A 279,340-nucleotide genomic window follows, 5' to 3' on the forward strand; every position below is an offset into this window, starting at 1 on the left:
TGTATTGCGTGAGGGCTTTCTTTAGTTGTGGTAGGTGCGGGCTACTCTCTAGTTGCAGTGCATGGGCTTTTCATTGTGGTGGCTTCTCTTGTTTTGGAGCACGCATGGGCTCTAGCGTGCACAGGCTTCAGTAGTTGCTGCACATGGGCTTAGTACTTGTGGCTGGCTGGCTGCAGAGTGCGAGCTCAGTAGTTATGGCTCATGGGCTTAGTTGCCCCACAGCATATGGGATCTTCCTGGACCGGGGATTGATCCCCTGTCTTCTGCATTGCAAGGCAAGGTGGATTCTTAACCACTGGACCACCAGGGAAGCCCCTTCCTTTTATTTCTAATTTATTTGTGTTTTAGTCAAAGGGATTTCTTTTTAAAAATATTTAACAGCTTTATTGAGGTTTATTTAACTTATAAAAGGAAACATACATATTAATTGTGTACTATTTGATGAATTTAAAAATATAGAAATGCAAAAAAAAAAAAAAAACCAAAAACAAACAAACAAACAAAAAAATATAGAAATGCCCATGATACCATCACACAATCAAGGTAATAGACATATCTAGCACCACCCCCAGAGTTTCCTACGCCCTTTGTTTTTTCCTTGTTGTTTGTTTTTGGGTAAGAACACAATAAAAGAGTTATCCTTGTAACAAATTTTGAATTGCACAATGTATTGTAACTATAGGCATGATATTATATAGCAGATATCTAGAAATTATTCATCTAGTATAACTGAAATTTCATACCCATGAAAATCAACTCCTATTTCCTTCAACACTTTACCTCTGGTAAGCAGTATTGTATTCTATGCTTCTATGAGATTGACCATTTTAGATTCCCAAGTAAGTGGAACCAATGGGTATATATTCAACAGAATATTGAGGAGCTATTGCACTCCCATATTCAACACAACATTATTCACAATGGTCAAGACACAAAAATAGCCCAAGCATCCACTAACAGATAAATGGCAAAGAAAATGGAACACTATTCAGCGCCCCCCAAAAGAAGGAAACTCTGCCATCTGTGACAACATGGATGGAACTGGAGACTTTAATTAGAAAAATAAACCAGTCACAGCCATTGTTTAATACAGCAAGTTCCTCAGACCTTCTGATAAACATCAAACTGTGAGAGCCACTCTACTAGATTGACCTAAATAAGTCTAAAGGGTTTCTGCAACACAGTCAGCTACTTCTTTTCTGTCTAACTTGACAATATCTGCCTTTTAACTGAAGTGTTTAGACTACTTGCATTTATGTAATTACTACTTTAGTGATAGAACTGGTATATAATTACCATCTTGCTTTTTATTTTCTACTGTCCCATCAGTTTGTCTCTTTTGTTCTTCCTTCATTGCTCTTTTCTGGACTGATTTGACAATTTTTTTATGATTTTATTTTATCTACTTTGTTGACTTATTTGCCCTACCTCTTTTTTAAGTGGGCTTCCCTTATAGTTCAGTTGGTAAAGAATCCAGTGGTTGGTCTAGAGTTTGCCACTACTTCTTAATTAACTATAATTTACCTTCAAATATAGTTTATTCCATTTCCTTCATTTCATCTTTTATGCCATCATGGTCATACATTTTACTTTTCCATATTATAAAAATCCCCAAATATATTGTAACTACTTTTGCATTTGGACAGTCTTTTATATTTTTAAAGTGATTAAGCATGAGGAGAAAAGTTTTTGTATTTACTTTCATCTTTATTATTTCTAGCACTTTGCCTTTCTTTATATGAATTTAAATTTCCATCTGGCTTCATACTCCTGATGAATTAAGACATTCTTTTAACAGTTCTTGTAGGGTAGGGCTATTGGCAATGAATTCATCCTATTTGGTTGGACAGAGAAATATTTTTAATTTTATCTAAATTTTTAAAAGATTTTGTTTCTTTTTGTTGAGTATACAATTCTAGGAGCCATTTTCTCTACTGATATTTAAAAAATGTCATTCCATTGTCTTTTGGTTTGTATAGTCTTTGATGAGAAGTCTGCTATAAACTTTTATTTTTATTCCTCTTTGTAATGTTGGTTATCTTCAAATATTACTTCTATTGTTGTTGTTCATTTGCTAAGTCATGTCCAACTCTTTGCAGCCCCATGGACTGCAATAAGCCAGGCTTCCCTATCCTTCACTGTCTCTCAGAGATTACTCAGACTCAAACACACAGAGTGGATGATGCCATCCAATCATCTCATCTCCTGTTGTCCCCTTCTCCTCCTGCCCTCAGTCTTTCCCAGCATCAAGGTCTTTTCCAGTGATTAGGCTCTTCGCATCAGGTGGCCAAAGTATTGGAGCTTCACTTCAGCATCAGTCCTTCCAAAGAATATTCAGAGTTGATTTACTTTAGGACTGAGTGGTTTGATCTCTTTGCTGTCCAAGGGACTCTCAAGAGTCTTCTATAGCACCACAGTTTGAAAGCATCAATTCTTTGGTGCTAAGCCTTCTTTATGGTACAACTCTCACATCTGTGCATGACTACTGGCAAAACCACAGCTTTGACTAGATGGACCTTTGTCAGCAAAGTAATGCCTCTGCTTTTTAATATATAGTCTAGGTCTGTGATAGCCTTACTTCCAAGGAGCAAGTGTCTTAATTTCATGGCTGCAATCACACTCCAAGGTGATTCTGGAGCCCAGGAAAGTAAAATCTGTCACTGTTTCCATTTTTTCCCCATCTATTTGCCACGAAGTGATGGGACGCGATGCCATGATTTTAGTTTTTTGAATGCTGAATTTTAAGCCAACGTTTTCACTCTCCTTTTTCGCCTTCATCAAAAGGCTGTTTAATTCTTATACAGTTTTAAATTTCTTTGGGGATACAAATTTTATGTATATTAGTGCACTTAATATTGTCCTACACCTCTTGGCTATTCTATCTGCTTTCTCTTTTCTTTCAATTTTAGCTTGGATAACTTCCATTGACCTCCCTTCAAGTTCACTGATTTTTTCCCCCATAGCTATGTCCTGTATGTTGATAAACATGTCAAAGTAATTTTTCACCTCTGAAATTGTGTTTTTTAAATTTATGATATTTCTGACTTTTGTTTTACACTTCAGTAACACTGCTTAAAATTCTTGTTTTTTATTGTATATAGTTCATTTTTTTTTAAGTGCTGGAATATGGTGCTGGAATATGATGTATAGAAGAGCAGTTGAGACTGAAGTGAAAATTATTTCCTCTCAGAAATCAGCCCATCTCTTCTGGCAGGTTGTTAATATGGAGAGTTCTCCAAATCTTCTCAGCACTTGAGCTGGGTTTGGATTTAATTGTTGCTGTGCATGCGCTAAGTCACTTCAGTCGTGTCCGACTCTGTGCAACCCCATGGGCAGTAGCCCGCCAGGCTCCTCTGTCCATGGGGTTCTCCAGGCAAGAATGCTGGCATGGGTGGCCATGCCCTCCTCCAGGGGATCTTCCTGACCCAGGAGTTGAACTTATGTTTCGTATGTCACCTGCATTGGCAGGCAGGTTCTTTACCACTAGCACCACTTGGGAAGCCTTTAACTTTTATTGCATTACAGGCTTTATATTTTTAAAAATATTTTATAAGTTAACTTATTTATATTAATTAGAGGATCGTTATTAACAATATTGTGATGGCTTTTGCCATATGAATTGGCCACAGGTATACATGTGTCCCCCTCCCATTCTGAAGCCCCTCCTCCCTCCCTTCCCCACCCTATCCCCTGGGCTGTCCCAGGGCACCAGCTTGGTGTACCCCACTTCATGCATCGAACTTGTATACTGGTCATCTATCTTACATATGGGAATGTATATGTTTCAATGCTATTCTCTCAAGTAATCCCACCCTCTCCTTCTCCTACGGAGTCCAAAAGTTTGTCCTTTATGTCTGTGTTTCCTTTTCTGCCCTGCATGTAGGATCATCAGGACTGTCTTTCTCAATTCCATATGGAGAAGGCGTGGAGAAAAGGGAACCTTCTTACACTTTTGGTGGGAAAACAAACTGGTACAGTCACTATGGAGAACAGTGTAGAGATTCCTTTAAAAACTGGAAATAGAACTGCCATATGATCCAGCAATCTCACTGCTGGGCATACACACCGAGAAAACCAGAACTGAAAGAGACACGTGTACCCTGATGTTCACTGCAGCACGATTTACAACAGCTAAGACATGGAAGCAACTTAGATGTCTATCAGCAGATGATGGATAAGGGAAATATAATACATATACACAATGGAATATTACTTAGCTATAAAAAGGAACACATTTGAGTTAGTTCTAATGGGGTGTATGAACCTGGAGCCTATTAAACAGAGTGAAGTAAGTCAGGAAGAGAAAGACAAATACTGTATATTAACACATTATAGGCTTTAAATTTCTATAGCAGTGGGTATGGACCTAACAGAAGCAGAAGTTATTAAGAAGAGCACCCCAATGTTCATCGCAGCACTGTTTATAATAGCCAGGACATGGAAGCAACCTAGATGCCCATCAGCAGATGAATGGATAAGGAAGCTGTGGTACATATACACCATGGAATATTACTCAGCCATTAAAAAGAATTCATTTGAACCAGTCCTAATGAGATGGATGAAGCTGGAGCCCATTATACAGAGTGAAGTAAGCCAGAAAGATAAAGAACATTACAGCATACTAACACATATATATGGAATTTAGAAAGGTGATAACGATAACCCTATATGCAAAACAGAAAAAGAGACACAGAAATACAGAACAGACTTTTGAACTTTGTGGGAGAATGTGAGGGTGGGATATTTCAAAAGAACAGCATGTATACTATCTATGGTGAAACAGATCACCAGTCCAGGTGGGATGCATGAGACAAGTGCTCCGGCCTGGTGCACTGGGAAGACCCAGAGGAATCGGGTGGAGAGGGAGGTGGGAGGGGGGATCGGGATTGGGAATACATGTAAATCCATGGCTGATTCATATCAATGTATGACAAGAGGTAGGTCAGATGGTTTGGTATTCCCATCTCTTGAAGAATTTACCATAGTTTATTGTGATCCACAAGGCATAGTCAATAAAGCAGGAATAGATGCTTAAAAAAAAAAAAAAAGAATACACAGAAGAACTATACAAAAAGGATCTTCATGACCTGGATAACCATGATGGTGCGATCACTCACCTAGAGCCAGACATCCTGGAATGCGAAGTCAAGTAGGCCTTAGGAAGCATCACTATGAGCAAAGCTAGAGGAGGTGATGGAATTTCAGGTGAGCTATTTCAAATCCTAAAAGATGATGCTGTGAAACTGCTTGTGCTCAATATGCCAGCAAATATGGAAAACTCAGCAGTGGCCACAGGACTGAAAAAGGCCAGTTTTCATTTTAATCCCAAAGAAAAGCAATGCCAAAGAATGTTCAAACTATAGCACAATTCACACATTTCACATGCTAGCAAAGTAATGCTCAAAATTCTCCAAGCCAGCCTTCAACAGTACAGGAACCATGAACTTTCCAATGTTCAAGCTGGATTTAGAAAAGGCAGAGGAACCAGAGATCAAATTGCCAACATTTGCTGGATCATCAAAAAAGCAAGAGAGTTCCAGAGAAACATCTACTTCTGCTTTATTGACTAAAAGCCTTTGACTGTGTGGATCAAAACAAACTGTGGAAAATTCTTAAAGAGATGGGAATACCAGACCACCTGACCTGCCTACTGAGAAATCTGTGTGCAGGTCAAGGAGCAACAGTTAGAACCAGACATGGAACAACAGACTGGTTCCAAATTGGGAAAGGAGTATGTCAAGGCTGTATATTGTCACACTGCTTATTTAACTTATATGCAGAATACATCATGTGAAATGCCAGGCTGGATGAAGTACAAGCTGGAATCAAGATTGCCGGGAGAAATATCAATAACCTCAGATATGCAGATGACACCACCTTTATGGCAGAAAGTAAAGAGGAACTAAAGAGCCTCTTGATGAAAGTGAAAGAGGAGAGTGAAAAAGCTGGCTTAAAACTCAACATTCAAAAAACTAAGATCATGGCATATAGTCCCATCACTTCATGGCAAAAAGATAGGGAAACAATGGAAACAGTGACAGACTTTATTTTGGGGGGCTCCAAAATCACTGCAGATAGTGACTTCAGCCATGAAATTAAAAGACTAGCTCCTTGGAAGAAAAGCTATGACCAAACTAGACAGCATATTAAAAAGCAGAGACATTATTTTGCTGACAAAGGTCCATCTAATCGAAGCCTTGGATTTTCCAGTAGTCTTGTATGGATGTGAGATTTGGACTACAAAGAAAACTGAGCACTGAAGAATTGATGTTTTTGAATGTTGGTGTTGGAGAAGACTCTTGAGAGTCCCTTGGACTACATGGAGATAAAACCAGTCAATCCTAAAGGAATCAGTTCTGAATATTCGTTGGAAGGACTGATGCTGGAGTTGAAACTCCAATACTTTGGCCACCTGATGCGAAGAACTGATTCACTGGAAAAGATCCTGGTCCTGGGAAAGATTGAATGCAGGAGGAGAAGGGGATGACAGAGGATGAGGTGGTTGGATGGCATCACCAACTTGATGGACATGAGTTTGAGCAAGTTCCAGGAGTTGGTGAAGGGCAGGGAAGCCTGGCGTGCTGCAGTCCATGGGGATGCAAAGAGTCAGACACAACTGAGCAACTGAACTGGACAGTGCTAGCAGTGTTGCCTGCCGTGCTGAAGGGTTTTTCTCAGTATTCTTTTTCCACATTTACTTTTCAGCAGTCCTCCATGCCGACACTACAGCGTGATCTCTCTCCATTTTTTTACCCTTCCCCAGATTGTTACTGATTGCTGCTCATGTTAGGGGAAGAGGGTGCTCTATTATTCTGGTCTGTTTTCCTGGTGGCTTGGATGGTAACGAATCTTAGCCTGCAATACAGGAGACCCGGGTTCGATCCCTGGGTTGAGAAGATGCCTTGGAGAAGGGAATGGCTACTCACTCCAGTATTCTTGCCTGTAGAATTTCACGGACAGAGGAACCTGACAGGCTACAGTCCGTGGAGTTGCAAAGAGGAGGACACGACTGAGCAACTAAGCATGCTTGTGAGCCTCATTTTTAGGTAGGATCTCTGCTTGTGGGCCTTGGAGGTGCAGTTTTCATAGACCAGGTTTTCTAACTCCTGCCAACCAAACCCCGCCTTATATATTCCAAACTGCTTGGATAGGAGAGTGTTTTCTGCTTATTCCCCACTGGTAGCAGACCTCGACTTTGTATGAGTGTAGGATATTGAGTCCAAGAGATTTACCTGCTCCTCTTTCATGAGCGGGAAGATCTTCCTCCTTCCCTTTGCTCACTCCCCAGAAACAGTGGACATGTCAGTTCTATAGATAGGAGGACTTCTTTACCACCCCCCTCCCCCCGAAGCAAATGTGTTATGCCTCTCCCCCCTCCCCCACTCCCCTGAAACAGGATTTTTGCCTGGATCCTAAGGGCAGTAGCACTTGCTGCCTCTATTCCAGCAACTTAATGCTTTTACATTTTATAAGAGAAGGGCCTGAGAAAATACAGTTTTGTATCTGTTCCCCAAGGGTAGCCCTGCATACTGCGGTTACTGAGGGAAGCTCTCTCCAGTTTTCTGCCTTGATCTTCAATTTTCACGAAATTGGCTCATTGGAAAGTGTGCCTGAGTGTAAAATATCCTTGTTTCTAGGGATTTCAGTTTTTCCAAATTTATATGCTAGTCCATTCTCAGCCTTTAAGAGTTTGTTAAAGTTTAGTGTTATTTACCCCAACTCACTTCTAAGGTGATATCTCAATCTCTCATGCCTTGCCAAAGGTGAAAATGTGTGTGTACTGTTTCTCCTTAGAGGGCTTGTCACTCGTCGGAATTCAGAGTATTTGCCTGCCTTGCAAACTCAGCTCTCCTACAGAAATGATTTTGTGGCTAATTTGATTTTTTTGTTGTTGTTAGGTTGATAGCAGCATTCTTTTGTGGTTTTCTGAATCCTAAGGAGATTCAGAACCTCCCCGAATCTCTATAGTTGTTTTAAAGCAGCCAGTTAGTGGAAGAGATGCATTAACTTAACTAATCTTAACAGAAAAACAATAAAATATATTAATAATACAGTAAATTTGAGACTTAAAGAATACTAAGCGTATCTTTAAAATAATTGTGATATTGAAATATGGCCAATAAAATTATAGAGTTGTACATAAGAAAGCCAGATATTGGTACCTGAAATTGTTAATGCATATAATGAATTATGTGGCATTTCCTATATTTCTATGGTTATATTCATAACAAAAATATTAGTTTTACTTTATGTTGATCAGGTAAGTTTCTTGGGGGAAATAGAATGTAAATTTTAATTTGAAGTATATGTGACTTGAATTAGGTAAGAAAGAGGGATGGGCAATCCAGGTGAGAAAAACAGCAAGTTCAAAGGAATGAGAATAGAAAATGAGAAGTGAGATTATGGTATATTAAAAAAGCACACAGATACTAGCCTCGTTTTGTTTCTCTGTATCAAAAGTTGGCAAACACAACCATGAGCCACATCCAACCTGCAGCCTGTTTTTGTATGACCAGTGAAGTAAGAATGTTTTTTAAATTGTTAAAAGGTTGCAAAAAAAAAAACAAGTTGCAGGAAGAGGATAGGAGAGATAAAAGAAGATGAAAAGGAGGACGTGACTGAGACTATATGTGGCTTGCAAAGAATAAAATATTTGCTATCTGAACTTTCACAAAAGAAGTTTTCCAACCCCTGATCTGTATAGTTTTCTTATTCTTTGCTATTCTATTACAGAGAAATAGATATTCCCTTCAAATTTTTAAAATCTGTACTAAATATAATTGCCATATTATCAAATTCCTCTTTAATCTGCTTTCAATTGATTTATAGAATTAAACTGCTTATAATTATAATTTGAACTCATATTTTTGCACAATACACACTTTGTATGGTTCTTATTCTTTAAACGTGAATTTATAATTTAATAGATCACATATTTCCACATAGTTTTTACATTGCCCTTTCCTTTGCTTGTTGGTGAGCCAGATACAACCATAATTTCACTTTTCAAACTGCTGTAAATCCATGATGTACTTAAGGGGCTTGACAGGACTTGTAAGGAAAAGACAGGACCATGAGATGACTGTAACGTACAACAAATTGGTGAAACAATAGATTGACACTGGATTTTTCCCATGAAGATAATTTTGACTTTCTGATTTCTTCCTTGCTTTCCTTGTCTTTTCTATTCTTATTTGCCATGTTCTATCAGATGCCTGAGACAACCACATCAATTAGACAGGGCCAATTATCTAAGCCTTTTTTCTTCTTTCTTTCTGTTTGATGATGGTAATGCCTCTTTACACACCCTCAGAAGATGTGTAGTTACAGGAGAAAAACTAAATCTGATATTCTGATTTTTCTTCAGGTACTGATTTTCAAAAATTAGTTAAAACAAACAAAGAGACTGTCATTTGGATGATAACTGTGGCATTTGATTAAAGCCTTTCATACTTGTCTCTATCTTAATGAACACCTAATACCAGTAATTAAAAATAAATTACGCTTTCATAAATATTGCTTAAAATTTCACTTTTATGTAGTCAGCTCTTCAACAGAAATGTGTTCTTAACTGATAAAATATATCTTACAGTGTGTTTTTAACTGTTTCACCTGCATTTTCAAATATGCCATAGAAATAACTTCTTCATGGGGAACTTCAGTTTGTTATGTTAATTTGTTCAGTGCTTGGCATGAACAGGGTGGAAAGACCAGGAACATTACTTTCTGACCTCTTTTGCTCTCAGCAAACAGATACCAAAGCACAACAGGAAAATATCTGTTCTTTGTTTCAGGTATTTTATAAAGCAGCTATTAGTCCTGAAAGTCAAATCTGATAATTTTCAATCCCCAATGTAAAGACCAAAGGATAATGTAAAATTCAAAGTAAGATTAAGGACAAAAGGAACATGAATTCAGTTTTATTGGTTGTCTTAGTGGATTTAACGAAAGAATTTCATAACATGCTTTTTGCCAGTTCATTGCTGACTCTGTGGCTTTGATGACTCCTGGCACCCCCATAAGCCTAATGGACTTTATGGTGAGGAAAACCGACTCTTGTTGTTAAGATAAAATGCCAAGATATACTTGGTAGGTTTTTTGTTAAGACAGAAATTTCAACCTTGGATTAAAAATACAGGAGAGGAAAAATAATCACATATTTCGACGTTCAACTTACAGATGTGAAGACCTCAAAATTATTTTAACATCAACCTGTTGACTAATGGCCATGGTCTCAAATATCTGGTCTTAAAATTTTCTAAATCCTTCAGCCTTAGAAAATTACTAACATTTTCTTCTTAGCCTTGGGTTCAGCAGTAAAACTGCACATTTTCAGCCTTCATCATTTTCAATTGAGAGATTTATTCATTTATTTTTTACTTGGATAAAGAAGTATTAGTAGAAAATTGTATTGTATAATTTTAAAGATCATTTCTAAGAAACAATTGGTTGACCTGCTATTGTCTAAACTGTATCTTTCTGAAATTTATACATTGAAGTCCTGACCCCTCATGTGACTTATCTAGAGATAGAGTCTTTTGCAGATAATTAAAGTTAAATGAGTTAATAAAAAGGAGGGGGCCCTAGTTTGATCAGACTGTGGCCTTATAAGAAGAGGAAGATCTGTGTGTGTGTCTCCTGCATGTGAGAGAACAGTAAGGCAGCCATTTGAAAACTAGGAAGAGCACTCTTACCAGAAACTGAATCCTGCTGGACCTTGATCTTGGACTTTCCAGGCTCATGAGCTGCGAGAAAGCAAATTTCAGTTGTTTAAGCCACTCAGTCTATGGTATTTTGTTATGGCAGCCTAAGCTAACTAAGATAATTAATTTGCATTCAGTGGCTCTCTTAATTTTTTCCAGGATATATGAAAATAAATACTTTAAAAGTCTGCCCCCAAAGCAAAAAAATCCAGCAAACAAAATAATAGCCTAGGGGTGTTGATGAATTGATTCCGTAGCTAAATCACCTTTCAGAAATTATTCATAGCACAAAAGACAACTGCCTTGTATAGTTAAGAATGAGCATAGCATGGCTTTCCTCCTTCCAACAGACCAGAACTTCTTAGAAACATATTTTACTATTCAAAGGTGAAGGCTCTCTTTCAACTTGTGCACTGCAGATACTTAGTTTAATAAAGACTCAATATTATGTCCAGTAAGTCAAAGATTTGTTTGTTTAGCTGCCAAGATGCTTCTGACTCTTTAACAATCCCATGGGCTATAGCCGAGCCGTCTCCTCTGTATGTTAGGATATAAGCTCTTAACTATCTGGAAATTTCTTTCCTCTTTCTCACTGCCTTTCACTCATGCAATACCTTTCTTTGCTTCAAACAAAGTTTCCAATAGTTTATTTGATCTTTGTTATATTTGTATGATTTGACTTTATGATAATAAGTTCAACTAATATTTTGCTTTCTTTTTTGACTCTGAAAAGCCTTACCAAATTACCTGTGAAATAATAGTTACTTTTTAGCCTCAAATTTGCTTATGTGCAAGGAAGGGAATGTTAGAAGAGATGGAATTTAAGGGCATGAAAAGAAAACAGCATGCTGTTGCTTTAGGCATATCAAACCTTCCTCTAACTCAATCCAAGTTTGTAAGGATATCTGCAAATGGTCAAACAACCTTTAATTTCTAATTATGAATTATGGAATTAGTGAAGATGGTATATAGTTCATGTTTAAAATACATGATAGAAACTACCAAATGAAACTTCTTTGTGTAAATGAACATATGGAAATTTCAGATTACAGCACAGTCAACTTGGAAGAAAAGAAATTTGATACTGTTGGACTACTTTATATCCTGGATGGTGACAGGAAGGATGTCTCCCATGCACATGTTTATCACTCATGATCATGTTCATGATCATGATCAAGACTGTTGCGATGGTGGGAGTGGAGTGATCTGCTTCTTTTGTTTGTTTGCTCAGTTTAATTTCAATGAACTCTGAATGAACTTAAATGCTTTGACTACCAAGAGGAGCCTGGTGGTGAAAATACCAAATATTCTTAAGAAAACTACAAATACAAATAACTTTGCCTTCAAATACCAACAGGAAGAGGAGTTGTCTGAGAATAGCACTGGCAGAACACAGTCTGTCTCCTGTGTTCTGGAGTCCTAGACTCCTACCTAGCTGGGGGACAAACTTAAATGCTTATACATCTGTAATGGGTACACCAGGGTTTCCCTGGTGGCTCAGATGGTAAAGAATCTGTCTGCAATGCAGGAGACCTGGGTTCAGTCCCTGGGTTGGGAAGATCCCCTGGAGAAGGGAATGACAACCCACTCCAGTATTCTTGCCTGGCGAATTCCATGGATAGAGGAGTCTGTTAGGCTGTAATCCATGGAGTTGCAAAGAGATGGATATGACTGAGTGACTAACACAGTGGGTGCACTAGAGTTTTTATGCCTCTGCTTCATCATATTATTGGATTTTTTCCCTCTGCGTTGAGTCCTGGGGTTGAATCATGAACCTGTAATCTGAGACGGGATGTGAGAGGGAAATTATGGCAAAAAAGGGTAGGGAAATAAGAGTCCACTGATTTAGTGGACTGAAGGGAAGAGGAGTATAGGTTTAGCAAGATCAGGTGGCATAGTTCTTTTGCCATGTCCCTCGCCCAATCCAAAGCTTCTTACCCTCAAGATCCATTCTCAGGGTGGGGTAGGGGCTTGCAGGAACATCAAGACAGATGTACAAGGTCCTAAGAAGACAAAGCAGAGCGAATTTCCTTCTCTAAAAAGACTAGGGAAAGCAGCAGTTCCAAAAGAGAACTCCCAAAACTAAATCACAGTCACCCACGCAGGGAGCAGACCAGAGGAGCCTCACCTCAGAGGAGACCAGGCAGGAGTCCCAGGTCTCTTTCTGCTGCACTGACGCCTACCCCAGACCTTCATGAGGATGGTACACATATCCTCCCCGAGTCAGATGTCTCCTGGACAGAGAAGGATGAGGTGCCTAAACTCTCCAAGACTTGATCATTTCCCTAAAACACTAAGCCATTCAAAGATCCATTTAAACAAGGCCAAATACAGAGCTAAACTTCAAATAGTCCAAGTACTTGAACTAAAGGAAACGGAGATTTTGTTAATCAACAGTGACAAGGTTCCTTGTTACTGAGAGGGGTCAAGAAGATTATGTTAGCTCTAGAAATTAAGGCCATCCATTTATTTGCCTATCTGAGTACAATGTGAATAAAATCACAATTCTGATATATGACTGGAAATTAATAAAATTGTGAATATTGTATGGTGGGCACAGGCCCCTTTTCTGGGTGATATCTCACTTATCTTTGTTAAACACATACTTGACCTAGCTTTGTGCATATATTGGTCTTTGAAACTTTCTGAAGTAAACAAATGTTTGCATTGACTCAATACATTTTTTGTATTTTCTTAACCCCCGATTTTAATGTACTTATACATTTGAGGTGATTTTGAAAAATTTATTTTGCCAGATGTTAAGGAATAATGTGGTAGAGAGAACACTGGACAATGAGACAATGAAGGTATATGGTTTTACCCTTGTCTTTTACCCTTGTCACTTACAGCTGTGAGGACCCAGGCAAGTGCACTAAGCTGGCTGATTATCACTGCTTTATCTACACTACAGAAGCAACTGTCTTGCATAGTCCATTTGTGAGATGATTGTAAGAGTAAGTTGTATAATGTTTGTGAATGTATTTTGAAAATTGAAATTAACTTTATCAAGGAAATATGAAAGTATTAGTTAATGAAAAACTTTTTGACTTTAATTTAGCTATTCAGTATTTTAAAACTTTTTTTGAAATAATCTCAGATCTATATAAATGTTGCAAACATAGTACAAAGAACTCTTAGAAGCTTCCTAGTCAAATCTGCTAATTTTTAATATTTTGCAATATCTGCTTTGTTATCTCTCATGTATAGATCCATATATTATCCATGTATATGGTTTTCTGAAAAAATATTCTAAATAAGCTGAAATTACATTATGCTACTTTGCTTTTTAAAACTTTATAGTTCATTTCTTTAGATTAGGAATCTTTTCTTATATGACCATAATATAGACAACAAAACCAGAAAATTTAACATTAACACATTAATTTAATCTGTAGTCCATATTCCAATTTCATAAATTGTCCCCAAAACATCTTTGACAGCAGTATTTCCCAGTCCAGAATCTACCTTTTGTCTTTAGCTGTCATGTCTCTTTAGCTTTATTTAGCTAATAAATAAACAGGTTCTCAGCCTTTTTTGGGGAGGTCTTTCATAAGAATATAAGTCAATTATGTTGTGGCATTTTTCTGTTTGGATTTGTCTTGTGTGTACTCATTACTAGATTTAGGTTACAGATTTTTGGCTGGAATGTCACAGAAGTGATGACATGTCCTGCTCAGGGTACTGTATTCTAAAGCAGATGAATGAATTTTGCTCCGTACAAGAGATGCTAGTTTGAACCGTGGCCAAAGTGTTTCCATTTTATCCACTGTATAGTTACGATTTTTCATTTTGTAATTAAGTGATTTATGGAGAAATGTTTTGAGACTGTGTAAATATCTTCTCCATAGAATTCATTTCTCTCCTCCATTGAGTTTGGCATTCATTGCTGATTTTTGCCTGAACAAATATTTACTCTGATGGTTTCAAAATGGTGATTTTTAAATATAATTATTCCTTCTATATTTATTAGTTAACATTTTATGGAAGAAAAAGCTTTTACTTCTCCTTTATCTATTTATCTACCTATAAATTTATTGTCAACATGGATTCATGATTTTTATTTTATTCAATGAGTTAAATTCATTACTGTCTTTATTTGTTGATGCTCAGATATCTACCTATTTGATATTTTAATAATTTAAGAGATTAAGATTGTTTTTTCATCAGCTGTACAGATTTACATTATTTTTTGTTCCATCAGTCTGGAAGCCTCAGAAAGTATATTCCTATCTATACATTTGTGTGATATTAAGTATTTTCTGAAAATTAGTACACAAAAATTCTTTTCTCCATCCATGTTCTAAACCAACTGAAACAGAAACATCATGTTTAGAGAGAATGAAACAATAGTTTTCTCCTTTAAAACTGTTGGGGAACTTACTAAATTTGTTAGTTCAGAGGGCTTTCTCAAATTTCATCCCTTATAACAGTTACCTAGTCATCGGTTAGTTGGGCAATGAGAGGCATTCCTCATGAGGCCTGTCTCTTTAAATTTATGGCATAGAAGAGCAGATGAATGTTTGATTTTAGTTAGCAGGCAGATACCAAAGAGGGAGAAGAATTAAATGGGATCTGAGCATGTGCAGTTCCTTCTACAAAATTCACCACAAGATCAACTCTCTTCTTGCTATGGAGACGAGCATGTAAGGCGGTAGTAAGAGAGGGCAAGAGTGTTACTCTGTAAGAGGTCTCCCTACAAGAAAGCATCTGGATTAGGGAAGAAGTGTTTCCCTGAATGCTTGGATAAATCACTGCACTTCTTTGAGCCTCAATATTTTCATCTGTAAAAAGATTAATTCTGTTATCCTATTTATTATTTGAAATGTATAATTATAAAAGACAAAGTGAAAGTTGCTCAGTCATGTCCAACTCTTTAACACCCCATGAACTGTATGTAGCCTGCCAGGCTCCTCTGTCCATGGAATTCTCGAGGCCAGAATACTGGAGTGGGTAGCTGTTCCCTTCTCCAGGGGATGTCCCCAACCCAGGGATCGAACCCATGTCTCCCGCATTGCAGGAGGACTCTCTACCAACTGAGCCACCAGGGTAACCCAAGAATCCTCGAGTGGGTAACCTGTCCCTTCTCCAGCGATCTTTCCCACCCAGGAATCGAACCGGGGTCTACCTGCATTGAAGGTAGAGTTTTTACCAGCTGAGCTACTAGGGAAGCCCATAAAAGACAATCCCCTTTGTGGACTTAAAGAAGAGGGCCAAGACCTTGTTTTAACTCCAGCACTGAAAGCCTGGGCAAAAAAGAATGACTTGTTTATGGAGAGTCTTAAAGGCAGAGTAAAGGGAGGTGGGAGGAAAACCAGGAGCATGCAGTATTGCAAAAGTTAAAGGAAAAGTGTTTTCAAAGAGAATGGTGAACGGTTTTGGCTTTTACTGCTGAAGACTCAAATACAATGAAAACGGAAAAGTAGCTTTTGTGTTTAGCAATATGGCATACATTGATTGCTGTAGTGAACGTCTGATATGAAGAAGTATTTGGGAATAGACCTCAGGCTACCAAAAAGTAGGAAAGAAGTGAGGAAAGGGAAGTTGTGAACATAAACCCACATTCCTGGGAAATTTTGCTCTTCAGGGAAACAGGATAGTAGCCAAATGAGAACTGTGGGAAGGTTGCAAAGATGAGAGAGATTTGAGACTGTTTATAACACTGACAGAAAAATGGGGCAAGTGGAGAATACAAAAAGTAAAGCATCAGAGAACGGACTCTAGCACACAGGTTAGGTATTGGTCTTGATAAGAGGAGAGGCATCTTCCTTATTTTTATCAGTAGGCCCAGATAGAAGCAGGTTTATAGATTCCCTGTGGGGAGTTGCAGACCCTATCCCATGGTTTGTACTTCCTTTGCTATGTAGGAGGCATGATAACTTGATGAAAATTAAATGGGAGACTTAGGATAGATTATGGGGGCACTTGGAGATTTCATTAGAATAGAAGAAATTAGAATGGTTGTGAATAATTAGCTGACAAGAAAAATAACTTGGCAGACCAAGACAGAGGGCCAGTTAAGGCTGTTGATTCATGCTTCATGTACAATTCTGTCTTCCTTACTAGAATGTTAATGTTTGGGAAGTTAAAAGGTATGGTTTTCTAGACTTGTCTTACTCAGCTAACAAATAAAACATTTTATAATTAGCAATATTCTCCTTAGTTAATAAAGTATAACATTTTAGTTATCAAGATCTCTGGTAAGCTTTTCCAGTCTTAAATTTTAAACTATTGGAACTATGTCCTGTTTTACATATTGTAGTTCAGTTTAGTTCAGTTTAGTCGCTCAGTCCTATCCAACTCTTTGCAACCCCACGGACTGCAGCACGCCAGGCTTCCCTGTCCATCACCAACTCCCGGAGCTTGCTCAAACTCATGTCCATTGAGTCGGTGATGCCATCCAACCATCTCATTCTCTGTTGTCCCCTTCTCCTCCTGCCTTCTATCTTTCCCAACTCAGGGTCTTTTCTAATCGGCTCTTTGCATCAGGTGGCCAAAGCATTGGAGTTTCAGCTTCAGCATCAGTCCTCCAATGAATAGTTAGGGTTGATTCCCTTTAGGATTGACTGGTTTGATCTCCTTGCTGTCCAAGGGACTCTCAAGTCTCCCCACACCACATTTTGTAGTAAAATAATTTAAATACCATTAGTAAACTCTTAAATTTCAATTGATAGCATAGTTTCAAAGTTATCTATAGGAACTTTAAAACTAAATAAGAAACAAAACAGCCTGCCAAAATACATTTTAATATTTCTAAGCAAATGAAGTGATGCAAATCATTCACTGTTCTTTAGACTCTACCTTATTTTACACAAATGTTTCAGTTCCTTATATAATTTACTTAAATTATTGAAGTTTGAACCTTGATTCTTGAACTTTTCTTTGTAAAATGAAAAAGCAGTATAATTTTCCATACCTAGATTGGGAGTTAGGTCAATTAGTGGGATAATTTTTGATATTACTGGATGTTTATATGTTAGTTAAACACTAATGATTTCAAGTTTTCCTATAATAACAAAGAATACTTAAGGATAATTAAGATAGGAACTATTTTCAGGATTCTGTCTTTTCTCAGTTAATTCAGATGGATCTTTCTATATTTTAGTGCCCAGAAAAAAGAAGTGGGTTTTTCTTTTTTTTAGTTTGTAATGGATTTTAAAACACAATTGTAAATGTCTTTTTAGTGGATTTTGGTTTGGCCTGCTAATCCCTTTCTGCTCTACTTCAGTTTTACATTAAAGAAATTCATGTCCTCTGGCTTATGTAACCAATTCATTATAAAATCATCAGCTTTCCCTCCTTCCCCCTCCCCCTCTGTCTCCACCTCTCTCTCTCACCAGTTTTTAGTATCCTTAAATCATACCCTTAGACTCCTGATACATCAGTGATGGGCAAGATTTTTATTCACAGTAAGTTAGAATATCCTAATGATTACATTGTTTATATTCAGGTTTGATTTTACGTTTTAATATTTTTACTACTTGGTAGAGACCAGCTCAACAGCTGGATCTTAATTTTATTCATCTTTTGAACTTTTCTTTTTGTCTCCTTTGACTTGATCTCTGATAACCATCTGAGAGAATGTGACAATGGTGGCTGGATTCTGAGACGTGCCTGGATTCTGGCTTGGCTGATTGTATTTGAAGTTTCCAAGTGGTTTTTTAAAGAATCCGAGGTTCCCTCAAAGCCCAAATATGGCTTGCATGTATTTCTGTTTCTATAAAGACATGTATTGTGAGAGAAACTGGATCTCTAGGAATGTTTACCCTCAAATAATTTAATAAGAACATATTTTGGGTTTCTTTAATTATTTACATTTTCAAAATCTTTCATGTGCTTTAGCTCACAGAGTATACAGACTTGTCAAAGTATGCTGCTTGGAGTGGAGCAGAAGATGAATGCTTTTGGGATCAGAGAGCTAATTCTCTTTCTCTTATTCAGCAGTTTTAAACTTTTTAGAGTAGTTAGCTATTGAGGTTGTTCATAATGAATCAGTTTCAATAATGCACAGAAAATAAGTGTGTGTGTGAAAGCACTCTCACAGACACCTGTTAGATTTCAAACAGTTTTCCTATCCAGGGTCTTATTTTTTGACACCTGCCCAAATATTGGAGGTCCATCTTATTCTTATTCTGTGGTCTTACATTCCTCTGAAAACTGGAGAGTTTAATTCTTTCATCTCTCACTTACAAATAAAAAAATTTAAAATTCATTACTCTATAGATTCTCCACTTGAAATGAGCTTATTTTTATTCATGTTTGTTTAAATCCTGCATTCTTTCTAATATGGCTTGAGGATCCAAGAGTTTAGAAAATAGAATTCAGAAAGCTAGATGCAGAATACAACTTATTACACTGAATAGAGTCCTTACAGCAATAAAATATGTATTTGATTTTTTTTCTCTTTTTAATCTGATTTGGAAGGGGGAAATAAAAATTCAACAGGCCTGAAGTCATTCAGTGATATTTATATGCTTGTGGAGAAATATAACACTAACTACAGAATCTAGAATACAAGAATTGAAAGACACTTTCCATCATCATATAGACTGAGGGTTCAGATATATTCATTTCTTAGGAGAAAAATGTTTAATAAAATAGATTTACTTAAGTATAAATATGGCATCCCTACTTAAATCTTACTAACTGAACTTAATTTGCTCTTCTGTCATGCTATATTTTATTATTCTCTGTTTCAGAACTTTTAGTCTCCTTAACTGTTTGGTTAGGTCTCTGAAGGCAGGAACCCTTCTGTATGCATCTTTGTATTTCCTAAAGCATTTTGGAGAAACTAGAGACTGAATTGAGACTGAATGGCTTTCTATAGTTAACTTGTTTTTCTGTTGCTGTTCAGTTGCTAAGTCGTGTCTGACTCTTTTTGACCCCATAGACTGTACCACACCAGGCTTCCCTGTCCTTCACTATGTTCTGGAGTTTGTGTTTTAGTACTAAAGGCAAAATTTTGCCTGTGATGTTTTGTGTACTCAGCAGAGCTTAAAACCCTGTTTTGACCTGTATGAAAGACTAAGAGCTCATCTCTTTTCATGGTCACATCCAGTTTACAACTATTTACAGAACAATCATGGATGAAAAATCAAGATATAAAGAAGGAACCGCAGGGAGACGGGTAGAGGGAGAGAACAGTTAAGTTCCATAACCCCAGGTGGGTGACCCACAAATGGGAGATAATTACAATTACAGAGATTCTCCCAAAGGCATGAGGGCTCTGACTCTCACTATGAGTGCCCCAGCCCGGGGTTCCTGCACCAAGACGATCAGCCCCCAGAACATGACCATGAAGGCCAGCAGCACTTACCTTCTGGAGTCCCAGAAGACTGGGGGAAATAGAGTCCATTCTCAGAGGGCACACACAAACCCTTCCCTGATGTGAGACCCAGGTCAGAAACAGTCATTTGAAAGGAGACTGCAGATCAGGAGGGTCTCCTACCTCTGAGCACAAAGACACAGCCTCATTCTAGTGCACAGCCTGGAGGCTCCAGGACTGGGACGCCGGTCAGGCATCTACTGGGTGGGGACACCGCCCTCATCAACCAGCAGGTGGGCTGCTTAAAGACTCCTGAGCCCACAGGCGCCCCCGATACGAACCTGTCTAGCAGAGGGCCCAGGACCCCCGACCTCATATCCCAGTCAGTGCACAGGCACGGGACCCAGGGCCCCAAGGACTCTGCAGCCAGAGAGCCCAGGACCCAGCCCTTGCGGGCTGCAGAGCTGCCATGGTCCTGGGGCTGTGGGCTCCTTAGTGGTGAGTGGGGTCAGGGCGGGGTGATCCTCGGGCTGCTGACATACGCTGGTGAGTGAGGCGGACGCCTAAAGAGAGTACCAGGTGGGCAGAGCCAGGCCCAGGGGTCACTGAGCTGGTGCTGGCCCCTCGGTGGGCAGAGCAAGGTCCCAAGGTCTCCCACAGCAGTTCTTCGGGTTTCTGGAATTGGGGTCGTCCTGACACCTACCGGATAGCTCCTGGCGTCCTCAGTTTAGTTCCGCTGCCCTGGTCAGAGGAGCCGGGTCGCAGGCTCTCTCCTATGCAGGCCGTGTTCCCAGGTGGCCGGGTGCTCAGGGGCTCCTCATGCAGGTGGCCTGTCGGGTCAGCGATACCGCGAGAGGATCCCAGTTCCGGTGCCGGAGGGTTGGTAGGCGGGGCCAGCTTCCGGGCCTAATACGCTTCAAGGGAGGGCGGCTCCAAAATGGCCGCTGGCCCTCACCTCATGTTTGTGGTACCAGGCGATCTCCAAAACGGTTATTGCCAGCGCTGCGTCCCCAGGGTGAGCTCCAGTTGCCTCCGGCATCTCCAGGAGACTCTCTTAGACCGACAGGTGGGTTTGACCCAGACAACTTTCATGGTACTGCTTCCGACCTAGGTCCAGAGCCTGTGAGATTTTGCCTGCATCCTGCAAGAGTGGAGTCTATTTCTTGCAACCTTCTGGCTCTCCCAAAAGTAAGCACCTTCAAAATCAAGCGTTCTGGGGGCTGGCCTTCCTCGTGCAGGCTGGGGATGGGGAGCTCAATGTGGGGCGCTGACCTCTCACTTCTCTAGAAGAACCTCCTTAATTGTAATTATCCTCAAGTTATGGGTCACCATCCCTTGGTATGGTTCTTGACTATACCACATCTCTGCCCCTCCTACCTGCCTACTTGTGCTTTCCTCTATTTTCACTTGTAGAAGATATTTTCCTGCTAGGCTTCAGGGTTTCCTTATCAATAGTTGCTCTGTAAGTAGCTATAAGTTTGCTATCCTTTTTCCTGGTCATCCTTTTCTACCATCTTGGCTACCAACCTGTCTTGGACTAGCATTCTTTTACTTTGTCAGTTCTTTAATGCTTTTAAGTAGGTTTATGTGAGTTCGATCCCTGGGTTGGGAAAATTCCCTGGAGGAGCGCATAGCAACCCACTACAGTATTCTTGCCTGGAGAATCCCACGGCAGAGGACCCTGGCAGGCTGGAATCTGTGGGGTCGCCCGGAGTCAGACATGTCTGAAGCAATTTAGCAACACGCACAAATATTTTATCCAGAATTTTTGCTGGTTGATTTCTTTGGAAGAGTTTTTCTGAATACCCTTGCCTCTGTTTACAGAGCAGCAAGATGCTCATTGTGTTAGTTTGTTAGGGCTACAGTAACAACCACAAACTGGGTGATTCACAGCAATAGAAATGTATTGTCTCATAGTTTTGGAGGCAGAAAGCCTAAAATCAAGTTTCAGCAGGGCTATTCTCCCTTTTAAGGTACTAGGGAATGATCTCTTCCAGATCTCTCCTGGCTTCTAGTTGCCTCTGGCATTTCTTGGCTTGTGGCTAGCTGTTTTTTCCCTCTCTCTCTTCCTGTGATGTTCTCCTGTGTCCATGTTTGTCTCTGTGTTCAAAATTTGCCCTATCTATAAGGACACCAGTCAGATTGGATTAGGGTTCATGCTAATGACCTCATTTGGACTTGATTACCTCTGTAAATACCTTATTTCCAAATACAACATTCTAAGATACTAGAGATTATGTATGTTAGGGAACTAACATAAGCTTTTTGGGGGACAGGATTCAAATCTTAATGCTCACCAACTCCATTTCCTTTTCATGGGCACCCGCAGGCCAGATTTCCTGATCCCTATTGCAGTTAGGTCAGGCCATCTTCTTGGTTCTGGCCATATGAATGTGGTGGGAGTGATGTGTACTGAGCCTGATCGTAGACCATGTTGGATGTTTTTCTTCAGCTTTGCTGCTCACTCACTGGCTGCCTGAATGTAGAGGGTGCTGAGGAAGTGCTGGAAGATCTCAACAACACAAGATGGAGAAGCCTGATACCGAATCACCAGGGAAGGTCAGTTGCAGTTGGAAAAACCCATTTGGACTGTGATATGAGTGAAAAACATATGCTTGTTGAATGAAGCAATAATCAGTGGTTAAGTCTTACTCTTGATTCATAGCCGCTTCTATTGTGCCTCTTACTTCTGAGTTGTTTCTCATTGATCTCAAAGTCAAAATATGTCATTTGAAAAGCCTTTCTTTTTGACCAGCATCTTGCTTTGTTGAGTTCTAACACAGCAGGTTTTTGTAGCAAATAAAGCACTTTAGTGAAAAAAATTCACCTCTATTTTCCCAGAAATTGATATTGTCAAAATAGTTTCACAATAAACATAGTTCCATTTACTTTATATAAATCATAAAAGCAATATTATAGTGTAATAATGCTCATGCTTATTTGCCAATTAATACTTCCAGATATAAATTAGATATTGTCTTATAGGATCAGTTTTTTAATATAATTAAATTTTTAAAATATGTTGCTATACAATATTATATGTTATAGGTGTACACAATAGTGAATCACAATTTTTAAAGGTTATACTCCATTTATAGTTATTATAAAATATTGACTATATTCCCTATGTTGTACAATATATCCTTGTAGCTTACTTTATACCTAGTAGTTTGTATAACTTAATCCCTTACCCCTATATTGCCCCTTACCTCTTCCCTCTTCCCAACTGGTAACCACTAGTTGTTCTCTATATCTGTGACTCTGCTTCTTTTTTTAAAATTATTTTCACTAGTTGTATTTGAATATATAAGTGAGTCTGCTTCTTTTTTGCAACATTCGCTAGTCTGTTGTATCTGTATTTATATGTAGATTCCACATATAAGTGATATCATACAGTATCACAGGATCAATTTAAAAGATAGTGTACCTTATTGAATTTATTACTAGCACTTTACCTTGGAAATAGAACTGTGATTTTCTAAGTTTTAGATAAAATAAGGGGTTTACACACACACACAAACACACACACACACCTTTATGTATTACTGGATTTTGTCCTGATATAAAATATCTCAACTTTAAGATTTGCATGTATACAATGTACTGAGTCAATTCTAGAGCACAGAAGTGTGTTCGTTGAGTCTGGTGCCAAATAGTGGAAAATGAATGAAAAATAAGAACAAAGGAAAAAATAAAATTGAAAAGTATCAGAAAATGATAGCTAATAAAATAATTGAGAATGTTTTTAAGAAATTTCTAAGTAGGCCACATTTCCTTCCATGTTACACAGCAGCAGAAACAGTTACCATTTTAAAACCTGTGATTTTACTTTTAAAGATTATTTTGCTTCATCTTTTCTATTATAAAGGAGGAAATAATTTCAACTGGGTGTGGTAATAAATTACTATTGCTTTTTGAATAGCTGAAGTCATCTCATTACTCACATATGTAAAATATTACCAGGTTAAGTAGCTACCCCGTTGTGGAGGATATATATTTTTATTTCAAGATATAAAGTCCTATTATACTGTAATAGAAAAAAGTTCAACAAGTAAAATTCTCAGTGTGAGAAAGAATTTACATGGGTATTTTAAGGATTGAATATAGCATTAAAGATTGGAGGAGAATTAATCTTCCAAGAAGAGTAGTAGAAACATATTTCTTTGTAATATTTAAAAACCAGGCAAGGCAGAACATTACAAAATGGGTGTTAGAAGATAATCTGGTATACTCAGGGATATGGAACGTAAAGCCTGAGATACCTATTTCAGCCTTCACCAAGTTTTACTGCATATTATGCTTGTGGAGGAAAGGAGATGAGGAAAAACTACAGCTCTTAAAATATTTTTCAGTATAAAAGTTTGCCTCTTACAGTGCAGCTAGGGTATAGAACCACTGTCTCATTGTATAGGAGTTCATTTCTGATAGTCATTAATGATATTTCTTTATATGACACACCATTTACTGGAACAGATATGTCATTTTAGACAATAATTTAAAAAGATATATTCAATGGAAAATCCTGCTAGTGGTTTGTTCTACTTTAAACCCACAATGAATTGCTATGCTCCAGTACTTGTTTTTCTGAGTCAAATTAAGACAGGTTGTTCTCCATAAACTGATCAGGAGGTCAGTCAAGTAGTAATATCAAGATCTTCTATTGTTTCAGAGACCTTGAGTGGTCAGGACAGAATTTTTAATTGAGTGACTATTTAAGTCTTGGCAGTTGCAGTTAACAGAAATAAATTTTGCATGTTAATTTGTTGGTAAATTGAGATAGGTATTAGAACAGTAATCTCAAATAGGTTGCTTAGAGCCAACAACTTGGATTATGGGGTTAAAGTGATTATCTGAAATGTGATACTTATAATTGTGAATTACTTTTTTATCAGAAGGCACAACCTGTGTTGTCAGCCAAGTTCTAGCAGTAGAAAGTTAGCGTTTGTGGTCCACACTGTTCAAGTCTTTTGATGATGGCTGACCCAGCCAAATAGGGTGACTATATTGCCCTCACTTTGGACTTAGCTACTGAGTGAAATAAAATAATCTTGTAAAACTAAGTATATTTGATAGTTTCAAAAGCAGATGCAAATATGAGATACTCCATAAATAATTATTAAAAATTCAAACAACCAATTGTTGGACATCTGACTTTTTTTACATCACAATTTTAATGAAAATAGTCAATAACTGAAATGTATGTACATTTCCTAGGCTTTTTCTATACCAGTAACTTAAATTATAAGATAGGTAGCCAGAAAACAATATTCAGTGGCACATGAACATTTCAGTCACAATATTCCACAACGGTAAAATGTTTGTTAGAACCATACGTATATGTGTTAAGATAATAAATAAGATATTTGACTATAGAATAAAGCTGAGAAGATAATTGAGGCTATGTGCTTGTGTGTGTGTGTATTAGTTGTTTAGTTGTGTCCGACTCTGCGATCCCGTGGACTATAGCCCTCCAGGCAAGAATACTGCGGTGGGTTGCCATTCCCTTCTCCAAATTGAGGCCACAGAGCAAAGTTAAAAAAAAAAAATCTCTGAACAAAACAGACACTTAGTTATTTGGCAAAATCCAACTTTTTCATAGACTAGCTTTGTGAACTTGAACCATTTGATGTGTCTGTGCTTCACTTTTCCTATTCTTTAATAAAAGGAGTAGACTAGATCAAGGATCCTCAGTGTTTTTGAGGAATAGAGTTTTATTTAATTTTACTGGAGCTTGAGATGGTGATAGTCATACTAGAAGGCAAGAGAAATTTATGACTGGTAGAAATCTATGTATCTGGGAACGTAGCCAATACTGGGTTTTGTTAAGTGCAATCTTTTAATATTGGACATGAAGGTAGGTAGTTGGGGAAATCTTGTGGATAAATAGAATGGCAGGAGAAATTTCATAAGATCAATAGCTTAGGGCCATCAGACAACTTTAAAATAAAACTCATTGTAAACTTGGAGCTAACCAAAATAATTAACATTTGACTTTATTTTATTATTTTAACATGTATTTGTTGAACAGTTACATTTTAAAATTGAACATGGAACTATTTATGAAAAGTATATCTAAAATACTATTTTATTGATAAAATTACATTTTATAATTGAAAACTAGTAAGAAATATACTGTAATTTTCTTAACCATCTTTTAATTAGTATCAAATAGCACTATAAAGTTAAAAATAAGTTTTGAGTAAATTTGAAATAAAATAATTAACTTGATGGTCAATTAAAGTAATTGCAATTTATCATATGTATTTGGACAGTCTTATTTTATTACTTTATTGATGGTTACCATTGTTTATTCAGTCACTAAGCCATGTCTGACTGTTTGTGACACCATGAACTGCAAAACACCAGGCTTCCCTATTCTTCACTGTCTCTGGAAGTTTGCTCAGATTCATGTCCATTGAGTCGATGATGCCATCCAACCATCTCATCCTCTGTCATCCCCTTCTCCTCTTGCTCTCAATCTTTCCCAGCATCAAGGTCTTTTCCAGTGAGTAACTTCTTTGGCATCTGGTGGCCAAAGTATTGGAGCTTCAGCTTCAGCATCAGTCCTTCCAATGAATATTCAGGGTTGATTTCTTTTAGGATTGACTGGCTTGATCTCCTTGCTGTCAAAGGGACTCTGAAGAATCTTCTCCAGCACCACAATTTGAAAGTATCAGTTCTTTGTTGCTCAACTTGGTACCGCCTGAGCTACCGGCGTGCTTCCCTGGTAGCTCAAACAGTAAAGAATCTGCCTACGATACAGGAAACCCAGACTGGAGCCCTGGGTTGGGAAGATCCCCTAGAGAAGGGAATGATTACCCACTGTAGTATTCTTGCCTGGAGAACCCGTTGGACAGAGGATCCTTGTGATATACCATCCATGGGGTCACAAAGAGTCAGACATGACTGAGTGATTAATACTTTCACTTTCACAGTATTCTTGCCTAGAGAATATCATGGACAGAGGAGCCTGGTGGGCTACAATCCATGGGGTCGCAGAAAGTTGGACACAACTGTGTGACTAACACTCTTCTTTCTTTTTCATCTGAGAATGAATAAAAGACACGAAAAAACCTTGCCTTCTTGGAACTTGCAAGTGAAGAGGGGGAGACAGAAATAAGCTAACTAAATAAATCAGTTATGCAGTATGTTAAATTATAATGATGACAAAGAGCAATAAACCAAGGGAAGGGAAGAGAGGGTGTTCAGGGGGACAATTGCAATTTTAAATAGGATGTTCAGAGAAGGACACTATGAGAAGATAATATATGAGTCAAAACTGGGAGGAGCTAAAGCAAACTTGTCATGGGGTTACATAACAAATGAGGATTCCAGCAAGGCAAATAGCAATTGCCTTGCTATTTGCAAGGCCCTGAAGTAGGGGAATGCCTAACAAACTCAAGGCACATAAAGGAGACCAGGGAGACTAGAGCACCGTAAATGCATGAGATTGTAGAAGATAAGATCACAGAGGCATAGGGAGCCAAGCTACACAGGACCTTGTAGCTGTTGCAATTGCTCTGATTTTCTCTAACTGAGATAAAGGGCTTCTGAAGAATTTTGAGAATTGTGCATAATCTGACGTATATTTTATCAGTGTTGAGAAGAGTGTAAAGGGGAGAAAGGGTAGAAGCAGAGAAAACCCTGAAGAGGCTATTGGCAATAATTCAGTGGACTTAGAATAGTGACTAATGTGGGAAATAGTGGGAGGCAGTCGATTCCAGGTATATGTGGAAGGTAGAGCTAATGATGTTTGCTGTGGATGTGATGTGAGTTATGAGATAAAACTGTAAAATGTTTTCTCTGAACAGCTATTAATACAAGTGTGGAGTTGCCCTTAATCAGCATGGGAAGAGCATGTGTGGATAGAGGTTAGAGATAAAGAGTTCAGTTTTGGATGTGGAAAGCTGAAATATCTCTTAGACATCCATGTGGAAATAGGATGTATAGTTGGGCCTGGGGTCTAGGGAGACGTTCAGGCTATATTGGGAAATATGAGTTACATCAGAGACTGGACGAAAGGGAATTAGTGAGGACACAAAAGATATGCAAGAATTGAGCCTTTGGGTATTTCAACATTCAGAGGTTGTTGGAGAGCTGAAGAGGAAACTTCAAAGCAGAATAAAAAGTATGGCCAAAAAGAGGATAACAGGGATTGTAGTGACCTGGGAGCAAAGAAATGTTTATAGTCAGAGGAGTGACTAGTTGTATGGACAGCCACTGAGGGATAAAGTAATAGAAGAACTGAAAAGTGGCCCTTGGTGACCTCAAGAACAACAGTTTAAGTAATGTGGTAGGAGAAAATCTTGAATATTTTGAGGAGTTTTACTTTACAGAGAAGGGAGTGTAAAGAGTGTTTATGGGAGGAGGGAAATAAGTAATGATGGTGAGAAATTTTTTTTTCAACTTTTATACACTGATGGAGCAATTCAAAAGGGGGAGAAAGGCTGATGATGTAGGAGAGAGAAGTGAGAATTGCTAAAACAGTGTTCTTGGGTTGGAGAGAGTAAATGAGATTAGAAAGCAAGTGAAGAGGCTGGCATTTGCTAAGAGCAAAGAGTGAACAAAGAGTTCATCCATTTTAACCAGAGGGAAGAAAGAGTAGATAGGAGCAGATTCAAGTATCTGAGATGAGGTGGTGATGCTTTATGGATTTTTTCTTTTGAAGTTTTCAATCACTGAGATGTTGGCATATAATATTACATTAACATACAGTATTCAGATTAGGTAGATAAACCTCAGGTATCTTGAATTGGAGACTTACTCAACTTAAAATTTACAATTAAAGACTAGAATGAGGCATAAACTGAGAATGAAACCTTTTGAAAATTGTAGCAGATTCACATTGTATCCATTAGTTACTTTTTTATAACTATAATAAAAATTTATACTTAATCATGAAAAGAGTTATTCTCTTCTAGGTCTTTTTTCTTCAAAAACAAGGAGGTGGTAATCATAATTATCAGCCTTATTTTTGAAGATCATGGGCAGCAGTAAATATAATGTTCTTTATGTGAAGGTTATAAAAATCATCAAAGGATGATGAATAATTTCTATTTTATGATAGAATAAGTGACCTTTTCAGTGACGTGAGTCTGTGGGAGAATGAATAAAATTCACATTTGTATATTAAAATTCTGGATTCCAGCTATCTGATAACATTTCTTGTCAAACTATTCTAATAGCTCCTATTACTTTGGGGGAATGTTTAAATAAAGCCTTTAACAAAAATAGAGAAAATAAGCTTTTCCCTTTCTCTATACTTTGTGCCAAAAGGACAAAGGTTTATATCATACCTTTCTGTTAGCAGGTACCAAAAGAATTTATAATGTGGGATCTATCCAAGAGGAATATTCCCAAAGTTTGCTAAAAAAAGAAAAAGTAATTTAAAAATAGTCTACATTTAAACTACACTTAGAATGTTCTGCAAGCTTAAAAGGATGTTTGGAGTCAGGTTTTAAAAACAGTGGGATTTACTGTAATAGGTTTGGCAACAAAATCAGTGCAGTTCATACAACTGATGAATTGATGTAGACCTAGCTGACTAACACATACCATGTGTTTGCTTTGGCAGAGAATTTGGAAAAATAATTTAGAGAAAAAATTATACTGTTCAACAGATTTCACTTTTGTTGTTGTTTTGTGGGATTCTTAAAAATTTTCTAATCAGTCTTGCAAAGGTAGGTTTTTCAAAGGTCTTCCCATTGATTGGAACCGGATTTGGATCTTTTATAAAACAAAAAAAAAAGATGTACGAGGATAATTCTATTCATTTCATATGTTTCTTTTAATCACCCACTGCTCAGAAATAGATTTATGACTAGTCATTTCTCAATTGATACCATGTTTATGAATTTATTCTAAAAACAGTGCTATAAAATGCCCCTTATCAGCATTTCTGATATAACCATGGCATATAAAATCTTCTATTTAAACTTTGATGGCCAAGAATAGCACTGTGTTTTGCAGTGATGATTAAATGTGCTATTCTAAGACTTTGTTTTTAACTTTAGAGTTCTGTTGTCATTTTGTTGTTCAGGTAAGGTTAAAGCTTGTTTCTTGTGTAAAGTAGGTTATTTAAATATTGCTACAAGTTTTCAAAGGAGTTTTTTGGTTTATTAGAATATTGGAATTCTCAGTGTTCAGTAAAATCCAGAAATATTGATGTGATGAACCCGAGTCTGGAAAGAGCTCTGATTCCATTTTACGGGGTTAAAAGTCGCTTCATAGGCTCTTCTATTATAAGACAGATATGTTTATTACACTCCTAAATTGTATTCAGGAGCTAGACACACTATTTTCCACTATAGATTAGCCTGACTTTCCATGCCATGTTGATAAACCATGAAATTCAGGAGATACTGGGTTATTTTCCGCAAGGATACATGAATTCCTAAATCTAGAGGCAGCTCAGTATAGCATATGTTAATGTACAGTGTATTACATGGGAAAGAGCTGCAGACTGATAAAACAGGCAGCTGATATTCTGAAGTACACACAAACATTGAAGATTATTCCATCTCTATTTTTTCATGTCCTTGAACAAATTGTTAACCACTGTGAAACTCAGGTAGACCTGTATATAAAATAGAGATACTGACACCTACTTAATTTCCAAGGTTGCTGTAAAGATAAAAGAAACTCTGTACTATGTATTGCACTAGGTACATGGAATCCTTCTTTTCCTCCCACTAGTCTGTAATCTTAACAGTAGGACTGTGAGGAGCTTTATGTAGTCACCATCAACTCATTCTCATAGGTGCTGAGAGAGCATTCAGGGGAGCTAATTGCAAGACAATGGAAGAGGTGCCTTTTATCTAATCCATACAACTTTCTGAGATTGGATTTATTATCTCTATTTTATTAATAAGAAAACAGAGGATTAGAGAGTTAAACCCAAAGCCTTATAGCTAGTAGTATCAGAAGCTGGAATTCACAACAGAATCAACTGCCTTTGAAAGGCATACCTTCCTAGAGGTTTCTCAGAGAAGTGGCAAGGGAGGACTTTTTTTTCAAAGTCATAAATATATGCCATATGTTTTCCAGAGGCATGATCTCACTTAATTTTCAGAATAACTCTATAAGAAAAGCATTATCTTTACCATTTTTCATGAGAAGAAACTCATACCCAGAGATTAAGTAACTTTCTTAAGGCCATACAACTATTAATTTATCAAGCAGTGATTCAGATCCAGCAAAAATCAGTTCAAATCTGAAAAATAGTCCAAAACCAAAAGTCCAGTTCCAAACTTACACTTTCCCTAAAACAACATGCTGCCTGGAGGTATAGGATAAGGAAGAGTGAGAAGTCAACAGTTGGGATAAATATTTGGGAAATGTGATTGGATTGCATGTTGAGGAAGAGGATGGAAGCAGAGATGAGAATCCAAGATTGAGCTTTTGCTGGGGAGGGGGGCAGGGACCTCAATTTATCTTCCCTCTTCTTCCATACCTCCAGACTTCTACTGCAGGGCAGGACTTTCTGTTCCCTGTGCTTTCCATACTTTTCATGCTTCTGTAACTTTGAGCATGTATTTTTAAATTTATTTTGAATTGAAGGATAATTGCGTTACAGAATTTTGTTTTTTTTCTTCTCTGAGTAGAATGCCACTTACTTTTTTTTTTCTGGAAAATATCTCTTTAGCTTCAAAAATACAGTTCAGAATTTATTTTGCAAATCTTTTGCTGATCCAATCAATGTTCAGTTGGATGCTTTTCTTTTTAGTTCAGCATTGTCTCAGATGCTTAGCTCAGAAGCATCATTTTTGTGACTCTGGAAGCTTGAAATAGAGTTGTTGAGAACTGATTGTCCTGAAGATTTTCCAAACCCGTATCTAAGTGTGGATTGATAATCCTTTCAGATAATTCTAAATGTATAAACTCCTTAGATTTTAGGACAAGAGAGAAAGCTTTACAGACAGTACACACAGGTAAGATCTGAAACCTTGCATAGTGTTTCAGATATCACTGATACCACACCATTTCTACCCTCAACAAAACCTACTTGATATCTCTCACTGTGCTTTGTGCATGATAAGCAATATGGAACAATTGAAGTTCAGAGGAATTAGCACAATTATGTAAATTAAGAGAAGTATGATCAAGATTAGAATGAACTAGACCCTGGTGGTATGTGAGCCTTTGCTGGGAAACGGTGATTCTGTCACTTTGATTTCCGAGTCCAACATCCTGTTTCCGGTGCATATCTATCAACACCTTCACCATTATCTTTTTAAAAAGAATTACTATTGTATTACAGATGTTTTCTTTTGGTTATAAAATTTTGATTCAGCAGTAAAGTTAGATTTACTGACTGGAAGAGTAAGGACTGTTCACTTTTTCCCTGCTTCATGCCAACTCTATAGTGTGTGGTTGAGTAGGACAATAGATATTCATTGTTTTTCAGATACCATTATTTTTTCCAGTCAAACATTCATTGAGAGTCATGAGCTTTACAAGTGAATTTATGACTACAAACATAGTGATAAATTCATTAACACTTAACTTTATCTGCTCCATTCACTGAATGTCCCATATGTACAATCAGGGTCTATTAAATAGAGGAAAAAAGAAAAAGAAGAATAAAGACTTATTAGGGACAGTGGGGAAATGCAGAGCTAGCAACCAACTGGTAAATCTGGAATATTCAGGCAACAATAAATGGCTTATTTGGCTTTGTTCATGGCCCCTTACTTTACTTTGGGCTATAGTGATCAAGGAAAAAAGTGAAGCAAAGATCTATGACTTGATTTAATCATGAAAAATAAAAATGTTTGTCTTTGAAATATAACTTAGGTCATGGTCTCATAGTTTTGTGGACTGGTGCTAATGCTGAAAATTCAAGACTGTTGCTTTTGTGATTCTTGGTCAACAGTCAATGCGTGGCTTGGGCTCTAAAGTCCTAAAAAGTGGGCTCATTGTGTAATGAATATCTCCAAGCTGGATGAGCTGAAGAGTTTCAAAATGGGTCTTTGGTCTGGCATTTCTGCATTATTTGTTAAGCCCACAAAATGTAGATTTTTATCTCTAACTTCTGTTCACTCACTTGTGGCCACTTTAGGAAGTAGTTTTTTTTTACTTCCTCAGTGAGAACTGCAAGATTTTTGTTGGTACAATTTGGCCACTACTTAACAGAAGCAGCTTGCTTATATTACTTCCTGAATTTTTATTTTTAAGACCAACATTTATTATCCCTTAAGAATTCCTTAGCAGCTTCTTTCTTAGGGATTTTTTTTTCCCCCCTGGAGGAACAAGTCAGGGACTTAATTAGGCTAATAATTTCTTACCCATGAGGACGTAATGAATTTATCCTCCACTTAATAGCCTTTGAAGGAAATTACTCAGTACTTAGAAATGGAGGGAATCAGGCTATAAGAAATCTTTTCTAGGAGGCTACATTTCTCAGGTTCTCACCTTAAAATATCCATTTGAATACTATTAAGTTATACTCTATGTGTTAAATTGAGGCTTTCTACTTAAATCTGCCTACTCTTTTAGGAATGAGAAGTATTAAAAATTCTATTTTGGCTGAGTAAAGAAATGTTAATGACCTGTCTGGCAGTTGAATTTAAACATGCTAGCTTGTTACTGTATTGCCAAAACAAATCAATTTAGTCAGGTAACACTTCGTTTTTTGGGGTATCATCAAGGGAGTGAGTTATTCCACTTAACTGAATTTCCCACATAAATGCTTCAGAGTTATCTTTTTAAAACATAAATCAAAGCATATTGATTTCTTGTCGAAGTCTTTCAGTGACTTCCTCTTGTCTGTAGAATAATGCATTGCTTTATAATCTACCATTCCAATTTCATCTGCCTTCAATTTCCCTACCACCTATTTGTTGTGGTACAGTCACTCAGTCATGTCTGACTCTGCGACTCCATGGACTGCAGCGTGCCAGGCTTGCCTGTCCTTCTTCATTGATAATCCATCTACCACTTTAATTTGCTCATCATTCTCTAGACCTATCATACTCTTATTTCTTTGATTTCCAGATGCTGCTCCATGTGGTCATGACCTCATCAGTTTATTGTATCTCTTCTATTTCCAGAACCACAATACATGTTTCCAGTATGGAAGCCATCTGTATGAGGACTCTTTAATTTCTGTGTTAGCTTTCCTCACTAAATGGAGAGCTAATTAATAGTGGCCAGGGTATATGCCCCTCTCCACTTTTTTTTTTTTCTTTCAATTTTCATGTCTTTAGAGACTCATTTAGTGCCTGAAAGCCAGTGATACTATATTCATTTCCTGTGGGAGCTGTAACAAATTGCCAAAACCTGAGGGACTTAAAATGAAATTTATTCTCTCACAGTTTTAGTTTCCAGAAAAGGGGAATTCAGATGTCAACAGGGCCATGCTCCCTCCTCCAGAGACTCCGGGGAGAATCTGTTCCATGCCTCTTCTAGCTTCTGGTGCCTCTCGGCAATCCTTGGCATTCCTTAGTTTGTAATCACATCACTTAATCTTTGCCACCATCTTTACATCATCTTCTCCTGTGTGCATCTCACAGGAGTTTCAAAACTCCATCTACCTCTCTCTTTTTATTTATTTATTTTGCTCTTTTTTTTTTTTTAACCTTTCTCTTATAAGGAAATATACGTGTTTGCATTTAGGGCTCACCTCGGTAATACAGGAGAAGTTCCTCCTCTCAAAATCCTTAACTGAATCATATCTTTTGCCATATGAGGTAATGTCCAAAAGGTTTATGCAATTAGAATGTGGAAAAATCTTTGGGAGCCATTATCAGTCTATCACAGATACTTAATGTATTTTAAACTGTATTACTCATTCAAATGCTATAATTTTCAAAATATAAAAGCATATTTGAAAGAGTATTACTAAAGCATATCTCATGCTTAATTGCTTCCTAAACTAGAACATGGTATTCAGAACATATTATCATATTTTTTTTTATATGAATGTTACCTGATTTTTAAAATAAACTGTTTTCAGTCATGGGCCAATCTTATGCTTCTAGAATATTTAGGAAAGCACTTTCACTGCTTTCCAGATATATTCAGACTACAGTAGTTATTGAGTATCTATCTAATGTGAAGCTGTACATAGAAATAAAATTCAGTTCCTTCTTCAAAGAAGGTACTGATTAATGTGGAAAACAGACATAGAAGCAGAACTATATCAATAAAATCTGCAACTGTTTTTTGACTAAAGGGTTAACAGAACTTTTCAGCTTTATGTATGAGCAGTTAATATTTGGTTAACTTTTTTTCTCTGTTACCCTGGAAGTCTGATAAAAGTAATGTATCAACTGTAACATTACTTTTTGATAACATTGGTTATGGTAAAATTTGATTGATTAGCATATTGCATTTAAACTTGTAACAAGTATGAATTATCCATATTACGAATACATGAACTATATGTCCATTGATAGATGAATGAATAAAGAAGTTGTGGTACATATATACAGTGGAATATTACTCAGTCATAAAAAGGAACACATTTGAGTCAGTTCTGATGAGGTGGATGAACCTAGAACCTATTATACAGAGTGAAGTGAGTTAGAAAGAGAAAGATAAATATCATATTCTAGCACATATATACAGAATCTAGAAAAATGGTACTGAAGAATTTATTTACAGAGCAGCAATTGAGAAACAGGCATAGAGAATAGACTTATGGACATGAGGAGAGGGGAGGAGAGGGTGATGTATGTATGGAGACATGTATGAGATGAGAGATGTATGGAAAGAGTAACAAGGAAACTCACATTACCGTATGTAAAATAGATAGCCAATGGGAATTTGCTGTGTGGCTCAGGAAACTCAAACAGGGGCTCTTTATCAATCTAGAGGGATGGGGTGGGGTGGGGTATGGGGGGGAGGTTTAAAAGGAAGGGGATATATGTGTACCTATGGCTGATTCATGTTGAGGTTTGACAGAAAACAACAAAAATCTGTAAAGCAATTATCCTTCAATAAAAAATAAATTAATTAAAAAAAAGAATACATGAACTATAAATAACTGAAGAGGACATTGTAAGAGGATTGACAGGAAGTGCTAAGGGCCTAGTTGGGGTTGGAGATGAGAGTTCGTGATTAATCCAAGTCATATAGTTATGTGATTTTTCTCCAGCAAAGCATGGTTATCCAAGTATAAAAACAAGCAAGGTGAGTTTGTAGTATTCTTCAAGGTTAGAGTTTTGCCTGGTTAGTTTCAGCAGAATGATTTGGGTACTAGGGACTTAGAGATACTAGCTAGGGAAGTTCTGGTGATGAACCATGGGCTTCAGGGAATGAAAATCAGAAAAGAATTGATAAATTGGAAGGAAACGGAGGCCTCAAGGGTCTTTGCCCTTCTTAGTAATAGAAGAGGTGTTGTCAGCAAGGGCATGAGAAACTGAAAGGCAAAGAAAGAGTGATGGAGGAAGAGTCCTTTGAAAGAGACCAAACAGGAACCCTGTGGTGACAAGGATGTGCGTTGGGAGGGAGTGACTGAAGCAGACGGTAGGTTGAAGGTAGCTGAAGCTCAGACATTCAAAAATTATAATGCTATTGCGTAGTTGGGTAATATGACTAGATGTTAAGATGACTCAAGATAACAAAAGCACTTGGAGTGGAGACAAGACTATAAGTCAAATAGCAAATTTCCAAAGAATTGGAGGAATTACTCAGCAGTTAGAAGGAAGAGACTCAAAAAACAAGGAGTTAGTACATAGAGACAGAAGAGAATTAAAAGACTAGAAGAGAAGCAATGCTCTTTCCAGGATCTGAGGTGGCTGATAGGTAGAAGAGACACCTTGCACTAGAGATGGTGATGTGGGAGAGGAGGATTTGTTCATAATAGTGAAGTAGAAAAAGCACTTTCAGAAGGGAGTGGTGAGTATTTACAGTGGACCAAGATTCCAGAAAACCCTGTGACATGAATTTGAGTTTCAAGAGAACAGTAGGAAGAGAGGCAATTAATTGTGCAGAAGTTGTAAAGAAAGTATAAGGTAGTTAGGTGATGAGCCATTTTTTTCAAAAGGCTATGTTCAGGAAAAGTCAGTGACCAAAATTAAAGAGGAAAGATGCATGGTTGGAGTTCATGGCCTGAAATATCCCAACTTTGAAGTCATTTCTTTGGGTGTAGGGTCCTCAGAGGTAACAGCAGAGCAAGTGAGAAATATCACAAGGTGGTGAAGGATCAGCCTCAGCTCCAAGTGGGTGGTGAAGATCTGATACAGCAGTCACCTTTTATTGCTCTCAGTGGTAATAGGCATTTTCTTAAAAATCTACTGCTTTGTAATCTATTTTGAAACTGGAATTGTTATTGAAAGGCATGAGTGGATCTAGCTGCTCACTGCTCAAAAGCCAATAAACAGGTCAAGTTGGTGGAAAAGAAAATTTGCTTTATTTCAGATGGTAGCAACTGGAGGGGGAGGGGTGATACACATCTGTCCAAAGGCTGACTCCCCCTGCCCAGCCCTGGGCACCAGTTGGGCAAGAACTTTTATAAACAGAAGTTGGGGGACAGGCGTGGCAGCTACATGCAGTAACAGCTCATTCGTCTCTGACAGTCATCTTTGAATTGGTCGTTGGTGGTCTGACCAGTGTCATCTTGACTGTTTTAGGTACAGTTAATCTTCAGTTGCAGGGTCTATTTGTCCCCGTTTCTCTGAGATCACTTCTTGGAATTGTGGCAGCTTATGTGCTGGGTACAGTCTGGTCATCATGTAGTTACTTCTCCACCTGGTTTTTTGGTATCTATAAGACAACTCACAGGATATTTCTCAGCATATTATCTGTAGACCTTGAGAAAGAGCAAAAGACTCTGAATATGCTTAATGACTATATCGTTATTATTCAGTCTCCTTTGACTCCTGTACAATGTTACGAACCACCACTGTCTATAGTTCTTCAGGCACTCTATCAGATCTAATCCCTTGAATCTTTCTCACTTCCACTGTATAATCATAGGGATTTAATTTAGGTCATACCTGAATGGTCTAGTGGTTTTTCCTACTTTCTTCAATTTAAGTCTGAATTTTGCAGTAAGGAATTCATGACCTGAGCCTCAATCAGCACCTGGTCTTATTTTTGTTGACTGTATAGAGCTTCTTCATCTTCGGCTGCAAAGAATATAATCAATCTGATTTCGGTATTGACCATCTGGTGATGTCCATGTGTTGTTGGAAAAGGGTGTTTGCTATGACCAGTATGTTCTCTTGGCAAAACTCTGTTAGCCTTTGACCTGGTTCATTTTTCACTCCAAGGCCAAATTTGCCTGTTACTCCAAGTATCTCTTGACTTCCTACTTTTGCATTGCAGTTCGCTATGATGAAAAGGACATCATTTTTTGGTGTAAGTTCTAGAAGGTCTTGTAGGTCTTCAGAGAACCCATTCAACTTCAGCTTCTTCATTATTAGTGGTAGGGGCATAGACTTGCATTACCATGATATTGAATGGTTTGTCTTGGAAACAAACAGAGATCATTCTGTCATTTTTGACATTGCACCCAAGTACTGCATTTTGGACTCTTTTGTTGACTATGATGGCTACTCCATTTCTTCTAAGGGATTCTTGCCCACAGTCATAGATGTACTGGTCATCTGAATTAAACTTGCCCATTTCGGTCCACTTTAGTCCACTGATTCCTAAAATGTCGATGTTCACTCTTGCCACCTCCTATTTGACCACTCCAATTTATCTTGATTCATGGACCTAACATTCCAGGTTCCTATGCAATATTGCTCTTTACAGTATTGGGCTTTTCTTCCATCACCAGTCACATCCACAACTGGGTGTTGTTTTTGCTTTGGCTCAGCCTCTTCCTTCTTACTGGAGCTATTTCTCTACTCTTCTCCAATAGCGTATGGGGCACCTACTGACCTGGGGAGTTCATCTTTCAGTGTCATATGTTTTTGCCATTTCATACTGTTCCTGGGATTCTCAAGGCAAGAATACTGAAGTGGTTTGCCATTCCTTTCTCCAGTGGACCATGTTTTGTCATAACTGTCCACCATTACCTGTCCATCTTGAGTGGCCCTGCACAGCATGGCTCATAGTTGAGTTAAACAAGGTTGTGATCCATGTCTATCTGAATGAATAGCGTGATTGATTCTATCTGGATGAAAACCTCAATCACAGAAAGAACCAGACGTGGAAACTGGTTCAAAATTAGAAAAGGAGTATGTCAAGGCTGTATATCGTCACCCTGCTTATTTATTATATGTAGAGTACATCATGTGAAATTCAAGGATGGATGAAGCACAAGCTGGAATCAAGATTTCTGGGAGAAATAATGATAACCTCAGATATGCAGATGACACCACTCTTATGGCAAAAAGCAAAGAGGAACTAAAGAGCCTCTTGATGAATGTGAAAGAGGAGAGTGAAAAAGTTGGCTTAAAACTCAACATTAAAAAAACTAAAATCATGGTATCCGGTCCCATCACTTCATGGCAAATAGATGGGGAAACAATGAAACAGTGAGATACTTTATTTTTGGGGGGGCTTCAAAATCACTGCAGATGGTGACTGCAGCCATGAAATTAAAAGATGCTTGCTCCTTGGAAGAAAAGCTATGACCAACCTAGACAGCATATTAAAAAGCAGAGGCATTACTTTGCCAACAAAAGTCTGTCTAGTCAAAGCTATGGTTTTTCCAGTAGTCTTGTATGAATGTGAGAGTTGGACTGTAAAGAAAGCTGAGTGCTGAAGATTGATGCTTTTGAACTGTGGTGTTGGAGAAGACTCTTGAGAGTCCCTTGGACTGCAAGGAGATCAAACCAGTCAGTCCTAAAGGAAATCAGGCCTGAATGTTCCTTGGAAGGACTGATGCTGAAGCTGAAACTCCAGTACTTTGGCCACCTGATGCAAATAATTGACTCATTGGAAAAGACCCTGATGCTGGGAAAGATTGAGGGCGGGAGGAAAAGGGGACAACAGAGGATGAGATGGTTGGATGGCATCACTGACTCAATGGACATTAGTTTGAGTAAGCTCTGAAAGTTGGTGATGGATAGGGAAGCCTGGCATGCTGCAGTCCATAGGGTCACAGAGTCGGACATGACTGAGAGACTGAACTGAACTGATGGCAGTTCTATTTCCAGTTTTTTTTTTTTTTTTAATGAATCTCCACACTGTTCTCTGTAGTAGCTGTACTAGTTTGCATTCCCACCAACAGTGTAAGGGGTTTTCCTTCTCTCCACACCCTCTCCAGCATTTATTGTTTGTAGACTTTTTGATGGCAGCCATTCTGACCAGCATGAGATGGTACCTCATTATGGTTTTGATTTTCATTTCTCTAATAATGTGTGATGAGCATCTTTTCATGCGTTTGTTAGCCATCTCTATGTTTTCTTTGGAGAAATGTCTGTTTAGTTCTTTGGCCCATTTTTTGATTGCGTTGTTTATTTTTCTGATATTGAGCTGCATGAGCTGCTTGTGTATTTTGGAGATTAATTCTTTGTCAGTTGCTTTGTTTGCTTTTATATTCTCCCATTCTGAAGGCTACCTTTTTACTTTGCTTGTAGTTTCCTTCATTGTGCAAAAGCTTTTAAGTTTAATTAGGTCCCATTTGTTTATATTTGTTTTTATTTCCTTTACTTTGGATGGTGGGTCATAAGGATCTTGCTGTGATTTATATCAGAGGGTGTTCTGCCTATGTTTTCCACTGAGAGTTTTATGGTTTCTGGTCTTATGTTTAGATCTTTAATCCATTTTGAGTTTATTTTTGTGTATGGTATTAGAAAGTGTTCTAGTTTCATTCTTTAACAGGTGGTTGACCAGTTTTCCCAGCACCACTTGCTAAAGAGATTGTCTTTTCTCCATTTTATATTCTTGTCTCCTTTGTCAAAGATATGGTGTCCATAGGTGCGTGGTTTTATCTCTGGGCTTTCTATTTTGTTTCAATGATCTATATTTCTGTCTTTGTGCCAGTACCATACTGTCTTGATGACTGTATCTTTATAGTATAGTCTGAAGTCAGGCAGGTTGATTCCTCCAGTTCCATTCTTCTTTCTCAAGATTGCTTTGGCTTTTGAGGGTTTTTTTTTTTGTGTGTGTGTGTGTTTCCCTACAAGCTGTGAAATTATTTGGTCTAGTTCTGTGAAAAATACTGTTGGTGGCTTGATGGGGATTGAGTTGGATCTATAGATTGCTTTGGGTAGTATCCTCATTTGCCCTTTATTGATTCTTCCAATCCACGAACATGGTATATTTCTCCATCTATTTGTGTCATCTTTGATTTCTGTCATCAGTCTTTTATAGTTTTCAATATATAGGTCTTTTGTTTCTTTAGGTAAATTTATTCCTAAGTATTTTCTTCTTTTCATTGCAATGGTGAATGGGATTGTTTCCTTAATTTTTCTTTCTGTTTTCTCATTGTTAGTGTATAGGAATGCAGGGGATTTCTGTGTATTAATTTTATATCTTGCAACTTTGCTATGTTCACTGATTAGCTCTAGTAGTTTTCTGGTGGTGTCTTTAGAGTTTTCTATGTAGAGGATCATGTCATCTGAAAACAGTGAGTTTACTTCTTCTGTACCAATCTGGATTCTTTTTGTTTCTTCTCTAATTTGCAGGCAGATTCTTTACCATTTGAGTCACAAGGGAAGCCCATACATTATGGGCTGATTCTAAAATCAAGATAATTAACATATCCATCACATCATGTAGTTAACTAATTTTTGTGATGAGAATGCTTAAGATCTATCATCAGCAACTTTCAAGAATGCAATATTATTATCTATATTCTTTTTTTTTATTATCTATATTCTTATAGGTAATATATTATCTAGTAACTTTGATATTATTAACTGTACTCACCAGCAGATTGTATTTTAGATTCTTAGAACTTATTCTTATAGTTGAAAGTTTATATCCTTGACTTACATTTCCCTATTTCCCCTTGCTTCCAGTTCCTGGAAATCATCATTATGTTTTAATGAAATTTTCTTTGTAAGATTCCACATACAAGTAATACCATATGGTATTTATCTTTTTCCTGACTTATTTTATTTAGCATTATACCTTCCAGTTTCATCCATGTCATAAATGGCAGGATTTCATTTTCTTTATGACTGAGTAATACTCCATTGTGTTTGTATGTATGTATGTGTGTGTATGTGTGTGTGTATGTATATAAAAACTTCCCAGGTGGCTCAAATGGTAAAAATCTGCCTGCAAAGCAGGAGACCCAGATTCGATCCCTGGGTCATGCAGATCCCCTGGAGAAGGAAGTGGTACCCATTCCAGTAACCTTGCCTGGAGAACTCGTGGACAGAGGAGCCAGGTGGGCTGTAGTCTATGGGATCTCAAAGAGTTGGACACCACTGAGTGAATAACACTTTCACCACATTTTCTTTATCCATTCATCTATCAGAGGACATTTAGGTTGTTTCTACATATTGGCTATTGTGAGTAAAAATGCAGTGAACCTGAAAGGCAGATATCTCTTTGATTTCACTTCCTTTCAATATTTATTCAGCAGTGGGATTGCTGGAACATATAGTCATTCTACTTTTAATTTTTTGAGAAACTGCCATGCTACTGTTTTACATAATCAGTTCAGGTGTGTCACTCAAGTGTGTCTGACTCTTTGTGATCTAATGAACTGCAGCTTGCCAGACTTCCCTGTCCATCACAAACTCCCGTAGCTTACTCAAACTGTTGTTCATGGAGTTGGTGATGCCATCCAACCATCTCATCCTCTTTCATCCCCTTCTCCCACCTTCAATCTTTCCCAGCATCAGGGTCTTTTCCAATGAGTCAGTTCTTCGCATCAGGTGGCTAAAGTATTGGAGTTTCAGCTTCAACATCAGTCCTTCCAGTGAATATTCAGGACTGATTTTCTTTAGGATGGACTGCTTGGATCTCCTTACATTCCAAGGGACTCTCAAGAGTCTTCTCTAACACCACAGTTCAAAAGCATTAATTCTTTGGCACTCAGCTTTCTTTATAGTCCAACTCTTACACCCATACATGACTACTGGAAAAACCATAACTTTGACTAGATGGACCTTTGTTGGCAAAGTAATATCTCTGCTTTTTAATATGCTGTCTAGTTTGGTCATAGCTTTTCTTCCAAGGAGCACGCATCTTTTAATTTCAGGGCTGCAGTCACCATCTGCAGTGATTTTGAAGACCCTCAAAAATAAAGTCTCTCACTATTTCAATTGCTTCCCCATCTATTTGCCATGAAGTGATGGGACCGGATGCCATGATCTTAGTTTTCGAATGTTGAGTTTTAAACCAACTTTTTAAAGTCTCCTCTTTCACATTCATCAAGAGGTTCTTTAGTTCTTCTTCGATTTCTGCCATAAGGGTGGTGTCATCTGCATATTGAGGTTATTGATATTTCTCCCAGAAATCTTGATTACAGATTGTGCTTCATCCAGTCCATCATTTCACATGATGTACTCTGCATATAAGTTTAATAAGCAGAGTGACAATATGCAGCCTTGATGCATCCCTTTCCCAATTTGGAACCAGTCTCTTGTTCCATGTCCAATTCTAACTGTTGCTTCCTGACCTACATACAGATTTCTCAGGAGGCAGGTAAGATGGTCTGGTATTCCCATCTCTTTAAGAATTTTCTGGAGTTTGTTGTGATCCACATAAAGGCTTTGGCATAGTCTGTAAAGCAGAAATAGATGTTTTTTTGAAACTCTCTTGCTTTTTTGGTGATCCAACAGATGTTGGCAATTTGATGTTTCTTGTGCCAATTTACATTCCCACCAAAAATATATGGGTTCCCTTTTTTCCACATTCTTGCCAACATTTATTCATGTATATACATATGAATGGAGGCTCTCTCGACATTTAAGATGTTGGAGTAGAAGGACGTGCATTCATCTTCTCCTGCAAGAACTCCAAAATATAACTTGCTGCTGAAGAACTGTTGACAGGAGAATATTGGATCCCACCAAAAAAATATACCGCACAACCAAGGGCAAAGGAGAAGCCCCAGCAACATGGTAAGAGGGGTGAAATCACATTTAGAATCAAACCCCATACCCACCAGAGATGCTCGGAGGGCTCAAACAAAACCTTGTGTGCACCAGGAGACTCCACAGAGACTGATCCAGACTTGCGTTTGAGTGTCTCCTGTGGAGGTATGGGTCAGAAGTGGCCTGCTGCAGGGGCAGGGGCTCTGGGTGCAGCAAACGTGGGTATGGCATAAGCCTTCTTGAAGGAGGTTGCCATTAACTCCACCATAGAGCCACCAGAAATTACGCAGGACTGGGGAAACAGACTCTTGGTGGGCACAAACAAAACCTTGTGCGCACCTGGACTCAGGAGAAAGGGGCAGTGACCCCACAAGAGACTGATCCAGACTTGTCATGAGTGTCCAGGAGTCTCTGGCAGAGGCCTGGGTTGGCAGTGGTGCAGGTTCGGGGGCACTAAATGCAGCAGTGCATGCATGGGACCTTCTGAAGGAGGCCGCCATTATCTTCATTAACTCCACCAAAGTCTCAGGTCAAACAACAGGGAGGGAACACAGTCCTGCCCATCTACAGAAAATTGGATTAAAGATTTACTGAGAATGGCCCTGCAAATCAGAACAAGACCCAGTTTCCCCCTCAGGCAGTCTCTCCCATGAGGAAGCTTCCTTGAGCCTCTTATTCTTATCCATCAGAGGGAAGACAGAATGAAATCCACAAACACGGAAAACTAATTGAATTGATCACAAGGACCACGGCCTTGTCTCATGCAATGAAACCATGAGTCATGCTGTGTAGGGCCACCCAAGATGGATGGGTCATGGTACAGAGTTCTGACAAAATGCGATCCACTGGAGAAGGGAATGGCAAACCACTTCCATATTTTTGCCTTGAGAACCTCATGAACAGTATGAAAAGGCAAAAAGATAGGACACAGAAAGATGAACTCCCCAGATCGATAGGTGCCCAATATGCTACTGGAGAACAGTGGAGAAATAACTCCAGAAAGAATGAAGATGCTGAGCCAAAGTAACAGCAACACCCAGTTGTGGATGTGACTGCTGATGGAAGTAAAGTCTGATGCTGTAAAGAGCGATATTGCACATGAACCTGGAATGTTAGGTCCATGAATCAAGGCAAATTGGAAATGGTCAAACAGGAGATGGCAAGAGTGTACATCGACATTTTAGGAATCAGTGAACTAAAATGGACTGGAATGGGTGAATTTAACTCAGGTGACCATTATACCTACTATTGTGGGCAAGAATCCCTTAGAAGAAATGGAGTAGCCATCAGAGTCAACAAAAGATTCCGAAGTACAGTACTTGGATGCAATCTCAAAAGTGACAGAATAATCTCTGTTCATTTCCAAGGCAAACCATTCAATATCATGGTAATCCAAGTCTATGCCCCAATCAGTAATGCTGACAGAGCTGAAGTTGAACGGTTCTGTGAAGACCTACAAGACCTTCTAGAACTAACACCCAAAAAGATGTCCTTTTCATTATAGGGGACTGGAATGCAAAAGTAGGAAGTCAAGAAATAACCTGGAGTAATAGGCAAATTTGGCCTTGGAGCATAGAATGAAGCAGGGCAAAGGCTAACAGAGTTTTGCCTAAAGAGTGCCCTGGTGATAGCAAACACCCTCTTCCAGCAACACAAGAGAAGAGTCTACACATGGACATCACCAGATGGTCAATACTGAAATCAGATTGATTATATTCTTTGCAGCTACAGATGGGGAAGCTTGATACAGTCAGCAAAAGCAAGACTGGGAGCTGACTGTGGCTCAGATCATGACATCCTTATTGGCAAAAATAAGACTTAAATTGAACAAAGTAGGGAAAACAACTAGACTATTCATGTATGACCTAAATCAAACCGCTTACGATTATATAGTGGAAGTGAGAAATATATTCAAGGGATTAGATTTGATAGGGTGCCTGAAGAACTGTGAATGGAAGTTCATCACATTGTGCAGGAGGCAGTGATCAAGACCATTCCCGAGAAAAAGAAATGCAAAAAGGCAAAATAGGTGCCTGAGGAGGCCTTACAAATAGCTATGAAAGTAGAGAAGCGAAAGGCAAAGAAGAAAAGGAAAGCTATACCCATTTGAATGCAGAGTTCCAAAGAGTAGCAAGGAGAGATAAGAAAGCCTTCCTCAGCGATCAATGCAAAGAAATAGAGGAAAACAATAGAATGGGAAAGACTAGAGATCTCTTCAAAAAAATTAGAGATACCAAGGGAACTTTTCATGCAAAGATGGGCACAATAAAGGACAGAAATGTCATGGACCTAACAGAAGCAGAAGGCATTAAGAAGAGGTGGCAGGAATACTCAGAAGAATTATACAAAAAGGATCTTCATGACCCAGATAACCATTATGGTGTGATCACTCACCTAGAGCCAGACATCCTGGAATGCAAAGACAAGTGGGCCTTAGGAAGCATCACTACGAACAAAGCTGGTGGAGGTGATGGAATTCTAGTTGAGCGATTTAAAATTCTAAAAGATAATGCTGTGAAAGTGCTATATTCAATATGCCAGCAAATTTGGAAAAATCAGCAGTGTCCACAGGACTGGAAAAGATCAGTTTTCATTCCAATTCCAAAGAAAGGCAATGCCAGAGAATGTTCAAACTACTGCACATTTGCACTCATCTCACACGCTAGGGAAGTAATGCTCAAAATCCTCCAAGCCACACATCAACAGTTTGTGAACCATGAAATTCCAGAAGTTCAAGCTGGATTTAGAAAAGGCAGAGGAACCAGAGATTAAATTGCCAACATCCGTTGAGTCATCGAAAAAGCAAGAGAGTTCCAGAAAAACATCTACTTCTGTTTTATTGACTATACCAAAGTCTTTGACTGGGTGGATCACAACAAACTGTGGAAAATTCTTAAAAATATGGGAATACCAGACCACTTTACCTGCCTCCTGAGAAATCTGTATGCAAGTCAAGAAGCAACAGTTAGCACTGGACATGGAACAACAGACTCATTCCAAATAGGGAAGGGAGTAAATCAAGGCTGTACATTGTCACTCTGCTTATTTAACTTATATGCAGAGTGCAATGTGAAATGCCAGGCTGGATGAAGCACAAGCTGGAATCAAGATTTCTGGGAGAAGTATCAATAACCTCAGATATGCAAATGACACCACCCTTATGGTAGAAAGCGAAGAACAACTAAAGAGCCTCTTGATGAAAGTGAAAGAGGAGAGTAAAAGAGTTGGCTTAAAACTCAACATTAAGAAAGCTAAGATCATGGCATCTGGTCCCATCACTTGATGGCAAATAGATGGGGAAAGAATGGAAACAGTGAGATACTTTCTTTTTTGGGGCTCCAAAATCACTGCAGATGGTGACTGCAGCCATGAAATTAAGACTCTTGCTCCTTGGTAGATAAGCTATGACCAACCTAGACAGTGTGTTAAAAAGCAGAGATAGTACTTTGCCAACAAAGGTCCATCTAGTCAAAGCTATGGTTTTTCCAGTAGTCATGTATGGACGTGAGAGTCGGACTATAAAGAAAGCTGAGTGCCAAAGGATTGATGCATTTGAACTGTGGTGTTGGAGAAGACTCTTGATAGTCCTTTGGACTGCAAGGATATCAAACGAGTCAATCCTAAAAGAAATCAGTCCTGAATATTCTTTGGAAGGACTGATGCTGAAGCTGAAACTCCAATACTTTGGCCACCTGATGCGAAGAACTGACTCACTGGAAAAGACCCTGATGCTGGGAAAGATTGAGGGCAGGAGGAAAAGGGGACGACAGAGGATGAGATGGTTGGATGGCATCACTGACTCGATGGACATGAGTTTGAGTGAGCTCCAGGAGTTGGTGATGGACAGGGAAGCCTGGTGAGCTACAATTCATTTGGTCACAAAGAGTCGGAGACGACTGAATGACTGCACTGAGAGACTCTCTCTCTATATATAATGAGGCTTCCCTGGTGGCTCAGACGGTAAGGAATATGCCTGTAATGTGGGAGACATTAGAGACTCAGGTTTGATCCCTGGGTTGGAAAGATCCCACGGAGGAGGGCATGGTAACCACTCCAGTATTCTTGTTTGGAGAATCCCCACGGACAGAGGAGCCTGGTGGGCTACTGTCCATGGGGTCACAAAGAGTCAGACACAACTGAGCAACTAAACATACACACACACATACACACACACTGAAACAATCCTAAAGAAGTAATTAAAACTTGTCATTTCTTTGTAATTATAAATGTAGTGGAAAAAAACCAGGAAAGCTTGATAATAGTCTTTGAATATCTTACAGAAATAATTTTCCATATATGATAAGTTTTTAAAAAAATGTTTAATTTGTGATTTTTTTATGCAGGCTAGTATATGAAATCTCTTTAATTTTACTAAAAGTCTAGAAATGAAATACATTTTAAAAATTCTTTTCCAAGCCATATTCGTGTATTTAATTAAAGTAATTTCAATTTATTTTAGGCAATAAATCACAACTGAGGAAAGGGACCGCATTTCTCTTCATTTTTATATTCTTATAAATGTTTGTTCTATGCAAGCATGATTATTAAACATGAAAAATTAGTTACTTGCATGAAGAATTATCTTTTCTCACTTGTTATGTCAATTTTATGAAGTTAGAATGAGAATTATTCTTTATTCCATAAAATGTTTGAAGATAAGCCATTATTGCTTTTGCTCCCTCAGACCTGGAAAAGTTTATTATGATCAAAACTTTAAATTAAAGTGAGAGAATACAATGACTCATAAGTAGATAAAAATGATGTTCCTTAGCTTATTCTTAAAGTTATTCTTAGAAATTTATTGGAATATTATATATATAATATAAATACATATATAATATATATAATAACATGTATACACATATATGCATAATTCATACACATGTTTCTTTTTTTCTTTTTTTTCATTTATTTTAATTAGTAATGTTATCATCATTAGCTGTAACTTTTATTATGGAAATGACTGATATAATATGGCAGATGATATTATCTTTTTATAAGAAATGATTGCAGAATTTGAATATAACAGGCTCTGAGATGACTTGCCAGAGTGAAATGCATAAAAATGACATTCTCCCAAATAAAACAGTTCCTTAAAGCAGCATTCCTGAGACTCTGCAAGTATTTAGCTATCTTGTGACTAGGGATTTAACAAGAAAAGGGTACTATCTTGGATTTCAAACTGGTTTGGATTAATTAAACTGAGTTGTTTAATAACATTTTCTTTTAAATAACTGGGAGGGGACATTTTCTTTGCAAATTCTAATTCTTTGGCTCTGTTATCATGTAGGATCTGATATTAAACTGGCTTGACATTTCATTTCTAATTCCTGGGCAAAGATTGCAGCAGTTTAGCTTGTGCAGAAAGGTGCATGTTTTTTCACTGTTGACATTTCACTTGGTCATTTTCTTTGTCTTTGAAAGAGTGACCTCCCAACTTTGCTCTTTATCTCTTCTCTGTCAATTTCTTCCTCCCTCAGTCTCTATCCTTTGGACATGCTTTCATCAACAAGCATAGCCCTGCCAGCTAGCGAGCTAATTCTAATCTGAGCAAGAAGTGCGTTAAAGCTTATAAATCCACCAAACCTGGAATTATTCCTGCTATTATCTGGGGCTGCAAACTAAACTGCACAATCTTTGCCCCAGAGGGAGACATTATCTTTATTTTTCTGGTCAGGAAACAAATCTGCTCCTGCCCTGGAGACACTGACTTCCTGAGTGCTCAGTAAATTGAATGGGGCTTGTCCTTGCAGATGGACTTGATTCATACAACTGATTTTCTGCTTAGATTTTTTGTCTAGGATGGATTTCTGCCCCAAGCATAGTTTCCTTCACTGGAACCCTTACATCTTACCTAGTTTTTCTAATCTCTTTAACAAAGATGCTATTCTTTTCCTCACCCTCATCATCTCTGCCTTATATCTTGTCCTTTTGCGAATGGGCTGATGACATGGACCCCAGAGGCCGAAGACCTACATTTGAATCCGATTTAGATATGAATATATGCAAACATGTACCAAACACATTCATCACACCTCTTTGGGCTTTTGTCAGACTTTCCAGCAAACCTCAGGATCTATCTTATTTCGATTTTTCCCTCAGTTGGTGGGGAGTAGTAATTCTGCATGGCATTTCTATAAGACTGTGACAGCTTTTTTCCAGGGTATCTTTTAAAAGATGTTTATATATCAAACGGTCTTAGAAGATAGAGATAGAGTCTTTATATACCCTGTAAAGGTAGAGGGCAAATTTGTTTCCTGAACAGGATAGTAAAAATATTATCTTCCTCCTGGTGGCTGAGATGGTAAAGAATCTGCATGCAATTCAGGAGACCCAGGTTCGATCCCTGAGTCAGGAAGATCCTCTGCAGAAGGAAATGGCAACCCACTCCAGTATTCTTGCCTGGAGAATTCCATGGATAGAGGAGCCTGGCAGGCTACAGTCCGCAGGTCTGCACAGAGTTGGACATGATTAAGTGACTAATACTTGCTTTTCTTTCTTGGACAAAGAATGATATATTGTTATCTGACAATCTGACATTGTTGTCACTCTGCAAGACTGAGGATTTCTTGAACTCGAGGTTCATAAGCTGTGACCAAACCCAAATGTGTGCCCAGCATTCACCTAGGCCTCTCTGCACTGACCTATGGTGTTTGGGGCTTGGGGGAGAACTGCCTGAACCATGAAGCTCATGCTGCTTGCTGTGCTATGAAATACCCTTTTGCCTCTGACCCAGGAGTCTTACGTCTTCTGCTAGTATGCGTGAAACTGAGAAAGGGTAAAATTTCAGACCCTTCACAGGTTTTGCAGTTACTCCCCTCTTTCTGTGTGGAGTGGGAAAAAGTACAGGCTTTAAACTGTAACAAAATTCAAATTCAGTCACTTCTCTGCTTTGTGATCCCATGCAGTTCATTAAGCCCTGTTTCAGTTTCCTCATTCATAACATGAGCTAACATTGTTGAGGATTAGAAAATGCATGTGTAAAGAAATCTATATGTATATACAGCTTTGTGTATTTCATGGATCATAGAGATAAGGATTGAAGCCAGGGCATCTGGTTCCTACAGCCATGTTCTTTCCACTGTACCACATAAATCTGATAGGAAATACCATTTAATATATTAACTCTTTTCTTTCTCCTGTTTTGCTAATTTCAGACATAATTATTAAAAAGAAACTTCATGTATAGAGTTAATTTTTCACCAGATATTTTCAGAGAACAGGAGGTATTTATATTAACTTGGAAGTATTGGTTCAATTGAGAATTATACTTCCTGGAAAATGACATTTTGCATACATTATACATTTGTATAATGTATAATGCATAATGCTTTTCTACCTAAAATTTAAAGAACTATATTCCTTTAAAAACTTTGCCTCTTCTTCTGTCGTATTACAGATGATATCCAAACAGATTTTGCATTTAACTTTTACTGGTTGACATTCTCAAATTTCAAAGCAACTAACACAACACAACAACAACGACAGGCTTTATCTATAGATATAGTCATACTGGAAGACTAAGGCTTCAATGTGAATTTTGGAGGGACACAAACTTTCAGTAATTAACAACTATGGTAATATTTCATAGGATAATTTCTTAGAAAATCCTTAAGTGCAGGCCAATAGCAGTATCCCAAGTACATTAGGGTAAATGCACTATTGATGTCTGTTTCAATAATAGCTATATCTATATTTGGAAACAATGTAAATATGTACTAGCAGGATATTAAGTAAAGAAATTTTTATATTTTCATACAATGAATGTATGTAAATATTAAAACTCTGTTTTCAGAGAATCCTTAATTAGTCGGATAATCATGAAATGAATGTTAGTGAAAGAGTGAGGGTGCAATCTATTTCTGTCTTCTGTATCCCAATTGTAGTAATGTGTCTGTAGAGGAAATGCAAGAACAAAAGATTAACAATGATTAACTCTGGGCAGAGAAGTTTGAAGTAATTTCATTTTCTTCTTTATATTTTAAAAAAGTTCCCACTTACACTGATTACACAGAATGTTTATGTTATCAGTGGTGGAAAACAGTAGATGTTTTAAAAAAAATCATCTTATTTGTGACCATGAAAGAAATCCAACTACTGGCACAACGTTTAAGGCTCCAAGACCTGTTTCTAGTCCTTCTCTCTGGCTTTCCTTTCTCTTCCTAGATCCCATCTCCTGGCCAAACTGAACTTCTTGCTGTTAGATCAATAAGTATTCATGCTTTTTTTCTTTTTTAACGTCTGTGCTCATGTGGTCAGCTTTGCTTCCACAATAACACTTCCCCTCACTCTGTTAAATTCTACCCAGTGATACACTCCTCACTCTTTACCCACTTAATGAAATTGTCTTTACTTCCCTAAATGCCCCTTGAACAAACTTCCAAGTTACTTTTGACTTCTTATGGCAGTAATCAATTTACAAGTAAACATTATTCATTTAAATGATTTTTTAAAATCCCTTTAAACTCAAAGTTCCTTTTTGTTGTTGTTGTTTAGTTGCTAAGTCATGATTATTTTGTGACCCCATGGACTGTAGCCATCCAGGCTTCTCTATCCATGGGATTTGCCAGGCAAGAACACTGGAGTGGGTTGCCATTTCCTTCTCCACGGGATCTTTCTGACCCAAGGATCGAACCCATGTCTCCTCTGTTGGAAGGCAGGTTCTTTACCACTGAGCCACCAGGGAAGCCCCAAAGTTCCTTAAGACCAGTCTTTTTCAACTCATTTTGTGTCCTTCATGGTGCTCAGCATAGATATAGCAGATGTTTCAATAATCTACTGCTGGGTGACAAGCCATCTAAAACTTGGCGACTTAGCAAAAACAACTATTTTGTTTCTTTGGGGCTTACTTGGTCACTGCTCCACATTATGTTAACTAAGACTGCAGAGAATTCATATGGCCTGGAACGGGGAAGATGGCTCACTAACAACCTGGTCATTAATCCTAGCTGGTAGCTGAAAGCTTAGCTGAGCCTGGGCTCCTCACAGCATGGTGTCTGGGTTGCAATAGGAAGCCTGTCAAGAACAAGAGTGAATTCTCTGAGTCAGCAAGCAAAAGCTGCCAGTCCTCTTAAAGACCACATCTGGAATTGTCACAGCACATTTCTGCTACATTGAAATAGTCAGAGATCCAGCCTAGATTAAAGGAAAGGAAAAATAAGTGCTACCTATCAATGAAATGTGCTGTGCTTAGTCGCTCAGTCTTGTCCGACTCTTTGAGACCCCCATGGACTGCAGCCCTCCAGGCTTCTCTGTCCATCAGGATTCTCCAGGCAAGAATACTGGAGTGGGTTGCCATGCCCTCCTCCAGGGGATCTTCCCAACCCAGGGATCGAACCCAGGCCTCCTGCGTTGCAGGCAGATTTTTTTTACCATTTGAGTCACCAGGGAAGCCCTTCAGTGAAATAAGTGACCAAGACTTTGCAGCCACATTGTATAACCACAGCAGGTAAACAGGGTCATTAATTTGCAGCCACATTGTATAACCACAGCAGGTAAACAGGGTCATTTACTCAATCAATATTCCAGGTGTGGTCTTTAAGAGGACTGGCATTATAATATGAACATTATTTTAGTTACTGGGATTATAGCAATAAGAAAAAAAAAGGGGGAACCCAAACAGACAAAACTCCCTGCTCACTGTGAATTTTTAGCAGAAAAGAAAGAAAATAAAAAGTAAATGTAATACATTAGAAGATGATCAGTACTATGAGTGAGATGATCCCATTGCCTGTTTGTCCCCACGTAAATAGTGATAGCATCCTTGCCCATCTCAAAGTGTTTTGATTTGTATAAAAATGTATTTGGACATTCTAGCTATGGTTAAAAAAAAATGAAGCCGAGAAAGGCATAGGGAATATAAGGGTTGGGGTCTATATAAATAAGATGATCAATAAAAATATCATGAGAAAGTGACAGATGAGTAAAGATCTAAGAGATAGGGAAGTGTGAATGTATTTATATGCTTCAGCCCAGTGAAAATTTGAAATTTGTATGTAAAAATGAAGAAAAAAATTTTGTTGTACTTTCTAGATTTTTAGGCTTTTGCTTCTTCTAAGTTAGTGTGTGTGTGTTATGCCCAACTCTTTGTAACCCTATGGGTTGTGGCCTGTCAGGCTCCTCCATGGGATTTTCCAGGCAAAAATACTGGACGAGGTTGCCATTTCCTTCTCCAGGGGCTCTTCCCAACCCAGGGGTCGAACCTACATCTCTGGTGTCTGCTACCTTGCAGGCACATGGTTTACCCCTGTGCCACCTGGGAAGCCCCTATGTTAGCATACTCTGCAGCTCATTTGATTAATCCAAGATACTCAAGTCCCCTTATTCTTATTTGTTTCTGGAAGTAGAATTTGCATGTTACATAAAACTTATGTTGGTATTGAAATAGCTTCTGAGATAAATTAAATTTAGGTTGGGCACATGCTTACTTACCAAAAAGGAAAAAAAGCAGGACCAAAGCAGCTATTTCTAAGAGCCAGTTGCAGATTTTGCAGCATGTATTTGGACAAAATTATGAAATATTAAAGTTACTCACCAGGGGGTGCTATAGTTATCTGAAATGAAGTACAGCAGCACAGCCCAATCTCAGGTATGCCCAAGAGTTTAAACTTAGGCTTTGGGAAACAGACTTTTTTAAAATGTTCTCCTTTTTTCATTTTTCTTTCCTTCTTTTCCATTATCCTTGTGTTACCTCCAACAAATCCACAAAATGCATCACCTTAATGATGCTTTATGTCAGCTAATGTTAAAATCAGTTGAGTTCGGTTGAACCATAACTACTGATAACAATCATGAATCATAAACACATAGCTAATTCACAAAATGATGCAGGTATAGCTAAGCAAGTTTGATCTGCTGAAATACAAATCCTGCCTAAAAGTTACATTACATTTTTACCATGGAAACCACTAACATGTGGTTATCACATAATTTCTTCTCAATGAAGCAATACATAATTATATAAATAATTAACAGATTTATGATGATGATAGTGAGCCTCTTTCCATGGGGCTCAAAGTTTATATTCAAATGGGAGAATAAAAATATCTTTGCACCATAACTTACGATGTTATGAACCAATATGTTGCTTTTCCCCATAAGCTAGGATGAGTTGGTTTTACTGCCCATAAATGTAAATAATAATAGTACTTATCTCAAGAGGTTGTTTTGTGAATTATAGAGATAATCCACATGAGACCTCTAACACAGTGCCTGGCACATAGTAAATCCTTATTGCTGTTGTTTTTTTGCAGATCTAGAGTTGGACTGTCTGGGTTCAGATCCTGCTGTACTATGTAGTATCTGAGTAACATTGGCTAGGTTATTTAATCCTTATGTGCCTCTTTTAAAAAAAAAATAAAATGGTGATAATTGTAGCATTTATCTCAGGTTCATTGAAATATTTAAATGAAACAGTACATATAAAGCATTTATCACAGCGACTTTCTCAATAAACAATCCATGATTATTATTACCAAATGACTATACCATTTGATCAATTACAACATCTATATTTCCCAGATTTTTCTGTTCCTTTAAAATACCCATCCATGTTCTATTGTTCTATTTGATTTCTCTGATGCTGACTTTTCTTTCCTGGGTTTAAATTGTCTTTTTTTGCTTACTCACTTTTGAGTTCCCTTTCCAACCAGGTACACTATCTGCCACTCTATCTGCTGACACAAATGTTGCCCAAGTGTCCTTGGACAGCTTCAATGGTCCTTTCATGGAGGTATCGAAATGTATTTCAATTCTTTACTGTTATTTTTCCTAGTAATCAAAATAATCATTTCCATTAAAATGTGATTTGGAAAGCTCACAGATGCGCAGTTGAGGAGAAAAAAAAGGCAACCATTATATTAAGAGCTTGTGTGAATTTGGTTCTGTCACTTGATTACTATAGGGTTTTGGTCCACATGCTTTTTTGAAAGATCAGGATCCTTCCCCAGTGTCAAGGTCACTTCAGGCTCCAGTTTACCACCTTTAGCGAATTATCATTTGAATTTCTTCTTTGTATCTGTTTTTATAAATATAGATATGTTTTTGCCTGCTATGTAGCTATAGTTATATAGTTTTATAGTCATATGTAACTATCAAAGCATTGACCTATAGGGGAAATCAGTATCTGACTTTGAGTTTCTTCCAAATATCCTTCTCTTACAAGAGCTCTGCTTGTGTGAATCTAAGTGAAGGTCTTAGAGAACCAAACAAAGGTTACTTGGACAAAGCAATTCTAAAATTGAATATTAGGAATTCTTATTCTTTAGAATTCCTGGGTGATTTGCTCATATAATTTGGCTCTTTCTCCTACTACATTTCTTCTCTTATTTCTCTCAGCAGAGAAGGCAAACAAGTGTACCCACTTTCTTTGGCAGAATAACTTGGATCTCATCAAAGACATTGATTTTTCTGTTTCACATTACTTTTCCTGTTTATCTCATGAATATTTTCCCATATAAATAGGAACTTTGTGGACAATATGTTAATGGCTACATGCTGTATTAGAGTACATCATTTTCTTAATCAGCAGTGGTTTGGACATTAAAACATTTGATTTTTTTACTATTATAAATTAACCTGATATTAACACTTTTTTGTAAGTTTGTTTTTGCTCACATCTCATATTATTTCAAGAATACTTAGTTTGGTGGTTACTCAATAAAAGCATGATAAAAATAAATTTTTTCCTGAAGAAATAAGTCTTTAGTCATATAAAATGCAATTATTGAAAACTTGGAAATTTTCAGAGCATTTTATTGTTTTTTCCTTCCCTTTCATTTCAAAAGCAGTTCTCACCCACCTGTGTTGATATTTCCTGAAAAAATTGGTTCATTTTATATCTTACCTGTGGAAGTTTATACTACCTGTGGTGGTCATAAAATAGCAGGTACTATTAGCATATACAGAACACTGTATTTGTATTATTTTCTTATCCTCCTATCTTCTACATATTATTATCCTACCTCTTTTGGAATAAAGCGTGTTTCAACCCACAACTCATTGAGTACTCCACTCGAGCATTCCCCACCCCCCAGCTCTGTTTCTGGACACAAGAAGGCCTTTCTTAGTGTCCTCACCAAGGGCTGCAACAGCAGCGGACTTACTGAACAAGATGCCTCCCTTTCCTCTTCCACAGCAGCGTAAGGAAGGCCATCAACATTAAGTAGTAGTATTGATGCATCATTGTGTGGTTGGAGCAGGCTGTGAGTGGGGGACGTGCAGGGCCTCTTACTGGCAACACTGCATTCCTGTTAGTGTTCAAAGGACTGGGGATAGTGGCAGAATTCTACTTGAAGTGACTGCGAGTGGAAAGTTACGTGTGCTAGTTAGAAAGAGTTAGTGGAGTTGAATGATCTTGCATTGTTTTTGGGGAATAATTTCCCTTGATTGACCACAGCTGATGTCTAGAAGATGATTCTTTCCTGCTGTTAAAGAGTAGGGTAAAAATGGCAGTGAAATGGCAAAAGGTAAATTTTATATATACTCATAATTAAGGTGTGACACAAGTGAAGTTATTTCGGTTGGCAAATCACTTGCTTCACTTCTATTGCCCTTTATTTCCATTCTATGTACTATATTCAAAGAAATAAGAAGAGAATTGTAATTTCTAATCCAAATGTAGTACCAGCCAGCTTCTGGTTCAAGATGGCAGAGTAGAAGGGCGTGCACTCATCTCCTGTGAGAGCACCAGAATCACAACTAGCTGTTGAACAACCATTGATAGGAGGATGCTGGAACACACCAAAAAAAGATACCCTATGTCCAAAGACAAAGAAGAAGCCACAGCGAGATGGTAGGAAGGCCACAATAATGATAAAATCAAATCCCATACCCACCAGGTGGCTGACCCACAAACTGGAGAATAATAATATCAAAGAAGTTCTCCCACTGTTGTGAAGGTTCTGAACCCCACGTCAGGCTTCCCAGCCTGGGGATACAACAAAGGGACTGGGAATCTCAGGGAATCTGACCTTGAAGCCCAGCGGGATTTGATTACAGGACTTCCACAGGACTAAAGGAAACAGAGACTCCAGTCTTGGAGGACACAAATAAAACCTTGCATGCACCAGGAATCAGAGGAAAGGAGCAGTGACTCCACAGGAAACTGAACCAAAACCACCTGCTAGTGTTGGAGGGTCTCCTGTGGAGGTGTGGGTCAGCAGGGGCTCATCACAGGAATGGGGGGACTGGAAGCATCTGTCTGGGAAAGTCCCCTTTGGAGTAAGCCCTCTTGGAAGTTGCCCTTAACCAGAATATAGACCCCAAGGCTGGGTCACCTCAGGATCAGCATATAATTGGATTAAAGCTTTACTGAGCAATGCTTTGCCCATCAGAGCAAGATCTAGTTTTTCCCACCACCAGTCCTTCTCATCAGGTGGCTTACACAAACCTCTTAGCTTCCTCCATCAGAGGGCAGACAGAAGAAGCAAGAAGAACCACAATCCCACAGCAAGTAAAACAAAACCATATTACAGAAAGTTAATCAACTTGATTAAGCAAAAAGTTATGTACCAGATAAAAGAACAAGATAAAACCCCAGAAAAACAACTAAATGAAGTGAAGATAGGCAACCTTCCAGAAAAATAATTTGGAATAATGATAGTGAATATGATTCAGTATCTTGGAAAAAGAATGGAGGCAAAGATTGAGAAGATGCAAGAAATGTTTACCAAAGACCTACAAGAACTAAAGAGCAAACATACAGAGATGAATGATACACTAGAAGGAATCAATAGCAGAATAACTGAGGCAGAAGCATAGATAAATGACCCGGAGGACAGAATGGTGGAAATTACTGCTGCAGAGCAGCATATAGAAAGAAGAATGAAAAGAAATGAAGACGGCCTAAGAAACCCTCTGGGACAACATCAAATGCACCAACATTCGCGTTATAGGGGTCCCAGAAGGAGAAGGACATGGCAACACTCCAGTGTTTTTGCCTGGAGAATCCCAGGGACGGTGGAGCCTGGTGGGCTGCTGTCTATGGGGTCACAGAGTTGGACATGACTGAAGCAACTTAGCAGCAGCAGCAGCAGAAGGAGAAGAGAAAGATGAAGGTCCTGAGAAAATATTTGAAGAGATAATAGCTGAAAACTTCCCTAACATGGGAAAGGAAATAAGCAACCAAGTCCAGGAAGCACAGAGAGTCCTGGGCTGGATAAACCCAAGGAGGAACGCACTGAGACATATAGTAATCAAAGTGACAAAAATTAGAGACAGAGGTAAAATGTTAAAAGCAAGAAGGAAAAATGAAAATAAAATACAAGGGAACTCCTATCAGGCTATCAGCTGATTTCTCAACAGAACTCCACAAACCAGAAGATAATGGCATGATGTATTTAAAGTGATGAAAGGGAAGAAACTACAACCAAGATCACTCTACCCAGCAAGACTCTCCTTTAGATTTGATAGAGAAATCAAAAGCTTTCCAGATAAGCAAAAGTTAAGAGAATTCACCACCACCAAACTAGCTTTACAACAAATGCTAGAGGAGATTTTCTAGGAAGAAAACAAGATAAGGAAAAGCCCTACCTAAAGAAAATAAATTCCAGACAATTAAGAAAATAGTAATAGGTAATCAGATCATACATATCGATAATTACCTTAAATGTAAATGAATTAAGTGCACCACCAAAAGACATAGACTGGCTGAGCAGATGAAAACATTTGCATGTATGCACTTTTACTTACAATATCACACTGCTTGATCCCCCAAATTGTTTGTAATTATTTTATATTGTTGGCTTAATCATATTCCCATTAGGGCTGTGAATTGTAATTATCTTTTATTTTTTGTCTGACTATTGATTGTGAAAACTGATAAACATCTTTTACTATTGTGATTATGTAATGATTACTCACTTAATACCATTGTATTATGATTGGTCAACAGAAAAATTATAGAATTCTAATTTACCAAAGCTACCATTTAATAGGAAAACCTGTAATCACTTTTTAAAATCCATATGCATATCAGAATTATCTTGAAATTTTTTGAAAAACACAAATGCCCAGGTATTGCTTTTTTCCCCCAGAGCTCCAGATATGTTTCTAATGAGCAGCCATGTTTACAAACAACTGTACTGTATGAGCATCTTTTACTTTTATCTAGTTTGTTTCACTTTTTCTATTTCATATTCAGTGCTCCCATTTCATTTAGTTTATATTTTCCAGTTTCTCCATCTCTTCCTTTTTTTTTAATGTTCTCTCTCAGGCCTTTATTAAATGTAGTAGAAAAGTTTTTTATACACATATATATAAAATATATATTTTATTTTTTTTTTTTTTTTTTTTTTTTTAAATATATATTTTAGAATTATAAATTTTTGCCTGATTAAAAAATTTATATTTTGATTCTACTTGTCTGACTTAGTATGAATAGAATGTTAGATTTCTAATTAAAAAAATAGATATGCAACTGGGATCAAAGTTTACTATATAGCACAGGGAGCTATAGTCAATATCTTGTAATAACCTAAATGGAAAATAGTTTCAAAAATAACACATGTGTATTTATATAACTGAATCATACATACAAAACAGAATTCTACTTTTTGAAATTTACTAATGTTTATCTTTTTGCCAGTTTTTCTAAATGTCCTATGGACATCTAATAACTGTATGAGACACAAAATTGCAAATCTATTTGTGCAGGAAATGATTATTATAAAGTAATTAAATATAGATCTATTATATTTAAATTGTTAATGATATCATTCAAGATGCTCCTATTCTTATTTTTTTCTGCCCTTGATAAAATAGTCTTAGAAAAATGTTAATATGTCTATGACTATATATTTTTTCTTTTTACTTATATTTCTTCTGACTTTTGCTTTATGTATCTTTGTTTCTTTGTTATTAAGGTATCTAATGGTTTATGATGTCTATCCTCTTTGTGAAATTGTGCTTTTTTTAAATGAAAAAATTCATCATTTTTTCATTTAAAAAAGAACAAATGTGGTACAGTGTAAAGGTTGCTTTGAATACATGCTTTTTGCATTCTCCTTATACACACGAGTCATTTTTCCTCATAATCCATTTGTCTGGATGGTACATGGCATGTTAAAAAAAAGCAGGGATTCAGATCCCTGAAGACTTCTACATTAAATTAAATGTGTACACTGAAATGGGCAAGTGGGAAGAATAGCATGAATTTTCAGACCTCTCACAGTATATGTGTAGATGAATCGTGTTTAATTTAATAGGCAATACTGTTAACTTCTCAACAACTCCCCCAAGAATCTCTTCTGTGTTGGCCTTTCCCATCTATCAGAATCAATGTGTTGCCAGACAAAGAGCCCTGGCTCATTTAGGGTATGCGGGTCACTTGTTATACTGGCAATGAAGACTCTGGTTAGAAAGTTTATTAGATTTAGAGATTGATGATTGAGGTCTGGAGTCTGAGTTTTATGAATGCTTTGTAGCTTTCAGCTTTAATGACTAACAAGGGATGTATTCCTTAGGCTCCTGCTGTTAGATGACACAGGCATCAGAAAGAGACTCCTAATTAAATTGAACCAAAACCATTTTGCTCTGCGTTCTGGGGATTGGTTCAAACAATTTGGGAATGAACAGACTTTTTGCTTGAATTGAATCCAATAATTTTGTTTAGATTTGGAAGAGCTCTTGGAATTTCTCTTCCAATATTTAGTGGGCACGTTAGAAACATTAGTAACATTTGTCAGGGGGAGACTTTTCCACTAGCAGAAGTTTGGGCTAGTGTTGGGAGCCAAGATTTAGCGACCACAGGGACTTTCTGGTGAAGATCAGTGGTTGCTTGTACCCCTAGCAGTGTCTGGTATTGCTGTCTGCTAAACCAGAATTATGTCTCCAGTATAATTCCCTTGTCTGAAGGCTTCCTAAGGCCTATCCCATTTTAAGAATAAAAGTAATGGACTCTAGAACAATGAACACCTATTCTGTACCAGGAAATGCTCGGTTCTTTATATAATCTTACTTTAAACATGCCACAAGATAACTAATAATATTTCTATCTTTCTTTTTCTTTTTTTTTTCCACTGGAGAAACAGAGATTTAGAGAAGTTTAAAAGTATATCCTGTTACTTAATAAGAGACAAAGTGAGGATTCCATTTAAGTCTTTGATCCAAAGCCTGTGCTTTTAGCTCCTGTGTTATAATGCTGCTGCTGCTGCTGCTGAGTCGCTTCAGTCGTGTCCGACTCTGTGCGACTCCATAGATGGCAGCCCACCAGGCTTCTCTTTCCCTGGGATTCTCCAGGCAAGAACACTGTATTATATTAAGTTTACCTAAATTGGTTGTATGAGGAACTATAGTAATTGAAAGACTGAGTGCCTAATACTTTGTATTAGTTATTGATTTAAGTGTTTGCCTCCATGTGAATTTTCAAAACCTCCAGAGCATTTACCTGAATGTGCCAGCCTGTCTTGTTTCCACATGTTGCCGTGTTCCAAATATGAGCAGAGGGAAATAGCTGAAGGTCAGTGTGATGATCAAACTGGATAAACCCGCTGTGTTGGCCTCTGGCTGAAGGCTTGAGAGAATAACAGCACTGACGATTTTTGTTTTATGATGAGTATAATTATATTTTTAATAACCTTCAAGTGACTAAAATATCTTTCCTAGATAGCATAGCATCCTTTAAAAATAGTCTTTTTTTTTTTGTAAAATAATATTTGTTGCTTTCATATGATATCTTTTTCCCTTTTTATCCTTAGTGCTTTTATGGTCTCAGAAGGTGTATTACCACAGTGTCTTTTGAGGACAGATGGGATAAGAAGTGTTAGTTTTTGTCAGTGATGCCAATTTAACCAGTTTGAATATCCAACCTATGAATTTGAAAATATAAACTGAAAAATACAAGTGTAATGTGAAAATGTACTGTGAAAGGTATACCTAAATTTTTTAGATTTGTCTTTGATGTACCTAATTAACAAAGTAAGAGAGCCTTATTCCTAGGAGGCTTCTGAGGGTGTCATTGAATTTCACTTTGGTGCACTTAGCAAAAATATAGGGAAAAGATGGCCTAAAAGAAATGATTGATTCTTGTTAGATTGCATTATGGAATTACTTATCTTTTGCTCTCAGTGTCATTTTGAAGTTTAAGATCCTTCCATTGCTTGGTTTACTAAGGTTAGTTAACAAGCTATTGGAAATGTAAACTTAAGAGTCAGTTCATAGGATATGAAAAAGGGAACTCTTTATTACTTTACCCTCTTCTTTTTCCATCTAGATTTTTGTTTTATTTAAAGGTTAAAAGTGTATAATTTTACAAGAAATGGCCATGCCAAATGTCCTTATATCAATTAAAGTCAACAAATTCATCTGGGGCATTGACTTTGTGCCAGACATTGATTGAGGTACAATGTGCTCATTGGCTACTGTCTCCTCATCACTGGGATTAATAATCCTTCTTCATAGCTTCAGTCTCACCTCAAGTTCCTGTTTTAAGAAAGAAAGAAATGAAGAGTTTTATTTTCTTTGTTATCTCTGAACCTAATACCTTGGTACCTGTGTACCAGTCCTACCCTCATGTTTTCAAGTGCTGGGTTTTCTTCCTATGAGTTTCTGTTTTACACAGGTACCCTTTGCTGGAGCCTCTACCCATTAGTAGCCTCATAGCTTGCACAGATCATCCAAATTTGTGTGGGTTCTGGAGAGAGGGTCTCATGTTCCTCCTATTCTGGGCTTACTTCATGGTTTTTGCATGTGTTTTTTGACTTGAAGTCTATAAAAATATTCATATTTGGTACCAAGTTTTTAGTCAGCAACACAGAATACAGGTACTCCCAAATTTAGTTGTCCATAATCTAAATTATAGGTCTCCTAAGCCTTTGCGATTTTACTATGCACTTGCAAAGATTTCTAGTTTTTAAAAAATCTGAACTAAACAGTATAATTTGTCCTTTAGTTAGATTGTAAATATTCTTCAGTAGGCTTCATTTCTTTAGTTAATTTTTTTGCCATTTTTTGATCAAAGTTAAATGGAACACTGCCTCTAAGTTATATGTTTATGTGTAATCATGATATAATCCTTAGGTTTTGGATATAATTATTTTGTAGCACTCTTCTTCAGCATGAAGTCAAATGAGGACTCTATTCCTAATTAGGACTTTAGGAAAAGCTCATGCAAGAACCTAGGAATTATTTTGAATCTTAGCCCTTCTGCTTTCTAATCACCTTTTTCTTAATGATACTGTTTCTTCTGTGTTATTTTCCTATTGCTTTGAATTTTCTGGAGAAACAAATATCACTTACGTGAAGGGAAAATTGTCTGGTGGAAAGTTTATTCAAAGAATCTAATGACCATTGGGGATGGCATTGATTGCTGATATCTTAGTGATACGGAGGAGATCTTAGTGGCAAGTCAACTTAAGAGTAAGATTTTTTTTACAGTGACTGAGATCTAAAAATTAGTGAAAAAGTTTAAAATAACACATTGCATACGTAGAAGAGGAAGAATTCTCCTCGACTCCCTTTGGGCCTCTAGCTAGGCCAAAGAATTAAACTAACATAAGACAAATTAACAGGGGGAAAGTACAAGTTTTATTGAATTTTTACATGTACATGAGAGCCTTCACAAGAGGATCAAAGCTCGAAGAAGTGACCAGAGCAAGAAATTTTTATACCTTTTGCATGAAGAAGATTCATTTGTGAAGAACTGACAAGATGAAGGAATTTGAAGAAGTAACTAGGGAAATAAGGGTTAGTTTAACAAGTTTACAGCCTTAAATTTACTGTCTTTGGTGATAAGGTTGTCTTCTATTTTTCTGTCATGGGGGGTGCCTTTTTCATAGATTTATCTCCTGCTTTCAGGAGTACAAAGGAGGATCAGAATGACCTTCTTGCACTGTCATATTTGGCTCAGTATTATAAGTTGTGCAGTTTTGGTTTATATGGGGCTCTTATATAGAAGCAAAGTCTGATGCTGTAAAGAGGTTATTGCATAGGAACCTGGAATGTTAGGTCCATGAATCAAGGCAAATTGGAAGTGGTCAAACAGGAGATGGCAAGAGTGAATGTTGACATTCTAGGAATCAGCGAACTAAAATGGACTGGAAAGGGGGAATTTAACTCAGATGACCATTATATCTACTACTGTGGGCAAGAATCCCTTAGAAGAAATGGAGTAGCCATCATAGTCAACAAAAGAGTCTGAAATGCAGTACTTGGATACAATCTCAAAAACGATAGAATGATCTCTGTTCGTTTCCAAGGCAAACCATTCAATATCATGGTAATCTAAGGCTATGCCCCGACCAGTAATGCGGAAGAAGCTGAAATTGAATGGTTCTATGAAGACCTACAAGACCTTCTAGAACTAACACCCAAAAAGGATGTCTTTTTCATTATAGGGGCCTGGAATGCAAAAGTAGAAAGTCAAGAAACACCTGGAGTAAGAGGCGAATTTGGCCTTGGAGTACAGAATGAAGCAGGACAAAGGCTAACAGAGTTTTGCCAAGAGAACACACTGGTCATAGCAAACACCCTCTTCCAACAACACAAGAGAGGACTCTACACATGGACATCACAGATGGTCAACACCGAAATCAGATTGATTATATTTTTTGCAGCCAAAGATGGAGAAGCTCTATACAGTCAGCAAAAGCAAGAATGGGAGCTGACTGCGGCTCAGATCATGAATTCAGATCACTTAAATTGAAGAAAGTATGGAAAAGAACTAGACCGTTCAGGTATGACCTAAATCAAATCCCTTACAATTATACAGTGGAAGTGACAAATAGATTCAAGGGATTAGATCTACTAGACAGAGTGCCTGGTGAACTATGGATGGAGGTTCGTGACACTGTACAGGAGACAGGAATCAAGACCATCCCCAAGAGAAAGAAATGCAAAAAAGCAAAATGGTTGTCTGAGGAGGCCTTACAAATAGCTGTGAAAAGAAGAGAAGAAAAAAGAAAAGGAGAGAAGGAAAGATATACCAATTTGAATGCAGAGTTCCAAAGAATAGCAAGGAGATAAGAAAGCCTTCTTCAATAATCAGTGCAAAGAGATAGAGGAAAACAGTAGAATGGGAAAGACTAGAGATCTCTTGAAGAAAACTAGAGATACCAAGGGAACATTTCATGCAAAATGGACTCAATAAAGGGCAGAAATGGTATGGACCTAACAGAAGCAGAAGAATACACAGAAGAACTATATAAAAAAGATCTTAAGGACCCAGACAATCACGATGGTATGATCACTCACCTAGAGCCAGACATCCTGGAATGCGAAGTCAAGTGGGCCTTAGGAACCATCACTATGAACAAAGCTAGTGGAGGTGATGGAATTCCAGTAGAGCTATTTCAAATCCTAAAAGATGATGCTGTGAAAGTGCTGTACTCAATATGCCAGCAAATTTGGAATACTCAGCAGTGACCACAGGACTGGAAAAGGTCAGTTTCCATTCCAGTCCCAAAGAAAGGCAATGCCAAAGAATGTTCAAACTACCACACGGTTGCACTCATCTCACACGCTAGTAAAGTGATGCTCAAAATTCTCCAAGCCAGGCTTCAGCAATATGTGGACCATGAACTTACAGAAGTTCAAGCTGGTTTTTGAAAAGGCAGAGGAACCAGAGATCAAATTGCCAACATCTGGTGGGTTATTGGAAAAGCAAGAGAGTTCCAGAAAAACATCTATTTCTGCTTTATTTACTATTCCAATGCCTTTGACTGTGTGGATCACCACAAAATAATTGGGCATACCAGACCACCTGACCTGCCTCTTGAGAAACCTGTATGCAAGTCAGGAAGCAACAGTTAGAACTGGACATGGATCAACAGATTTGTTCCAAATAGGGAAAGGAGTACGTCAAGGTTGTATGTTGTCACCCTCCTTATTTAACTTACATGCAGAGTACATCATGAGAAATGCTAGGCTGGAGGAAGCACAAGCTGGAATCAAGATTGCTGGGAGAAATATCAATAACCTCAGATACGCAGATGACAGCACCCTTATGGCAGAAAGTGAACAACTGAAGAGCCTCTTGATGAAAGTAAAAGAGGAGGGTGAAAAAGTTGGCTTAAAGCTCAACATTCAGAAAACTAAGATCATGGCATCCGGTCCCATCACTTCATGGCAAATAGATGGGGAAACAGTGGAAACAGTGGCTGACTTTATTTTTCTGGGCTTCAAAATCACTGCAGATGGTGACTTCAGCCATGAAATTAAAAGATGCAGACTCCTTGGAAGAAAAGTTATGACCAACCTAGACAGCATATTCAAAAGTGGAGGCATTACTTTGTCAACAAAGGTCCGTCTAGTCAAGGCTATAGTTATTCTAGTGGTCATGTGTGGATGTGATTGTTGGACTATAAAGAAAGCTGTGCGTTGAAGAGTTGATGCTTTTGAACTGTGGTGTTGGAGAAGACTCTTGAGAGTCCCTTGGACTGCAAGGAGATCCAACATGTCCATCCTAAATGAAAACAGACCTGAATACTCAAGGGAAGGACTGATGTTGAAGCTGAAACTCCAAAACTTTTGCCACCTGATGTGAAGAGCTGACTCATTTGAAAAGACCCTGATGCTGGGAAAGATTGAAGGCAGGAGGAGAAGGGGACAACAGAGGATAAGATGGTTGGATGGCATCACGAACTCAACAGACATGAGTTTGAGTAACCTCTAGGAGTTGGTGATGGACAGAGAGGTCTGGCATGCTGCAGTCCATGGGGTCACAAAGAGTCGGACATGTCTGAGCAACTGAACTGAACTGAACTGATAACGTTTATGTGTCTAGATATATCTATTTCTCCTGCAATACAATCCTGTTTTAACCAGTAATAAATGATAATAACTCAGTGCTTTCAAGGACAAGTCCCCCCACTTTATTCATCAGAAGTGTCTTGTTTAATATTGGAATTTGCTTGTCATATAAATTTTACAATCAACTTGAAAAAGTCTTTGAAAAACTTTGTTGGAGTTTTGATAGGAGTTTTATTAATTTTGCAGATGTCTTTTTGGAAATTTGACATTTTGTTGAATATTAAATTTTCCTTTTCTCCAGCAAGTGATTAATAAGTACAATAAATGGGACACTTTTTGTTTGTCTTTTCATTAGTGCTTTTTAGTCCTCTATATAGTTATTGTACACTTTCTTAGATATATTCTGAGGTACCTTATATTTTATGTGCAGATATTTGTGTATGTATGTTGGATATAAAAGTGTGTAGTATAATTATATATATATAGATTTAAATCCATGTAAGAAGCCTGAAACCTGATGTGCTGCAGTCTGTGGGGGTTGCAAAGAGTCGGATAAGACTGAGTGACTGAACTGAAGATGTAAATACACCTTTGTGTTACATATAAATTATTTAAATTATAGCCACATAATTTAGCAATTTAATTAGTACTAATATATTGATTTTTAAATCTGGCCTGTTTGCTAACTGGTTATATAATTTAAAACAATTATCTGGTAGACTTTTTGGGAGGTTTACTTTGGAGATAAGGGGGGCTTCCCTAGTAACTCAGATGGTAAAACATCCACCTGCAGTGCTGGAGACCGGGCTCAATCCTTGGGTTGGGAAGATCCCCTGGAGAAGAAAATGGCAACCCACTCCAGTTTCCTTGCCTGGAAAATCCCATGGACAGAGGAACCTGGCAGTCTACAGTCCATGGGGTTGCAAAGAGTTGGACATGACTGAGCGACTAACACACATACTTTGGAGATAAAAGAAATAATGTTTGATTAGTAAAAATACATTTCTTACTCTTAAATCTTATTTTATTCTTCCATCTTTTCTTAATAACTTTGCTAAGACCTCAACTCTAATACTTTGTCCTTGATTTCAAAGTTATGCTACTGATTGCCATTAAAATATTTATGATTGTTCTTTTAAAAAAGCACTTTACTGAGGTATAACTTACAGATGATAAAAGTCACATTTTAATAAGTATGATTTTTAGGTTTTAGAGTTGTGCAAATATCTCCACAATCTCGTTTTAGAACACTCCCCTTGCTCACATTTTCAGTCAATCCCCACTCCCATCTTCACAACTAGGCAACCACTGATCTACTTTTTGTTGTTATAAATTTGTTTTTTCATACTGTTTCACATAAATGGAATTATGTAATATGTATTTCTTTTGTATCTGGCTTTTTTTTAATTAAAATAACATTTCATTGTATGAGAATAGCACACTTAATTTATCCATTCTTTTCTGATGGAAAACTGGATTATTTCTAGTTCTCACTGTTTAAGTAACATTGCTATGGACTTTTCTGTATATGTATATTTGTGCACATAATTTTTCACTTCTCTTGGGTAGATTCCTAGGAATGGAATGGCTGGGTTGCATAAGTTTATGTTTAGTGTTTTAAGAAACTGCCCAAACTAACTTCCAAAATGGTTGTACTGTTTTATATTCACAGGCAATATATGAGGTTTCCAGTTTCTCCACATGCTTGCCAATACTTAGGTAAATTGGACCTCACCAAAATTAAAAACTTTTGAGCTTCACCGACTCTCACAACTCAACAGTAAGAAGAAAAAACCCAGTTGAAAATGGAAAAATTTTTAATAAACATTTCTCTAAAGGAAAAATACAGAGGCTGATAGGAACATGAAAAGATGCTCATATTATTAATCATTGAAGTGAAGTGAAGTCACTTAGTTGTGTCCGACTCTTTGTGACCCTGTGGACTGTAGCCCACCAGGCTCCTCCGTCCATGGGATTCTCCAAGCGAGAATACTGGAGTGGGTTGCCAGTTCCTTCTCCAGGGGATCTTCCCGATCCAGGGATCGAACCCAGGTCTCCAGCATTGCGGGCAGATGCTTTAATCTCTGAGCCACCAGGGAAGCCAGTTATTAATCATTAGGGAAATGCAAATCAGTATCACAATGGAATACTCCTTCAAATTCACTAGGATGACTATAACAAGGACATATAACAAGTATTGGTAAGGATTTGGAAAAGTTTTTTTCACACAAAAGCTTGTACACAAATATTGATAAAAGTTACTCTTAATAAACCAAAGTGGAAACAATCAGTCACAAAAGACTAAATGTTGTATGATTCTATTTATATAAAATGTTCAGAAGAGGCAAGTCTGTAGAGACCAAAAATAGATTAGTGGTTGCCTAGGGCTGGAGAGAGTTAGAGACTATGTAGTTAGGGATTTTTAGTACGTGAGGGTTTCATTTTGGGCTAACAAACATATTTTAAAATTAGATAATGCTAATGGTCACTTAACTCTGTGATTATACTGAAAATCATGCGATTGCACACTCTAAAACGATAAATTTAATGGTATGTGAATTATGGCTCAATAAAAGTATTATAAGAATCAATGGATTATAAATATAACAGTTTATTTCTGGACTGTCAATTCTGATGAGCTAATGCCTTGAGGTAATGCCATGTTTATATGATTACCCTTGCTTTAATAATAAATTTTGAAATCAAATAGTATTCCAACTTTGTTGTTTTTTTTCACAACTGTTTGTGAATATTCTACATTTACACTCACATACAAATTTTAGGATTAGATTGTCATTTCCAGAAAAACAACTACTACAGATGATAAGAGGTGCATTGAATTTATAGATCAATTGGCAGTAACTGTGTTGACAATATGAAGTCATCCAATTCATGGTCATGGAAAGTACCTTCATTTATTTAGATCTCTAATAATCTCAGTAATATTATATGATTTTCAGTACACACATCTTACATGCTTTTGCTAGATTTAGTCCTAAGAATTTAATTAAATTAGAGGCTACTGTTATTGTTTTCATAATTTATTTTTAGTATTTTCATTGCTAGCATACTGAAACACAATTAACTTTTATTTTGTTGATCTTGTAGCAATAGTATGACCTTCCTTAATTTATTTATTGGTTCTAGTAAATTTTTTTTGTGTGTGGATATTTGCAGATTTTCTACAAATACAGAGTATGTCATCTATGAATAAGAATGTTTTATATTTTTCCAATTATGTTGTCCTTATTCTAAATGATAATTTATTATTATAATTACCACCAACACCACCACCATCATCATCACACATCAATATCAGACATTATTGCTTTGCCCCAACTGTAAGAGGAAAGCATTCAGGCTTTCACTAAAAATGATGTTAGGTGTGAAATTTTGTGTATATTTCCCCACTAAGAATTTGAGAAATTTTCCTTGCATATGTAATTTGTTGAAAGGTTTTATTGTAGTAGGTGTTAGAATTACCAAATAATGTTTCTATATCTAATGTGATCATGTGTTTTTAATCTTTTAGTTTATTAATAAAGTGTATTACATTAATGGATTTTGGAGGCTAAGGCATCATTGCACCACTAGGATTAAATCTTTTTTTATTATGATGTTTCTTTTTCTATATTATTGCATTTGTTTTGCCAATATTTTTTTTTCCCAGAAATGATAGTGATTTTATTAAATAATTTTCTTCCATTACTTACTTTCTCATATGTCTCCATCTTGCTTTTCCACCAAGGTTGTGGTTTTTCTGCCGTATTCAGCTTCTTTTTTAAAAAATTATTTATTTTTAATTGGAGGATAATTGCTTTACAATATTGTATTGATTTTTGTCATCAGTTCAGTTCAGTTGCTGAGTTGTGTCTGACTCTTTGTGACCCCATGGACTGCAGCATGACAGGTTTCCCTGGCAATCACCAAATTCCGGAGCATGCTCAAACTCATGTCCATTGAATTGGTGATGCCATCCAACATCTCATCCTCTTTGGCCCCCTCTCCTCCCACCTTCAATCTTTACCAACATCAGGGTCTTTTCCAGTGGTCTCTTCGCATCAGGTGGCCAAAGTATTGGAGTTTCAGCTTCAATATCAGTCCTTCCAATGAACACCCAGGACTGATCTCCTTTAGGATGGACAGGTTGGATCTCCTTGCAGTCCAAGGAACTGCAAGAACTCTCAAGAGTCTTCTCCAACACCACAGTTCAAAAGCATCAGTTCCTTGGCACTCAGCTTTCTTTATAATCCAGCTCTCACATCCATACATGACCACTGGTAAAACCCTCAGCTTTCTTTATAATCCAACTCTCACATCCATACATGACCACTGGTAAAACCATAGCTTTGACTAGATGGACCTTTGTTGGCAAACTAATGTCTCTGCTTTTTAATATGCTGTCTAGGTTGGTGATAGCTTTTCTTCCAAGGAGTAAACATCTTTTAATTTCATGGCTGCAGTCACCATCTGTAGTGATATTGGAGCCCCCAGAAATAAAGTCTCTCACTGTTTCCACTGTTTTGCCATCTATTTACCATGAAGTGATGGGACTGGACTTTTTCCATATATCAGCATAAATCAGGCATAGGTATGCATATGTCCCCTCTCTCTAGAACTTCCTGCCAACATCCCACCCCATCCCACCCCCCTAGATTGTCACAGCCCTAGTGGTTTGAGCCCTGTGTGTCATACAGAAGATTCCCACTGGTTATCTATATAGTTTGACTTTGAAGAACACCATGAAGCAGGGTAAGGACTAACAGTTTTGTCAAGAGAACACACTGGTCATAGAAACACCGTCTTCCAACAACACCAGGGATGAGGCTACACATGGACATCGCCAGATGGCAACACTGAAGTCAGATTGATTATTTTCTTTGCAGCCGAAGGTGGGGAAGCTCTATACAGTCAGCAAAAACAAGACCAGGAGCTGACTGTGGCTCAGATCATGAACTCCTTATTGCAAAATTCAGACTTAAAGAAACTAGGGAAAACCAGTAGACCATGCAGGTATGCCCTAAATCAAACCCCTTATGATTATACAGTGGAAGTGACAAATAGATTCAAGGGGCTAGATCTGATAGAGTGTCTGAAGAACTATGGATGGAAGTTCGTGACATTGTATAGGAGATGGTGATCAAAACCATCCCCAAGAAAAAGAAATGCAAAAAGGCAAAATGGTTGTCTGAGGAGGCCTTACAAATAGCTGAGAAAAGAAGAGAAGCTAAAGGCAAAGGGGAAAAGGAAAGATATACCCATTTGAATGCATAGTTCCAGCGAATAGCAAGGAGAGATAAGAAAGCCTTCTTAAGTGAACAGTGCAAAGAAATAGAGGAAAACAATAAGATGGGAAAGACTAGAAATCTTTTCAAGAAAATTGGAGGTATCAAGGGAATATTGTGTGCAAGGCACAATAAAGGACAGGAATGGCAAAGATCTAACAGAAGCAGAAGAGATTAAGAAGAGGTGGCAGTAATATACAGAAGAACTGTACAAAAAATGTCCTAATGATCCGGATAACCATGATGGTGTGATCAGTCATGTAGAGACAGACATCCTTTAGTGTGATGTCAAGTGGGCCTTAGGAGACATTACTAAGAGCAAAACTAGTGGAGGTGACGGAATTCCACCTGAGCTATTTAAAATCCTAACAGAAGTAGAAGATATTAAGAAGAGGTGGCAAGAATACACAGAACTGTGCAAAAAAGATCTTCACGACCCAGATAATCACGATGGTGTGATCACTCACACTCACCTAGAGCCAGACATCCTGGAATGTGAAGTCAAGTGGGCCTTAGGAAGCATCACTACAAACAAAGCTAGTGCAGGTCATGGAATTCCACTTGAGCTATTTCAAATCCTGAAAGATGATGCTGTGAAAGTGCTGTACTCAGTATGCCAGCAAATTTGGAAAACTCATCAGTGGCCACAGGATGGAAAAGGTCAGTTTTCAATCTAATCCCAAAGAAAGGCAATGCCAAAGAATGCTCAAACTACCGCACAATTGCACTCATCTCACACTCTAGAAAAGTAATGCTCAAAACTCTCCAAGCCAGGCTTCAGCAATATGTGAACCATGAACTTCCAGATGTTCAAACTGGCTTTAGAAAAGGCAGAGGAGCCAGAGATCAAACTGCCAACATCCACTAGATCATCAAAAAAGCAAGAGAGTTCCATAAAAACATCTATTCCTGCTTTATTAATTATGCCAAAGCCTTTGACCATGTGGATCACAATAAACTATGGAAAATTCTGAAAGAGATGGGAATACCAGACCACCTGACCTGCCTCTTGAGAAACCTGTATGCAGGTCAGGAAGTAACAGTTAGAATAGGACATGGAACAGCAGACTGGTTCCAAATAGGCAAAGGAGTACATAAGGCTTTATATTGTCACCCTGCTTATTTAACTTTTATGCAGAGTACATCATGAGAAATGCTAGGCTGGAGGAAGCACAAACTGGAATCAAGATTTCCAGGAGAAATATCAATAACCTCAGATATGCAGATGACACCACCCTAATAGCAGAAAGTGAAGAAGAACTAAAAAACCTTTTGATAAAAGTGAAAGAGGAGAGTGAAAAAGTTGGCTTAAAGCTCAACATTCAGAGAACTAAGATCGTGGCATCCGGTCCTATGACTTCATGGCAAATAGATGGGGAAACAGTGGAAACAGTGAGAGACTTTATTTTGGGGGGCTTCAAAATCACTGCAGATGGTGACTTCAGCCATGAAATTAAAAGACGCTTACTCCTTGGAAGGAAAGTTATGACCAACCTAGATAGCATATGAAAAAGCAGAGACATTAGTTTGTCAACAAAGGTCCGTCTAGTCAAGCCTGTGGTTATTCCAGTGGTCATGTGTGGATGTGATTGTTGGACTATAAAGAAAGCTGTGCGTTGAAGAGTTGATGCTTTTGAACTGTGGTGTTGGAGAAGACTCTTGAGAGTCCCTTGGACTGCAAGGAGATCCAACATGTCCATCCTAAGTGAAAACAGCCCTGAATACTCATGGGAAGGACTGATGTTGAAGCTGAAATTCCAGTACTTTTGCCACCTGATGCGAAGAGCTGACTCATTTGAAAAGACCCTGATGCTGGGAGGGATTGGGGGCAGGAGGAGAAGGGGACGACAGAGGATGAGATGGTTGGATGGCATCACCAACTCAGTGGACATGGGTTTGGGTGGACTCCAGGAGTTGGTGATGGACAGAGAGGCCTGGCATGCTGCAGTCCATGGGGTCACAAAGAGTCGGACACGACTGAGCGACTGAGCTGAACTGAACCACACAATTGCACTCGCTTCACGTACTAGCAAGGTAATACTCAGAATGCTTAAAGCTAGACTTCAACAGTACATGAACTGAGAACTTCCAGGTGTGCAAGCTGTGTTTTAAAAAGTCAGAGGAACCAGAGGTCAAATTGCCAACATTGTTGTATCATGGAAAAAGCAAGAGAATTCCAGAAAAACATCTACCTCTGCTTCATTGATTATGCAAAAGCCTTTGACTCTGTTGATCACAACAAACTGTGGAAAATTCTTAAAGACATGGGAATGCCATACCACCTTACTTGCTTCCTAAGAAACTTGTATGCAGGTTAGGAGACAACAGTTAGAACCAGACATGGAACAACATACTGGTTCAAAATTGGAAAAGGATTACATCAAGGTTGTATACTGTCACCCTTCTTATTTAACTTATATGCAGAGTACATCATATGAAATGCTGGGCTGGAAGAATCACAAGCTGGAATCAAGAGTGCCAGGAGAAATATCAACAACCTCAGATAATGCAGGTGATACCACTCAAATGGCAGAAAGTGAAGAGGAACTAAGGAACCTCCTGATGAATGTGAAGGAGACAGTGAAAAAGCTGGTTTATCACTCAGCTTTAAAAAAACTAAGATCTTGGCAGCTGGTTCCATCACTTCATGGCAAATAGATGAGGAAAAAAATGGAAATAGGGATGTACTTTGTTTTCTTTGGCTCAAAAATCACTGCAGATGGTGAGTGCAGCCATGAAATTAAAGACGCTTGCTCCTTGGATGGAAAGCTGTGAGAAACTGGACAGTGTGTTAAAAAGCAGAGACATCACTTTGCCAACAAAAGTCCATATAGTCAAAGCTATGGTTTTTCCAGTAGTCAGTTATGGATGTGAGAGTTGGACCATCAAGAAAGCTGAGCACTGAAGAACTGATGCTTTTGAATTATGGTGCTGGAGAAGACTCTTGAGAGTCCCTTGGGCTGCAAGGAGATTAAACCAGTCAATCCTAAAGCAAATCAACCCTGAATATTCATTGGAAGGACTGATGATGAAGCTGAAGCTCCAATACCTGGCCACCTGATGCAAAGAGCCAACTCATTGGAGAAGATCCTGATTCTGGGAAAGATTGAGGGAAGGAGGAGAAGGGGGCAACAGAGGATGAGATGGTTTAATACCATCACCACCTTAATGGACATGAATTTGAGCAAACTCCTGCAGATAGTGAAGGACATGGAAGCCTGGCATGCTGCAGTCCATGGGGCCGCAAACAGTCAGACATGACTTAATGACTGAACAACAGCAACATGTATTTCACATATAGTAATGTATATGTTTCCATGCTCTTCTCAGTTCATCCCACCCTTTCTTTCCTATACTGTATTCACAGATCTATTGTCTATATCTGTATCTTCATTGCTGCCCTGAAAATTGGTCCGTCAGTACCTGTTTGCCATTATTTTATTAAGGAGTTTGGATCTTTTTTTATGAATCATATTGATTTGTAATTTTCTTTCCTTGTGATATCTTTTTCTTCATGCTTAGGTTTCAGAGTGATTGCTGTCAGAGTACCACCAATCACTTTTGGTGGTCTTCCCTTGGCTCATGTTTTCTGAGGAGGAGTTTGTACTATTTATTTTTCAAACAGTTGATAAATTTCATTTGTGAAGTGGTCAAGCAGTCAAGCAACAGTGTAGTGGTTAATCAGGCCACAGGTATTACTACCACAAGTGTTAAGTTGACTTTTCACATATTTTCATAAATTAGTCATGTAAGAAAGACAACAAGCCCAAATGAATTCGGACAGTTTGTTACTTACACAGACAACAAAAGTAGGATCAGCAGAATCTAGTCTCAACTTCCCACAGCTCTCATGCCGCAGGATGGCACAGAAGCATAGTCCAGATGGCAGACGACATATGCACTGGGTCACTCTGTCGTGAAGAAGTGGTCTCTAAAATGTGAGCAAGCAACTTGATAAACTTCTGTAGAAGGGCTGGGAGGACAAGATGGAAAGTTCTGCACTCAGCTGAAACCAGGGAGATGGATGAAAATGGTGATAGCAGTCTTCCACAAGATAAGAATGAGAAATTACTTTGTGGCAACTCCTCAATGGATGTATCTCTCCTTGCTCCAGACTAAATCATAGGACATTCCACCAAGACTTGGGTTAGATTGCAGTCAAGCCTTGCCTATGAGACCTCTTACAAGTCTATAGGTAAGAGCCTTTCTTGTACAAAATCTTAGTACTAGGCTTTTCTTTGTGGGAATATTTTTAAGTACTAATTCAGTTTCTTTCCTTATTTTAGGCCTATTCATATTTTCTATATTTTCTTCAGTTATAAAATAATATTTATTCAGTTAGTTTCAGCAATTTATGTCTTTCTAGGAATTTGTTCTTTTTATCTAAGGTATCTAGTTTTGGTGTAGTCTTAGTTTATTATCTTTTTTATTTCTGTAAGATTGGTAGTAATGCCCCTCTTTCATTCCTGATACTGGTAATTAGTATCTTCTTTATTTTTTTCCCTCTAGTTCTCTGTAGCAACATGTTTTGTCAATTTTGTTAATCTTTTCAAAAATTAGTTGCTCAGTCATGTCCAACTCTTTGTGACCCTGTGGACTGTAGCCCACTGGGCTCCTCTGTTCATGGAGTTCTCCAGGCAAGAAACTGGAGTGGGTTGCCATTTTCTTCTCCAGGGGATCTTCCTGACCCAAGGATTAAAACTGGGTCTCCTGCATTGCAGGCAGATTCTTTACCGCTTGAGCCACCAGGGAAGCCCAGTCTTTTCAAAGAACCAACTTTCTGTTTCATTGCATTTTTTCCACTTTTCAGTTTTGTGCTCCAGTGATTTTTTTTTTTTCCACAGTTGTCATTATTTCTTTCGTTTATTTTGTTTATCTGGTATTTTTAGGTGAAAACATATATTACTAATGTGAAATCTTTTTTCTTATTTGATAAGAGCACTAAATAAGCACTGTTTTAGCTGCATTCCATAGATTTTTGTTTTATTTTCATTGAATTTTGATTATCATCTAATGAGTGGGGTTTGATATTGGGTTTTATTTTCAGGGCAAGGCTAAATACATCCTAATGTATGTTTTTGTGTATAGAGTTTGGATTGATTGGGTCAAATGTTTTTGTGTGGCAAGGTTTTTGATACTCCCAACTCAATTTTTATCCTTTATACTGTTTTTCCATCAGAGCTAACAGACTGGAATGTTCTTAAGTGCCAAGAGCAGAATAGTGCAAAGTTTCTACAGAACTTTGGAAAGGATGATTAACTACTTGACAAGAAATTTTTCTCATTCCAAATAATTGGATTGAATGAACTGGCATTTTGGTGAGGCTGTCCTGAGAAGGCACTTTTCCATTTTCTCCTGCTGCCCCCACATCTAAAGAGCACAAGGTTATATATACAGCCATGTGGGATAGTACTGTGATTAATACTGAATTCTGAAGGCCCTGCTTTTGCTAGTGAAATTATATCATATAGGAGAATAATAGATGTGCATTAAAAGGAGTGTGGTTACATTTTTTCTTTTCAATTTTCTTAATTTTTTTTAAATCAGAAGCAGATTTGAGAATGGTGCTATAATATTTTAATGGTAAATAAAAGCCTCTGAGTGTTTGAAATCTGGCATAACACACTTCTGGAGGTGTTGAAGATACTACTCTTGTCTCAATGAAGAACAACCTAGACCATAATCCTGGCTTCAACTGTTGAAGCCACTTTGCTGTTACTAAGCAGGGAGAGAGAGAAATCAGGGAAGAAAGAAGATTCTGAACATTAAAAATTTTTTAAGTTGCACCATGGAAATAGATTTGGTTTGTTGAAGAATGACTTTCTCTTGACAGTAGAGGAGATTTATGGCAGCAAACTTTTTTTTTATTGCTGATGTTGGCTAGGAAGTGAGTTGGTGAATGAGGTCATATAGTGATCTTACAGTAAGATTAAAAAGAAAATAAACACTAGTGTCTGTTGAACCCTTAATATGAGCCAGGACCCCCTAAGTGGTTCTTTAACCAGGTCTCTTTGCTGATCTCCCTCAACACATGTGGGTTATACTTCTGTATCAGCGCTTTTCACTTTGAAACTCGTATTTCAGTTATTCTTATGTGTAGTGTTTCCAGTATTACCTTTAAGGGTAAGGGCTGCAGCGTATTCACCTTTGGCCTCTTGCAGTGTCAAGAACCGTGCTTTGCACATAACAAATATTTTGTACATTCCTGTTAAATTGGATTGAAATGAACAAGAGATCACAAGCTTGAATGACACATTTCAGAAAGATATAAGCAGAAAACCATAAATAAATGGCAGGGCAGAATTGCCAAGCATTGCAGAGCAACTCAAAATGTGGTGTATTCAAACAAATGAACAAATAAACAGTGCCTTAAAATCTGTTTCAAGAATGAGGATAGCTTTAAAAGGATGACAGTTTTCTAGGTGAGAATATTCTCTCAGCTAAAGTTGTTTATGGTATCACCACATTGTATGGTATACATTGAACTTGTGAATGAAAATTCCTTAATTTCTAAAATAAGTCATGTTCTAGAAATTGGAGCTACCTGGACGATTAGTTGACTAGTATTTTTGATAAAAATTTCTATCTCTTAATCCAGGGAATGTATTACTATAGTAATTTTCCCACATGGACTTTATCATGTGACCTGTATTTGTGACCTAGAGTTTGGAGTCTTGTAAAACATAGAAGCAAGCATTTAGTGTTTTTATGTGTAATAATCAGATATTTTTTTCCCTCCCATGTTTTTTAACACAGACATTAGATTTATAAAAATTTAAAGAGAAATTTTGTTCAGCTATTTTTTTATGTGCTAAAAGCGCATTTGATCTTTCTCTTTCTTTCCTTCCTTTTTCCCTCTCTCCCTTTCTCTTTTTCTTTCTTTCCTTCCTTCTTCCCCTGCTCCTTCTCTCCTACCCTCCCTCTTTCTCTCTCTCTCTCTTTCTTTCACAAGCAGAGCGTAAGTTAAGTTTTCCTGTGTGGTATAGACAGAAAGAGCAAAGACTCAAGGGAAGATGTGAGTTTGAACTTGAGTTACATGAATTTTGGCAAATCTTATGTCCCTTCAGCTCTAGAATTTCAGTTTTCTCACCTGTAAAATGAAAGGGGTTGAGCTAGAGACTCTTCTAGTTTAATTTTTTTTTTAATTTTTAAATAGGTGTTTAAACTTATAATATACTTCAATACACTGCAAATGATGGGTGATAAACTCTGTGAGGATATCATACATTTAGCCTAAAATATAAATGTGTTGGTCTAAAATGTAAATGTATAGAAGAGTTCTTTAAGTTTTAATTGTGAGCTTTTTAAGTCATTGATTTGCTTGCTTTGTGTTTAGTGTCTTCAACATTAGAAAGCGATAACATAAACTTAGAGGGAGGCAGACATGATTTTTATAAGGTTTCCTTGTTTCAGAAATTAAAAAAAAGATTATTTTTAGTATTTTCAGAGATAATTTAGTGTTCTGTGAAGAGTTGTGAAGGTGAAGAGCACTATGTAAACGCACAATTTTATTATTAATCTTTGACTGTCAACAATGCTCTTCCCAAGTCAAAATATATTTATTGCACTTCTGTTGTCCAGTTCCCTCTCTGAAAAATCATTATTTTTAACTAGCTAATAGCTTTCTATTGTTTAGGATAAAATTGTTTAGCTCAGTAACGTCTCAGCTAAGAAAACCGTGAAACAGCTATTTCCAAGTGGGGGATTTGACACTATCTTGGTCATTAATTCTTCCAAATATTTGGGTAAAGTTATTTCGTTGTTGATACAATAATACTACATGAAAAAATTAAGCAAAATAAAAAACAAGAAAAAAGCAAAATATCACTCCAAGTTTTTATAATCTCACAATAGCTGCCATTAGCTTTAGGTAAACATTATTTCAGACAACTCTCTGTACAATAGAGATATACACTCACTCACACACATACATGTAGGTAGGAAGAATTTTTTATAAAATAATATCATATAATAATGGTATTTTTGAAGTACCAAGATTAATTAAAGTATCATATAATAATGGTAGTTTAGAAGTACCAAAATTAATTAAGGTTTTAACACAAAGAAAGATTAAATGAATGGATTAGTTTGAATAAATATTGTTTACCACAAGAGTTCATGAAGATCCCACTAATATTAAAAACAAGAGATTATAAAAGCATCAGTGATGTCAAAACCTCTGTTTAATTTTTATATAGCATTATGTGACATCTTATGTGAGGCTAAGAGAGTCCTTAAATTGCATCCAGCCTCCTTATTTGATCTTCAGTGTTTGTATTATTTATATTATTTCTTTTACTTTATCAAATCTTCTAAATCATTCTTCTTATATAGCATAAGTATCACTGATGTTGAGTTTTATGTTTCCTGCATGTGGGGGGATTCAGTACTCACCAAATACCAGTGATCCTTTTAAACATTGTTTCCACTGAGATCTGTCTTTTGATTTATCTTTTGGTTGGTTGGATTTTTCACTTTTCTGGAAAGGCTCACAGGTGTTATATTCCAGGACTTCTTAAATGTTTCAGCTGGCCATTTTGGTTCTTTTCACTGTTTTAGGAGATTTTTATATTTTGTCTTTGGACATGTTTTCTGTGCCATTAGTTGAATGCCTTGCCTTTTATACTGATTGCCATGGCCTGGATCATCTTTTCCTTCCACGTGTATCACATTCTCTCTACTTAATTAAATTCTTAATCTAGTTCCTTTACATGCACTTGATAATCTCATGACTATGTGTATGTTTGTGGCTTGATGCTTATAATTTATCTATTGGTTTGAAAATGGTGTTTGGCCTCTCTGTTTCTCTGGCTCTGAATCTCTCTCTTTTTTTTTAAATTTCATTTGGTTGTTTATCTTAGCTTTGAGCTCTCATATTATTGAATTTTTATTCTTTTAAGTTCTTTGATAGCATGATGTATTAATACTTGTAGAGAATGAGCTTCTTTTTATTGGATTTGTTTATTTGTTTTTCTCAAAATAACATCTGGTTTTTCATGCCATGATCTCCCCTGACTTTTTTTTAACTTTTTGCATTGTGTGTGTATGTGTCTAGTAAATTTCATCTAGCTTATGCTAAATAGCAGCATCTCTGAACAGACCTCCTATTGGAACTGATTCAGAGGGAGGGTGTTTGCAAATTGTCTTTACTGTATTTGAGAACTGTTACTCCCAGGGAACTGAGTTTTAGAGTCATGTCATAGGAGTTCTAGCCACTTTTTCAGCACCTGCTGATAGGGATGGGCCAGAAAAGAGGTCTTGTTAAAGCCTGAGTCCAGTCTAGGTTGGATGACCTGACTTCTGTTTTCTGTTCTTAGATTTTGTCTTTGTTCTCTAGGCAGAGTTGTACTCTTATTCCTGTGTCAGTATAATTTGGGGTTTCAGATCATTTTCCCAGTTTGTAGTGAAGCCCTATAAACTAGTGAGCCCTGAAGTTTCTTCTGCATTTGTTCTGAGCCTGAGACCTAGACTCTAATATTTTGGGCATCTATTCTTGAGGATTTTACCACAACTTCTTCCTAGTTTCTTCTGTCTCTGTAGATTATGTGGTATTGATGAGATTTGTCAGAAGTCGACTTTTCTTTTTCTACCAATACAGCTTCTGAGCCCTGGTTAGGAGCCTCGCTCTTTTAGCTAGAATCCCATTTTTCTGCTTGGCCATCATTTTTTAATGCTCATGTAGTAAAGGGTTTCTTTCATTCTGTGGTTGTTGTTGTTCTGTCACTAAGTTGCATCTGACTCTTTGCAACCCCGTGGACTACAGCATGCCAAGCTTCCCTGTCCTTCACTGTCTCCCAGAGTTTGCTCAAACTCATGTCCATTAAGTTGGTGATGTCATCTAACCATCTTATCCTCTGTCACCCCCTTCTCCTTTTGCCCTCAATCTTTCCCAGCATTAGGGTCTTTTCCAATGAATCAGTTCTTCACATAAGGTGGCCAAAGTATTGGAGCTTCAGCTTTAACATCAGTCCTTCCGATAAATAGTCAGGGTTGATTTCCTTCAGGATTGACTGGTTTGATCTCTTTGCTGTCCAAGGGATTCTCAAGAGTCTTCTCCAGCTCCTCAGTTCAAAAGCAACAGTTCTTCGGTGCTCAGCCTTCTTTATGGTCAAACTCTCACATCTGTACATAACTGCTGGAAAAAAAACATAGCTTTGACTATATGGACCTTTGTTAGCAAAGTGATGTCTCTGCTTTCAAATAAGCTAAGTTTGTCATAGCTTTCCTTCCAAGGAGTAAGTGTCTTTTAATTTCATGGCTGCAGTCACCATCCACAGTGATTTTGGAGCCCAAGAAAAGAAAATCTGTCAGTTTCCCCATCTATTTGCCAAGAAGTGATGGGACCAGATGCCATGATCTTAGTTTTTTGAATGTTGAGTTTCAAACTAGCTTTTTCACTGTCCTCTTTCACCCTCATCAAGAGGCTCTTTAGTTCCTCTTCACTTTCTGCCATTAGAGTGGTATCATCTGCTTATCTGAGATTGTTGATATTTCTCCTGGCAATCTTGATTCCAGCTTTTCATTATCCAGCCTGGTATTTCACATGATGTCCTGTTTATATAAGTTAAATAAGCATGCTAACTGTTGAGTTTTGACCAGCATACAGGTTTCTCAGGAGACAGTAGTACTACTTTTGAATTTCAATGATTCCCCCACCCCCATTGTTGTTCAGTCTCTAAGTCCTGTCCAACTCTTTGCGACTCCCATGGACTGCAGCACACCAGGCTCCCCTGTCCTTCACTATCTCCTGGAGTTTGTTGGAACTCATGTCCATTGAGTCAGTGATGCCATCCAACCGTCTTATCCTCTGTCACTCCCTTCTCCTCTTGACTTCAATCTTTCCCAGCATCAGAGTTTTCCAATGAGTCAGCTCTTCATCTTTATTTCATCAATTTTTGGCAAATGATTGGCTTGCGGTGTCTGACTTCATTCTTGCTCATACCTTAGAATCTCTGTCTTTTACACTTCAAGGATCAATTAGATTTCTGAACACTCTAATGAAAACAACTACATTTTTGCCTATTTCTAGATATAAAAGCTGACAGCAGACCTTTAAAGAAAGCTGACTACAAACATCCAAACCCATGGTTGATTCATATCAATGTATGGTAAAAACCACTACAATATTGTAAAGTAATTAGCCTCCAACTAAAATAAATAAATAAAATAAAACAAAGAACTGGCTATCCCCACTCCTCTTACCTGCCTCATTAGAGCTTTCATTTTCTGGGGTCTGTTGCTTCTTTATGTTTGATTTTAAAGACTAGTTTTCTCTTCTGGATATAATTACATCACATATAGATTAATATGTACTTTGGCTTTCTATCAACATCTACTTGATTAATTTGGTTAATATTTTAAACAGTATTAATAATGTAGGATTTTATTAGGCCATTCTTAAATATTTATATGCTGGTTGAACAAGAAAGTCTTTTCTATGGTCACTATCGAAGCCACTTTATTGAGTGCAGAAGTAAAACTGACATGTGATTTGCCATTTTTAGATTATGATCTTATTTCTGCTGTTACTGCCTATTTTGATATTTCAGAATAGGGATATTATTTTTGGTTTTAACTTTTAAAGTATCAGTTTAGGACAATGACAAAATATTCTTTTCTTAGCTGATATTTGGTTCCTCTTAACTCACAAGTTTGGGAGAGAATTTTTAGATTAAAACAAATTCTACCCTGTTTAAGAGTAGAAGGAGTGTTCCACAGTTATTGTTTAACTGGTGAGTTCTGGTTTGGGCTGAATCTATGCTTTCACTTTTGAGGATCTGTCACATATTCAGGTTGCAGAGAAAAACAATTCTAACTCAAATATGTGTTGTATTTTTGTTTGTTTACCTGAAATACCAAGAATTTCCAGAGTTTAGAGATACCCATACACTGATATATTTCAAAGGCAGCTGCAGGTTTGGGTTCAGTTGACTGTATTGGTAGAGAATATGAAATTTGTGACATGATATCATAAAATCCTTCAATACCATTGGGGAGGAGTGTGTGTGTATGATTCCTCCTTTTATGTGTGTTATAGATTTGAGAAGGCAAAAAGATGCGCTATGCACGGTGTTTTTATTTTCAAGACTTACATACTGCATAAAGAGTACGCAGCCCTCCTCTTTGCTTCTGCTGCCATAGAACCCGTGTAGAAGGAACCTGACAAGACAGACAGCCGCATTCCCGCCCAGGTCTACTTCCCGCGCGGCACACTCTCATTAGCCATGACCGTCTCTCCCTTCTGTTCTGGTGTCGCTGGTCTCTCACAGGTGTTTCTTCCATCTCTCTGTTTGCAACTAGCACTTACTCATACTCTGTGCCCACATTTCTAAATAACCCCTGTATTTGCTTGCATTATGTTTAAGAACCAATTTCTTCTTAAACCAATTACTGATGATTTTTTTCCCATCATCAGTGTTTTTACAGAGCAGTTGAATTCTTTCAAGTTCAGGTTTAAAAATGTTGAAAGTCCCTATTTACCTAGTTAACATACATTCTATATGATGTTGCATAGTCAGTATATATAATTATTGACTTTTTATTTCATTTTATGATATGTTTGAAAGGTTGAGCAAAGAAAAATATTTCTTTTTTCAGCTCTGTTAGGTCTGGATAAAACATGTCTAGATATTTATAGTTAGAAACCTTCCAGTGAAACCACCGTTTATTTTTTTTTTAATCCTTTCACTACCTAGTATGATATTTAAACAGTGAAGTCATTCCCTGAGTGTTCTCTCTAATCTTTATGTTTTTGAGCACTCTTGTGTAACAAGACAGGAAAGAAAACAGAAGCAGTTTATTTTGTGAAAGAAAAAAATCATGAAAGATTTTAAGCAGCATTTATATTAATTTCTATTCCTGTTTTTAAAGTAAGCACGGTGTTAGCACAATTTTAAATATCCAAATGCAAACAAAGTCAGTTCTTTTCTTTATAAATCTATGGGAAATTCTTCCTAACACGGGATGGATACTATGACAACCTTATAATCTGGATTATACCTGAAAGATATTACTAATATTTGAATTTCCTATTTCACAGATATTAGCATGTTGGTACTACTAGTAATAAGAATCGTCACAGAATTTTGATATATTTTATGTCAAATTAAAGAAAATTTGCCACTCCTTGGGAGAAGAGATATAATGGGAAAGAAGTAATTAATCTTCTTGTGAAACTCTAAATGAGACTGGCTATTATTACAATTAAGCTAGAATAAATGGGCTTTCCAGGTGGTGTTAATGGTAAGGAACCCACTTGCCAATGCAGGAGTTATAACAGACACTGGTTTAATCCCTGGGTTGGACAGATTCCCTGAAGGAGGAAATGGCAACCCCCTGCAGTATTCTTGCCTGGAGAATCCAATCCCATGGACAGAGGAGGCTGGCGGGCCATAGGCCATAAAGTGGACGTGACTGAAGTGGCTTAGCATGCAACATGTAAATGAATCCAGGATGTTAGTTATGTCTTCCACATTCCAGGCTCTATTTTATCATTTTCTTGGGAGTAGAAATATATGTTATTGCCTATCGTATCTTATTACTAGTGATAGATAAAGGATAGATAGTCGTTGGTGCAGTGGCAGTGCATTTGGTAAAACATTCACAGTATAACTAGGATAGACTGGAATGTATACTGGTGAGAGGGATTTATTAATTGGCTCATTGTTTCAGGAATTTAGAAATATGAGAGGAATAGTAACTGTAATGACAGAGTTGGATGATGCTCTCAACAAAGATAAGGTGGAGAGTGGAGAGAAAATATTAAGCAATTTAAAGCTAAATATGAAAGGCCAGATTCCCTGGAGGAAGACCTGGCTACACCATGGCATTATATATGCTGATATGTGCCCAGTTCTTTCTCCAAAGGGACCTATGCACATTCAATCAGGTAACTATAAAATGTGGAAAAGGGAATGCCCAAACATTTTGGGAACTAGATACAGGGTCAAATAGAATTGTTTAATTCTGCCGACTACCCCCTGAACAACTGGTAAATTGTTCATCATATTTCTTCTGAGGAGGAATCACGGAGGTTAGCACCACCCTTAGAGACATAAAAACCCAGGATGGTGGTTTCCACTGTATTTCCATTTACCTTAGCTTACCAGTCTTGGACCTGCTAAAACCTGGTGGACCCTTGAGGATATTATCAGATTACCACAACCTCAACCAAGTAGTTGCCCCAGTTTTAGCTGCTGTGCTAGGCATGATATTGTTGCCAGAGTACATTTATACAAAGTTGGGCACGTTGTTTGTGGTGATTAATCTGGGGAATGCATTCCTTCCAGTCTTAACAGGAAAGAGGATCAGAGAGTTTACATCTACATAAAACAGATTGCAGAATACTTTTACCTTTCCCCCAAGATACAAACTCTCTTGCCCTCTGGCAAAATGTAAGCTCTGCTACTCTCTGCTAACTACACTCAGCCCCCTTAGTGCTTCTGCCCATCCATCTCAGCCTCTTTAATCTATTCTCAACCTCATAGCACCTTAACTTCTGCTCCTTTTTAACACTGTGACCTTCTGTATGATAGATAACTTCTTCAGGCTTCATTTCTACCTTAATAAATGGGAATAATAATTATGCCTCATAAATGAGATCAGTTTTGTGTTAAAGGCTAGGTAAAATGGATAAGAGGAGAAGGCAATGGCACCCCACTCCAATACTCTTGCCTGGAAAATCCCATGGATGGAGGAGCCTGGTAGGCTGCACTCCATGGGGGTCACTAAGAGTTGGACACCACTGAGCAACTTCACTTTCCTTTTCACTTTCATGCATTGGAGAAGGAAATGGAAACCCACTCCAGTATTCTTGCCTGGAGAATCCCAGGGACGGGGGAGCCTGGTGGGCTGCCGTCTTTGGGGTTGCCCAGAGTTGGACATGACTGAAGTGACTTAGCAGCAGCAGCAGCAGTAACATGGATAAGACCTGGTGGCTCAAACTTTGTGATAATGTAATCAGGCTGTCTTAGCTTGGGCTGCTCTAACAAAATGCCACAAACTTGTCAACAACACAAATTTCATTTCTCAGAACTCTGGAGGCTAAAAGTCCTCGATCATGTGTGTGGGCATGGCTGGTTTCTGATGAGAGCCCACTTCTGGGTTGTAAACTCCTCACCTCATGCTCATTCTCACATGATGAAAAAGAAGAGCAAACTGGCTCTCTAGACTCTTCTTTTTAAATTTTTTTTTCCATTTATTTTTATTGGTTGGAGGCTAATTACTTTACAATATTGTAGTGGTTTTTGCCATACATTGACATGAGTCAGTCATGGGTTTACATGTATTCCCCATCCCAATCCCCCCTCCCACCTCCCTCCCCACCCCATCCCTCTGGGTCTTCCCAGTGCACCAGCCCTGAGCACTTGTCTCATGCATCCCACCTGGGCTGGTGATCTGTTTCACCCTTGATAATATATATATTTCGATGCTGTTCTCTCAAAACATCCCACCCTCGCCTTCTCCCACAGAGTCCAAAAGTCTGTTCTGTACATCTGTTAGACTCTTCTTTTAATGGGACCAATCCCATTTATGAGGGCTCTACCTTCATGATCTAATAATAATCTTCCAAAAGCTCACCTCCAAATACTATCACATGGGGTTTAGGGTTTCAACACATAAAGTTTGGGGGAACACAATCTGTTAGTTAATAGCAGGATCTAATGAGGAAAATAAAATGGAATGTGCTTTAAGTAGTGGCAAAGAGGAAATTACCATATGTGATGCTGGAGATGAGGACCAAACAAGGAGCGCTGAGGACCCAGAAATTGGCAGCAGCAGTGTTCATCCCCCACTAGGCTTGAAAGACAAGGGAATGAGATAGACAGGTGTTGTTAGAACTCAGACGTTAGGTTGGCTTGATGGAAACTGGAACCACAGTGGGCTTGTCTGGTCGGAGCTGAAGCCAAAGAGGAAATTCAGCCTTTCTCAAAAGAGCTGACAAAAGCAAAGGATGGAGAGATGAAGAGAGAATTACTAGAGTTGCTCTGTTTCCCCTACCCTCCAGTATCTTGCCTCTCAATGACCAGAAGTCAGTTGACATTGAGCCAGGGAAACACCACCTGCAGAGGCCAGCTCAGAGCACAGGAAAAATCTGAAGCCAACAGTGTTTTCATCTTTAGGAGATCACATGACCTAAGGCCACATTGTTGTGGGTAGGAGTGGGTGTGGGGTGTCCCATGGATGTACTGCTATTGCCACTATCAGCTTTTCTGGAATTAAATTAATTCTGATTTAGGCAGTGAGGAACTGGAAAAGGAAACTAATGGAACACTAAGCAGCAATAGGAGATGAATTTCAAATGCATTGTGCTAAGTGAGAGATGCTAGACATAAAGAATATATATACCGAGTGATTCCTTTCATAGAAAATTCTAGAAAAGACAGTAGTGATGGAAAGCAAATCAGTGGTTTCGGGAGGCCAGGGTATGGAGGGAGAGGAGAAACTGCAAAGTGGAATGAGAGAAATATTTTAGGATAGTGAAAATGTTCTTTGTTGTAATTGTGGTGCTGGTTGCATAACTGCATATATTTCTAAAAGTTTATCTAATAGCACATGTAAAATTGATGAATTCCATTTTATGTAACTATCAGTAATGCTGACCAAGTCAAATCAAATATACACAAGTAATTTTAATACATATTTATTTTAAGGGGATGTTAATTGATTTCCCAAACATGTCTCCCAATTTATTATCATTTACTATTGTGATCTGTTCTCACAAATCAGCATATAGATTGCTATCATGTGGGAGACTAATTTTCTACCTCATCCTTTGATTATGTTAAGAGAAGTAGAAATTCAGTTTTTCTAAAGTCACATTTAAAACTGTGGTTCTAACAGTTCATACTCATCTGAATGATTGAGAAGATTTTCCACTTTTCATCCAGCATTTAATCATGGAAGCCCAGTTAGAGTGTATGGTTCATATGAGGCACATGTTAGCATTTGACATCAGGTGCTTTAATGATTAATTTTCTACAACATCTAAACAAGGCATGTTAGAAGGGAAATGACTGTCAAGAACTCTGGATTCCACATGAAAGACTCGTTTCAGGAAATTATTTTCTGAATCAAGCTCCATGACCTTCCTGGAGGGAAAACTTGAAGTACTCTTGCCTAAAATAGCAAAGTTGGACTTCTAAATTATGGAAAATGACAAACACATTGAAAATCTGGAAGAAACTTCTTGGGAGATTAAAACAAACATAACAAAGTACAGTGTATAGAAAAGAGCTGATTAAATTCAATATCATTATGAAAAAGATGGGTGGTACAATTTCAAAACCTAATAATATCATGGACTGACTGGAATGTTTGGAAACACTCCTTAGTGGAATTTTGGCAAGGCTGATGGAGGAGTTGATAACTTAATGTTGCACGGAACTTCCTTTCAGATACCAGTACTGTAGATAAGATCCATAATGTGGGATTAAAGAAACCCTGTAACCAGAGAAAAATCATTGTAGGTAGAGATTTGAACTCTTGATGTGAGAGAAACCCTTCAGTCAGAAGGAAAATCCTTGTCTCCTTGGAGCAAAGCCTGGAGACGCAGACTAGGGAGGGAAACTGCCTGAAATACTGAAGAGGGCATGGTTATTGTTTCCTGTATAATTGTCAGTAACACAACAAGAGCAACTTATCTCCTTTGACATATTGAAGGCACACAAAGACTGCTGGGGAGGAGGCCTGTTGACATCACTCAGACACTAATCTTGCCTCTAAAATAAATTAAAAGGAACTTTTATGTTTCCTAGAACTAGAGAATTTCTATGATGCTTATCGTACTTTAGCTGTCTGGAATTGTTCTTTCAGGAGTCTTCATGCTCCTCATAATTTATCTCAGTCATAATGAGCATAATTAGAAGTTTGTCTTTTTGTAATCTTTTAACAATATAAAATATATCATTTAATATTGCAATAAATATGATGGGTGAGATTTCTGCATTAATAGTGCTCAATAATTTATTTTAATTGCATTTCCAGCATTATGAAAATATTCTCCAATGTCACTGGGGAATCAGGAGAGTCAGGCCTTTGTCAATGGAATTTGTAGAACTTTGTTTATAACATTAGTGTGGTAATACAGTGGAGAGGTAAAATGTCATTTCTCAAGCTGTAATACTGAAACTTGATAGGCATGAAACTATCATTCTGAAACGTGTTTTTGGTTAATCAGACTGTAACTTAAGTGCTGCAGTAATAGAATTTTGCATCAGTAAGTTATTCATCACTCACAGTAGATCTATTGATTAGGGAAAACATATAGAAAAATATTACTCACTGGATTCTTATTTCAAAACCTTTCTGTCATTGAATTGTGACTAAGTGCATTATGTTTTGTGTCTTTGTATTCTATACAGCTCTGTTTTCTTAGAACACATAGATATTGCAGATAAGACTGTCAGACTAAAAGATAGAGTGACTCTTGGGAGGTATTGGGGAGAAACTTGCGCTGGGAATCTGAACAGATGTTAGGAATATGCTTTAATCCCTCAAGGCTCTTCAGATGTCAATTGGCTTATGTTTCTGGACATTATCTGCCAGATCACATTGAGCTATCTCAATTTTATATTCCCATGGATTGATTTCATTAATGAAGAACATGCCAGAACCTGGGGTTATCTACAATGAAAGATGATTTCTTCAGCCTGGTGAGCTGAAAGATGACTGGATGAACACTTTGCGAATGGAAGAAATTAAAGCTCGGGGCTGGTGTGAAGAACTTTTAACAGCAAGCTGAAAAAACAACTGGACACACTTCAGAACTTGCTGGCAAGTGTTTACGATCAACTGGAACAATTTCAGGGCACATTAGGAAGAGGAGGAGGCCCTAACTGCCGCTGTGAGAAACTAGTGCACAGAGTTCTCATCTTACGAAATTAAATGCCAAACATTCCCCTATCTATAGAGAGAATGATGTTGGGTTGAGTGAATGCTTAAAGAGTAAAAAAAATATGCATTACAGAAATAACAAACAGGAGATATGGCTAGGAAGTAAGGATGTATTCTGATCTGGCTTGTGAATGCTATGTTCAAACCTCTTACTACTTTCTGAGCTAAAGGCAGTAAGAGTTTAAATCCATCTATGACGTTAGAATTTAATTTCCACATTATTACTCAGAAACTAAGTGGCTTGTGGAGGCTCAAAGTGGGAATCGATACTTATTTAAATAGATACCTAGACCATTTAATATGTTGTCTGATGTCTGAATTACAACAGTTTTAACCTGCAGCTATTTCCCAGGGTTTCTTAGTGTGTTAGTATTGGGACAGCTTTTATGTTGGAGCAGACAGCTTTGGTCAAATGATATTCTGCAGCCATATGTGTGTTAAAAGAGAATCCTATGGACACTCCAGGAACACTACAAAAATGAAGTTTTTGTATACTTTTCCATAAATTATTAAATGTCACTCTGATAAAAAACTATTATTCTCTTATTTCCATTAAGGGATCGAGGGTATTTCACTGAATCTTGAATCAGATTCTTTGGCATTCCCCTGGGGGGGTGGGGTGGGAAATTCATTTGGAGATAAGCTCTTGTTTTTGTTGTTTTCTATTTTATTTTCTCATGTAATCTAGAAATGATATGTATCTGCTGTGTACTCTATTAAGGCTAGTTTACTCATTTTTCTAGAGCTGACATTTTTGGCTAAATTGGATTTTGACACATTTTTATTCCAAAACATGGGAGAACAAAGCATGCTTTCCAAAAGGAAAATCTAGATTCCAATTCTGTTGAATAGTTTAGTTGATTTTTAATACATGGATTAAATTATGTTCATCCTATAGCTTGTGTCTGCTTGAAATAAAAAATAATGCCTCCAACATTTCAGATATGTTTTTCTCAGTTCAGTTCAGTCATTCAGTCGTGTGTGACTCTTTGCTGCCCCATGGACTGCAGCACGCCAGGCCTCCCTGTCCATCACCAACTCCTGGATTTACTCAAACTCATGTCCATTGAGTCGGTTATACCATCCAACCATCTCATCCTCTGTTGTCCCCTTGTCCTGCCTTCAATCTCTGCCAGCATCAGAGTCTTTTCCAGTGAGTCAGTTCTTCACATCAGGTGGCCAAAGGATTGGAGTTTCAGCTTCAGGGACCTTCCAATGACTATTCAGGACTGATTTCCTTTAGGATGGACTGGTTGGATCTCCTTGCTGTCCAAGGGACTCTCAAGAGTCTTCTCCAACACCACAGTTCAAAAAGCATCAATTCTTCAATGCTCAGCTTTCTTTATAGTCCAATTTTCACATCCCTACATGACTACTGGAAAAACCGTAGCTTTGACTAGATGGACCTTTGTTGGCAAAGTAATGTTTCTGCTTTTTAATATGCTGTCTAGGTTGGTCATGGCTTTACTTCCAAGGAGCAAGTGTCTTTTAGTTTTATGGTTGCAGTCACCATCTGCAGTGATTTTGAAGCCCCCCAAAATAAAGTCTCTCACTGTTTCCACTGTTTCCCCATCTATTTGCCATGAAGTGATGGGACCAGATGCCATGATCTTAGTTTTTTGAATGTTGAGATTTAAGTCAACTTTTTCACTCTCCTCTTTCACTCTCATCAAGAGTTTCTTTAGTTCTTCTTCACTTTTTGCCATAAGGGTGATGTCATCTATGTATCTGAGGTTACTGATATTTCTCCTGGAAATCTTGATTCCAGCTTGTGCTTCATCCAGTCTGGCATTTTGCATGATGTACTCTGCATATAAGTTAAATAAGCAGGGTAACAACATACAGCCTTGATGTATTCCTTTCCCAATTTGGAACCAGTCTGTTGTTCCAAGTCCAGTTTTAACTGTTACGTCTTGACCTTCATACAGATTTCTCAGGAGGCAGGTCAGGTAGTCTGGTATTCCCATCTCTTTAAGAATTTTCTACTTTGTTGTGGTCCACACAGTCAAAGGCTTTGGCGTAGTCAATAAAGCAGAAGTAGGTGTTTTTTTTCTGGAACTCTCTTGCTTTTTTGATGATCCAACGAATGTTGAAAATTTGATCTCTGGTTCCTCTGCCTTTTCTAAATCCACCTTGAACATCTGGAAGTTCACAGTTCACGTACTATTGAAACCTGGCTTGGATAATTTTGAGCATTAATTTGCTGATGTGTGAGATGAGTGTAATTGTGTGGTAGTTTGAACATTCTTTGGCATGCCTTTCTTTGGGATTATGTATAAAGAATCAAAACAGCTTTCCTAAGTGTCAGATATTTTATAAAATAGTCTAAAAACTTAAATTATTATGCATTGGTTTATTGAACTGTGGGAAACTACCACAAGGCTTTCATTTATTTCCAATCACAGTCTGCAATCATGAGCTGTTGACTACCCTATCCTCTCATATAAGCCTACCTTAGGCAGATTATACATCCTTATGGTCACTCTCCATCATAAAAAAACACTGTCATCTTCTTAATTCTCATCTTTTTCTCTTGATAACTCATCTCTTGCAACTTTGTCCCAAAGACTTAAATTGGAGGAGAAATGTTGTCTGTTTTTTCACTCTTTCCTATTTCTTTTCTCTCTCTGTTTTCTCTCCTTTATTTTTTTAAAAAAGAAGATGGAGAGGGCTGGATGTCTAGAATGAAACTCAAATTGTTTGTCCTTTTGCCTTTTGATGCTCTTCTTGGTAAGAGAGTTTAATGCCAATTCTCCTTAGAGTGCATGTTTGAATTTTTGGGGGTGGTTTGTGTTTGGGAGTGGGATCTGCCCATTTCAAGTTTCCCTGATGTGAGGGGCCAAGTCCCATTTTATTTCTTCCTAATCACTTCTCAGAGTCTGTTCCTGAATGTTTACTGCAGCAGGCCTAGATTGCCGCCCTGGGCTTGGAATGTTCAACCAGACTCAAGACTAGTTATTTTCCCTGGGATTCAACTGACCTGCCTCCTTTTTGTTCCTCATGGTGGTAGTTCAGACTTTCCACAGCTGCCCCCTCTTCTGATTTCCCTTTCCCCCCACCCATTCTCCTTTCCTCTTATTCAATACAATAATGAAAAAATCAACAAGGCTACTTCATAATTTAGTGCCCAGCTAGGGCTGGATGACTCACAAGCTGGAATCAAGATTTCTAGGAGAAATACCAACAACCTTAGATATGCAGATGATACCACTTTAGTGGCAGAAACTTATGAGGAACTAAGGAGCTTCTTGATGAAAGTGGAAGAGGAGGGAGAAAAATGTGGCTTGAAACTCACCTTCACTTCATGAAATGAAGATCATGGCATCTGTCCCATCACTTCATGGCAAATAGATGGTGAAAAAGTGGAAACAGTGCCACATTTCATTTTCTTTGTCTCTGAAATCCCTGTAGATGGTGATTGTAGCCATGAAATTAAAAGACACTTTCTCCTTGGAAGAAAAGCTATGAAACCCAGACAGTGTATTAGAAAGCAGAGACATCACTTTGCTGACAAAGGTCCATATATTCAAAGCTATGGTTTTTCCAGTAGTCATGTACATATGTGAGAGTTGGACCATAAAAAAGTCTGAGTACCAAAGAATTGATGCTTTCAAATTGTGGTGCTGGAGAAGACTCTTGAGAGTCCTTTGGAAGCAAGGAGATCAATCAATCCTAAAGGAAATCCACTCTGAATATTCTTTGGTAGGACTGATGCTGAAGCTGCAATACTTTGGCCACCAGATGGGAAGAGTCGACTCATTGGAAGAGACCTGATGCTGGGAAAGATTGAGGGCAAGAGGAGAAGCAGGTGACAGAGGATGAGAGAGTTGGATGGTATTATCAGTTCAATGGACATGAGTTTGAGCAAACTCTGGGAGATAGTCCAGTTCATGGGGTTGCAAAGGGCGGGACATAAAATACCAGTTTTCTTTTTTCTTTTTTTGCAGGCACCTCTCCATGAATCCCCTCTTCCCAGGTTGGCATTGTGAAAGGCAGGAAAAAAATAGTCCAACTCTCACATCCATACAGCCACCACTTAATAATGTCTGGAAGATGAGTTCCATTGTTGGCAGTTCTCTTCAGATTGGTTAATATAAGATATCTTTTTGTATCTTGGGCACCAATTCCAGGACAAGAAAAAAATCCCATTCATCACATTGCTACGCTTACAGAAAAACAATTTTGTAGGATTCTTTATACATCAATCCATAAGGCATTATAAGTACTCCTGTCATTGGTTGTGCTTATGTTCACTTGTGATCTCATATTGTTCATGAAAAAATGATTGTAGACTTTTAAAGATTATCCAGGGATGTGATTTTTTTTTTTTTTAGCAGCTAATTTTTTTTCTCCATCAGTCCATGATCTTTACATTGACACTAATGGCTGTTAACCACATTCGCCATAAAATTCCTCCTAATTTCATGTTCTGAGCTCCCAGATATAATACTTTTCAAATTTTCTTTACTTAGTTCTCCTGTACACACTCTTTAACCAAAAATAGATATACCTTCTTCCTCGCTGTTATGGCTTACCATTCTAGACTGATCTCTGTAAACTTAAGTTGCTATAAAAGTGTGGCTCCAGTTTGATTCAAACACACATTATGTATATTGGCCAGGCTAATCTGACTAATTAATTTAAATGGAACTTTCACAGAGCTTTCACCAACTTTAGAACACTGTACTCATTCAGTGTTGACCTCAAAGACAAATCTGCAACACTTTCAAGGCTTCAGCAGTGCTGTCCTTCTGTCTCTTTCCACTTTTTTTTTCAGCCCTCTTTGCCTCTCAAGCTTTGCTGCAGGCATTTCTGTATCCTCCTGTCCTCAGTGTCTTGGGAATAGACGCCTGTTCCTGTCTCTGTGTTTTAGCAAAAACTTCCCCTCCTAATCAGAAAGCCTCCTAACTTCACTCACCTGCCCAAATAATGAGTTTTAAATATTATACTCTGTTGTGAAATATTTCTGGACAACTCTAGCTTATATGGTCTTGTTACTGCATCTTGTAGGTTGACCTCATTTTGACTTTTCGTTCAGTATGTTCCTGCTATGTTTGTTCCTCTTTGGATTTAAATATTTTGACTCATTAATATATTAATGCTTACTAAGGTTGCTGACCATATCTTAGATTTCTTTTTATGCCTTGAAAGAATTAGCATAATGTATGACAAATAGATAATATTTTTTTTTTAGATAATATTTTTTAAAGTATAGTTTATTGTGCTCAGTTGCCCAGTCATGTCCAACTATTTGTGACCCCCAGGGACTGTAGCCCACCAATCTCCTCTGTCTTTGGGATTTTCTAGGCAAGAATACTGGAATGGGTTGCCATTTCCTTCTCCAGGGCATCTTCCTGATCCAGGGATCGAACTTGCATCTCCTATGTTTCCTGCATTGGCAGGAGCCTCAAGGAATATATAATATAGTGCAGCAGAAAGAGCTCTTGGCCAGCCCTCAGGATATCAGTGTGATCTTGGGAAATACTGCTTTCTGTCTTAAGCCTCATTTCTCTGGTCTGTAAGATAGGAAATTGATGTTCTTTCTGTCTACTCTGAAATATTATTGAAAGTGACAGTGAAAGTGAAGTGGCTCAGTCGTGTCCTACTCTTTGCGACCCCGTGGACTGTAGCCTACCAGGCTCCTCCGTCCATGGGATTCTCCAGGCAAGAATACTGGAGTGGGCTGCCATTTCCTTCTCCAGGGAATCTTACTGACCCAGGGATTGAACCCTGGGTCTCCCGCATTGGAGGCAGACGCTTTAACCTCTGAGCCTCCAGGGAAATATTATTAGGAATTGCAAATAGGATGTGAAGAGCTTTAAAATCTGAGAATAATGCTTTGCCTATTACTTTAAATACTTTTAGAAAAATCTGCCTAAACTTACTGTAAGTTCAATATAAAGAAAACACAAAAGTTGGATGGAAATGGAGATTTTTCATTTTCTACACTCAAAAGGACAAATTGCTTATGCCTTTCTAATAGAAAAATGTTCAGGTTTGGGGACATAAATTTATTTTATCAGTTTAGTAGATGAAGGTGTTGACACACATAGCAAAATTTTGGCAGAACTAGAAATATACAAATCTTAAGGGGGCAACAGAGGATGAGATGATTGGATGGTATCACTAACTCAATGGCCGTGAGTTTGAGTAAACTCCTGGGAGGTGGTGAAGGACAGGGAAGCCTGGCATGCTGCAGTCCATGGGGTCACAAAGGGTCAGAGATGACTGACTGAACTGTGACTCTTGTGGGGGGTCTAAATATCTACTTAAGATTTCTATACTGTTGTAAAATGAACAAAGCAACTAGAAGTTTGAAAAGAATTAGTTTTGAAATATGGGGTTTTATACTTTGTTACATCTAAAATCTAATTTTTCTAAATTTAAAAATATGTCCTCTATAGTTTTGTTTAGCATGATTTGAAGATAAAGAGGGAGTTGATGATAATAGAATGTACAGTATTCCGCCTAATATTTCCTTATGGATTCTCATTTGCCTGCTATTATTGAAGGAAGTTCCAGGGTTTGCATTTAGGGAGATCAACTTCTAGTCTGTCTTTTGAGTTTATGACTTATGAAAGATGACTGAGACATTTGAAAAAAATTAAGTACACTTTCTTATTCTGTGACTAATAATTCACCTTAAAATGTTGGAGAGCAGTGCACACCTAGAACTGTAACTACATAGATTTAGATCAAGTTGGCTTTTTATTTCCTTAACATTTTGGCTTATTCTGTTGAGGCTTCTGATGCAATTCTCAGCAGACAAACAGACAAATGCCAGCATATCCACACAGTATCACATCAGAATGGGAAGAATGTGCTTTGTTTCACAACCTCTCCATTGTGGTAAAGCAACACTGGGACCAGGCTAAGGAAATGCTGACTCAGTGTTTCCCATCCTAGAATTTTAACAGCAATACCACAGACCTCCCTACCCCCTTGCCAGGGAAAATTGCCTTTATTTGGCATAAATAATTTAAGTATATCTTATTGCTAAATTAGTATTCACTTCTAAATTCCTGAACATGTTTACCACAAACACATTGTTCCTTCCAGCTTAAATAATATATTACTTTAGGGACTAATTCTGTGGCTTTTACTTAGGAAATATAGTCCCAGAAGTAAGTCACTTCTAGGCTGTAAATTCACTCTAGTTCCATCATTTTTTCCCCCAATTCAAATGCTGTTCTCAGCCTGTGTTAATAGTGAAGATTTGTTGGAAGGGTCCTGGATGTGATTATTGTTTTCATTTTTGAAATGGGAGTTAGAGTTTATTAACATAATTTCTTCATTAGTTTACTGAATACACTTCTTAACACTTTTTTAGATAGAATTTTTAAAAATAATAACTGACATTTTTTGTACTGAGGAATACAAATTGGTGAACAACTTTCTGTATAAATTATTTATCTCCCTTGCTTAAATTTCAGCACCTTCAAAAACACAGATTAAACCCATTAAAAAAGTTAGTTAAAACCATTTTCTACTTTAGAAAAAAATCTCAAAACTTTATCAAGATGCATAGATGACCTTTGCATTTTGTGTTTTGCTTTTCCCCGTCCGTATACAAGACATGTTCATGTCCTGTAGTTACTGATTTGATTAATATTACTTTTATCACCATCGTTCTCTTTCCCTTCAGCCACTTTCTTGATTCAGCTCCTCATTGTCTCTTTCATTTTGAATTTCATCAGTTGCTGGACTGATCTTCTTTAGTTTCATTTTAAGTTGTTAGTAATAAATATTTGCACTCTTCAGCAGTATTTTCAATTTTTCTTTCCTCCAGCACTTGATAAAGCGGCACTGTTTTGTGTCCCTGTGTGAAATATGAGCTGTGAAATGTGTCACTTCTTGTTGGGAGCCTTCCAATGGCTCAAGTCACCGTGCTCCCTACCCTCCTTTGCTATTATTGCCAGTGATGCTCATGTGTGAAGGCTTTGTCAGACAGCATCCTTGAATGAGGATGAAATGGAATAGCACTCTTGCCTCTACCCTAAACCCCAGACAAACCAAGAAATAAACTTTAATTTTCTAAGCCGCTGAGAATTTTTGATTTGTTTTTGACTGCAAAATAACATAAACATTTTTTACTGATAGACTATCCCACTCAGAAAAGAAATCTTTGAAGAGTGGTTTCAATATGTAAATCTTTTGATGTTACTGCTGTGCTCAGAATTCTCTGGTGGGGCCCCAAGATAAATAAATAAAAACAAAATTCCTATGTCTGGTACCAAAGGCCCTTTATGAACTGGCTTCTAACTTTTAAAATCAATAAAGGAGTTTAATAATGGGACAAATTTTAAAAATATGAAAATATATAAATCTCCTATGTATAATATAATGGAGTTTCCCAGGTGACTCAGCAATAAAGAATCCGCCTGCCAATGCAGAAGACACAGGTACAATCTCTGGGTTGAGAAGATCCCCTGGAGAAAGAAATGGTAACCCACTCCAGTATTCTTGCCTGGAAAATCCCATGAACAAAGAAGCCTGGCAGGCTACAGTCCATAGGGTCACAAAAAAGTTGGACACAATTTATCGACCAAACAACAACGACAATAATCTTCTTTCATTGAATCAACTAATATTTATTGAGATGTAATGATCGGCATCTAAACCTTTTGTATTCAGAACAATCAGAGGGTAAAGTATATTTATTGTGACAAATGGAAGGAGCTTGTGTTTGGGCTTTACAAAGAGCTGGATGGGGAATCCTGCCAGGGGCACTTACTTGTTGCATCATCTGAGACCTGATTTTTAACTGCTCTGAATTTCAGACCCCTCATACAGAATAAGGATGACAGTCCCTACCATAGACAACTGGCAAAGACAAACCTCTACCATAGAGGTTTTAATTAAGCCATACATTGAAAGGGCTTGGCATGGAAGCTCAATTATTGCTGATTCAGCCTTCTGCAGATGAGGATATAGAAACTCAGAGTTGAACAGCAGATGGGTTTCTACACTTTTCCAGGTTTGCCCTTTCAGGCTTTGTACATTCAAAACTGATTTAAATTTCCTTTTCCTTCCAGATTGTCATTTTCTGTAGTTTCTTTTCTTTATTCTTCAATATCTATCAACCCTGCTCTGTTTGGGGGAGGAGAGGTTGCACAGAGGCAAGATTGAGATCACAAGATCACTTGATGCCTTCTCGGGGTCCTCTGGAATCTTTAGGTGGGAATTTGGAGAGTATGGCTGAAGCATCCCTCATCACTTCTAAAAGATGTGTATCTTTCATTCTATCCATGACAATTGCTTTAGGGAAGAACTTTCTTGTGACTACAGGTTAAACAAACAAACAAACAAAACCCTGCCAATTAAGGCTTATAGACACGAGGAAGATTCTTTCCTGTAATGGTGATGTGTTAAGGCAATCCCTGGCAGCTTGGGATTTATTGGCAGCTCAGCAATATAAAGAAACCAGATACTTCTTAAGGTTACTGTCATTATATTGTCAGCTGTCTTTTCTTAACACCAGAAATTTTAAAGAGATAGAAACTAGTGTCTGTTAATGTCATTTAGCTTTTGGAATGTAGGATATATACTTGCTACTTAGGGAATCATTTCTCCCTCCTGAACAAAGAAATGTTGGAATATTTTAGTGGTGAAACTCCTAAATTTCATTCACTTCTTTGCCGTATATCAACCATTATGCCATCATAAAAATTATGTTTAAAAAAACTCAATAATGTAAAAGCATAGGAAAATGGTAATCTTAGGTAGAGGAAACATGTGAAAAAAATGTATGTGCTATATAGTTATGATTTACAAGGAAAAAACCAGTCTAAATATTTCCATGGAAATACAGAAGAGTGTTCTTTAGTTTCTACTTCTTAATTTACTATATTTTTTAAAGTTTTCAAAGACCCATATTTTTTATTGCTATTATAAATTACTAACATATATATGAAATTTATCTATTTTGCATACTTCTATAATTGGTCACATTATTGAATTCTTATTAATTCTTACTAGTGCTAGTAATTTCTCTGTTGACTTACAATTCAGCAGCCCAGAAACATGTTGAATGGTAGCAATAACCGTGAATTAGTTGTGATTTTAAAGAAATTTTCTAATGTTTTATTATAGGTATATTAGCTCATTTTTAATGCATAAGTATCGTTTAAGTTACAGAAAGCACTTCCCAGGTGGCTCAGTGGTAAAAAAATCCACCTATCAATGTGGGAGATATGGGTTTGATCCCTGGGTTGGGAAGATCCCCTGGAAAAGGAATGGCAACCCACTCCAGTATTCATTTTTCCTTTTCACTCCAGTATTCTTGCCTGGGAAATCCCATGGACAGAGGAGCCTGGTGGACTGTAGTCCATGAGTCTCAAAAGAGTCGTACGTGACTTAACGGCTGAACAACAACAAATTGATATTTATAGACATGTTAAGATTTTGGGGTTACCTTTAAAAGCTTCATAAAATGAACTGCAGCCTTCTACCTTTTTTTGCCTCAACATATTTTATAGAAGAAATATTATCTGTTACATGTGAATTTGAGTGAATACACCCATGAAATTGCTAAAACCAGGATAAATACTTTAAAAATCCTTTTATGATTAACAGTATAGTCAGTTATTTGATTTCTTTCTTTTCAATAATAACAATTCATATTTTCCTAGAAAAACATTAATCTTCCTGAAATTTTCAAATTGAATACCAATGATATTTTATGTGATTTTATGATAATTTTAATACTTATCTTTCTGTAGTTTTATCCCCTTCTCATTTGCAGCTTTGTGTGTGTGTGTGTGTGTGTGTGTGTGTGTGTGTCTGGTAGTTTATATTAGCCAAATTCTACCTGGAAAAAGCACATTTTTTTTCCAGATTATCTCTCTTCCTTTCCTCCTTGACTGGATACTTCCTACTCATTCCTTGTGGCTCAGCCTAAATAGAACTGCCTTAGGAAAGTAACTCTGATTGCCTCAGTTCAGTTAGGTTCCAACTGCAGTCTGCCATATCTCACTGTATAGTTAACTTTGGCTAACTTTAATTAAGGAGTAGATGCAAAAAAAATAGTAAGATAAAACATAGTACCTACATATATATGTGGCTCGGAAGGGTTTCTGGGGATCTGGTAATTTTTAATTTGATGATAAATTAATTTTTCACTTAATGATAATTGATTGAACTCTACAATTGCTTTTCTACATCTTGTAGATTTTTGATATTTCACAATAAATGATTTTAAAACTTGATACACTGTTCTTATTTTTCTCATTTTCTTCTGGTGAGAACTTCACCACAGAGTTGACCATTGTCCAAAGACAGGACTTGGGCACTACTGATGTGACAATTTGGAATTAGCAAAAGATTTAAAGTAGGAAACTCACAATAAAATTTAAGAAGAGCAAATAAAGAAGTAGGGAAACCAGTTATGAAGCCATTTCAATAGTTCTCTTGACACTTTGTTTCTAGAAAAGATGGAGTTAGAGGAACTAAATTTATCTTGATGCCTGTTTGAACCAAATCACAAACAAAGTATGTGAGATAATGGTTTTAAAGGCATTGTATATAAGGCAGTAAAGGACAGTGATTCTTGAGACACTGGAAGCACATGAGGTGAGGTCTCCAGTTTCCCAAGTGAGTTTCTTGATAGTGAGTCCAAGCTCTTGCATAGGGAGGAAGAATGCAGGCAGAGCCCAGCAGACACCTTAAATTAATAAGATGGAGCTGACCATCTAGGGAGACTAAGGCACTTAGAGTTCATAGGACAAAATATTGGAGAGGACAGAGCTACAATACACAGAAAGAGAACTTCTAAGATACGCAGAGAGCCGCCCTCTAGTATTCACCTGAATGCTCGTCAGCTCATTCATGTAAGGAAACTATTAGGACAATCCAAAAGGATTAGAGAGAACAATGCCCGAGATTCATACAAGAACTGGAATAGTGCCTGTCCCTACCAGTCAGACTGGAAAACCTTATGATACATGGGGCTTTAGGTAGAGCACCCAAGAGAGTCTTGGCTCATTAACGGCCTGAAGGCTTCTCTGGTTCTGCCTAACAAAGCTTAAAAACAAAACATAGTAAACTCAGTTGCATCCCAGAACAAAATTTCAGAATATTTATGGTTATACAAAAGTATCTAGCATCGTGTAAGGTAAAATTCACAGTGTTTGGCGTTTAATTAAAAATGATTCGACTTTCAGAAAAGATGAAAAATATTACCCATAATAGGTAGAAAAGATCTATTAAAATATACCTAAAATTTAAACAGGTGCTAGAATTAGCAAACAAGGACATCAAAAATTATAACTGTATTTATTTTATATGTTCAAAATGTTATGCAGAGACATAATATTACAATGTCTGAGATGAAAAATACACTGGTGGAAATGTAAATTGATGCAGCCACTATGGAGAATAGTATGGAAGTTCCTTTAAAAACTAATAATAGAGTTGTCATAGTGTCATCTATGCCACTCCCACTTTTCTGGATATATATGAAAAGATGTATCCAGAAAAGACAAAAACTCTCATTTGAAAGGATACACACATCCCAGTGTTTATAGCAGCTCTATTTACTGTAGCCAACATACAGAAGCAACCTACATGCCCATCAACACATGAATGGATGAAAAAGATGTGGTGTGTATATATATATATATATATAATGGAATACTACTCAGCCATAAAAAGGAATGAATGCCATTTGCAGTACCATGGAAGGGCCTAGGGATTATCCTATTAAATGAAATAACTCAGAGAAAGATAAATAAATGATATCACTTAGAAGTAGAATCTAAAACAGTGATACAATGAACTTATTTACAAAATAGAAATAGACTCACAGACATAGCAAAGAAGGTCATCAAAGGGTAAGGGTGGGGGAGGGGTAAATTAGGAATTTGGGATTACCAAATATACATTACTATATACAAAATAGATAACAAGGTCCTGCTACAAAGAACTATATTCAATATCCTATGATGAATCATAATGGAAAAGAATATGAACATATATATATATATATATATATATATATATACACATATAACTGAATCACCTTGCTGTCTACTTGAAATTAGCACAATATTGTAAATCAACTGGATTTCAGTTTAAAAATCTTATATGCGACAAACATGATATAAATTAAAAAACCTGGTAAAAACTGGAGCATTTTTTCCTGGAAAAGGACATTATAATAATTGTCTTTAAATATTGAGAGGATTGCTGCATAGGAGAAAGAATTAATTTTTCTATATCTAAGTAGAGATGAATGGGTAGAAATGTTAAGGAAGGAAGATTTGAAAATGAATGTAAGGAATAATTTTAGAACAATTAGAGCTGTTGAAAAGTCGAGTGACCCATTTTTTAGCTAATGAATTCCCTCTTACTGGCAGTGTCAAACAGAAGTAGGACTTATGTCAGAAATGGTGTCAGTAAAATTTCTGAACTGGTGAGGGTTTGTTAAAAAAAAAAAGGATGGACTTCTAAATTTTTTTCCCTAAAGAGCCCAATTGAAGTAGGTCAACAAAAATATTTTTAGAATGGAGAAAGCACTACCTTGGAGATAGAAACATTTAAATCTCTTGCAGACTGAAGAGGCACAAGGACTTTATACCCAAACAAGGATTTTCCGAAATCTCAGTCCTGTTCATGAAGGAAAAATTCTACAAAACCCCACCGAGTTAGAATATCAGGATCAGGTTACTATGTGTCTCTGAGAATAATGGAGATGTACTCCCTCTTCTTGTGCCAGTGTAGTGTTCCAGAATGTTTGTTCAGAGAATGGCTGTTTACAAAAATTAGCATATTGCTTTTCTGTCCCTTGCAAATTAGCATCCCTAAGTGGCTAAAAGATTTTTCTAGGCTTCCAAGGGCCTCTATAGCATTCATCAGAGTAACTCAAGTTGAATACATTTTTTTGCTTGCACAAATTTGTTGCTAAGCAGAAAATTTGGTACATCTAATTATGTAATGCTACTTATCCTTCTCCCTAGGAAACGCCCCAATTTTCACAATGTGAGAGAGCCCCAATCTTAGCCAAAGCATGCTTTGTGTTTCTTCCTGGATACTGGGCAACAGGGGAGTCTATGGGATAAAATAAGATTCATTACCTCTGTCATTAGAAGACTGAACCTAAATAAAACCCCTTTAAAAATAAGCAATGTTTGTCATGATTTGCTTAATGGTGCTGGTTTCAAATAAGTCTTTATTTTAAAGGACATGAATTGTATTTTCCACTAATCTAGGGTGCTGATAAAACTTATAACCAAGGATTCAGAATACTTGAAATGGCATCTGAAATGAGATTCTTAAACTGCCACTCCACTGACTTTGCTACAAATGTAGGTCTTTCAAATTTTGTGCCAGGCTTAATAGAGGATGTATTTCTGGACTGCATAGCCATCCTACTTGATCTTGGATCTGGAACTGACACCTCCAGGTGGAGTTACTACACCTGTGACAAGCTACAGGTGATCATCTAGCTTGCATAGTCTTCTGGCATAGTCCTGATGGGATTACAGATAAATTCTGTTTTTGTTGGTACTTTATTTTTTTCAGATCAGCAGTCTAATTGGATAAGAGTGCTCTTTCTGTCTTTATTATAGATTGTAACTTAGTACTTTCTCATCTCTAACATGAAATGTATGGAAAGATATGTGTGAGTTTCTTAGAAGAGACTTTGAACTTCCTGTTTGTATTTCCCAACCTCTTGAACCATGTTTTAACATCTTCCTTTGTTACAAATTATTTAATATTATCATTTTGCCTATGATTTCTCAGCAGCATACATTTAGCATTAATGTTAAAAATTAATTTGCATGTCTGTGAATTCAGATCTGTCAATAATTCTTATCTGCATTTAATGCCTTCTTACATTCATAAATCTGATCAAAGACATTAAGCATTAAGCTGGTTAACTGAGTAAGTAGTACCTATTTGTGTTTGGGAGTGGAGGGGATTGATAGTTTATGTCTTTTCTAGTAGTTATTATGTCACCATCAGTCCCAGTATCAAAGAACATTAAGTAGGACATCCAAGGTGCACCAAGAGGCAAAGTTAGTCTTTTTGTTCTTCCTGATATTCTTTGTCTTCTTGAGCTTGAACTTGGCAACCAAATGATTGATCTTTGATTTGTCAAATTCTTCTTCCTTAAATGGGTCTCCAGGCTTAGACCTGACTTCAAGGTTTCCATCTTGAATAGGGAACTTGGTAATATCAAAAAAAGCCCAAAGGACTAAATCAAAGATCCAAAGGACCAAAGACCAAATCATTACTTGACTATACAGCAATACTATTGTCCAAATAATAAGAAATAGCACAATGAGTTGGCCCTTTGCTTATTCAAGGTCTTAGTAAATAAAGGATTCCTTTCTTTTCTCTATAAAGGAAAAAACCCAATTTTGGTATAAATCATAAATTACAAGGAGGCATGCTTCAATATTAAAAATGGAGTAAATAATATAAAATTTTAAATTGTGAATAATTAAGATTGATTCTTTTTTATGGTTTAGTTTTGACCCTCCTAAGTGTTTAATGGTCATGTAATTAAATAATTTTTCTGTTTCATTACTTATCCATATTTGGATTAATACGGATAATCCAAACCAGTATCTGTGTTTGGATACTGATCAAGTTCTTTATTTTCTAGCTATGAATTTTCCTATGTACAGATCCAATGCCTTAGTAATAAGAAATTAAATGTTAAATGGAAACTCATTCAAAGGTCATTTTGTCTTGTTCCATTATAGCAGAACCACAAAATACCACACTTAGTAGGATTTGACTTTCCATATAATTTTCTACCCAGTGATATAATTTCTTTATAATTTGCTTCTTTTTCTGAGCCAGTTTCTTTATTAGTTAAATGTCTATTTGGCAGTGATATATTTGTCCTTTTTAAAATGTGGAAAACACCCTTCCACCTGCATTTCCATTATTAGCTTATTTAGAGTTTTGGTCTTTGTTTGACTTACCTACTATTTGTCCTCCAAGAGACCTTAGCAGATGTAGGGAAATGTAGTAGTTGTTGAAGGACATGAAGTTAGAGAAAGGAAAAAATATTAAATTCAAAGACAATAGGTGACAATCACCTTAATTTCTCCTGGTGGTAATTTATTACATCCAAAAATGCTAGGCTCTTCAATTTTTTTATTTCACTGTGGAAACTGTGAGAACAGGATATAACATGCCAGAAATATGTCAAAAAGGAGAGGAAAACAGAAAATAATGAGACAAACTCTTCATTTTTTATGTGAAACAGCAAAGGAAGATGAGTCTTTTCATCTTGTCCAAGTGTCATATTCCATTATTTCCTTTTGAAAGTTTCTTTTGAGGAAATCTAGATTCTCTGCTCTGGACTCCTTTGTAGTAATGAGTGCTACAGTTAACATTTTTTGATATTTATTGAGGATTATAAAGGGGCCCTCCCTCAGATGGTGAAGAATGTCAATAAGATTTGAGGACCAGAAATTGCAGGCAGTAAACAATGAATTGACATGAGAAAAATTTGAGAAGTATAATGTTTTACCTAATATAAATTATTACATCTATTATTAATGCTAATAGTAAATGCCTTTTGAAATTTACTTGGATGTTCTGGTTTCTTTTTGTTCTTTTTGTGTTTGTAAGGGTTTACATTTAAGGAAAGTGGTAAAGTCTTTGACATTTTATTAAAGTTGGGGTTTTGGGGATGTAACTTCATTTACCCCTTAGCTGATTTGATGTTTGAACCTGAATTATATTCACCCAGGTACAAATGAGGGGAAAATGGGAATAGGAATATTTTTCCTCATGTTTAAATAGCCTTTGTACTGTCTTGAAACATATATGCTACTTTTCTGGCATTTAATCATTACTGCATAGCTCAGTACACATATTTTACAGAAATCTGACCTATTTCTTCTCAAAGAAGACTGTGTTTTTGAAATACGAACATTTGAATCTTTGAGTATCAGATTATGTGTGAACAGGAATAACAGTAAGAAAATACAGAGGAGCAGTGACAGCAATATAGACAAAATTTACATTTGGTTTTGACCTTAGAGTTGAATAGCATCATAATTGATATTCTATAAACCTAAAGTACTTCCAACAAAATAATGTCTCAAGATGTGTTAGAAGGCAGCTTATTCCTAATATTTTATTACTCATAATTTGTGGGGAATACTTAAATTGGTTGCTTTTGTAAACTTAATATAAAATGTTGGCTAGTTGCTCCCTCTCATCTCACTATTTTATCATATCATATTGTATTTCTTTGGGACTAGGAAAATAAGTAGGTGAGAGATTTATAATTTTTTAAAAGATGTAGTTTAGCTACTGCTGGCTGAATGTAGAACAAGTTAAAACAGATAAGGTTAATATCAGTAAGAACAAATGCAAAGAAAAGATAATCAACTAGCAATAAAAAATTGGAATATATATTAATAATTAATAGATCTAGACTTATCCATAGACTTACAACTAATTTTCCATTTCTTCTTTTTCCAATGAATCTCTTTGAGTCTTAGTTTTCTTATCTGCAAAGTGTGGCTTAGAACTTCTATTACTTCAAATGTTTGCAAAAGGGGGTGGGACATCAACCAGAATGCAACAGCCACAATAAAAAGATAAACTTTTCCACAGGTAGATTCCTGGGTTGTTGTATGAATCAAGTTAATAATATAGAACTTTATAAACTCTAAAGCACTAAATATATTACCATTTTTAACAAAAAGATAACTAGGGCATGCTAATAACACTGAACTGTGAGTTTGGACTGTGAACTCCAGTGAAGAGACTGGAGTTTTGTGACTTTATTGTGACTATAAAGCTTGTTGACACATGATGAGGATTTGATGAGAGAATGAGACAACTATTCAGATAGGACAGAGTTGGGTACGATTGGCTACCATTTTCAGGGTTGGTCTTTGATTCACACCCACTAGCATAATCGTGTACTTCAAAAACAGTAACCTTTTTGCATAAACATGACTTATTATTATTTGTCTTATCTTTGCAAGGGAGATACATTATAATCCAACTGACAGATGAAGAGGCTGAGAGACCCAGTGGTTAAAGGCCTTAGCCAAAGTCATAAAACTAAGGAATGTCAGGGCCAGTATCAGAACTTCTGAGGTGTTGTGGTTTCTGCCACATTGGCAGAGATGGTTTAGATATGGGATGATAAAGTGATGAATATGGATAAAAGTTCAAAATGCTTAGACTTAATATCTCTTTTTTGAATCCATCATTTTCCTCCAGAAGGGTGCTAGAGCCAGGAAACTACTCTCTCAGTGAGAAATAGAGGAAGAAACCACTTGAATCACAACTGAAATATTCAACCCAATCAAAGCAACCTTCATGAGCTGACAAGTAGCCACAGCTTTGAGAGTCCGTGCAAGTAAGCCAATAAATCATGATATTTATTAAATGTCCCGTTAAAATGACATTGGAATCTAGTCCTTTGCCTACATTATTTCAGAGTTGCCAAATTTAAAGATGGTAACAACTAGCAAAATACCCAGAACTTCTAGCAAGCATGGGGTGGTAAACCATTCCTTTCCTGAAAAAAAAAAAAATGTTGTTATTTGTGTAATTGAATCCTATGAGGATGATATCATAAAGAAACTTCTTGGATGATGACAGATATTTTGAGATTCCTAAAATACGTACTATTTTAGGAAATTAATGTCATAAGATCATGACTTATAATTTGGACACCTTTTAGACAGTGTTGTATGAGATTTGAATTGCTTATTAAAATACTTGTATTCAAAGGGTTTATATTTCTGTTATACTTTTTATCTTTCTCATATGTTTTCATATGTAGATATCCTTTGAACATTTATTGAGCATGTTTTCGTAAATATGAGAACATCAGTTTATCATATTAAAATTTATATTTGATATATACATAAAAGTCACTTATATAATAGTAATAAAATAATTTCACTTAAATAAAGTTTTAAAATAAATTATGGTGGGTAGAAGAGGATCCAGGTCTAGAGGCTCTGTCTCTTATGCTAATATTTTGTAGACAGTAGACTCTCAATAAATGTTACTTGAATGATTGAAAAAATAAATGGGATTATCTCTGAGCTTTAATTCCCTCATACATAAAAGACAAAAATACCTTTGATAGTGTTTTTTTTAATGGGGAAGTTTATATCTAATTTCTCTTGTAGTCACTGGACCACAACAGCTGTTTAAAAATGATAGCTGTTATATAAATATCAGTTTCCTCTTCTACTTCCTGTTCTTTTTCCTTTGATTCATTTTAGATAAAAATCTTTCCAAAATGTTGCCCATTCTTTTACTAAATGAAGTTATCTGTTCTGTGCGCTGTGTTTAGTCACTCAATCATGACAGATTCTTTGTGACCCCATGGACTGTAACTCTCCAGGCTCCTCTATCCAAGCTGATTCTCCAGGCAAGAATACTGGAGTGGGTTACCATGTCCTTCTCCAGGGGATCTTCGCAATGCAGGGATCGAACCCAGGTCTCCTGCATTGCAGGCAGATTTTTTACTATCTGAGCCACCAGGGGAGCTCAAAGTAATTTTTGTGTAGAAGACTAAGAGCATAGCAATAACTAATATTTATTGAGTTTTACTATGCTCTAGGAGCCATAAGAATCATAATTTTTTTCTTAAATATAAGGAAATCAAAGCTCAGATAGGGGAAACAACATCTTCAAAGCCATATAACCATTTAGTGAAGAGACAGAGTGTAAATGTAAGCATTTGCACCCCCAAATTCCGGTGCTTGGCTCTCACCCAATCATGGTTATGATAGTGGGCTTGTGTACAAGGAGACTGTTAGAAATGATTAGTGCTTGTTTGTCCTACACTGAATATTCTAAATAGACTAATAGTAATGTGCTTTTAAAAGTTGAGGCTGTTTTTGATGATTTTTTTGGTCTTATGCCTGTTAACTGGCGACTTAAGTCATTTCCCCCTTCATAGTCTAGGAGAGAGTGCTTTTATTTCACTGCACTGCTATTTTGTAGGTTGAGAAATCATTTAACAACATGTTTAAGACTCTAGCTAAGACAAAAATAAATATGCCTGAGGAACTCTTCTCTTACCAGAAGATATAAAATTTAGTAACTGAGCTTTTAAGGCAAACTCATTATGAATCTGACTAATGCTTATTAAGTGTTGGGCATTAGGTAACATATAAAAATGGGAAAGACTTGCTCGTTACCCATTGACCTTACAATCAAGTCATTCAAGGTACCATATTATGTGCTGATAAAAACTACAAGATAGGTTATATGTTTAAATTAGGGAATACTCGTTTTTGAGTCAGAGAGAAGAGAATATAAAAATTGTGAGCATACTTAGAACTTCTCTTGAAACAGAGTATCAGTAGATTTCCTTAAGTTGAATTGAATTATTGAAGTTGAATTCCAAGATCTTAAAGGTCTTAGTGAATATAAAGTGCAAATAATAAAGGCCAGCAAGCCATGGGCAAAAAATAAACAGTAGGAAAGTTTCTGTTCTGAATAAATGTCTTCTGAACAAGTGTATTTTAACTCAATTCTTGAGTTGGAATATAAAGATGAAATGAGTTATTTTTGTCTGAACCCCTCCCTTTACCAGAAACCTGTTCCATTTTTGTGCTGTGCTGAAACTGACTAGTGGGTATTTCTGTAGCATTTACTAGTGTAGGAGATTGTATTTTCCAAAAATGGCTGCCACAATATTTGCCATCACATGTACTCTTCAGCAAAGCAAGAATAGTACACATTTCTGGACAGCAGAGAGTAGATGAAGTGAATGGCTGACTAAACAGAGCAAAAGAAACTATGATCCAGATCACTCTAAGTAAGGGCTACAGGGGAGGGAGGAGCCAATCTCAGTGAAAATCTTGGGGGTAAGAAAATCAGGACCATTGTAGGTATCTCCTATAAAAATTGCTTCTTCTGGTCTTGCAAGGCCCCCCTGCAGATGCCTGTATGGTAAACAGGCAGTTGGAATTTACCCATATGCAAATAATAATAATAATAATAATACAGCAAAGGGTTTTTTTCTAGAACAATTAAACAATTTTTCTGAGGAAGAGCTGAGGTTGCCTGAGGTGGATTTTACAGTCTAGAGTAAAACCCGATTTACGTTGACAGCTGGGGACCTAAACCTCTAGGTAAACTTCTTATCTGTACTCTCCAATGCTAAGCTTGCCCTTTGACAAGTTCTGCCTGATGACTCAGATTTCTGTCTTCCTACCCTTTCAAAAAATAGATGTATAAAAGCAACAGCAGAGAAAACCACCCAACTACTTTGAATCATCAGCCTGTTTATTTATTATTAAAAATCAAGGGACAGGTAGAGGTCATTAGGTTTGTGAGTAAAACCAGCAGCGTAGAAGAGAAAGATCATAATCAACAAAACAACAAAACCCAGGGCAAGCAAAGATAATTCAGGGAACAAAAGAGAATACTAAATGAAAATTTCTATATTTAGGAAAATTCAAATTTTATTATAGTCACATAAACAGAAGAAAATAATTTTAAACATGAATGGTCAGAGAAACCAGAAGCTGTTGGATATTTGAAAAAGAGTATTACCAAAATATGGCTTAATGAAAGAGTTAGAAGATAAAATTAATCAAGACTTCTAATATATAGGAAGAAGAAATAGAAAACATGAAAAAATGATAAGAGAGATAGAGGATTCTTCCAAAAGGCCCAATTTCTGATCATCTCACTGGAGAGGAGTCTCAGAATAGAAAACAGAAAATGTGAAAAGGAGCAAATAATCAAATAAATAATAAAAACAAAAATTTCCAAATCTGATAAAAGAAAATTTCTTCTGACTAGAAACGTTTACCGTAGCCTAACCCAGATACTTTTCTTCAGTGATTTTCTGGGCTCTAAAATCGCTGCAGATGGTGATTGCAGCCATGAAATTAAAAGATGCTTACTCCTTGGAAGGCAAGTTATGACCAACCTAGATAGCATATTAAAAAGCAGAGACATTACTTTGTCAACAAAGGTCTGTCTAGTCAAGGCTATGGTTTTTTCAGTGGTCATGTATGGATGTGAGAGTTGGACTGTAAAGAAAGCTGAGCACAGAAGAATTGATGCTTTTGAACTGTGGTATTGGAGAAGACTCTTGAGAGTCCCTTGGATTGCAAGGAGATCCAACCAGTCCATCTGATTTCCTAAAGGAAATCAGTCCTGGGTGTTCCTTGCGAGGACTGATGTTGAAGCTGAAACTCCAATACTTTGGCCACCTGATGTGAAGAACCGACTCATTTGAAAAGACCCTGATGCTGGCAAAGATTGAGGGCAGGAGGAGAAGGGGATGACAGAGGATGAGACGGTTGGATGGCATCACCGACTCAATGGACATGGATTTGGGTGGACTCCAGGAGTTGGTGATGGACAGGGAGGCCTGGCGTGCTGTGGTTCATGGGGTTGCAAAGAGGTGGACACGACTGAGTGATTGAACTGAAGTGAACTGAACTCAGATACATGAAAGTTACACACAAAGAATAAATACAAGATTACAAAATTTGTCAGAAATATGATAAAGAGAATATAAGAGTATAAAGAATAGGAGGAGAGTATAGTGGCAAAGAAAGAGGAGGAAATTTACTTTCAAAAAGCGGGGTGAGGGTAAAGAGGGAGGAGAGAAAACAGTGGAGGGATAATTCTAAAATTCTGAGGGAAGAAGATTTTGAATTGATGATTTTATACTCAGCTAAAATTGTCAACTGAATGTGAAGGCCAATTAGAAATATTTTCAAACATACAAAGATTGTGAAGTCTTACCATCTATGCATTTTTCCCTTGAAAAATTGTTTAAGGGTTACTTTAGTAGTGTATGGGAGAAATCCATGGAAGATCTGAACTCTAAGAAAGCATCAAACTCAGGAATCAGGAAAGGGAAGTGTTAGCATGTAAGCTGTGCAGACAATCTAGAACATACTGATTCAGGTTGGAGCAGGAGACTGGTGTGCTCAGGGAGAGTACGTCTCCAGGAAAAAGAAGAAAGATTCCATGTAGTAAATGACCAGATTAAGACAATGGGAAACTGTGGAATATTGTGAACACAGATTTTTCTTTCACCAAAAGGAGAACTGAAACTCTAAGGGGAGAAAAGTTGTATGAATCTCTCATGGTTAAAATGCAAAGCAAACTAGACTGTGGCACAGAGTACTAGAAAAAAAATAGAGTTGATTTTGATGGTAGTGATGTTTCTCTTTGCGTAGCAGAGGGTATGGAACACTGGACCTGTGAAGAAGAAATATAATTCTAACACACAGTATTGAAATATAAATGATTCATAGGCACAATAACAAATCACTACATATAGGGATTCAATTATCAGAATTAACCAATAGATAAACATGTGGACCATTTTTCACTATCTTTACCCTGAGAGTTTCAGTGACATGTCACGTGACAGATTTATTGAACTGATTAAGCAATGAAATCATGTCCAAAATGAAAAAAAAAGTCAGATTTATCTAAAGAAGCATTTCTGTTTTAACAACTTTTTATTAGTCTACTGGAGGGAAAAAAGTGATCTTAAAATATGAATAACATCACTCCAAATATAAAATATTTCAGTGGTTTTTGGCTGCACTTAGAATAAATTCTAAACTTTTCCCCAAGACCCTGTATGTCTGGATTCCTTTCAACAATTATTTATGGCGTTTCATACCACATTCTCAGCATCTCCTCTACCTAACGGTGGTTCCGACCACTGTCATGCATCTACAGCACCCTCCAACATTTCAGTTCAATATTTGTTATATCAGCTCATTCTACTTATTAAAGGTATCACATTTTTTTTTCTTTTTAAGCTTGTGTTTACTTTTTGTTTCCCACCAGGACATAAGTTCAAGGAACAAGAATGATGTCTGTCTTTTTCACTGCTATTTCCTTGCTGTTTGTTCTGCAAGTTTTAATAATAATACATATGGAACCCACATTCTCAATGACATATTGATGAGTTCTTAACAACATCTGAGACAATGACTGTTAAAGATCATAAAATTTGAAGGGACCTTGCTATCTTTTGAAAAAAAATTTTCCAATGAGGTCCATCTTGAAAGCACATGTATAATACTTCAGCTCAGACAAGATCAGGCCCATGAGGACTTGGCTAGGTTGTGGCAGAGCACTGGATAAGCGAGGTGTCTCACATTTAAAAAGCCAGAACAGGTTATTAAGAATGCTTTGTAAAATTAATAACAAAGGGTGGTGTGGAATTCTTATAGTAGAATTACAGCCAGGCTCTTCTTATGAATTTTAAAATGAGCAGGATGCTACTCTGAAAGTATATTTCTCATTTATTGTACTCCACAATTTCTGAGAAAATAGTTTTGAAGAAGGTGAAGCTAATGTTATCATCAAGTATGATGCCAAAATGGATTATTAAGAAAACAATAAAAACTGTTATTGAGGATGTATGAGATGCCAGGCACTGTACTGAACCATCAACATGTATGACTTCATTTAATTTTCCTAAAGAACCTTTGATCTTATCCCTCTTGTACAGATATTACCAATGTTCAGGGATGTTAAATAATTCAACCAAAATCTCCAATTTTATTAGTGGCAAACTCAGGCTTCTAATCTACAGTGTAGCATTATAAAGGTCAAGATCAGAAGGCAATGAAAAATCAAGGCAATTTAAATGAAGGAGGAGATAATCTTTCCTAAAATGTTTATTTGTGTAATCAAAATATTCTGTATGTGTAGTTAAAAATTACAGTGTTTTTCATGATTCTATGCTAAAGGCATAAAAGACAAAGTGACATAAAGTTCAATGGATTTGATGATGATTTTTATAATAAAGAGATCTAAGAGCTTTAATACTTTCTCCTAACAGAACAAAGATTTTTTAAAATGAATTAAGAATGCTTTTGCTGAATAAGATTGTTGTAGTGAGAATATGATTTAATGCCATTAATGCCTTGGGAAAACCTGTGAAGAGGTTACACTTGTGTATGAGGTCCTAAAACTCAAAGGGTACTTGGCCATTCATCTGTAATCACACTTCTTTTCCATTTTACTGAAGACATTTTTACAAACAGACTCTCAAGATAGGATTTGTGTAAAATTCATTGCTTTATTACTCAAAATAAAATCATTGTAATTGTAGGTTTATGCAGAGTAGGTATTCAATATTGTTGAATATATTAATTAATGACTAAAGGATATTAAATATTTACCATATTTTTGCATAATATTTTGTGCTTTAATATACAGTATCTCATCTAATTTATAAATCACCCTGTAAAGTTATTATTTATATTTATTTTTAAACTTCATTTTTGTACAATTCAATTTTTACTATTTGAAATAGAATTTAAAGTGTTATGTTTGGTCAGTATACCACATACATATGATCCAAATGCATGTACAATCATAAATTGGGAATAATTCTGTTCTAGGCTTAAATCTTGCTTTGAAGCACTCTGTAGAAGATCAGGTAGTATTAAGTACATTTTATAATTTTGCAAAAGAAGGCTAAGGCAGAAATGTACCTTATACTAAACAGCCTTAGGTGTTTGGAACCCAACTCCTCTGACCTCAAAATCACTTCTTTTTCCATAATAAACTGTTTCGGTATCTTACCTTTTTGTTGAGAGTGTTGCTCATTGGGATATCTGAAGAAGGTGAGATGTAAGAATATGTATATGTCTCTCTTTTCCAAGAATCACACTGAGTATATACTTCACTGGCTTCTAAGTATTAAACAGGGCTGGAAGTCTTCAATTTTCAGCCAGGCTTTGGTAGCTGAAGCATTCTATAACCTTGATAGAAGCAAAATTATTGAACAATTCTTAGAAAACTGAAGATTGTATTGAATTTTAATGAAAATTAAAATACATAATTTTAAAAATACATATTGCTTGGCTTTTCTGGGCTTTGTTTCCTCATTCGAAAGAGAAGACAATTGGATTATATGGCATCCATGCTCCTGCCAAGAGCAGAACTACTTTCAGTATTATGAAGAAAGTGCGTGCATTTTTTCCAGCTATTAGTAGCTTGTTTCTTTCTTTCTTTTCATTACTCTATTTGTAGACATTCTTTCCAGCATGATATATTAATATATGGTGGCCGATGGAGGTGGTTTCCACAATGTTTATAAGACTATACATCATCTTGTCCAACAACTCTAATTTGGTTAAATGCTATTGGAAATTTGGGAGGATGGGATTATAAGACCAAGTATCTTTAGCTATTCTACAGCCTGCTTCATATTGGTGTGTCATTTTTAGATGTTCATGCCTATCTCTTTCTGAAGTGGATAGGGATTATATTCTATTATTTGTATCTCCCTAACATATCACCTCACAGCAAAAGACGTGTTGGTGATATCTTGTTGACAGAAAGAATGGTCTGTGTCAACGATAACAAGCACGTTCCTATTCCCTGATCCTACTATTTATCTTCTGGGTGCCACCTTTCATACCTTTGATAGGCTTTCTGGGCAAATTTTAAAATGACCATGCTGTCAACCTTTTCATGTGATGAGGACATCCAGACTGCTACCCTTGCCAAATACAGAAAGTGACACTTGCAATAGCCCAGAAGTCACCTCTGTTCTGCCTCAGCTGTGAGCAGTGACACAGACTACAGCACGTGAGACAACTGCTGCTTGTCCTGGGAAGATATGCATTTTCTAAAGAAAGAAAACTCTTCTGGAATTTCTGGATGTGACAACCTCTCTTGTTCACACTCAGTAGACACATTAGCTGGATTCTTCTGATTGTCAATTAGCAATGTTTTTTCCGGGAAGACTGGCATCGATGCTGTTTTTAGCATTGAAAAATCCTGTGGGAGAAATGTGGAATTTTGCATGTTGTAGGTCTTAGGATTCTTGAGTGTCTGACAGTCTTCTTGGAACTATTATAACTAACAAAGTTTTTAATCTGAAAAACCGACTCTTACTGTTCGGTTTCAAGAGAAGTTTCTTTGAAAAACAATAAATAGTAAGGGCTCAGATTGAATCTGCTTTCAGAGGCAGGTCACACCTCTCATTATTGAGCACTTGGGCTGAAGAACTCCCAGGGCACATGAGGCCAAGGTCAGGAGTGTTCAGACATCATGGCCAAGTGCTGTCTTGTAAGAAATGATTCTGTCCTTCAGTTACAGTTTATTCCCTTTATTCCCTAGCACTGACTTGCTCTCTCATTGAGATATGGTTGTACCTGATACAAGGGAGGCCAAGAAAGAGATTGTGAATGGCAGTGAAAATCATCATACCAAAATAAAGCAGAGAGCTAGACTGAATGTGTTTTTGTAGCTTCTCCTTTGTGTTAAGCTGAGCCACACAAAATTGCTATGTTTATTAGTTAGAAAGTAAAATAAGAGCTATTTTATATGGTTCAAATTTATGTTTTTCTGATGGTAATACTGTAAGGAGAATTTAGAGAATTCTATTAGGTCACCTAGTCATGCAGACAAAATTTCCCCAAGTTAAATGATCAAACTTATACTATTTTAAATACAACAACAACATAGGGTATTCTAAAATAAAATTTAGTAGAAACAAAGTGACACAACCTAATAAATAGTTATTTATTTTATTTAAGCCTGGTAAATTATGGGGGCAGTTCATGTGATTATGTGATGATAACTACCTCCTGAAGCCAGGATGCAAGGTTCAAACTGCAGCTCTGATACATCATACCTTCACCTCGAGCATGTTACTCCATCTGTGGCTCAGTTTCCTTACCCTTAAAATGGGCACGATAATAGTATCCATCTTGTTAGGTTGCTGCAAGGATTAAATGAGTTCATCTACATAAGACATTTAGAATGGTACTCAATAAATATTAGCTATTATAAGTGGTAACTACCAATGACAAAATGAAGTCATGGTAGAAAACTAATAAGATATGCAAATCCCTGTTGTTGTCATTTTTGAAATGGATATTCAATCTAGAGCAATTAATCATAGAGCCCAGTATTGTATTTTAGGACTGGCTAGCAGTGTTAGGCAAAGCTCACGTGCATGTTGGGTGATAACACTGTCAAGGATGGCTGAAACATTTCACATGATGAACTTTAGAAGAGCCAAGAACTCCAGTGAGCTCTAAAGATAGATCATCAGCCTGCAAAGAATCCATCTCTGCTTTTTTCCAGATCAAAAGTGCCATGACCTCATTGTGAGTCTTTTAGAGAAGTACGATTGGATGAGGACAGTGTTAGTAACCTGGGTGGTCGTGATATGCCAGTGCCTATCAAATCTTTGGTGTCTGAAATTTTGTCACATTGATTCCTGTCACCAGGAAAAAGGGGCCAATCCTCTCTTATTCAGGAATTATGTGAGGTTCAACAAATACATAGCAACAAAGTTTTAATTTGAGCAGGGTAATAGATAAGTTCTCCATATCCTACTAGAAGAAGAAACACCTGAGACAGCAGTGTTTATGGTCAGATGACTGCTGGAAAAAAAAGAAGGTGGAATCGAAAAGCCAGAATTTTCAGGGCAGTGGACCACTACCTTTCCTCTCTTCCACTGAAAACTGTGGAGGTCATGGACATGGAACTGTCATTTCTGGAAAATGAGTTCCTTTCACACTGTATTTAGCAGTGGATTTGAAGCAAAATGTACCTGGTCACTGTTTTACTCTGCTATTAGGGAGAAAGGAGAGTGGTATAAACCCTCAACCTTCCGGCTTCCTTCCCACTCTGCCAAATTTGTTTTGACAATTCCTAGTTAAAGTAAATGAACATTGCTGGAGAAGAAACTCACAACTCAGCTAAATGCTTTTAAATTCACATTAGTTCTCAAATGGGCACTCAATTCTCTCCTACAATCCTATGAAATCTCCCTGAGTGTTCACTTTCCCTATCTCTGGCACCTGTATTTCATGTTCTGTCCCACCTTCTTCTCTTGTGTTCATCTGCTGACTTTCCATATGCTTCACAAAGAAACCGAAGCCCTCTCATGGGAATACCATCTTTCCACCATCAAGTCAGAAACCCACCTGCATCTTTGCACAAATTCTCTGCTTCCCCTTCCATTCTCTCTGCTTATTATGCATAGATGAGCCCTGTTTCTTTTACATCATTCTGTTATGGATTTTCCCCACTGGAATTATAACCTTAAAAATGTATTAATCCTCATGTCTATAATCTACTAACACATTTTTCCTCTACCCTTTACAATAAAACCAATTGAAAGTTGTTTACATTCTCTCTTTCTTCTTTTCCTCTTTTCAGTCCAGTAAGACTCCCCCGCCAGCCCTCCCCTAAAATTCCTCTTGTCAAGGTCAGCAGTGACTTTTGTATAGCCAAATTCAATGGTGTCTACCCTCTCAGTTGTATTTGATAGAAAGACTGCTTTCTTCATCTCCACACATCTCCTGGTTTTCCTGTGACCTCAGTGCCTATATGCTGTGTCAGTTTCCTTTGCCAGTGTCACTTCCTACGTTCTACTTTTCCATGCTGGTTTACTTTAGTATCTGGTCCTGTGGCTCTTCTCTTTTCCACGTACATACAGTCTCCAGGTAATCTCAGTTATGGCTTTACATGCTGATAATTCCCACACTTGCAGCTTTTGCCTGGATTATACTACAGACCTGTGGACTCATAGATCCAATTTTAGACTTGTCATACAAACTTAGCAGGTTAAACTTTCAATGTTCTAAACAGAGCTATTAATGTATGTTTTCTCCCTTCCCACATGTCTGTTTCTTCCCTGTCCTGGTAAATGGCCATCGTTTACCTGGGCAGTGGAAACCAAAATTATATGTCAGCCTGTTCTTTCTGTTTGTTCACTTCTCATTTCCAGTCCAGCAGCAAATACTGTCCAGTGTTCTTTCTCTATTTTATGAAGGGATTTGTACAAGATTAATGGTATTTCTTCCTTAAATGATAGATTTTACTAGTGAAACCAACAGTCTGGATTTTTCTTTGGGGTAGGTTTTTGGTTAACAGTTTCACTTTATTTAAAAGAGGGATATTCAAATTGTCTGTTTTATCTCATTAGTTTTGGCAAAGTGGTTTCAAACAAATTGTCCATTTCATTGAATTTGTCAAGTTTATTGGCATAAAATTATCCATAATATTTTTATTTTTCTTGTCTGATCTGTAGAATCTATTGTGATAAATCCCTTTCATTCTTGATTTTGGTAGTTTATATGCTCTTTCTTCCTTTTTTTGTTTATCAATCTGGCTAGGGGTTTATCAAGTTTGTTGGCTTTTTCAAAGAGATATCTTTATTGGCTTTATCAAAATTTTCTCTTATTTTCTCTTATTTCTACTAAATAATTTCTGTCAAGCTACTTTAAATTTATTTTGCTCTTTTCTTTTTTTTTTGACTTCTTAATGTGGAAGCTAAGGTCATTGTTTTTAGAGGTTCTTAAACTTTTTTGTCTCAGAACTCATTCACACTCTTAAAAAACCAAAGAGAACCCAAAGAACTTTCTCTTTATGGATTATATCTATTGACTGTCTATGATTACATACCATATAATAATTTTTTAAAAATGTTATAAATATGTATTTTTAAATGTCTATAATAAACCCATATCATGTTAACAAAGTAACATATTTATAAAAAGTAACTGTATTTTCAAAAGCAAAAATAATAGTGAGAAGTGACATTGCTTTAAGAAAATTTCTGTGTATCTCTTTATCATCTGGCTTTATAGAAGATAACTGAATTCTCTTTTCTGCTTTTGTATTCAATCTGTTGAAATATATTGTTTTGACTGGAATTTATGAAGAAAATTCAGCCTTATACAAATATATAGCTGGAAAAGGGCGTTTTATTTTAATAATTTCTTTAGATAACGGTGGGTATTCTCCTTTAGTACTACACCAAAACTCTCAACAATTGCTTTCAAAGGTTCATTTCAGTGTGGAATCTAAAATCATGCCTGTGAAAGTTTCATACTCTTATTTTAAAATCTACTCTACTGTGAACTTTGAATGGATCTGTGAATATTTGTTAAATTTTTTTTGTAGTAACAGCATGCTTTGTTTATCAGAAGACTGCCAACTCACAGTTACACAAATCTTCCAAAGGTTGACACATTTCATTATGCAATTTGAAAAAAATCTCACTTCTTAATATCACTGCTGATCTCCTCTGTTAAAGCCTTTAAGCATTGGGTATTTGGAATTAATAAAGTTCACAGTGGCAGATACCAGTTTCCCAAAATTCTAAATTTCCTATGAAAGCTTAAATTCTTTATTACTGGTAATAGTGTCAATTGTTATCCTTGAATTGAGAAGTTCATTTATTTTTGGCAAAATATCTTCTAAACATTCAAGTCAGATTAATGATTCCTTGTCTGTCAGTCATTTTTCAAGTAAAATAATTTTTACTCAACAATTTTCTCAGCAAATTTTGAGTTTGCTCAACAATTCCTTGAAAATTATGGCTAGATCATCTCACAATATAAACAAGCACACAGGTGCTTTTTTCCTCAACACTTTCATTATACTTTGGTATAGACACCAGAGGGCCTTCTGTATGATCTCATTTTATCACACAGAATGATAAAAACTTGTATGCAATAGAGTTGGATTTAATAAAGTTAATATTTTCCCTGATTTATCAATGATATTCTTAAGTAAACTAACTGGCTATTTTTTATCTTTACTGCAAGTAATGATGCAGAATGCAATGACTACTACCACAGTTCAGTCCCATGGCCCCGACTTGTACTAAAGCACCAGCAGTTTTACTGAATATTACTTTTGCATCATCAGTATAAATGTCAACATTATGAAAATATCAAATAATAACATCATTATTAGCAATACATTTTTCTCAGATTGTCTTGGGTGATCCTCAGGTTTTTATGGAGCACATTTGAGAACCTCAGGCTTGATTAATAAAACAGGTAAATATACTATATATTGTAAATATACTATGTAAATAAATATAAATTTACTGCATAAGGTTCCTCCTCCCTACAGTCACTTGCCTTACTACCACTCAAATGGAAGAACCAAGACTCAAACTTGGCTAGCCAAGAAGCCTAGTCTTAATCCTTACCAGATACTGTTGGGTTTTCTGATAGGGCAAATGGATTATGTTTGGCTTCTTGACTCAGCAAATTAGTTCTTGAGGTTAATTTTTTTATTTTTCATGAAGCAGAGAGGGGTAACTAAGTAGTTGCCTTCTGAAGAACCACTTCCTCTGCAAGAGCCCAGAGACCAGTGTAGCCAGCCCTCTATCGCATCATCATTCCAGGTAGAAGGAAACTTACTTCCTTTAGTAACTGCCCCAGCTCACCCCAGCCTACTATTTGATGGTTTTTACAAAATCTAGCGTGCCGTCCTTCACCATCTCCCAGAGCTTGCCCAAACTCACGTTCATTGAGTCAGTGATGCCATCCAACCATCTCATCCTCTGTCATCCCCTTCTATTCCTATCCCCAATCTTTCTCAGGATCAGAGTCTTTTCCAGTGAGTCAGTTCTTCTCATCAGTTGGCCAGAATATTGGAACTTCAGCTTTAGCATCAGTCCTTCCAATGAATATTCAAGCTTGATTTCCTTTAGGATTGACTGGTTTGATCTCCTTGCTGTCCAATGGACTCTCAAGAGTCTTCTCTAGCACCACAGTTTGAAAGCATTTGTTCTTTGGCATTTAGCCTTCAGCCAATGCTTATATCTGTACATGACTAATGGAAAAATCATAACTTTGACTATGTGGACCTTTGTTGGCAAAGTGATGTCTTTGCTTTTTAATAGACTGTCTAAGTTTGTCATAGCTTTCCATCCAAGGAGCAAGCATCTTTTAATTTCGTGGCAGTAGTTACTGTCTGCAGTGATTTTCGAGTCGGAGAAAATATTTGTCACTGTTTCCATTTTTTCCCCTATTTGCCATGAAGTGATGGGATCAGATGCCATGATCTTCATTTTTTGAATATTATGTTTTAAGCCAATTTTTTCACTCTCCTCTTTTACCTTCATCAGGAGGGTTTTTAGTTCCTCTTACCTTTCTGCCATTAGGGTGGTGTCATGTCCCTTCTATTAGCTTATTAAAATCTACACCGAGCATCTTGAAACATGCAGTGAACTCAACTGAAGGGCTTTTAAAACAAACTTAGAAAGCATTTTCTTCAGGGGTCTAAACACATATAACTCTGTTGAGGGGGGAAATACCATTAAATTTGCTTTGACTTTTAAAGTGCTGAAGTCCTCATGGGAAAACTAAAAGCATGCAAATAATTTAAAAGGTTTATTCTAAGATACCTGAAAACTCTTTCATAATATATTACATTTATTCTCCCTACTACTTTTCTATATGACAAAAAAACACAACTCCACACTGTAATATTTTTCTCCTTTCCTCGGATTGAAGTCCAAGACACTTGCGAAGAAATACTCCTCCCCAGCTAAAAGAAGGGCAAAATTCTCAAAGGGAAGATACTTTATATCTCAAAGGATATAAAATTTGATATCCTTATAACTCCCAGTAGACTGACATTTATTTGAAACATAATATGACAATGTAAGTGAAAATTGAACCTACTGAAATTAGTGACATGCCAGTATTATTCAATGTCTAACTTTAACATTTGGCTGGTGCCTGTGAACTCACCATTTCAATAAAAACAAACTAGTTCAATCTCCTTGTCTGAGAAACTTAAGGTTTAAGTGTGTTTCCTTCACATCTTTACTGTGATATTTAACAAGCTAAAAATACAGTCCACTGTTGGGACGTGAACTAGGAGTAAGTCACATTAAAGCTGTTTGAAGTCTGAAAAATGTGATTCTTTTGAGCCCATCAGAGGAAAAGTGACATTTTTTTACTACCCCATCAAAACTTCTAGTAACTTAAGTCTGTTTTTTGTTATCTTTTCTCCCTTATTCTTAGAACATTTTTCTTTATTCTACTTTCCCTTTGTGAGCCGGTTTATTATAGACATTACCTGTCTTAGAAACAGTCCTGTGATCCTTATGCCATGGGGTATATCAGAGCTGACCAGATCATGAAGTTTATGGGCTAGCTTATTCTGATTGTTCTTCAACAGAAAGACCTTTAAACTTCAGCACTTTGAATATAAGGAATCGTGTTTCCTTCTCTGTGATTGATCATATTCTTATTTGTCATTGAAAAGGTATATTGTTTTCACTTGTCAGGCTCCCCCCCAAAAATCCCTAATGTATATGCGATTTATCTTATAGTTGTCATCCTGTTGGAAAATTTAAAAGCTTTAAGTAAAACTAATGTCAACATAAATAAAGCCTAAGCATTTTAGACAGTTTCCCTTATTTTAAAATAACCTTGGTTTATTGATCAATTAAAACAAATCTGATTTACAGACTTTCAATCTGTCACTCAACCTGATTATTCAACCTGATTCTGCACTCCTTGTAGGTCACTATTCAATTTCTTCTGAGGTCATCATTTGTGAGAGAGGCTTTCTTTGGACCAAAAAAAAAAAAAAAAATTATCTTGGCTGTTTATATTTCTACAGGGCCTGTTATCTTAAAAAATGCATATTTGACATATTATACTTCCTATAATTTTATAACTGTATGAAGATTTTTTCCCTGTACATTTAAATTTTTTGTGTCAGAAGGTTAAATTCCCTGGGCAGAATCAAACCATTTATAATCATTGAATTGAATGATTTGCTTTGCAAATCAACTGAGAAATTCTGTTGTTTTTGAGATTGCACCTAAGTACTGCATTTCGGACTCTTTGGTTGACTATGAGAGCTACTCCATTTTTTCTAAGGGATTCTTACCCACAGTCATAGATATACTGGTCATTTGAATTAAATTTGCCATTCTGGTTCATTTTAGTCCACTGTTTTAGTCCACTAAAGATAAAAAAAGAGAATGAAAAAACTAGCTTAAAACTCAACATTCAGAAACCTAAGATCATGGCATCCAGTTGCATCACTTCATGGCAAATAGATGGGGAAAAAGTGGAAACAGTGACAGATTTTCTTTTCTTTGACTCCAAAATCACTGTGGACAGTGACTGCAGCCAGGAAATTAAAAGATGCTTGCTTTTTTGGAAGGAAAGCTGTGACACAGTAAAAAGCAGAGCAATCACTTTGCCAACAAAGAATTGTATAGTCAGAGCTATGGTTTTCCAGTAGCTGTGTACTGATGTGAGAATTGGACCAGAAAGAGGACTGAGTGCTGAAGAACTGATGCTTTCAAATTGTGGTGCTGGAGAATCCTCTTGAGAGTCCCTTGGACTGCAAGGAGATCAAACCAGTCAATCCTGAAGGAAATCCAGTCTGAATATTCAGTGGACGGACTGAGGCTGAATCTCCAATACTTTGCCCACCTGATGTGAAGAGCTGACCCATTGGAAAAGACCCTGATGCTGGGAAAGATTGAGGGCAGGAGGAGAAGGGGACAACAGAAGATAAGATGGTTGAATGGCATAGCTGACACCAAAAAACCTCAGTTTGAACAAACTCTGGCAGTTAGTGAAGGACAGGGAAACCTGGCATACTGGAGTCCACTGTGCCACAAATAGTTGGACTCAGCTTAGCGATTGAATGACAACAATAACAGACATTGAATTAACCCTTCTCTACTCAGCTTTTTCCACTGAGTAAATAAAACAAATATTTTCATTTTGTGTTTCATTTTGATAATGCAATACTGGCTCATCTATGAAAGCAACTATGTTTAAAGTAAGTGAAAAAAATATTTATGGAGCTTGAGGAATATTTGGTTATCAATATTCATGGAGACAACGTGGCTAAATTTAAATGTAACCCCCCCCCCAATTTTTTTTTTTTTGGATGGCTTTTCTTGTGGCTCAGCAGTAAAGAATCCATTTGCTAATGTGGGGGATGCAAGTTTGATCCCTGGGTTGGGAAGATTCCCTAGAGAAGGAAATGGTAATCCACTCCAATAATCTTGCCTGGGAAATGCTGTGGACAGAGGAGCCTGGTGGGTTACAGTCCATGGTGTTGCAAAGAGTTGGACACAACTAAGTGACTAAACAACAACAACGAAGTTATTTCAGAAGCCCCTTTTTTATTTTGAAGATAAACAGCCATCAGGACACAGATAGCTGTATCACTCTGAGATTTTAGTTACTGAATCAAAATCATCAAGTTATAGCTATTTCCCCTGTTTGAGAGAATGTATCGCAAAATCTTTTAAAGCATATATCCTCCAATTAAAAATAAATTATGAAAAATTTGTTTCACAAGATAGGAAGAACTCTGGATTTTTAGCAAAATATAGTATGTTTTGCTATTTGAAACAAATTAAATTTACACATAATGGAAGAAACACTTTGATTTTATTTTTTAAAGTTACATGGGGAGTAAAGAGATAAATAGGAAGAGAGAAAATAAGTTAGTGGTGTATTCAAAATTCTGCACTTCCCTTGTTATTGTCAGTAAAACTATTGAAAAACCAACAGGGTTAAAGGGAACCTGGTCCAGTTGGTACAGTGGTAAAAGAATCCATCTGCCAATACAGGAGATGCAAGAGACATGGGCTCCATCATGGGTTGAGAAGACCCTCTGAAGTAGGAAATGGCAACCCATTCCAGGATTCTTGCCAGGAAAATTCCATGGACAGAGGAGCCTGGCAGGTTATAGTCCATGGTGTTGCATAGAGTCAGACATGTCTGAGCAACTGAGCATTTAGCACAGGTTTATATTCATAAAAGTTAATTATGCATTACTTAGAGTACAGACAGATCTAATGTTACAAATATACCTAAAATACAGTGGCTTAAACAAGAAGGAAGTTTATTTCTTTCTCACACAATGATTCAGAGGTTTGTGGGTGGTTCAAGATCAATAGATGGCTCTGCCCCAGTAGGTCTTTGAGGAACCAAGGTGTCCTTTGTCTTGTTGCTCTTTCCTTTTCTAGGATGTTGACTTTGTCCATGTGGTAGAAGACGGCTGATGGCTAAGTGCATTCTAGACAGAGTATGTGGTTTAAGAGAATATTTAAGGCTGAGAAAGGAACAGGGAAAGACTGGGCTAATATAATATAAGTGGTATGGATATAAAAAGTTATGTGGATAGAAGGAGGTATATGGATAGAAAGAGAATGAGAATTAAAAAATTCTGAACCGTTTTAGGAAAAAGTTTTAGAAATATAAAAATAGGGTGATCTAATTAAATAATGGACTAGGAAGATTTTGGCAGTTATCATGAAGATGACTCAAGATGAGTAGTATAGAAGATGAGATTTCTAAGAGAAAAATAGTGCCATCTGTCTGGCAATTTTGTACATAATAAGTTGCTAACTAAACATTTAATGATGTTCAGTGGTACTAGGATGAGTACCCACTGTCTAACCACTGGGTGCCATGTAGTGCCCACTGAGAAGGAAATAAAACATAACTCTGAATATACTGAGTCCCTTATTATTGGATTTCTGAGAAGCACACTGTTTCCTCGAGATCTATAAGAATAAAGGGTTGGAGAAGGAAATACTCAGGCCCTCACAATTAATAAGATTGAGTCGATGACAATCCTTTAAAACAGGGATCATGAAACTTTTTCTGTGAAGTGCCAGATAATAAATATTTTAGGATTTTGTACCACACAGTCTTTGTCACAGCTACTGAGATCTGCTATTCTAGGGCAAAGTATTCATGGGTAATATGCAAAGAAATGGGAGTAGCAGTGTTCCAATAAAACTTTATCAATAAAAGGTAGAGGGCCAGATTAGGCCTATAGACCATACTTTCTTGGCCTCTGTTTTAAAGCAACGAAATGAGAATAATTAGGTAAATTAAGGGAAAAATTTTTAATTGTAAGCTTATAAAAGTTTATAAATAAGTTGCACTCTACTAGATATAAACTATTTAGACAGATCAACAGTAAGTAATAAAGAAGGTGGGTGCAGATGCTTTGGAGTAGAAGATAACAAATGTTATTTTCATTATATAACATTAATAACATTATAAATATTGTTGCCTCTTTGAATGTTTGGATTCTAAAAACAATATTGATAAACCAGCGTAAGTTGTATGTAAAAAACTAGAAAACATTAAAATTATATTTAAAATAATTTTAAGAAATCATAAAGAAAAAAGAAATTTATTGTAAATTTCATTCATTGAGTTTCTCACTTTCTTTCTTTTTCGTTTGTTATAATTAAGTGAGTCAGTCAGTCCTTCTGAAAAGGACTCATCTGGTATAGATAAACTGATTCTAAATCTCACTCCAGACCTTCAAAATACCTCATGATATAAAAATTATATCAGGGAAAAGTGCAGAATTCCAGGTAGACTAACAACTGAGAGCTATTATTCCTTCCAAAGGATTTTAAACACTAAACTTTTTTTATTTATACAGCATTATAGCACCCGTTAAGAATGTAAAATAAATTCTGTTTTAAAATATTACATTAGAAAAATGCTTCCTATATAACAATGCTTGAGACTCAAAGAATATTTTTATAAGATGTACCACCACCTATTTTTATCTCAGGAGTAAATGTCATCAGAAATAATTGCCTTGCCTACTTTGGAGAGTGACAGTCAACTGAATAATAACAATTATCTCAACCCTTCACTCTCGGCTGGAAAGGGTTAAATTGTCTCTGTCTGTGGAAAGATCTGCTTGCCTGAAGGGCCTCCTCTTGGTGTGTTTGCCCTTCCAATTTTTGAAACTCCTGGCAAGAGAGCACTTTCAATCATTGTTGCTTTTAACCAGTGTCTCCATAGTTAGTGTCTGTCTGTACTGACACTATTAAGTCTCGTCAATGAAAAATCCAGTTTGGAGATCTTAAAAAAGTTGAGTGACACTCTGATGATGATGGCCTACACTTAAGTTAAGGTGCTTTACACTTTATAAAATATTTTTACCTAAATGATTGAGTTTCAGACTTTGGACCACTCCTTGGAATGAACAGGGTTGTGGTTCTTATTTTCTAAAGAAAAAAATAAATCCAAGGATTTGAAGCAAACTGTAGTCCATAGCAATTCAGAAAGAGCTGAAACAAAGACAAGATCCCTTTTTCTGAGACTACCTGTCTAGTCTTCTTCTCTGTTTGAAGCCTGTCAGTCTTTCTATCTCAATACTTCCAAAGTCCATACCTTTTTTCTACTTTCCACTGAGAACTGTGAGACAGACTTTATAATCAATGCTTAAACCAGGGGGAAAATCACAACAGCTTAGCATATCAAAAACTTATATAGCAACTATGTGAAGGTTCCCATTACCAAACCTCACTATTAGCCAAGAAGCTGAAGTTCTTGGCCCTCTTACCCCAAGTATTAACTGTGTGTCCTTGGACAAATCAAGGAACCTATCTGGCTCTTGGCTTCCTTATCTCTTAAATGAAAGGATTATATAAGATCCTTCCTGCACATAAAATTCTGAAACATTAGTAAAGGGATGCACATTCCTTAAAAAAATTGTTCTGTGTTGTTCCCGCTTAGAAATGCTGGAGTGGACTTCAGACTGCAGTATTATAGCTGCCAATTCTTTAACAGTTTGGACTACGTAGCACTAACTTAAATCCACCTGTGGGAATAGAGTTGGAGGCAATATACCATTTCAACTTGCTGTGTTTGTGTTTTCAAAACCACTAAGGGAAGTTGGGCTGAAACTGGTTTTGGAAAAATACAGAAACTCTATATCAAACTTGACAAGAAAGTTAACTGTACACCTTATTAATGAGTTTTGACTGTATTAGTAATTTCCTATTGCATTGTTTTGAGATTCAGTTATGTTGGCACAAAATAAAAAACAATGTGGTTCCAATTTAATTTAATCTGTTAAGAGTCCAATGTGGGACACAGGTGCATACTATTTGAATGTATGTAACTAATACAGTTTAAAATTTACATAATTGATAAATTGCAGGCTTTATTAGACTGACATCAATAAAAGTGTCTGACTGATCTGCATTTTATGAATCTCTCTGGGGAGTCATCTTGATTCTCCTATTTTTGTTTATTACCAGACCCAGATTTTGGCTTGAAGAATTTCCAAAGATAAAATGGCCAGTCTCAATAATCAACATCAACTCCATGCCTCTTATTTCCTCTCCTCTCTCCTCTTCTCCTATTTTTTGACTTTTGAAGAGATGATTATTATAAGAAGGACAAACTTCCCAACAGTATCCAGCACAGCTACCCACAAACATATCTTTGAATCCAGCAGACAAGCCTGTGGTCAGCTCCTATTTTGCCATTCCTTTATAACATAGGGTCATCCAGTTCAATTGAAAGGCTAGATGCTGAACTGTTAACTTCTCTAATTCCGCAAAGTAGCTAGCCATCCAAACACATAATTAAAGAGGGCAGCAGCATGTGTTCCAGAATGGTGATGTAATATTTCAGGGAAGAGTATGTTGGTGAAGTCAGTAGCACGCCCACCTAGCCACTACTATATTTATCTAAAAAGAAGGCTATTTTTCTTACTCTGTGGACATTTAAGCTCACGTCAGTTAATTGTTTGCAGTTCAAAGTTTGTCCGTGTTGAAATTAATCATACATAGTCTAATGAATACCAAACTGTGTGGACTGCCAGAGAACTCCTGTGTCAATCTCCCTGGTGTGAAGAACTTGCCAGTGACCTTTATCAAGTTATTCACTTTCTCTTTGCTTTAGAATTTTTGAACTCTAATCTTTAAAGTATAATACATATCTCTTACTCTACATGGAATCATAATTAAACCTTTGTAATGAATCTTAAGTATATTAGGAAGAAATTGTTGTATAAGTACATATCATCCCACTAATTCACTTCCTGTACGTTGGCAATTCTAGCAGTTAATTTTTCTTCTTTGTTTTAATTAAATCTGTAGAAATATAGGTTTCTAAAGTGCTTTATTTAAAGAAATGTCTTAACAGTCCCCACTACCTAGCCCCCTTCTTAAAGTATATCTGTGGAATTTACAGAAGAACAGTAGAGATTATCAACCCAAAACTGAAAATTTCGCCTTCTTTGTATCTTAATAGGGAGCATATTTAAATACCTAAGTGTAGTTTTATTTATTGTGGAAGCAGAAAGCATTTTTTTTTTAACTGAGGAACTTTCAAATCTTATTACTGATGAACAGGTGAAACACTGTCCACCCCCCCCCATCCCCCCCCCACCCCCCCGCCCCTTTGCTCCTGCTTCTAGATACATGTCTCTTTCCTGGAAAGCACGGCATAAATAGGGGAAATGGAAATTTAGCTCTTTTCATGCACTTCATAATTACAGGGTTGCATTAGTATTACTAAGAAACTGTGTTTGTTTTTAATTATGATTCCAAAGGAAAGCAAACCCAGGAGCAGATGAATAACAGATCAGGTTCAGTTGGAAACTTTTGTGTATGTTACTTTTTAAGAAATTCTGAAAGCCTTCCCTGCATTCATCCCGCTGGTAGAGGGGACCCAAAAGAAGACGACGAGAATATGACGTGCTGATCTCGTACACTATCTGTAGCTGTAAACATCCCAGGCCCTTCGAGAATCTCACTCTGGCAAAAGTATTTTGAATCATACCACTTCCTTCCCTTTCTGTAGTGCTTCAGGAGGCTAAGGTACTTTCTGAAAAAATCTTGGGAGAATTGAGACTATCTAAACTTATCTTTCTAGACTTTTCTACACATCTACCAGAATGAACTCCAAACAGACTAGTCTTTTCTGAGAAGAACAGAACTTGTCATTTGCTGACAGAAACTGAAGGACAAGCTTTCACACCCTTTATCTAAGTCTAGATTAAAAAAAAATGTAGTGGAGAGTTAATAAAATTCATATGATTCTGTTCAAGCCTTTTTAGAAACACTAAAAATGGATTTCTGGTATTTCTGCATGAAAATCATCTTTAATGTGTCTCTGAAATGAAAGAGATTATTAGAAAGGAAAAGGGACAAGAAAGTGGATGGAGGGGGAAGGAAGAAGTTGTATGGTGAGAAACCATTTCAGAGAGACCAGTTTCCCCAGAGAGTATCTTAACTTTCTACTTTACTTTGCCTGTGTAAATACAGCTTCTGGAAGCTTCTCTTCTCCTTTCTCCTCCTTCTTTCTCTGGAAGGAAATTCTTATTTCACTCTAACTGTATTTTTGAATGTAGAAATCTGGAAATTCATTTATATTCAGTTTTCTCAACATAGGTGCTATTTATCTAAATTTTTGTTTTGGTAAATATAAGCAAACCACAATAAGATTCAAAGAAAGGTAAAATGAAGGGGCAACTTTTCAGCACTTAATCATCTTCAAAAAGAGAACTTCATAAAACCATTCCTTTCATTGCCTTCATCTGGAATATTTCTTTTCATTAGGATCAAAGATTTGACAGAGAGGGAAGACCCCCCCCATCCCAATTTTACATAGAAATATATATCAACCAGGAAAGACTCCTTAAGTGAAAACTTTCCTACAATAACTTTCTTTATTTCCATCTCTTTACCTAATAAATTTTCTGAGACACTTTAAAAAATGAAATGGAAGAAAGGAAATGTTCTTTGTAGGCATTTCTTATTATGACTGCATTCAACAAACAGATTATAAAACATAGCCAACACAGTTCTTTTTAAAAATTCTGCATTTGTGTCATGTACACGAAAGATTCAAATGACTAAGAAATATTCCACTGTTATTAAGATATCTGGTACTGTGTTGAAATAAAATTTGCACATAATTTATTGTCCCAACAGTTGGGTAGAAGGGTAAAATTAAAATATGCTTTAGACTCCTTAAAAGACCCCAGTGATTTTCCTGTATCACTGAAGGACAAGTCTAGTCTTTTCTGAAAAGAATAGAGCTGCATATTCTACGTCTAAACAGAAAAATATATACACTTTGTTCTTTTGGACGTATGGATAATTCTGTGTCCTATAGAGTAAAACATCCATATTGTTGGCATCTCACTTTCAGGAAACACAACTCATCTTTCTGACCATAATTTAAAAAACATTTTTATTACAGAAAACAGTGTATAGAGATACAAAAAGGAAGACACTAAACATCATTTATAATCCTCTATCCTCTTCCACTCAGAGATATTCACTGCTGATGCCCTGTGGCTCAGACAGTAAAGAATCTGCCTGCAGTGCAGGAGATCCAGGCTTGATCCCTGGGTCGGGAAGATTCCCCGGAGAAGGTAATGGCTACCCACTCCAATATTCTTGCTTGGAGAATCCCACGGACAAAGGAGCCTGGCAGGCTACAGTCCATGAGGTTGTAACGAGTTGGACACAACTAAACGACTAAGCACACACACACATGCCCTGAAGTGGGGGTAGATGCCATTGATGTGGGTTTGAGTTTAGTGTCCATGAGAGGACTAGAGAGGACCTTGAATCTTCAAGAGGAAGGAGATTTGAATAGAATCATCTATCAAAACCTAGATTATTTACATCAAACTAAAGAATTTCTTGAATTTTTATTTTTGCAGCAATTGAAACAATTAACAAAATGAAAACTAAAGAAAGGGAGAAAATATTTGTAAACTGTACATCCAATAAAGAATTAATATCCAAAATATATAAGGGGCTCATACAACTCAGTAACAAAAAGCCAAATAATCTGGTTATAAAATAGGCAAGAGACTTGATCTGACACTTTTCTTACAAGACATACAAATAGCCAACAGGTATATGAAAACATGCTCAATAATATTAATCATTAGGGAAATGTAACTTAAAGTTAAAATGAGATATCACCTCAAACTTGTTAGGCTAGCTGTTATGAAAAAGTTGAAAATAACAGGTTTTGGCACAGATGTGGAAAATGGGAACCCTTTTATACTGTTGGTGAGATCATAAATTGGTATAGGCATATGGTAAATAGTATGGAGGTTCCTCAAGAAATTAAAAATATGATCTAGCAATCCTACTTCCGAGTATATATTCAAAGGAAATAAAATCACTATCTAGAACTTCCGTGTTCATTTTTTACATTAATGAAGATATAAAAACAATTTAATGACAAATGTAGGTATAAACAAAATGTCTTGTAAGTAATTTGATCTTAGCTTGAAACTCCTCTTTTTCTCTATTTGTTGTAAAAAATTCTCAAGTTTAAAGATAGGTTTTTTAAAGACTGTATAAATTTTATTACTATAAAAACATTCACACACTAGAAACCTTGGGAAACATGAGTGTCTCCCAATTTCTTCAAAACTAAATGTTAAAAGCTGTCAATTTAGCTTTTCCCTTGTCTGTTGTGAAATGTTTTTTTATCACAAGACAAAAGAATGAAAATCTAATAGATTTTTAATGGATGTAAAACTCTTAGTCATAAAAATAAGTTAAAGAAGAAGTTGTAAGAAAAGTTTTTAAGGATAGGCATTTAAAATTTAAAGTCTTTATTGTTCTTTTGTTGATCTTTTTTGTTTTAAAATATAGTCTTTAATTTTGTGCCAGAAGACTTCTATTTTTGCATTACTAAAAGTTGCTTGATGGATGATGATATTGTCCATACTCTGCCTGGTGATCCATCTCAACATTGTTCTGGTAAATTTTGTACAAATAATTTTACAAAGGCTTATTCAGTTTCTTAACACCTCCCATGGGAACTTGGGTTTGGCAGCCTTCTATTAGTGATTATAACGTTTAGTGTGAGTTGAATCAAGACACAGCCTGTGATGTATTCTATTTAAAATCCATTTGTGGGGCATTAGCAGAAGATTTATGAGAATATTGTAATAATACCATTTAATGGAAGGTAAGAATGTCTTTAGCTATGTGAATAAATAGAATTTGATTAGATTTCAAGAAGTGGTTTAAGGTTCATTATTTTCTTATATATTTGAAAAGGCAATCAACACTATAGTATTAGAAAAACTCATGTATTAACTTTTGAAGTCCAGTTTGTATTCGTGTGGGTTTTACGTACATGAGGCAGAACTGTATCCTTAAGTTGGTCAAATAACTTCCTGCTCTTTTGAGAATTCAGGCTGGCTTTTGTTTTGGAGTGGCTCAAACAGGGCTCAGGCCTTTGGCCTCCTCTCTTAGGCAGCTCTTCAGCTTGGTTCAGTCCTTCCGTCGTGTCCGACTCTCTGCGACCCCATGGACTGCAGCACGCTAGGCTTCTCTGTCCATCACCAACTCCTGGAGCCTACTCAAATTCATGTCCATCACATCGGTGATGCCATCCAACCATCTCATCCTCTGTTGTCCCCTTCTTCTCCTGCCTTCGATATTTCCCAGTATCAGGGTCTTTACCAGTGAGTTGGTTCTTCACATCAGGTGGCCAAAGTATTGGAGTTAAAGCTTCGGCATCAGTCCTTCCAATGAATATTCAGGACTGACTCCTTTAGGATGGACTGGTTGGATCTTCTTGCAGTCCAAGGGACTCTCAAGAGTTTTCTCCAACACCACAGTTCAAAAGCATCAATGCTTTGGCACTCAGCTTTCTTTATAGTCCAACTCTCACATCCATACATGACTACTGGAAAAACCATGACTTTGACTAGATGGACCTTTGTTGGCAAAGTAATGTCTCTGCGTTTTAATGTGCTGTCTAGGTTGGTCATGGCTTTACTTCCAAGGAGCAAGTGTATTTTAATTTCATGGCTGCAATCACCATCTGCAGTGATTTTGGAGCCCAGAAAAATAAAGTCTCTCACTATTTCCATTGTTTCCCCATCTATTTGCCATGAAGTGATGGGGCCAGATGCCATGATCTTAGTTTTCTGAATGTTGAGTTTTAAGCCAACTTTCTCACTCTCCTCTTTCACTTTCATCAAGAGACTCTTTAGTTCTTCTTCGCTTTCTGCCATAAGGGTGGTGTCATCTGCATATCTGAGGTTATTGATATTTCTCCCAGCAATCTTGAATCCAGCTTGTGCTTCATGCAACCCGGCATTTCTCATGATGTACTTTGCATGTAAGTTAAATAAGCAGGGTGACAATATACAGCCTTGACGTACTCCTTTCCCGGTTTGGAACCAGTCTGTTGTTCCATGTCTAGTTCTAACTGCTGTTTCTTGACTTGCATACAGATTTCTCAGGAGGCAGGTCAGGTGGTCTGGTATTCTCATCTCTTGAAGAATTTTCCAGTTTGTTGTGGTCCACACAGTCAAAGGCTTTGGTGTAGTCAATAAAGCAAAAGTAGATGTTTCTTCTGGAACTCCCTTGCTTTTTCGATGATCCAGCAGATGTTGGTAATTTGATCTCTGGTTCCTCTGCCTTTTCTAAATCCAGCTTGAACATCTGGAAGTTCATGGTTCATTTATTGTTGAAGCCTGGCTTGGAGAATTTTGAGCATTACTTTGCTAGCAAGTGAGATGAGTGCAATTGTGTGGTAGTTTGAACATTCTAATTGCCTTTCTTTGGGATTGGAATGAAAACTGACTTTTTCCAGTCCTTTGGCCACTGCTGAATTTTCCAAATTTGCTGGCAGATTGAGTGCAGCACTTTCACAGCATCATCTTTTAGGATTTGAAATAGCTCAACTGGAATTCCGTCACCTCCTCTAGCTTTGTTCATAATGATGCTTTCTAAAGCCCACTTGACTTCGGATTCCAGGATGTCTGTCTCTAGGCGAGTGATCGCACCATTATGATTATCTGGGTCATGAAGATCTTTTTAGTATAGTTCTTCTGTGTATTCTTGCCACCTTTTCTTAATATCTTCTGCTTCTGTTAGGTCCATACCATTTCTGTCCTTTATTGTGCCCATCTTTGCATGAAATGCTTCCTTGGTATCTCTAATTTTCTTGAAGAGATCTCTAGTCTTTCCCATTCTATTGTTTTCCTCTATTTATTTGTGTTGATCGCTGAGGAAGCCTTTCTTATCTCTCCCTGCTATTCTTTGGGACTCTGCATTCAGATGGGTATCTCTTTCTTTTTCTCCTTTGCTTTTCACTTCTCTTCCTTTCTCAGCTATTTGTGAGGCCTCGTCAGACAACCATTTTGCCTGTTTGCATTTCTTTTTCTTGGGCATGGTCTTGATCACTGCCTCCTGAACAATGTCACGAACCTCCGTCCATAGTTCTTCAGGCACTCTATCAGATCTAACCCCTTGAATCTATTTGTCACTTCCACTGTATAATCATAAGGGATTTGATTTAGGTACCTTCTTTAACTTTCAGATTTCATGATATATTATTATATGCTTACATATGTTCATGAAAATTTCATTTTCAATGTTGTTTCAACCCCCCAGGAATAGCTATACTGTTTTTCTGTCTTTCATATCCCACATCTACTTTATCAGCAAATCCTGTGGGGTTTACTGTGAAAATATATGCAGATTTTGACCATTGTCCACATACCCATTGTCACCATGCTGATTCAAGATAGCATCGCCTTTTACCTGGGTGATTGCAATAGTTTCCTAAAGTGGTCTTGCTGGCATCCAGAGCTTCCTATTATAATAATTGTTGAATGATAATTCTGCTCAGCTCTAGATCCTCAGCTACGTGACTAGTTTTATTACTTTTTGATAGACTTCCCTGATGTCAACATTTTAAAACGTGCTTGGACTTGGGAGATATAACCCTTTATCATAATTGAGCTCTCCATCACTATACTTTTCTTACCTATTGGAACAGCTACCGCCTCTGTCTTGCTAACTTGCCTGGGCTGCAATCTGCCACTTGATTCCTGGTCACCAAGGTTACCAGACTGGATTTTGGATCCTGTACTTAGCATCTGCAGCTGTGTCTACCCTGTTCCTTTGCTCTTCCTTGGCCCAGCATGTTGAGTAGTCTTTGAAAGGCCCTAATAATTCCTTGTATAATTCATCTTGTTTAAGTAGCCAGAACAGATCCATTTGGTTGCTTAATCAAGACCACTGACATCTTGAAGTAAAGGAGAAAGCCAAGTTCATTAGAAGAGTGAACTAGAGTACCAATAAGAGGAATGATAATGATAATATATTTTGCTCAAATGTATCTATTGCAAAATTGCTTGTAGTTTTAATTTGTTTGAAGAATATATCTAGACTTGCATTTAGAATTCACACTGTAATTTTATTATTTTCAAACATCAGGGCTACATTTTAGGTGAATGTTTCCTGGGATGGTGAATTTCCACAACAATTTTGAAGAAATTTTAAAAAGTGAACTTTGGAAATAATGCACACATATTTAATCAAAATAATCAATCCAAGAAAAATATAGTCTTGTAAAAATGATAGGTAGTTTATTAGAACCTGAAATTTTTATTCAATACACCTCCCTAATAAAATGGTTATGAAGGCTTTTGCAAGAAATGATGTGACATGCTTTTTTTCCCCAGTCATGCTAAGTTTTTGTTCTAATGTTCAAAATTAAACAGCAAATGGAAAATTTTGGCATGTACTTGGTTTCTGAGAGATTACTTACTAGGTTCATCTTCCCCAGTCCTTAAAAGTTTTTATATCCTGATAAGTATCTTTAAATTAATTGCATATAATCCTTATAAGATCTATCTTAATTTTGCACATAATGTTTCTCAGCATGAGTCAGTGAGAGATTTGATTAAACTTCATTTTTTTTTTTCTTTTTTTTTTTTTTGTATTTTTTTTTTTTTTTCAAATTCACAATACCAAGACTTTTTTTGGCCTTTTTGAAAGGGAGTACTACTGTTCATGTTTAGTGTTAGAGTTTGTTGCACAGTCGTGTCTGACTCTTTATAACTTCATAGTCTGTAGCCCACCATGCTCCTTTGTTCCTGGGATCTTCCAGGCAAGGATACTGGAGTGCGTTGCCATTCCCTTCTCCAGTGGATCGTCCCAACTCAGAGATGGAACTCGGGTTTCCCGAATTGCAGGCAGATAATTTTACCACCTGAACCACAAGAGTTTAGTACTGTTTTATAAATTATCATATGTGGAAATATAAGTTAAGCTAAATGACATCAAATTTAACTCAGATGAGGTCACTTTCTTAACCCTTTGGTAAACTGAGCAATTTATAAACATTGGAAAATATACCTAGAAAATTTTGTAACAGAAAATAAGGCCTGATTTTACTCAGGTTCTGGAACATTTTACAAGAAAATTAATAGATGAAGGACTAGCCGTCAATCCATCATGATGAAATAGTGATTTAACCATTTGTATGTTTTGATATAGCGAATAAAACTTGAATGCTGAAGTCTTAACCAAGTCTTCTAACCTCATCTTAAAGATTAGTTTTATTTATGGTATTAAAAATAATCTATTCCTCATGTGAATCTACCCAGTATTCCAATTACATAGCAGAAATTTTAGATCATTCCCCATGTACCTATCAGAAACTTTTCTTTATAGATCCTCTTACTCAGAAAAAGAATTTATTACTCATATTCAAATCCTTAAAGTGTTATCAGTAGAACTCTCTCTCTCTCTCTTTTTTTTTTTTTGCTCCTTTAATGAATTAGCTAAGCCACCTAATAATTGGGAAACCTCTTTTCTGTGACCCTAAGGAGTTGGAAGAAGTATCACAGGAGGCTATTGTAATATCTTCATTTTCTCACAAAAGTTCAAATGGAGATATAAAACATTGTCACCAAAATGATCTCTCATGTTGCTGTCTTATAGTCACACGTACTTCTCTCTTTCTTTGGACTTAATCTCTGCAGCTACTAATCTTTTCTCTAAATCTACAATTTTGTCATCTCAAGAATGGTATATAAATGAAATCATACAGTGCTTAACTTTTTGAAATTGGTTTTTCCCACTCATGATATCAAAAGTTTGTTCTTTTTGTAGCTGAGAATATTTGATTCTCAGCTAGAATACTACATAGCTGAGTAGTATTCTATGATCTCTGTATTATAATTTTCAACCATTTAATTTTCAACCATTCATATAATTTTCTATCATTCATATATCCTGTTGAAGGATATATGTACTGTTTCTAGTTGTCAGTTATTACAAATAAAGCTGCTAGGAACATTCATGTGCAGACTTTTGTGTGAACATATGTTTTCACTTTTCTGGACTAAGTGACCAGGAATGCAATAGCTAGGTTGACTGGTAATTGCATGTTCAGTTAAAATCTTTTTAAAGAAATTGCCTAACTGTTTTCCAGAGTGGCTGTACCGTTTTACATTTCCAACAGCAAGGTGCAAGTGATTCAGTTTCTCCACATATTTGTCAGCATTTGGTGTTTTCACTATTTTAAAATTTTAGCCATTTTCCTAGGTGTATGATTATATCTCATTGTGACTTTAATTTGCATTTGCCTAGTGGGTAATGATGTTGAACATCTTTTAATGTACTTATTTGCCAGGCTTATTTTTTGATAAAATGCTTGTTCATATTTTTGATCCATTTTCTATTTGGATTATTTATTTTTTAGCTCTTGAGTTTTGACGGTTCTTCATATAGATGCTCGGAGAAGGCAATGGCAAGCCACTCCAGTACTCTTGCCTAGAAAATCCCCTGGACAGAGGAGCCTGGTAGGCTTGGTGGGCTCCTGCAGTCCATGGGGTCGCTAAGAGTCGGACACAACTGAGTGACTTCACTTTCACTTTTCACTTTCACGCATTGGAGAAGGAAATGGCAACCCACTCCAGTGTTCTTGCCTGGAGAATCCCAGGGACAGGGGACCCTGGCGGGCTGCCATCTATGGGGTTGCACAGAGTTGGACACGACTGAAGTGACTTAGCAGCAGTAGCAGCATATGGATACTAGGCTCATTAGACATGTAGTTTGCAAGTATTTTCTCCCATTGCATAGCTTAGCTTTCATAACCTTAACAGGGTCTTTCATAGACAAATGCTTTTAAATTTAGTAGAGGCCAATTTATCAGTTTTTGTTTTTAGGGATTGTCCTTTTGGTGTCCGCTCTAAGTAAGAATTCTTAGCCTAGCCTCAATCCCAAATATTTTCTACTATTTTTTTCAAAAAGACTTCTAGTTTAACATTTTGCATATGTGCCCATGGTTAATTTTGAGTTAATTTTTATTATATAAGTTGTGACAATTAGGATGAGTTTCATTATTTTTTTTAAGCCTGTAGAAGTGCACTCATTCAAGCATCATTTATTGAAAAGGTTATCCTTCCTTCATTGAATTGCCTTTGCATCTTTGAGAAAAAGCAGTTTAGGATAGGGTAGAGACTATTTCTGAGTTTTCTATTCTGTTCCACTGATCTATGTGCCTACCCCTCTGCCAATACTGTGTGGTCTTGATTATTGTACCTATATAATCAGTCTTGAAATTGGATAGACTGATTCCTCGCACTTTATTCTTCTTTTTCAAAATCAGTCAGTTCAGTTCAGTTGCTTAGTTGTGTCCGACTCTTTGTGACCCCATGGACTGCAACATGCCAAGCTTCCCTGTCCGTCACCAACTCCTAGAGCTTACTCAAACTCATGTCTATCGAGTGGGTGATGCCATCCAACCATCTCATCCTCTGTTGTCCCCTTCTCCTCCCACCTTCAATCTTTGCCAGCAGCAGGGTCTTTTCCAGTGAGTCAGTTCTTTGCATCAGGTGGCCAAAGTATTGGAGCTTCAGCTTCAGCATCAGTTCTTCCAGTGAATATTCAGGACTGATTTCCTTTAGGATGGACTGGCTGGATCTCCTTGCAGTCCAAGGGGCTCTCAAGAGTCTTCTAACACCACAGTTCAAATGCATCAGTTCTTCGGTGCTCAGCTTTCTTTATAGTCCAACTCTCACATCTATACTTGACTACTGGGAAACCATAGTTTGGCTAGACGGACCTTTGTTGGCAAAGTAATGTCTCTGCTTTTTAATATGCTGTCTACGTTGGTCATAGTTTTTCTTCCAAGGAGCAAGTATCTTTTAATTTCATGGCTGCAGTCACCATCTGCAGTGGTTTTGCCATACATTGACATGAATCAGCCATGGGTGTACATGTGTTCCCCATCCTGAACCCCCCTCTCACCTCCCTCCCTATCCCATCCCTCAGGGTCATCCCAGTGCACCAGCCCTGAGCACCCTGCCTCATGCATGGAACCTGGACTGGCGATCTGTTTCACATATGATAATATACATATTTCAATGCTATTCTCTCAAATCATCCCACTTTCACCTTCTCCCACAGAGTCCAAAATAGTATTGTGTTTTAAATTTTAGTATGCACTTGTTCATTGCCACTATATAGAAATGCAGTTAATTTTGTATGCTTATCTTGTATTCTGAAATCTTGCTGAACTCATTTATTAGTTCTAGCAGCTGTTTTTTGTGTTCCCTGGGATTGTTTACATGGACAATGATATCACAAGCCTATGGTGACTGTTTTCTTTCTTTCTTTCCAAGCTATCTGAGTTTGATTCCCTTCTCTTGCATTACTCACTGGCTAGAACTTCCAGCACAGTGTTATACAACAAGAGTGGTGGAAGCAGACATCCTTCATTAATTTCATTCTGTTTCTCTCTCTAGTTATTGAATTTACTTCAATCTTCAAATTTTATTTAATCTGTAAGGGAACTGACCAGTGATCAGAACCCTATTACTCTTGTATATTAATTTGTACACAAGGCTGCTGACTTGTAAAATAAAGAAGCATGCCTTCTATCCCTTTCAGGTTCTAAAGACAACATTAAACATTATAACAAAAATATGACTTGAGAAACACCAATTTTAAACTTCCTTGCTTTGACCTAGATAATACTGATTCCTTTCTGTAAAAGAGCCTTGATATAATAAAATAGTCAAACAAGAAAATCCCAAAGGAGCCACAAGTGAACAACCCAACTGCTTCTATAAGGAGAGGCAGGAAAGGGAGTTGGAAGAAATTTGCTACAAAGCAGAGGATAACTACAGAGCAAAGGTCTTACTAGTAATGACAGGAAATACTTTTAGGGTTTATGGAGCCTAGAAATTGTAATATAAACAGGCTGGGACCCAGAGGTTATTCATACTTTGACTCCATCAGTAACTAGTATACAACCTGGGCACATGTCTGTACGTCTTGAAGTGTTTCCTGATGCCTTTTACTTTTAATTTAAGGATGGAAATATCTACTTTAGAGAGTCAGTTTATGAACGAATTGAAATAAAATATAATATTTATATGATGTAATTAGTTTGGTACATAGTGAGTATTCAGTGTTGACTTCATTTTCCTTTTTCTCTCATTGTTCTGCTAACACAAAGTGTTTTATAATACGTGTGCTAATACAAAGAACAGAGAAGGAGGCATTTTGTAGATGGTACTTTACATCATGTGACATGAACATAGTAGTGCTGTTCGGTAGAAAGTACAAGCAGAAATACCTATTGATAATAAACATATTTGAGATTCTGTATTTTAAGTATATGCATCAGTTCAGTTCAGTCGCCTAGTCGTGTCCGACTCTTTGCGACCCCATGAACCGCAGCACGCCAGGCCTCCCTGTCCATCACCAACTCCCGGAGTTCACCCAAACTCGTGTCCATTGAGTCAGTGATGCCACCCAGCCATCTCATCTTCTGTTATCCTGTATGGAACATCTTTATTTATTTAAACACATCTATTTAACATCTATATTTAAATATATATATTTAGCATCTTTAAACTGATATTTCTTACCCAGTGAGGAAACAATTTAACACGGAGTTTGAGAAACCATGAAATAAGAGAAGGACCAACCAACAACTAAATGAGCAAAAACAGGAGACAGATAATTGAAACCACTAGTGCCTCTGTCTAAGATTTACTCCAATGAAGAAAAATTGGTAGTTTACTCCAGAACTGCATTAAAATTATGCTTAAATAAACCCTATAGCTGACTATTCATTGTGAGGCTTTAGCCTTATTGTTCCTGGATCTTGATAAATGCAGATATGGATAAAGGAGAGATATTTTGCTTATTTTTTGTTTTAATTTTGCAAGCTTTTATTAGTTATATTCTCTCTCTGTGATGAGGACTTGTTCCCTCTTGGGTGTGCCACAAGTTATATAGTTAAGTGTTGGAATTATTAAAAACTATGCCACACACGGAAGACTCAAAATTATTGCAAATGTCAAAGAAAGTTAGAGTTTGTAGTTTAAGCCTGAGCAATATTAATCTGTCATTGAAGAATTCATATTTACTGACTGAAATTATTGCGTCAAAAACAAGGCTGAAAGAGTGCATTTTTCTGGATGGTTTAATAGCTGATCTTTGACTCTTACCTCTTCCAAATTTTGTAAAATACTTTTGAACATTCCTGATAAATAACTACACAGCAAATCGAGATGCTCCACCTGGCTGTTGCCCTTTTAGTTGGCAGGGCCTGATAAGCTGTGTAATTACATAAGTGTCTCACCAATACAAGGGGCGCAGTAATGTTTTCATCTTTTCCATTATCGTACACTTAGCTAGAAAGCATACACTCATGTGGCATTCTAAGCACTTTTGATTGATTTACAGTGTCAGCAAAATTTACAGATTATGCATTCCAAAAGATAAGAGGGAATTAATGTCTTAGGAAAAGTTTTAGCATAGCTCCTTTTGCCAACATTAATTTTTTTAGCATTAGTGTGTCTAAATGTGCAGAAGCAAGTAAACATGGATAAGTGTAATCCAAATTAAATTGCTGAGAATATTATTTTCCATTTGGTTTACTCTGGGTTTATAAGTAATAGTTCTTGATGTATACTTTGAAGTATGTCCTGACTTTTATTAGCAATGTCAAAATAATGTTCAGAATGCTCCGTTACGTGTTGTCTCATACTCCCTTTGGATATGCTAGCTTTTTCTCCCCTGTAACACATTTAGATTTAAACCAAGTGAAAATCAATACAAATAATAAAAGAAGTATAATATGAATTTCAAAGGTGGAACGTCAGAGTGCCTTTTGGTATTTTGGAGACTATATGTTGTCCAATAAGAAATAATATGAGATTTTTCCTCACTACATTTTAGCTTTACTTACAAATTGTATGCACCTTATAATAAAGGCTATTCAAACAAGTGAGAAAGTTTAGCTTGAATATCTAGTTTACCAAAAGACTTGACAGTTATATAAAATGCCCTATACTCTTACATACTCTTAAATCACATTATGGACATACCAGTAAGAAAAAAAAATTTATATAAATATAAAAATAAATCTTATTTAAAAAGGTTATATATTATTGAAAGTGAAAAATCAATACTTTAAAGTTCAGGTTTATATAAGCTTGGCAAGACTTTGGTTTATAAAATAACTAAATTTGGCTTTTAAATCATTCTTTCATTAGTGATTTATTTAAGGCAAATCTGCTATTTTAGGGGTTAAGTGAGTTTTTAAAAATAAATATTTAGAATCTCAGAAAAGTATATTTTAGCTGTCATGGAATAAATCAGATTTTTAGGGAACAAAGGATCTACAAGGCCTGAGTAATTTTTTAGTCAGGTTGCATTTTGAGTAAATACAGATAGAATTTCTTCCTAGAAATTTAGTGTTAAGAGTGGGTTTGTTTGACACAGACAGACATCAGTTGGCTTCTGGAGAAAATGAGTATCCACATAGGATTAGGATGCAGACATTCCTAGCTAAGGAGTCAATGAGCAGAGATTGTTAGGTGGCAAGTTTTTATTATGCCAAAACTGTAACCAAGGGTGATTTTTCCCCTTGGGAATGTAGCTGGTTATTTATTTGACTCCTGAAAAGTCTCATGTACTGGATAAGAAGAGAATTCTCTTGGTTCCATTCGTTGCTTTCATCTTGATTCATTTTAAGTGATTATTTTAAGCTCATTTCTCTTCAGATCTGGAAGGAATCATTTAACCTTTGATTTTAGAATCTCAAGATGAAATTATTCATATTTTCTTTCTTTAAAGTCCAAACAGAAATGTATTTTAAAGAATTGGTTAATGAAGAATCCACAAACATTTTCCACTTATCAGGAATTATTCAGGTATATTATTAGGCCAGTGTTTACATGTTCTGATAAAAGATTCATGAAGCTTCCCAAAGACTCTTGCAGAGGAGGAGTGCTTGGGTTAAGGGGTGGAGACAAAGTGGGCTGTAATGGTATGGATGCCCTGCTTCAATCAGACTAATTCTACCTTTATAGTTTACATAATCATCTTCTGTGTAGGCTGTCACTTAAGAAAATGTGCAGATCTCAAATTTGCATGCTTTAAGAAAATGAAAATATTGACAAGAATTTAATTCAGTACAGTTCATTAACAAATCAATCAATTTATTAACTGTCGTCTATGTGCCTAGTGCTTTTCTGAGTATTTTAAATTATTCAAAGAAATAAAACCACAGAGTTTAGCTTATGATTTAATATTTTTTATAAAGAGGAATAAAGGAAAAATTTGTAATTATAGAGTTGTCCATTGATTTCTCATTAAGTAGAGGGGAAAATTAAAAAAAATAAAACTCAAATGAACATGTATGCTAAATGCTTTGAGGCCCTTGTTGATTTGCTTGTCTTAATTGATATGGGACTAATAACTAGTTAAACTACCCTAAGAAATAAATTGGAATTTAGTGCTGGGGGAGGAGTTACAGAAGAGGGTAAAAGAAGTACTCAAGGTTATAATTCAGAAAAAGAAAATGTGAATTCAAGAGAGAAAAATATGTAGGAAACAAGAAACAGTTCTGTGTAAAGGAACTAGTAGAATATATTAGCTTAAATTAAGCAATGACACATAATAAAATTTTTCTATCTCAATATTAAAAAATAAAATTTATTAATTTTGTGAGAGATACTTTGAGGAAGTCCAGGCCACATGGATGGAGAAGGAAATAGCAACCCACTCCAGTATTCTTGCCTGGAGAATCCTATGGACAGAGGAGCCTGGTGGGCTGCCTTCTATGGGATTGCACAGAGTTGGACACGACTGAAGCAACTTAGCAGCAGCAGGCCACATGGAGAGAAATGAGAAAGAATGCCCAAGAGATCAAAATATGGGGACAAATATTGGATTATATTTTGTGAAAAAAATTTTGCAAAGCAGTTCAGTTCAGTTCAGTCGCTCAGTCGTGTCCGACTCCTTGCAACTCTATGAATTGCAGCACCCCAGGCCTCCCTGTCCATCACCAACTCCCGGAGTCCATCCAAACCCATGTCCATCAAGTCAGTGATGCCATCCAACCATCTCATCCTCTGTCGTCCCCTTCACCTCCTGCCCCCAATGTTTCCCAGCTTCAGAGTCTTTTCCAATGAGTTAGCTCTTCGCATCAGGTGGCCAAAGTATTGTAGTTTCAGCTTCAACATCAGTCCTTCCAATGAACACCCAGGACTGATCTCCTTTAGGATGGACTGGTTGGATCTCCTTGCAGTCCAAGGGACTCTCAAGAGTCTTCTCCAACACCACAGTTCAAAAGCGTCAATTCTTCAGCACTCAGCTTTCTTTATAGTCCAACTCTCACATCCATACATGACCACTGGAAAAACCATAGCCTTGACCAGACGGACGTTTGTTGGCAAAGTAATGTCTCTGCTTTTTAATATGCTATCTAGGTTGGTCATAACTTTCCTTCCAAGGAGCAAGCGTCTTTTAATTTCATGGCTGCAGTCACCATCTGCAGTGATTTTGGAGACCCCCAAAATAAAGTCAGCCACTGTTTCCATTGTTTCCCCATCTATTTGCCATGATTGATGGGACTGGATGCCATGATCTTAGTTTCCTGAATGTTGAGCTTTAAGCCAACTTTTTCACTCTCCTCTTGCTCTTTCATCAAGAAGCTCTTTAGTTCCTCTTCACTTTTTGCCATAAGGGTGGTGTCATCTGCATATCTGAGGTTATGATATTTCTCCTGGCAATCTTGATTCCAGCTTGTGCTTCATCCAGCCCAGCGTTTCTCATGATGTACTCTGCATGTAAGTTAAATAAACAGGGTGACAATATACAGCTTTGACGTACTCCTTTTCTTATTTGGAACCAGTCTGTTGTTCCATGACCAGTTCTAACTGTGCTTCCTGACCTGCCTACAAGTTTCTCAAGAGGCAGGTCGAGTGGTCTGGTATGCCCATCTCTTTCAGAATTTTCCACAGTTTATTGTGATCCACACAGTCAAAGGCTTTGGCATAGTCAATAAAGCAGAAATAGATGTTTTTCTGGAACTCTCTTGCTTTTTTGATGATCCAGTGGATGTTGGCATTTTGATCTCTGGTTCCTCTGCCTTTTCTAAAACCAGCTTGAACATCTGGAAGTTCATGGTTCACGTATTGCTGAAGCCTGGCTTGGAGATTTTTGAGCATTACTTTACTAGCATTTGAAATGAGTGCAGTTGTGCGGTAGTTTGAGCATTCTTTGGCATTGCCTTTCTTTGGGATTGGAATGAAAACTGACCTTTTCCAGTCCTGTGGCCACTGCTGAGTTTTCCAAATTTGCAAAGCAGACCAAGTGTAAAATATTGAGAGGATAATGTCACAAAGAAAGAAAATGCCTCATAGCATTTCAATGTATTTGAATATTTTATTATGTAAACAGTTATCTGATTTCAATATCATGAATAGAAATAATATCAATGCATATGCTTAAATTTAATTATTCAATGGTCATTCAGACTGCACAGCCCAGGATCAGAGACTCACAGTGGCTTTCCACCAAAGTAGGGAGTAAAATCATTTTCTTCTCCCTTTAAATAGAGACTCGATTTCCCCCTATTTTTTTTATTACTTATAAAGTTTTATAGAAAGAACATATCTGAATATCATTCTATTGGTGATGACAATTGAATAATACTCATAAAACATAACTGTTCTTGAGTAACTAATAATTATCAAAGATTATTGTACAATATTGAGAAGTATAGAATAAAATACAGTTATTGCAGGACAGTTGCTCTACAAAATTGTGCTGGCCTCTGCCACACATCAACACAAATCAACCGCAGGTATACATATACTCCCTCCCTCCTGAAGCCCCCTCTCATATTCCTCCCTATCCCACCCAACTGCATTCCAAGTCAATCCTATTGAGTTTGGATGAACCTAGAGCTGACTATGCAAAGTGAAGTAAGTCAGAAAGAGAAAGACAAATATTGTACATTAAAGCATGTGTATGGAATCTAAAAAGATGGTAATAATGAACCTATATGCAAGGCAGCAGTGGAGACAGATATGCAGAACAGACTTGTAGACGGGGGGAAGGAAGGAGTGGAATGAATTGACAGAATAGCATGGAAACATATACGTTACCATATGTAAAATAGACAGCTAGTGAACCTTTGCTGTGTAAAACAGGGAGCTCAACCAACTATTCTGTGCCAACCTATGTTAAGACTCTGTTTTAAGCTACCTTAGCACTTTCTCCTTTTTCCATCCCATTATCTATGTCTTTTCTTAATGCCAACACAACCCCTCAGTAAAACACACAAAAATAAATGTTGATAAATGAACCTCTCTAGCATGTTGACAGGCGATCTCCTAGGTGCTAAGAATACGCAGTTCAATACAAATTTTATCCACAAGGAACCACATCAAAATATCCCATTCTTTCACCTGAATATATTTGGGGGATTTTGTCTTTTTCTCAGTTGATGTTTTAACCCTGTCAACTCTTTCCTTGACATTATTTCAACACTGATGAAAATACAGTTTTCACACAGAAAAATCTCTTATAGGCACAGGCAAAGATTTCTCCAAAATAAGCTTCATAAATATATGAAAAGATGAATTATTTCCCTTCACGCAAATATTCTCAGATATTGGATGGTTAATACCTTATGCATTTTATATTTTCATGCAAATAAAGTATCTTTTGAAGTACCTGTTCCATTATAGCAAAAAAGAAAACTAGTGATATAATCATCAAGGTTTCTTAATAGCAATTTTTATATATAACATGACAAGTGAGAATATCATTACAAAAAATTCAAATTACAAGATTTTAGCCTTCTGTGATAATGTTCAATACATGAGTGAAAAGCTTTTATTTTAACCCATATCATATTAAAATGGTCAAGAAATGGAAACCTCAGATGTAAGGAAAATACTTTGTTTTCACTGCTCTCAAAGGTTTCTTCCAAGCAGTCCTAGGGTATAATGGTTTATCTTCATTTGAAACATGATTTAGAAAATTAGAAAAATGAAAAATCTTTCAAAATAACAAGTTTTTTGACTCTTTATAAATGTTAATATGGAAATAATCCCTCAGATTAGATGGTCTTTAAGCATGTACTCTCCCTATGGTAAAATACCACTGCTTTGTTTTTGTAGAAAGCAAAAATATAAAGTGTTCAATAAACTGTTTTAAAACATATTCCCATGCTGTAGAATGATGAAACAGACTTGTAAATTCACTCAAAGTAACAGCCTGTGTTACAAATTTGATCACAAAGAGGGTCCGAACAGTTCAGACTTCAGCCAGTTATCAGTTGAGGATCTTGAGCCATTACTAAACCTCCCTGTAAATGAAATAATCACATGCCTTACCCTAAGGGGTATTCATAAAGATTAAATGAGTTAAGACAAGTAAAGCACTTAAGACAGTATTTGACACATTGAAACTGGTATTAAGAATAGGTTTTTTTTGCTTATGCTTATTATAATATATTATAATAAAATGTAAGTACCATTCTTTTGCTACATAGAAATCTCATTTCTACATCTCCTCCAGAAAGATGCTGAGAGTTGTGTACACATTGTCCTTTTTTTTTTTTTTTTTAAGTTTAATCATTTTCCCAAGCTGTGGGTACAGTTTTCCCTCCCTTTGTCTCTATGTCTGCTCTCTTCTCTCTTTTTCAGCAAGAAAATGTGCTATAATACCCTTTGTATTTATTAATTTATTAGGCTATGTACGCTCCATAATATTATACCTAAATATTTGTAGATGAACTTTTAACTTGCTTTGCAGTATTTGCTGGAAATGTTTTGCTAGTTTGGTGGGCTTTTTTCCCTGATTTATCAGATTTTTGACATACAGTCATTTTGTAACTGATTTTCTTAACATATTCTTCAAGGAAAGTTTAAAAGTGATGGATTTTTGGTTGCCATAATCCCTAAATGTGGTGTCACTCTTATCATTCTACCATTTTCTATGAGGTATTCTTTGGGGGAAAATACGATCAATTATTCTGAAAGACATTTAAATTGCTGGAGGTATACAACTTTACCGTCTTGTCTATCTGATCGTATGAGCCCACGTGTGAAGATCAGGGAGCCAGAAAACATTCATGGGCAGACTTTGGTCCCTCTTTAGCATGCTCTTTCCCATTGATTTTGAGCAGTGTTGTCCAAAATGTCAAAGTTTAAGTCACTCTTATGGGGCATCTGTACTATAATTTGTATGTGTGTATACAAACTGACTTTTCTTATGATATAAATCTGTACATGAATTTATTAAAATTCTTAATCATGTCCTTAAGATGGATTATAAAACTTGTGTCAAAGGTAATGTATATAAAGGGAATCGTACATGCTGGACACCTATTATTTGGACCATGTAGAATCCCAGGGACGGAGGAGCCTGGTGGGCTGCCGTCTATGGGATCGCACAGAGTCGGACACGACGGAAGTGACTTAACAGTAGCAGCACCTCTCTGCTGCTTCTTTTTTTTTTTTTTTATTAGTTGGAGGCTAATTACTTCACAACATTTCAGTGGGTTTTGTCATACATTGATATGAATCAGCCATAGATTTACACGTATTCCCCATCCCAATCCCCCCTCCCACCTCCCTCTCCACCCGATTCCTCTGGGTCTTCCCAGTGCACCAGGCCGGAGCACTTGTCTCATGCATCCCACCTGGGCTGGTGATCTGTTTCACCATAGATAGTATACATGCTGTTCTTTTGAAACATCCCACCCTCACCTTCTCCCACAGAGTTCGAAAGTCTGTTCTGTATTTCTGTGTCTCTTTTTCTGTTTTGCATATAGGGTTATCGTTACCATCTTTCTAAATTCCATATATATGTGTTAGTATGCTGTAATGTTCTTTATCTTTCTGGCTTACTTCACTCTGTATATTGGGCTCCAGTTTCATCCATCTCATTAGAACTGATTCAAATGAATTCTTTTTAATGGCTGAGTAATATTCCATGGTGTATATGTACCACAGCTTCCTTATCCATTCACCTGCTGATGGGCATCTAGGTTGCTTCCATGTCCTGGCTATTATAAACAGTGCTGCGATGAACATTAGGGTGCATGTGTCTCTTTCAGATCTGGTTTCCTCAGTGTGTATGCCCAGAAGTGGGATTGCTGGGTCATATGGCAGTTCTATTTCCAGTTTTTTAAGAAATCTCCACACTGTTTTCCATAGTGGCTGTACTAGTTTGCATTCCCACCAACAGTGTAAGAGGGTTCCCTTTTCTCCACACCCTCTCCAGCATTTACTGCTTGTAGACTTTTGGATAGCAGCCATCCTGACTGGCGTGTAATAGTACCTCATTGTCTGATGAAAGAAATCAAAGAGGACACAAACAGATGGAGAAACATACTGTGTTCATGGATTGGAAGAATCAATATTGTCAAAATGGCTATTCTACCCAAAGCAATCTATAGATTCAATGCAATCCCTATCAAGCTACCAACGGTATTTTTCACAGAACTAGACCAAAGAATTTCACAATTTGTATGGAAATACAAAAAACCTCGAATAGCCAAAGTAATCTTGAGAAAGAAGAATGGAACTGGAGGAATCAACCTGCCTGACTTCAGACTCTACTACAAAGCCACAGTCATCAAGACAGTATGGTACTGAGGAGCCAAGATGGCGGAGGAGTAGGACGGGGAGATCACTTTCTCTCCTACAAATTCATCAAAAGAATAACTGAACACAGAGCAAACTTCGCGAAACAACTTCTGATCGCTAGCTGAGGTCATCAGGCGCCCAGAAAAGCAGCCCATTGTCTTCGAAAGGAGGTAGGACAAAATATAAAAGATAAAAAGTGAGACAAAAGAGCTAAGGACGGAGATCCGTCCCGGGAACTCTTAGGTGGCATTGCTTGGGGTAGGGTCCGGGCCTGAGAGCCCTGAGGACAATCGGAGGGAGCTTCTGTGAGTTGCCAACTTGAACTGTGGGAGACCAAAAGAGAGAGAGTAAATTAACTGGCCCAAACACACTGCCGGCCGCTTGCAGAACAAAGAGACCGAGAGGGTCCAGAGAGGAGCTCGCAGGCTGCGGACCGGCCAAGCCCCACCGGAGGCAGGAGGCAGGGGGTAGGGGAAGGTCGCGGCGAGACACAGGGCGCAGGCACCCGACCGGCGCGGGCGGGGACTGGGGCTGGCGACGCGGAGGGCAGAAGGCGCGCGCACCCGACTGGCGCCAGAGGAAACTGAAACTGGGTCCGTGGAAGGGAGGGGGCGCGCCACACCTGGGGAGAGTGCGCCCACCAAGCCCCTGGCTGCCTGGACCGCTCTGACGGGAAAGGCACAGAGAGCAGGCGCAGCTTTTCGCTCTGCGCTTTTGTGGAACACCCGAGGGCTGGAGCCTCGCGCAGCGCGGGGCGCGCTCCATATAGAACAGCCGGGAGCCTGAGCAGCGCAGACGGAGAAAGCAGCGTCAGCCCCTCCCAGCAGCGTCAGCCCCTCCCGGCAGCGCCAGCCCGACCCCGCAGCCCAAGCCCGTCCCCATAGCGCCAGCCACTTCCGGCAGCGCCAGCCCCTCCCGGCAGCGCGACGGAACTAGCTACCTGAGTTAGAGTCCACCTCCGCCCGCCTGTGTCAGGGCGGAAATGAGGCTCTGAAGAGACCGGCAAACAGAAGCCAAATAAACAAAGGGAACCGCTTCAGAAGGGACTGGTGCAACAGATTAAAATCCCTCTAGGAAACATTGACTACACCGGAAGAGGCCTGTAGATATCGAGAAGCGTAAGCTGGAACGAGGAGCTATCTGAAACTGAGCCGAACCCACACTGACCGCAACAGCTCTAGAGAAACTCCTAGATACAATTTTACATTTTTCTCTTTTTTTTTTTCTTTTTTTCTTTTTTATTTTTTCTCTTTTATTTTCCTTTAAAATCCCCTATTACTCCCCCAGTACTCCTTAACTTTCATTTCCATAGACTTCTACGATTTTTTAAGTAGGGGGAAAAAAAAAAAATTTTTTTTTTTCTTTCTTTCTTTTTTTTTTTTTTCTTTTTTCTTCTTTTTTTTCTTTCCTTTTTCTCTTCTATTTTCTATTTTTCTTTTTCTCTTATTTCTTTTAAAGTCCTCTAGTACTCCTCTACTACTCCTTAATTTTCATTTTCAATACACTATAACCTTACAAAAAAAAAAAAAAGAAGAGAAGCCCTATTTTTAAACCGAAGATTATTCTCTCCCAATCTTGACTCTCTGTTTTCTACCTCAGAACACCTCTATTTCCTCCTTTCCCCTTCTCTTCCCAATCCAATTCTATGAATCTTTGTAGGTGACTGGGCTACGGAGAACACTCTGGGAACAGACAGCTGCGTAGATCTGTCTCTCCCCTCTTGAGTCCCCCTTTTTCTCCTCCTGCTCATCTCTATCTCCCTCCTCCCTCTCCTCTTCTTCATGTAACTCTGTGAACCTCTCTGGGTGTCCCTAACGGGGGAGAATCTTTTAGCCATTAACCTAGAAGTTTTCTTATCAGGGCTGTATAGTTGGAGAAGTCCTGAGACTACAGGAAGAATAAAACTGAAATTCAGAGGCAGGAGACTTAAGCCCAAAACCTGAGAACACCAGAAAACTCCTGACTACATGGAACTTTAAGTAATAAGTGACTGTCCAAAAGCCTTCATACCTACACTGAAACCAACCGCCACCCAAGAGCCAATAAGTTTTAGAGCAAGACATACCACGCAAATTCTCCAGCAACGCAGGAACATAGCCCTGAACATCAACATACAGGCTGCCCAAGGTCACACCTAACACATAGACCCATCTCAAAACTCATTACTGGGCACTCCATTGCTCTCCAAAGAGAAGAAATCAAGTTCCACGCACCAGAACACTGACGCACGCTTCCCTAACCAGGAAATCTTGACAAGCCAATTGTCTAACCCCACCCACTGGGTTAATCCTCCACAACAAAAAGGAACCACAGACCTCCAGAATACAGAAAGCCCACTCCAGATACAGCAATCTAAACAAGATGAAAAGGCAAAGAAATACCCAACAGGTAAAGGAACATGAAAAATGCCCACCAAGTCAAACAAAAGAGGAGGAGATAGGGAATCTACCTGAAAAAGAATTTAGAATAATGATAATAAAAATGATCCAAAATCTTGAAAACAAAATGGAGTTACAGATAAATAGCCTGGAAACAAAGATTGAAAAGATTCAAGAACTGTTTAATAAAGACCTAGAAGAAATAAAAAAGAGTCAATTAAAAATGAATAATGCAATGAATGAGATCAAAAACACTCTGGAGGGAACCAAGAGTAGAATAACGGAGGCAGAAGATAGGATAAGTGAGATAGAAGATAAAATGGTGGAAATAAATGAAGCAGAGAGGAAAAAAGAAAAAAGGATCAAAAGAAATGAGGACAACCTCAGGGACCTCTGGGACACTGTGAAACGCCCCAACATTCGAATCATAGGAGTTCCAGAAGAAGAAGACAAAAAGAAAGGCCATGAGAAAATACTCGAGGAGATAATAGCTGAAAACTTCCCTAAAATGGGGAAGGAAATAGCCACCCAAGTCCAAGAAACCCAGAGAGTCCCAAACAGGATAAACCCAAGGCGAAACACCCCAAGACACATATTAATCAAACTAACAAAGATCAAACACAAAGAACAAATATTAAAAGCAGCAAGGGAAAAACAACAAATAACACACAAAGGGATTCCCATAAGGATAACAGCTGACCTATCAATAGAAACCCTCCAGGCCAGAAGGGAATGGCAGGACGTCCTGAAAGTAATGAAAGAGAATAACCTACAACCTAGATTACTGTATCCAGCAAGGATCTCATTCAGATATGAAGGAGAATTCAAAAGCTTTACAGACAAGCAAAAGCTGAGAGAATTCAGCACCACCAAACCAGCTCTTCAGCAAATGCTAAAGGATCTTCTCTAGACAGGAAATGCAGAAAGGATGTATAAACGTGAACCCAAAACAACAAAGTAAATGGCAACGGGACCACACCTATCAATAATTACCTTAAATGTAAATGGGTTGAATGCCCCAACCAAAAGACAAAGACTGGCTGAATGGATACAAAAACAAGACCCCTATATATGCTGTCTACAGGAGACCCACCTCAAAACAAGAGACACATACAGACTAAAAGTGAAGGGCTGGAAAAAAATATTTCACGCAAACGGAGACCAAAAGAAAGCAGGAGTCGCAATACTCATATCAGATAAAATAGACTTTCAAATAAAGGATGTGAAAAGAGACAAAGAAGGACACTACATAATGATCAAAGGATCAATCAAAGAAGAAGATATAACAATTATAAATATATATGCACCCAACATAGGAGCACCGCAATATGTACGGCAAACACTAACGAGTATGAAAGAGGAAATTAATAGTAACACAATAATAGTGGGAGACTTTAATACCCCACTCACAACTATGGATAGATCAACTAAACAGAAAATTAACAAGGAAACACAAACCTTAAATGACACAATGGACCAGCTAGACCTAATTGATATCTATAGGACATTTCACCCCAAAACAATCAACTTCACCTTTTTCTCAAGTGCACACGGAACATTCTCCAGAATAGATCACATCCTGGGCCATAAATCTGGTCTTGGAAAATTCAAAAAAATTGAAATCATTCCAGTCATCTTTTCTGACCACAGTGCAGTAAGATTAGATCTCAATTACAGGAAAAAAATTGTTAAAACTTCAAACATATGGAGGCTAAATAACACGCTTCTGAATAACCAACAAATCATAGAAGAAATCAAAAAAGAAATCAAAATATGTATAGAAATGAATGAAAATGAAAACATAACAACCCAAAACCTATGGGACACTGTAAAAGCAGTGCTAAGGGGAAGGTTCATAGCATTACAGGCTTACATCAAGAAACAAGAAAAAAACCAAATAAATAACCTAACTCTACACCTAAAGCAATTAGAGAAGGAAGAAATGAAGAACCCCAGAGTTAGCAGAAGGAAAGAAATCTTAAAAATCAGGGCAGAAATAAATGCAAAAGAAACTAAAGAGACCATAGCAAAAATCAACAAAGCTAAAAGCTGGTTTTTTGAAAAAATAAACAAAATTGACAAACCATTAGCAAGACTCATTAAGAAACAAAGGGAGAAGAACCAGATCAACAAAATTAGAAATGAAAATGGAGAGATCACAACAGACAACACTGAAATACAAAGGATCATAAGAGACTACTACCAGCAGCTCTATGCCAATAAAATGGACAACTTGGATGAAATGGACAAATTCTTAGAAAAGTATAACTTTCCAAAACTGAACCAGGAAGAAATAGAAGATCTTAACAGACCCATCACAAGCAAGGAAATCGAAACTGTAATCAAAAATCTTCCAGCAAACAAAAGCCCAGGACCAGATGGCTTCACAGCTGAATTCTACCAAAAATTTAGAGAAGAGCTAACACCTATCTTACTCAAACTCTTCCAGAAAATTGCAGATGAAGGTAAGCTTCCAAACTCATTCTATGAGGCCACCATCACCCTAATTCCAAAACCAGACAAAGATGCCACAAAAAAAGAAAACTACAGGCCAATATCACTGATGAATATAGATGCAAAAATCCTTAACAAAATTCTAGCAAACAGAATCCAACAACATATTAAAAAAAATCATACACCATGACCAAGTGGGCTTTATCCCAGGAATGCAAGGATTCTTTAATATCCGCAAATCAATCAATGTAATACACCACATTAACAAATTGAAAGATAAAAACCATATGATTATCTCAATAGATGCAGAGAAAGCCTTTGACAAAATTCAACACTCATTTATGATTAAAACTCTCCAAAAAGCAGGAATAGAAGGAACATACCTCAACATAATAAAAGCTATATATGACAAACCCACAGCAAGCATCACCCTCAATGGTGAAAAATTGAAGGTATTTCCCCTGAAATCAGGAACAAGACAAGGGTGCCCACTCTCACCACTACTATTCAACATAGTGTTGGAAGTTCTGGCCACAGCAATCAGAGCAGAAAAAGAAGTAAAAGGAATCCAGATAGGAAAAGAAGAAGTAAAACTCTCACTGTTTGCAGATGACATGATCCTCTATATAGAAAACCCTAAAGACTCTACCAGAAAATTACTAGAGCTAATCAATGAATATAGTAAAGTTGCAGGATATAAAATTAACACACAGAAATCCCTTGCATTCCTATATACTAACAATGAAAAAACAGAAAGAGAAATTAAGGAAACAATACCATTCACCATTGCAACAAAAAGAATAAAATACTTAGGAGTATATCTACCTAAAGAAACAAAAGACCTATACATAGAAAACTATAAAACACTGATGAAAGAAATCAAAGAGGACACAAACAGATGGAGAAACATACCGTGTTCATGGATTGGAAGAATCAATATTGTCAAAATGGCTATTCTACCCAAAGCAATGTATAGATTCAATGCAATCCCTATCAAGCTACCAACGGTATTTTTCACAGAACTAGAACAAATAATTTCACAATTTGTATGGAAATACAAAAAACCTCGAATAGCCAAAGTAATCTTGAGAAAGAAGAATGGAACTGGAGGAATCAACCTGCCTGACTTCAGACTCTACTACAAAGCCACAGTCATCAAGACAGTATGGTACTGGCACAAAGACAGAAATATAGATCAATGGAACAGAATAGAAAGCCCAGAGATAAATCCACGAACCTATGGACACCTTATCTTTGACAAAGGAGGCAAGGATATACAATGGAAAAAAGACAACCTCTTTAACAAGTGGTGCTGGGAAAACTGGTCAACCACTTGTAAAAGAATGAAACTAGAACACTTTCTAACACCATACACAAAAATAAACTCAAAATGGATTAAAGATCTAAATGTAAGACCAGAAACTATAAAACTCCTAGAGGAGAACATAGGCAAAACACTCTCCGACATAAATCATAGCAAGATCCTCTATGACCCACCTCCCAGAATATTGGAAATAAAAGCAAAACTAAACAAATGTGACCTAATGAAACTTAAAAGCTTTTGCACTACAAAGGAAACTATAAGTAAGGTGAAAAGACAGCCCTCAGATTGGGAGAAAATAATAGCAAATGAAGAAACAGACAAAGGATTAATCTCAAAAATATACAAGCAACTCCTGCAGCTCAATTCCAGAAAAATAAATGACCCAATCAAAAAATGGGCCAAAGAACTAAACAGACATTTCTCCAAAGAAGACATACAGATGGCTAACAAACACATGAAAATGTGCTCAACATCACTCATTATTAGAGAAATGCAAATCAAAACCACAGTGAGGTACCATTACACGCCAGTCAGGATGGCTGCTATCCAAAAGTCTACAAGCAGTAAATGCTGGAGAGGGTGTGGAGAAAAGGGAACCCTCTTACACTGTTGGTGGGAATGCAAACTAGTACAGCCGCTATGGAAAACAGTGTGGAGATTTCTTAAAAAACTGGAAATAGAACTGCCATATGACCCAGCAATCCCACTTCTGGGCATACACACTGAGGAAACCAGATCTGAAAGAGACACGTGCACCCCAATGTTCATCGCAGCACTGTTTATAATAGCCAGGACATGGAAGCAACCTAGATGCCCATCAGCAGATGAATGGATAAGGAAGTTGTGGTACATATACACCATGGAATATTACTCAGCCATTAAAAAGAATTCATTTGAACCAGTCCTAATGAGATGGATGAAGCTGGAGCCCATTATACAGAGTGAAGTAAGCCAGAAAGATAAAGAACATTACAGCATACTAACACATATATATGGAATTTAGAAAGGTGATAACGATAACCCTATATGCAAAACAGAAAAAGAGACACAGAAATACAGAACAGACTTTCGAACTCTGTGGGAGAAGGTGAGGGTGGGATATTTCAAAAGATCAGCATGTATACTATCTATGGTGAAACAGATCACCAGCCCAGGTGGGATGCATGAGACAAGTGCTCCGGCCTGGTGCACTGGGAAGACCCAGAGGAATCGGGTGGAGAGGGAGGTGGGAGGGGGGATCGGGATTGGGAATACATGTAAATCCATGGCTGATTCAAAGAATAAAAAAAAAAAAAAAGACAGTATGGTACTGGCACAAAGACAGAAATATAGACCAATGGAACAGAATAGAAAGCCCAGAGATAAATCCACGAACCTATGGACACCTTATCTTTGACAAAGGAGGCAAGGATATACAATGGAAAAAAGACAACCTCTTTAACAAGTGGTGCTGGGAAAACTGGTCAACCACTTGTAAAAGAATGAAACGAGAACACTTTCTAACACCATACACAAAAATAAACTCAAAATGGATTAAAGATCTAAATGTAAGACCAGAAACTATAAAACTCCTAGAGGAGAACATAGGCAAAACACTCTCCGACATAAATCACAGCAAGATCCTCTATGACCCATCTCTGCTGCTTCTTTTGGCAGTGGTGCATCATCCTTTTCTAACCAAGTGATTCCCAGAGAACCTTCATGTGCTTATTTAACTCTATTCTTGCAGCCACTGTTCATTGGCTAGGGCCAACAATTTACCCAATATAGTTCAGTGAGTATCTCCCTGCCATTTATGGATAAGGGGTCAAGATGGAATATATGAAAGTGAAAGTTGTTCAGTTGTGTCCGACTCTTTGTGACCCCCATGGACTGTGTAGTCCATGGAATTCTCCAGGCCAGAATACTGGAGTGGGTAGCCTTTGTCTTCTCCAGTGGATCTTCCCGACCCAGGAATTGAACCAAGGTCTCCTACATTGCAGGTGGATTCTTTACCAACTGAGCTATCAGGGAAGCCCCACGATAAGATAGTTTAGTATAAAATTTAAACCCCAAAGCTACTGGAGCCCCTCATTTCCACAATGTAGAGCAAGTCAACATGACTTGTATAGAGTCAGATAAGCAAATTGCTATTCAGAAACCTGTAGCAACTAACTCCACTAGAGGAGGAGATGAAGGCATCCTGATGACCATGTTTTATTTCTCTCAAGTTAATAATTTGTAATTGTTTTCATTTGCATTTATTTAATTACCTGTGAGGTTAGATTTGTTTCATGTTTATTAGATATTTATGTTTCTCTTTTATGTATGTTGGTTCAATTTTTTTATTACTAATTCACTTCTTTCCTTAATTTGCATAGGCTTTTTTACATTTTTATTAACATATAATTTATAATATAAAATAAATGTGTAATTATTGTATATCACTGTAGAAAATTTATAAAACTTGGAAAAGTATGGAGAAAGAATATTAGTGCATGATAATGTAAATGTTTTCTATTCTAAGTAGCCTCACTAGGTGTCACAAAATTGAAGTCACACTGTATTTACTGTGCTGTGACCTGCTTTGCCATTAATACACACTGACCTATTTTTCATGGCATTAGTTAGTTCAGTCGCTCAGTCATGTCCAACTCTTTGTGACCCCCATGGACTGCAGCATGCCAGGCCTCCCTGTCCATTGCCAACTTCTGGAGTTTACTCAAACTCATATCCACTGAGTCAGTGATGCCATCCAACCATCTCATCCTCTGTCGTCCTTTTCTCCTGCCTTCAATCTTCCCCAGCATGAGGGTCTTTTCCAATGAGTCAGTTCTTTGCATCAGGTGGCCAAAGTATTGGAGCTGCAGCTTCAGCATCAGTCCTTCCAATGAAGATGCAGGACTGATTCCCTTTAGGATGGACTGGTTGGATCATGGCATTAAGCCTTACTATAAAGCACAAGATGTAAACTTTGTAAAGAAAACCCTTATTATTTGCCATTAAAATCACTTGCACTCTTTATTTCAATTATAAGTAATGCTCAGTGACCTTACAGATACATATTTGTAGATGACTTTTTTACTGTGGTAAAATACACAACATAGCATTTACCATTTTAGCCATTTTTCATGTACAGCTTTGTGGTATTAAGTATAAATAATCATGCAACCATTACTGCTATCTATCTCTAGAACTCTTTTCATCTCGAAAAATTGAAAGTCTATAGCCATTAAACAATAATTCCTGCTCTCCCCTCCCCCAACTCCTAACTACCACCATTCAGTTTTCTGTCTCTATGAATTTGACTAGTCTAGATAAGTGCAATCATACAGTATTTATCTTCTTGTAACTGGCTTATTTCACTTAGCGTAATGTCTTCAAGGTCTATCCATGCAGTATCTTATGCTAGAATCTCCATCCTTTTCTAAGGCTGAAGAATGTTCCATTGTAGTATATACCACATTTTGCTTATCCAGTCATCTGTCAGTTGAAATTTGCATTACTTCCACATATTAGCTACTGTGAATAATGCTGCTATGAACATGAGTATGCAGATATTTCTTCAAGACCCTGTTTGCAGTTCTTTGGAGGTATATACACAGAAGTAGAATTTCTGGAAATGGTAATTCCATTATTAATTTTTTGAGGAACCACCAGACTCTTTTCCATAGTGCCCATACCATTTTACATTCCCACCAACACTTCCCAGGGTTCCAATTTCTAGGTAAATATTAGATCATGCAGCAATGAAAACGTGAATCAAGTGCTTTCTTTGTAAACTTGGAGATTTCTGAGTAGTCTTTTGGCATTCAATTCACTTTTCCCTTCAAAGTTTGTGAAAAACCCTATAGGCTCCCCAGAAAAGCATTACTATGATGCTCTAGGAAACAAATCCACTTTGCACATATGGAAACTGTTTCCCCCTGACCTATTTATTTACTGAAACCGAATAGGGCTATATGATATTGAACGTTGCTCTTTGTAAACTGGCTGATTTTAATCTATTGGGCTGCAGTGTGCAACCTAAAGTGTTTTATAGCTCATATTAAGAACATTTTTACTGAATCCTTATAACACAAGCCATGAGTCATCAAGTGGTTGCTGCTACGTTCACGTCATTATTACTATTATTTTGCTTTTTGGGGCATATTGTCGGTGGGTTCTATATATGAGCTTCTATATATAATTCTTCATCTTGACATTTAAAAAAATAGTCCTTAAGAGATGGAGCTTGCACTTCAGATTCAGACCACATGAATTCCAAATCCGACTATGCTGATTTTAAACAAATCACTTTATTTTCTAAGAATCCATTTTCCCTATATAAAATAGGGAGTTGGGATAGTTGGGAGGATTAAATACTATGATTTATATTAAATATGTAACCCAGGGTATTTACAGACTAATCAGTGATTAATATCAAACTACTGTTTTGTTATACAAGTGAAAATATTATTTCCCCTGCTAAACTAACCTTTAGATACTTGATTAATGCATAACATTCAAAGTGCAAATTCAACAACAGACTTATCATCATCTAAAAAGAAGTAATTTGAGTTATTATTGTTAAATCACATGTTGTTAGTATTTTCAAACTTGAAAACTATTCATCTTGACTAAGTTGTATATTTAATTCTGGTTTAACTTTTATTTCATTCAGGGAAAACAGCTAGAGAATGATTACTTTTGGTAGACTTCTAAGAGAATTTTTCATGAAGAAAGAACAAAGTAATGTCTGGACATCTGATACAATTCTAAGCCTACAAACATATAACTTAAACTTTTTTTCCCCATAGGGGACTATAAAATTGCCACACACCCTCAGTCCTGCCATTTCTTATGCATAATATATTAGTAACTTTCTTAAGATTTATTGCATTAAGGACAGAATTAGTGAATAATAGCACATAATGTGCTTAAAAAGAGGCTATATTTTTCTTTTTCCTTAGAACCCATTCACTCCTTTTTGTTTACCTTTTATGTTTCTAAAAAATCGTAAAGACATTGGTTAAGATTTGGGGATCATGTATCCCTGGATCTGGTTGGACAAGAAAACATAAGAAGTAATTGGTGAGGAATATGCAACCTATAAATGAGTACTTCTACTAGAGGTAGAGGAATCCCAAGTATTGTAACCTGTAAGATCCTGGTTTGTGGGTTGTACTGGGCAGAGAAAGTCTCAATAAAAACAACACAAAGAATTCTTGGAGAATTTTATTGTTGCAATTACATGTTTTTATCATTTGTTTATGTTAATCATTAAAGTTTCATTTCCAAACTCAGTGCGCTTTGATGATGTTGCAGATGGTTCCGGCATAAGGGTGACAGAAGCAAGATGTCTCTTCATTGAGAGACAGGCACCAATTGTGACTTGATATCAGGAATCCAGTCCCAATAACCAACTTTGACATTTCCTTTTTGCCTTTCTTCCTTATTTTCCTTTCCTCTCTTCCGGCTCTAGCATCATTGTTTCCAACCACTTGTGGAGACAGCACATTATTCACCTTCACTCTTGCCTCTGCAGTGTAGGTTCTCTGTCTCAGGTACTAGTCCTTCTTACTAAGTCTATAAATATATTAGCATCTCTCATATCCCTTCACTCTGACTTCTGCTCAACCAGTTTCATTGTTCTCTTCCATTTTGATTTAAATTTCTTGATTAAGTAGTCCATTTCCTCTGTCTTCACTTTCCTTCTGTCAATTTATACCACCCACCACTAAAATTCAGTGTCTCTTCTCATCTTTCTAATAAAATTGTTCTCTTATAGGTCCATAAAATATCCTAAAATATAGTAACTAGTTAACTCATTATAATACAGTGGGTAGTGCGGTTAGCTCTGTGGCCAGATTGTGAGCTACTTGGATCGGGGAACTGTTTCTTTCTGATTTTTGCAACCCAGGCAGCTTGAACAGTGTCTGGCACATGATAAACCCTCTGTTTATTGAATTAAATATTCAAATTCCTTGATAAATCAAAACTTCTGGTATTCTAATAGGGAAGAAAAACAAATCTGAAATTACCTTTTTAAATCCTCAACAGGTCCTATGGAATTAACTATTATCTCTGCTAAGAAGTGAAAAAATCTGTTAAAAGTAAACTAATATTTCTTGAGTGCTTTTTCCAGGTTCTTCATTTTGGGATTTACACATATTGTCCTATTTATTCTCTCAACAATCCTGAATATTCAGAATTACGATTTTCACTTCTACCATTAGTAACCTGAGACTCACAGTTTAAGTGATGTACTTAAGATCACACAAGTTTTGAGCAGCAGCAGTAGGATTTAAGCCAACATCTGATTGATTTTAAAGTTGGTATTCCTTCCACTCTCCTTTTTCAACATGTTTAGTAACATATGTCAGCAGCCTTCCAACTTGGACATGAGTACTCCTGGGATAGCTGAAGACTTTCCAAGGGATTCGTTGCTCTGGAGAGTTTTAGGGACTCAATTTCTAGTTAGGGGTGTCTTGTAGGTTCTGCTTTCTACCTTTCCTTTCACATCTACCATTCTTCCATTTTAAAAAGAAAAACATCCTAATCTCTAATCTTGTCATGGAATATTGTCCCAGAGAGTACAAAAAAAAAGAAAAAAGGCAACTTCATGATGACAAAAAGATAGTTGAGAGTACTATATATCAATGTCTAGGAAATGTTCTTTTTTATCAAGGTGCCATCTATGTCTCAGTTTTATTTTTTCATGGAAGAGGAGTTAAAACGTTTCAAATCTACTGATGAATCAGTATTATTAAATCTGCAAGTTTAAGAAAATAAGTTAAATGAATAATTTATAAATGGTAACATTATAATATAAAGTAATACTCTATAATATCTTCAATATTATTTTCTACTTGTAGATGAAACTATTTCTTCACCATTTTTTCTTAACATGGGCAAAAGTCTTCTGCCCACTGTCACTCCTCATCATTTTTTCCTTTTTATTAATTCATATTAGATTTTGATTAATTTAATATGATCTGTATTATATAAGACTTAAAAAACAATGACTAATACACCTTTGGCAAGTCACACCCTAAAGTGGTGAAATATTTTCTCTTATTGCTATTTTTACTGAATCTTTACTCACTCTAGCAACAAGAATTATTTATTCATGGATGCATCAACCACTTGGAATAAAGTTCCATCCATATTACTATCAAACAATATATTCTTCATAAAATTGTACTTTTGTTGTAATAACTATCAACATGGGAATTCCCTGACAGTCCAGTAGTTAAGATGAGGGCTTTCACTGTAGTAGACCCAGGAACGATCCCTGATCAGGGAACTAAGATCCCACAAGCTGCAGCCAAAAAAAAGAAAAGACATGGATTAAACTTATATTGTTTTGAACAGTTGTACACCAATACTATTTGAAAAAATAAATCTGAAAAAAGCTGTGCTCTTATAACCTGAAGTAATTGAAAGATAAATTAAAAAATCAAATATATGCATATGATTTTGTTGTAGCAAAGTAGATTAGAGTGATTTTAAGCATAAAGAAATACTACAAGAATAAAATTTTGTGAGGGAAAGTGAAATGGAAATATGAATTCAAAGAGAAAAAGGGAAGAGGTCAAAATAGTAACTTAAAAAATGTGCTTATGTCTTTTAAAATGAATAATGATTGGTGTTAAAACACTACAATATATGTTACACTGGATAGATTAAAGTGATAAAAGTATATTTTTAAATGTCTATTTTTAAACTGCATCAGAAATTACCACATTTATAGCTATTTAAACTTTGAAAAAAATACAGATGTTAACATAAATGTGCCAGGGAAGAGAAGTGTTTTCAGAATTCTTTTAAGAGTTACACAAGCCAAAATTATGAAGACAATTCTGTAAAAGTGATCGAATGTGGTGGGGAGTACCCTGAGTATAAACAGAAAACTCTGAAGTCCCTGGCAGCTTCCACCTTCCCTGAGGACCCACTAATCCTGTGAATTTTGAATTTGGGCAAGTTACTTAACTCTTCTGGGTTTTGTTATCTTCATCTACAAAGTGGGGATCAGCACACCCACCTCACAGGTTGTTGGAAGAAGAAAGGAGCTCGTCTATCTAATGCAATTGGTACAGTCTTGGCTCACAGAAAAATCTCAATAAATGATCACTGCCAGCACCTTTGCTGATATTATTGTTATATTTTAACAGTCGGGCTCTAATGGCTCTCGTATCAATTTGCAGTGAATTTTCAGGCACTTAGGATGGGCAGGCCTGCATCAGCTCTCCACATCCAAGTTTCCCTCAGTTAGTCAGGGTACAAATGGTCACATTTTGCTTAAGTATGAATCTGTTTTTTGCTTAAAACTCTTCTGGCCTTTCCTGTAACCGCCTCTCCAGTGCTCTTCCTTCCCCTCCCCAAACATTGGCCCTAGTCCCACTCCAAAGTTTTTCTCTTCACTTTTATCCGGAACTGCTGGTCTCAGCATGACCTTCCACCACGTTGACTTCCTCCATCTCCCCTCATGCCCAGGCCTCCAGCCCAATTTAGCCACCCTCCAACTTTGCCCTTGAGGCCAGTGGAGCCCTCATCCCATCTTGAGCAAAGTCCTCATTCTTACGGAGTAACTCTATGCGAAAGTATTTTGAAATTAAAGCTTATTCATCATGGTGCTGCGTGTGCTAAGTCTCTTCAGTTGTGTCCGACGCTTTGCGACCCTCTGGACTGGAGCCCAGCAGGCTCCTCTGTCCATGGGATTCTCCAAGCAACATTACCAGAGTGGGTTGCCCTGCCCTCCTCCAGGGGATCTTCCCAACCTCTGTTTTGGCAGGTGGGTTCTTTACCACTAGCACCACCTGGGAAGCCCTATTCATCATTATGCATCCTATTTTAATTCATTAAAATGTCAAAATTGTCAAAGAAAATGCAGATAAACAGGCTGGTGAGTTTATGTCAGCTTTCCAGCAAAAATGCACTATGTCAGTCAGTCAGTAGAGGTTATTATTGTACAGTTACACTCACTTTTGGTCAGTTTAGTTGTGAGCTAGATCTCACACTCAGTCATGTGATGAAGCAATTATGTCCAGAAATATGGTAAGGGATTAGTTAAGGAGTAGTCTCGAGTTTCTGAGATGAAGGAAAGGATAGCAAATGTAACAACACCATTTTTCTACAGCTTTATTAGTGATTTACTTGAAAATATTTCAGGTTATTAAGTCCACCAGGACAGTTGCAAAATGTTAACACAGAAATAGAAGAGGTAGCCAGAAACGTGGGAATAGAAGTTTTTTCCATTAAACAGAAATGTAGGCACCTTCCCTTCACTTGGCAATTTGACATGCCAATCTTTCCTTTCCAGCCCTTGCCCACTTAAAATACATTATTTAATGTTTGATACATACAAAGAAATATATATGCCATATGTGTAAGTTATGAAGCATAATTTTTGATGATGATAAAACCCTTGTGAATTCGCCATCTGACTTTAAATAAGAGTATTATTTATTCTGGTTAGCTCCCCGTGCTCTACCCAACTTTTCCTATACTGCCTGCCTTCTCCCCTGCCATTCTCTATTTGCTTGAGTCAGAAATGACTTACGTAGCCTCATCCAAATGTTTCTACTCACCCTATTTTTTTCATCTCTTCTCTTATTCTTTATCTGTTAAGATTTATCCCATTCATCAAAGGCTATGTCAAATCCTACCTCTTCCATTACAACCTCCAATACCACACTCACTCAGAAGAGTAGTCCTTCTGCATAGCAAATGTAACACATATGTCTGTGCATTTACCTGCTACTTTCCTTCCTAAAAGAGTAACTCATCTTAGCTAATTGTTGGCTACTTTTGGTTCACTCGTTCAGTCTACGGAGCACCCACTAGGCCTCAGCACTGGTTGGTCTGTGTGCCTGCAGTTAGGCAAGAGCTCCTTATGGGCATCATCTCCAGCCTTGCTCACAGCCATCCATTGCATGTGCTAGCCCTGGTGTTATCTGCAGTTTACATACAGGAACACTGCAGCTTGGAGAAGGTCAGGGACTTGAGGAAAGTCACACAGTGAGTAAATAAGGGGGAAAGCTGAGACTGGTTTCAGAGCCCACGTACTCCTAATGCCAGACTCTCCACCGCCAGTGACCTGGCTCTCTGGATAGTCACATCTTCATACCCGTAGCTGTCTTCTGGTCAGGAGATCATTCCTAAGCCTCCTGGGTACAATCTGTTCTTGGTCAGAGTTCTTTTGAATCTTTTCGTTTCTCTGCCCTGGCAGCAGTTTTCTTCCCACTTTGCTTCAGTTCCAGTCATTTGTTGAATGACACTGCTTTAAAATGTTCACATTTTCTTTGATCCCTGTGGTCTAAAAGGCTGCATTTTATAGACTCAGAGGCATTTAGTGTCTGTTAAGAAAAAAAGATAATAACCTTCAAATCCCTATTGCCTTTCCCAAATTATTTACAGATTTCAGTTACTAACTAAAAAGAGGGCCTTCATTCAAATATGAATAAAGGAAGTGATGTGGCATTTACTACACATTTCATTTTTCATTTTTGGTTCTTTTTACCTCCCAGCTGTTCAATGTCCTTTCCCTTATGTGCCCACTGTATACCAGCCTTACCAGTCTTGGCAGAGGAGAGATGTCTGCCCCAAAAGGAAAATTGGACTCTCTTCTGTCATTTGCTTACAATTCATCTACCCTAAGTTCCGTTTCCAAGGATACTGGTCTTTCCTAACTGAAATGATGGTAAGTGCTAGGGCGCTCCTGCATTTTCTCTTTGAGATACATCAGTATGTTAAAAGGATGTTACATTTGTAGCTTATACTGATTATAAGAACAATACACATTAACAAAAGAAAGTTTGGAAATTTGGGAAATATAATTGCCATCTGTTTATTTTTATAGAATTATGATTACATTGTTTATATAGTTTGTGTATATTTTATCCATGAGCTATAGTAGTTTCTACTTAATATTTTGGTAAGAAGGTTAAAATAATATGAGAGGTATAATTGTGTAGGAAAGTATTAATAAATTTGACTATATAAAATTGAAATTCTTTCAATAGAAAAATGTTATAGGTATTTTAAAAAAGACAAGTAAACATCAGAAAACATCTGAAATCTATAATAGATAAAAGAACCATAAATCAAATAAAGATCCCCCACAAACAGATAAAAGAGCTGAACAAATTAATTAAAAACAAAGAATGTAAGCCATCAATTCATTGTAGAACTGCACCTAACAACACTGTTTCCAATCTTTAAATCATTGTCAATCAGACTTCTAAAAAAAGATATGTTATTATTTAATTTGTGATTCTCTCATTATTAGTATTAGGTTACTTTTTTGCATAACATTTACAAAAAAGAGTTTTGGTTATGCCTGGAATTTCAGTATAAAGCCTGAGAAACTTTGTCGGTGGTAACTTGTAATTACACCATGTGGATAGTTAACTGCTTGCCTACTGGTTTTGCAAGTTTCTTGATGTCAGGGACCATTTCTCTTGGTCTTCATTGTCTGGTTTAGAGCAAGGGGTAAGTATAATTCAGCACATATTTTTGAAAGAAAACACAAAAAGCTGATGTTATCAAAGCTTTATTATATAAAGTGTGCATTGTCTAAAATCAATCTGTAATGGTGTCACCGTGGAAATAATTGCTGTTTTAATCTTTGTTTTTAGCACATGAGGCATAGGGGTGTCCAGCAAGTTGTGGAAGTAGGAAACAATTATCATGATGTTGCTTATGGTTTATTTGATTAGATTATTTGCTAAGTCATTACAAGTGACATGTGAAAGGGCTTCCCAGGTGGCTCAGTGGCAAAGAATCCCCCTGCCAAGCAGGAGGCACGAGAGACTTGGGTTCAAACCCTGGGTCAGGAAGACCACCCTGGATAAGGAAATGCAACCCACTCTGGTATTCTTGCCTGGGAAATCCCATGGACAGAGGAGCCTGGCTATGGTTCACGGGGGTCTCAAAGAGTCTGACACAACTTAGTGACTAAACAACAACAACAAAAAGGAGACTTGGGAATAGGATGATGAAATAAGGCACAGTAAGAAAAGAATAATGGAAAGAGACAGGGTGACCAGAAATTAGTTGAAAAGTAAGGGAAATTTTAGCAAACTAAGCAAAAGGAAAGAACTAAAAACAAGGAAGGTTCTGGCATCTATTCTGCTTTATAGACTCATTCAGCACATTTATGTCTGTCTGGACCCAGATCCTGGGGTCACAGCTGTTCTTAGCAGCCATGTGCGTGGGAGCTGGGACTGTCCCCAAATATGACAACATTCACTGACGTGTTGCTAACTCTGTGTCAAAGGTGATTGTGTGCTGAGGTGCTACCATCATGTTGCTGCAGCTTTCCTAGGAAATTTCTGATTAAATTTTGATTTTTTTTTTTTTAGATTTTAGTAAAGAAAGCATGACTCCTCACTCCTTTAAGTGTGGGTTATTACTTTTTTTCAAAAGAGTTTGAAAAAAGAGAACAACCTACTTTATAGTAAAGAAACTTCACAAACTCTATGTTAGCTATCTAATCAGGGTTAACATCAAAGGTGGTAAGTCATGTGGAGAGCATAAACCCTTGATATGACGTGGTGAAAATTGTATTTTGCTTCTTTGTTCTTCCTTCTAATCCCAGTCTAACTATGGAGAAAATATCAGACAAATCTCAATTGAGAGACCTTCTAAAAATGGTCCAGCACTTCTCAGAACAATCAAGGTCATTGAAAACAAGGAAACATAGTTTTACCATTAAGGATTGGCAGTCATGTTGCTGAAAAGGAGGGCTAATTGGGACACTGTGTTAAAATTCAAATTTTGAAAAACATGAAGATTTTTTAACTAAAAATATCAAACTTGGAGTTATTTTTATAAGCATGGAATTGCTAATAATTTCAAGTTATGTTAACATTCTTTGTTATATAACATAATCTGCTCCCAATTTTTATTTGTCAGTAAAAGATGTCTTTAAATATCACAAGTGTCAGTTACACTTTTGCTTTATCTAGATGAATTATGTTTTCTGGTACTGTATAATTCTGGAAGACAACACAAATTTTACTTATACTGTCAATTTAAAAACAGATGCTTTATAAATAAAGTGCAAATAGAAGCCTAATTTTCTCAGAATAAGTTTCTGTTAACAAATATTTTAAAGAAAGAAACTTCTCATACACGTTTTTCCTCTCCCTGTTACTCTGGATCGACTAAAAACACTCCGTAATGAAAACCTGCAAAGTTTTCTTTTTCATCCTGCAGTGTTATGTGGAGAAGCCATTAATCAGACCACTGCTGATTTAGTTGCATGCACTGGCTATGGTGTAATTTATCACTGCAAGTCTGTGCTGTGGTCCCCTTTCCTGTTGTTTCCTGGATGTTTCCTTGCCTGTGACAACATGGTGATTGATTTTTTTACATTCTCCAGTAGAGAAGTGGTAGATGCATGCTTATATTTTGGTATTTTATGGACAATATTAAGAGTGAACACTAAAATAAACACAAACTTGAAAAAACATTATTTTGTAAAAATGTTAAGAAATCAGGATAATAATGGGTGATACAATCTCCCAGTATATTTCATCATTGTCCTTGAAATTAAAGACATCAACTAGAAAGCCAAATTGCCATTTCTGTTCTTCTATTGCTATGTATTTGTTTAACATGGAAGGAACATACAAAACAGATGAATCCCATTGGTTTTATTATCTGATAATACCAAACACATATACTTGTTGTTAATAAGTTTTACCTTATAGTTCTATATTATAGAATGAATATTCTGGAGCTCATTTTAAGTTTGGTAAGATCTCCTATTAGGACTGAAATTAAAATCAATGCTATTTGATCAAAACATGTAGTGAATAATGAATTAAAACAATGTCATAAAAGTGGCTAGAAAAACTCCTTAACATGATCTTATAATAAAAAATAGTGTTAAGGTTTAAAAATGCATAATGGTAGCTTTGGACAATAGAAAGAACATGTAGGAAGCTAAGATAATACAGAAATAATTTTGTTCACCATGTTAAGTAGTCAGTGTGTTGACATACCATGAAAACACAGACTTCCACGATCTCTAGGACTACAAGGAAATCCCAAGGTCAACTACTGCATCAACTCATGCTGGGCTTGAGACATGGCCATCCATTCTTTACTTGAACTCTTCCAGGGAAAAGGTTAGTGACTTGCTTATCACCAGTTCTTTTGTCTTGGACATCATGATGGATAGAAATTCATTATACTAAATCAAAATCTGTCTCCTTGAAATTACTATCAGTTTTTCCTGGTTCTACCTCAGCTGGCTAAATTTTCCAACCACAACACTGTGAGGATCATATGGACTAATGTGTAAATTGCTGGGTAAATTGTTTCTCTTATTTTTTCTTTCTTTCTTGAAACACAACTTTGATTATGTCATTCTGCAATACAAACATTTCCAATGGCTGCCCCATTGTCTGTAAAATGTAATCCAACTTCTTTGATTTCTGCAATTGACAGTGACAGCTATCTATCCCAAATATCTGCATTGTTTTTTGTTTCTATTTTCCTTAAGTCATTTATCTCTTTCTCCTTTGTATGTTAGTTATTTACACATATGTAAGTTCTCCCTTACACCACTGTGACAACCTTGAAAGGAGGATCTCTACTTGATATAATTTTGTATTCCTACAATCTCAGTCTTACATGATACATTGTAGCTACTCAATAATAAAAGAGTAAATCATGGCCTCAAAAAATGGACACGATCCAAATGGCTTTGATCAAAACAGAACACCATAGAACTGTCTCTTCTCTTGTCCTTGACACTGGGCTATTATTAATGAAGCTTAAAGTTGTCTTTACTATTTTAGCAGCTAAATCATGCTGCAAGTTCATTCTGACCTTGCAGTCAACTCTAACTGCCAAATCCTTTCACATGAATTGCTGCTAATCCTGTATGTGTGAGGTTAATTTTTTTTTTTTAAAGCAGAAACGTAGAACTTCATGTTTCTACCTTTTAAATTTCTTCTTGTTTTTTCTGGCCCATGTAAGCTTGTGGAGGATATTTTTGAGTCCTGATTCCAACATCTTTCCTATAAACTCTCTCTTGTGTCATCTGTAACATTGATAGTCATGTCTTTTCCTTCTTCATCCAAGTGTTAACCAAATGTTGAACATTTCCTTGGCCAAGGATGGAAGCATGGGCACCATAGCAGATAGAGAAAGAGAGCCTTCTAGATGGCAGCAGGCCAGTCATCAAAGTTTGTTTGATACAGTCAATCAGATATGACTACGTATAAGTATTATCACCAAGTTTAGGAAATTTAAGGAGAGATTTTTATTAAATGCCTTGCAGAAGTCACAATGCACTACATAGTAAGTTGTAGTTTTTTTGAATATTCATTAGTCCCAGGAGGCTCAGTGGTAAAGAATATGCCTGCCAGTGCGGGAGACATTGTCTGATCTCTGAGTCAGGAAGATCCCCTGGAGGAGGAAATGGCAACCCACTCCAGTATTCTTGTCTGGAGAATCCCACGTACAGAGCAGTCCATAGGATCTCAAAGAGTAGGACACGGTAAGCTACTGAGCACACATAGACAAAGATATTGTATGTATTAAATACCTATTGAATTTGAGGCACTCTACTAAGCATGGTGTAAAATTTACTTTTTTTGAATATTATTAATTCTAGACATTATTATCCTGATTTTAAAGTTGAGAAAACAATCTCAGAACAGTGAAATACTTACCAGTGATTTCACAGCTAGCTAGCGTCAAGACTAGGCTTCCAACCTAAGGTGCCGGGGATACGCTGATGCCAAGTCTGTACAATGCCAAGTCTGTACTTCGCTGTGTTCTTTGTCTTAGTCCTCATGTCTCATCCATCAGCAGCAAGTTCTGCCAGTCCCTCCTACAATATCTCAAATTCAATCTCTTCCTTTCATCTCCACATACTATTCTGATCCCAGAGCACCATCAGCTCTTCCCTGGATCCTGCAATAATTTCCACATAGTCTCTCAGTTTGCATTATTGTCCACATATAGCCAATTCTGTACAGAACAACCAAAATAATCCTTTAATCCTAAATCAGATTATGTCATTCCACCACTTAAACACATTCCAAAGGCCTTTCATTGAATTAGAAAAAAATTTTAAACATATTTTTATGGGTCTCTATGTCCCTAAAAAAAATTAGGCCTCTGATTACCTCTCAACCCATTGCTATATTGTTTTCCATTTCTCATATTGTGTCCAGACTGAATCTTTTTGACATTCCTTACATATTAGCAAGTTTACTTCTTCATCCTAGAAAGTTTTTCTAGCATATTCTTTTGTAGCTGGTTCTATATTATATCATGGACTCAGCCTAAATATCTCCCATTTCAGGAGACTAATTTCCCTATTTTTCTCCTCCCAGTTGATCTTTGTTATTTTGATCTGTATTATTTTATTCAGTTCTCATGCACCTAGTTATAATTTTTGTATTTATTGATATATGTTTATAAAAACAGTTATTCCCTCTTAAGTATAAACTCCATAATGGCAGACAATTCTATTGTGTTTTTCACTACTATGTTCCCCCAAATCTAGATGATAGTAGACTCTTCTATCAGTGGGCTTCCCTGATAGCTCAGCTGGTAAAGAATCTGCCTGAAATGCAGGAGACCCCGCTTCAATTCCTGGGTTGGGAAGATCCCCTGGAGAAGGGATAGGCTACCCACTCCTGTGTCCTTGGGCTTCCGTGGTGGCTCAGATGGTAAAGAATCTGCCTGCAATGCGAGAGATCTGGATTCAATCCCTGGTTGGGAAGATCCCCTAAAGGAGGGCATGGCAACTCACTCCAGTATTCTTGCCTGGAGAATCCCCACGAACAGAGGAACCTGGCGGGCCACAGTCCATAGGGCCGCACAGAGTCCAACACAACTGAAGCGACTAAGCAGCAGCAACATTAGACTCTTGGGAAATTACTAGTTAAATTAATGAAAACCATCTTCTGATTTCATAAGAAACTAAAATAAAAAGTCTTTCTCCTAAAAAAAAAAATCAATCACTTTATTAGCCATATATGTAGCACCTTAGATTAGAAAGAAGGGAAAGAAAAAAATGAGTGGGGCATAATTAAAAAAAAAAGGAAGAGCACATTTTATGCCAGTGACTCAGGGATACAAATAAAAATAAAACCACATTGAGAAGGAATGTACTTTCACACATCCTGACAGTATTTTTCAATTTCAGGATGTATTATTTCTGGCACACAACTTAGAAAAAATAAATGCAAGTGCAGTGAAGGGTAGCAGTAAAAATGCAGGAGGGGGATGTTGCTTTATTTTTTTATAAACCAATATTTAAAATCTTTCTTCAATAAATTACACAAATTGATCTATAAAGCTAAGATTGTGTAATAATTTAACAGGCATTAATTACAATGACAATAGCTCTCAAGTGTTTTTTCTATTTAAAATAATTTTAAAAATTGTCACACTTAACAAAATCATGTTCTATAACTACAAAAATTAAGAAAGCTATGACTAGTCTATACCAAATGGCTTAAATATATGTAAATATGCCTAAGTCTTGACAAAATTTTATAGAAAATTATTTATTAAACTTCTACATGTTACTTACTTTCTTATTTATATTTAAGAATGTATGCTGATAAAATAATTTTATTTTCATTAGAAAAATTTTAGGGGAAAATTTGAACATTTTTTTCCCAAATATATATTTCATTATTCAAATTCTAGTCTAAATATGTTTGTCTCCCAACATTTGCCTACTGTCTTTTTCTGGAATGCCCTTCCCTCTCAGCAAAACTACATAAATACCCCAAGATCTAACTCAATTGTCACCTTCTCTATGAAGATTTCTCTGATCTCCCTCCTACCACATATACAATATTATAAATATTTGTTCCCCCTTTAATACTTCCAATATAGCACTTACATTTCATTTCCATTTTCAAAGGATTTGTCACCTAGTGTGAGATGACAAATACACAGCTTATGTTATTCATATTGCATTCTCCAGGACCTCTAATAGTGTCTGAAACATAGTAGATTTTCAAAATTGATTTCTTCCTTCCTTTCTTCCTTTGTTCCTTCATATATTTATTCAACAAATAATTATCAAGTGCCTACTATTTACCAGGCACTATTTTTAGTGGTGAAAACATAGCTGTGATTATGACATACCCTCTGACATTCTAGAGAAGGAGAGAATAGAAATGTTAAAAATAAATAATATGTCAGCTAGTGATAAGTGCTGCACATAAAAAAATAAATAAAATTGTCTAAAAGATGGGGGGGAAATGGATGACTGGAAAGAAGCCTTCCATTTTAAGGTCAGGGGAAGGCTCTCTGGGGATATAATTTGAGCTTAAACATCAGAAACAAGAAGAAACCAATTATGTTAACCTTCTGGGGAAGAATCTTTCAGCCAGAGGACCAATGAGTGAAAAATGCTGATGGAAGAATAAACTTGTCTCGTTTTAAGGACAAAGCAACAGGTTGAATGATTCTGTTGATATCAATCAGTATAGATTTCTGAGCAAGGTTTATTTCTAAAAATACGGTCATTTTACAGTACTAAAGTGGTCTTTCAAGAGGACATAACAATTCTAAATGTCTTGGCACATAATAGGAGGTCTTCAAAATACGTGAAGTTAAAAAAAAAAAAAAACCTGAAAGGAGAACCAGATAAATCTACAATTATAGTGAGAAATTCCACTGCTTGTTTGTCAATAATAGATGAGCAAAGAGACAGAAAATAAGCAAAGTTAGAAAAGACCTGAAAAATACTACTAATTTAATGGCAATTATAGAATAATCTACCCAACAACAGCAGGACACACATTTTTTTCAAGTGTAAGTGGAGCATTTACCAGAGTTAACCATATTCTGAGCCATAACGTGTCCTAATAGACTTCAAAGGTTTACATCATATAAACTGTAACCTCTGACTACCATTTAATTAAATTAGAAATAAATAACAAATATCTAGAAAGTCAATAACAAACTGGAAAACAAGAGAAAATTTAACCTAAATTATGCAGAAAGGAGGAAATAATAAAGATAATAGCAAATGTCAGTAAAATAAAATTTAAAACACAGTAAACCAATAAAAAAAATCAGTGAGACCAAAATGTGGTTCTTTGAGACGATCAATAAATCTCATGAATCTTAACCCAAACTAATCAGGAAAAAAGAAAGAAAGAGAATACCAAAGTTCTGATAGGATGAGAGAATGAACAACATTTTGGTACTTACAGACATTTTAGGTTAAAAGGGGGATATTATGACTAAGTCTATGATCACAGATTTGACAAATTATGTGACATGGGGCTCTTCTTAAATGATAAAAGCTACCAAAGCTCACTCAGATCTGCTCTTCTTTGGCTTTGATCTTATTTTCTCCTTCCTCAGAAAGGCTTCCATCACAGGGTGGTGGTGTTGAGGGAGATATTTGTTTCTCTTTTTCCTGAAAGACAGCTATTTTGTATGTGGATACTACCCCCCACAAAAAAAACAAAAAAAAATTCTTGGAGAAAATTTCTGCTTAAGTTTTTTGTGTCAGGTACCTAACCTTTGGGAGTAACAGTGGCCACTCCTGGGTCACAATATTCACCCTTTAGGCGAAGCATACTGCGTACTGTGATTGGCAGATTCTCAGAGCCGCAAAGAGTCCGTAGAGGGTATTGCCCCCACGAAAGGGATGGGTGACATCAATGGATAGGAGGGTGTATTCCACGGGCAAAATCAGCATATGTTCCAAGGAGATCTACGGTTAAGGGACTTCTGTGGGGAAGTTTAAGTGACTCTACAAAAATAAAATTTGAGCAATATCAGTGTGAAGTTAAGTTGTTTGCCTGGGAGTCAGACAAGGTCATATTTTATTTCTCTAATGAATAGAATTGAAAAAGGAAGCTTACTTCCCTTGGGTTAGATAGGAGTGCATTATTAACAAAGTAAAAGTCTTTATTTTATTGTCATAATATTAGTACATAATTAATATAATGTAATGGCAACCCACTCCAATATTCTTGCCTGGAAAACCCCACGGATAGAGGAGCCTGGCAGGCTACAGTCCCTGGGGTCGCTAAGAGTTGGACATGACTGAGCAACTTCACTTTATTTTATTTTAATACATAATTGGGGACAAAACAAAACAAAAATGAAAAAAAAAAACCTTACATGTTCCCTAAAGTGATTATAAAAACATCATTATAATGTATAAAGTATAATAATGATTATCATACTATTGTCTCTTGACATTTCTGTCATCCAGTAATGCCTGGATTGGTCGTTGCATTTCTTAGTGACTTTTGGTTCCTGATTCTCTGCTACTTCCTCAGTACTATTACTATTTTTAATTATTGGCCACTTCAATAAACATGCAGTAATCTCTCCAATACCTCACCCCTTAGATATCTGAACCAGAATTTAATGGGTACCAACTATAATATCCACTGAACATGTTTCCTCAATGTCACTTAAAAAAATTCTCCTGCATTCAGTTAAGGGGTAAGCTTTTCTTCTACAGCCCTTTCTGAAAACATCATTGCAGTATCCATCCATAAGATGGCTCTCTGAATATCTGAGGTCTCAGAAGTTATGCTTTTTAAAATATGTTGAGGGATTGTTAATATAGTTAATGGTCCATAACTCCTAACATAAGAAAACCACAAGCATTTATGTAGCATGCATAGGTTAGAAAGAATTTGCTTAATCTCTTCTCACAAATGATGAAAGCTCAGAAAGTAAGTGACACTATCTAGATCAGCTATCCTTAATCTCAGCACTATTGATATTTGGGCCCAGATAATTTTTTGTTGGAGGGGGCTTTCCTGTGCCCTATAGGATGTTTAGCAGATTCCCTGGCCTCTACCCACACCATCTGTGAAAAGCAAAGCTGTGTCGGTCATTGCCAGTATTGCTAAATTGCCCCAGTTGAGAAGTGCTGGTCTAGAAGCTGATAGATCAGTGACTAAAATGATCTTTTACCTATTTATGAGTAGGAACTTGAATGTATCTTATAAAAATTATTTCCTGAACATGACATACATTTGATACACTTAAACATACAGATCTAGGGTCTAGGTATTTCTTAGGAACACCCCAGTGATGGTAGGTCTTTCTGAAAGTGCCGATATATTGCTATGGCCCAAAGGTTCAAAAACTTTATTGAAGTCCTGGATCCAAATATCTATGTGTGTTGACTAAATAAACAATAGAATGGCATCTTTAAACAAAATATTTAAAGCTTTGTATCCTCAGTCCAATGACAATTTAGAGTCTCCCCAAGAATTAAAAAATGTGTTTCCTATCTTTAGTGAAGTGGAAAATGAAAGAATCACTGGAGAAAATGCAATGACTGGGCCAGTCAGCCCAGCCCAAATAAACACTTTTATTTCCTCTCCTTTTCTAAAACAAACAGAACTCAACCAAAAGTTTATCTTTTCTTCATTTGGAATTCTATTGTGGTGCTCGCATCTCAACAGAAAATGTGAAATGTTAGTGAACAAGCATGCCTTGGTAGGGGAACATAAGGCATTTATTACAAACAAATTCCAGATAATTAGTGGAGGAGATCATGAAATGTTCAGAGGGGGAAAAAGGCTGAATTTCAAACAGAAGGGGGTCTGAACCATTAATGGGTAATCTGCACGACTTTTGTTAATCCCCTGGGGCTTCTGTTACAGGTGGTTCATATTTCTAAGCAGTGAAATATGTGAGATGAATGGAAAATTTCTCCTTAACATTTTCCACTACTCAGCCTTAGCATGAAAAACCATATAGCAGATCAGGCAGCTGGTATATTATAACTTCTATTTCAGAGATACATCACCATCCAGTATTCCCACCCCTTAGTACTAACCAGAGATTTTCCTTTCTACATTTCCCTAGTGTAGAATTTCTTTCGGAGAAAGTATGCAGTTAATCTTTAATATAGACTAGAAATGTTATTTAGGTTTGAAAAGACTGGAGTACTTAAGTCAATGTTCATATTTGTTAGGTCTGAGAAGGAGATTCCATGTTTTAGAAAAAGAGTTTACATGTATTTTACATATGAAATGGCTTAAACCTCTGCCAATAGTTGCAGTAGAGATAAATTAGAAAAATATGGATTGCTTTTCCTATAAATACATCTGAGTTTTAAAAGTCCTGAAGAAGTATGCAGTGAAATGTTTTTAATTTTATTAAAAAATTACAAAAATTAATTTAGATGAGGTAGATTGATGAATATGCAAATACATACAGAATCAAAAACTAAAACAAATCAAAGCAAAAAAAGAAATATTTTGCCTGTCCTTGAACTAGGAAAAGAAAAGTATTACACTGGCACTTTCTTGCATTTAAATTATGCTCATATTTATTCCTATGATCCCCTACCACATTCTCTGATTCTAGTGAAGCTAGAATTTTATTTTATTTTTAAAAGTTTATTAAATGTATTTAAAATTTTTTATTTTATTAAAATTCCACTTTCTTTCTCTGCCTGTGCTGTCTCATTTTCCCTTCCAGAAATCATTTCAGTCTCCCTTCAGCATAACTTGCCCTATACAACCTTCCTGATATGAATTAATCAAAAGCTGTTTGTTGTCAGTTTCTTAGTATACATAGATCTACAGCTTTGCTCCATTATCTGGAGATTTAAAAGAGGTACAGCCTGGGCCCTAAGCCTAGAATCATTAGAGGAGACCTCAAGAAGCTGAGATGCAAATAGGACTTTAAAGATATGGGAGGTATTTTACTAGGAAAGTAAGACTATAAACAGAACCAATGTATCTGTTTCTTAGGTTTTTTCTCCCCTCCCCGCCCCCCTTTTGGTAATATCAATTTCAAGCTTTTTAAGCTTTTTATTAAAAACATAGAAAACATAGTCAAATTCTGCCTGAGTTCTATTGATATGTAATCATGGCAACAGTTTGCTTGTGAACTATTATCTCCATCTGAAATCTCTTTTCTTCTAGTGATTCATTTTCTCCATTGCCACTAAAATTCTTTTCCTGAACGGCACATTGTACTGCATCACTCCTCTGCCTCAAGGATTTCATTGGCTCTCCTTTCCCTACAGAATAGAGTTTAAACTCCTTGCTCGTTATTTGATCCCCACTCACTCTAACAGTCTCATTTCTCTGTACTCAAGGGCAGAGAATATTTGTAGGTCCTAAAATACACTCTGATATTTCACATATCTCTACAATAAAGCTAATGCAGTTCTAAGTATTTTGTGTAGATTAACTTCATTCAATCCTAAAGCAAATACTATTTGCATATAAAGTAAATACTATTATATGCATTTTGTAGAAGTAAGAGAGCTGAAGCACAGAATAATTGACTAACTCAAAGAACGTCACTCAAGACACTGTGTATCAAGTCAGAACCAGGATTCAAATCCAGGTATTCTAGTTCTGAAGTTAGTGCTTTTCCTCTTCCTCCACCTGTATCTTCCTGACATAGTTAAATTCATTCTTGAAGATCTAGATTCATTTCCTTTGTTTCCTTATATTTGATTTGACACCTCCCATTCTAGACTAAGTTTATTATTGTCCTCTGGGCAACTACTGTTCTTTAAATAGTTTTCAAATTTCACAATTATAACACTATAGTATATATATTTATATAAATATATAAATTTAAAATTTATATATATAAATTAAGTATTTATATAAACATATATAAGTATATATATTTGTATAGTATAAATAATTATTTACATGATTCCTCTTAATTCAGATCAAGTTCCAAGTCTTACCTAGTTTGTTTTTTAAACTCAGCATGTAGCACTGTGTTTTTACTTGATGAATAAATGAATAAATAAATGGCTAAATGAGCATTTTTAATTTAGTTAATGTAGGTACATAGCCCTTTGCTGAATTCAAGGCCATTATAAACCTTCTAGAACATCTGGGTGGAGAATGATGGGTGATTTTAAATCTTTTTTTTCTTTTTGCCTAGCTGCATTCAATTTCATTTTTAAAAAATATGATGGATTACTTAATTTTTTAGATTTTGGGAGTCTAAAATAATAATAATAAGTCTTTGGACAATATAAAACATTATCTTGAATTAAGAAAGATGTTAAAGTTTTTTTATTTAAAAAGTATAACTTAATTAAGATGTAGAAAATATTAAAGTGTAAATCAGATATACCAAAGTATTTTAATTTATTTAACAAAGGATACATGAAATATTATGTATGGAAGAGTTTTACTTTTATCTTTTATATTAGACCATCCAGTCAAGAGTGAACTAAAAATGCAGCTGAATTTCCCAGGTAATGACAATTTGGTGGACTTGACTGAGAAAGGTACTAATTTTGAATTATGACACTAACAACTCCAACAATGGTTCCCTGTTTCATCTTGCCCACTGTGGGTGATTGTAGGATAAATAATGTCTGGCTTAAAATGTATACAGCTTCATAGATCAAAGGCAACCCTTTGAACTGCCTCCAGAAACACCCTGGTAGCCAGTACAAGCCGTAGTGCATGGACGTTAATATGATCCATCTGGCTGGGATCCTTAAGGAAGCAAGCTGCCGGTGCATTTTGCAATAGTTGAAATGATCTAGTAGCTTGCACAATAATGTCCAGTGGATCACACTGTTGTAATAGTCTCAAAAACACAAATTATGAGTGAGGCTATTCTGAATAAAAAGGGAAGTCATAGTGCCTATGTAAATCAGTGAAAAAACAGATATTCTAGTGTTTTATTATTACACTAACTTGCAGGTATTACTAGATTTAATGTTAAATCATTGTAATGCATGTTAAATATGTGTTTATGTATCAAAAAATGGTTCAAGTCTAAGAAAAAAGTTGCATTTCTTTCTTGAGCTAAATTTTTGACATTTGGTATTATAGGCAAAAAGTTTTTTTCCAAAGGTAGTTGATATTCATCACAGAAATTTAGCTGTGCAGCTTAAATATTATGACATTTGTAAGTTAATAAAAAATGAATTATTACTCTTATAGTGTATATATCCCCAGAACACTACATGGGTGTTCAGAAATCAGTTAAAAGTAAAATGAAACCCATTTTAGGATTCTAGTTCCTACCTCTCCAAAAAAGAATTTATTTGGGGTTGCATAATATTTTGTTTTCATCATACAGTTGTAAGTTTTTATAAATTAAAAAAGGATATTTTAAAATGGGAACTATAAGTAAGCACTTTAAAATATATATTTGTAATTTTTTGTAGAATTTCCTCAAGTGAAATTTCCCCAACTTTTTCCCCCATCTCTTTACCAAGCTACTAAGAGAATTAGGGAAATTGTCTGGTGAAGAAGAATTTAATACTTAGTACTATTCTTGAATATTTGGATATACAAAATCAATGCTCAAAAACAAGAAAAGGGCAGTGAACTTTACTAATTTCAAAAAAGAAGAGAAAAATTGTCTTTTAAAAATTGTATTTTTTTTTTAAGGTGTGCTGTGCTTAGTCGCTTTATCCTGTCTGCCTCTTAGAGACCCCATGGACTGTAGCCCACCAGGCTTCTCTGTCCATGGCATTCTCCAGGCAAGAAGACTAAAGTGTGTTGCCATGTCCTCCTCCAGGGGATTTTCCCAACCTAGGGATTGAATTCAGCTCTCCCCCATTGCAGGCAGATTCTTTACCATCTGAGCCACTAAGGAAGCCCAAGAATTCTGGAGTGGGTAGCCTATGCCTTCTCCTGGGGATCTGCCTGACCCAGGAATCGAACTGGGTTCTTCTGCATAGCAGGTGAATACTTTTGATGGGAAGTCTCCTTTTCTAAATCCCCATACTTTAAAAGAACTATTGAAGAATAAAGACCTTAGCACAAAAGTGATTCTCAATTAGTTGAGTGGAGAGGGTGAAGTCCATCAGAATTGTCAACCTCCATCAGAATTTTCTCAAACTCTCCAGGCCTTCATTGTGCTCACCACTCATCCTGCATCCCTGAATGATGTGAACAACTGAGATCTCCTAGGAAATTAGACTAAGAAAGAGCCTTCATCTCTGAGGACAGAAAACAAAGGAGAGTTTCTCTTATTGGGTATGTCCTGGGGACCAAAGCAACTTTTCTGGCTTTCATTCTAATGCTTCTTTAGACTGAATTTTTCTCCTTACACCAACTCAAAATCAAATTCCAGTTCTAGGGTTGGATGAAAACACCTCTAAGCCCCTAGCACTGTATGCAGATAAAGATCCTAGAGGGATTAGTGTTTCTCGTTCGGCTGGAATCATGTTTACTGGACAGGAGCCTTTTCCTCCTACTGTTGCTTCTGTCTCGAATGTTGTTATCCCTTTTCTCTCCGTCCTAGTAAATGTCTACTTATTCTTTAAAGCTTTACCTCAATAGACCTCCTTCTGAAATCTTTCCTTACTTTTCAATGCTTAATTTACCACTCCCTCTGTTAGGTTTGTTTAGCTCAAGTGTGGTCAAATTACTTTGTCCCAGTAAACCTCAGGAACAGTTAATGGAATCTTGCTCATTAGCTACTCCGTAGACGAACTCCAACAACTTTAACCAAAGTATCAGATACCTTTTAAATTCCACTTGAGATTCTCTTGGTCTCAGTCACTGGGGCCTTTGGCCACTGGTTCCTTCCCAGTTAGTATTATGATGACTAACTCTGTGTGGACTCCAATCAACTTCAGGTTTCCCTGTGGCTATCAGTATGACAGACGGAGTGCTGCAGGCAGAGTCAGTGCAGCTTGGAGTTCAGGGGAGTTATTGGCTTATGGGGTCACTGACCTTTGGCCAATGAGAGAGAGGCGAGATTGAAAAAATTCACTTTTATCTTTCCCCTGAAGGGACTACCCTATGATATGGTCGTGCATGTGGTCTCTCTGAAGGCAATTCTACAAGATCGCTTAGTGCTGTTTGACAGCAGGCAGGGCCCGCTAGGTCGTGTATGTTTTTGTTCTCTCCTTCTCTGCCTCACTCCTTTCTCCTACGTTCATTCCTGCTTCCCTGGGAAGCCTCCCCAATGAAGTGTTAGCACATAATATTATGCATCAGGCTATGTTTTCCTACTAAATCAAGGCTAAGATAGTGGATGGTGTTGATTAAACACTTACTGGAAACTAGGCAGTGTGCTGAGTGCTTTACTGGGTACAACATGAGTAAGGCACCATGTCTCCCCTTAAAGAAAAAATAATCAGGTGGTGAAGTAGCACAGCCTGACATAAATATATACAAAATCATGATGTAAGACTGTTGTGATTGCCTAGAAAGTTCCAAGGAGAAAGTGATCACCAACTGGCTACTCAGTATCACCTGGGTCTTAATGTAGACTTTCTAAATCATTGCTTTTCCTTCCCTCCCGAGACCTGTGCATTTTAATCCAGACACCTGAAGGTAGAAGGGCCTTTTTCTTTCCCTAACAGCAAAAAAGAAGTTTCCAAAGAGACAGGGAGCAAGAAAGCCTGTCTCTAAGCTTTAAAATTTTGGTGTTTTCCCAGCGTGGATGCTCAATGTGAATGACAGTCTGCTCAGGTTTGGAATTTACCTCAATCCCTGGGTTGGGAAGATCCCCTGGAGGAGGGAAAGGCTACCCACTCCAGTATTCTGGCCTGGAGAATTCCATGGACTGTATAGACCATGAGGTCGCAAAAAGTCGGACAGACTGAGTGACTTTCACTTTCATTGAACACCTGGTCTGTAATGACATCAACCATCCTAGTATCACCTTGGCAAACACTGGTTGCCCAATAAGGCTTCCTCATAGAACCAGGGCAGCCTTGGGATTGCACCCAGAACAACACTGTCTGCTTGTTATTTCAGACCCAGATCGGTCACTGTCTCAATTTTTCACTTGCACTGGGATAGGTGAAAAGCTCCATATTGTCAGCAGGAGAAAAGCAAAACAGCCAATAAAGAAACACAAATATATTGCTTATTCTTCATAGATCAGGAGTTGTGTAAATACAGGGGGAAACTGAAAGAAGGTAAGTTTTACTCCTACCCTCAAATGGCTTTTCCTTTATTTTCCAGATACATCTCAACACTTCTATATAGAAATTCATTTGTGTGCTGTTACTCTCTATTATTTAGCTGTAGACAGCTTTTCTACCATAAGCCCAAGCTATTCTTTTCAAGTGATGTATTTTACAACATGCTTTCCCCTGGCCCTCTTTGGTACTGAATAAAGCAGAGGGGCTTCTAGCTCAGTCATGCAATGATAATGCAGGCAGATTTTCCCCAGAAAAGCCCTTCGTTAGATTACTACCATCTTCCCTAAACATTAAAATATTTAGGCAAGCTGAAGATTGGGAGGGAGAGTTGTAGGGAGTGGGTATACTATAATTTTATTTAGTCTATCCTGAATTTCACATGAGTGAGGTTTAAAGGGAATGGTGAAATCAGAAAATATAAATCTAAGGCTTCTATTTATTAAACAGGAAAGAAATGACATTTCCTGTTTAAAAACAAATGGCTTTGGCTGATAGTTAATCTATATATCTAAGCTAAAATATGAGAAACCACTTCTGTTTCATGCCCTGTCTTGATGTAGGATCCCCTTACTCCTCTGCCCCCTAACTGCCAGCACACTCCACTGGCTGTTGCATCCCTGGGACATTAGAGGAGCAAGGATGCAGGTGAAAAGCAGAGCTCACCTCCCTGGACCATCATCACATGAGATGAAATGTTACCATGACAGTCCATAACACATCTATTTATGGATTGGACTTGTTCTTAAATATTTAAACATTTTTATTTAGAGCACAGAAAATTTTATGATTGGAAATGATTAACAACATCTAGGCCCCTGCATCTGCACCTAGAGAAACTGGAACAGGCTTTTCTGACTGTCACTGGTAAATCATCCTCTGTGTCTCCTCAGTGGGAGCTGCAAACACTATGTCAGAGATCAGAAAGGTTAACCCCACCTGGTCCTGTCTGAAGGAGGAATTGACCTTACTGGTGATGGGTTAGTGAGTGAAGGGGACCCTCACTTCAATAATGTGATTGTAGTCCTGGGCCCTAAGGAAGTTGTTCTCAACTGGCAGCTAAGCTGTGCAAGTCAGACTTGGTCTAGAAAAAGGAGGAAGAGGACAATGATGATGATAATTCAGAGGAGGAGGTAAGGGAAGAGGACCCTGGGAATCAGTCTTGTGCCATGGGGTCAGCACTGTGCTTCTCAGGGTGATTTCTCCTCCGCTGTTCCTGGTGACTGTCAAGGTAAGCATCTTAAGGTTATGCTTCCATTAGAAGATGGGAAGGTATAGTGCAAAGACTCAACCTTGGAGCCTGGAGTGCCTCCAAGCCCCTTGCCATCATCGCCTAACTAAGTCAATTAAATCAAGTCTTTTTATGTCCTTGAACCTCAGTGTTTTGACTCACAAAATGGAAAAATTTAATAGAATCATTGAGATGATCAAATGCTATATTATTTGTAAAAATTATTCATAATTCAGAAAGCGCTGACTACATGTAGCTATAATACTAACATTTTAGGAAGGATTCACATTGATGACTTTAATGCATTTGATAAAAGTACTTTGTGATTATCTCTTGACTCTGCAGAAAAATGCAAACACATTGCCTTTCTGTGATTTGTGACCGAAGAGTCTTGGGGCATTGCACAAGATGAAGAATAATCCTCCATCCTGTGAGATTGGGCCCCTAAGGTAGAAATACATTGGCACTTCTAAATTGCAGCTGATAGGTAAGTACTGGGCAGAGAAACTAATCTCATTTTAGATTTATAGTCCTGTTATAACAATATTATGACTGAAATACCAAAAATTTTGAACATGAAATGTTTATACTTTTAAAATTCTTAATGATCTTTCCTGTATAAAATGGAAAGGATATCAGCTCAAAGAAAAATAACAAAATGTCCAAATAAAAACGTGTGAAATATCTTGTGCAGGTGCAGAGTTCATGATGCTTCCTGTCATTCATCCAAATATTTCTCACCGAGAGATCCTCAATGAATAATGGATGACAGTGAAGAATGGTAGATGACAGTCACAGTTTCCTCACTTCACCCTGGATTGGGAGGAGCTTGAGTTCCTTTTCAAAAGCTTACAGATTAAGAATATAGTATAGGAGATGTTGAAAAGGTAAAACTGACTCCTTTCCTCCAAGCCTTCAGCAGCCTCAAGCAGTTCCAAATTCTTCTATTTTTGTGTTAGAATGGTTTTAAATGTTATCAATAATCTCATTTTATATTGATGATGCTTTCCTGAAGATGTCCTAAGAACATCAAGTAACTCCTTTCCTCGAGAGTTTTTTTCTTGTCTTAACAAAGTTAGTCTGGCCTATTATAGCCAACAACAGTCACCCCCTCTTTGGTGAGGGCTGGAGGACCACCACAAACTTGGAAGGTCTCTTCTGTGGGTATGGACTGGGTCGTGAGGGCAAGCTGGTCTCGTTTGTCTTTGTATGTTCCCTCTGTCTTTTTGGAGCCCATCTTCCACACTTCCAGATCCCGTGGCCACAATACTCTGGCTGTGCGCTCCTTCTTGCCCCTTCTGCCTTCACTCCAGTCTGTCCCTACTACTGCACCCCTCCAACCTGGGCTCTGCACTTGCTTTGACTGTTATTTATACTGCCTCCCACCCTTGTGGGATCTCCCACTCAGTAAACTGAAAAGACAATCATCGCTTTCAGTAATTATTGAAAAAATTATTGTGCATTTTTTTACTGTTGGGCTAGAGAAACGTCCCGAGAAAACTCCTTAATGTGTAGTGAATCTTGCTTGGAAGGACAGCACGTTTGAGAGTTAAGGGAGGTATTAATTTGAGCCTTTGAAATGGCATTGCTTGGGTGAGCATGGAGGGAAGCAGAGCAGAGAACTGGTGGCGAGGGTACGCGCTGGTTGTTGGACTGTGCGTGTTCTGGCCTGTGCCACTCAGCCAGTATTAAAGGAAACCCCTTGGCATGGGAAAGTCTATAAATGAGGAAGGGAAAAAAAAAAAAACAGGTTTAATTTTGGAATTTAATTTTCTATTTGTAGTTCTAGCTATGCTTCTGTTAGGTCCCTACACTTTCTGTCCTTTATTGTGCTCATATTTGCATGAAATGTTTCTTTGGTATCTCTAATTTTCTTGAAGAGATCTCTAGTCTTTCCCATTCTATTGCTTCCCTCTATTTCTTTGCATGATTGCTGAGGAAGGCTTTCTTATCTCTCCTTGTTATTCTTTGGAACTCTGCATTCAGATGGTTATATCTTTCCTATTCTCCTTTGCTTTTATCTTCTCTTCTTTTCTCAGCTGTTTTTAAGGCCTCCTCAGACAACCATTTTGCCTTTTTGCATTTCTTTTCCTTGGGGATGGTTTTGATCGCCACCTCCCATACAGTGTTATGAACCACCATCCATAGTTCTTCAGGCACTCTATCAGATCTAATCCCTTGAATCTATTTCTCACTTACATTGTATAATCATAAGGGATTTGATTTAGGTCATAGCATAATGGTCTAGTGGTTTTCCCTACTTCCTTCAATTTAAGTCTGAATTTTACAATGAGGTGTTCATGATCTTAGCCATAGTCAGCTTTCGGTCTTGTTTTTGCTGACTGTATAGAGCTTCTCCAACCCAGCATTTCTCATGATGTACTCTGCATATAAGTTAAATAAGTTATCCTAATGACTCAGATAACCATGATGGTGTGCTCACTCACCTAGAGCCAGACATCCTGGAATGAGAAGTCAAGTGGGCTTTAGGAACAAAGCTAGTGGAGGTGATGGAATTCCAGCTGAGCTATTTCAAATCCTAAAAGATGATGTGGTTAAAGTGCTGTCCTCAATATGCCAGCAAATTTGGAAAACTCAGCAGTGGCTACAGAACTGGAAATGGTCAGTTTTCATTCCAATCTGAAATAAAGGCAGTGCCAAAGTATGTTCAAACTACTGCACAATTGCACACATTTCACACACTAGCAAAGTAATGCTCAAAATTCCCCAAGCTAGGTTTCAACAATACATGAACCAAGAACTTCCAGATGTTTAAGCCAGATTTAGAAAAGTCAGAGGAATCAGAGATTAAAATGCCAACTTCTGTTGGATCATAGAAAAAGCAAGAGAATTCCAGAAAACCATCTACTTCTGCTTCATTGACTTTGCTAAAGCCTTTGACTGTGTGGATCACAACAAACTGTGGAAAATTCTTAAAGAGATGGAAATACCAGACCACCTTACCTGCCTCTTGAGAAATCTGTATGCAGGCCAAGAAGCAACAGTTAGAACCGCACAGGGAATAATGGACTATTTCCAAATTGGGAAAGGAGGACGTCAAAGATATATGTTGTCGCCCTGATGATTTAAGTTATACGCAGAGTACATCATGCGAAATGCCAGGTTGGATGAAGCACGAGCAGGAATCAAGATTGCTGGGAGAAATAACAATAACCTCAGATGCGCAGATGACATCACTCTTATGGCAGAAAGTGAAGAGGAATTAAAGAGCCTCTTGATGAAAGTGAAAACGGAGAGTGAAAAAGCTGGCTTAAAACTCAACATTCAGGAAAACTAAGATCGTGGCATCTGGTCCCATCACTTCATGGGAAATAGATGGGGAAACAAGGGAAACCATGACAGACTTTTCTTTTCTTGGGCTCCAAAATCACTGCAGATGGTGACTGCAGCCATGAAATTAAAAGACACTTGCTCCTTGGAAGAAAAGCTATGACCAACCTAGACAGCATATTAAAAAGCAGAGACATTACTTTGCTGATAAAAGTCCTTCTAGCCAAAGCTGTGGTTTTTGCAGTAGTCTTGTATGGATTTGAGAGTAGGACCATAAAGAAAGTTGAGTGCTGAAGAACTGATGCTTTTGAACTGTGGTTGTAGAAGACTCTTGAGAGTCCCTTGGACTGCAAGGGGATCCAACCAGTCCATCCTAAAGGAAATCAGTCCTGAATATTCATTGGAAGGATTGATGCTGAAGCTGAAACTCCAATACTTTGGCCACCTGATGTAAAGAACTGACTCATTGGAAAAGACCCTGATGCTGGGAAAGATTGAAGGCAGGTGGAAAAGGGGGCAACAAGGGATGAGATAGTTGGATGGCATCACTGACTTGATGAATATGAGTTTGAGCAAGGTCTGGGAGTTGGTGATGGACAGGGAAGCCTGGCATGCTGCAGGCCATGGGTTGGCAAAGAATTGGACATGACTGAGCAAATGAATTGAACTGAACTGCATTGAACTGAAGTCCTAGCCCATACATGATGTGAGAAACAGTGCTTGATGCAAAGATCCCTGGCTCAGAGGCCAAGAGCTCTTAGAAACCAACCCTCCAGAGAACTGGCTACATTGGCAGGTCTCAAAGGTGCTCCCAAGCCAGCAGCATTGGCATCACAGGGGAGCTGAGAGAAATGTGGGTTCTTGGGTCAAAACTCTGGGGATGGGGCCTAGTAATCTGTGTACTGACCACACTTCCTGGTTAGTCTGGTACGTGCTAAAGTTTAAGAAAAAATGGATGGAGAGGTACAGCCTTGTACTTTGTGTAAGAAGATATGATGAAAATCACAGTTGCACCACAGTTCATACCCATAATAGTTCTAGAAAGATCCTAAGATGGCTATCCTCACTTTCAACTACCTGTGTGACCTGAGGCAACTTAGGTAACTACCCAAATCTCCTTATTTAGCTAAGAAATTAAACTCATGACATAAATGCAGAATTATAAGGAAATGGAGAGTAGTATATCTGAAAAGTAAAGGAAATGTGAGGTAATATATGTGAAAAAACTGCATGCTCAGTTACTCAGTCATATCCAACTCTTGGCAATCCCATGGACTGCAACCAGCCAGACTCCTCTCTCCAAGGGATTCTCTAGGCAAGAATACTAGAGTGGGTTGCTATTTCTTCCTCCAGCGTATCTTCCTGATCCAAGGATTGAACCCCCATCTCCTGCACTGGTAGGCAGATTCTTTCCCACTGACCCACCTGAAAAGTCCATATGAGAAGACTATTTGAAACTCTAAAGCAATATGAAGACATTGGATAAATAATGACTTTCCTTCCCTTTCTCTTTCTTGCCTTCTCCCTCTCTTGTCCTCTTCTCTGTGTCTCCTTTCCTCTCTCCATCCTCCAGTTCATCTTTCCTTTCTCCCTTTCTTCCTTATCTCTGTGTTTTTGCTACACATGTGTGTTACTGATAGTTCCTTGGTTTTAGATTAATCTTAAATGCTTGAAGCATTGAATTAATTTGCACTCTGTTAATCACTGTATTTATGAAAAAAATAAAAAAGTTTTTTCAGTCCTCAAAAATATTTTTATTCATTGTAGCCCTTAGCAAAGAAAAAAAATTTTGATGAGCCTGGGTATAAGTGAATCAGAACTATTTGGATTAAATTTCCCTATTATCTTTTAAACAAAACATGGTTTTTAAATTATGGAAAAAATTCCTTGGGAAAATGAATTTCGGATTTGGGGAAAATGTTGAATGTTTCAATCCCAAACAATTCTGAATTTATATATCTGCTGATGTAAAATATTTAGTGCTTTATTGATACATGTGTTATGAGTGAATATCTATAAACTGCTTTGTTTTATTTATGAAAAAGCAACGCCTGTTTGATGTCTTAAAACCCACTGTTATGTCCAACCCAAAAGGAACAGACAAAACAATAATAAATGAATCCCCAAAATAATTTTTATCTGTACAAATATAAATAAATTTTATCTGCTGCAATTTGACAGTTAGTGCCTCACCTGACATGTCTTTCTTTTCTTTCAGAAAGGCACTGTTATATAATGGAAAGAATATGTGGTTTGGAACATAACAGGTCCGCATGTGAATGTGGTCACATTTGTGGGCAACTAGCTTATGGGCAAATTATTCTACCTTGATGGTCACCAGTCTTCCCATAAATAAAGGAACTGTAGGAATAGTAATATGACTATAAAATTAAAGATCAAATTTTAAAAATCTCTGAGCTATTGTGACAGCCACATATTAATTTATGATTTCCTTTTATATTTGATAAAATTCAGTCATCCTCCTGATAAATGGAAAGACATGGGTTCAGAGGCAATCCCAATATATTTCAGAACAGAGGAGTCACACATATAAAATACTGTTCTAATGTATCTATAAATACTTAGTATTGCTAAATATTTATAGATTAGTTTTGAGACCTAGAAAATACCAAACATACTGATAGATGAGTGAAAATGCTGGTGAGAAAATGGATATTTTTGTTCTTTAAGTGTCAAGAAATTTATCTCTCTGATAAAGCAAAATATTCATTAGAATTCATTTGTCATTCATGTACATTGCATGAATAAAACAGAAATGGCCCAGTGGAACCATTTCTTGCCTAGCTTGATTATTGCATATATATGGAAAGAAACCCAGCATGTACATCTGGAAGTTCTCAGTTCACAACTGTTGAAGAACTTCTACATGTACAAGCAGGGTTTTGAGGAGGCAGAGGAACAAGAGATCAAATTATCAACATTCATTGGATCATAGAGAAAGCAAGGGAATTCCAGAAAAACATCTGCTTCTGCTTCACTGACTATGCTAAAGCCTTTAACTGTGTGGATCACAACAAGCTGTGGAAAATTCTTGAAGAGATGGGAATACCAGCCCACCATACCTGTCTCCTGAGAAACCTGTTTGCATGTCAAGAAACACCAGTTAGAACTGGACATGGAACAATAGACTGATTCCAAATTGGGAAAGGAGTATATCAAGGCTGTATTTTGTCAACCCTGCTTATTTAACTTATATGTAGAGTACATCATGTGAAATGCTGGGATTAAGATTGCCAGGAGAAATATCAATAACCTCAGATATGCAGATGATACCATTCTAATGGCAGAAAGTGAAGAGGAGAGGAACTAAAGAACCTCTTGATGGGGATGAAAAAGGAGAATGAAAAAGCTATCTTAAAACTCAACATTCAAAAAACTAAGATCATAGTATCTGGTCCCATCACTTCATTGCAGATAGAAGAGGAAAAGTGGAAGCAGTGACAAATTTTATTTCCCCAGGGACCAAAATCACTGTGGACAGTGACTGCAGCCATGAAATTAAAAGACACTTGCTCCTTGGAATGAAAGCTTTAACAAATCCAGACAACACATTAAAAAGCAGAGACATCACTTTGCCAAAAAGGTCCATATAGTGAAAGCTATGGTTTTTCCAGTAGTCATGTATGAATGTTGGACCATAAAGAAGACTGAATGCCAAAGAATTGATGCTTTCACATTGTGGTGCTGGAGAAGATTCTTGAGTCTCTTGGACTGCAAGGAGATCAAAGCAATCAATAGTAAAGGAAATCAATCCTGAATATTCATTAGGAAGACTGATGCTGAAACTGAAGCTCCAATACTTTGGCCATGGGATGCAAAGAGGCAACTCACTGGAAAAGACACTGGTGCTGAGAAAGATTGAAGGCAAAAGGAGAAGTGGCTGAGGATGAGATAGCATCACTGACTCAGTGGACGTGAATTGAGAAATCTCTTGGAGATAGTGGAGGACAGAGAAGCCTGGTGTGCTACAGTCCATGGGGTCACAAAGAGTCGGTCATGACTTAACAATGGAACAACAACAACAATAGGAAAGAAAGAATTCGATTTCAAAAATACATAAAGCAGTAAAATCAGTTATAAGTAATGTCATCAAATTATATTGATGTTGACCGCTCCACTGAACTGAGTTAAGGAGCTGTATCCAGTCATACGAAAGAGATTTCATTTTTAATTGCTAATGAGTGGTTCTTACAATGGCAAAGCAATCTTGCTCATGATTTAATTGGCTCAATTCTTACTTGAGAAATGAAGGTACAAGTCTCTAATCCTATTTTTTATCCTTAGCCTACCATTAAATTCTCACTCCCCTGCCTCTTCTTGGGTCCCCTACCTCTTTATTTTTCACTTACTATCTCCACTACTTGAAATACTCCTGAAAGACTTCAAGAAACTATTTTCAATGATTTCCTCACTCCCTTGAATTGAGCAGAATTTCTCTGACCTTTAAATCCCCATGAACTTCATAAATTATCCTTTATTGTTATTTTGTTTTATAACTCTTTATGCCTGGCACCCTGTGAAATCTGTGGGAAATCTTTCCTTGGTATCACTTTCTATATCTAGAACAGAGCCAGCTGAGCACAGTAAAAGCTGGCCACATAGAGGCATGCAGAGTTAAACTGTTCTAGTGGAGTCGGGGTGTGTTATGGGCAGCATGACATGGATTGGGATAATTTTTAGAGCAAGAGCCAGATTCAGCTCACATGTCTGACTGAGTAAGCCATTTTGGCTATAAAGATAAAGCCACACATGCAAGCAATTTGCTTCATCACAGATCTGTTTCATTTGTCCCATGTATATTTATGCAAAACCTACGCACTTCCTCCCTGATTTTATATGTTTTTTAAAGTTAGGGCCAACTATACACTAACCTGGGAAATATATCATTCATGTGATCTTTTTTTTTCTTCTTTGGAATGGACCCTAATACGTTACAAAAAAGGCAACAGATAAGATTCAAACCATTTTAAAAATGCTTAAATAGAGCATTACCACCTCTAAAATGTGTGCCCTTATCATTAGTTTAATTAGCATTCCTATACTTGTGCTGCTGTTTAGTTGCTAACTTGTGTCCATCTTTGCGATCTCATGGACTGCCTGCGATCTCATGGAGAAGCCTGCCAGGCTCCTCTGTCCATGGGGTTTCCCAGGCAAGAATACTGGAGTGACTTGCCATTTCCTTCTCCAGATCTTCCCCACCCAGGGACTGAACCCACATCTCCCACATTGGCAGGCAGACTCTATACCACTGAGCTCCCAGGGAAGCCTGAAGGAGTCTTTTGGGCCTAGAAAAGAAAACAATAGTCTCAAAGGCCCTTGCTGAATCATCTAACTTCGGAAAAAACAGAACAGAACTTTAGTTCTGCTCTGATGCTTCAGGCCGGTTACATCTATCTGGGTGGGACTTATCACCCCCTGTTCGGAAACCTTCCACCCCTTCTCCTGCCCAGAAGACTTATCACTCTCTGCCCAACTACAAATGTCATCTCAACTAAAGAATACTCAAAATATTCCGCCTGATTAACATTTCCCTTATCGCTTCCACAAACCTCCCTATGAATATGGAGCCTCCCTGTTCCCTCTCGGCGCTCAGCCTGGTCGTTAGGCCGACTGCCGCCCCTCCTTGCCTGAATAAAGGTAACCTACATCTGTTGAGGTCATCTTTCCTTTTCTGCCTCGTCCCCAACTATACCTTACAAAGCCCATAAGTGATTATTACCTAACTACTTTTGAGAGCAACCAAAGAATAAAGAAAAAAAAAAAGCCTTAAAAAATGTTCTTGATTTTTATCTAGTAAGTCCTAATTTGATTTTCTATATTTGACTTCAAGGTTATGAGAGTAATGAAAGCAGACACATTAAACATGATGCCTGCGCTGTGGTCTTCACTCAGGTGTGTTTCGTTTGCTCTCCTGACCTTGCTGCCGGTGTGGGGACAGCAGGGTATGGAGAGAATGAGCAAGTTCTGTCATGAGCTTCTCAGAGGAAACTTTTAGAGGAAGAAAATTGGGCAGAGTTGCCCAAAGCAAAAAAAGGCAAGAGGAAGAAAGTAATACAAACCATGTTGTTTATTATTTGTATAACAAAGTTTACAAATTTTTTTTTGTTTTGCTTTTCTTCAAAATTATAGGAAATATTGTGATAGTCTTTAAATGTACTTAATCAGTCCTGCAAAGGAAAACCTAGATTCATGGTAGAGAAAGAAGCTGATCTTCCATACACTTTCAAAAATACATCTCAAAAAAAAAAAAAAATGGATAAGAAAGTATTAAGTATGAATTAAATTTACCAAAAAGAATTATTAGAACACTATCCTTAAATATATTTTCCTTTTCATTAAAGTTTTTTTTTCTTCTAATTTCCCATTCTCGCTCAGTCGTGTCCAACTCTTTGTGACCCCATGGACTATACAGTTCATGGAATTCTCCAGGCCAGAATACTGAAGTGGGTAGCCTTTCCCTTCTCTAAGGGATCTTCCCAACCCAGGGACCATACCCAGGTTTCCCACATTGCAGGCAGATTCTTTTCCAGCTGAGCCACAAGGGAAGCTTGCTTATCCTGAAGGTATTACAATATCTAACTACAGAAAGATATCATAGGATTTTAGACGAGATGTTCTTTTTAAAAGGTCTAACACAGAGAAAATTATCTGATCAGTAAATGGGAGGGTTGTGACCCAGATTTTTCATGTTACTAGAATACGGCTATTTGCTGAGAGATTTATGAGAGTGAACAAGAGATCAAAAATTCCTCCTGAATGTTTGAGTTTTAGTAAACACCAAATTATTACTTTCCAAACAAATTTCTGTTTTTTTAAAAAGGCCTTTAGGATTAGAAAGTGAAATTTAATCTATGTTTGAATTATTGTCATTTGTGTCAGCAAAACATTATTTTACAAACTAATTCATGTTCTTGAAGCAATTTGAGTTGTGATATGGGGAAAGAAGAAAGAATGGGAGGAGAAGCCTAATGAAGATTTAAAATGTTTAATATTAGTGTAACAGATGAAAACCAAAAAGCAATAATTTGATACTATTCTTAATGTAATGTCTATTAAATAGATGCAAATAATGTTATTTACATTTCACACTATTTTTATTTCACAGAATATAAATATATCACCTAGGTAGAAACTTTTAAATAAGTTCTCTTTCTTTCTGTAAATTAACAATAAAATGCTAAGTATTCAGAATGATATAAAGGAATCAGTTTTTATGTGTTCCTTGATTACTGTTTTGATAAAGGCATATTGACTTGGAATAATAAATTTTAATTTTGGTACATTTGAGATACACTGACTCTCACTCATCTTTTTTTTTAGCAGATGAACAGTAATGCCTGTGTATCTAACAACTGCAGAGACATGATATTGGAATACTAACATGTAAGGTTATATTTTTATCCTGGTGCAAAATCAGGAACATCATTTTCACCATTCAGTTTTTCATAAACTTTATTGAACCTAAACAAGATACTGCAATTAAAAGCACTCATGCTATTCAGTGAATCAGAGCTTCATTTAAATCAGTAGTGGTACTGGACAATTTCATCTACCATGCTCTGCTTTGTAACTGTTCTCATTGCATAATGTAAATCTCTGACTTTGTCTAAAACCATGTTCTGAATATAGTACTTTAAATTTAATACGTAAATATTAGGATTTCAAAAAGTATTTCAATGTCCCAAGTTAAGATAAGTAGCATCTGGAATAAAGTATTATAGTCTGCTAATGAAATATTTCTGTGTTAGGAAAATAGCATCTCATGGCAAGGAGGAAATAAGCAAATCCTGGCATGATGAAGATTTCCTCCATCTATCTATCAAGAGCTTGTTAATAATACTGATATGTCAGTATAAATAATAGCAGCTACCATTTGAGCATGCAGCAGGTGCTATGTTATACATATATTATTTTGTCTGATTCTGATAAAAGCATAGTGAGATATTTACTATTATGCCCTTTTTGTAGCCGAGTAAACTTGAGAACTAAATGGGTTATATTATTTGCCCAAGACAAACACTTATTAACACTTGAATGCAGCTTTGTTTAGACCATAAGATGCTTTACCAAGATACAGTTTAAGAACTCAAGTTTTAGCAGCAGACTGGCCTCCTTATTTATGTATTGAGTTGCTTAACCTCTCTGTGTTGTTTTTCTTTTAATAAGCGGGAGTGTTGATAATGCCTACTTCACTGATTATCAACCCTCAAATCAAGATTGAAATTGAAAGGGAACTTTTAAGCAAAAGAAATTCTTGGGGCCCATCCTTTTATTAATTGAATAAGAATATCTTGTTTAAAAATTCTTGTTTAAATTATATAATATTGTTCTGTAACTGGCTTCTTTCACTCAATATCATTGACAGTGCAGATGGAACTGCCTCATTCCTTTTAACTTCTGCATAATATTTCATATGTGCATAAAACCATAGTTTATTTAATCACTGTCTTGATGAACATTTGTGCTGTTCCCATGGGTTGTAATTCTTAGGCAAAGGTAGCAATAAGGTTGGTCAAAATCTTAATATGTTTTGCATGTAAAAACAGAAACAATGGAAAAAGTTAAAAACATCAAATTAGGTTAAACAATTTTTCTTAAAGTAATATGAAGTAACTTTTCAAACAAAGTTATAGGAGTACATTATTTTAACTGACACACAGCTAATAAAAAGAGAACTTTTAAAAGTTTCTGGGTCACAGTGGAGTGACTGATGGCACTTGAATTTACTAGTGGCTTTCAATGAAGAGCTCGCAAATGCATCCCATGTGTTGGTCTTTGTGAGGATAAGCCTTTGAGGAGAGCTGAAGATGGGTTCCCTTTTAATTAACTCCATAGTAATGGGAAAAAGAATCGCTAAATGACCTAGTCTTTATTTTTGCCATTAACTCAGCTTAAGTATTAAGTTTGAAATTGTAAAACATGTACAAGTGGAAAATAGGTAGAGACCTATAATGAAGCAGTGTTACCAGAATAAGTTTCAAGAGAATTTTCCATGACACAAAGCCATACTCAAATGTTTATTTCAAAGAACCATAGATACAGCATTCTTTATTTTCTTTGTTTCAATTAGCTGTGTGTCAGGAATTTACAATAATGCTTTGAGTTGCATACCCAACATTTTCTGAAATTCCTGATAATTCTAGTTATTTCTTTATTCTCTCTCTTTCTATCTCCTTCCCACCACCTACCTTTTTCTGCTGCACTTCTTTTATTATGACAAAAAATGTTAGCACTGTCAAGCCCTGAATTATAATGGGCCCATATGGTTTTGATCACCTCAGTATCCATTCTTTGGCTGTATGTCTGACCCTCTCCTGTTCCCTGTGGTTTGTCTAGAATGACAATCATAGGGCTGTCTTTATTCCCCATCCCTCACCACATCTTCCAGTGGTTGGTACTCTATTAAAAGCTAGGACAATTACAAATATGTGTCCTGAGGGGAGACAAATGAAGAAGAATGTGATGGGCTCTGAGTGTCCCAGTTATAGCACAATAAAGAGGTGGTCCATTCCCAAGGTCTTGATACTTGATCCAAAGGTTCAAGTTTACATGTTTCCCAAAGTTTGTTCACCTGTCCTTTGCTTCTGTCATGTTCTCAGCTCCATTCTAGTAATTTTCATTCTTTACTTAATAGAACCATTTCAGTTGTTTGCAAAGGACTCTTGATGATTCAGGCATGAATTTTACATCTTATAGACCAGGCACTGAGCAAAGAGTTTTGTTTATTTCTTCTCTACTTCCATCTAAAATGTTTAGCCCAGGAACTCAGCTCATCTCAGAGCAGGAGGAGATGACCAGACTTATCATGTGGGACTAAGGAGTGGAGTTACATTGCTACCATGCCGAAAGGGAGGAATACACCGAGGAGGAGTACACAGACACATAAAGAATTATCATCCACACTAAGGCTCCTTGCTTCCACCTGGATCACCGACAACCTCCTTCCCTTTCACCATACCCTCACCACATACACATCTTCCCCCAGAAAAACTGTTTTGTTTGTACTGCGTGCTCTGGTTTTTTCTTCTGATTGGCATATTCATTTCCTTGCCATCTATCAAATTCACTTCAACTTTGAGCCCTACACCCTGATAAAATTCTTCTTAACTTTCCAGGCCACATCCGTGTACTAATACCTGTCACCAGCTTCTCTAACAGAAGATTAGGGGCAAGAACAGATTTAGAAGTCAGAAAAAGAAGAGAGTACTTGGGATATAACAGAAATGAAAATTTAGTCTTTCTGAGACCTCCATTATACTGTTGTGTTGGTTACACACTTGAAGCTTTTAATTTGATTTGAGTGCCTTCCCTGGTGGCTCAGATGATAAAAAAATCTGCCTGCAATGTGGGAGACCTGTGTTCAATTCCTGCATCAGGAAGATCCCCTGGAGAAAGGAATGGCAACCACTCCAGTATTCTTGCCTGGAGAATTCCATGGACAGAAGAGCCTGGTGGGCTACAGTCCATGGGGTCTCAAAGAGTCAGACATGACTGAGTGACTAACACTTCCACTTACATATTTTCACACTGAGTGCCTTAGAACGCTCTTTTGACCCTAGTCTTCCATTTCTTGGCTGTGGATGATGGAGGATCATTCTAATCTCTATATTCTTCTTCTTCTTCACAGGAATATGAAAATAAGATATTAAATGTCAGCAGGTAGCAGGTCACTTGCAAGGCAGCTGCTGAAGACTTTACTGCTTGTACATGAACCCTGACTATTCTTCAGCTCATATCAGGACCCTCAAGGTATGTATCAAACAATGCTTATTCTGTCTTCACAGGAAGATACAGATTTTCTGTCCTCTAATGAAAGAGAGATCTGAAGGGAACAGTAGCTGGGGCAGCTTCTCCAGCATCTGAGTTTATAATTGCATATTCCAGTTTCCCGATGGCCCCAGAAGAACGTTTCTGAGAGCAATGGTGACTCCTTCTCCGGCTTTGCTGGAAGTCCCAGAATTAACAGCAGTGCCAATGGAAGTTTAGACTTTCATTTTACCAGAGATAAAGAAAGCAATAGAAAATGAGGGGAAATACTGTGTCAGACTGAACTGAATTTAAAGCTGGAGAATATTCTCTTACCAACCAATATATTCTTCTCCCAGAAAGTAAGCAAAGGGTGAGCTGGTATATGGAAGTTGGCTTAGGTTTGTTCTTGTGCTGCTACGGTCATTGGGCATAAAGTGTTTGACTCTGCAATTCAGTGAATTAGTTTTCTTTGGGCCCTGAGGATACCTGATCCCATCCTTCCTTCTGTTCTTGATTCTCTTGGTCGGTACAAGTTGAAGATTACAACTTTGATCTTGTTTGCCTGTCTCCTTTGAGATGCATAATGGCTTACATATGTTAAAGTAGAATATTTATGATAAAACCACCTGGTTTCTCTAAGAATACTAGAAAGACTCATTCCCTACCCCCACTCCCATTAGAGTACATAGCATGGTCTTTTTTGTTTAATTTTTGTTTAGCAGTAGTTCTGCTAGCATGACAAATTTTACAAGGTACTGTGTACTAGACTAGATGCCACAATCATCACAAATAACCATTACTAAGAATATAAAGGAAAATATTTTTAAAAATAATTAAAAATAAAACCACTTAAGAGAACAGAAATCCTCTAAGAAAAGAAAAATTAGTATAAAATATTAATTTGGCAAACAGATACATCTAAAACCTCTCTCAGAAAAGTGGAAAACAGCAAACATCTGGGAGTCTTCAACTATTGAAGTAAAATTACAATCATTGGTTACAGGAGACTGTTCTTACCCCTTTCTTATAGACAAATAAGTCCATGGAACAACATATAAATAGGAGGAATCATCAAATCTCAAACTAAATACCCCTTTTCAGGATAAAAGTAAGCTGTGGGTAGAAATTCAGGAAACTATCGAAAAAAAACAAAAAAACAAAAACTAAGTTTCTAAAATTTGAACTTTGGAATACAACTCAGAAGTCAGCTCCCGCCTAAGTCTCTGATCTCTTATCCTACAGTCATACCAAGTGGTCTGTCCTGCTGCGTGAACACAAGCGCTTCATAGTCAGGGCACCTTCTGCCTGGATGCTCTTTGCCTGAGTATAAACACTCCCTCACTTCTTTCAGGTGTCACTTCTTCACCTTAATCGGAAGTATTTTTCTGCAGAACACTTATACGTTCCTGACTTACTGAGTATTTGTTTATTGTTTGCCTTTCGTTTTCTATAATGATAACTCTTTCAAGACAGGGACTTTTGTTTTGTTCACTGAAATTCCAGAACTTGAGAATGTGGCTAGAACATGGGAGATGCACATTAATATTTGTTGAATGAGTGAATGAAAAGTATAAAAGAAAGAAAGATAAACACAGAATGAGTGGTGGAGGTGAAGATGCACCACCCAGGTTCCCTCTTCAATCTTCAGCCCCTCCAGGGCTACCTCACTTTGGAGACACCCTCTTGTGGGTGGTCCACAGAAGCTCTATTATGCTGGCATTATTATTATTACTATTCAGTTAATACAAGATAACATGTAGATAATTCCCCCAAATCCCAGTTAGCAGGCAGAAAAGGCAGAAATTCAACCCCAAAAGTCCAATATAGATCTAATACTCTTGACCTTTTGTGTTACATGAAAACTGCTCCATGCTATGCTAGTAGATATTCCTTCCTATATGGAGTTCAGAGTATATGTTAAAAAATAATCGAATCTTTATTTTGAAGCAATGAGTATCTTATTTTTCTATGCCAATATTCAGTTTTACTACTTTGCAAAATGGAAGGTAACATAATAATTTATAAATCAGTGGGATCATTGTGTGTTTTTACACATTGTTCCTATTAGTGATCTCAGAAACTTGAAATCATAATCAGTTATTCCTGAGGATACAATGGAGATTTTTCTAGATTTTTTCCAACACTAAAGCTTAGGAATGAAGCAAAATATTAATCAGTACTTGGTGAGGTAAAGCTAAGGCACATGGCTTCATTTTTCATAGTATATACCTAGGAGTGGAATTGGTAGATCAGATGGCAACTATACATTTAGCTGTTTAAGGAATTGCCAGACTATTTTCCAAAGCATCTGTGCCATTTAACTTTTCCACCAGCAGTGTGTGAGAGTTCTTATTTCTCTCCATCTTTGTCAGTCCTTATTGTTATCTATCTTTGTGCTTTTATCCATCTTAATGGGTTTTTTGCCGGGAGATTGCTGGGAGAAATATCAATAACCTCAGATATGCAGATGACACCACCGTTATAGCAGAAAGTGAGGAAGAACTAAAAAGCCTCTTGATGAAAGTGAAAGAAGAGAGTGAAAAATTTGGCTTAAAGCTCAACATTCAGAAAACTAAGATCATGGCATCTGGTCCCATCACTTCATGACAAATAGATGGGGAAACAGTGAAAGACTTTATTTTTTTGGGCTCCACAATCACTGCAGATGGTGACTACAGCCATGAAATTCAAAGATGCTTGCTCCTTGGAAGGAAAGTTATGACCAACCTAGAGAGCATATTAAAAAGCAGAGACATTACTTTGCCGACAAAGGTCCTTCTAGCCAAAGCTATGGTTTTTCCAGTAGTCATGTATGGATGTGAGAGTTAGACTATAAAGAAGGCTGAGTGCCCAAGAATCAATGCTTTTGAACTGCAATGTTGGAGAAGACTCATGAGAGTCACTTTGACTGCGAGGAGATAAGCCAGTCCATCCTAAAGGAAATCAGTCCTGAATATTCATTGGAAAGACTGATGCTGAAGCTGAAACTCCAATACTTTGGCCACGTGATGCAAAGAATTGACTCATTGGAAAAGACCCTGATGCTGGGAAAGATTGAAGGCAGGAGGAGAAGGGGCTGACAGAGGATGAAATGGTTGGATGGCATCACTGACTCAATGGGCATGAGTGTGAGCAAGCTCCAGGAGTTGGTGGACAGGGAAGGCTGGCATGCTGCAGTCCATGGGGTCGCAAAGAGTTGCACATTGAGTGACTGAACAGAACTGAACTAAATGGGTGTGAAGCAGTATCTCATTGCGGTTCTGATTTTCATCGTTTTTAAAAAACATAACTTCCTAAAAGTAGTAAAAGTACTTATTAAAAGAAGTTCAGAATGTTTACCAAGGGTATACAGGAACTAACCATCAGAAACTAAAAGGAGAAACTGCATGACGGAAAATGCAATCATGTTTTCAAAACCTACTTTTTAAAATTTAGAATGAAAAATACATAGTAGGAAATTTATATTTAAAATATACTCAAGCTAAAAGAAAAAAAAATTCTTACAGGATAAACTCTGTGATAATGATGATGATTCTCTGAATAAACAATATTCTAATATCCCATTGGTCTGTGTAAGACCCTTTGCCAGAAAAAATACAAGGAGCACTGCCAAGTGAGTTGTGATAAGTGATTCCAGGCCAACTTTAGATAATCTATGTCTAAATTCTTTGGTTAGTGTTTTGAGCATCCATAATACTCTAGAAAATCAACAGTATTACTTGATTGCTCATTAGTCTTCTTATGTCTTCCTACTGTGTGTAAGACAGTGTATGTATCATGTACTTGTAATAAATGTAAGGTAGATTAATTGTAAAACTGAGAGCAGGATGTAGCAGATGATCCCTTTGCCAGGTAGCATTTGAAGTGAAAGACAGGAATCAGGCTTTGAATAATGGGAAGGTATCCACCATGCAGTATTCAACCCTACTATAGTCTTTTCATTTCTTTTCCTAAAACCCTAAAGGCTTAAGACGGGAACCCGTATATACTGCTCGAAAATACACCCATATATTTTCTCTGCTAGTACAGCCCTGGATTATGCTAATTGTCCTGGTGTCATCATTAATGTCTTTCTCTTCCAGTCTCAAAAGTCATCTGAAAAACTATTAAATTACATTTTCATCCTATTTATAAAAGACCTTCTATTGCAGTGGGAAATATGTGAATAAGATTCAGTGCCTGAGGAAGTGAAAATTTCAGGAATTAGGCACGTCTTCAAATGAAAGCTCTTTTTTCTATGGATAGATTAAAGAACCAAGGAGAGATAAACTGATGCCCTAATCTGAATTGTGTCAGATCTCCTTGTGTGCCTATGACTCTACCCCAGGTATACTCAGAAACACAGGTGTATCCAGCAGTGCAGGTGGTCCATTGGAGCACAAGCATCCTGATGGGGCCACTGGATTCTGTGTATTAAAACCTACTTCCAAGCTTTATTTGACAGAAGTGAAGAGGTTATTAAAATCTATCTGGATCAAGATATTTCTCAAAACTGAAGTGGATCTGGATATACGGGGTAGTTCCTTGGATTGGCCTCTAATGAATTGGGGTGATTGAAGCAGCAACTGACCTTGTTCTTTCCTCCTCAGGCCACTTTAGAAGGTAATTAATTAGGAGGGGGTGCAGGTGGGCAGGACATGTATTTTTCTTCTTCCCAATCAGTGCAAATTTAGCACTAATCCAAGATCCTCAGGCCTGGCTTTTGATCATGGGTAATGGCACATTTTTGGTTATAATTTTCAACAACTTCCAAGATTTACTGTAAAAAATGGCAGTTATGGGCCATGGATCAAGTAGAGAATTTACTGTTTTAGATATTTGCTGTCTGTGTTTAGATAATTAGCTGGATCATATTATATGTCACACATTTAGTCACCTGGCATATAAGCTGGAAATAATTGTTGCACATATTTTAACTTCATTTTGAATTACTTTTATAAATTGCATTTGCTAATTTGAGTCATACATGACCCTGGATGATTATAGAGTGTGTGTTTAGTCAAGAAGTTATTCCATAATAACAACGGAACAACTAACTTTTGTTAGTAGTGATGCTTCCTAAGGCCCACTTGACTTCACATTCCAGGATGTCTGGCTCTAGGGGAGCGATCACACCACTGTGGTTATCTGGGTCATGAAGATCTTTTTTGTACAGTTTTTCTGTGTATTCTTGCCACCTCTTCTTAATATCTTCTGCTTGTTAGGTCCATACCATTTCTGTCCTTTATTGTGCTCATCTTTGCATGAAATGTTCCCTTGGTATCTCTATCTAATTTTCTTGAAGAGATCTCTAGTCTTTCCCATTCTATTGTTTTCCTCTATTTCTTTATGTTAATCACTTTCCTATTTGTTTTTGCTATTCTTTGGAGCTCTCCATTCAAATGGGTATATCTTTCATTTTCTCTTTTGCCTTTCACTTCTCTTCTTTTCTCTGCTATTTGTAAGGCCTCCTCAGACAGACATTTTGTCTTTTTGCATTTCTTTTTCTTGGGGATGGTCTTGATCACTGCCTCCTGTACAATACCATGAATCTCCATCCATAGTTTATCAGGCACTCTATCAGATCTAATCCCTTGAATCTATTTGTTCCTTCTACTGTATAATTGTAAGAGACTTGATTTAGGTCATACCTGAATGGCCTAGTGGTTTTCTCTACTTTCTTCAATTGAAGTCTGAATTTGGCAATAAGGAGTTCATGATCTGAGTCACAGTCAGCTCCTGGTCTTGTTTTTGCTGACTGTATAGAGCTTCTCCAATCTGATTTTGGTATTGACCATCTGGTGATGTCCATGTGTAGAGTCTTCTCTTGTGTTGTTGGAAGAGGGTGTTTGCTATGACCAGTGCGTTCTCTTAGCAAAACTCTGTTAGCCTTTGACCTACTTTGTTTTGTACTCCAAGGCCAAATTTGCCTGTTACTCCAGGTATCTCTTGACCCACTTGTGGTTCCATTATTGTGGAATGATAAAACAACGAAAATAGGGTAACTTTTCTGATGGTCCAGTGGTTAAGACTGTGCTTCCAGCACAGGGGGCACGGGGAACGTGGATTCAATTCCTGGTCAGGGAACTAAGATCCCATACGCTGTGCAGCATGGCCAAAAGCAAACAAACAACAAATACAAAACCAACAATGAAAATAAATGGAGCACCTTACTGCCTCAGAGTGAATATTCTGCCCTGTTACTGTTGTCTCTGTAAACGTGTTTGCTTTAGTCTCTCTTTTTCTTTTTTGTATCTTTTGCGTGCACGCACACACCACACACACACACACACACACACTGCCTCCCTTAAATTTAGAGTTGATCAAATCCAAAATCGGTTCCAGTTTTGGATGCCTGAGGATTGTAGTTCACCATAATAGAGAGAAAGCAAGAAGTAGGAGCATGTTCATACTAGTTCATGCTATATTATTCTGATTTCATCCATTGCTTGCAAATGAATATCATCCAAATGGGTCTAAAGCTTCTTTCAGTACAGGGTTAAAAAGGGCAGAGAACACAAACACAGCAGATGGCAAATGGAGCATAAAACTTAATTCTGAGATAAATAGAAAAGTGAAGTAGAGTCAAATTTTCCATGTCTTCTGATCAAATAATGGAAAGAGAAGGGCTCATCAAATGAGATCCTGGAAACAGAAGATGCTGAGTGTGAACAATTTTGAAATCCTATCCAAACCCCAATATACATGTACAGAAAACAAGTATCTGTGTGTTCTGTTAAATGGTTGTGTGGTTTCAGGATTTACTCCAGTTGCTGCGGTCAGCAGTTCTGGGTTCTATCCTCATCCTCGGCCAAGGACATCTTTGAGGAGACTTGCAATGTGCCCTCAGCCCGAGTCTCTGTCTCTAGTCCCCAGATCACTTTGAATGTTGTGTGTATCCTCAGGTCAGCGTGCCCCTTCTGAAAGCACTGTTCTCCAGTGTTTCGTTATGCTGTTACTGTCGGCGTCTCAGTTATGGTGAATTCTGGTTCTTTAGGAGACTTTAGTTTGACTCATGGAAAACTGTCTGGGTAAAGGTAGCAGAGACTTCTGAAACCTGACATAGTCACGTGGTTTCAAATTAAAGTGAAATCTGAGTTTTCAGTGCTTTTAATTTTCTCTAAGTTTAAAAGATGGAAGATATCAGGATAAAAAATGACTAGGATAATTGGGGATATTTTCTAACATGATTGATTTTGCTGTTGGTTAACACTAAGTTCCTTAATTTGATGTATATTTAAAAAAATGTTCTCACATGTTATATGAAAACTTGTATGAGCCTAAAAACAATAACAACAACAAAATATCTGGATCTATTGTAATCAGCCTGATAACTTACTACCTTAAATGAGAAGGTAGACTATCCTTCCACCAGTGTCCACTTCATAAATATTTAAGTCCCTTGCTTGAATTAGAACACTGCACTTAAAAGCTATGAAGGACAGAACTATGAGTCCATTTGAATTTAATATTTAAAGGTGATCTAATAGAGAAATAATTTATGTCTTGGGCACAAATACAAACCAAACATGGCTTAATTCTTAATAATGAAAAATATAACAATATTCATTTGGGTTGCTTCTATTTTACTCAGCCTAATTGCTGTAAATCTAAAGTTATGACTATAATTATTTTTTAGTTCTTGTGCTATAAGTTGGTATTGATGGGAAATGTCTTGAAGCAAAATGAGTTCATTTTATATATCATGTCTTTGTGAAGGCAAATCAAGTTTCCAAATCAAGTTGGAACCAAATAGTTCCAACTCTCTATTGTTAAGACAAAAGGAACCAAATAGCCTTAATTTAGTATTTCCTCTTTCATTATTTTTACTTAAGCCTACACGTGAGCATTTCCTTCTCCCAAACCTTTACATCAGCAGTTTCCTAAGTTGCCTTGCTATATTGATTTCATGTTTATGTCATTAATCATATCTGTCAGATTTTTTCCCCAGTGGATGGACAACTTTGCAGACTGATTTTCATATCCAAAGTGTTAAATTTCCTTCCATTCCCAGGGTTCTGTTTCTAACGGTGCTCACTGAAAAATGCTATGTCAAAATTTCAGGCAAGTTGATCGATCTTTTGAATCTCAATCTTCTCATCTGTTAAAAAAAAAAACAAGAAGATCAAAACAGACTATATCTACATTTCCCATAGCTTTAAGTAAGTATGTATAACGTGTGACTAACATAAATGAATATAACAAATCTCTCAGTAGGATTTACAATTCCTCGAATTTTTACTACTTCTGGGAGGTAGTCAATAATATAATTTAGTCAGTAGATGGCACTGTTTATTATAGTATTAGGATTCAGAAAGAAGTTATAGAATTCCAATTAGCTACCTGATCAGGGTCTGAGTAGGAGAAGAGGAGGTTCTGTTCTTACAGAAGAAAAGACATAGATTCTTTAAAGATTAGAGTGACCTTGAGAAGGAATCTAGTCCATCTTCCTGGCTCATTAGTCCTTTACAAGGAAAATTCTTGTAATTCAGACATTTTTCAAAGTGATGGATATTTTTAAGCATACTTCATTTATCCCTTTCAAATTTGAAACACTCAGGATAGCTTCTATCCTAATTGCACTTTTTTTTTTTTTCAAATGTCTTCGTATTTGGTCCTGAGTAAAATTAAGAACAATTCTTCCCATTCTTTTCCTGTAAGAGCCTTCAAGGTATATAGGGAACACTTACCATATGCACGTATTTTTTTCTTTCTTGGGGTCTTCAGTCTGAAAAACACATCAAATTTGGGGGAATGACTATCCATAGTCTAAAATGTGAATTTTAATTTAGAATATTGCCTTGAATTCTAACATACCATTATATAAGCCCACAAGTACAATCCAGTATCTATACAAGCATTTAGATGTAAAATAATTAAAATATGTAAATGTTTACAGGACACAACATTAAATACATAGTATTTCCATTAGCCATAACCATCACATCTTTTGGAGAAATTTATAGATCAAAACAAACAGAATATAATTCATGTTCTTTCAACTACCATTTCTTAATCTTTCTCTCATTTTGCCAATTTTTTCATGAATTTAGAAGTTTCTAAATGAAAATAAATTAGTAATTAAAGTCCTACATAAGTGAACATTATTTACTAAATATTCAGAATAGTTTTATTATAAATTCAGAGGGTTAACCATCTCAGATAATTATTACTTTTTTCTTTAAAAATGTCAAGAAAATATCAGAGCACTTAACTTTTTATAATTCTTTCTCTCTCTACTGTATTTTAAGTCTATTAAAGTCAGGGAATATGTTTCACTTATCCATGAACCCCAAGAGCCTTGAAGATACTAGCTTAATAAAGATATACAGTAGTGCATAATAAATATTAATTGAATGAATACTTTCACCAAGTTAATTCAATTATTCAAGAGAGTTAACTACTCAAAATATAGTTTCAATAACTATTATGTCAACATTTGATTTTCCTCTGATGTCTACTTATCACTGTGTCTTAAGACTTTTTAGTAAACAGCCTTGTATTGTTAATAAAAAATAAAAACAAGGATAAAGAAAAGCACTTGAAAATTAATCAATGAAATGTAATTTTATATTAATTAATTATATTTTATCATCTTCTGGTTATTATAAATATATTATTGAATCATATTATTCTGTACAAAAAGGTTTTTCATAGGAAATATTATATATATCCCTTCTTTGTGTTCTCTTACAATTATAAGCTTACTTATTATTTTAAATTATAAGAAAATTTTAAATTTAGAAAAACACTGAGGGTTTAATCTTTTTGTTTCATTTTGTTTCGGGAATCTCATGTTGTACATTTTACCATTTTGAAAGTAAAGTTTAACATTTCTTAAAGTTAAATTTTAAGAAAGCGTTTCTTAAATTTCACCAATTGTCAACAATTATAGGATGGTATATGTGCTTGAATCTTTATTCTACACAATTCCTAATATTATTTCAAATGGACCCTGTGGAGGAAAACTAACATGTTTGATTAATAAATGTACTTAGTACTTGAAAAAATTACTTGGTATCCTGTGATATCATTTGGTGTCCTATGAATGTTTTTAAAATAAATAGATTTAGCCTCTTTGAGGAGATATACACATGGCAACAAATGTATGAAAAGATGTTCAATATTATTAGCATGAAAAAAATGCAAATTGAGATCATGATGTGGTATCACCATACATGGAGTGATTTTCACTTTCACTTCACTTTCACTTTCAAGGTAAAAATAGTAACAATACAGAATGCAGGTAAGGATGCAGAGAAGCTGGGTCTCGCACACACTACTAGTGAGAATGTGAAATGGTACAGCCACTCTGGAAAACAGTTTGGTTTCCTTAGAAAGTTACATACACTTATCATAAAACTCAGCACTTGCAGTCCTGCACATTTATTCCAATAAAAAGAAATGAACTATTCATAATGCAACAACTTGGATGAATGTCAAGGTCATCATGCTGAGTGAAAAACAAACATGTCTAAACATCACATACTGCATGATTCCATTTATATAATATTTTGAGATGACAAAATTACAGAGAGGAAAAACAAGTTAGTAGTTGTCAGAGATTATGGATGATGGTGGGAGAGTGTTATAAAAGGGGAGTGAGAAGGAAGAGATCTTTGTAAATGATGGCATGGTTCTGCATCTTGATTATGTTGGTCATTACCCAAATCTACACGTGTGATAAAGTGTCACAGAACTACGCACACACACTGCTCTGACACTGATGTCAGTTTTTCTGATTTTATATTATGCTACAGTCATAAAATATAACCATTGGAGAAGGTGAGTGAAGAAGACAAGGGACTTCTCTCTATTATCTTCCCAATGTCTTAATGAATCTATAATTCTCAAAATACAAAACTTTAAAAAACATTTGCCATCTTGTTTTAATGACCAAAACAGACCACATATTCTTTTCCTTTCTTTCCTCAGTACAATTGTTAATTATTTTATACTTAAAAATTATTCTCTTCTGGTAAATTTGTTTAGCAAGTTATCTAGCAAGATAGCTTGCTAGACTAAACAATCTCAGCAATCTCTTCTGCTTTTGAAATAGTGCAAAAGATTAAGGGTATGTGGGAGAAATTTTGCAAATTTATCTCTTCTCAATAGCAAGGATGGCTAAACATAGAGTATGCTGAAGTTCATTGGGAAAGAAACACGCTTATGTAGGAGTGCTTATTTCTAAAATAAAGATTTAAAATGCTTTCTCTACTAGCTGAAATGGAACTGCCCCAGTGGCTCAGCAGGTAGAAAATTCACCTGCTAATGTAGGAGACACAGGAGACGTGGGGTAAATCCCTGGGTTGGGAAGAACCCTTGGAGGAGAAAAATCAACCTACTCCAGTACTCTTGCCTGAAAAGTCCCATGGACAGAGGAACCTGACAGGGTATAGCCCTGCAGAGAGTCAGACATGACTGAGTGACTAAGCATGCTACTTAAAAGTGATGATTGTTTGTCTTTTTTTGGAAATATAGATCATTGCTTTTGCTTATTGTAATCAAGACACTATAAAACTAGAACTTCCTTCCCATCCCATGTTATATATTTAAATGTGAACAGAGAAAGAAGCTATTAGGAATAAATCTTCCATTTATTCCCCAATCAAATGATGTACTATACAATGAAATGCTTTGCATTTTCATTTGGCGCACAGATGTGTCTGGAAGGAAACTGACTTAGGAGTTCAGGATGTCTAGCCATAAATTATTCTCTGCCTCATAGCACGATACAAAAGATAAAAATTTTAACTACCAATTCTACTGCTAAAGAACTCTCAAAAATACTATTCTGTCTGAAGAACTTTTGAAATAAAAAAATGATATACTTATCTGCTGCTCACAGATACATACCTTAGGTCACAAAATTGGAAAATTCTATCAGTTGCATGTCATTAAATCTGCAATAATTTGTGATTATTCTTTACTGTCATTTCTTTATAAGTTGAAGTTATTCCTGCAGTCACTCACAAAAACTAAAATAACATCAACATCTTCAGCCCAACTTCTAATAAAATACTTGATATATTAAACATATTTGTCCATGAACATTTGGCCTAATAGTATTTTTATATTTCCCTATAAACATGTGTAAAATAACTTTATGAGCTAAAATCTATTTAAAAACTGTGTCTTACAAGTCTTTTGCAAAACCTATTGATGCCTCTTTCTATATGTTAAAGCAATTCTCTGTATTTTCAGTCTTTTCTTCTTCACTTGTTACTGGAGTCCAGAAGTGAGTGTATATTTTACTCTTCCAGCTTCAGGTCTATTATTGACTTCACATGGGCCAAAGGTATGGTATTGTACTTGTACCAGTCTAAGTCTTTTCCGATGAGTTGGCTCTTTATATCAGGTGACCAAAGTATTGGTGCTTCAGTTACAGCAACAATCTTTCCAATGAATATTCAGGGTTGATTTCCTTTAGGATTGACTGGTTTGATCTCCTTGCAGTCCAGAGGACTCTCAAGAGTCTTTTAAGAGCACTACAATTGGAAAGAATCAGTTCTTCGGTGCTCAGCCCTTTCTCTGTTCCAACTCTCACATGCCTACATGACTACTGGAAAAACCATAGTTTTGACTATACGGATTTTTGTTGGCAAAGTGATGCCTCTGCTTTTTTAATACACTGCTAGGCTTGTCATAGCTATTCTTCCAAGGAGCAAGAGTCTTCTACTTTCATGGCTGCAGTCACCATCCACAGTGAGTTTGGCGCCGAAGAAAATAAAATTTGTTACTGCTTTACGTTTTCCTCTTCTATTTGCCGTGAAGTGATGGGATCAGATGCCATGATCTTATTATTTAATGTTGAGTTTTAAGCAAGCTTTTTCACTCTCCTCTTTCACCTTCATCAAGAGGCTCTTTAGGTCCACTTCCCTTTCTGCTATTAGAGTGGTATCATCTGCATATCTGAGGTTGGTGATGTTTCTCCCAGCAATCTTGATTCCCGCTTATAATTCATTCAGTCCGGCATTTCGCATGATGTACTCTGCATAGACATTAAATAAGCAGGGTGATAATATACAGCCTTGTCATACTCCTTTCTCAATTTTGATCCAGTCCATTGTTTCAGGTCCAGTTCTAACTGTTGCTACTTGACGTGCATGCAGGTTTCTCAGGAGACAGATTGAGTGGTCTGGTATGCCTATCTCTTTAAGAATTTTCCACAGTTTGTTGTGAACCACACAAAGGCTTTAACATAATTAATGAAGCAGAAGTAGATGTTTTTCTGGAATTCCTTGCTTTCTCTGTGACCCAACAAATGTATTTAGTCTAGTACCTGAAAGGAGAAGCTGTGTCGCGTGCTCTCCTAGAGACCAAAACGACCTGAGAGCATGACCGGGAGGCCAGAGTGGCTCAGCCGTTCTCACTGGGACTGCAGTACTGTGAACACTGCAGCAATCTGTGCCGCCTCCACTCACCCCTGAAGAGGGGAAAATAACTACACTTAGCTCTATGCCCATGTAAAATAGAAAATGTGCTTCTCAGCTCTGTAGCCCACGTCTCCTTTCAATAGGTTGAAAAATTTCATCCTTTTGAAGTTAATTGAAATTACCAAATACATTAAGTATGATGACACACCCATACAAACTCTAACATCATCAAGCTTCTGAATATGATGTTTCAAAGTTGTTCACCACCACTAGTGTTGGATTCCCAAATCCACACATTAATGTTAAAGACTCTTAGCTCACAGTCTCCATAACCCAACCTTTCCTGGCATCAAAGACTGAGAAGAGTTGTTGAGTTGGAGTGTTGGTTTGAAGTGATAATGCTTTGGGGTTTTTCAGAACATCTTAAAATGTTGATGGTGAATACACATGTGAATACAGTTATATGGCAAATGTCCCAGGGCACCAAACAAGAGACAGAATGAGTCAAGAATCTTTGACTTGCAAGTGTGAAAGTATAATGGAATCTGGTTGGTTTTTCAGTTCAGCAATCAAAAGGAAGTCTAACTAGTTCTGCAGGTCATCAGTTTTCTCATCGTCCTTTTCTAGGCTATACCATGAAGCCCAGAGGGTTTGCCAATGCCTATTGACCAAAGTATTCAATAAAATACTCCTTTAACTTGCTAGAAGGAGCTTCTTTAGGGTGCTCTTCTCTCCCTCCCATGGCACACCTTCCTACCCACTGGCACTCCAGAATTCCGCAACCTCTTTACTTTGATCTTTTTTACTTGTCTTATTCTGTCTGCAATTTAGAGCTTAATTATACTTATGAATAATTTGGAAGTTCCCAGAATGACCTCCGGTGAGGTATGTCAGAAGGCATCCCATCCCTGAATCTCACCCCAGTCCTTAGGAAAGCAACAGCTGAAACTTTACCTCTTCTTTGACCTTGGGAAAGAGAACTCCAAATCATTTTCAAGCAGTTATTTAACTGAATTTTCTGCAGAGTTTCCCTAGTCTTTTTACTTTAGCTATTAGACTACATAAACAAAACTATAAATTTTCAATATCTAAAAGAAACTATATCAACCCTGGCTGAAAATACAAAATTAGAAATTGACCCAAAATTAGTACATTAGAAATTGACCAAATAAACTGTTACTTTTAGCACTTGTTTTATAGTAAGAGATTGTCATATTTTCAATTGCATTATAGAAGTATTGGCAAAAGAAGTTATTGAAATTCTTTGCACACATATGCACACACACTCTTGTGCACACACACATATAAACATGCAAACATGCATGTGCCCTTCATATGGTACATGATGCATTAATTAGTGTTTAAAATTCTAGTTGAAATTCGTTATAAAATTAATTAATTTTATATAATTTTAACAGAGTTACTGATGGCTAGAGATAATGATTGCATGGTAAATTACTTAGGTTAAAAAAATGATTATAAGATTTTTAAAAAATGAAATACATGTGTCCATAAAAAGAAAGCTTGAGGAGTAGAGAAAGATAAATTATAATATGTAGGCATAACATTATTCCTAAATGCTTTTCTGAGGCTTCAGTTACTTTCCAATTGTAAAAATTACTCATTTTAGGATGGCTTCTGAAGGCTGGAAGGAAGAAAATATTTGATGACAATTTTTGAAAAGAAGATATGTAAAACAATATGGTAGTTCTTCAAAGAATTAAGAATAGAACTGCCATGTAAATCCAGCAATTCTACTTCTGGGTATTTATCCAAAGAAAATGAAAATACTAATTTGAAAAGTGCATACATCCCCTTGGGCCTGCCTGAGAGCTCAGCTAGTAAAGAATCCACCTGCAATGTAGGAGACAGTGGTTTGACTCCTGAATTGGGAAGCTCCCCTGGAGAACAGATAGGCTACCCACTCCACTGTTCTTAGGCTTCCTTGATGGCTCAAATGGTAAAGAGTCTGCCTTAATTGTGGCAGACCTGGGTTCGCTCCCTGGTTTGGGAAGATCCCCTGGAGGAGGGCATAGCAACCCACTCCAGTATTCTTGCCTGGAAAATCCCGTGGACAGAGGAGCCTTGCGGGCTACAGTCCATGGAATCGCAAAGAATCGAACAGGATTAAACGACTAAGCACATACATTCCCATGTTCATTGCAGCATTATTTACAATAGGCAAGATATGGAAACAACCTAAGTTTCCAATGATAGATAAATGGATGAAGAAATCATGGAACATTTCTTTACAATGGAATCTTATTCAGCCACAAAAAAAGAAGAAAATCTTTCCATTTGTAGCAACATGGGTGAACTTTGAAAGCATTATGCTAAATGAAATAATAAGTCAGAAAGAGAAAGACAAATACTGTATGATCTCTCTTATATGTGGGATCTAGAAACAAACCAAAAATTAAAAAGCCAAGCTAAAGATAAAGAGAACAAATGATTGATTGCAAGAAGCAAGGAGTGAAGGAAGAGAGAAATGAGTGAACTCGGGTTTTTTTTTGTTTGTTTGTTTTTGTGTTGTTGTTGTTTTTTTTAAACTTACGTAAGTTCAATACAAATTTAAAAGGAAAAAAAGTCTATATAATTTTCTAATTGTTAGTCTAACATGTTACTCTCAAGAATGTAATGAGGTTATTTCCAAAACCTCTTAAATTCTGAAATATAACAATGGTTGTGGTATGTGCATGCTCAGTCATTTCAGTCATGTCCCACTCTTTGCGATCCTATAGACTGTAGCTTGACGGGTTTCTCTGGCTTTCTCCAGGCAAGAATACTGGAGTGCATTACCATGCCCTCCTCCATGGGATCTTCCAGACTCAAGGATCAAAGCCACGCATCTGCCTTCTCCTGCATTGCAGGCAGATTCTTTACTGCTGAGGCACCAGAGGAGCTCAAGAAGAATGCTTACCAGTATTGAAACTCAAAGGCCACCTAAATACAAGTGTAGTGAGCAGACAAATATCTCTGATGACAAATCTAAAATATGCCTTGCCCAACCAAAATTAATCTGTTGGAAAATTTCACATGATCAGGCTACTTGAAGCAAAACCTATACCGTGTTATTATGCTTCTCTTCTTAGGAGGAAGTCATACCACATTGCAGGGAAGTGTGCTTTAATGTTACATTTATAACTACACCCCTGAAATATTTCATACAAATCATGTAAGAATCTTACCACAAAAGAAAAATTCTGACTTAAGAAAGCTAGATAACATTTTCATGTTTATGTATACATTTTACAACACCCCACGCCTTCTTATTGAGTTAGACAAGGCTGTGGTCCTGTGATCAGATTGGCTAGTTGTCTGTGATTGTGGTTTCAGTCTGTCTGCCCTCTGATGCCCTCTCTCAGCACCTACCGTCTTACTTGGGTTTCTCTCACCTTGGACATAGGGTATCTCTTCATGGCTGCTCCAGCAAAGCGCAGCTGCTGCTCCTTACCTTGGATGTGGGGTAGCTCCTCTCGGCCGCTCCGCTCCTGCTCCGTCCCAGCCAACACTCCTGAATTGATGCTTTTGAACTGTGGTGTTGGAGAAATCTCTTGAGAGTCCCTTGGACTGCAAGGAGGTCCAACCTGTCCATCCTAAAGGAGATCAGTCCTGGGTGTTCATTGGAAGGACTGTTGTTGAAGCTGAAACTCCAATACTTTAGCCACCTGATGCGAAGAGCTGACTCATTTGAAAAGACCCTGATGCTGGGAAAGATTGAGGGCAGGAGGAGAAGGGGATGACAGCGGATGAGATTGTTGGCTGGCATCACCGACTCAATGGACACAGGTTTGGGAGGACTCCGGGAGTTGGTGATGGACAGGGAGGCCTGGCGTGCTGCGGTTCACCGGGTCTCAAAGAGCCGGAAACGACTGAACGACTGAACTGAACATCTTATTAATTCCTCTTTCCTCTAATTTAGAGCATGTACTTTCATTTCCCATTTTTGGCTTAAAATTTTATGACAATAATTTGACACATTTATTTAGAACAAGAAATTCATCTAATGACTCGTGTAAAAGGATACTCACAAAATAAAAATAAGTGTGCATTTTGAACCATTCAGGTGTTTCCAGAGTTACTTAGATGTTTCCTAACTGATACTGTAAGGTTTGAAATAAAGCAGAATGCAGAACTTCTGTGGTTTGTGACCCTTTCCAAAATATGGCAGAATTCAGTGTCATTGCATGTGAAAAATTATTTAATTATCATTATAATTTTGTGCAACACAAATTCTGAGTGAACCTGACTTAGACTTCTAAGCCAATTTTTCTATAATACAAAAAATAAGAATTTTTAAAGGATTAAGCTGTATACAATTTCCAATTGTGTATCTTAGTGCTTAAGACTCTTAACTTTTAAAAAAAAGGGTAGAAATGCCACTGTCTACTGTAGAAATTTTTTACTGACAGCTTGGCTTTCAGGACCATCAATTTGAAGACATGTATTTATTTTTAATACTAACAAATTAGAATTTACTGTGTATCTTACAAAGATAGTGTATTAGCAGTCTGTTATAGTTTAATTGGTAGGTTTTTTTTTTTCATACTTCATAACTGATTATGTCTTAACTTTAGTAAAATATTGTAGTTATTAAGATTATTTCTAGTAAACTTCTTTCACTTTCTGCTCTGTGTTTTTCTCTGGCCTCAGTAAATTGTACCTTACTTCTGAACCACAATTTTCCTGCCTATAAATTAAAGTGGATGGAACAAATGTTTCCAATGTCCCTCCATTTTGAATGTGTTCTAATTAACTTCTTTACTTCCTACCTAATATCTTTGCCTTTCATTAAGAAGGCATCCCCAAGGGCACAATGGATCCCTCCAGTTCCTTAACTGAGAAACTTAACTACAAAGAAAAGGTAGAAATGTAAATTGAAATGAAAGTATTTGGGAATAATTAAGGGGTAGGCTCTCACTACCAGTCAATTGTAAAGGAAATCAGTCCTCAATATTCATTGGAAGGACTGATGCTGAAGTTGAAGCTCCAATACTTTGACTACCTGATGAGAAGAACTGACTCATTGGAAAAGACCCTGGTGCTGAGAAAGACTGAAGGCAGGAGGAAAAGGGGATGACAGAGGATGAGATGGTTGGATGGCATCACTGACTCAATGGACATGAGTTTGAGCAAGCTCCGGGAGTTGGTGATGGACAGGGAAGCCTGGCGTGCTGCATTCTGTGGGGTCGCAAAGAGTCGGACACCACTAAGTGCCTGAACTAAGCTGAAGCTCTCACTGAACTAAAATAAAGCTTAGATCAGGAAACATTTGCCTAAATTTAGATCTGATACGGCTTCCCATGTGGTGCTAGTGGTAAAGAACCCCCGTCAACGCATAAGACATAAGAGATGCGGGTTCAATCTATGGGTTGGGAAGATGCCCTGGAGAAGGGCATGGCAACCCACTCTACTATTCTTGCCTGGATAATCCCATGGACAGAGGAACCTGGTGGGCTACAGTCCATAGCGTTGCAAAGAATCAGACACAACTGAAGCGACTTAGCACACAGATCTGATAGTCCTATAGGATCATCCCTTTACATGATCTGGGAAGATTCCATGGGGATTTGTGAAGAAGTAAAAACCATTATTATTCTTTTTAGGTTGGTGGAGAAAATGTTAAAAAGTTGATTATCTTCTTTTGGTTTTGTTTCAGAACAGTACCTGAGGGTCACCACCTGGCTCTGAGAATGAAGCAGGTAAGGACTGGTATCAATATCATTCTACCCCACAGGCAGGTAATATGGAGCTCTTCATAGAAACTGTTGCTGATTTATGTTACTCAACAGAAATCTTGATTCCTCTCTCCTTGTTCATAATTCCTCACATAAAATCAATAAAAAAAATCCTAGTGATTCTAATTAACAAACATCTCCCAACACTTTCTACCATTCTCCATTACCACCATCACTACCCTGGTTTAGACTACATCGTGTCTCATCTGGGTTATTACAACAACCTTCCAAATATCTCCATGTATCTAGTTTTCCTTCCTCTTGTTCATTGTGCACACATGCTCAGTCGTGTCTGACCCTTTGTCGCCCCATATACTGAAGCCTTCCAGGCTGCTTGTCCATGGGATTTTTGAGGCAAGAATACTGGAGTGGGTTGCCATTTCCTCCTCTAGGGGATCTTCTGAGCCCAGGAATCAAACCTGCATCTCCTGCATTGGGAGGTGGATTCTTTACCACTGAGCCACTTGGGAAGCTCCTCTTGTTCATCATAGTGAGGTTATTATACCCAAAGACTTTTTAAAGTATGAAACATCTATAAAATACTTCCTGGAAGGAAACCTCAAAGTCACCAAGATACAGTGTGTTGAGCAGAACTCTAGGCAAATCCTTAATGCCCTTTGGGTTTTATAAAGTTCAATGATTCTTTATTGCCTTTAGAAGAAAGTCCAATTTTTCTGTAAACATAGCTTCCAACATTTTTAATATTATAACACTAACATAATAGTATTTAAGTAGCTTACAAGGATACCCTGGAGTGTGGGGGTTTGAGGAGTCTACACTGATAGTGGATTTTTTTAAAAACTCATTACATTTTATTTAGGTTATATAATTACAATAAGAAAAATAAAACACAAAGTATTAGGGAAGAAACTAAATAATTTTACTTGTACAAAACTTTCAAATAAAATATTTAAATCTTTTCTACTAACATTTTTGAATCTATAAATGTGATTACAACTTTTTAATTGAAATTTATGTTTCAATTGGCTTCACCAAATTTGCAATCAAGAATTTTTAATAATGACCTCTCTATAGTCTTGATAGTCATCATCTGTGAGGAACTTTAGTCTCACAAAAAGTAGTAATTACAGATACCTTTATCACTCTTTTTATATTGTGGAAACTCCTTTCTCATCTTTAACCAAAATTTTGATAACTTGAGTTACTTAAGTGGTCTTTATTACATGCAACTCTTAAATCTAACAGCTCTTTCTTTTCTTTCATTGACCAGTATCATCTAAAAATTTCCGATGGTAAGGCAGAGTGATTTCTAATTCAATGAGATTTTTTATTTTAAAATTTCAAAATAGTTATGAAACTTTTCTTTAAGCTGAGCTAACAGACTGTACTAGTCAGAATTCTCCAGAGATATAGAGCAGAACCAACAACATATTACATATACATAGAGAAAGCAGGGGGAGATTTATTTTAAGGAACTGTCTCATGTGACTCCGGAGGTTTGTTGAGTCCAAAATCTACTGGGGGAGGAAAGCAGGCTGGAAACACAGGAAAGAGTTGTAGTTCAAGTACAAAAGCAGTTTGCTATAAAATCAGAAAGCTAATTTGTTGGAGAGTTCCTTCTTACCTTTTTATTCTAGTCAAGCTTTTAGCTAATTGAATAAGCCTCACCTACATAATGAAAGGCAATCAGCTTTACTCAAAGTCCACATTTTTTAATATAAATATAATCCAAACACCCTCACAGAAACACCCAGAGTAATATTTGACCAAATATCTGGGCACTGAGGGCCAGGCAAGTTGACATATAAAACTAACTTTCACAACAGTCTTACGTAGAATTCAAATTCTGATACTGACTAAATATTGCAAATGAAAAACTTCCCCTTCCAAAAGTAATTTTTTGCCCTAAATTTGTAAACTTTATGAATAACATATTAATAGAATGTGTATATAGTATTGCTTATGAGTATCAAACATAATCCAGGACTAAACAGTACAGAATGAAGTAAAAAGCTGAAGAATTCTCTAACATGGAGTAAAATATACTAAATTTAAATTCCATGCACAAAATTCAGAATCACAACAGGAGTTATGATTTGTTGTTTAGTTGCTAAGTCGTGCCCAGCTCTTTGCAACGTCTTGGACTGTAGCCTTCCAGGCTCCTGTGTCCATGAGATTTCCCAGGCAACAATACTGGACTGGGTTGCCATTGCCTCCTCCAGGGGATCTTCCTGATCCAGGGATCAAACCCACATTTCCTGCTTGGCAGGCTGATTCTTTACCACTGAGCCACCTGGGAAGCCTGGAGTTTTGATTAGACCCTGCTTTCCAATGTGACTAAGGTTCAAAAAAGTTAGTTAAAAGACAAATGTAGAGGCAGAAGGATAAACCATAGTGATGAAGAACATGGGCTTTGCAGTCATAGAGTTTGGGACCAAAACTTTTTTTGAAGCTAAAGTTTCTTCTGCATGGTGCAAATAGTAATAAAATACCTACCTCACAAGCCTGAAATAAATGCTAAATAAGAAAAAAAAATACACAGTCTTCAGCAGAGTGGCTGATGCAAAGTAAGTGCACAACAAATAGAAGCTGGTGTGATTTTTGTTAAATTTGTTTTTAGGTTTGTTTATCTTTATTATTACCCTAATGAAGAAGCTGGGATTTGATTTCAGGATTGTTTTTGCTAAAGCTCATTTTTGGTAAACTATTTATTCCTCAAGCTGGTATTTCTGTAGAACTGATCAGGAACTAAATATCCAAGGAGAATTAAAAAAAAAGGAATTGAATAGAAAAAAATTAATGCTAAGAAAATAAATACTGCAGTCCATATCAATCATGTCATAAAAGTTTCTTACCCCCAAGATAAGAGTGGGTGGAGATACTTCACAAAGTTACTATCAAAATATAGTAGTAGCATTTACGTTAAGTGTGCCGGAAAAGGAAAATCTATTTCCCCTTGTAATTCATCTCTTATTCATCTCTGCAGCTGTGGAAAAATATTAGTGAATTCATCCTTGAAGGGTGTACGTTTAAGCCCCTCTCAGCACCCGCTGCAGTTCAGAAACACGGACTCTTTTTCTCTCCTCTGACCATTTCTCTTCTTGGCCTCTGTTTAGATTTTTCTTTATCACGAGTGCTGAGCTATTATGGGTACAAGACCTATCAAATTTTGCTCAAATCTGGTGGTGGTTACAGTGGTTCTTGCTCCTGTTGCTGAAATTGCATTTCCAATAACTCAAATGAGACCTCTGGGCAGGGCTCATTCTGACCGCAGATAGATGTCAGTTCATATTTCTATCTGTGAGAGGTAACCATCTGCTCTCTTCAAAACTGACAACCAAATACAAATCTTTCCCTTTCTTTTAGATGCTTCTAGTATATTCTTGGGAATTGTGAAGAAATGAAACATGAATATAAGACAAAGTCCCTTCTCTTAAAGGGCTTTATTCTAGAGCCAAGGTGATGATAAGTGCATGAGCCAAGGGTAGAAGTGGCGCTCCCTTCATCAGGTTGGTAGTAACTCCTTACAAAGTGGAGGGCATTTCAGCAGAATCTGTGGACAACAAAAGCTCCTGCTGCCTAAGCCTGAGAATCAAATAAGGTCACTCACTGGAGAAAACGGTACATACTCTAAGCCTGGAATTATAGGATCAATGTCAATCAGTGATGACAACTGGGGAAAAATGTCTCTCATGGAGCGAAGTGACAGGGTAAGAACGAACAAGACAGAACCAGGGAACTCTTAATAACACAGTTTTATTATAATGCAGTATAAGAATTAAAATGATCAAAGATAAGTCTATAAACATAAATTTATAAATGCCACAAAACATATCGAGTTTGTATTCGATATTTGGGAAAACTTAAAATTGTTTTTTTTAAGAATTGGCATAATCCAAGAAATGTGTCAGACCTATTTATAGATTGATTTAGCTGCTCAGATGGTAAAGAATCTGCCTCTAATGTGGGAGACCTGGGTTCAGTCTCTGGGTCAGGAAGATACCTTGGAGAAGGGAATGGCAACCCACTCCAGTATTCTTGCCTGGAGAATTCCATGGACAGAGGAGCCTGGCAGGCTATAGGCCATGGGGTCGCAAAGATTTGGACACGACTGAGTGACTTTCACTCTCACTTAGTATTAATGGCAACAAAATTTTGGAAGCACAGATTTGGAAAGAGATGCTGTTCCATCTCTGATCAATTGCCCAGGTCTAATGCTGACAGTTTTGAACTAGTAAGTTGAGAATTTAAAAGAGGACGTGAATGTGATAGACACTAAAAATATATCCTTCTGGACCTAGCCACTTACAGGTGAGAACAAAGAGTGAAAGTCACCTCTGATAATTCATGATCAAAATATAACCAGTGCCATAAAAATGGAAGATTTTCACAGAAGTTGTGGGGAGTGGTACCTAGATAAGAGCAAAGCAAGAAAGAATTGAGGTTGAACACCTGGGCCAGGTAGGAACAGAGGAGTGAATCTGAGGAGAGAAGTCAGAAGATAGAGATTTAAGCCTCATCTATGTGGAACTGATGATTAAAGCCACAAACACAGATGATATCACTGAGAAAAGAGGAGCATAAGAGAACAAAAGGAACTTTCTTTTTTGGATCACTTTTTATACTTTAGACCCTAGATTTGGTTATTTCATATAAAGTATCTCATTTATCTAGTGTAAAAAAAACCTTGGAGAATGTCCAAGGATGGGCATGGAGGAAAGAGGAAAAGGGCATCGAAGAAGAAAGAATAGTGGGAGGAGAAGGAATAAAGGAAAACAAGACCAACATGTCTCTTATTGTCTAAGGCAAAAGGAGAGAGGACAGGCAAGTCTGCTGTGTGTGGTCAGATTCTGAGTAGGGGGCAAGGGGAGGGGAGCATTGAAGATGAAACCCAGAATAGATTGATTTTTAATGATCTTTAACATTCATGACATAAATAGTGGGGACAAAAACAGGATTTGAAGGCGTTAAGAATGAGTTTGTAAACTATTCAAGGTATACATGAGAGCCTAGAGCCTTTTTCTTTATAGTATCTTAGCCCTGCAGAGAACAGTACAATGTTCCCCGCACTTTAACCCTTGCATCTTCTTCCTTGCGGTTTTGATCTAATTTTCTTCCGTTCTTGTGTCTGTGAAAAAGATGGCTAGTTACACTGAAGCTTTCACTAAAGAAATATTCATAGAATTCCATTTGTAAACCCGATACTAAAAATGGTTGTTCTTGTTCAGTTGCTAATCATATTTGACTCTGCAAACCAATGGACTTCAGCCTGCCAAGCTTCCCTATCCTTCACTATCTCCCAGAGTTTGCTCAGAGTCATGTCCATTGAGCCGGTGACCCTATCTAACCATCTCATCTGCCACTGCCCTCTTCTTTCGCCTTCAGTCTTTCCCAGCATCACGGTCTTTTCTAGTGAGTCAGCTCTTTGCTGCAGGTAGCCAGAGTATTGGAGCTCCAGCTCAACAACAGTCCTTCTAATGAATATTCAGGGTTGGCTTCCTTTAGGATTGACTGGTTTGATCTTGCTGCCCAGGGGACTCTCTAGAGTCTTCTCCAGCACAATTTGAAGGCATCAATTCTTCTCCCCTCAGCCTTCTTAATGGTCCAGTTCTCACATCCACACATGACTACTGGAGAAACCATAGGTTTGACTAGATGGACTTTTGTTGGCAAAGTGATTTGTTGATTTTTAATACACTGTCTAGGTTGGTCATAGCTTTTGTTCTAAGAAACAAGCGACTTTTAATTTCATGGCTGTAGTCACCATCTGCAGTGATTTTGGCACTGAGGAAAATAAAATCTGTCGCTGCTTCCACTTTTTCCCCATCTATTTGCTATGAAGTGATGGAACCAGATGCCATGATCTTAGTTTTTTGAATGTTGAGGTTTAAGCCAACTTTTTCTCTCTCCTCTTTTACCCTCATCGAGAAGCTCTTTAATTCCTCTTCAATTTCTACCATTAGAGTAATCATCTGCATATCTGAGGTGGTGATACTTCTCCCAACAATCTTGATTCCAGCTTGTGAGTCATCCAGCCCAGCATTTTGCATGATGTACACTGCATAGAAGTTAAATAAACAAGGTGACAATATACAGCCTTGTCGTACTCTAACACCAGAGAATTACTTTTCTTCCTAATGGTTTTGAGCATCTTCTCTTTGTCAGTGCTGTTGTTTTGCGTGTACTAATTTATTTTCAAAATGACCTTATTGCATCATTGTTATTATTACTTTCATTTGTCAATGAGGCAACAGAAGCACAAATAAATTACTTTTCTGATACAAAAAACTCTCCAAATAGAAATTGAAAGCAGTTTTATATGCAAGGACTTATATGTCTTTTGCATTTGTGATTTAGATGATTAAGTATTCAACAGTATGATCCATGATCTTAATTGCCATGTTATGCTTTAAAAAAATGCATTCATTCACTCAGTCATGTCTGATTGACTCTTTGCCACCCCATGGACTGTAGCTCACCAGGCTCCTCTCTCCAAGGAATTTTTCAGGCAAGAACACTGGAGTGGATTGCCATTTCCTTCTCCAGGGATCTTCATGATCCAGGGATCCAGCCCTAGTCTCCTGCATTGACAGACGTATTCTTTAGCACTGCACAACCTGGGAGGCCCTGGTGGCTCAGCATGTTATGCTTAGTTCTATTTGCCTCCAACAAACTCAGTAAACATTTTTCATGTATGCCCCACATAGAGAAGATATGATGGCCTTCTTTATATTGAAAATGAACATCTCCAAAAATGAATAAAAATGAAAAAATGTAAATGAGCCAAATTTACAAAATTAGCAATTTAGGAAAACAAAATATGAATGATTTTAATTCAATATGAAAAACAATTTAAGTTCAAAACAATTACTAATTCTTATGTTGTTAGCTTTTTGTCAGTGTGTATTATTATAGTAACTGAGGTGTTGGACTTCACATAAAGATGCTTTTTCAAAAGTATTATATTAAATATATCCTTTTATGCATTTATTTAATGGAATTTGCATTTGAAATTTTTCTTACATGGGTATAATTCACATTGATGTATTAAATATTGTTGAGGCTTTTCTTTCAGAATGCTTATAATCTAGTAGGTTGTAGGTTTTTCTACCTTTTCTTTATTGCTTCTATTGCAAAACTATTTTTAAAAACTGGCTAAATAAAAATAATGTTGTAATAAGGGTGGAGTGAATCTATTGTTTTTATAAAAATCTTTCCAAGTTGTTCTCTTCACTTTTGTTTTAATATTCAGCCACAGAAACTAAGTAAACAAATCCTCTTTAGGGATGATAGGAATGCAAAACACACATACACTCATGGACACACACACACACACATGCACACACAGTGTTCATCGCCTTATAAGACACATTTAGTATATTAGACAGGTGAAGAAAGGTCTTAAGGAAAAATATTGATTTTTCCACTTTCATTTTGGAGAGTCAGGCAAAGACATCTCTTGTTTGTTTTCAGGGTGCCCAAGTATTCCATTACTTCACTCACAGATTTAATTAATCATCCAGATGTTTCTACAATTGTCCAGATGCTTTGTCAACTTTGTGTAAAATAACTGAATGGGCCAAACTGATTTGAATTGTTATCTTAATGCTTGACAGAGTTAGACGGAAGAAAGTATTAGATGGAGTCCAAACACATGGCCTTATCAGAGAAGTAGAAACTGGTGCTCGCATGTTCCGTTAAATACTATGGTTATGTCTATTCACTGTAGTAAAATTGAACTCCATAAAATGTAGAGAAGTTCTATCTCCAGAATCTAAACACTTAGTTTGAAAGGATATTTTGAATATTGCGTTAGTTGTATAAAGATTGAAAAAAAAAAAAAAACGAATTAGTAACTACGTTTTATATGTCTTACTTTATTTAGATCAAGCTTAAAGCTGGGAATATCATTTTAGTTTCTTTAAAATAAATTGTTTTCAAGTGAAATTTATTAGGATTTCTCAGATTACCAAATGTTGCATAATGGTGCATGGAATGATAGTGTAAAAAAGGACAAACTTTAGAAATAAACACATCTGGTTTTGAATCTCAATTCTACTATTATTTGTTTAAATAACTTGATGTTGAGTAAGTTACTTCATTTTCCTAATCTTCAATTTACCCATTTTCAAAATTCAGTATTATTGTAAAGATTAGCCATGATGAACATATAATAACTAGAACTTTATAATTCATAGCTATTATGATTTTCTTAATTATAATAGGTACGTGTCTTTAAGATGGAGTGTGTTATATCTATATGGAATTTTAACCTTATATTAGTGCCTGTAATCCTTGTATCCTCAATTTTCAATCTGCAACTACTTGGAGCTAGTATTCATTTATCTATTTAATAAAATGTTTTTATACTAACTATACTCTTGGTACTATCACAGCAGTGGGGATACAGTGAGGAACAAATAGAAAATAGACACAGTATTTTTTCAATTAGAATTTAAAATTAATTTGAAAGAAAAAACAAAAAGTAAATAATCAGATTTTTAAAATATGTGGGTTCTAAAGTATACTCTACTGAACAAGGTATAGTAAGAACAAAAATAGAAGTATTTCAAGAAAGTAGAACTGAATGTCCTGATTTAATTTGGATTATTTAAGAAGTTTCCACAACAAACTGTGGAAAATTCTCCAAGAGATGGGAATACCAGACCACCTGACCTGCCTTCTGAGATACCTGTATACAGGTCAAGAAGCGACAGTTAGAACTGGACATGGAACAACAGACTGGCTCCAAATAGGAAAAGGAATATGTCAAGGCTGTATATTGTCACCCTACTTATTTAACTTATATGCAGAGTACATCATGAGAAACGCTGGGCTGGAAGAAGCACAAGCTGGAATCAAGATTGCCGGGAGAAATATCAATAACCTCAGATATGCAGATGATACCACCCTTCTGGCAGAAAGTGAAGAGGTAACTAAAGAGTCTCTTGATGAAAGTGAAAGAGGACAGTGAAATAGTTGGCTTCAAACTCAACATTCAGAAAGCTAAGATCATGGCATCTGGTCCCATCACTTCATGACAAATAGATGGGGAAACAGTGAAAGGCTTTATTTTTTTGGGCTCCAAAATCACTGCAGATGGTGACTGTAGCCATGAAATTAAAAAAACACTTGCTCCTTGGAAGAAATGTTATGATCAACCCAGACAACATATGAAAAAGCAGAGACATTACTTTGCCAACAAAAGTCTGTCTAGTCAAAGCTATGACTTTTCCAGTAGTCATGTATGGATGTGAGAGTTGGACTATGAAGAAAGCTGAGCACCGAAGAATTGATGCTTTTGAACTGTGGTGTTGGGGAAGACTCTTGAGAGTCCCTTGGACAGCAAGGAAATCAACCCTGAATGTTCATTGGAAGGACTGATGCTGAAGCTGAAACTCCAATCATTTGGCCACCTGATGTGAAGAACTGACTCATTTGAAAAGACCCTGAGGTTGGGAAAGATTGAGGGTAGGAGGAGAAGGGGATGACAGAGGACAAGATGGTTGGATGGCGTCACCAACTCAATGGACATGAATTTGAGTAAACTCTGGGAATTGGTGATGGACAGTGAGGCCTGGCGTGTTGCAGTCCATGGGGTTGCAAAGGGTTAGACACAACTGTGTGACTGAATTGAACTGAACTGATTTAAGAAGGATCTGGTAAAGCATGGGGAAAATGGTAATTCCAGGCAGAGAAAACTGATGTTTAAAAGTCCTGTGTCAGGAAATAGCTTTCTGCATTGAGAAACTAAAAACAGGACTGGTGGGGCTAGAAAAGTTGTGACAAGAGGTTGTATGATCAGAGAGGAGTCTGGGATCATGGAAGAGAAAGACAGAGACATTTTAAAGTCACTCTTTAAAAAAATACCAAACAAAAAACTTTTTATGTTGTGATTGTTTCAGGTGAACATTGTGAAACGAAACAGCGAAACCGGTAATCCCACAAAGGAAAATCGGCAAATTCATAGTCACAGCAAGGGGCTGAACATCTCCCCCTCAGAAATCAACCAAGAAACCACTTGGTAAGGAGGAGGGATATGGAGGAGTTGTGCAATGCAGCTAGCAAGCCTGATTGAATAGCTCCACAAAGAAGCCTGCACCATACACACGAAACTATATATCATTTTCAAGCACACATAATGCAGCCACAAAAATTTACCATGTGCTAGACCACAGTGGGAATGTCAGCAAATTCCATAAAGGTGATGTTATACAGGCTTCATTTACTTATGCATCAACAATTACAAGAAATTCTACTACTCAAAAAAAATTGCAATATACATGGAAATAAAACACACAAATACACACAATTGCAGATAATTATTAGGTTAAAGTGACAATTGATATGAAACATAAATTATTTGGAGCCGAATAAACAAAGGACTAAATAGCAAAACTAGTGGGATATGACTGAAGAAAAGATATGAGAAGTGGAATGTGAGAAGAAAAGATATAAACTTAAACGTGTCTATAGGGAAAGTGAAAGTGAAAGTCACTCACTCATGTCCAACTCTTTGTGACTGCACGGACTGTAGTCCATGGAATTCTCCAGGCCAGAACACTGGAGTGGGTAGCTGTTCCCTTCTCCAGATTAGTAAAGAATATAGAAAATAAATTATCTTTGCTTTTAAGACTAGAGTCTAGAGGAGCAAAGCAAAGTAAACATAAATTAGAAGAAAGAGATTAATATAAATGAAAGCATAAACCATCTAACTATAAAAAATTAAAAATGGATAAGTAGAAACAATAACCCATACTTTGAAAAGAATAGTAAGTTACTCTAGCATGTATGACCAAGGTTTAAAAAAATGCAAATCATCGTTAGAAATGAAAAATGAAACAAGGACAACACAGACTGAAACATTGTAAGAAAACAATAAACTGCAAAGCAGCACATTTGTAAATGCAAATTAATGATAATTGATTCCAAAAAAATAAATTTCAAATGTGTATACTATATAATTTTTTAAAGTTTATTATAGTCCAAAAATACATTTTAAATTAATGGTAATTAAAATATATTCTCCAAGAGAATTAAAAAAAAAAAAAGAGGAGAGGAAGGGAACCTAGCCAAAATGTTCCAGGTGAGTAAAAGTTGAGTGACAAAAGAAGTATTTTCTTTAGGGCATGTTTAGACTATGGTATTCTGTGCCAGGCAAGTTTTAGGAAGAGAAGGTGGGAAATGAGATTCCTGCCAGGGAAGAGGCAAGAGAAGCAGTTCATTTCAGTTCAGTTCAGTCACTCAGTCATGTCCAACTCTTTGTGACCACATGGACTGCAGCCCGCCAGGCTTCCCTGTCCATCACCAACTCCCAGAGCTTGCTCAAACTCATGTCCATCGAGTCGATGATGCCATCCAGCCATCTCATCCTCTCTTGTCCCCTTCTCCTCCTGCCTTCAAGTTGTTCCCAGAGAGAAGCAGTGCTTCCAACAGAAAAAATAAGTAATATTATTTATTAATATTTGTCAATACTGAAACCTCTAAGTCCTAAAAAGCCATTCTGTTGTGTGTGTGTGTGTTTTTTTTTTTCTGTTCTGACCCAAATCTCAGAATCTAGTCTATCTTGAGGGTGTTTATTTTTTTATTTTTTATTTTTTGAGTGAGTTTAATTTTAAATACTTGGAAGCTCTACCAGACCTCCAAGAGTTCAAGAAAATAAAAATAACTACTACCAACACAACACTGTAAAGCAATTATCTTCCAATCAAAAAATTAAAAAAACACAATATCAAAAAATCAAGTTTGATAATTATGTTATTCAAACCATCTAAACTTGTATTTATTACGTATTAACTTAATTGTCAAATTCTGAAAGCTATAGGTCATAGGACCCAGCTATTGTTATGATATGGCCAAATCATTTCTATCTTTACCTTATATATTTTCATGTTTACTTGTTAATTGACAAACTCAAAAGTGTACATTAAAATATGGTAATTTGTCAAGCAGAATAAAACATAAATTACAATAAAAAAGAATAACTTCTATTAGTAATAGTTTCCTCCCACCCCACCAATAAGTGATGAGAATTCAAAAACAATTCTGATAATAATTTATACAATGTTTAGACTTTCTTTAAATATTTATTTTCCTGGCCCAGGCCACTCTGGCAACTGATACTAATTTTTGTAAAAGTGCATACAGTCTCAAAATTTGTATGAATTATCATTTAGAATAAAGAGTTAGAAAAGTGTAAGAGACCATTTGATCTCTTTTCCCAACTCTCAAATAAATGCTTTCTTATGATGATTTGAACTTTGTTATGTAAACTTTTTAAAAAAAGACAGATGTGTTTTTGTTTCCCACCCTGTGGCTGAGAATGTGCATTATATGTAGATGCATCACTGGTGTCCCTGAGCATCCTTCTTGTGTGACTGGGTCAAGGTTACTCCGTGTGCTGGTGGCCTCAGGTAGCACCAACTGTGGATCTACTTTCTCACCCTCTGATTTGGGCATTTAGATGTTGCTCCCTTTTCACAATGGATTACTTGAAAAATACAAGGCATTAAAAAATAGAGGTAACTATGATGAATAATGATGTGATAAAGGTGCCCATTCCGCATGGGTGAGTTTGGCAGGGCCGCCATGACAAAGTGCCACAGGCCGCCATGACAAAGTGCCAAAGGCTGAGTGACTTAAACAATAGAAATATCTTTTCTCACAGTTCTGGAGGCTGGAAGTCTGAGAACAAAATGTCAGTGGATTTAGTTTCCTTCTGGGACGTCTCCCCTTGACTTGTAGGTAGGAAGTCACCATGACCTGTGTCTTCACATGGTCTTCCCTCTGTACCCATCTGTGTCCATATTTCTTTTTATTAATAAAGACACCAGTCGTATCAGATTAGAAGCCATCCTACTGACCCTGTTTTAACTTAAGCATCTCTTTAAAGATTCTGCCACTAAATACAATCACATTCTAAGGTAGTGGGGGTTAGGGCTTCCATATGACTGTGTGAGAGGGATATGGTGCAGCCCAAGTGGGGATTTTCATTGACTATGAAAATAAAAAGGGGAAAATGAAAAAATACATCATAACAATAGCTGGTAAGATCATTGTGTGAACCATGAAAGAAAAAATGATTTGAGAAGCATTTAAAATACTCACATGGGACTTCCCTGGTGGTACAGTGGTTAAGATTTTGAACTCCCAATTCACGGGGCATAGTTTTGATGTCTGATGGGGTAAATAAGATCCTGCTTGCCACATGGCATGGCCAAAAAAAGAAAAAGGCTCACAAACTTGGCCAAATACTAGTTAAGTAGTTGAAATTAATTTCTACCTCGCCCCTGCCTTAAAACCACAGTACTTTGTTGTTTCCTGCAGCTTGTTGCATTAACTGAGTTGTGTGAAAATCTTTTAGAAATTGCCCTCCACACCATAAGGACTCAGCAAGGACTCAGTAAGCTGTCTGTCTTGGTCGTCCTCATTGTTAGCTTGCATTCTAGCACTCACCACTGTCTGCCTTTAATACAGTGGCAACTCATATGTCTTGTCTCTTCAACAGTCCTGAATGCCTGAAAGGCAGAGACTTACTTCCATTTCTTGGTGTCAGGGTACAATGTAGCCACATAGTGTTTGATACTTAGTTTAAGTGCTAAACTAAAGTTAAATTTCAGAGAACAAATAATAAAAAAAAAAAAAAGCAAGAGTTTTCCATTTCTTAATTTTTTCCCTTAAAAGCTTGGGCAGCACAAATGCTCTAATATATGCTGAATGAAATACAGATATTTGTTTAAGTATAGAAATAAAATTTATTTATTTATTTGGAGAGAAAAGAAAAAACTCTTACTGAGGTATTTTAGAGGCTCACACAGACACACAAAAATACACAGAGAAGCTAATTTTAAACTCTTAAAGAATTTCAAGTTGGTAGTGTTTATAGTAGGTAAAGAAGTAACAGAGCTGGACATGGAACAATGGACTGGGAAAAATGGATTGAGAAAGGAATCGACAGCTGTATCTGTCACCCTGCTTATTTAACTTATATGCAGAGTACATCATGCAGAATGCTGGGCTGGATGACTCAAGAGCTGGAATAAAGACTGCCAGGAGAACTATCAGCAAGATATGTCTCAGATATGCAGATTACCACTCTAGTGGCAGAAAGTGAAGAAGAACTACAGAGCCTCTTGATGGTGAAAGAGGAGAGTGAAAAAGCTGACTTGAAACTCAACATTCAAAAAACTAAGGTCATGGCATCCAGTCCCATCACTTCATGGCAAACAGAAGCAGGAAAAGTGGAAGCGGTGACAGATTTTATTTTCTTGGGCTGCAAAATCACTGCAAATGGTGATGTGGCAGCCATGAAATTAAAAGATTCTTTCTCCTTGGAAGAAAAGATATGACAAACCTAGACAGCATATTAAAAAACTGAGACATCACTTTGCCAACAAATGTCCATCTAGTCAATGCTATGGTTTTTCCAGTAGTTATGTACAGTTGTGAGAGTTGGACCATAAGGAAGGCTGAGGGCTGAAGAATCGATGTCTTCAAATTGTAGTGCTGGAGAAGACTCTTGAGAATCCCTTGGACTGCAAGAAGATCCAACCAGTGAATCCTAAAGGAAATCAACCCTGAATATTCATTGGAAGGACTGATGCTGAAGCTGAAGCTCTACTACTTTGATCACCTGATGCACAGAACCAACTCATTAGAAAGGACCCCGAGGCTGGGAAAGATTGAGGTCAGGAGAAGGGAGAGACAGAGGATGGACGTTATATAGCAACACCAACTCAATGGACATGCATTTGAACAAACTCTGGGAGATGTTGGAGGACAGAGGAGCCTAGTGTGCTGCAATCCATGGGTTCTCAAAGAGTCAAACACAACTTAGCAACTGTACAAAAACAACAACAAAGTGTAAAATGCTTTGAAGATGCAGAGTGATACATGTGCTTTTTTTTGAACTTGGCAAAAAGGAAACGACCACTAAATACTTGAGACCAGGTGTTGTATGAAAAACAGAAGGGGAAAAAACAACTAAGTCAGCAAAAATGAAGTTTTTCAGAAAAATTGATACTTTTGCTGTCATCTGGAATGAGCAAAACTTCAACTTTAATTAGAGAAAATATAATTTTTAAAACACTAATATCCAACATGTAAATGTATTTGTTTGAAGAAATTTAATTAGAGAGGTATGGAGAATTTTATCATTCTACTTTCTCCTATAAAAATGGGGCATCTGTAAACACGGGTTGAATGGAAAGGTTCTGCTTGGCCTGAACACCTCACACTTTTGAGTGTGAGACTGGCATTTTGGTGTGGGCTGTGGGCACTGTATTCATCTTTCTTGTTTTACACTGTTTCCATTGGCAGTGGTGTATTCTGCTTTCCTAGTTTATAGAACTCTATAAAAACTTTATAAAAAACTCCGGGTGCAATTTAATAGTCATTTTTGTATTGCTGTTCCATTACTTTATGGTCATATTTAAATTTTTGGAGTAATTCAAAAGTGTTAGCCTGGTACGGTTTGAAGAATTCTGAATTAGGACCTGGCTGGCATTAATGTTCTACTTAGCTATGCATCAGATATAAACAATGGATAAGTCACTTAATTTCTCTAATGCTCTATTTTCTTATTTGAAAGAGGAAGCAAATACTATCCATTCTTACTATCTAATGTAGTTGTAATAAGGATCACATGAGAAAATGTATGTAAAACTGCTGCTTAAATGAAATGGTCTTACCTTACTCGTAATTGACTTTTGTCAAATTGTCAGCTCCCATACTTCAGATAATATCAGCAAGAGATGCCTGTTTCCTACTTATATGGCTCAGAGAAATTGTAGCAAGCAGCTTCTATGACAGAAGTTGGCATATGATAAGACATAAGCCAAAATTTACAGTTGGAATAATACTCAAAGATACCTACTTAAGTTTCCATGTGAATATGTAAATAAGAAGACTGAAGCCCAGAAATGGTTAATAACCTTCTTAAGATCAGTGTGTTCTGATCATTTATTTAGTACTTACTATGGTTCATGATGCTATTGGAAATAGTAACTGGATTAGGTAGGGCCTTGCCTCAATCTTTTAGATCAAGGATCAGCAAACTACCCCTTGGGTCATGGATCAAATTTGGGCCAGCACCTGTTTTGGTAAATAAAGTTTTATTGGAACTCAGCCATACATATTTATTTACATACTGTCTGTGGCTGCTTTTGGGTTTCCCTGGTGGCTCAAGTGGTAAAGAATCCTCCTGCCAATGCAGGAGATGTGGGTTTGATCCTTGGGTTGGAAAGATCCCCCGGATAAGGAAATGGCAACCCGCTCCAGTATTCTTGCCTGGAAAATCCCATGGACAGAGGAGTGGGCTACAGACCATGGGGTCACAAAACAGTCTGACATGACTTAGCAACTAAACAACAACAATAGCTACTTTCATGCTACAGAAGCAAACTTGAGTTAGTTCCAACAGAGAACTCAAATATTTACTATCTGGCCTTTTACAGAAAATGTGTTGACCCTCTTTTTAGGATATTATGATTATTTTCTATAAAAGTTCTTTTAGAATATCATAAAGTAACACACACTTTTGGGGAGAAAGTTCAAATAGTTCAAAAATGTATGAAGTGAAATGTGAAAGAGAAAAATTTTCATTCATCTTAGATTAAACTTCCTCTGTCACCTTCGGAGCCTAGCACAATTGCCTGGCACAGAGTAAGTGGTCATCAGTAAAAGACTGTCAAGGAAAGGAAGAAAGGAAGGACGTTAAAAGGGAGAAGCAGGAGCAGGAAGGCTAGGTAACAGGCAGAAAGGTCAGATTGGTTAAATATAAGGTCTTCAAGTCCTGAAAAAAATCACTGTTTTTTCCCCCAGACCTTCACTTTGTTCTAAAACTCGATATTCATTTCTTCACATTCTCAAAGTATTCTGAGCAGGGTAATAGATTTTATCCTCAAATTCCACTTTTTTTCTTTCACTCTAATATTGGAGACATGCTGCAAAGGAAGAGGATTTGGGGAGATGTGTGCTTCTGGGCTATCTGTGTATAAGAAAGCAAATTCCATACAAGTTAACTTCCTTGACAAAAGGAAAATATTTTACTTCCCTCCTTGTAAAGTAAGAAGATTATGAACCTCATAGTTTGCACATAGAATGAGCCTTCTGAGACTGAGGACAACTCTCAGTAAGCAACAGGTTTCCTCGCAATAAACAAGAGCAAGCAGTGGATACTTCTGGAATACTCTCCATCCTTGTTTCCTATGGGAGTATAGGCCGGGGATTGCTTTAACAAGGAAGTGACTACATTGTCTTATTGAAAGATTGTTCTCAGTTCACAATCCATGAATTATCTGCATAAGCTTCTATCATGTTCCCTTTAAAGCAGGCTATTGTAAGACAGTGTTAGCCTATGAATTCTCAAAAGAAGTGTGTCATGAGAAAGTAAGCATACGAAGTTCACCTATTTCTTCATTATATTCCTGTTTCTTCCCTTGCCTTTCTTTGCCTGGTGAGGTAACACAACACAGAACCTTCAGCTTATTGTTTTAAGCAGAGTTCATCTAGTTCACTTTGGGATCCTGGGTGGTGAAATGCTTTGAAGACCTCCCATGGATAGAAAACCTTTGCATTATAATCTTATTACACAAGAGGGAAGGTTAGCAGAAGGAGTTCTTTTCCCCCCCTCCTCTTATTTTAGTTTGTCTCCACCACATAACAATGTGACACGGAATGAAGCGGGTGCTAGTCTCTGTGTGATATTGACTTGGAACTGCGTTTTGGCTGTCATCATTGACAAGTCACCACTTTGTCACCTTGCCTCCTAGATTTTGTCAACTGTAGCTGGGTGTCTGAGATCACTGTCAGCCCTGTGGAATGTGCCTGCGGCGTTTGCAGGAGGGTTAGTCCACTCAGACAAGATCGCTGCCTGGGGAGTTGCTGTGCTTGCATTCCCTGGATTTGTGAGATTAACAGAGAGCCCTCCAACGTGGGGTGAGGAGGACCTCAAGAATGTCAAGGGAGGAGACAGACCCTCCGTCTATTTGATTGCAAGATTGATTTTACGAAATGACATGTGTAGTGACCCCTTTACCCACAGCTTTTTATTTCATCCAATATTGTAGCTAGGCTTTCTTCATCTCGGTTTTTGTTTCATTTAAAAAGAAAACAACATTTTATCAAACCCGGAACTCAGTTGCCCAGCATCTGTTTACAGTTCACAGAATGACTGAGTATGTGTGAGAAGACAATGGCAGAAACTGGGAGGATTCCTCAGGAGCCGCCCCCTTCCTAAACCCTTCTGAGGCTATCTGGTTTCTTCCCGCCTTCATTTCTCTCCTCTTCAGTTCCTCCTTCCCCACAAACAACTTAATTCTTTGTGTGCAAAAGTTTGCCTTTGGTCTCAAGGTTAGTTTTAATACCTAAATGTTTTCAACTGCTAGTTCTTCAATAGCCTCCAGGACTCCATCTGCACTTTTGGTGACTGGGTAACAGACAGGGCGTAAATGATAGGATTAGTTTTCATCTACACTTGCAGCCGCAGAGTTTTTTATTTGCTTTAGAGCAGTAGCTCTCAAAATGAAAACTTTTAAAATATTTTACTTATTTGATTAAAACCACTGGATCATATCACAAAACACAACTGAAGGAAAAACCAAGGAGAGGACTTGTAGGGAAAGGAAGGACCAGAGTTCTGATGGAGGACCAATAAAGGGAATAATAAATGTCATTTAAATATCTTATCCATTTTCCTTTCTTACTTAAAAGAAAATCTCAATAAGCAGGCTAGCCTGTAACATCATTCTTCCAGGCTTCTCTGTTCCTGTTTAACAACATTAAAACCTGTCTGTAAGCCCCCCGCTGGGAGAGGGAAAACATTCCCTTTGCTGGCAGGTGGTCTTTTTGCAAGCACTTTCCAACTGAAAACATATGTTCCTGGGTGTGAGGAGGCTTCTGGTAAGTAGGGGGGAAGCTCATGCTAGGAGTGATTGAATTATATAGGCACATTCAAGATAAACATGCTTAGTGTTCCTTCCTTCCAAAATAAAGGTAGAGATTTTGGTATCACATAGAAGCTCTCTATCCTACTCACCTCCAGCTGCAAATTGAAGGTTTTCCTTCACTGTCGTCCAACATAGTTCAGCGTTTACACCTTCTTTCATGTTATTGTTATTGGAAAAGATCCTGATGCTGGGAAAGATTGAAGGCAGGAGGAGAAGGGGATAACAGAGGATGAGATGTTTGGATGGCATTACTGACTTGATAGACATGAGTTTGAGCAAGCTCCGGGAATTGGTGATGGACAGGGAAGCCTGGCATGCTGCAGTCCATGGGGTCACAAAGAGTCAGACTTGACTGAGTGACTGAACTGAACTGAAGACCCCCCTGTTTTTCTTCCTTTTTCTGGGTCTGCCACCAAGACCATTTAAGCTACCAATAACATGGGATTGATCTTCTTAAAAATAAGATCCCTTCCTCAGACCTCAGATTTCTTCACATTTAATGGAAGAGAGAGGAGTTGCAATGAAGAACCAAAAGAATATCCTTTTCATGTTCAAAAGAAGTGGGGAGTTTTTTTAACAAAGATCTTTTTAAAATGAGAAGTTTGATGCAGGAAGATATGCATCTGATGTGAATGACCATTTGAAAGGAAGTCAATGAGAAAAATTTACAAAACTATCATAATGAAATAAACTTAACAATATATCTTCTACCTAATGTCAGGCATCTATCATGTGCCTTTCTTTGTCTGAATACATTCTGGTAGACTCAATGTGGCTAATTCTGTTGCATTGCATGGAATGAAGAAAAAGTAAGTTTGCTTCATAAAAATTTGAATTTAATTGAATTTTTGTGAAGTATAAAACCCATAAAGCCATTTCCCCCAATATTCTAAACTTTAAAAGTAATTGAGAATTGTACAGAGGCAATGAAAAACTGCTTAATATGGGAAAATGTTCTTTACTCCAACCCAACAGCATTTTATAAACGAATACAATATCTCCCAGGGGAAAAGAGGAGGTCAGATTGATATTGTTTTAAGCTATTGGTTATTAGATTAAGTTTTGCTGGGTGTTCTCAAGTGGCTTAGTGGTAAAGAATTCGCTTGCCAAGCTGGAGACACCGGTTCGATCCCTGGGTTGGGAATATCACTGGAGAAGGACATGGCAACCCTCTCCAGTATTCCTGCCTGGGAAATCCCATGGACAGAGGAACCTGGTGGGCTACAGTCCATGGGGTGGTGAAGAGTTGGATACTACTGGAATCAGGGACTGAGCACACACGCATGCATGTATGCATCTGGATCAGCTTCCACGTGCTCCCCACGTGTCAGTGCTTTCATAATGAACATTCTACTGCTTGAAAGCTCAAAGTTTTCTTTACTTGCTCAGAAAAAGTGATATCACATTTTTTATTTTCCTCAATAACTGATTTTTGTGCATTTTCTATAGAAAGTGAATCTAGTGATATTAAAGGGGATAGGTTACCAGCTTGGAAAATATTGAAAATGAAACAAATTCCTCTGTTTACTTTTAAATAGAAATATCCTACACTGTACTTGCAAACCATTGGTTTATGAGTGAACTAGTTTATAATGTTCATAGAATTACATGTGCATATTAGCACTCCTAAGAGTTGCTTGAGTAACCCAGATAAAAGGGTCAAGAAAATACTATACTGCCCTTCAGTTATTACAGACTAGTTGGAAACTGGAAAACAAGCTAATTCTGATTTAGGGGGTAAAAAAAAACATAATGATACTTTGTTTTTATATAGTGCTTTTCAGACATGACTTCATTATTTATCAAAACATTCTTCTGAGTGTAGGTAGGAAGGGCTTTCTTCAGTTTATAGAGGCATAAACTTGGGCATAAAGAGATTAATTGATTTCTGCTGGGCAGAGAAAATCTCTGCGGAAAGGAAAGAGAGGCCGACTTTCTACAAAGTCCTCAAGAGCCTGCTCTTTCTCCAGTAAATAGAAATCACATCATCATTAACTTTGTAACAACTTCTTAAGCGTCTTTACCACAACATCAGTGTTAACCATCTCCATAGTACTGATTTAAGAAGATTTGGAGGTTTTGCTTATTTATCGCTTTATGCTAACATACTGCATTCACATAGAACAGTCATTGGCTGAACAGCATTACTTACATAGTAACAGAGAAAAGATGACAATCAGTAATGACACTCTAATCCTAATTCAAGAGTGCACAAAGGGTTCAGCTAAGAGTTGTCATTACTTGCTCCCTGCAAGCACTACTTAAGGCCAGAAAATCACATAATTAGAGGACCTTTCAAAGCCCCTGATTTCAAGAAAACTTCCAAGCATAATTATAATATCCTTATAATATATATAAAAAAGATTGGGATTCCTTGGTGGCTCAGATGGTAAAAGTCTGCCTGCAATGCAGGAGGCCCGGGTTTGATCCCTGGGTCAGGAATATTCCCTGGAGAAGGAAATGGCAACCCACTCCAATATTCTTTCCTGGAAAATCCCATGGATGGAAGAGCCTGGGAGACTAGAGTTCATAGGGTGGCAAAGAGTTGCACACAACTGAGTGACTTCACTTTTTTAAAAAGTACATCTTGGAAATTGCTTTGCTTTTTTATGTAGTTTTTCTGGTCTGAATGAAGTAGAATAGGGACACAATCAATTCATATTTTTGAAAGTTCACTTTGGCTATGACACGGAGAACATAGAGGTCAATGAATTAGAAGACAAGGTGATCAGTTAGGAGGTTTTGGTGAGAATCCAGATTAAAAAAATAATGGTGGCACTAATTAGAGTAATGTTATTGGTGATGGACTTCCTTAGTGGCTCAGATGGTAAAGCATCTGCCTGCAATGCGGGAGACCTGGGCTCAATCCCTGGGTTGGGAAAATCCCCTGGAGAAGGAAAGGCAACCCACTTGTGCTCTTGCCTGGAAAATTCTGTGGATGGAGGAGCCTGGTAGGTTCTAGTCCATGGGGTTGCAAAGAGTCGGACACAACTGAACGATTTAACTTTCTTTCTAGTGGTGATGGAGAGAAGTAGGTGGACATACAAACACTGGATTAAACTGAAATTTGTTTTTGGTTTCTGGAACTGAAAGAAAGGAGTTAAAAATGTCTTCCAGGTTTTGTTTGTTTGCTTTCAATTAAGTGGATACTGATGCCATTCAGTAAGACTAGGATTAGCAGAGAGTGACAGATTTAGTCTGACATGATGAGGCTGAGGTACCTGGGAGATATCTAGGTAAAACCATGGGCAGTTGAATGTATGGCTGAGTTCAGCCTCAGTGGGTATCCTCTATGTAATCTTCCATAGTCACTTTAAGGGAAAGTCATGTCTAAATTCTGAATGCCTCTTCACGGCTAAGATTTGAGGAGTTATCTTGATTTATCTCACAGTGTCTCAATGTATAGTTTAACAAAAATATTACCTAATTTCTTCAGTTACATGTAATCTAAAAACTCAGATTTATAAAGTAGATTTAAAAGTAATGATTTTTTATGAATTTATAGGATATTTGAGTTTTATCCTTTAATTCTACTTCAGGCAGATATTATCCTCATAGGCATAGACCCAGTCTGTATAGAAGGAGATGTCAACCCACTCCAGTATTCTTGCCTTTCTTGCCATGAAATCCCATGGGCAGAGGAGCCTTATGAGCTTTAGTCCACAGGGCTGCAAAGAGTTGCACACAGCTGAGCGACTGACCGTGCGCGCACAGACCCAACTTTCTTCCTGAAATTCAGTATTCTCTTGGTATTATGAAATAAGACTTCTGTTTCTGTAAACAGCAATCTTTTGACTGGGGAGATGATTCCTATGCTTTTAAGACCTTTTCATCCAGACTTTGATGAATGATGTACTTTTCAGATATGAATTTATAACATGTCATTCATTCATTCCACAGGCACTATCCTTGGTGCTTTGATTTGTCTGTTTGATAATTCTTCCTTTGGAGACATTATAATCAATGGAGACAACAGTAAAGATATATAGAAAAGATATAGAATAACATGTGAGTTTGTTAGTCGCTTAGTCGTGTCCGACTCTGTATTCCGCCAGGCTCTTCTGTCCATGCGATTCTCAGGGCAAGAATACTGGAGTGGATTGCCATTTCCTTCTCCAGGTATAACATATAGTATAATATTAGTAAATGTTTCTGAGTTATCTGGAGAAAAGTTAAATCTGTGAAGGTGAAAAGGAAACACTTGAGAAGGATGGTTTTCAGTTTTTAGTGAGTCAGTCAGAGGAAGTTTGGTAGGAAGATGAAGTTTGAGGCTAGACCTGAAGGAGATGGAGGAGGAAGTTGAGTCACTATGAAGGGGAGGAATGTGCCTACTGGAAAGTGGCTAGAAAATGCAAGAACTTTGTGTAGTCATGGCCTCCACAGTAAAGACACCAAAGTGATTAGAGTGAAGTAAACAATAGGGAAAGTTGTAGTAGATGAAGCTGGAAAGGAAAGGAAGTTGGGGTTCCAGACTATCTGTGCATTTTAGACCATGATAAGAAGGAATTCATGGAGAGTTTTAGGCCCATGGGTGACATGCTCTGACACGTTCTTAAAGGACCACTGGTTGCTGTGCTAAAAAAAAAAAAAAAAAGGAAGTCAAGTGTCAAGATAGAAGTAGGGAAAATTAAAATGATTCAGGAGAAGATTAATGGGGGTTGTGCTGTGGATAGTTAATTCCAGCAGTCCTGGAATTGGCCTCAACTGTTTGGCTGAAGAGATGTATCTGTGTAAGTGCCACTCACTAACTGATTGTGCCACTGTTTAAAAAAAAAAAAAAGGTTGTTTCTAGATGGTTTAAAAAAAAAAAAAGCTTATATCTAGATGGCACTAACCTTTAGTCAAACCACATGGGAGTAAATAACTGAGTGTAGCACTCAGTTCTATTATAGGACTTATAAACTATGCCATTCTATCTCTAGGATATTTTTGTTCCAAAATGATATTTCACTTACCTAAAATAAAAGTGTAATAATATCATAAGTTGAAAAACAGAGAAAATGTAGAATATTGACTCAATTTAAGCCAAATGTTATTCCCTGTGATTCTGAACCCAATATTAATCCTGGAATTATGTGGATTTAATATGAGCTTAAGAAAAGAACATCATTTCTAAGCTAAAATGAATTAAAGTTGCCATTAGTTTGCGATTGGCCTTTAATATTCTGCTCTGTGTTTTTACATTTCTTTTGCAGAAAATCTGGGATGACTTTAGCTTAGTTACAAAGTGAGAAACTTTGGAAAGTTTCTAACCTCTATGTAGTAGGGGCTGAATAAATGTTAAATGGATGAATACATACATGAGTGAATGAAGAATAACATGAATGGTTTATGAATAAATACATGAATTTGTAGTATATGTATAATGTAAAAAACACATTATGTAAAGAGAGAGGCAGTCAGGAATCCTTTGTGATTCCTTTTGTTAATAGGAACAACATTGAGACATCCTTGCAGAGTCAGTGCAGTGGGAAAAAGCATCCTCTCTAGAGCAGACTGGTGGATAGAATGCAAGGGTGGATGAGGGGCAAGGTTCACAGCTAACTCAGGTGATTTCAATGAACAATGAGTCTGTGTTTGGGTGCATCCTAGGCCCCAACAGTGGGGACTGAGGTTCAAGTTAGAGCAAAAAGAAATTGCTCAAGACAGAATGTATCACTCCTGGGTAGAACTGTCTCATCAGAGAAAAGGGTGGAAGTTATTTCTTTCCTTTTCTGAGTCATGAACTCGACCTCCTTCACTCCCCGCATACCCCCCAAGGCATCAGTGAATTGAAAGATTTATATAAACTCTCACAAAGAATGTGACTGTTCTCATAGGTGTTTTCAGAGAAGTGGTTTCTCCACCCACTCTTCTCCCAAGGTGGTTCCTCAAGCAGGTAGAAAACTGAGGGATGGGATAGAGGCTGAAAAGTCATTTTAGAGAAGCTAACCTCAGAGTGATTTAGGAAATAAAAAGAAAATAATCCCAAGGTCCTGTATCCTAATATATACACCTAGATAGATAGGTAGGTAGATGGATGGATGGATAGATAGACAAAACAAACTATATAGAAAAGGCTTCTAACACTGGGTCTTTTTTCCTTTTAGACTATTTAAAAAATTCTTTCTACTTCCTTTTTTCTCAGCTTAGTAAATATATGCCAATTCTCACAGAATTTTGCTTTAAAAAAGAAGTATATACATGCACCCCAATGTTCATCGCAGCACTATTAATAATAGCCAGGACATGGAAGCAACCTAGATGACCATCAGTAGACGAATGGATAAGGAAGCTATGGTACATATACACCATGGAATATTACTCAGCCATTAAAAAGAATTCATTTGAATCAGTTCTAATGAGATGGATGAAACTGGAGCCCATTATACAGAGTGAAGTAAGCCAGAAAGATAAAGACCAATACAATATACTAACACATATATATGGAATTTAGAAAGATGGTAATGATAACCCTATATGCAAAACAGAAAAAGAGACACAGATGTACAGAACAGACTTTTGGACTCTGGGAGAAGGTGAGGGTGGGATGTTTTGAGAGAACAGCATCAAAACATGTGTATTATCTATGGTGAAGTAGATCACCAGCCCAGGTTGGATGCATGAGACAAGTGCTCGGGGCTGGTACACTGGAAAGACCCAGAGGAATCGGGTGGAGAGGGAGGTGCGAGGGGGGATCAGGATGGGGAAACATGTAAATCCATGGCTGATTCATGTCAATATATGACAAAAACCACTACAATATTGTAAAGTAATTAGCCTCCAACCAATAAAAATAAATGGAAAAAAAAAGAATTTCTAGCATAATTTGGTAGAAATTAATTGAAGAAACCATCCCTTTTAAAGCCAAGCAGCCCCACCACCCACTAGCCCACTAAGCAACGTGAACAAGTGGGCATTTCTGTTCAAACGGTAGTTGGAAAATATTCTTTGATATTCCAAGCTGTTGATGGTAGGGCTTGTCTCTTCAGTCAAATAGAATATTTCTGTCATTCCAATGAAAAGAAAAGTAAATTCAGTTTGAAAAGACCGAAGTTTGTTGTTTGTCTTTAGACAATAAACACCCAAGAGTGATGAAATAAATGCAAAGAGAAAAGATGTAGATCAGAAGTTCCTACAGATCTCCAGTCCAACCAGATGCTCTGAGGAAAGTGTATTCTGTGGCAGAGCACACTCCTGTAGGGCTCCGTATGCTGTCCTCTCTAGGGGATGCACAAGACTCACTACAATAGGAAAGACCCCCAAATCCTGAAATAAAGAAATCTATTTAGCTTCCTTTGATGCGATTCTTCTAAAATTGATGAGTCCATAAAGGCTTCTTGAATGTAACACCCCTCAAGATCCTGCAGAGCTAGCATGATTATAGCAGACAATGCAAACATACTCAAGCGTACATAGAACTGGGCCCGAGGGAAACGGAATCACTCAGAGGTAATCAAAGCATTTGTAGAAAACATAACCTTTTGAGGCTGAGAGTATGGAAAAAGAAATGATAAGCTGGGAACCATGTATCACATCACTCCAGGATAGCTGGGATTGGAAAGAATTAAAAAGAAACCAAGAAAGAAGAAACAAAAGCCTAATAATTAAATCCACTAAATTGCATTTTTCATTAATCCTTCTGGTAGTTGTGGACCAAACTTTTCTCGGATGAGGAATATTAAGAACACAATATTTTTCACTAAACCAGTGCCTTTGAAACTCTGAGATCCACTTGCCTTTGGAAAACCCCACTTTGTTGGGCTTCTAATGGGTCTTGGAAGAGGAGAGTAGAGGTTTTCAAATGCTCATAAAAAGACTACAAGGCTTCTTGGACATCAAATTCCTCTAACAAAACAATAATTTGTTGAATTAAGTGCCAGTGTAACAGGTGGATTGTATTTCCCTCACGATGTGCACAAATTAAAAAATTAAAGAGAAAAGGCACTTGGTAAAACCAGCTTTGTATTTTGCTGGACATGATACATTTAGAAAAATGGTTTGAGATGTTTGGCTAAAGCCCAGTGCCACTGGGCCTGCCTGGCTCTAGACACCAGCCCCATTGACTGAAATGTTCTATTAAACCAACAGATGGGTGGTGGTTTGTTACTGACTTTTCCACAAAAGTGAACTATGAAATGTAATGTTTCTAGGAGGATAAAGTACCTGTGCTTCATACTTTTACAAAAGTGGATTGACCATTTTAAGGAAACCTCAGAAGTAATACAAGCTGAAGAAATTTTTCTTTTTAAAAAGGCTAATTATATCAGTATGAGATAATTGAGAATGGGAAAAAGAACTACCTAAAGAAAACAAGTAACTAGAAAAATTGAGACTATAAGTTTTGTGAATAGCTTAAATTTCTGCCACTATGAATATAATTATTGGGATGCTTTTTTTTTAAAGTAATATAATCTATGACAAACCTAGACAGTGTGTTAAAAAGCAGAGATACCGTTTGTCAACAAAGGTCTGTATAGTCAAATCTATGGTTTTCCCAGTAGTCAGGTACAGATGTGAGTTGGACCATAAAGAAGGCTGAGCGCCAAAGAACTGATGCCTTTGAAATGTGCTGCTGGAGAGGATTCAAGGATTCTTTGACAGTGAGATCAAACCAGTCCATCCTAAAGGAAATCAACCCGAGTATTCACTGGAAAGACTGATGCTGAAGCTGAAACTCTAATACTTTGACCACCTGATGTGAAGAGCCGAATCACTGGAAAAGACCCTGATTCTGTGAACGATTGGAGGCAGGAGGAGAAGGGGCTGACAGAGGATGAGATGCTTGGATGGCATCACTGACTCAATGGACATGAGTTTGAGTAAACTCTGGGAGATAATGGACAGGGAAGCCTGGTGTGCTGCAGTCTATGGGGTCACAAAGAGTCGGACAAGACTGAGCAACTGAACTACAGATTTATTATTTATTTGTATGCTTTTCTAATTAGTAAACTTCAATTTTTAGATCAGTTTTAGGTTCACAGCAAAACTGAATGGAAAGTACAGAGAGTTTCCATACATCCTTTGTTCTCCTCACACACACACACACACACACACACACATCCCATACCATCAACATCCCATAACAGAGTGGTAAACTTTTTATAATCAATGAACCTACATTGACATATCACTGACAGCCAAAGTCCATAGTTTACATTAGAGTTCACTATCTGTATGCTTTTAGCATGGAGATATCTTGATATTATGGATTATTTACTTGTTAAACAACCAACAATGCTATGTAAAATATATCAGTGCATATTTGAGGATTAAGGATTCTTAAGGCTTTTGGTTGTTCTGAAAGAAACAAGTTATAATCACACATTAATTCATATGATTTCAAAAGGAAATAAAATATAAGAGAATGTAAGTTTCACTTATTCAACTCATCACAAGAAGCAGACAAGCCTCATAAGTTATCAAATGCTGTTTCTATTTCGCAGTGCAGCAGTGATGTTTTACTGGGTATGATCTATTCTTTCTTAAGACTGCCAACTCTGGAAAGACAAACAACATAAAATCAGCTTTATGACAATGTTTTACATAGGAAATTATTGTAATAGCAAAACTAAACCCATATTCATTTCTAATAAACCTATTTCTACTGTTTCCTTTTCAATATCACTTTGTAACCTTGCATGCACCAACTGTGTGCCTCTTTTTCTTTTACAAGGACTGAGAGATATATTCTGCCTCCAAAGATGGAGTTTCTTTTTCTTGACCTAAGCTGTACCCCATAATCCATTCACTGAGCAGATTAAAATTTCCAAAGAAGAGATTAGAAACACCAACATCAATTTAGACTCTCAGAGTGTGCTTGGCTAAGGCTTGATGTACACATTTCTGACACTAACTATGGTCCAGATATATTCCTGAAGAGGGTGACTAGTGCATGAACTTGCCTGGTACCCAAAGAATCACTATTGTACTCAGCAATGCCCAGAACCCCTAGATGTACATGGCTTTTAATGAATTAATTGAGCTAGGAATGCATTCATATGGAGCATCTTATCTGGAGTCCAAGCTTTCTATATAAAATAGCGTGCATTCATGTGTGTTTAGCGGCTTCAGTCGTGTTTGACTCTTTGCCACACTGTGGACTGTAGCCCACCGGGCTCCTCCGTCTATGGGATTTCCCAGGCAAGGATACTGCATTGGGTTGCCATGCCTTCCTCCAGGGTACCTTCCTGACCCGGGGTGAACTCATGTCTCCTGCAGTTCCTACACTGTGGGCAGATCTTTTACCACATATAATAGCACTTTGAGGACTATTATTTGCTTAGTAGCTCAGTCATGTCTAACTCTTTGCGACCCCGTGGACTGTAGGCTGCCAGGTTCCTCTGTTCATGGACTCTCCAGGCAAGAATATTGGTAGCCATTTCCTTCTCCAGGGGATCTTCCCATCCCAGGGATGGAACTCAGAGCTCCTCCATTGCAGGCAGATTCTTTACAGTCTGAGTCAGTAGGGGATTACTACATTAATCTTATATTTCCTTTGCACTTCACAGTAAGAATGACTGCTAATAGCTTAGTTTTCACATCGGAGAACATAAATCTACAAAAAGAAAAAAATGAAATTCAGCTGCAATCTCCGATTCAATAAAAACTGACCTTCTGTTTTCTTATTTTTCTTTCTTTAATTTGTGCCTTCCCAAATTCACTTTCCCTTATTCTTAAAGCAACTTTCATCTCCAACTTTGACTCAGATATTCACATTCCTTTTTCTTTGGCCTGGGGTTCCAGGTTTAGAGCAGTTGGTCCAGACTTAGATAATCAAACACCTTAAGGTCTCCCTTCATCTGTCCGTCCCCCCTCATACCCATCCGTCCATAGTGATAATTTGGGACATGTGACCAAAACTTGTTTAAGCTGGATTTTCAGTTGTGCAAACCGATACACATTCTTTCCTGGTTAAGTTGAATTGAATTGGTTTTCTTTTCATCTGAAACAAACCAAATTAGCCTTGACATATGCTTTCAGATATTTTACTGAGGCTACTCATACACAGATTTTTAAAATGGAGCTATTTCTATGACTTTCAGTTTTCCGACAACTAAGTCTGAGAACTTTAGTTTGGTGGTTATAATTCAAAGACTCAAAATGAACTTTAATTAACACTGTAATAGGAACTCAAGATTAACTTAAACATTTTCTTAGTTTAATTGATTTTTCTAGAGTACCTGCAATTTTGGGGTGCTTTCAATAGGTTTGCTGCTTTGATGTACAACATTGCAATGCAAAGAACATTCTTTGCTTTTTTATTTAACACTGTTTTTATTTTCCTCTGTCCTCTTAATTAGTTCTAACATTTGACTGGAATTTATTTAGGATATAACTCACCAATATTAGACTCAATGTCTCATTAAAATAATCTTGGCTTAATTAACAGGACAAATGCGTATGAATTGCAGAAAAACACATGACCCGTTTTAAAAGGTTTTGGACTGAAAATTCACAATTTTTCCTTGCTTCTGTGTGAGAACCATACTTTCCTACTTTCTGCTTCAACTAGAGGGGTGAACAAGAATTTCTAATCAAGCTATTGTAGGTGTGAAATATGATAATACTCAGAGAGTAGCTTTCTAGAGATTAAGGGTTAAGTAAACATGAACTTGAAGGATTTCCAAACCGTCCCCTTACTCCTCTCCTTTTATACACCTCACCCATGCTGGAGGAGTAGGATTAGTGACAGAGCCTGGGAAAAGGAGTGAGATGTCATTTTCTGGCTTTTTTTTTTTTTAATTTAATATTCATGTTACTGTACTGAACGTTTGTGGTTTGAAAACTTTAACTTTTAACAGAGATAAAGCCAGGTCTTGTTCACTTTCAGGAAATAAGAATGACTTACTCAAGTCAATCCACATAGAAATAGTGAAAGGAAGCTTAACAAAAACTAGAGTCTTCTATAAGAATTTTATCTTGACTGAAATCCAAAGATGATTATTTTAAAATTTACTTTAACATAAAACTAACCTTGATTACAATGTGAGAATATATATGAATAAGTGCTAATTGTATGTGGGTAGGTGAAGAAAATTGTGACACATACATTCTATTCTTGTATTAGTTTTAATATAACAGCCTTGAGAGAGAAAAACTGCCTTCACCATTTAGCATTTATAAACAGAGTTTATAATATAATATTTAAGCTTGCTTTGGGCAGACTCTAGGGCTACATAAGAGACTGGTGGGCTGGGTTGAACATTTGAGAATACAAAATGGTATTTTCCTAAATCTCTTAGTGACTGGAAAATAACGTTCCCTGGTGGCTCAGACGGTAAAGCATGTGCTTACAATGCGGGAGACCCTGGTTCAGTTTCTGGGCTGGGAAGATCTCCTGGAGAAGGAAATGGCAACCCACTCCAGTATTCTTGCCTGGAAAATCCCATGGATGGAGGAACCTGGTAGGTTACAGTCCATGGGGTCGCAAAGAGTCAGACACTACTAAGCGACTTCACTTCACAAAGGAGAGGGGCATGCCTCAAATGCATGATCAGTCTTTCTTATAAGCCTTTTCCCAGAGTTTGAAACTCACATGGAGTGGAAGCTTAAAGACTGTTCAGTTATTTATTTTGTATGTATGTAATGGAAGGTTGTACAATATGAGATAAAAACAAAATTTCAACCCAAACTACTAAAATGTATTCCTACTTATTATTGAAGAGTTCCTTGATTTTCTTCCTTTCTTTGCCTCAACACTATTGACTGACATGCCATGATTAAGTATACATGAATCCAATTTTCCTTAATGTTTACAGAGTTTGTAGTGAGATAGACTAAAATCTGAGAGAATATAAAAATGTAATATCTTTACTGTGTGCTGGTCAACTGAAGCGTGTGTTAGTTGCTCAGGCATACTACAGTGCATGAAGTATCCTGCATTGTAGGCAGATTCTTTACCATCTGAGCCACCAGGAAGCTCCAGATTGTCTGAAGGCAAAGTATTAAATCCACATATAGGGTAATAAGTTTGTTGATTTTGTAGTTTATACATTTACATGTACTTCTTTGTATTTGTCATATATCAACTTCAAACTGCCTGACTCAAATAACATGTAAAGTTAAGTGAAGTGACGTCACTCAGTCGCGTCCGACTGTTTGCGACCCCATGGACTGTAGCCTACCATGCTCCTCTGTCCATGGGATTTTCCGGGCAAGAATACTGGAGTGGGTTGCCATTTCCTTCTCCAGGAGATCTTCCTGACCCAGGGATTGAACCCGGGTCTCCCGCATTGTAGGCAGACGCTTTAATGTCTGAGCCACCAGGAATTGAATCAGTCATTCATATATTTGCACTTTTTCTCTTTAAGTGTGTGACCCCTAATTTTTTTTTCTACCCAATGCCAGATGGCCAAAAGATTTTATTGGCTCTTTAAAGTAAATTATTATTGTAATTAAATAATTGCAGATGATAAGAAAGGGGTTCCCAGGTGGTTCAGTGGTAAAGAATCTGCCTGAAATGTATGAGACCTGGATTTCATCCCTGGGTTGGGAAGATCCCCTGGAGAAGGAAAAGGCAACCACTCCAGTATTCTTGACTGGGAAATCCCATGGACAGAGTAGCCTGGCGGGTTACAGTCTATAGGGTATCAAAGAGACAGACATGACTTAGCAACTAAACAACAACAACAATAAGAAAAATTCCTATTAACAATTTAGTCACTATTATGAATGGAATAATTTTATCATAGTTTCTAAATAGGTTCTTTCTGGTACTTAAGAAAGTCATACATATTTTTTTTCTTTTTCTATTTTTTCCATTGACCATTACAAAATGTTTTCATTGGTAATAACAACTTCTCAGTTGTTTTTCTTGGAATTCTTTGAATAATAAAAAATCATTATTTGACTTAGACACAGATTTAACCACATGTATAAAATGCCCATTGGGTGTTTGGCCCTATCCTAAGTGCAACAAGAAAGGGACTAAAATACAGTAAATATGGTTATTACCCACAGCTGAATATCATTCAGAAGTAAATAATCAAGTGGCATTTCCAAAGTAGCATATTTGGAAGATAGGAACACATCCTCATAGTATATGTAATGATGGGATTCAGAAGTATGAATATGAGGAAAACAGTTCTTGGCAAGTATAAATCAGATGAAGTTAATTATAGATTATACATAAAAGGAGATCATGTTCTGGTAATAGTCATAGACTAACAAGAGAACAGTAGAGTCAGAAGGATTCTGGAAAGATGGTAGCAGTATAATTTTTTAATCTCTCTGAATCCTCATAAAAATAGAGAATCTAAATACAAAAACAAAAACCTGTGGGCAATATTAATAACAAAATCAATTTGTAAGATACCCCTAAGAATTACAAAATATAAGCTGCAGAGAACAAATTTATCTAAGCTTAAAGACTTAGAAAAAAAAAAAAGAGCCTTTTGATGAAAGTGAGAGGAGAGTGAAAAAGTTGCCTTAAAACTCAACATTCAGAAAACGAAAATCATGGCATCCAGTCCCATCACTTCATGGCAAATGGATGGGGAAACAATGGAAACAGTGAGAGACTGTATTTTTTGGGGCTCCAAAATCACTGCAGATGTCGACTGCAGCCATGAAATTAAAACACACTTGCTCCTTGGAAGAAAAGCTATGACCAACCTAGACAGCATATTAAAAAGCAGAGACATTACTTTGCCAACAAAGGTCCATCTAGTCAAAGCTTTGGTTTTTCCAGTAGTCATGTATACATGTGAGAGTTGGACTATAAAGAAAGCTGAGTGCCGAAGAATTGATGCTTTTGAACTGTGGTGTTGGAGCAGACTCTTGAGAGTCCCTTGGACTGCAAGGAGATCCATTCAGTCCTTCCTAAAGGAGATCAGTCCTCAATATTCATTGGAAGGACTGATGCTGAGGCTGAAACTCCAATCATTTGGCCACTTGATGTGAAGAACTGACTCATCAGTAAAGGCCCTGATGCTGGGAAAGATTGAAGGCAGGAGGAGAAGGGGACAACAGAGGATGAGGTGGTCTGATGGCATCACTGACTTAATGGATATGAGTTTGAATAGGCTCCGGAGTTGGTGATGGACAGGGAAGACTGGTGTGCTGCAGTCCATGGGGTCACAAAGAATCAGACCCAACTGAGCAACTGAACTAAAATACAGTAGCTTAAATAGCACAAATTTGTTGTTATACCCCTGTAGGTCAGAATTCTTATAGGCTCAGACAATTTCTCTGCTCCAGCTTGCACATAGCCTAAATCAGGGGTTATTGATTATTCTGCAAAATAATCACTGCCAGTCACATTTTAGTAAAATAATGAAATGTGAAGAAAATGAGAAAATGATGACATATAGGCAAAAGTAACATCATTAAAGTAACATCATCATTAAAATCACCAGATTTTTTACAGCGATTCTTAGTGTCATAAGAAAATAGAACAACATATTTAAAGAAATGAAGGAAATCAAATGTATCTTTAAATAAATATTTATTTCAGTTCAGTCGCTCAGTCATATCTGACTCTTTGGGACCCCATGAATCACAGCACACCAGGCCTCCCTGTCCATCACCAACTCCTGGAGTCTACCCAAACACATGTCCATTGAGTAGGTGATGCCATCCAACAATCTCATCCTCTGTCATCCCCTTCTCCTCCTGCCCTCAATCTTTCCCAGCATCAGGGTCTTTTTCAATGAGTCAACTCATCGCATCAGGTGGCCAAAGTGTTGGAGTTTCAGCTTCAACATCAGTCCTTCCAATGAACACCCCTGACTGATCTCCTTTAGGATGGACTGGTTGGATCTCCTTGCAGTCCAAGGGACTCTCAAAAGTCTGCTCCAACACCACAGTTAAAAAGCATCAATTCTTCAGTGGTCAACTTTCTTTATAGTCCAACTCTCACATCCATACATGACCATTGGAAAAACCATAGCCTTGACTAGACGGACCTTTGTTGGCAAAGTAATGTCTCTGCTTTTTAATATGCTCTCTAGTTTGGTCATGACTTTCCTTCCAATATTTACTTGGAGAACTAGCATTAAATGCTAGTTAAAAGAGAGAGAGCATTTGTAGTAGCTAGATTCTCTGACTATATGAGTATGGTAGAACAATTTTTAAAAAATAGGAAATGACTGGGGAGAGCATATGTAAAACAATTACCTATTCTTAGTAATCACATGGAGTATTGTTATTCTGAGGATGTTGTGTGTGTGATGCAAAAAAAAAAAAAAAAGTTTACTTATTATCGGATTTCCTAATTGTATCATCCCCTGTGTCCTTGAGAATAAGAACATTTGGTGTGGAATATGAAGAAATGAGACTACTTAGATGAGGTTAAGTAAAAACTCATTAGTACTAAATATGACTTAAAAATGTCAGTATTGTCATGTCATATTTTACATACATACATTTGAATATATGTGTAAATGCACAAACATATATTTTCCAGTTCTGTTCACTGGAAAGACCTAGAAAAAACATCATGACCTTTTGGCACCCAGATTATTCTTTTGAAATATAATTTCCCACTTAAAGAAACCAGGCTTTCAAAGAGAAATGGATAATTACAGGTCTGAAAGAGGAAATGTAGAGGACAAATCTGGAACTATCAAAGACTAATAATATCATGCCAAAAACGTTTAGGAAACAACCAGTCAAGTCTCCATGAAACAGTTGGAGCTTCAAAAAGGGTAATACTTGCAATTGTAATTTATGCAATTGATGCATAAAAGGAAAACAATCAAGCCTTATTTGTATAAACTATACCACTGGGTGGGCAAATAGTGTATGAGGGGAAGCATGGCATTTTTAAAATATTTAAAGTTACACATGAAAATAAAATGATAGAATCTGAATAAATGTCATTTTATAATGTGAGTTAATGGCTCTAAACTTTGAGCATCAATGACTGGATAACATCCAGCAAGAGAGACAAACAGACACTGATGAACACACCCAATATTAACCATAGTCTTGCCTAAAGGGTGAATATTCTGATCAAGCATCTGGATCCAGCTGCCAATTTTCAGGAAACTCAGAGGAGAGGGGAAACTATTGACTGCACCGTGAGGGTGCAATCAATGAAATTCAAGCTGTGGTAAATTTCCACTGTGAATTACTGGATTTTTCAACAAAAAGAAAGAGAAAGGAATAGAGGAGGGTACTAGTAGATTAATAGAGGTTTAAAATACCTATTGCTAGATCCATATATTGCTTAAAAAATGGATAAGATACAATTATAAGATCTAGAGATGGACACTTGGGTAATAAAACTGTAAAAAAAGCCAAGCAAGTGATCACCATAGAAATTAGAGTGGTGGTTACTTTCAGGGGGTCATAAGACGTTATCATTGGGATGGGCACACAGAAGAGCTTCTGGGGTATCTGGTAAGGCTCTATTTCTTGATCTAGTTTGTTTATAAGGGTGTTTGTGATGACATGTAAGTTATACACTGATTTTGTGAGGTTTTGTTTGTGCTTCACTTTATAATAAAAAGAAGTTAAGGGAAAATGGTGGGCATTTGCTTTCTTTTTTATTTAATTTTTATTTTATATTGGAATATAGTTGATTTACAATGCTGTTAGTTTTAGATATACAGCGAAGTGATTTAATTATACATATACATATATCTATTGTTCTTCAGAGTCTTTTCCCAAGTAGGTTTTTACAGAGTATTGAGTAGAGTTCCCTGTGCTAGACAGTAGATCCTTGTTGAATACCTATTTTATATATAGTAGTGTGTATATGCATATGAGCTTCCCAGGTGGCCTAGTGGTAAAGAATCTGCTTGCTAATTCAGGAGAGAGCAGGAAATATGGGTTTGATCCCTGGGTTGGGAAGATCCCCTGAAGGAGGAAATGGCAACCCACTCCAATATTCTTGCCCTGGGAAATACCATGGTCAGAGGAGCCTGGTGGCCCACAGTCCATAGGGTCGCAAAGAATTGGACACAGCTGAGCAACTGAACATGTATATGTATAAGCATATGTATAAGTACATGTATATGTATAAGTATATGTATATGTATATGTTAATCCCAACCTCCTGATTGATCCCCCTCCCCATCTTTCCCCTTTGGTAACCCTAAGTTTGTTTTCAAAGTCTGTGAGTCTGTTTCTGTTTTGTAAGTTCATTTGTATCAGTTTTCAGATTCCACATATAAGTGGTTTCATATGATATTTGTCTTTCTCTCACTTACTTCACTTAGTATGATGATCTCTAGGTCTATGCATGTTGCTGCAATGTCATTATTTCACTCTTTCTCATGACTGAGTAATCTTTGTATATATGTACCACATCTTCTTTATCCATTTGTCTGTTGATGAACATTTAGGTTACTTCCTTGACTTGGCTATTGTAAATAGTGCTGCAATGAATATTGGGGTGCATATATCTTTTCGAATTATGGTTTTCTCTGGATATGCCCAGAAGTGGGATTGTTGGATCATATGATAGCTCTAGTTTTAGTTTTTAAGGACCCTCCATACTACTCTCCATAGTGGCTCTACCAGTTTGCATTCCCACCAACAGTGTAGGCAGCTTCCCTTTTCTCCACACTCCCTCCAGCATTTATTGTTTCTAGACATTTTGATGATGGCAATTCTGACCAGCATGAGGCGTTTCTCTAATACTTAGTGCTGCTGGGCATCTTTTCATGTGCTTTTTGTTCATCTGTATGTTGAAGGCATTTGCTTTTTATTTTAATGCATATATATATATATATATATATATATATATATATATATATATATACACCTTGGTTTACAAACCACTTGCTTAACTTAAATGACTTTTATAATAATCGGCGATTTTTAGAGAGAAGTTATCATTACCCTCTTTTAAAATTGAGGAAACCATGATTAAGAGTTTAGATCACAGAACAAGCGAGTGTCAGGTTGAGTCCTAAACTCTAGCAATTCACTTACACATCTACATCTTCATGCACCTACACCACACACATATATTCTCACACATACACTTACAAATTGGTAAATAGAAGCAGATAGAAGATTCAGCAACCACACCCATCCCCCCTCCCATCCCAGTGGTTCTATCGATAGTAAAGGAAATAGCATCTGCTATTTTGCCTATCTTACAGACACTACAAGTTATCCTAGGTAAGTGAGTTACTGTTTCTAAAGGATGTTTTCATGAATCTTTCATGGCACAAGTACATTTTTATTGCTGCTCTAATCCTGTTGCTTAGTTTTTTACAAATCAGCCTCATTTTAGATAGCTTGACTTAAAGACCTAAGATAACTATGATTTATTTGACCTCTGTCCTTAGCCTTATGTTATACATGAAAACACTGTATCTATAGAAGTTTAAGACACTTTTTCTCATAGCAAAATTACTCAGAAATAGAGTTTCAACCTGGGGTTGTGTGATAACGAATCTCCATTTCTACCCTGATGACTCCTCTGGAGCCTTTAATCCTTGGTGAAACTGAAAGTCACTCAGTTGTGTCCGACTCTTTGTGACTCCATGGACTGTAGCCTACCAGGCTCCTCTGTTCATGGAATTTTCCAGGCCAGAGTACTGGAGTGGGTAGCCATTCCCTTCTCCGGGGGATCGTCCCAATTCAGGGATCAAACCCAGGTCTCCCACATTGCAGGCAGATTCTTTACCATCTGAGCCACAAAAGAAAGTTTGTGCCATGAATGCTAAAGAGTGTAAGAACACCACTGCCATCTTTTAATGATAGAACAGCATTATGGCATAGAGGTGATGGCCATCAAAAATATAATTCTAGGAAGTATATTTCAGGAAGTAATGTGAATTATTTTCCAGGAACTCTAAACTTGAGTTTTATTTGAACCTTAAAAGCAAAACTTATTTTGTAGTTATGTTGTGAGAGGATACACAGAACTCTTAGGAGTTGTGCAGTTGTCCTTGACTATCTGGTTTCAGCAAATACACTTTATGCAACATATCTGCAACAGCCTGGCTAAGCCAAGTACCGAAGAAACCTTCACCTATCAGCCTCGGCCACAAAACAAAAGGTGGGGAGGAGCAGGGCCATTGCAACAGCTGTTTTATAATTCATCACAAGCAAGCAGACACAATTTTTTTTTTTTTGCAGACACAGATTTAGCAAAGATTGACTGCAATATATACGATGTCATAGCAGTGGAAAATCTTTTTCTTGATAATAGTCAATGAGTTACAATGTAATGGAGAACAATCTCTTAACATGCCACCTATTATGTTAAGGCGTTTTTTTCTTTTAAACAACTATTTCTGCAACAATCCTCTTGAAGAAAATGTTATATTGAAACTGAACACTACTTTGCTGGCTTTTTATTTTATGAAGAATTCTAAATTAACAAATTGAATGAAGGATTGTCTTATGTTTAACAATATCAATTAAGCCCATAAAATTTTATGTTTAAATAAAGCAATAATAACAGAAGTTTTCCAACATCACATGGTATTATTGTTGGAGAGACAATCGGTAGATATTCTCTCACTAAAGCTATATTTACATGAGGCAAGTGTTTTTCAACCACAGTGTATTATTTGGCCTCAAATATCTTTTCTGCACCTCATTGAGACTTGTTTTGGCAAACAAGGAGGTAAAACAGGATACCCTCAAAAGTATAAAATACCAAGAATTATAAAGGACAGTGCTGTAATATTTGGTACTGCATTTTCCCCAGTAAATCCAGATGGCAATCCTGTTTTTCATCATTATTCTGAATATTTAAACTCCAAATTAAGTCCTCTTAGTTGAAAAATTAATGATAATCTTATCTTTTAAAAAATTAGATGATAGTATACAAGCTGGCCCTGTTAGGGGGTGCAGTGGTAAAGAAAACACCTGCAATGCAGGGGACACAAGAGATGCGAGTTCCATTCTTGGGTCAGGAAGATTCCCCTGGAGAAGGAAACGGCAACCCACATCAGTATTCTTGCCTGGAGAATCCCATGGACAGAGAAGCCTGGTGGGCTTTGGTCCACGGGGTCACAGAGTCAGACATGACTATGCACGCACACATGCACGTACAAGTAGGCCTGAATGCACGTATAATCACACATAGAACAACAAGTAAGTATGAGAGAAATTGAACTCATTTTTTCTAATGAAAAAATTTCTGATGTGCAAATTTTCTTTAATGTCCACATATATTCAAAATTATGAGTTGTCTTAGTAGGATCTATTCATGATTGATACATAAAGTCTTCAGTAGAATTTAAATTATTTCAAGGCTAAAAGGAAAAGCCAGAATAGCTCTAAGTGAATTTAACAATACCAAATTTATTTTGAAACAAATAAAAGATACTACATAATATAATATCCTTGTTCCCTTTGATTATTGGCCAGTAATTTTATCTAGGAATTGTGCTGAAAATTATAGAGGAACAAAAAAATGGATTTGGACATTCAAATTCAGATTTGACTTTGCTCAAAAAAGAGCATATGCTATTATTCACCATATTTGAGAAACTTTTTTAAAGATAATGACTTTGAAAATTCTTATTATGAATCCAAAAAGCAAAATGTCCTTTCTTTTTTCTATTTTAATATTCTATTAAAATGTAAGTGTATATTATATTCAATATGTTATTTGTGGTAGTTAAAAAAGGAACTAGAAAACTTAAAACAATTAAAGAAAGCAATAAAATCACACTTACTAATATTATCTACAATGCTCAGTGTTTTGAGGAAATCAAGGTGAAAACATTGGGGAATATGAATGCTGACTTTTTAGAAAATTAAAAATTAAAGAAAAAAATGAGCTGGAAAAGCAGACATAGTCATGCCACAGAGACTTCTCAGGAAGCGAGGTAAGACAGAAATATGCCCATGTCATCTAAGACACAAGGAAAAAAGTCCATTTAAACTCAGCCACCCACACTGAATATAACAACTCTGGATTATCAGAAGTGACATTCCTTAACCTTCTAACTAGGAAAATTATATTTTGCTATATTGAAAGCAAGAATGCATATTTTTAGAATCTGTATTAGTTTGAACCACCAGTTTGTGAAATAAATACTTATATACATTTCTCATTTTTACTGAAGTCTAAGAATGTCACCATGGTGGGGGAGGGGGCAGTCATGTCAATTATGCTACTTTTGCAAAGAGAAATTTCTTAACTTTTATTAATATCAGTACATATTTTCATCCTATTCCAAGCTCTATACTTTAAATGTGACTTAGAAAAAAAGAAAAATCTCTGTGTACTTCATGAACAATAGTGTAATTTCCAAATATTTATTTAAATTATAATCATATGTATAAAGCACCATTTGAAGTTATTTTCTCCTCAGCAATCAAGAAAGGTCGCTGATTTCATAAGGTAATGGCTCAATCAGTTTGGATGAATTAGCACTTTATTATAGCTAGGTGTATTCACTTGTGATTTCCACTCTTATTACAAAATACTTTACAAAATATTGGAAAATAGTACAGTAATGCAAACTTGGAATACAGTATGACAAAGCCTGATACTGATTCTCTCCTTGCTTTTCTTTTTAAAAATAAATAAACCTCTCCCAATGTAAATAGAAGTTAAAACATGGTGTACAGTGTAAAATCCTTGAAGAATTTCTGAATTTCTTTGGGCTTGGAGAGGTATGGATTTCCATAGTTTTTATCACTGAGGCTCTCTTCCTAATTTTTTATTGTGTGCCCCATTTCACTTAATGAAGGGGGGCCTCCCTGGTGGCCCAGATGGTAAAGAATCTGCCTGCAATGCAGGAGGCCCAGGTTCGATCCCGGGGTCAGGAATATCCCCTGGAGAAGGGAATGGCAACCCATTCCAGTATTCTTGCCTGGAAAACTCCACGGACAGAAGAGCCTGGCTAACTACAGTCCATGAGGTTGCAGAGTCACACTTGATTGAGCCACTGACACTTTCACTTTCACTTTTTCACTTAATGAAAGATAACACTTTTCCTACATTACTTGTCCCATGTACTGAGTGGTACATAAATTTATATATTTAAAACAATGTTTTGCAAAAGTGAAAAAATAAAATTTTATTATAACTCATATAATAAGTGACAAACTTGGGGATCAATTTAAGCAGAGCTATTTTAAAGATGGCTGAATTTAAGTAATAAATAAAAGTAGTAGCAATAAAAACAATCTTATTTTGGATTGTGCTGTAAGTTTTACATAGCGTCTCAATGAACAAGGGACTCCTATCAGATACTATTTTAAATAGTTTGAACTAAAATGTAAGCAAGTTTAATTTAGCTGATACCTGTACTCTCTTACAAAAAGCAGAACAAGATCAAAACCAAAATCAAAAAGAGGCAAGAAGTTAGTGAAAAATAGTACAAAGAGAATCATAAAATGTTCTTTGAAATCTATTAATTATTTTCTAAAATATTAGTGAATAATTAATATGTCAATAACATGGGGATTTAGTTTTAAATTTCATAATCAGTAGACTAAGTGCTGAAAATAGCCTCTAAATTTCTGTTCTTGTAACTGGTTCCACTAACAAAATATTTCAACAAAAGTTATATATTTACACCTAAAGATTAAGTCACAAAGTGAAAGGATTTTAATTTTCACAAAGATATACATAATAAAAGTTTGGATTATAAAAAGTAGAGAAGGATGAATGATGGATCAGTCAGTAAAAAGTTAAGAGTATTTGAATGTAATCTTATGGTGGCAATTACTATAATTCCCATATGCAAACTGATGTCACAGTCAGAAATGGAAAGTCTGCACAACAAAAGTCAGCACAACCCTGAAATAATCTCAGCATTGAATATATTATACTTTGCTCTTTACCTTTTTAGTATAATTAAAGGCAATTAAAAATATTTTTTATTTCATGAAATAAACCTAGATTTATCAAGCACAAAAATTGCTGCCTTGGGCTCTGAGTAGTATATTCAGACACATCTCATCTAGTGGCGGATAAATTAGAAAAAAATTAAGTTCAGCAATTAGACTTCATAGGAAAAAATTATTTTCAGGATGGGTTAGTACCCAGTGACATGTGGTTTAGAGGCTTCCCTGATGGCTCAGAGGATAAAGAATCCACCTGCAATGCAGGAGACACAGGGGACTCGGGTTCCATCCCTGGGTTGGGAAGATCCCCTGGTGTAGGGAATGGCAACCTACTCAAGCTTTCTTGCTGGAAAATTCCATGGACAGAGGAGCCTGGCAGATTACAGAACTGCCATATGACCCAGCAATCCCACTCCTGGGCATACACACTGAGGAAACCAGATCTGAAAGAGACACGTGCACCCCAATGTTCATTGCAGCTCTGTTTATAGTAGCCAGGACATGGAAGCAACCTAGATGCCCATCAGAAGACGAATGGATAAGGAAGCTATGGTACATATACACTAGGGAATATTACTTAGCCATTAAAAAGAATTCATTTGAATCAGTTCTAATGAGATGGATGAAACTGGAGTCCATTATACAGAGTGAAGTATGCCAGAAAGATAAAGACCAATACAGTATACTAACACATATATATGGAATTTAGAAAGATGGTAACGATAACCCTATATGCAAAACAGAAAAAGAGACACACATGTACAGAACAGACTTTTGGACTCTGTGGGAGAAGGCGAGGGTGGGATGTTCTGAGAGAACAGCATTGAAACGAGTATACTATCAAGGGTGAAACAGATCACCAGCCCAGGCTGGATGCATGAGACAAGTGCTCGGGGCTGGTGCACTGGGAAGACCCAGAGGGATGGGATGGGGAGGGAGGCGGGAGGGGGGATCGGGATGGGGAACACATGTAAATCCATGGCTGATTCATGTCAATGTATGGCAAAACCCACTACAATATTGTAAAGTAATTAGCCTCCAACTAATAAAAATAAATAAAAAAAAAAAAAGAAAAAATAAATAAACTAATAGTATCTTCTGCTTGGCTGTTAAAAAAAAGATGGAGTCAGACACAACTGAGCATGTGGTACATGTGTAGTTTAACTATTTCTGTAGATGTTCTCTTATAATTTATACATATAAAAGTCTGTAAATGGGCTATGTATTGTTTTCTTTAATCCTAACAAGATAGAATTTCATATGCCAAATAGATGAATTAAATTTAGCCCTAGCCCAAAATCCAGTTTTCTTAGCAGATGTCTAGATCTTCTTCTTACATATCTTCTTACATATTTCAACTCAAGTATAAATTGGAAATGAGAAGACTCCAAATCTTTTTCCATAAATAGAGATTTGGAGAAAACAACTAAACCAGCCACTAGGAAAACTATATTATCTTGGGTTCACTGACACTTTCTTACGTGATTTATTGAAATTATGGTTATTAGGCTAAATGTAAAGTATGCCATACTGACTCTTTTCAGAATCCAAGGTAAATGGGAATATTCAGATTTTGACATTTTCAATCATATTTTGGAATGGTTTGACTAGATGGAAAGATTCAGCACTAGAGAAAACTCACCTGTTCATACAGACTGTGCAAAAGCCATGTGCTAACAAATAAGTAGCTCCTATTTGTTTCACTTATACACATTTTAAATGATTCTTCTTAGACCAGCATTATTGATACAACAGCAAAAAAATAAAATCTTTATTATGTGGTCCTATGGGGATAAAAGAGCTAGTATAAATTTAAAATGTTGTCTTACCTTCTCTGGATTCTACCATTTTGAGTGCTGACAAAGACAATTCCAGCTTTTTAAGGTTGTACATGGTGCTTAAGTTATATACTGTCAATAAATAATTAGCAACCCTCTCAAAAGAGATCACTGATTATTTTATACTGGATATTGATTTGGGTATTGTTTCTTTCTGAAAGCTCTAGAGAATCAATTTCCTTGACTTTTCCTTTTGAACAGCTGCTTGCATTCCCTGGCTCATGGCCCCTTTTCTTTCTCTTTGAAGCAAGTAATGATGGGTCAAGTCCTTCTCACATTGCATCTCTCTAATCTGTCTTCCATTATTGCATTTCTTTGACCCAGCTGGGGAAAGTTCTGTGCTTTTAAGGACTCTTGTGATTAGATTGGGCTCAACAAGATAACCCAGGGTAACCTCTCCATGTAGAGGTCTTATTCACAGGAGTGAAGTCACTTTTGCTCTGTAAGGTAACACATTCATGGGCTACAGGGATTAGGGTGTGGACATCTTTGAGAGGTTTTTATTCTTCTTATAACACCTTTTATATAAAATTTGTAGAAAAAGTAAAATGCAGAGATAGAAACAGAGACAGGATGAGATGGTTGGCTGGCATCGCCGACTCGATGGACATGAGTTTGAGCAAGCTCTGGGACTTGGTGATGGACAGGGAAGCCTGGCGCCCTGCAGTCCACAGGGTCTCAAAGAATCAGACATGATTGAGCGACTGAACTGAACTGAACTGAGAGGCAAAACCTACATCAGTGGTTGCCCGGGTCAGGGAGAGAGAACAAGTTTCACTGAAAACAGACATGAGAGATTGTCTTAGAGCAAGGGATGTTGTCTAAAACTGAACCATGATGATACTCACACAATTCTAAATACGAGAAATCATCAGGCTGCTTACTTTCAATGGGTGAATTTTTAGGATTGTGAATTTTAGTCCAATAAAGATGTTAAGTATTTTAAAAAGTAATAGAAGAAAGCAAAGGAAAACAGTATATTAGTTTATTTAAGTAGTTAATTTGATTAAAATAAGCATTTTGTGGAGGCCTTATTTGGGATTTTGAACCCATATGAATTTCTATTTTCCCCCAGTCACTCGAATGGTATTTTGGCTTCTGTCAATAAATATTGTATTTACATTTAATATCTCAGCTGCTGATCTCAAACATATTCTTAACATTATATCACCTTATGGGAATACAAAATGTTATTGTGCACAGTGTGAGCTTCTGAACTCAAATAAAATGCAAAACAAAGGCCTTTCTTTGAATACCTACTTTGGATAAATTATGAACATGTAGACAGGAATGCTGGGATTACATCTCCAACTGCTTCATCCTACCACACACACAAAACTGTGATTATTATTAAGGATCACAAAGAAGTCTGTTTGTCAATTAATTTTTTCTGCATAAATATATGGAAAATTATTTCTTTACAGTTTTTGGCAAGTAGTAACCCAGAACCCTGAAAACTGTGTCTTCTCTAAGTATGTAAATTGTTATTGATGACCTTAGTAATTCAAAAGAATAGAGAGTTGATATACAATATATTTACTGTAGAGGTACTCAGGAGGGTTCTTTTACTCCAGTGAGGATCCAGAGACATATTTTTCCCCTTTGTTAATGATGACTCACTCATTTATTCTGATGAGCCTTAAGGTTTTGAATGAGTCAACTGGCTGAACTGTGTAAAATGGTGGGTGCTACCACAGGAAGTCTGAAGCTGACACATTTAACTATGGATGTTAATGCCTCACTGTGGATATTCCCATGATCACATCCCTTCTGCTTTTATTTTGTGCCTCAAGGTCTCCTAGAACTGGAGGTGTACTGTTTACATATTGATTTGAAATGAAAAGCATATCCAAAGAGAAGATATTACTGTATCACAGAAGCATCTGCCTGGAGCTTACCAAACAATGTGGACAAGACTGAGGGAAGGCCTGAAATGTTTATGCCAACATCATCTCGCCTTGAAGTAGGAGCTTATAAGAATCCACATGCCTAATCCCCTAAACACTTCCTTCAATTAATTAGGAAAGCTTGACAGTTTAGCTAATTTATTTCCTTTTGTTGTTTCTTTACTCTGTATTTTTCTATGAGCCTTCCCAGTTGGCACAGGGGTAAAGAATCCACCTACTGTTGCAGGAGACACAAGAGATGAGGTTCCATCCCTGGATCAGGAAGATCCTCTGGAGTAGGTAATAGCAACCCACTTCAGTATTCTTGTCTGGGATCCCATGGACAGGGGAGCCTGGCGGGCTACATGGGTGACAAAGAGTTGGAGGCAACTGAGCACATATACAGATGATACGCATTTTTACTATGTTGGATTTTTCAAAAATCCTTTAACATTGTTGGTTAACAGGTCAGTTAATTTTAATCTGAAAGCCCTGATACCTTTTCCTTTGTATCAATTGTGTTCGCAAAAAACTGTCAGAAACTAAATGGATAATTCCCTAAGAAATGCGATTTTAGTGATATATATCAACATTTATATTGCACTAGTTTTTCATCAGGTATGTATAGAGGCAGAAAAATTTTCCCTTCTGTTGGGCTTTGCAGGTGGTTCAGCGGTAAAGAATTTGCCTGCTAATGAGGAGACTTGGGTTTGATTTCTAGGTGGGGAAGATTCCCTGGAGTAGGAAATGGCAGCTCACTCCAATATTCTTGCCTGGGAAATTCCATGGACAGAGGAGCCTAGCAGGTTACAGTCTATGGGGGTACCGAAGAGTCAGACATGACTGAGCATGCACACACCATCCATAACTATAGAAGATTAAAGATATATTCACTTTGAATAAAGACGCAGTAATGCTTGAATCATGAATACAGATACGGATCCTTCATTTTACTAGGTTTGTTGGACTGTTTCATTAATAGATTTTTGACTTTTAAAGTTAAGTTACTAAAGCCATTTTTATCCTTTGAAAAACAGACACTGAGTTTAATGGTGAGTTAGAGCCATTTCTATTCTCAAAATGACTTTGGTGTTTCACATAAGGGGAATCAGACAGAATGTATGTTGTTTAACTTCAGGGGTGCTATTAAAATATACCATGGCAGCATCAAGATTTTACTCTCAACCTGTTTCGCAGAGTTTTTCTATTCACAGTCCAGCATTTGAAATAATTCCACACAGATGCTCTGGTCTTAAGAAAAAACAAGCCTACATAGAGGAGAGTTTTTTTCTTGAGAAGTTACTGATATCAAGAGAGACTGAGAGGACTCTTAGTTTTTTTCTCTCATTGTCTCCATTTGTTAGAGATTATGTCTCCTCACTAAATTTACCGGCTGAGTTCCATGTTTCCCTTTGCAGAAATACTTATTTAAAAAACCCTGAGCTATTCTTTATATATGATATTGCATCTTGAAAGCCTGAATAAGAAGGTGCTGTAATGGAAAAGAGTTTGAAAAAGAAGATATATATAAAACAGGATGGCTGCTATCCAAAAGTCTACAAGCAATAAATGCTGGAGAGGCTGTGGAGAAAAGGGAACCCTCTTACACTGTTGGTGGGAATGCAAACTAGTACAGCCACTATGGAAAACAGTGTGGAGATTCCTTAAAAAACTGGAAATAGAACTGCCATATGACCCAGCAATCCCACTTCTGGGCATACACACTGAGGAAACCAGATCTGAAAGAGACACATGCACCCCAATGTTCATCGCAGCACTGTTTATAATAGCCAGGACATGGAAGCAACCTAGATGCCCATCAGCAGATGAATGGATAAGGAAGCTGTGGTACATATACACCATGGAATTTTACTCAGCCGTCAAAAGGAATTCATTTGAACCAGTCCTAATGAGATGGATGAAACTGGAGCCCCTTATACAGAGTGAAGTAAGCCAGAAAGATAAAGAACATTACAGCATACTAACACATATATATGGAATTTAGAAAGATGGTAATGATAACCCTATATGCAAAACAGAAAAAGAGACACAGAAATACAGAACAGACTTTTGAACTCTGTGGGAGAAGGTGAGGGTGGGATGTTTCAAAAGAACAGCATGTATACTATCTATGGTGAAACAGATCACCAGCCCAGGTGGGATGCATGAGACAAGTGCTCGGGCCTGGTGCACTGGGAAGACCCAGAGGAATCGGGTGGAGAGGGAGGTGGGAGGGGGGATCGGGATGGGGAATAAGTGTAAATCTATGGCTGATTCATATCAATGTATGACAAAACCCACTGAAATGTTGTGAAGTAATTAGCCTCCAACTAATAAAAAAATTAAAAAAAAAAAAAAAACAAAAAAAAACTAAATCACTTTGCTGTACATATGAAATACTTTTAATCTACTATACATCAATTAAAAAATAAGTGAAAAAAAGAAGGAATAAGTGAAGGTAAAATTAAAAAAAAAAAACAATGTGGCAAAGAAGGATAATAGGAGTCTGGAAACCTGGGTTCTCATTTTGTTTCCACTGAAATAAACTGTGTGATTCAGAGAAGATCCTCATATACTTAGTATAAATTAATGGAATTGACCAGATAAACTCCAGTGAAACTAAGCTCTAAAACCCTATTCCAGAACTAAAGGGTTAATCATGAATCAATAATCAAATGTGTTGAAAAGTCATCCTTAAAATTTAGAAACTGAATTTCAAGTTACAGGGTTGTTCTTGGAAACACAGGTATATTGGATGGTTGAAGTAAGGGAGAAACAGGAGAGGACATGTAAAATTTTCTCAAGGGTAAAACCTGACAGAAATGTGCCTAATTCTTGCATTGCCCACATCTAAACTTTTTGATCAGTTAAAAAAATTATGGTCAAAAAGGGCATGTAGCTTAGATGCTCATTTAATTAAAGAGAGAAATAAGGGAAAAAAATGAATTCTAAAAATGGGGCAAAAAACTTGAACTCACTTTTCCCTTGCTCCATCAGCCCCACCCAGTGATGCACACCAAACATTTTTTAAAAATTAATTAGAAGTAAATAGTTGTATTTGTTAGACAGATATCTCTGAGAAGGATTTCATGGAGCAAACTCAGTAGACAAAATCCTAAAGGACTTTGCTAGTATTTTATCCTAATCGGTCTTAATGGTCTCTTAGCCTTCCCTCAATGGCCTCAGTTCAAAAGCCAAATATCTAAGTGGCAAAACCATAAGGAACTAGTGAAATCATCATTGGATAAAAACTAAAGGAAAAAAAAAAATATCTTAAAGGAGCTGTTTTAGGCCAGTGGCTTTGAAATGAGTATTTGTTCCTGCTAGTGGCTGTCTTGGTAGTCATTGCCAGATCCCATACCTGGCACAGTGTTTGGGGCATGGGGAAGACCTAGGAAATGTTTGATTGATGAATCGTTAGACTAAATAGACTTTATTTGGGTCAATTCTTTCCCTGCTTTCTGGGCAAGTGTCATTAATGTAAATGACAAACAGGGGTTTGGGGAATAGTTTATTTAATCTCTTGCTATATGTCTTTTTCCAGCCTCTCAAGCAGCTCTGATGAAAATATTGCTTTCTGCACCTTCCCTGACCGTACATTCCTGGAATCTCTGTATCACCAGTATTACTTAGGAGATAAAACATCTAAAATAATAAGTCATCTGACCAGATTGTCTCTTATCCAACCCACAACTTGAGCTAAATAATCAAACCTCAAAGTCCATGGTATTTTAAAATTTAGGGTTGATGGTGCTGAATATTTTGCAATTTTCCCCCTCTTTCTCACACTTAAAAAATCATATGCACAGGTACAAATAAATATTCCATAGATACTTGTTGGATAAATGCTTTTACAGTACCTACTGGAAGCTGTTGGAGGAAAGATTTTATAAAATTTGGTTGACCTCCACAAACTCTGAGTGTTTTGTGATCCAAACTTTTCCCTTGTGCCATATCAGATAAAGTTTGATGAGTTTATCGACAGAAGGAAGAGCTTCTTGTCAAAAACAAAAATAGAGAGCAGAGAGACAGAGGTGGAGTTTCCTTACTGAAATCAGACATCAACACACTGTGTTCATTATGAACCATCACATTCAACAAAGTTAAGAATGCCAGGGTCCTGGAGCAAACAGACTTTTATTGAAGATCAAAGCAAAACAACCTGCTTTAACAGACTTTGTGTTCTGTCTTTTCATTTCCTGTAGGTGGTGAGCTCCTGAATTGTGCTAAATACCAAAGTCTCTGATTAGAGGTAATTGGTTTCCTTCCTGACACTGAAAATGTTAAAAAGTAGACTGCTTCTGGATGGTCCTAACTTTGAAGCTTACTTGTGAGGATTCCAGTTAGTTCTAAGGTGGTAAGAATTAGAATATATTTTGTTTTAGAGATTCTTTGAAGTTTCTGGCTGGAGCTTATATTTAAATATCCTCAGTCATTTGTTTTATATTTATAAGCAAATTGATTTCCTCATTTCTATCTTACCAGGTTTTAATTAATTATAGTTAACAGTTACAATTAACAAGAAAATTGTACCTGATCGAGTTATATTTTTATGGAAAACTTTATTTCATAATTCTGTGGTCTCCTGGCTGAATTGAAAAATTTAAATTGGGCATAAAATGTTTTTTATGTTGACGAAGTATAAAAAGAAGCAGAAGTGTGTATGAAGAAGCTACTGATACTTTATTTTCAGATAGAATGATCATGTTTATACAATTTTTATCCTGTACAATTTAAAGGATAAAATTCTTAGGATTGATAGGGAGTTGGGAATAGTGGATAAGACTTAACAATCATTTGGAATTCAATTAAATCAGGCTTTCCCTGGTGGCTCAGATAGTAAAGAATCTGCCTGCACTGCAGGGGACTCGGGTTTGGTCTCTGGGTCTGGAAGATCCCCTGGAGAAGGAAATGGCAACCCACTCCAGTATTCTTGCCTTTGAAATCCCATGGACAGAGGAGCCTGGAAAGCTACAGTCCATGGGGTCATAAAAGAGTTGGACACAACTGAGTGGACTTTCACAAATAAATATAAAACCAGTGATTAATATTATTATTAGCATGCAAGATGGTGCCTGAATAGAGGGGGTAAACATCAGATAGGGTTTGTATAAAGAACTATAAGCTCAGTATCACAGAACTGATAGGAAATTTACCTTAAAAACCTTCTAGTCCAATTCCTGAGCTTTACATGTGAGAAAATTCAGTTTCAGGGGAAGAAACCATTTCAGGTTAAACAATCATTATGGCTAAGTTTAAGCAGCATTCCATGTCTTTTAATCACTACATTCATTCCTTGTTTTTTCTAGAGATACCAACTAAAAACAGAGAAGGAAATGGCAACCCACTCCAGTATTCTTGCCTGGAGAATCCCATGGACAGAGTAGTCTGGTGGGATACAGTCCATGCGGTGGCAAAGAGTTGGACACGACTGAGCAACTAACACACACACACACCAACTAAAAAATTAAAGTGACTGCATATGTTGAGCTATCCATATAATCATTAATTTAAATAGTAACAAGGCAAATCTTGATCTACAAAGTTATACCTGAACATATTTTGAATACTGTTGTGAATTGTGTAGACCATATTTAATTATTTTTTGCTTACTCAATACTTGTTTCTGTTGCACACGCCTAATTATGACAAGATAGAAAATAGAAAAAGAAATGAAGAACATCCATAGTTTCTGTCATCACAGTATACAATTTGCAGTTTTTACTCCTAGTACTTTCATGCTTACATATTTTCTGAAGTTGTAATGATGAGGTAATATGACCTTTACTCTGTTTTATTTAGTTAACATTATTTCATGACATTTTCATCTTATTACCTAACGTTCATAATGACTACTTTAGCAACTACATAATATTTCATTGACTTGTTTTGATATTTATTCAGCCGTTTCCCTCTTGTTGAACAATTAAGCTGCTTCCAATGTTACTATAAATAATCCTGCAGTGATTTCTTCATTTACATTACTTTTGTATGTTGTTTTTCTTTGAACTATTTTCCAGTGGATAAATGATCAGTTATGGCATTTTAACTGGATATGAGTGTTTAGATATCTGCAAGGCTTATAGCACGTTTTCCTAAATAGTTTTCCAAAAAGATTATATCATATAACCAAAGAATAAAGTCATCTAGGCCATTGATTAAATAGTACAGCCCCACCTTTACTCAAGGTAGACCATGGAAACAACAGAGAAGCCACAGTTAGGACTGGCTGAGTGTGCAGAAAGAGTCTAGAAGTTTGCATGGATAATGTACATGACAGTCCCTAAAAATGGCGCCTAGTAGTTTTCCTGAAATTTCCAACAGTGTAATTTCTGAATTAGTGTCTTCTTAGGGAGCTAGAGTTTTAATAAAGTCAAAACACTTCTACATCCAAGAAAGGTAAAGAATTAGCTAACACATGTACAGCCTCTAGTTTACATGATTAACTCCCATTACCAATCCTGTACTCTTAGAAAAATAGACTTAATGCTTCAAATAAGCACTAAGAACCACCAGTCAATCCTAAAGGAAATCAATCCTAAATATTCATTGGAAGGACTGATGCTGAAGCTGAAACTCCAATTCTTTGGCCACCTGATGCGAAGAGCTGACTCACTGCAAAAGACTCTGATGCTGAGAAAGATTGAAGGCAATAGGAGAAGAAGGCAGCAAAGGATGAGATGGTAAGATAGTGTCACCAATGCAATGGACATGAATTTGAGCAAGCTTGGGGAGATAGTGAATGATGGGGGAGCCTGGTGTGCTACAGTCCATGGGGTCACAAAGAGTGAGACATGACTTAGTGACTCAGCAACAACAAACAACTAAGAAGCAAGAAGTTGAGCACATGAAACCCTTGCCTGTTGAGTGAAAGAAAAACGGAAAACTAGACTTAATTCTCTCATCCATCATAAACTGTGTTCCCTACACACACATTCCACTTTCCCCCCAACTCTCTCTCTCTCTCTCACACACACACACACACACACTAACCAAACACACACTAGTCACTGAAAAGGCCATGCTTTTTGAATTTCACAGGTTTTTTAGGACTCAGACCCTGCACTCACAGAGCTGTGGTGATTGACTTGCCATTACTATAAAGCATTTCTTTTCCTGATATATGGAGCTACCCAGCTACCATTTGCTTGCCAGTTTGCGCTAGTGGTGAAGAATCTGCCTCCCAATGCAGGAGACATAAGAGGCAGAGGTTCAGTCCCTGAGCCAGGAAGATCCCCTGGAGGAGGGCCCAGCAATCCACTCCAGTATTCTTGCCTCTCTTCCCATGAACAGAGAGGCCTGGTGGGCTACCGTTCATGGGGTCACAAAGAGTCAGACACAATTGAGTGTCTGAACACATATGGTGGTGGTGGTGGTTTAGTTGCTAAGCCGTGACCAGCTCTTGCGACCCCATGGACAGAGGAGACTGGCAGGCTACCGTCCATGGGATTCTCCAGGCAAGAATACTGGAGTGGTCGCCATTTCCTGCTCCACTGAACACATATAGCTACCATTTATTGAAAAGCTACTATCTCCCTGCCATTTTCTTGGATTCTTTTTGTTCGGGATCTCATTTAATCCTCACAGGAACACTATACAGTACCCTATATTTATCCCTATTACATATGTGGAAATCCATGTTCAGAACCTTTAAGTAATTTGCATGAAAGCACAAGTTCTGAGGAACTAGCAGGCAGAGCAGGATTCGCCCTTCTCTGATTGATGCTGACCTGTGAAGTACCTCTCAGGGCAGCACAGACAGAGTGAGGGGGCGTTTCTACTTTTATATGTTAATATTTCTCGGATATTTTGATTCTCTTAAGATTTTTCTATTCATACAACTTGAAAAATCTCTCAGTTATTTCTTTTTCTCATAACGTCAGTCGTACTGGTCATTTACTCTGCCATTAAATGTGTGTCCAGATGAATAATGGGAACCACAATAGCGGCCCCAAATGAACTCTGTAATGTTTTAGGAAATGTTAAAATATTTTGCACTCAATCTTCATGACTAAAGTCACAACAGATATTGCAAACAGCAGTTGTGTTGCTGGTGGAATCTCCGGCAATACTAATTCAATACTAGTTCAGATTGCACAACCACACTTGATTTCTCTCTTTAGATTCAGGTCCCACAAAAACTAAAGATGCAGTCTCATGACTGAAGAGTCTCTAAGTTTAATTTCTAATAAGCAATTGAATCTGATAAAGTGTTACAGTCAGAGAAATTTTGGAGAAGGAAAAGAACATAACATGCCTGTGTCATAACATACCTGTGTCATAACACTGGTACCTTATTAATGATTCTTCTCCTCAAGTAGTTAAGCTGATCTCTCAGCAAATCAATTAAAATTACTCACAAGAATTTAAATATGTGCTGCACTATTAGTTGAAATGATCTCAGTACAGAGTGGAAAAAAAAAATCATTCTTTTTACTGCTTTGAAAATTTCACCCAAAGAAGGATTAGATGAATTCTAAGTTTTTTAAGTTTGTAGAAGAATTCTATTACAAATTTAAACTCAAGAGGAAAACACTTTAAATGTATGATTAATATATTATTAGTGAGTATTTGGGATAAAAATCTCATACTTGGAAATGCCAAAGAAAACTACTTTGTGGTGTATAGGTGGAAAGATACTGGTCATAAATATATCTAGAACTTTTAACTGTGACAAAAGAAATTTTGCTCCATATTCTGCCTGTCTTTACTTAGGTAGTTAAAGTTAGAAACACAGTTATATAACAAATTAAGTCCTGGGAAAGGGAAAAAGAATAATGATTCCATGTAGATACACATAGCCCTCAAAATTTGCTTGTAAATGGTTTTGCTTTTAAACATAATTTCTCACAGAAAATATTTCAAATTATAGCCTCTCTCCACCTGAAACCCACTGAATGTGTAATTAAGTTGAACTGTGGTTATTATATTTGAGACAGAGTTCTGAGTTCAGGGAGGAAGCAGTCAGAGAATTCTTTCCTGAAGAAAGACTGAATTCTTTCCTTTAGGACTGGATATGAATAAAATATTGTCATAGGCTATATATATATAGGAACCTTTTCACTTTACATTCTTTCCTCTCACCTGAATGCTGCCTGCTGCTCAGTTTTGGGGGTGTGCCATGCTCATTTCCTGCTTTAAATTATGTTTATTGGCATACTACCCAGAACCAGCCTATGTCCCAAAGGACTCCATGCCTCAAAATCATCTCCCTCCACTCTTGTCCCTACTATGTCCCTCCCATGTGGAACGTACTCAATAATTACTCACTGAAGGAATGAATGAAATAAGAAATATAAAAAGTAAAACAGAAAAAGATGTGGATTGCATTTTTACAGCCTCTTCACTTTTCCTACATTTGCACATATTTCCTGTATTTGTTTTCCAAGTTTCATCTGGTCGTTGTTCAGCACAATGGCTCCTTTGGAGGCGAGAGCTTGAGCTCCAACACATGTGGTAAGGGGAGGGTGGGAAGGCAGCAGGGCAGACGTTTCACGCAGAGTTTTAGATTCTGTGTTGATGGAAGGCTCACCTTAATTTTAAATGATGAGGTTATTTCAAATAGTGAGGCTACAAAGCTCAAGAGACCATTGTGACTCAGGATGATACAAGGTAAACACACAGTGGTTGTGTGGTGTCGCGATTTCAGACTTGACACTCCCATGTTCCAAGCAGTGACGGGATCTGAAAGCCACATCTCTGTCCTGTCCAACACGGACAGGCACGATGGAACAATGCAGCTACAGTGCCTCCGCCTTGCAACAGTGGTTGAGAGCCAACGACGCCTGATGCTCAGTGCGGCTCCCATGGTAACTCATGGGCGAGGTGCCTCCGTGGGCCCTTCCTGCGCTGCATACCTATCTCATTGCTAAGCTGCTTCTGGTTGAAATCCCATGCACATGTTCTTGTATGGTCAAAAGGAGACTTCCTCTGTTCAGAACTCATTCAAGGCCTGACATGCGCACACGGCAGGCTGCTGGCCAAAATGTGCCCACTAAGCCCCTAACAAATGAATCATGAATCTGGGTGACTAGAGAGACAAATGTTTACCATGGAATGGTAACAAAAAGTCTGGGCTTCTTGCCATTTAGGAAAGGAAAAAAAAACCATATAAACTTTCTTATCCTTTCCTGGATAGGTCTAAGAAGGTACAGTGTGCTCAATTCAGTCTTTAGACAGCAAGTATATTGACAAAAAATGAGACTTTTTTATAGATTCATAATGAAATATATATATATATAATTTTATATTATGTATATATAAAAAACATTTTCTTTTTTGTGATGACTGATTTGCTTTACCATAAAATAGCGCAGGATGTTATTATTACAGTTTCTTTCCTATTCTGTCCCTTCATTGTGTAAGGCTATAGCGCAAGCAGGCTATGCTATTTCTTACTGAACACCAAGAATGAAGGCAGAATAAGATAATGTTTATAACTATAGGCTTTGTAGTCAGGCAGAATGGGCTTAAGGGCTTCCCAGGTGGCTCAGTAAAGAATCTGTCTGCCGAGCAGGTCAGATCAAATCTGACCCAGGTTTGATCCCTGGGTCAGAAAGATCCCTTGGAGGAAATGGAAACCTGCTCCAGTGTTCTTCCCTGGGAAATCCCAGGGACAGAGGAGCCTGGCAGGCTACAGTCCATGGGGTCACAAAGAGTTGGACATGA

At 37.1% G+C, this 279,340-nt stretch overlaps 3 long non-coding RNA genes across 6 annotated transcripts; 1 reads left to right on the forward strand and 2 right to left on the reverse strand.

The window, feature by feature from the left end:
* The first annotated feature begins 21,950 nt into the window (after positions 1-21,950).
* On the forward strand, positions 21,951-234,306 carry LOC122685263. Of its 4 annotated transcripts, none has more exons than XR_006338313.1 (6): positions 21,951-22,524; positions 109,931-110,069; positions 189,532-189,673; positions 203,126-203,247; positions 222,262-222,304; positions 232,207-234,306. It is a non-coding gene; the product is annotated as an uncharacterized LOC122685263 (long non-coding RNA). The 4 variants fall into 4 exon arrangements; XR_006338314.1 differs by lacking the exon at positions 109,931-110,069 and adding an exon at positions 199,819-199,881; XR_006338315.1 differs by lacking the exon at positions 109,931-110,069 and having other exon boundaries at positions 21,951-22,324; positions 22,418-22,524.
* LOC122685262 lies at positions 114,752-117,673 on the reverse strand. Its single transcript, XR_006338311.1, has 3 exons — positions 117,534-117,673; positions 117,263-117,441; positions 114,752-114,907 (listed from the first exon to the last, which is right to left on the reverse strand). It is a non-coding gene; the product is annotated as an uncharacterized LOC122685262 (long non-coding RNA).
* On the reverse strand, positions 209,652-220,234 carry LOC122685265. The gene is made up of 3 exons (XR_006338318.1): positions 220,057-220,234; positions 211,917-211,954; positions 209,652-211,327 (listed from the first exon to the last, which is right to left on the reverse strand). It is a non-coding gene; the product is annotated as an uncharacterized LOC122685265 (long non-coding RNA).
* Positions 234,307-279,340: the final 45,034 nt, after the last annotated feature.

This window comes from Cervus elaphus, chromosome 28, assembly GCF_910594005.1.
Source record: "Cervus elaphus chromosome 28, mCerEla1.1, whole genome shotgun sequence".
In the NCBI taxonomy this organism is placed as follows: Eukaryota; Metazoa; Chordata; class Mammalia; order Artiodactyla; family Cervidae; genus Cervus; species Cervus elaphus.